The sequence below is a fragment of the Cuculus canorus genome, chromosome 2, assembly GCF_017976375.1.
Source record: "Cuculus canorus isolate bCucCan1 chromosome 2, bCucCan1.pri, whole genome shotgun sequence".
Lineage (NCBI taxonomy): Eukaryota > Metazoa > Chordata > Aves > Cuculiformes > Cuculidae > Cuculus > Cuculus canorus.
Genome location: NC_071402.1, coordinates 42144016 through 42398225, shown reverse-complemented (window position 1 = coordinate 42398225; position 254210 = coordinate 42144016). Strand labels below are relative to the sequence as shown.

The 254210-nt window shown below is 39.9% G+C and overlaps 5 protein-coding genes across 12 annotated transcripts; 2 read left to right on the top strand and 3 right to left on the bottom strand.

Annotated features, from left to right (window-relative positions):
• Window positions 1–15248: 15248 nt before the first annotated feature.
• ATP6V1H (ATPase H+ transporting V1 subunit H) lies at window positions 15249–63789 on the bottom strand. Of its 3 annotated transcripts, none has more exons than XM_054058914.1 (14): window positions 63703–63789; window positions 61336–61462; window positions 56191–56293; window positions 54778–54867; window positions 50158–50271; window positions 48529–48633; window positions 47437–47487; window positions 44613–44710; window positions 42974–43166; window positions 39813–39991; window positions 38924–39049; window positions 36322–36423; window positions 31237–31350; window positions 15249–18046 (listed from the first exon to the last, which is right to left on the bottom strand). In XM_054058914.1, exons 2-14 carry the CDS (start codon window positions 61437–61439, stop codon window positions 17986–17988), a joined length of 1440 nt encoding a protein of 479 aa, XP_053914889.1. In that variant the 5' UTR covers window positions 61440–61462; window positions 63703–63789; the 3' UTR covers window positions 15249–17985. The 3 variants fall into 3 exon arrangements, with proteins under 3 accessions (XP_053914889.1, XP_053914892.1, XP_053914890.1); XM_054058917.1 differs by lacking the exon at window positions 63703–63789 and adding an exon at window positions 63533–63553; XM_054058915.1 differs by lacking the exon at window positions 63703–63789 and adding an exon at window positions 63594–63702 and having other exon boundaries at window positions 15250–18046.
• Window positions 63790–72381: 8592 nt separating this feature from the next.
• Window positions 72382–117673, top strand: RGS20 (regulator of G protein signaling 20). 3 transcript variants are annotated; one of them, XM_054057311.1, is made up of 6 exons: window positions 72382–72944; window positions 89990–90292; window positions 103654–103802; window positions 108941–109027; window positions 109780–110014; window positions 111155–117673. In XM_054057311.1, the coding sequence occupies exons 1-6, from the start codon at window positions 72822–72824 to the stop codon at window positions 111341–111343; spliced, it is 1086 nt and encodes a 361-aa protein (XP_053913286.1). In that variant the 5' UTR covers window positions 72382–72821; the 3' UTR covers window positions 111344–117673. The 3 variants fall into 3 exon arrangements, with proteins under 3 accessions (XP_053913286.1, XP_053913287.1, XP_053913288.1); XM_054057312.1 differs by lacking the exon at window positions 89990–90292 and having other exon boundaries at window positions 72389–72944; XM_054057313.1 differs by lacking the exons at window positions 72382–72944; window positions 89990–90292 and adding an exon at window positions 90895–91025.
• Window positions 117674–117675: 2 nt separating this feature from the next.
• On the bottom strand, window positions 117676–147971 carry TCEA1 (transcription elongation factor A1). 3 transcript variants are annotated; one of them, XM_054057317.1, is made up of 10 exons: window positions 147780–147971; window positions 141306–141368; window positions 136150–136255; window positions 128332–128419; window positions 127149–127294; window positions 123967–124023; window positions 122863–123017; window positions 120877–121023; window positions 119869–119940; window positions 117676–118818 (listed from the first exon to the last, which is right to left on the bottom strand). In XM_054057317.1, exons 1-10 carry the CDS (start codon window positions 147846–147848, stop codon window positions 118810–118812), a joined length of 912 nt encoding a protein of 303 aa, XP_053913292.1. In that variant the 5' UTR covers window positions 147849–147971; the 3' UTR covers window positions 117676–118809. The 3 variants fall into 3 exon arrangements, with proteins under 3 accessions (XP_053913292.1, XP_053913291.1, XP_053913290.1); XM_054057316.1 differs by having other exon boundaries at window positions 117678–118818; window positions 127149–127297; XM_054057315.1 differs by lacking the exon at window positions 117676–118818 and having other exon boundaries at window positions 118882–119940; window positions 127149–127297.
• A 3246-nt stretch (window positions 147972–151217) lies between these two features.
• On the bottom strand, window positions 151218–166491 carry LYPLA1 (lysophospholipase 1). Of its 2 annotated transcripts, XM_054059416.1 has the most exons (10): window positions 166362–166491; window positions 165500–165531; window positions 162574–162639; window positions 161061–161108; window positions 160181–160251; window positions 159288–159361; window positions 158473–158574; window positions 157676–157852; window positions 156182–156283; window positions 151218–153571 (listed from the first exon to the last, which is right to left on the bottom strand). In XM_054059416.1, the coding sequence occupies exons 1-9, from the start codon at window positions 166428–166430 to the stop codon at window positions 156230–156232; spliced, it is 693 nt and encodes a 230-aa protein (XP_053915391.1). In that variant the 5' UTR covers window positions 166431–166491; the 3' UTR covers window positions 151218–153571; window positions 156182–156229. The 2 variants fall into 2 exon arrangements, with proteins under 2 accessions (XP_053915391.1, XP_053915390.1); XM_054059415.1 differs by having other exon boundaries at window positions 151231–156283.
• A 5597-nt stretch (window positions 166492–172088) lies between these two features.
• MRPL15 (mitochondrial ribosomal protein L15) lies at window positions 172089–183117 on the top strand. Its single transcript, XM_009570444.2, has 5 exons — window positions 172089–172265; window positions 176078–176235; window positions 178677–178842; window positions 179409–179532; window positions 180726–183117. The coding sequence occupies exons 1-5, from the start codon at window positions 172167–172169 to the stop codon at window positions 181061–181063; spliced, it is 885 nt and encodes a 294-aa protein (XP_009568739.1). The 5' UTR covers window positions 172089–172166; the 3' UTR covers window positions 181064–183117.
• Window positions 183118–254210: the final 71093 nt, after the last annotated feature.

Sequence of the window (254210 nt, the reverse complement as noted above, 5' to 3'; positions counted from 1 at the left end):
TGCGGTTTGATTTAACATTTCAACAGCAAATATGTCTTAATGCATAGAGGACCATTCTCAAAGTTCACAAAACTGTTTACATAGGTGAAAAAAGGCCTAAAATACTGTAACAGAAAAATAATAATAATAATAAAAAAACACTGTATCTTCCTTCCAGCTGTAGAATGACCTGAAACCTGCAAGACTGCTCATGCAGTCTGACACTACACACTTCTGCTCAATTGCAGCTGCAGATCAGCATTTTATAAAGCAGCTTGGTTCGACGTTCCCATAAACAGGAGACCTTCCACTATTTCAGTAGACTATTTCACTGAATTAAACCCTTCTCATTTCTATTGGGAATTTTCCTGCATTTGTGTTGCAGAGAGAAATCAAAGATTTAGTAGAAAGGATAGATCTTTTATGAGGAGAGTATGTGAAGACACCAGAATATAGGAGAGGTTACACCACCACCATGCCTTGGCCCTTGCCCTAACTGGGGATCCCACTACAGTTCACTTGCTTTGCCAATGTGTTTAGACATAGCATGACCCCAAAGGCACGTCACTCACTTTTGCAGAAGTACCTGTTCTTCTACATGCATCTTACAGGTGTTTTGGCTTCCTTTACTGTCACTTAGCAAGCGTCTGCCGTGCACTAATTTATGGCCTTACTTAGACACTTGATTATGAGCATCTGGTGCCACCTGAGATGCCTCAGGGAATTCTAGCCACCTGCACAGGCTGCCTAGTATGACTGATAATCCCTAGGGCACCTAGGTTGTACTACACACCCTTGTTCAGGTAAATGAAATTTGTCCATTGTGTTAGAAGCCTTCCCGCTCACCTCCTCAGTGTCTTTATGACCATACACCTTGACCTCATGTTGTCTCCACAACATCTGAGCCTTAGCCCTCACTTTTATTCCAGAGGACTTTGGCAGGGGTCTCAAAAAATGTGGGGCCATGGACACAACGCTGTGAATGAGGGAAGCTCTTGGAGGGTCAGTCTTCTCCATTTTGGGGTTAGGGATGGGTAGCCCAAAACCTTGTCCAGGACCTCAGCACAAGCCATTGCCCCACTAGGAGAGCAGTTGCAGTGCTGAGCTCCTGCTGACACTGCGTGGTCCATGTACTGAGAAGCAAGAGGCGGAAGTGCCAAACAAGATTTTCCTTACACCTCGCAGAATATTGTGAATTCACACACTTATTCCATTTATGATGCTTCATTCTGCCTAGCAAGAGCTAAACAGCAGGGGTTTCCTTCCTTGCAGGCAACAGTATTTTCAAGCCCATTACTTCCAACTGTCCTATGCATATTCATTGCACATGACTCTACCAGGTTTTTTTTCATGTTTGTATTTAATTCCAAGCTCACTACTATCCTTCCGTAGAGCCCATAGTTAACTACTGTAATTTAGAGTGCTTTAGAAAAGCACTCAGCTTTTTCTATTTCCTCTACCTTCAGCAGCATCCCTCACTGATCTGAGGGGCTTTTGCTGATATAAGCAATCATTTGTGTCCATGTCCTGGTTTTGGATGGGATAAAGTCATTTTTCTTCCCTATAGATGCTGCATTTCGGATTTGATGTGAGAATAGTGTTGATAACACATACTGTTTTAGTTGTCACTAGGTAATGTTTATGCTCAGCTGGGATAGAATTAACTTTCTTCCCTGCAGCTGTTGTTTTTCTAGATTTAGTATGAGAAGAATGTGAAAAATCACACTGATGCTTATAACTGTTGCTTGGAAATAAAGGACTTCTTCATCTTCCCATGTTTCGCAGGTGCACACAAGAACTTGGGAGGAGACAGAGTTGGTGCAACTGATTGATACTGGCCAAAGAAAGTATTCCATACCATAATTATCACAGTACAAAGTGGGAGGGGGGAAGCTGCTCTCAGTGCCCCATTTTCAGTGCTCCACATTTAGTTCTGAGTTCAGTGATCTCCACATATCCTGCAATCTCTGCCTCTACAGCAGCGTTCACTGTGTTTGTTGTTTGTTTTTCACTGCTTGGAGCACACATTCCACAATCATTACTAGGGATGGACCGAGTATGGTTTTGTATATTCTATTATTAGCAGTATTACTATTATTCTCTCTTCTTTTATTGTTCTATTAAAACTGGTTTTATGTCAATCCACAGGTTTTCCTTTGATTTTCCAATTCCACTGGGGTGTGGAGGGGTGAGAGAGCAACCGCATATGGTGTACCTGCTGTCTAAGGGCTAAACTAGAACAGTCCACTGGAACACTGGAGCTCTACTGGAGGCAAACCTCCCAGAGAGAGCCTTCAACTTAGCGTTTCAACAAAAGACCAGTGCTTGCAGGATTTCTTTTAAAGGTAGAATTTTTCTTCTTCCTGCCAAGTCTGTGAACACTCAGTCCTTCTACCCCACATCTCCTCATTAGTTGAAGCTCAGGTAGGGCTTGAACTAAGCAGCATGCAGTATGCCAGCACCAGGCACGTGTTTATGACTGTTCCTGCATCTCCAGTGCTGCAGGTGTTGTCACTAGCTTAGACAGGACTGAGAGGGTACAAATTGCTTTTGGGTTTTTGGTCTGTCATTAGTAGTATCTGAACTGAGGTCTCTTCAGCTAGAACAAAGCAGCACGGGCTACGCCAACACTGGATATACCAGTGCCTTTGGATGCCTGCTTCTGCACCTTTGGTGCTGCCACCATTGGGATGAGTTCAGACAGCTCAAGGTCACAGGCAAACCCAGAGGAAAATTTACATTTTATACTTTTGGTCTGTCACTAGCAGTATCTGAACTGAGGTCTCTTCAATCAGAAACAGAGCACCATGAACAGAACAGTCTCTACCACACATTATCAGTTTGGGACTTCCCTTTGTCTAAAATAACGTGCATACATTATTGAAAGGCCATGAGACCCCTCCTGTTTATCTTGTCTTTTCAGATAAAAAGCTAGGTGTGTTGTTTCTTTTTCCTAGATCTAGTGGCACAATACCACTTTAATCTCTCCAGCTGGGCAACTGCTGGTTTTATGGATGTTGTTTATCTTTTTCTGCTGTTGCATTATTTAAACATTGTCACAGATAGTGGCACTCGGGCTGGATATTTTAAAAATCAACAAACCAAAACCCCTTCAAAGTACTACTTGTGTGAGAGGAAGTTTTATTATGACTGTACTGGATTTCACTCTTATAGCAGCCAGTCTTCCTGATGGGCTGTTTATGCTTTTAGACATTTGCAGCTAAAAGTGAGCTTCAGGAAAAAAATACTCATATCAGCAAGTATACTGGAAATTATTAGTCGAATTATTCAAATCATTCAGTTCATTTTCCTTTCAAAAATATATTTTGGAAAATCCAGTAGAAACAACAGAGTGTATGAGGAAAATGAGACCAAGAATCCAACAGATTTGAATTACTGCAAGTTCTCAAGACCTAAGAAACAAGTGACATATTTGGTTTTAAAGAATGTGTTAATGGTTCTTCATAAGGATTGACTCAGTGATCTGTGCAGCTACCCACAATTTTACTTATGCCAGGAAGGACCTTTCACTGCTAGGAAATAAAAAAAGTCTTTGAGTTTCTTCTTTTACCCTTACAGAAGGTGTGTATTTTGTTCCCAACTAAAAGCCAACAAGTAAAATGTAAAACAGCAAAAATAGTTCTCTAGAAAACAGATTTGAATGCCTATAGCGTTTTTTGCTCCCAGTAATAATTTTGTTGCCATGCTTCATCTGCTTGTGCGGAGGCTTCCTGGCAATGTGTCGCCAAGATACAGTGCTACAGACATAGAGAGAGCTCCAGGAGGGAAGGTAAAGGTCTGAATATACAGGGGACTAACAATCCTGGAGGGGCAGATGGGCAGGAGACACCAAAACAGATAATTTCTTCACCCAAGAGGTGATTATATGGCAAGACTCTGTCATAGAATGTTGTAACTACAAACCCATGGGTTCAAAAGGGCACTGAATTTGTGCAAAACAAATTAAACCTGACGATTATTAAAGACAGATATTGCTGCAAACAGAAATAAAACCCCTACAGAAGTCCCTCAGCTTTACTGGATGCTGTTAAAGCACTTCGGGGCATTATAAAGGTTATCCTGCCCTTTCCTTTTACCCTGGCCTTCTAAGGCTCATCACTCTTCCTGTGCCAAACAGACTTTAGGCCTCAGCGATCACAGCCTTCCTCACAGTCCAGTGCTCTTCCTCCTGGTGCTGCTACTCCAGCAAGCTGGTAATGCACTGGTAAGGCTGCTTTGATACAGCAACCGCATGACAAAAATAAACCAAGTCACTAAGGGAGCCATAAAATCACATCTGAGTTATTACCCCATACATTCTCCAAGAAGGCCAGTCCTAGAACCTATCAACTTCAAAGACAAAATGCCTTGTTTCCCAGAAAACCCAAACGACAATTCTCACAACATATTTTTCCAAGTCCTACTACCAGGAGCCCCTAGATAAATAATGTCCCAAGCCATTCATAGCACAGTCGTCTTCCCATAGCTATTTGTCCAAAGAACAGGCTCAAAATATCCACAGAGCTATTCAGTGCTTTGGCAAGAAGTTATAAATTTTTATCTATTTAGCTTTCCAACAGACTCAGGTGTTCAGCCTGTTGTCTAGCATGAGGGTACACATCCCCCTCTTAAGTCCTGATAGTAAAGCAAAGACTTCTGCCAAACCAGTTTATTGCTATTCTCTTTCCCCTGTGTGTCAGCCTTCTATGTAGGGATTGATTTTACCGTCCAGCCTGCTACAATCATGGTAGGATTCCCTGGTGCCTTCTCCATGGACCTGCTTTTCTCCCAGGGTCGCACTGAAAATAAAACAACCTCTTCACCCTAAACCAACTGAATATTTAAACCAATATGCTTCCTGCAAACCACATACATACAAATTTCTGAGACAGAAGCAAGCATTATAGGGAGAGGTACAATCCAGTAATGCCACTACCTGATTTCCCATATAATTCATCTTATTAACTCCAGCTTTGGTTAGTGCCAGATATCCCAACAACAGGAGACCATGAGAGCTGGCTTCGTAAATACCCACTGTAGCTGATTAAAAACAGACTTAAAGTACAGATTTCAATAGCGATATCTCTTTCTGTGTTTAAAACCAGGTGCGAGATGAACAGATAGGCAGAAAACTTCCTCTGAAACAGTTACATATTCATTGATTTGGTTTCACAAGCTCACTGTTCCATTGCACCCTGGCAGACACTCTCTGCACAGTGCATGCTTATAAAGCTATTACCTAAATCTGATGGTTTACATTCCCTGAGGTTTTCTCTGCATACGTTTAACATAATGCTCATCAGTTTTAAGAGCCATAGGGATAGGATTTTTAAATTGTTCCAAACAGCCCATAACTAAATTGGCCAAATAAATTGCTATTGTTTTAGGTTCAATTCATCATACACATCATTTTTGTGCTATTTTCTACAAAAAGGTCCTGAAGATCCTATGCTTGCTGTCCACTTATTAAGCAAAATGATCGTGATCGAGTTGTTGCTGTATTTATTTTACCTTACAAAGGATTACCAGCCACTAATGTATTACTGAACAGAGAAAGCCAAAATCTCTTTAAACCTCATTTTCACTAGGTTGTTGGTTTTGGTTTTTTTTACATTTCAGTTTTATTAATATAAGTTCTTTATGTCTTTGAAATAAATAGTGGTTGCTCAACCACAAACATACCTTTCATCATTTAAAAAGCCCATAAGTCTCATTATGCTAACTCTCCCCTCCTGTATATATGAAAAGCAGCCCAGCAGGCATTCATTAAACCTCTCCTTTTGAGTGCTATTGTTCTGATGCCATAGAGATTTCTTCTAACCTGACCTTATGAAAGAGGTAATACACTTTTCAGTCTCTCCTCTCCACATAATTTAGAGTCCATGTAAAGTAAGGAAATGAGAAATTACACCTCTGTAAATCTGAAAAAAAACATCGTTTTAGATTGTTGCTCCACCTTGCGACACAAGTTCCCTGCTGCTTCAGCTTGCTCACAGCACTCTGGGGACCCTGCAGCTCAGTCTCCATGCAGAAAAAGCCAATGACCACACACAAACTACGGGAAGCTTATTTTATCCTCACGGAGACACTGACCCAGAGCGGTAGACAGGCACAGGCAACACACAACTAATTTGTATGCAGCTGCCTCACCCCAGGAACCTACTTTGCTTTACTGAGAGAAAACAGTGCTCCACTTCCCTCCACCTCTCCTCTGCCACAGCCTCTCTCCTGTAAACAAACAGGTAACAATCACATCTTCCAGGACTCACAGGGTTAGGTGCAGAAACAAGAAAATGACATAATTAGATACGTGGCCTGAAATATGTTGCAAACCCTGCGCACATGCAAGTGTCAGATAAACCTCCTGGAGAGGTACCACATCCTCCTATTCCACTTTGAAGAGCTGTTGCTCCAGCACGTGGAAATGTGCTCTGCAAATGGCTTTGTTACATCTATCAAATCCATGTTCCCACCAGATTCAACTTTGGCCGTAGCTGAAGGGCCTAAAGTGCTGTCACATTACCAGCCACTGCTTTTTATCCTTGCAAAGAAAGAGCTCATACTGTACAAAAGCAGCTTCTAGGCATTCATGCCACAAAAATATACAAGTTACAGCTTCCTATCTTCTCTCTCCTCTTTTAGATTTTTGTATTCCTGGATTTTTGCTGTATCTTCATGTCATAGATTCATAGAATCACCAGGTTGGAAAGGACCTACTGGATCATTGAGTCCAACCATTCCTAACACTCCCTTAAATTATAATATAATACTACAGCCTTTATATTGTTGCCTCATTTCATCGACTTTATATCCACAAAATAATTGTTGACTGCAATTTACTTCAGTCTCCATGGTCTTCTGTGCAGTGCTAAGCTGCAACTGACTCTACGTATCAAGACAATATGAGTATTTCATACATAGAAGTGATAGCTAGAAGCTGAAGAATAGCTTCTCTCAAGTATTCGGGGTGTATAGACTATATTAAGGGGAATATTAGTGAACTGTGTTTTGGGAACCACATTTTGGAAGCAAGTTTGAAGACAAAAATGAACACAGTAAAGGTGTGACAACCACAGTCCCCCAGTAACAAGGGGATTATACAGCTCATTGTACAGATGCAAATGAAGCCAGCACAAAGATGAGTGCAGTGGATTCAATTCCCCTTTTGACCTTAGCTCTTAGATGACAATTGTCTGCTCTGTTTCAAATAAGTGAAAAACACCTGCTGTTTCCATAGATGTTAATCTTCCAGCAGCCAAACAGAAGCTCAACTCCAACAGCTCTTTCCTAAGGATTTAGGAGGCTACAGACACCCATTTTCTTAGGCAGACAGAGCTTATTCCCTTTCTGAAGCCAAGTGCAGATATACTACCAGAAGAACAGGGTAAATCAGGCACAGCAAAGCCTGCAGAACACACCAGCAGACACCTTATTCTCCTACCTGTGCAATTCAGGTCATAAGATATCATGGAAATTCTGGAATCAAAAATGCAAAAGGCTCCATGGACACCTTATTGCAGCCTTTATATACCTAAAGGGGGCTTATAAGAAAGATGAAAGCCTTTTCACCAGGGCCTGTAGTGACCACACAAGGCACAATAGTTTTAAACTGAAAGAGAGTAGGTTTAGATTGGAAACAGGGAAGAAAGTTGGGGCTTTTTTTATGATGAGGGTGCTAAAGCACTGGAACAGATTTCTCATAGACGTTGTGGATGCCCCAAGGTCAGGTTGGATGGGGCTTCAAGTATGATGAAAGATGTCGCTGCTGCCCATGGCTGGGGTGGTTGGATTAGATGATCCATACAGGTGCCTTCCAATCCAAACCATTCTGTAGTTCCCTCTGTTGGCTTTGCCTCAGCTCATTAGGATTCACAGAAAAACTCTGGAGTTCAGCATCTAAGTTCATTTGTTAAGACTCTAATAATTTAGTCAGAGACCACAGAACAAAAGGGAAGCTGCTGATTTGTAACCCAAAAGGTGAAACAGCTTGCAGATTCGCAAGAAAGCATGTTAAGGATTTCTGCTTACAGATTATTGTAATCTTGTAAGCAGAATGGCTGCAGAGTTGACATCTCTTCCCACAAGGAGCCAGGCAGCAGACATACACTCACAGTGAAAAGAGTACAATAACTCAAAATTATCAGACCGAGTATTTCTTCCTCCTGATGCAGAGATTTATCCCCCCACCAAGCTATTTCAACAAATTAACATTTGTTTCTGTCTATAATTTCTGGTAATTCATCCTGTGCTCTATTTTATACATATAAAGAAGGAGGCTGAGTAGTAAATGACTGTCTTGAACATGATAACATTTATTTTACACCTATCTCCCCAGACAAAAAAACAATGCACTGCACACAGTGAAGTTATAATTATAAATAAAAGTGCTTAATGCTTAAACCACCAAGGCTCTGCAGGTAATACAGCACATATGGCATGATGGGTTCTACTTCAGGCAAACAAGCGAGACACTGTTTAGCGTGTACAACATCTAGCTAAAAGGGCAACGGCCCCCATCGGGGTAGGGAGAAACTACTGTAATACAAATAATTTACAAAAGAAGATTGCATTTCACATCTGATCTCAGAACAGATATAAAAATAGCTTGTTGTGTCTAGGACTGATATTTTAGATACCAGTTAGGTCAAGAAAAGTTTCCTGATCTTCTTCATTTACCATTGCTCCCTTGGAGTCAAACCCTTCCCTCCGTCCCATGGCCTCCACTCCAATTATAAAGCACTTTTCCTCCAGTGAAGATACAGAGGGACAGACTGTGACTTATGTAATTACAGCAGCCTATCTAGCTCAAATTGATGGCATCAGTTAATACCATAACTGCTGCCAATAACAGAGGAACAAAATCCAGTTCCAAACAGAAAATTAAGTCAAATAAACTAAGGAAAAAGCAACCCAGATAGAATTGCAACTTCTTCATAGGCATTTGATGAGCAAACTTTATCTCAATAAATCCAATAAATTTTGTAGTTATCCACTTAATACTGCTTCTTTCCAAGTGGACAAAATTTTACAGAACTACATTCAAAATCAAGACAATATTGTATCAGCTCTTCTGCGTGCATGAGCGCCTATCCAGGTGCTAAGTGAATTAACTTATATTGCCATATAAGATGAAATCAAGTTTGCCTGGCTGGATTTAATTTCCACTCTATTTATAGAGAGTTCCCATTAACTCTGAAAAGCATTTAAGCTATTTAGGAATTTAAGTCTAAACGGAAAAACATGTGAGCCTCAAAATAATGGTTTATTACCAAAATACTCATTTTGGTTGTAAATACTCATATTTAAATATCTCACCTGCCTAATTCGAAACATCAACTTGAAACCAGGTATCTCTCTCCAGAAGGGGTGTTGGCTTAGCGTTCTTGGAAAGTTTCTCCATCTACTTTACTGGAGCACCCCCATTTTGCATAGCTGATTCACTGAGACAGATATAACCTCTATCTCCTCTGTCTACAACTGCTCAGATTGCTTTGTCCCGTTCTCTCACCCCGTATTTACCTTTCCGTATAAGGTAGAGAGTGATGCAACAAGAGATGTTTCCAGCATCATCTCCACCAACCAGTTGGAGATGGATATGAACTACAACCACTTAAAAATGCTACTACTATTTCAGACTAGGAACTCTCCAGCCCTCACATTTCTACCACTAGTTCAACAGATATTAATTAGCTGCTTTTAAGGTTATCGTACAGGAGAGTTGGTATCATGCCCAAAGTAGTTACCAAAACTATAACACCTAAGCAATTTAGTTAAAGTAAACAAGTCACTGACAGCTCATCACCTAAACAAGTTTTGTAAGAATAATAAAAAAAAAGTGAAATCCTGCTGCATTAACAAACAGCCCATTAAACTTTGGAAATATTTCAGGGTAATTCAGCTCAGGAAGAAGACTGCAAATCCTCTAAATCCTCTTAATTAGAGCTTGTTATGCAGCTACATGCATGAAAAAAAAAGTCCCACATTTCAGGAAAACACATTAGAAGACTTTTAAGACTTCTAAGCGTACATAGGAGTTAACCTCTTCTTTGGTCCAGAACTAGATAGAGCAAAAAAAGCTTCATCCTCTTTTGTTATAACCTTCCAAGCTTTTACAGGATCACATCAGTCATCCCCATCAGGAACACAGATGGTGCTCATTCACTGCAGTCAACAATTAGGTTATATTGGCCCATGTTTTGAGATACTGGCTAGCAAAGACCTAACAGAATAAATGACTAAAATAGGGCAGGATAGGTAGAACCCAAATACTGTTGCACAGCTTTCATACTGATGTGAAATGGGTCAGCATAATAAAGGCAGTGGCACTGCCCTCAAGGACCCTCTGATTAATAAGGCTGCACAGAACTATCTCGAATCGAACACTTAATAATACATATCTTCCCTTCGTATCGTTAATATTCTACGCACCAAATAAATTATGAGACCACTGTGAAGGCTCTGATGAAACAGGGATACCTGTCTGATCTTCAAAAAACTTCATAGTACTTACATCAGAAAGAAACTATTCAAAAAAGGAAAACAGCTGTGAGGAAAGAGAGTTTGAGAGAATAGAAGTGACTTTCCTTACTACCTTCAAGAGAACATTACCATAGGAATGGAGTAATGCAATAGCAAATAACACCTGAGTGACTTACTACAGTTAAGGAAGAAGCGAAGATTGACATATTTGACCAAATAGTTCTTCTGATGCCTGAGAAAAAACAAATTCAGATAAAACCACATAAGAAGTGTGGTGTCATATGGCAGGGCAGTTCATACTGTGTGAAAAAAACAAGTCAAACCAGCAGATTCAGTACTACATTTACAAAAGCGGTTTTTCTCCCCCCAAAAAGCAAAAAAACCCAAAAATTGTTGTGTGTGTGAACAACTTAATTAAGGCATTTTTAAATTTATGTATAATACTGTAGCCTTCCCCAGGAAGCCATGAGTCTGACCCAGCATAGACAAAAGAAGCACATATCATTCCGGTAATTAAAGCTCCAGTTATGCACCAGCTCATTAGTTCTGCCTGTACTCCTCAAAGTTAAGATTTTTCTTTGTGTGAGGAAGTATACACTCCATTTCAGATTTATATATATACAAACCATGTCTCATAGAAGTGGTTCCCTTTAACACAGATGCAACATTTACGTCAGGACTTTCTAACAGCTCTGATGCATCACTCTTCACAGTGCTCTTAATTCTTGCATTCTGACTTGAAGAATAAAGTAGCCTTTGCACCACTATTAAGACCCACTAGAGACTGAGGTCCCAGTGTTTCTAAGAAAGATTTCTCTCTAAATGACTTTGGGAGGTGTCAGGGACAGAGTTACTGCAACCAAAGGTTACGTAGCTAGAGGAAAAACATCAGTATAAGCATAAGAATATAAGTATATATTCTTCACCACAGCTTCAGTGAATCTGGAAGCAAGAAGGTCTGAAGCCAACAAAGGTGGGGGTGTCTGGTCCAATCTCCCAAGAGGAAGAGAGGAAGCAAGAAATACAACTGATATTAAGACAAAGGCAATTAATGTTGCAGCCTCGGAGAATGGAGGACCAGAACCAACAAGGCATGCCTTTGCTGATCTTTCCTCAGCTTTTCCTGTAATCACAAGACAATGTTCTGCTTCCACAAACACAAGGATCTGCAGCCCTTCATGGATACCAGTCAAGCCCTAGGAAAAGTTCACTGGGAAACAAGGGAGCAGCTTCGCTTCAGAGCCCTCCCCTCTCCCAGTGCAAACCTCCATTCCCTGCTGCAACACCACCTTGTGCACAAACACTTGTGCAAGGCTGAACCCTCCAGTTCAGCTTTCTGCAAAGATCTGCCCGGGGAAACCAGATCACTGAATGAGCCATTGAAAGGAATGAAATCAAGAATAACTTTTATGCTAGGCCAGTCACCCAGTGCAGCTAAACACAGCAGCAGGTCCTTCACCAATGCTCCACTCAAGCCGCTGTAGCAGTCTGGGGAGCACAGGGTTATCAGGCAAAGGACTGCACTGCTCATGGCTCTGCTGAAAAAGCTGGGCCCTTCTCATGAAAACTTTCACATTTAACACAAACCAGTTATCTCTTAACCCCATACCTCAGAAGGAAGGCTACAAGGCAAGCTGGAGCCTGCTCTGTCTGCATGGTGTATAACCAACTATCTTTGTAACAAACTGCATCAGAACACAGATTCCTTTTGTTTAGCCTCTTTGGCTTATTACAAATCCAGGGCTGCAACAGTGGTGATTAAATAGCATTTCCAAGCACTGGTTTAATTAAGCAGTGTCACCGAGTTACTTATGCTAGACAGGAGCTACTGATAATATTGCAACCTTTATTTTTTTAACCCCTTCACTGAAAAGTTATGCTGAGAAAAAACAGTCTGTCCTCTACATTGTTCACCCCTTAGTATTTACCACTCATTTTCCAAAATGCTAGAAGGGCATGCTTTTTCACCAAAGCAATGTTTAATATAAGTAAATTCCCAAACATTTAGAGAAGTTTACGCAGATCCTATTGAAAAGGTTTTTCATGGGAATTATTTTATTAAAAATGGTATAGACAAAAGGCACCTAAAATGGACAGAAGAGATGTTACCTGGTCTGGCAGCAAAGCTTCTAAAAGCTCAGAAAAGACAATGAAAACACTAAGAGGGTAAAACTAGTATGTCATATTCATCAACACAAAAAAGAAAAAAAACAGAAAAAAACCAAACAAGATTGACCCAGCAGATCTGAGTACTAGAAAAATGTTGATAGACTTCATTTCTTCAAGCAGGTGCATGAAAACATTTTTGCAATTCTGATATGATACTGAAGAGAGGTTTGGTGCAACATGGTGCATCCTAGGGCTTAGGCAGTTCATCTCCTGCTCAGCCCTCGTTTGTTTCTAGCAGAGTAGCTTTCACTGGCCAAGACCAAGATCTGGTTTCCTCTTCACTCATCTCACCTTTGTTAATCAGTGAGGAACACCTCTGAAATAAAACATAACTGACTGTACATATGGCTTCAGATATGTAAGGCACCCGTGTAACTAGTCAAAGTTGGATACCAGGAACTCATGCAGGACATTGGAGCATAGGAAAAATGGACCTACTGAATCAGGAATACAGGCAGAAGTTAAAGGCAGCTGCCCATTTCCCCCAGTACCATCTTCCAGTGCCCAAATCTCAGCATCGCACAGACTGGCATTATTCCCAAGGCCCCTCCAGCTGCATGTCTCCCTGCTGCAACTCCCTGGCCAGGCTACAGTAGCATCCTTCAGTTGCTTGGATTCTTTGCTGCTAGGTATTTAACCTGCAGCACAACACAACCAGCTCCCCCTGCCCTCACACGGGTGAATGATGTCCTTAGGGCATGGTACCTGCATCAGCCTAAAGGTAGGAAGCTACGAGACTATTATCAGTCCCTTGAGTAAGTCTCAGAAGCACCATTTGATCTGGTCTGGGTCTATTTCACTCACTTCCCAGGCGCTTCAGGTAGGAAATAGCTAGTCTGCCACTTCATAAAACAACAAGTTTTATCTGCAATTTTTCACAGCTTCACATAATAGAAAGATATTATCAAGATTTAAAAGCAGCTTTAAAGGAAGTACAAACAAATTTCACTCCTGGAAAAGCTGCATGGAGCTCTTTAGCTATAATCACAATAGGAGTAAATATTACCTTCTCCCGGCTCGCCTGGCATTTATGCATCAAGGGGAGCAGGTTTTTTTGCAGTCACAGTGGAAAAGAGGAAAATGAAGCTGTGGGTGGGCTTACAGAAGGAAACAAGCTGTCAATAATGAAATACCTTCAGGACAAGCCATGCAACCCCTTCTGCTGCTTTACTGGCCCCTTGGAAAGCCAAGAGAGTAAGTGGGAACAGCAAGTAGTTCTCTGTGGTCCTAGGAGTTAGCATTTGTATCAAGACACAGCATGGAATAAAAGTTAGTTGCATTCAGAATAGTCAACAACTACTACAAGTGCAAAAGCAGAAGCCTCAGCAGATAATTCTCAAGGTTGGTTTGTTGGTTTATTCTAAGGTAAGCAAGGCAGTAGCTGTCTGTCTACAAACATGATGGGGAAAAGCCATCAATATAAACTCTTTTACAACCCATGCCAGAGAGCTGAGAGCTAAAGTGCAACTTGAAAAATCATCTCCCATTTACTGATTTCTTTTGGAATCCATTTACCTGACTGAAGTCCTCTATTCAATTACTTCTGTGGAATCCAGATCAGGCACAAGGGAGAAGCAAATAGCTAGAGATGCTGCAACATAGGCATTTCAAATGAAATACAGCTTGAGACACTGAGCAGAGGGAGAAGTATATGGTGCAGTGTATTTTGACAAATACTAAGCTTTTGCATAAGTCATTAGCATCACCTACATGAGCTGCCATGGAATTAATTTCAAAGTATCTCTCTTGAAGTGAACGCTTCGATGTTATTGATTTGTGGTAGAAAGGGAAATGACAGGGGAAAAAATTACCTTTGGTTTGTTTGAGATTAAAATATCCTCTCATCTCCTAGACAAAAAAAAAAAGCTGCAACACTGCAAAATCTTAAATGCAAAAAAACCAAAACCCCAAAACATTGCTAAAGGTTATTTTTCTGCTCAGTATTTTATGCCAAAATTATTTCATCTTTTTAATTGATGACCAAGTTATGTTGGCCCATGTTTGCATGCATCCACAATCAAATTATTAGCTGTGATCCCCACACTGGCAGACTCATAATCCAAAGCTGTATCTTAAGTCACCTGAACCTGATGGAATAGGCTTCTTTTGCACACTTCCTCTTTATGGAAGTTATCCTGAGAATGATGACCTTCAAGTCTACAATTCATCATGTTTTCTTGCTATGAAATAGTCTGATACTTCAGCAGTTCTGTGATTTCCAAATTAATAGGTTTTAAGCGTCATCATCACGATCAGCTAGCCACTTTCTTTGCTCATTTTTTAGCAGAGCTGGATTTGTGCAACCTTTTCGAAATAGCTTATGACAACACCAAAAAAGTTATTTAAATTTTCAGCTTGACAGTTTTGTTTCCACACAGAATCCAGACAAGGCAAACCAACTGAAGAGCCCCAGAAAAGGCTGTATCATTAATACACACAAACAGCACCAAAGATGACTCATGAAAAGAAAACTTCAAATTGTGTCCTCCGTAGATTTAGTTGTCATGCAGAGGAACAAACTGTGCACTTCTGGGAAAATCCATGAAATTATCAGATTAAAAAAATAATTATTGCCCCACTACTGACTTATATATGAGGGATATTTTTCATTTTTTATTTCCCCCCCAAGAACAATTACATTCCTATAGCACAGAAGCGTTCTTGGACACAACCAAGTAACAGAAACAAGACACCGCATAAGTGTCAACTATTATTCCATTTCTTGTTTTTGTCTGGCTCCTTACTGTACAGTAATTTATCTTACAAGCAGCAGTGAGACCAAGGAGCAGATTTTTTATATAAATCAATTAACATTTTTTTCAGCACATCATTTGTGTTAATCAGTGTCTTATGCACCTCAGAACCAGCTGTACTGATGAAATATGCATATCCCAAAGTAAGAAGTGTTCCTAAATAACTCCCTAAACAGAACACCTAACACTTGCAAGCAAGGCTGCTGCTTTTTATGATATTTGAATAGCTACATCCATGGCCATTTGAAAATTTCAAAGCAGATTTTTTGTCTGCTTAATAATCATTTTGAAGTCTAAGAAGAAGGGAGTATAATTAACTTAAATAACATACCTGATCACTATGAAACCACTAGCTCCATTTCTCAACTCTGACAAAACACGTGCTTCTAAAAAGACAACAACTACTCTGCAGAAGATGAAAAAAGAGGAAGCAAAACTTTTGGACAGCGATGAGTCAACTGGATTCCTTCTGGCTCCTTGTCACCTACTAGGGTAAAACTAGCATGTCATATTCATCAACACAAAAAAAAAATAAAGATTGACCCAGCAGATCTGAGTACTAGAAAAATGTTGATAGACTTCATTTGTTCAAGCAGGTGCATGAAGACATTTTTGCAATTCTGATGTGATACTGAAGAGAGGTTTGTTGAAGCATGGTGCATCCCAGGGCCTAGACAGTTCATCTCCTGCTCAGCCCTTGTGCTTCTAGCAGAGCAGCTTTCAGTGGCCAAGACCAAGATCTGGTTTCCTCTTCATCCACCTCCAGGCTTTAAGATCCCACATGGCTTGTGGGAATAATAAACATGCACTAAGCATATGATGAAAGCATTTTCCTGCCTGAGTTCCAGAAGTCTGTACTGTTCATCGTGCTTCCCCTCCATCCCTCCTGCATTGAATTGTGACAACTTTAAACTCTCTTCATAGTTGCAGCACCTTGCAAACTTCTACAAATTTATTTCCAATGTAGATTTCAGACCAAGACCAAAATTTAAAGAAAATCATTTAAACAGATATATCATGAAAAGCAAAAGAAACCTCAAATGCAAAACTTAAAAGTCAGCTTATAAAGATTTCAAATACTCAGCTACTTCCATTACAGGAAAATTAAACTCCATTTATTCTTGGATTCAACATAAGAGTGAAAACAAATTAGGAAAACAGAGAAAAAATTCATAAAGCAAAGTTGATTACCCTAATTTGGAAGATGGCAACTGCATCTCCTCACTTTAGAAGGAAGTTAGTCATCTGATCCATGGCAGCTAATCTCCACTCATCTCTAAATCTTCATGTCACCAGAGGGAAGGAAAGAAACTGCTGGCACACAATTCTCTTCCTAACACCAAGCTCTACCCACGCTGTCATCACACTGCCCTGAGGCGTTCAATCTGCCACCATGGCATATGCCTGCCTGCCCCATGCCAGATTTTGGAAGACGGAGGCTGAGCAAGTTAAGTGAGCTAATGCAAACAGATGAATAGTAAAACCAGTGCTCAGCAGCAAAAGCTAAAGCTAATTATAACTTGTTGGACAAAACCCAAATGCAGTACAAAGTTTTATGAATTAGTTAAAATTCAACAAAAGCTTTTGGTGAAATTGACCGATTTTAAAGGTTAAAATCTTCAGGACAGCTCTGCCCCATTTTAAATGCTTAGTGTTGCAAGTGCCTTGAGCCAAGCTGCTATATACACAACAAGACTGTTCTCATGTGCCAATCCTGTATCATCTTTGATTTACTTACGCTTACATCTTTGTTACTACAAAGAGGTACAAAACACAGAAAATATTAATAGCCAAATAATTAGGCTTAATATAAAGGAAATACAATAGATTTGAGATTGAAACTAGAACCCCAACATTAGCAAGTACTGTCAACAACAAAAACAAAGCACGGAATTCCAAGTTCAGTTACTGCACATTTGTCATTAAAAAATAAAAAAGCAACTTGATCTCTGATCTACGGCCTTAACGCTGATGTCATACAGCTAGAATAATAATCTTAAGTGTATCATTTTTCATTAGATGAGCGTTGTTTTCTCTTCTCATCTCCAGCTTCTTTAATGTTGTCTCTAATGAGAGAAGCAACCCACCTCCCCCAAAAAACCATACATTTGCTTTTATATACAATTTTAACACTGTTTTGAGACTTGGTACATATTTTAATACTGATAATCAATGTTTCTCTGACTACTGTATTTCCTACAGAACACCAAGTCAAAGCTACATTAATATGTCTGCAGACATACAGGGACTATGCGCTTTTTGTGGAAAGTGACAACACTGATAACCCACTAAAAGAAAAGAGCAATTTTTCTCAGCTAATTATAACATGGAAAGAATTTCATTCAATAATATTCTTTATTATGAGAATAAATACATAAAACGAACACAATATATTAGCCACATTTCCTCATATACATTCAGAATATAGCAGGAAGTTAATAGGCATAATCATCAGAACTAGTTGGACAAACAAATTTTTACTAAGCCAACAACACTGGAGGAAAGCTGGAAAGTTTATGTTCTAGCAGCAGGCAAAGAACATTTGATTTCATTGTTTCCTTGATTTTAATTTACTGAAGTTATAAGCATGAACCGATGGAAGTGTTCAGCTCCGTGCAGTGGCCGTTTGAGGCTGTTCTGACTGCAACTGCTTTCCAAGGTATTCCCTGAAATACAACAAAAAATTATATTGAGAAACATCCTGGACAGTGGGGAGTATCATAGTGGTGGGAATTCTAAAGTAGAGAAAGAGGAAAAAGCTTTAAGTTTAGAATTATTTCTTCAAATAATGTCTAATAATATTTGATAGTCAACTTGAGCTACTATAAAAGTATGTACGTTTTAGGTCTCTATCATCTATCCCTCTGAAAATAAGGTACAAACTGAACATGGACAAAACTGTCTGGAAAAAGAAAAAGCCCATTGGTAACATTTAGAAGTCCTGGCAACTGTTACAGAACAGTCAAAGCCCACAGATTTTGCTTGCTGAATATAGACAGTAGAAGCTGCGGAAAACTATTTAAAAAGGATCTTTCCCATAACCTAGGGGCACAAGCACAAGTAATATCAACGGTAATTTAACTCAGACTAGCAAAACAGACACTGACTGAAGAACCGTATGTTCAAGTTGAAAGATATCCAAGCCAGGCTCACTGTATACCAATACTCTGTGTTTTCCTCACCTGTCCTTTTAAGTGCACTAAGTCACTTATTTTATATCTGTCCTCTCAACACTGGAACAAACACTCCCCAAATTCTTAGCATTTGCCTTGGGCAACAAAATCCAAATTCTATAGAAAAAACACCGCACAATTCTTCTGAATGTTCCCACCTTTCACTGCCTCCTGTGAAAGCAGCATAACACTTTCACAGAACCACAAAGAAGGTGAAAGAGGTTTTTAGTGGTATCTGGGTTGTTGTTTGTTACAGAAATAAAACTTCAATAATTGTACAATTGTATCAGCTGAAAGAGAGGTTGCCTACAATTCACAGGTCCCGAATTCTTTTTCCATTGCTGATCATATACTTAACATCAACATATTATTCTCTACACAGATATTTCAACCTACACATGTTAAACATTAGAAGCAGTTCAGAGAAATGATGTTCAGAATGAAGCCTTTTTCTACAAAAAAAACCCCAAAATTATGCACTTTTGCTATATTTAAAAAAAAAGATGAGTATTTATTGCACATTTCAAAAACTAGTTTTCAGCTTAGCGTCCTGTTGAACAGCTATTCCTTATGCATTACAATTCCTGTCGCACAATGAAGTTTTAGCATCACAGCTGTACCACCCAAAAGCACTTTGCTTGGTTTTAAAGTTAAGTACCCAGAAAAGCAAAATCTCTATAAAGTGTAATGTTAAAATCAAACTCCACTAGCGAAGAAAAAAAACACACAATTTGTATGCACAGTCATCCATTATGATTTAGCACCTTTCTTCACAGCTTTATCAGGCGTTACCGCATTTTAAAGCTTGGGCTGCACTCAGCTGCCTCTTGATTGTAATTGGTAGGTTACCACCCCCAAAGTAGAGACTCCTGATGGCAAAGAAGGAAATGAGCTGCTCTCCTGTGGTTTAGCAGGACTCAAAATTGTACCACCAAAATAAACAAAATCTAACAGCCATCCAAAATAACAGCCAGCAACTATGGAAGGGCTTCCAAACTCACCAAACCTCCTTCTGCTCCCCACCATGGTCTTTTTTTCTGTGTTTCAAGCCTATATGCATGTCCTGGTATTTCTTGTCAGATATCCAGCCTTGAAACAAACTGACACTTGCTGCACACAGGGCTGTGCTCACAGCATCACAAGCCTGCAAAGTGATTTATTCTTAAAGCACACGTGAACCACTCTGAATGTAAAATTCCTATGCAATTACTTAGAAATAGGAAAATCAATCAAGCTAACAATCTGTAACAGCACTATTGCACAGCTTACACCAGTTCAAATGCACGCTCAAGGCTCATTAAAATTCAAACAATGTATTTAGCAAAAATCTCTGAAAAGACATAGCAGTAGCATATTTGTAGGTATTTAGTGTCTTAACAGACGTGTTCAACTTCTAAGGACATACAGCAGATAGTACAGTGTCTTCCCTACAAACCCTTGTATTTTGGTCATTCACTTTCAAGGGTAAGGTTTAAGCCCAGGAACAAAGAAAAGCTCTTACCCATTTCCCCATATAAAGTAAGTATCGGCAGTTGCTGCTCTATGCTGCCATGCTGCAAACTCAGGGGAAAAGCCCATATTGCTCCTATCCCATCACTTCTTTAGCCATCACCAAAGGCTACTGAAATGCAAAATACATGTCCCACCCACTGTCACAAGTACCAGTTAATTTTCTATTTGTTTATTTCCAATTGAGTGTCATTGGTTAACCTAGGACAAGTTCTTGCATGGTCTATGCTGGATGATGACAGCGATCAGCAAGAGACTGATAAAAGGGATGTAGAACGCTTCTCAACATGAAGCTTTTTTGTGTGCAGCCTTAGCAGACCAGACCAACAGGTTATTCTGCCAGGCCTTTGGTCACTCCTCTCTCCCATCTTCCAGCCTACTCAAGCTACAGAGAGTAGCTTCAGAAGGCTGAAATTCTCCCTCTGTTAAAATCCATAGTAAAAGGACAAGAAGATTCAAGTACATTTATTACATACTCATATTTCATCAAGCAGGAGGTTAAGTAGAAGTGTAAGCTTGAGTCTTCACACAAACTAGACACAGGCATCCTTCACTGTGCTGTTATAAACCAAGTATCTAAGATTTTTTTTATTTCTCCTACACTGTTATTCAGTTAAACCTTAAGAGAAAAAATGGGATTTTAGAATTACTGTTTACCCCACAAAATTAAAACTACCTTTGAGAATGCAAGCATTCAACATATTGCAAGAAGAAAGATAAATCTTGTCACTGAGATAACAAATCACTTCACAAAATATTCAGAACAGCATCTGACAGATTAGAGATGCACACTCGGAAAGTACCAAGGTATTAGACTTGATTTTTAAAGTTACAAGCTGCAAACTCATGAATTGGACCACTTCTCCCTAATTTAAACTTATTAGTTTTTCCTTCATAATTGCAGAAGACCACCATCTTTACCATAACAATGGCACCATGGTTGGTCTTTTGAAAGCACATCATTTCTAAGACTGTTGAAGTCAGAAACAAAAATATACAACATATGAGTGTGGCTGCCTCTGGTAGAGATTCATGTGTGCCTGATCTACTTGTATGAGAGACTAAAACAAAATATACCCCGCACATGTTTGACATGGCTGAGGTTTGAGGCCTCCATACCCATCATCTTTGAAAACACAAGCTTGTAAGTAATACCATTTTTCCCTTCTAACCAAGCCAAGCATATCTGCAGGTTGCCACTAAATATGCATTCCACAAGATGTACAAAATTCCAGTGCAGAGGTATTTGCAAGGGCAAAATACTGTCCTGGCCAACAAGAAATTCAGTCACCAATTCTTTTCACTAGAAAGCTGTCTTTTACTTTGCGTAGGCATTGCATTATTGTTTGTAATACTTAAAAATTCTGTCAGAAGTAGTAAACATTTTCTCAGTACAAATACATCATCTGTCAAGCAGCTACAGAAGCTTCTTTTTTAGTTTTAAATCATTTAAGGGCATGAAGGGAAATTAAATTCTATGTACCAGCAGTCCTGTAATATCCAGCATGTTTACATATAATGCTTTATTCCTCATCTGCTTTCCAGAAAGGGGAAGGAAAGTTAACACATACTTAACATTGCTCCCTCAAGTCAATAAGCACCTGCAAAAGTCTATGCTCTCCCACATAAATAGACTTACAATTAAGCACATCATTTTGGCATACCCCTCATGCTGGGATTGTGAAGGTGAACTCCGTGGATATATTTAAGACACCTTGCAACAGTTCCTAGCAGTACTAGATTGGAATCAGCACTAGAAACCATATAACAAAGAACAAGAAGGCAAGCCGGCCTTCAGCATTAATAATCAAGATGTAAAGTTCACTGAGCAACGGCCCAAGTACCTTAGAACTCCAAATCTGCAAGTTTTGCTCTTGAGAACAAGAAGTTCCGCTTCAATCACCTCCCTAACACTGGAGCAGAAAGGCCTTTATAAAGGTCAGTTTTAGCCCGTTATTACAAAGCAGATAAAGCTGGTCCAGACAAGCTTCTATTTACAGTTAACTGCATTCAAACATAAAACAATTGATCCAGTAGAAATTTACAAGAGTAAAATATTACCTCCACACTGCAGAAAAGTGTCAAATCATGCAAGTGCAGTACATCACTTCTAAGAGTAACTACAAAACATTCCAGTTCTCAACTAAAGCTCAGAACAACAACAGTTGAAATACCACATTTCCTCACTTCTTTGGTCATTTAGAAGCCTGAAGGTGAGGTATAAGCCATTTCCATTTATAAATTAATCTTTTTGTTCCTATTTGAATAACCAAGCGATTCCTTCCATGCTAGCAATTTCCCATTTTTGAGGCCTGATCTTTAAACACACTTTTTCTGCAGCATCCAAAATGCTTTTTCCAAGAAGAAAAGGAAACTTAGAGGCAAACACATGAATTTGTTGCATCTCAAACCGTTATTCCAATTTGTTGCTTCATTAAGTTTAATTTAATTGGTTTTGTTGGCACATGAGAGACACTAACACCCTCAAGCTAAGGTATACTTAAGTGTCATGGTAATTGCAGCAAACACTTTAAGTTCATTCAGGAAAAGGCACAAGAAACTGATCCAACATGCAAGCCACCAAATTGAGCAAGTAAGGAATAAAGAGATAACTGCAAACTGGCATAAGACCCTACCTGGAAATTGTATACTACTTTTCAGATTAAGCAAAGCACTGTCATCAAAACCAAACCATCTACCATGGCCAGGAAAGTTTTAAGGCTTCAAAAGATTTCTAGAGGTCACGTGCTAGAAAGAGCAAGCCTTGTAGTTTAAGAACTACTACTTTTAGTGCTATGTTCCAAATTGCCCTGCAGTTAGATTTAGCTGTCCCTCAAGTAAAAGTGAAAATTCTTTCTGGCAGACAATGGAAGGGAAACAGACAAAGCATTGAAGAAACAAACAGTGAAATTGTCCTATTCTCCTCTCTCTTCTAACAACATTTATCTTAAATGTTGTTTAAATCCCATTTATTAAAGAACTATGTTATCCAAAAATAATATCTGCATTGAACATCTGTATTTTCTTCCAGACTGACATTTCAAAGAGGTAGAATGTTTTTCTTCGAGAAAGAAAAATGTAAAAATATTTTTCTTGATCAAAATATTGATTTTATATTTCTCTAATCACAAACCTAGATTCCCATACTTTTGAAAGTGAAAAGCTAGTTCTAAAGACTGCCACACCACTCAAGTAAGTCAAGTGACATTGCCAACATACACTGTTAAAGACAAACCAAAGATATAATGAAGAGTAAAAAATCAAGTTCAAAGTACAGTAGATGGAATACTTTGAACACATTTGCCATCTTCATGTTGCATTTCTACTGTAGGTCTAACAACCTGAGCTTGCTGAGAAAGAGACCAGTTTTAGTCATGTATTGTGGTTTCACAAATATAATTGATGTATTCCTAGGTCTAAGAGGGCTAAATTGCCCCTTGAAAGCATTGACCTTGCAAGTGTTAGACTGCTGCAAAAAACTCCACAGATGTGACAACGCTTGGAAACTTCTGAGCAACACAGTCATGAAGTGGCATGAGGCTGCAACCATCTCTCAGGTGCCCATCCAATCCAGTGGAGGATGAAGCTGGCACAGTCACCCTCAAACCCATTTCAGCCACGTGCACCCGCCTTTCTCATAGGGCACTCATCCAGGCTTTCTGGTGATACAGTGTGTTTTGTTCATTTAACTCCCAAGTGAACTGTTCTCTCCTAATAAGCTCCCTTGAACCTGGTTACTACAGTGTCACATTAACACTAGTGGTTGCCAGGAGAAAGGCACGTGGAGCTGGAGAGCAGCTACCACAGACGCACTTGCCTTGCAACAGAGCCACAGAAGTCAGCATGAAAAAAATTAAGAAACCAGTCTCAGAAATCAAACGTGGAGCTCTGTTAATACTTAGTTCCTGAAATACACTATTGATGTCATACTGCTGGATCAGAAATCATACCACTGCATATTTTTACATATTTTATGTACAAAATATATACTATATATTCTTATACGTATATATGTTTTCTATATTACATACACTGCTCTTCACAGAAGTAAACAGAAATAGCACATGAAATATGAATGTAGTAAACTAACGGAGGAGACACCTTCCTAGTGTGCTGCACTAGTACTGCCTAAGTTGGAGTGCTATCACACAAGATAACAGCGCATTTCTCTTCTGTCACTTGTTTCCTGAATACCATTTTCTTCCTTGATTCAGAAGATTAATGCATTGTCAAGTATACCAAGAAAAGGAAAGGTATTAAAGATTATAAAGTATTTGTCTATTGCACCAATGCATAGAATCATAGAATGGTTTAGGTCCGAAAAGACCTTTAAGATCATCGAGTCCAACCCTTAACCTTAGCACTACCAACTCCACCACTAAACCACACACAGTGCTGAAGCACAAACAAAAAAAACATAGAACAAACAGATGTACACAACAGAATCAAAACTATTATGACCGAACACATCAAGCTTCTAGCATATCATCAATTACAATTTAAGAAATTATCTTATTTTCAGTGGAATCATGTATTTCCTTAACATATGCACATAGCTTGGACCTTGAAAGATGAGATATTGCAAAAAATCTCCACGGTCTTCAATATTTAGTGTAACAGATTCCACTCAATGCAATCAGGTAGAAGAAAAGCAAACTGTTAAGATGAACAGCATCTATGACATTTTTTCACCTTAATTATGCACAGTAAAGAGACAATCAACATTCTGATGCGCACATTAGAACTAAGCAGCGTGAATGGCTGAGGAGGATTAGAAACGTTAAGTGCATGTTATTTTCTTTGCTGTTTTTGCTTTGGGTTTTTTTAAGGGAGACTGTCTTCAGCCAAATGCAATAATATTAACAGACAATCTACAAATTATTGCCTGATTACTGAATCATAGCATCATTTATAGTCCTCCTTATGAGGTGGAATGCAGAACTAACGTGTGTCTTCAGATGGAGACACTGCAAGAATCTCCCTTTCAGTCAGCAGGTTTCATCCACTTTTCAGAAGAAAAATTCTAGACTTCCAGTTCAAAACTTTATATATAAGCCAAAAAGAAACATGAGATCAATAAGCTCCTATAACAAGGCTATTATGGAAAAATTTTGTTAGATTTTAAAAGAAAAACCTATGAAATTCAATTCAATACATGTCTTCCTATTAGGGAGAAAAGGTATAAGATAAACTATGAGCTAACACTTACACAAAGCCTAATACTGTGAATTAGAAAGAACCAACTTGACTAAACTACACAACTTGGTTTGAAAGCAGTTTTATATTAAATGAGAAGATTTAGCTGCCACAACGAAAAGTAAGCAAAAGTTTAAGTTTGCCCATATTTCAGAATGACTGACACAAGATAATGTTTAATTGAATTTTCCTATCAGGAAATCAAATCTTTAAAGTCATACTAATCAAAAATGAAACTGTCAAGAAGGTACTTCTTTGGTGACTTTTTTCATCACAGCACAAGAAAATTAACAATTTCTTTGAAAAAGGAAAATGCAAACTGAGCAGGACATTTGATATTTGCAAAATATTTGCTCCAGGTTAACAGGAGCCCTAGAGATAAAGTGTATTTTACAAACAGTGCAGATCTCATGACAGAAAACATTATCACAGTGTGAAATCCCAGAGAGCATATACACAACACAGTCCCTACCTGCTTTACAAAAATACACATTTATATTCAAATAAAAAAAAGAAGCACTCATGCTAAGCTTCAAGTGCACCTTACTAATTGGATTTTTTTCCAAGCTTCTATGACTCTAGCTAGGAACTGTCCTCTAAACTAAAAAAAAAAAATTAACCAGGAAGACAGTCCAATCACGTACAATTTTTCAGTTAGTTAATTTCTTTTAACTACTAAGAAGGAATTGTATTGACGATGAAGTGTAAGAAACAGGATAAATAAATACAGTGGATTGTATTATCATGTAGGCATTGTTTCCTAGATTTAAGCCTACTCTATTAAGAACTGCACGTTCGCAATGGGGAAAGAAGGGGGAGGGGGAGGACTTCATGGCTGCCAGTTAACTATCATTACGTCTTGCACTTCTCACTATCAAAAGCAAACATTGTATAGAAGCTATCTTAGGAGATACATGGGCTTTGGAGAACAGAGTTTATACCAAAGGATAATAGCAAAATTCTTGGATATTCCATGCTAACTCTACAGAACAATAGCTTCTAAATACAGTGTACTGCAAATCCTAGGCAGTTTCAAATTTTATAACGTCTCTGCATAAGCAGCCATTCGAAAAGATAGAAAGCAAGTAATTCTGTATGGGATGTGCACTCTGAAAATCATATACAAGTCCGTTGCATATTCAAAGTTTATCTATGTTGCTTCATTCAGTATGACACTTATTAATTTTATTTCCATTAACATACTTGATCATGCAGCAATGACTCACCCTCACTGTTTAGCATCCTCCAATATACTCATACTCTCCATCAATTCACTGAATAGTAGTTTATTATAAATGTCTACCTGTCTAAAGGAAATTTATAGCTCAGAGCTTGCAAAAGTCAAAGGACCCTGGGGAGATGAGGTATCATACCTGAACCCAGAGGTAAAAGACACAACCCCTCATGAACAGCAGCTCACTACTAAGGCACATAAGCAGAAAGGTGAGGCAACACAGGCCAGTGGTTCAGTCAATGAGAGCAAATGACAAAAGTTGCTACAAGTTCTGCTACTACCCTGACTCAGCCAGACGAATACCAGAAGAGTCTGCAGTAAGATCCACCACGGTTTCAGTAGCACTTGTATGAATACTGAAGAACTTCTGACACATAGAGGTTAAACCACTGCATTTTACTTTACGTTTGTAAGAACAAAGAACATATGTGATCCATCTCTGCACATGTGGTCTAGACTGGACATTGCAAAAATATTGTCTGATTTCTGACCTCTGGTCCCCAACTCCCAACAGCACTGCTGCTGACAGAGCAAGGAAAAAGTAATATGCTGCACTTACTACAGTAATAAGCAAACTTCCCTGGGCCTAACCTGGCCAGAAGACAAGCAAGTAGTGGAAACTAGCACACTATTTTCTAGGTGACCAGTAAAGTCACAAATTACACGTTAAATGCAGAACATCTAGAATTCACCTAGCTCTTCATCTAGCTCTTATTTTAGTGAAGTAATACAGTTGGAATTAACCCCTTTAGAATGAAGTCAGGAGACCAGAGGTTCGGAAATCCTAAAGACAGAAGATTATTCCCACTGCTCAGCAGCAGGCACTAAAGCTGCCTAGAACTTCACTGAAAAACAACCTGCTTCCCTCCATTGTTCACAGAGGAACCTGGACTTCTAACTGTAGGTACTTTGACTCACACAACATCATATCCCTGAAGTTCAATAAAACGTTGTGCCACAGAGCACATGAAGGGTACATGCTTATCTATAGAGATTAAGCGATTGGGTTTCTTTAAAGGGATATATGTAAGTGCTGTCAGTATAGAACTTAATTATTTGATTCTTTTAAAGTTATTAAAAACATTGCTCCAACCAGCCCCAGGCTCCCAAAACCAATTCCTAATGCTAAAATGGTCAAGTTGGTTATTGCTTCTGAACGCAGAGACAATGAATAAGAATATTATGTTTCTTATATACAGTTAAGGCATAAATTGAACAGACTATCCTAAAAAAAAAAAAAAAAAAATCAGCACCCTCATTGCCATGCCAAACTCCCTCACCTGCCAATAACAAGTTTTACACACAGCATGGCATGCTGCGACTAACGCAGTTAGTTCAAGTGAGATTACAACATAGCATAAAATTACCACTTAAAGACATTAAATGATGCTATAAAGATATCTTCGCTCCCTCCTTCAAGTGCATGATTATTTAACATGCAAATGTAACTGGAATATTTCACCTGAAAAGTTGACAGCAGTTACTTCTTTTGCCAACCTAGTTTCACTGTTAAACAGAATGCCTGACAGTCTGATTTCCCTCCATTTATCCCTGACTTAAAAACCCCTAAGGAAAAGCCAATTGAGCAGCCTGTAATGAACTGTTCAAATTACTTAGGAGTTAATTGTCTCCAAGTTGAGTTATTAGCAGTCTAATGATACAGCTGCATTTTAAGCAGAATGTCACTTCAGCTGCCCCATGACACTCCCTCAACTCAGAAGTACTCTGCTGCTTCACGCACAGCACTTGCACCAAGACTCAACTTGGCAGAGCAAGCACTTAATTTTTTCATCCTTCTCTCAGACTCCAAATCTCAGAAGAGGGTGACTACCTCTGTCATGCATGTGTCACATACAGCACTGCAAAGTTCTTCTACACCAATTAAATACAAGGAAAAGAAACAATTGCTTCGAGCGAAATAACTGGAATTCCAAAACACATGGAAGCAAGGGCCAAAAATATTATTGTTTCTGCAGCTCTGCAGAGCAAGGTAAGCAAAACCTTCAAGCTGCTGAGTAATCCACCCATTACAAAGTAAAGCTAAGCAAGTAGGCACTCGAACTTGAACTGCACTGTGTAGCAGCCAGGAGACCTTGTTTTCTTGTTGATCAGTTTTGAGCTAAAGTAGAAACAATTTTCAAACTTCAGCTAAGTCTTGTCTAAGTAACTTCATTTTCTGAAAGTTAACTGCATTTTTTTCAGACAGGGTTTCTCTCTAGACTGATAACACAGGTCACTGGTGGGGTGCCATAAGTCAAAGAGGCAAAAATGGGTCCCACTTGCAGGGAGGGGCAGAGAGAACACATGACCCTAAACTGACCAACAGAGTATTCCACTCCATATATATCACACTCAGGATAAAACTGAGATATCACAAGGGGCAGGTCTCTTCTTTGATGGCTGACGTACAGTGAGGATCTCATCAGCCTTTTCGCCTTTGATCTCCGATTTGTGCATTCCTAAATCCAGGCCCTGAGACCAGCTCCCTCCTAGCCCAGGATCATTCCCCTGTGCCTGCTCTGCAGAATTTGTGGTGACGTACTGTCATCAAGGGGTGGAGGGGTGATTTGTATATTTTTTAATATATATTTTTATTATTGTTGCGGCTGCTATAGCATTAAAGTTGTTTTAGCTTTAGTTTCTAACCCTCAAGTCTTTTCCTCTCATTTCCCTTTCCCTGGGAGTCACAACAGGGAAAGGAACTGGGAACCCAACTGCTCAGTTTCATTTGCCAAATTGGGCCAGGACAGGACTAAACCATGACACTTCTCCCCAACTAACAAGACAATTCTGGAGAACGAGATGTAATGGCTTTTAAATTAGCATGATTAAATTGAAAATGAGAAGAGGTCAGGTGAGGAATCCAGGAAAAATTTTGCTATCACCGAGGTTTGTGCTGGAGAAAGATCAGAGTTTTATATTCTTATTACCAGATTTTCAAGGCAGCAGAACACACACGAAATAAGACCCGTCTCCATGCAGAAGCTAAATTCAGTAACTAAACCTTACACACTGTAATCTCTATTTAGCTATAGCCAATTTATAATGCTTGGAATGCCTTAAATATATCAGAACAGCACAGTGAGAAAAGCAGCATAACACTAAACTGAGCAGCACCGGGGGGGCACAATACACAATAACCACCTCAAAATCAGGTTGCATATGACTGCACATTTAGTCTCCATCTCCGTTCACTCAGAAATTCAATGTTATCTACTGAAGTCCTCGTTACAGGTGAAGAATATTAACTCTGGATCTGTCATAGCAGGTTATTAAAATGTGTACGTTTTTCTCTGCTATAGAAGTTTCTCACAGTATGAGGGAGAAAGCAGGATAAAATTAATGTTTCCTAGATTTAAGCCTGAGTTAAAACTCATATTAATCACAAGAAAAGGAGGAAAACTAGCTTTGTTTTACAGAAAATACACTGCAGGGAGAGGGAGCAGGAGCTTTTAGTCAGTCTTCCTAGCCTGTCTTCTACAGCAAGTAGGTGATTAGAAGAATCTGTAAAAATGTGCTTGATAAACCAAGTTTCCCTACAACTTTCACAGTCAGCATCATCACTATCTAACCTTTTAACAAGACCACATTCTGTCAGAAACTAAAAAAAAAAACTCAAAAGTTATAGATACATCCAAGCACCAAGATTTTCAGAACGAAAAGGTTGGTTTAGGTTCAAAATTAAATTAGCTGTTTGTATCTCAACATCTAAGTTCCAATGTACTCAGATGCACTGTTGCATTTTATCTTTCTCTAAAGACTGCCAAATTGAAAGTTCGAGCTTTGGCAAAGTCATAATTAATAATCAGATTAAGAACTCCTAATTAGTATTTTTATCTCTCGATGCTTTATGCTTAGCATACCTAATTAGTTTGTCAAGTTATACAAAGTTGTTAAATGCACACTGATGTTTTTCAGAATTTCAACCCTTCCGTGCTTCACTATGAGGGTTCCGTGCTCTGCTGGAAACCCAGCTTCACCCACCAGCAAATTCTGTGCCAGCACATGCCAGCACTTCAAGGTATTTGGAACTTTATTAGAGAAATGGTCAGAAAACTATAGTCAAACAATGGAAGGAAAACCTAATCTCAGGTGCTATTCTCAGTAATTGATTTTCAGTGAGTGATTTTCAGCTTCCGGTCACCAACCAGCCCATAAAGCTTCTCTGCTACTCCCAGGAGCTCAAGAAAAATTGTACTTGCACCCCCCTTAAGGTGGGCACAGAAAAATAATAGTGTAAAGTGGGGAAAAGGACACTAGAACAAAGAAGAGCAATGCAAAAGAACGGCCTGCACATACTGCAAAGCAACTGCCAATACATACCTGAAACATCAATTCTTACAACTATATCAAGCTACTGATTCCTTCACCGGAGACTAAGTAAGCCTTCTAAACCACCTACACACATCCTTAACATTTTCAAGACTGCTGTTTTGCAAGCCTGAATTACAGCTCTATTAAATAGTAAGCAGTTCAAATAAGTTAAAGTGTACTTTTCAAGTGAATTACTCAGGTGATATTCAATCATGTAAGGTCAAGCTACTCAATTCAATTGCAACCAAAATATACGGAAAGGCTAGCTAAGATTTTACACATACGCAACATATTGCTCTATCATTTAAGAACCGCAGTTTTACCACACAGAAATATTATTTCCCCCATTAAAGAAATCTACTGTCTTGCCTCCTCATTCCATGACCCAATATTCTCACTGTTAGTAGTATGTTCAATTATCTTCACATACCAGTTGTGAACCATCAGCTTCTGCACAGCCAGTAGTGCATTATAACGAACTTGTTGGTCTTCATGATGCATGTGGTTCATTACCAGCTGTTTACCACCAAGTTGTTCAATCACTCTGAAAGAGAGGCAGAGAGCAGTTTTTTTGACATTACTTCAGCTTCTGGGTAGCCATCCAACCACTTCATGTTCAAGGCACAAAGAGGTTAAGTTCAAGTCACATAATATTTATTTTATTGAACGTATTTACTCTCTAACATATACATCTTATTTGACAAGTTACAAATGTAGATCTCTCCGGCTACCTACTGGACACTTTTGTTTAGTTTTTCTAAGAATTCACAACAATTGAAAGCGTTTGTACTAGACTCCTCTGTCTGCTGACTACCTACTTCCATTAATTTTGAAATAAGCAACAAAGAAGGACCCCTTTCAGAGAGGGTTATTTACTTTCCCTAGCTTGCTAAAGAACTCAATAACAGCTTAACATGGCTGGCAGGGTACAGCACTATCAATTACTTATGAGGAGGTGGTGTCCTTCCCTCCATGAACCGATGATGAATAGGTCACTTATTTTTTGCGAGAATAAAGCCCCAATGCAGTCCTGCCTAATTCAGAGAAAAATGCTTGTAATCACACCAACATCTATTAAACCAGCCGCGTGCTACTCCTCATAGTGCTTTTTGCCATTCAAACTGTACTAGAGCCACAGCTAGTCTTGCACAAGATGCAGAACTTGCTGCTAAGCTATTTCCAGAAAAACAGTATGTTTGAGCTGCATCTTTCACTACAAACTTCACCACACAGCCAGACAATTTTTTTAATAGCTATACCAAATCCCACACCGAATACTGATGAAACCCTGTATCACGTCATGAAAACAGCATTTCTAAAAAAAAACCTGGAAGGCAACACACTTTAAACTTGAAAAAGCGTCACCATTCAGATGACTTTTTATGTGCAGCATGTTGGTCTGCTATAACAAAGGAAGTTCGGAGAGAATTTGCAAGGATATATATAAACTAATTACTCAGACTTGCATAAGCTTTTATACATTGGTTTTCTCACAGGTGACTGAGCAGTTAAACATAATATCCTGTGAAGAGGCTATCATTTGCATTACACTTAACCTGATGCTGTCCTGCCATGCTAAGCTTGCATTAGCTGTCTCCTTTCATTACTATTCTTTTCATGGTCAGATTAATATATTAGTGCAGCACAACACAACATGGTTTTGTAAACGGCAGAATATAAAGACACAGTGTGGAGATGAATAAAAACAATTTCCCATTTCATTTTATAACTTAGTCAAAACCATCCTGGAGACCACAGGGAATATTATTTCCCAGCAGCACTAAAACATTTAAGGCTGTTTCATACAAAAAGGAATGCATTCAGAAACGCACAATTGTTTTAAGCCGGAAAATCCTTGCCAAGAATTCAAGAAGTTATTAATAATGTAACAGATTCAAAAATTCTTTATCCCTGCCTTGGGCTGCCTCACATTTTTAATTATGAGTTAAACATAAAACCACTGCACACAAAGATAGACTATGAAGCAAAAATAAGAATATTTTCCTCATTACAGGACTGACAAACACTGTATTTTCAGGAACTGAAAGGAGGTAAAAAAGGCATTAAACTCAAAAGCTTGGAGCACGCAAGAATCAAAATGAAAAGTTAAAATCCTATAATCACAATGAAAATAAAAGTATTTCAGGTGACAATACATCACTGAAATTATAGCTGAACATGAAGAGTCCAAGAACAACGTTACAATTCTTGCATAACAGTGCTTACTGGTACTTCCCTGCCACGTGTTCTAGACTGAAAGGTAAGCAACTGTGAAAAAGGTTCACAGTGAATGCTGTTCTTTCATGTTGCAAATCTGCTTAGAACATTACTTCTATTTCTGTTCTCCATCTCCCGAACTTCTAACTTTACAGCAATAATAGAGTCCAGTGGGACAGTAACAGTGTATGCACATCCTCTGCAGAGACTGTTGCCCATAATAACAGTGCATTAAGACAAGAGTGTGGAAATTCAAACAAATTTCTGGATGCTCAAGAGCCAGATTTTAGCATGATGCATTTAAAGGGAGAAAGAGAAAACAGAAGGTGAAGACAAATAACAGCAGTTTAGACTGTTATAGCAGAAAATATATCAAATCCACACAACATACCTAAAATCAGACCAAGGTGAGAAAGAGAATGCAATTAAGTTGTTTCTGAATCATGAGCTAAGAAGTGAATGGCTCTAGGTATCAGTCTCTGGCACATACAAAACATAAAACCCACATTCCATGGCATTCAGGCAATTCAAAGTGTTGATCTTGCATAGCAGTAACCCTTGGGGCACACGGAAATTATACTGGAGGCTTAGTCTGCATTTATTTTCAGTGACAGCAAACGCCAGAAAATGCATGTTGGTGAGCCTCATTAGAAGCCCATAGTGCTACTGCCTTGAGAATTTGGTCCACGGTGTGAAGTTTTAAAGGAAAGTTAAAATTATTTAAGCTTAGAACATTAAAGAACAGCCAAGCAAAAAGGTAGTATTTAGCTTAACATTTTATTTTACCAGACAACGGGAAGGGTTACCCAGAACTGTGACTCTAGGTCTCTGCCATGCACAGTAGGTAACGTCAAGAAGTTTTCCGTTCTTGTAGCCTTTGAAGGCTGTTAAGGATAAATATTTTTGTTTCCTTTAAGGGATTAAGACATCTGAATTCTCTTATTTTTCTAAGCCAAAGAATAGCATCCATTCTCAAAGTGACTCATACTATGAGAGTATAAAATACCAACCAGGTGTGGAAGCAGTCAATAGCTATACATCAAAAACCATCATGGCAAGAAATGGACTATTACATTGGAATTGACATGCAGTCCTTTAATATTTTAAGCTTTTAGTCCTAAAATTTCTGTAGTTGTACTTAGTAAGAATACATTGGATTACAGAGGAAATTCTTTAAAAGAAAGAGATTGAGGCATTTTAGTTTGTCTATCAGAACAGAAACCTAAATAAGCAGAGTTCATAAGCAGGAAATAGCGGTGAGACCACACCTTGAGTACTGTGTTCAGTTCTGGGCCCCTCACCACAAGAAGGATGTTGAGGCTCTGGAGCGTGTCCAGAGAAGAGCAAAGAAGCTGGTGAGGGGACTGGAGAACAAGTCTTATGAGGAGCGGCTGAGAGACCTGGGGCTGTTTAGCCTGGAGAAGAAGAGATTGAGGGGAGACTTTATTGCTCTCTACAACTACCTGAAAGGAGGTTGTGGAGAGGAGGGAGCTGGCCTCTTTTCCCAAGTGACAGGGGACAGGACAAGGGGGAATGGCCTCAAGCTCTGCCAGAGGAGGTTCAGGCTGGACATCAGAAAAAAATTTCTCACAGAAAGGATCACTGGGCACTGGAATAGGCTGCCCAGGGAGGTGGTTGACTCATCTTCCCTGGAGGTGTTTAAGGGACGGGTGGATGAAGTGCTGAGGGGCATGGTTTAGGGATTGTTAGGAATGGTTGGACTCTATGATCCAGTGGGTCCTTTCCAACCTAGTGATTCTATGATTCTATGAAGTATTACAATTCTATATAAGGAACTGGGTTAGGAAAGTATCTAGAACACTTATTTGTTGATGACTACTCCTTTTGAAGGCTGATGCACTTCTGAATAGGTTCAACAGCCTGGGAGCTGCGTGAAGCTGTGGTCCCACCAGAAGTACATTTTCCCAACTATAGACAGAGGACCTGTTTATCCGCTCAGCTGACTTTATGGCTTTGGTTCAGCAACAACACTGTCATACTAGTCCAAGTGCTATGCCTACACTTAAGTAGATGTGTGCAAGCTGTTTAAAGATTTTGGCAAATGTCTAATAAAACGTTCTTGAACAAAGGGCAGCTCAAAGAAGAAGCAACCAGTATTAGTCCTTCAGCTTTGTCATTTGCAGGCACCAGTGTAAGTTTCCACCTTATTGGAGGATATCTTGCCCCTCCTCCAAATACCAGTTGTCATAAATCTCTTCCAGAAGACACAGGAGCTAATTAGCAAATACATAGCACTTGTCAGTACAAGCGGTACACAGTGAACACCTTTGACCTTTCTTAGAGGACCTAGAAAACAGTTTATTTGTTCCAAGTCTAAAAATATCACCAGTTCAAGTTGATTACTAAAAGGGCTGAGTTTTTCTAGAGTGAACAAATCTGCCTATACGTGGCACGAAGTTTCAGTCTGTTCATGATTCTACTACTGTCAAGGTAGCAGTCTGCCTAAGAAGCATAAATGAAATGCTTAAAGAGCCTAGAAGACCATTCTCATCTTCACAATTAAACCCTATGCAAAAAACAGAAACAGACCACTTCTTCACTACAAAAATTAAGTCACGTGTCCCTTTGGGTGACTGATGAGCATGATCTCTGCAAAAGCCAAAAGAACATTCCTGCTTCAATGGTGTCTTTACTTTAGAGATGCAATTATTCAGCAAACAAATATCTTCGCTCACAGGTTTTTAGAACAAAACAAAGCAAAATAATATAGCAATGTCTGTCTGTGTATTTTGACAGGAATTTAGGTTTACAGTAAACATCAACACTTTCACAGAAACACATATTTGTGTAGCTAAAAGAAGACTTGCTAAAACAAAAGAGTGATAACAATCTGTGCTAACATCACTAAGCAATTGTTAGTGAGAAGAACGTTGGCTCTGTAGTCTTAAGTCACAAAACAGACTTAAACATTGTTGAAATAGTCCATCCCCACTCTAAGTCAAATAATTATAGTCCAATAGTCATAATAGAGAGTAAAAATGATATGCTGATTAAACTCTTGGTAGGTCTTCTAATTTCTTCTGGCACATATCTTCTGCTTTAGTCTAAATAACTTACTCAAGACTCCTTTAGATATATGTTTCCTTAACTGTTAAGAAGCATTGAAATATATAAGTCAAAGATCTGGTTTATGTTTTCTCACCTTCCCAGTGAGTTAAGCTTAACAACCACCTGCAACTCCTATGTAGCATATTTTAACATAAATATGAAAAAAAGCCACAGACAAATTATGTACTGTAGTTGGTCTCGAGGAGCAGCATGCTGGACTTCTCCTTACCGCTTCCCACGGGGATAGTGTCGTACATATTCTCCCACATCATGAGCAGCTACAGCCAGCACTTGTGGGTCATCAGAAACCTCCAGAAGTTTTGTCAGGATTCTAGGAAAAGATTTGAAACAATAAGATAACAGGTTGTGGTTTGGGCTTTTTGGGGGTTTTTTTGGGTTTCTTTTCATTGTAGTTTTGTTTTTTTTAAATCCCCGATAACTTGAAATAACCAAGGCTGTAACCACAAAAATGCTTTATGGCTTACCCAAACAGCAAACTTTTCGACTAGAACTTTATCCAAACATGCAGTTGCACTTAAAACAATAGCAGATCCTGCCCTAATTAACAGCACTACTAAAAGCATTCACAAGAGTGAGTTTAGTGAGCTGCATCTACAAATACCTATCAACCAAGCTTTACAAAATATCTCCTTTTTTTATACATTGTCTTCAAGACCAACAGTTTTGAGTTCAAGATAAGATGTACTAAGCATATGTATAAATATTTAGAGATGGGATGGGGTGGGACAGAAACACAAGGCCAACACGTGGGCTGATTCTGTTATACGATAGACTCCAGTCATGCCTGCATGTGACTCCCAGCTCCTGCACTCAGGATCCTGCACTATAGATTCAGAAAGAAGGGCATGACAAACATTCTGCCTAACAGCCTCTCCTCGACTCTATTCCTTCCCCTCACCTTGTAGCAGTAGCTTTGCACAATACAGGACAAAAGGACAAAACGAGCAGACTTTTATGCAGAACTCTGTTACAAAGAGTCATTTAAAAATTAAAAAGCATCCTAGCAGCTGAGAACAAAGCAGCACATTGAATTCTTTGGTCTGTTTAACTGTGAACTTGTCTCAATTCACGACCACAAACTTTATCTCAAAAGTATCACTCGTTCAGTCAGCTGTTGTGGTCTAAAAAGCAGTTCTGTCCTGACTCAAAGACAAGAGATGATAAAAGATATATCTCATAATCGATTCCAACTTCATATATTAGTTGTTCTGTTAGCATGGAAAGAAATACAGAATTGTATGAATTAGAAAGCAGTTCTCAATGTTGTCTGCATTTTTTAATTAAGTAATTTAATCAATTTTAGTGGAAAACAGCTACCAGTAAAACTGTTCTCTAGCCAGTAATGAGAAACGGAAGAAAAAAATTACACAGATATGAAAGTTAGGGACTAATAATAAGTATAAAAGATTAAACATACAGATCACTGAAAATCAGATAACTGAGAGAGCAAATATGTTATAATAACAAAGTTAGTAACAAGTTGAAATACATAAGTTTAGAATTTAATAAGAATTTAAAAAAGAACAGTCTGGTAAAATTAAATGACCACTCCCTCCCTAGAGGCCAGAAAGAGACAGATGAAGTACTTTTTATTTTAAAATAACTCTTAAACTGGACAAGAAGCAGGAGTAGAAACTTTACCCATAACACTAATCAGAAGACACTGAAGAGCCATACAATATGTATTTTATTCAATGAAGTCCAGCATAATTTGCTTATGAAGTCACTAACAGCAGGAAAAAAGTAAGTTTAACAGGAAGCTTGCAGGGCAGGGAGAGAAGGCTGGAGTGGTTTGGGTTTTTATAAAGGCACTATTGCAGATCACTGCCTTTGTGGTAGGCACAAGCACAATACAGTTATCTAAGAGTCCCAAAAAGCAGGAGACGTGAACACAGCAAAACATTGCAGCTGGTACAGAAAATACTAAACCTCAACATCAACTTCACGATGCAGTTGCCAGCATCTTAGATTTTTAAGTCTATAATCTTACACACTTGGCAATATGCTCTCAGGGAGGACTTTATCAGATTTGTTTTGTTGAGGTTTCAGGGCAACTGAAATACATATAAAGTTCAGGATTAGCTTGCTCTAGCGGTGCCTTCTAACATTTCAACCTTCTGTTCTGTTAGGTCTGGCACTTAGCAAATACTGAAAAGGAAGAACACCACATATTATCACTTAATGGCAATGCAGTTAAACATCTAAGAGCTACTTGAAACCTATTTTTCTCTTGAGTACACATTTTCAGAAGCCAGCAAATAAGTCCTTGACTCCAAGAGCTAAGATCAGCTTTAGCTTCACTTCATCTGACAATCTACATACAAACAATCCCAAACAAAACAGAAAGACTATACCATAATTTAGCAAGTCAGATCTTCCATGGAACAGTATCACAATATTCAACCCCCAAGTATTCAAGAAGGGAGTTCATTACTAAGATCAATGACAACACAAAACTAAGACGAAGGTGCGGTAAAAACCTTTGTAATTTTATCAATTAATACAGCTATTTTTCAAGTGGAAACATTAAGAGTCAACAGCACAAATCTGCATACACTCTCAGCTAGAGATATTCCCTCTACCATCATCATCAGTACATTTGATCAGTAAAAACAAATAAATAATTCTGCTTCTGAAAAAAAATGAACTACACACGAGTAAGGACCTTATTCTAAAAAGAGCAAGATGTTCTGACTTGCTTTTATTCTAGATAGTACTTTGTGTTGAAATGTAAAATCTGTATTAGATACATGTTCAGTTAAACACCAAAAGTATTAAAGAATTATGTGATTCAAGACTTGAAAACTTACTTGAGTAGTTCATAATTCTTCTCATTCAGTCTTACAGCATTCTCCCGCCAGAACTTCTCAGACTTGTGTACGGGACTCCACTCCAGTCTTCCCGACTTAAGCTCAGAACTGTACTCATCAAAGGAGCTACAATACAGAAGACCTAAATGAAATGTTGGCTAAGCTTCTATGAACAGAGTTTGAATCACATGCCTATGCCTTTATCCTAACAAGACAAAGCTGGAGCACAACTTGCTATGACACATTTGGAAGTCAGCTCCCTGCAGAGCACAAGAACCACTCCCCGGCTAAGAGTCAACACTTTGAAAATAAGGAAAGGCATGAAAGGCAAGAGAAAAAAAAAATATATATATTTCAAACATAACCCTCCATCCACCCCAATACACAATTCCTGAAGGGGCAGGAAATAAAGATGAAAAAAATCCAATTTGGGAATTTAATTCACTGTTTTGCCTGTTCTCTAGGTTTTAACTTCCCCAACCAAGATTCCAGTCCCTGCCTTTCATGCATTGAAACCTTTGACATTAACTACAATATGCAGTTCAATTTATGCACAAGAGCGAAAACTAGGTAAACACTAGCGAAAACTTGAGTTAACGCAGACAGTAAAATGTATTCTAACCAAGTACCCTACACTGCAACTCCTATAAGATCCCCCTGAAGTCATTTAACAATTTACCAGTTACGAAGATCGCATATCCAGAAGTGAGGAATTATTTTCTATTCAGCCTGTAAAGGCTCACTTAGAACAGGAAACTTATATATATAATCAGCAACTCTATAAGACCTACCTTATAAACTAACGTCTTCGTATATTTAGACTTAGAAAAGAAAAAAGGTTTTACTAATTTCCACACAACTGCATTTTTCACAAGTTCATGTTGCATACCTAAGGTCTTGCACGCTCTCACCAAGCTTGTCCAGTAGAAATTTGATATCTTCACTTATATCTTCATCATCATATTTCTGCTGATCCAAATTCTCTAGCTGCTTTAAAACTTTACACTGAATCATGGCAAGAGCATATTCTTGGCGAGTTTCTCGCTCAGTAGATTTCTCTAACAAATTCTAGGGAAGTAAACATTTGTTAATTTGTTTTAAGAACAGACTATTTTGAAACAAAGTGGTATTTTTAAGAAATTCTTATTGGCACTTTTTCAATTAGTGACAGAACTGACCACTTCCTGAAATAATCTCACCAAAGTAGTAACGTATGAGTCTACCACAGTCTCTGCAATAAAGAACTACTTTTATCTGAGATTATCACTTCAGCTTTCTGTGCAGTAATAATATAAAGCAGGAAAACCTTAAAAAAAAATAAAATAAACAAACAACTTTAAGTCATCTTTCCAATTCAAGAGTTACCATCTGGACTAGATCAGCTTCTTTTAAACTTGGGAATATTCCAACTACACATTTTTATTCAAACAGAAGCTCATTGGTAAGACTGGGATTACAAGCACAGAATGAAATAGTCAAGTTCCAATGTCATTTATTCATTACACTTCTACTCAATTTAATCAGCTTCAAATGATGTTGTTCAATCAGAGCTAGCCACCTGCACTTTTTGATAAACATGAAAACATGTATTCCATATAAATGACAAAATCCTTCAACAGAACATGTGTTCACATAAATAAGCATTAACATCCGCCAGAAATACGCAATGAAACTACATAGAAGGAATATGATACACCACACATTCATGTCACAGAACCATTACACACTTCAGGTTTCAAAGATACCAGATATCATACTAGTTAGTTAAGGCAGAACACTGCAAATAATGTTAAAACTTGCAGACTGAAAGTAACTTAAATTACTGCTTTTAATGGTCACATACAATTAGCTTTAATGTGCAAGAAGACCTTGTTCCTATTTCAGTAAGAGAACTGAGAAGTAAATGGTACTTTACAGAAAGTAATGTTAAATTAGTTAAAGTTGAAAGTTCTAACTACAGCAAAAGAATAAATAATGAATCTTAAAAGAAATTCAACCAATTCAGGGAGCAGGGTAATAATATTTGGAGTAGCTTCCACATCTGCCTATAATTCTCTTAACTAAGATTTTTTTTATTTTTTTTTTTTTTGAAACTTTACCTATCTCATACCACAGTGAAATATTCAAGCTTTTTATAGTGAAATTCAAAAGATACATTAGGAAAGTGCAAACAGGAACAAATGACTAAATAGAATGGATTAGTAAACTTCAAGTACCAAATGAGTAACAGGCAGGAAACAGACACAAGACAACAAAAGTATGAAAAATAAGGAAAAAAAACATTTTAATAGGTAAAGCGAGACAGTAATTGATTCAAAGTAGACAGAAGTACCCAATACCTACTGCTTTACAGGAAAAAGTTACATTACAATTACATCCGTCAGGCAATTAACTTGCCAAACAGATTAAACTGGTCAAATTAACAGAAATCAGGTAGTAGAGAAGATATATGCAAGCTGTCAAGTATTGTGGCATACCTTCAGTAACGCAGGGCCTATAGGGATGATTAGGGGAATTATCAAGCCTAGTCCTTTACATAACTAATCTTTTCCCTACCCCATAAACTGATATTATGGCCTCACACAGAAGGAGGGGTATTTTGCCTCTGCTACCTATTTTAATTTTGCTCCAGAACTCACACCTCTGATATCTAATTTCAAATCTCTTATTTTCTGGCTGCCAGTTTATAAGCCGATTTTCAAGCCAAGACTAGTCTTTAATGCTGGAGAAAGAAAATGGCTAAGTTAGTTTCCCCAAGGCCTGTAACAGAACCATTTTATTCCTTTTTAGCCTTTATTTATTAAAAGAACATGGCTTCATCTTTGTCTCCTCTTGCAAAATACACTAGAACTAAGAACAAAATTATTTCTCCTACTTTCAATGACCTCAGAACTGGAAGAAGTTGAATATAAACTGCAGAGCACCAGCAACTCTTTTGGATTTTTTTTTTTTTTAAGCTGTCTTGCTGCATGTCCTTACTTAATACTAAGATTCTAAAGAAGACCAGAACACCTACAAAGGTCTACATAACAAGAACAATCCCTATTAAGTACCTTGCACCACCCATCTTCCTCAACAGGATAAGTAGCGTATTCTTATGATCTACCTTAACCAGAAATTTTTCAAAGTAGCAGACGCTTTTGAATAAAGAGGTCATTTAAGCCACAGAGTAAGTGCCTTCACACAGCTCATTACTGCTGATCAGCAAGCCAGTAAGCAACAATTCCCCCCTCTCCATACTAATATACTTGCAACACCTACTACTGGAACACAGTCAGTATCCAGGAAAACAAGTCAGTTTCCAAGATCCACATTTCCTCCTTTGAATACAACTTCTGTTCTGAGACAGGATTAAAGGTTGTTATAGTAATCCTGTATTGCATAGGAGACAGTTGACAAGCATGCACAAAAAAACTATGGCCACACATTGCACAATTAGCACCTGTGAACACAAATGAGTACTCTTACAACAAAAACAGCAAGTCTTGGTGCTTAGTGATCCCAAATTGTCTTAAACAGGACCAGCGATTTTCAGGTAACATGGACACAGTAAGTCAACTAATAACTCTAACACCAGTACCCTCATTCACCTTGACAGAGCAGCCAAGAAAAGATTTTTTGGACTAGTAGATAAAAATAACTTCGAAGTCGGCCAGTTCAACAAACATGTGTTTAGAATAATTAAATTAATTTAAAGCTTTTTAAGTCAAAATTTAACAGGTATTAGTAACTACAGTGTTTTACACTAGTACCAGTAGAAAATAATCTTGAACTAAAGGGAAAACACTAGTGCCTATGTCAACAAAGGCTTTTTCAGTTGATCTTATTTTGAGAAGGCACTGGATAGCAGGCATCTACTACCTGTAACAGCATGTTTATTACCTGTAGCAAATCTCAGCTCACCCAAAAAAAAAAAAGAAAAGTGTGAGAATTAAGCTTTCAATTCAGTTTACTGATATGGTCTAGCAGAAACAGCTGCACATCAGCAACATCCGAGACCCACTCATTTGAGACAGAAGCACAGTGCAATTGCAGTCAGCAGGTGCTTACCCGAAACGCTGCAAGGATGATTCGAGTTACTTTCTCTTTGACAGATTCCTGAAGAATATCCGACAACACTGGAACAATATTATACCGACGGAGGTATTCACACATCTGAGGGCTAAATGCCAGCAGCCACACACAGAAAATCATCTGATACTGGAGCTGGAAGCCGCATTTGTTGCTCAAGACCCCCATGATACTGAAAAGTTAACATAGCATACATTTGATTTTTAAATTATTACTGCATGGAGTGCATTGCTCCACTCTAAAACACTTAAAGAAATTATTAACAAGAAGTTATTACAAAGAGCTGCTGAGGATGAGTATGCAACACACACTTCACAGTATCCAGCACCAGCATTTATCGTTGTACAAGCAGCTTGTTCAGAAAGCCAGCTATTAAAGACAGTTATTTCCTTCTTAGCCTTACAGCCATAAAGGAACTTTTCCTATGTGAATTGATGTGGTATTGCAACCATTTTGAGGTTCACAGAGAGTCTTTTTCTACTGGCATGTTTAAGGCATTATTTGTCACTCTAAGAGAAACAGAGAAACACATAGCTACTCCCTTCAGAGTTAAGAAAAGAAGGTGTAAACACACAGGAAAAAAAAATCTACACAAACTGAACTTCTTTCCTTAATCGTATGTCTCCACAGGAGTGTCCAAAATGAGCTACAGTAGACATAGTATAACAACCAAATTCTCACAAAACATCTTATAACACATCACAGATACACAAAGCAGTGCTGGAAAAGAAATATCACCACATCTCCAAGAAGAAATAATGCAGAAGCTTTGTTCAGCTTAAGGTTTGACAAACGAATAAGCAACTTACAAATCCATTCAAAAAAAGCTAACCCAATTTAAAAAGAAACAAAAACAACTTTCCAGATCACTGCTATCAAAATTAACAAATTCAAACGCATTGAAACAACAGGTTACTGTAATGCTTTACTAGTTTATTAAAAGGCTTGATGAAAGAGTTCATTTCAACAGTGCCATCTCGACACACATGAACATGTTTTGAACTTTCACTTCATTGGTAACTTTGACTTTTCTCCATTTCAGAGTATAAAGGTATTTTTTCTTGAGGTCCAAATTATAAAGCGACCATTCCCCAGAGGCATGCACAAATAAAAATTATCTATAGACAGGCATTTTTTAATAAGATGAGTGACAACATCCTACTCTCATATAGGGCTATTTATGAAGAGAATCTGGAGAAAAGAATGACCTACTTGAAGCCATATGGGTAAAAAATTGAGCTTAGTTCTGGAACATGTTTCTCTTTTCACTAGTATTTTCAGACTGAACAACTCCAAACTAAAAGACAAGGAAGATCAGCAAAACTCATTTTATTAGTCCTTGTTCTACTAAGTTAAAAAAGGAGCATCTTTAGCTAAAGACAAACGATTGTATTCCCTTTCAGCTATTTATTTAATCAGTTCTTCATTAGGAGTAAAGTAGCATTAAAGCCTCAACACTGATACTATATAGGCAAGTTTAATTTGTCTATTTGACTGCATTAATGTTTTTGCACTCCAATGGAGCAGCTGTATTTTGCAAAACAGTTCTATTCCAGAAGACATCACTGGGAAACATGCTACTATAAGTATATGCACATAAATTGAAATAAATGCTCACCAGTTTACTCCGTCTGCTTCTACCCACGCAAAGCGATATTCATTGACCCTTAACATCAGCTGCAGACACCCAGCAACACATTGTACATACTGGGAACTCTAGGTGAAAAGAGGAACACATCACTTCTTACAAGGAGAGTTAGGTATAATGTGATGAAGTTCAGTTTTCCTAACCAGGTTTTACTAGCATTCCTCAATACACATTAATTTGGATTTGTCACTGACAAAAACAGGCTCCCCCTTATAATGCTTTACATCACCCTTAAAAAAAAAATAAAAGTGCACACACAACTCACAAGAAAACAGAGAAGACCTTTGCAAGTTATACCATTTTACATTATCACAACAGATTTCTATAGCCCATTTGAAAATGCCTTCTTTCAGCATCCATGAATGAAAGCTGTCTTCCATTTGTATTGTCAGAGACCTATCATCCGCAGAGTCAACTGTTATTCCATTGAGCAAACTTCAGGAAATAAACTGGCAAACTAGTCACCAAACCTGAAGAAGTTTGCTAGAGGTCATTTTAGAAAAAGGAATCTTGAGCTCAGGTTCTTCCCACTCCCATTTTCCAACTCAAAACAGCAGTGGTGTCATTACAATTCTATACTTTCCTACATGTGTGCCGCAAGTACCACGCTTATCATAATGAGATGTATATTTACACAAACAAAAATCATTAGAAAAACAACTATGCAAAATTAGCATCAAAGCTTAGATTTGCATTTTAATTTTCATTTCACTGAAAGCTTAGCATGGTATGTTGTGCTAAGAAAAGAATAAGACTGAAACTTTCACATTGGAAAAACGCTGAGAAATGCACCACTGAATTCTATTTTCATTCACACTCCTATATGAACAGTTACAAAGACAGAATCATTAAACAGCTTTTCATCTCTAAAAGCACCTATTTTCTGTGCAGTAACATACAAGACGGGCTTCAGAAATGGGGTTTAGTTAACACACCGTCCCTCCTGTTACAGCAATGGAAAGACACTGAGGTATTTTGCTCAACTTCCAGCATTATCTTCACTAATAACTTGCATGTGGTCCTGATAAAATGCTAGGATTTCTTTCCTATAAGGCTTTTTCTTTACTAAGTGTGGATCACTCACATAATACATGTCAAACCTTTCAAACACTTAATGGAGTAAAAAAGTTAGTCAATTCTATATGAAGAGAAAAGAGAAGAGACAAACAGGATTTTAAATAAAGATAAATTCATTCTGTCTCTCTTAGAGATTAAGACCTCTATGCAAAAACTGGGTGAGAATATCTAAGCCCAAGTCATCATGCAGAATATTCACTTTCCTGGGTAGGTATTCACTCCCACACACCATGTAAATAAACCAGCCATAAGCATACAGACAGCCCTCCTGCCCCAAGCAGCGTTATTTATCACTATCACCAACCACTACTGAACTTGGAGTTTCCTTTTTAAGGAGTCTGTCATAAAAGCATTCTCTTATAACACTATTATAAATGAAATTTCATAACATATCCCAGCCTTGATTTCCTCTATAAAATGTTACAACCACTTCTCTAATTTACTGTGACATGAATTAGTCAAGATCTGTCAAGATCTGCTTGGAAATCTTGCATAAGCTAGATCTGAAGTCAGGCCACTAACAAAATAAAGACAATACTTACTCAATTTAATTATCCTAGTATACTTGCACTATGAATGCTGCTGCTTTGGGACCCTGCAGTGGTACACTATATCCATGCGGTGCTACAGTATATAAATATAGATTTCTAAGCAAGTTAAAAGAGCTCACAGCCTCATGAGTGGTGTTATATGCTGCAGAACTATTTACTCTTTTAAGGCTACATGACCAAGGGCTGCTAGCCTAACAAAAACCTAACCAAATCTAACAGTACAGCACACAGAACTGCACACAAAATACTGAAGTACTACAACTTCGATGCTCAGGCTATAATTTTACTCCCTCTCCATGGTTATGCATAACAGTCTTTCATTTTTCTTATCCCTCGGGGTGGTAAGTTCTCAACAGGAAGGTAATTTTTTAAAGCAAATACTACATTTAGAAGAAAAACAAATTTCAGGTTCATATTTAAGTGTTCTGAAACACTGTGAACACTTTCAGATTGTAAATGGAACAAAAGACCAAACTGAATTCTACTCCACATTCAAAAGACAAGATAAACTACCTCACTGTGCCACACCAAAACAGAAAATACAGTTATGATGATCACCTCCATTTGCTATACTGCCACAGTTTATTTCCAAGATCAACAGCCATTATATCTACATATTTGGTATAAATAAATACTGATGCAAAAAGGACAATCCATTTTCCCTTGAATTCAAGCTATTAAAATATGAAAGAACTTACGGATTTGAAAGCACTATTGTAATTCCATGCCATAGAGGTTGAGCAGCAATGTTATCTTTAATATCTGACATGCCCTAAGTTCTGTGCATCACAAGGGCCAAAAGCCTTAGCCTCAGGTTTCTTCTACAAGTCCAAGAGTTCAGTGCTGAACAGACAGCACTGTCCAAACATTAAATTAAATGCATTTTTTCGTAGTTTTAACAAACAGAATGCTAGCTACATCTACAGTTCAGCAACCCAAACCAACTTGTAAAATATATATTTCCACTGCCAGCATTTTCTGTGAAATCAGTACTTCAAAACCACTTGTTTCTTGGCGCCATCACCTGGCACTCTGTTGTCACACAGTTCTGATTCCAAGCACATTACTTTCTATTACTGACACCAGAACAACTCTGCATATTATTCCAAAGAGTGGATTTTACCTGTCCCAAACAGCAAACTGCCAGATTTCAAAGATATACTCACATCACTCGTGGAGACCGCTCCTGCTTCAGAGCCCCCTGTACCTCGTAGTTTCTAGGAAAAAAATCAAAGTTTAAAATCGGAGCTGTCCTTCACCCTTAGCAAACAGTTGTTATTAAGTTTCTCTAAATCATCCTATTCTGCCAGTCATAAAATGAAAAGATTAAGAATCCAATTGATACTTTTACTGCTCAATATATTATGATAATGTATGAAATTCCCATGCACACCATTCATGTATAGAAGAATATGCTTGGAGCTGATCCTGGTATATCAAGATGTAACTACTTCTCTTTATATTTTAACTGTGGATTTACTCAGGACTTTTATCCATCTTCATCTTAGAACCTAAGAAGTGTTCTCTTAAACCTTTCTGAAGGAAATTCTCAGTTCAAAATTCTTCTTCCAGAGGAAAAAAATAAAAATCTTTTTTAATAAACCCAATTTAGAAAACTAAGAAAATATACCATTACTAAACCTAGTAAATGTTTCTCTGATATCCAGCATCCACTTCTGCTACAATAGTACCTTAGAGAATGATGAATCACTACTTCTATAAGGACTGGAGTGAGAACCTCTAAAAATGAATACAAAGGAGAACAATTCATCCTTCAAACAAAAGCCAACAGTAGGCAGTTCATACTGAACTAATACCATAAAAACATTGTCTAAATAAGTCAGTATTTATTTAGTTTCAAAGGATAAAAGTTCAAGGTTTGTACTACAGTAAACTGGACAAAGTTTTAATATACACTTCCTTTGCTATGTGATTTTTCTTCCAGCAAACAGCTCTGAGAAACAAACCAACTTCGGGAGACAAAAAACACTCATCAAATGTTTTCTCAGTGTCCAGAAGAAAAATCAGTGTTAAACAACGGAAAAGGGAAAAGCCTTATTCTATATTCTTAATTTACATTTCAAGGACTAGAGTAGGAAAAAAAAGTTAAAAACTATGTGTTTGAATATTTAAAAATGACAAAGTAAAATTTCACTTTAAAAACGAAAACAAAATATCCTTATTGTTTGTTCATCTATATATTTATATTATTGAAAAAAGTTTCCAAAGTCAGTGTAGCGTTTAAACAGAAGTTTTACCTGTGAACTGAGCTGAGTTTTAATCCAGTTGAAATAGTAATTCAAGTCACTGCCTTCCATAAGTTCCCTCCCCCATGCAGCCAGTTTCGCAATAATTCTTGCTGCCTGAAAAAGAATGCAATAAACAGAATTTTCAGACACAGCAATTTCAGGATCCAGTGAGAGTTCCTAAGCACTGGAAAGGTTAGCTAAAAGATGGCCCCTTAAAGAAATTTACCGGTTTTCTATATAGGGGACTCTTCATGTCTAGTCATTTTGTTTCTTCAGCTTTCTGCTGCTTTTTCTTGCTAGTAAATGGCATATTTCCACAATGTTTGATCAGATACCCATACCTGATAAAAGTTCACAAGGAACTAACAAAGAACTTAAAAGGGATGGAAGAAGGGAGCAAGCTTAGTGTTTTAAAGTGGACCACATCATATGAGGTTCTCGGTGACTTGTAAATTACTTGTGTATTTTTGCAGACGCTAAAAATTAGCTAAATAACACATCTGTGATCAAAGGAATACAAGACATAGAAATTTCAACAGCATACTTTTGAAAAACACCATTCCAAGGAGACTAATTAGTTTGCACTGCAAGGGTCTGAAACGCAAACTTCAGCTGTATACTTGAGAAGTCAATACTGTCCGAGTTTGCTCAGACTGCAGTTTAGCAAGATAGGACTTCAGCAGCAATACCAAAAAAAAAAAAAGTCCCCCAAAAAATACAACAAAACAAAAAAAAAATCCAAATCCAAAATGAATAAACCCATAACTGCAGCTGCACCAAGTAACCTGTTTCCACAGCCATACAGAAGATCAGATTAAAAACATCAAGGCTGATATTTTCTTGAAAATAGGCCAGCTCACTGTTCAAGCACCAAACACACTGCACTGGGCACAACTAAGGGCCAACAATTTGACTTGCCTGGAATTCTTTGCACCATCTCATAACACAAGCCAGGTATATGGATTTGCAGTTTTAGCCACAAATTTGGTTTTACCATACCACGCCAGCACAAACATACTTGTAGTTGGGCAGTTTTCTCCCACTTGAAACCATAATACAAGCTTTGGTGGTAGAAATGGTCTCCATTAAGACTTTAGTCATACAACCATGTTTTTTCCCCCTCCCAGTAAAAAGGAAAAAAACCTGTTAAGATGAAATGTCCAGTTCTCACCACAGATAACAGAAGAATATTAAGAATTCCAGAAAAGTTACTTCATATACACCAGCAGCATTCAGTGACTCCACGCACAGCAGATACCATACAGTGCACATGGTTGCACTGGGCTTGGCTGGGATGAACTTAATTTTCTTCCTATTAGCCCATATGGTCCTGTGTTTTAGACTGATGACCAAAGAAGTGTTGATAAGATGGTGGTGCTTTAGCTGTTGCTGAGCAGTGCTTGCACAACATCAACCTGCTCCCATCTCCCAGAAAAAAAAAAAGTCAATAAACAATGTAATTTTTCTTTCTAAAATGTAGTCAAGTGAAGCTTTGATTAAGCATGACTCATGTAGACCAAAAGAGGAAAGCTTTCCAGTCCAGGTAGTAGTTTAGCTTCAAACTCCAAAATCTCCCACAGAAAAACAAACCCATCATTTGTTTCTGCCATCTTCAGAGACAGATCCATTAAAACTTACCATATGCACAGTAAAAAGATCTTGTCGATTCAACATTGGCAGAAAATAGGACCATGCAGTGTTTTTACCACGTTTTGCGTAATCAAAGAAGATACAAACACGCTGATGATTTTCCTGTAAAATTAGGAGAGGGAAAAGAAGAGAGTCTTGTAAAAGGATTCACTATAAAGCAGTTATTTGCTCCTTTAATGTTGGTATACGTTATCAGAGTGTATACTGGCTTGAAACGGCCCACAGAAAGTCTTCAGTTTGACAGTTACTTATGGATACAGTTCATTTCAGCACTCCAACATTAAGGTTACAGATTTGGGACTGGGCATTGTAGAAACAAACTTTGAAACCCTAGTTATACCCCAGCACTCCCACACCTGCTTGAGTAAAAACAGATGTATCCTTTCAATCAAGCAATCGGAATGAGAGAAATGAGAGATACATACCTTTATTTTTAAGAGGAACACTACTCTTCACCCAATCAATTATGCTCAAATAAAGTCCATGTAAAGTTTTCTATGTCTCATTACTTCCACACAAAAGCTGGTTGTTCAACTTGGCTGTGTGTACTACAAGTGAAACTTCAAACATAAGCTTGTTCTGCCTTTCCATTCCTCTCAAAAGGAAGCAAGCTCTTCTCTCCTAGATGAGGCTAAAACTGGCTCAAGCTGTTGCCTCAGGCAATCTGCATACCTAGGAAAGGACATAGCCACCAGAAGTCTGTTCTCCAGGGCTTCTAGGCTAAACCACAGGAAATCACAAGTACTTGAATCTGGACAACATGCACAGTTTCTTCAAACATTTCACCTAATAACCACTGTGCAAAGCCATTATTATCATTCTTCTTAAAGCAGAACAGAGAAGAGGCCATGAAAAGCTGAAGGAGAAAGAAGAGCTCTACTGTCGCCTAATAGCCTAGAATATAGATAGCCTTCCAGAAAATCAAATACCTGGATCCTTGCTTTTCCACAGCATTTCCATATACTTTCCAGCGTACTGGACAGTAAGTTTTCACTCTGAAGAGATGTCTCCCTACTGAAGTCAAGCTACTAAAACCAAGTATATAACACCTATCAAGGAAGGCTAAACTGTTTGGAACCACGTAGTTGGGAAACTCGCATGAGAACAGTACCTCACTTTCCTTACCCAAACAATTTAATTTTCAAAGTCCCCTAGCTGAAGGGCTTTCCCCTATCAATTCAGCACCCTATTATTAAGCCTACAGGCCAAGAATCAGCTAGGCAAGGCTGTTTATTAGAATACCATCAGTTAAGCACAAGATAACCTGAATGTATCCATGAACCAAACACTGGCATCAGACTAAGCATGACTTGCAACCCAACCAACCCTACATTGAAAGTATCAAAGTTACTGCACCAGGGTGGCTGCAAATTGTTGTGCTGACCCCTGTCTGGAAAGGTTAGGTGTCACTAATTACCTGACAGTCATTACAGTGCTTAATGCTCTATAAGGCACATGTCAGAAAGCACTTAAAAACACTCTCAAAATTTGTTATTTAAACTATGACATTTAAAAAAAAAATTTAAAAAGAAAAAAATAGAGTAAAATCTCAGGAACACAGTGCCTTGGTGTAGAGATACCACTCTGTGCAGGTTAGTTTGATGCAAAAATGTCAGTTCAATCAAATAAATCACTGTTGGCATCTGCACTTGTTCTACAAAGTCAGGTGAAAAGATCAAAAACAACTAGATCAGCAAGTTCAGTTTACAACATAACTAAGGAGGAGACAGACAGGTCCAGGAACCGAAAGCTGTTAAATTCAGCATGCTGGCAATTAGAAGATTAGTCTGGTTTGCTGTTAAGGGGCACAGTAAAGAGACGAGGGAAGGAGTGCATAACTGCCTACGGCCCTGAAATATGTAATAGCTGCCCAGCAACATGCAGCACTGACTACACCAATAAAAAGGAGATCCTGAAGCTCTCATACCAACACTTCAATAATCTAGCATCTGTCATTTCTGAAGAAGCATAATGAAGTTCACTTGGGTGGTACTGCTACCCGCAACAACTATGGTGCAGGTTCTTAAACATCTCAAAAGTAACAGACTGCGCAGTGTAACAGCGTCACTAATTCAGCGAAATTATTGCAAGTATTTATCATATCAACAGAATAAGAAATGTCTTCTCAAGGATTCCAGTATGCAAACAGTCGCTACCTTCAGAAATAAGCAGAATGGTGAATAACACATTAATTTCACTTCTGCCAGCCTCCAAAAGAAATCTGCCTTATAATGACTATCAAACCCAGAAGCAGAACTGCTGGAACAATCCTAGACACCCAGATAGGCTTTTGGTATGTTCAAGACACAGGCTTTTACAACCTCACAAGAAAAGCATAGAAATAATAGAAGAACCACAGACAGTCATTATCAACACAGACAAAAGCCAGATACTGTTACCTAGAATAGTTTATAGAAGTTTCAGCTATCAACAGTAGCTTTCAAACATACTTGTCTCATGACAACTGCAGCGAACATCCTTGCTCAAAACAATTTTGCTGGAAGACTCAGTGGCACCATGACAGGCCAAGTCCTTGAACAGTTACAGGCCATGTCCTTGAAACATTCCTCATAAAATTATTGTATGTACTGCATTAAGACTACTCAGGCAAAGACAGGAGACTTCATAGCCACTACTGTGGATTCTCCTGTCCACGCAGTCTACAGAGACCCTGCACTAAATGCACAGTCACAGAGTCATGGGCCAATATGCTGCTTTCTGACAAGAACCTTACACCTTGAAGATGTGCAGCCAAGGGTCCATAACACATTACTGACAGCAGGTTCTACCATCTGAACATGGCCAAAGGAAAATAGAAGCCCTGTTTCACCCTTGCCTAGCAGAGACAAGGAGAGTTAGGAAGCCCTGAGATGATGCCATGCAGATGCCCACACACAAGCCATCTTTGCCAGCAGCAAGGTATCCCTAAATAATGAAGTCACGCAGAGCATCAAAAAAAAAGTACAGCCTTTCAGAAACTGAAGCAGAATTTCTAAAGTGAAAAAGACATCCAATTTTAAACAAAAGCAAAATATACTGCACACCAAGATCTCTGTTCTCCTCTATCAGTATAAAGTCATTATGTTTAACGTTAAGAATTCCACATATGACACCTTTGTGGCAAGGTAAAGGCCTGAACACAGAAATGTCAGTGCATGACCATGAAGTCAAGAAAACATGTTCATCTAGATACACATGACAGAAACAATACACCAAATAAGAAATTACTAAAAACTACTTTCTGTGACCACCTAGAACTAATGCAGTTGTTTGAGAATAAGACAGTGAAAGCCTTGACCTGTGAAGTATTAAATTCCACAGCACATATTGTAGTTATAGGCTATGTGCTAACGTCAAAGCACATAAGCAAAACAAGACTTACTAACACACACAAGAAGTTACAAAGAAGAGCAGGTGAAATGATTACTTCTTCAGCCACTGACATCTTGTTTTCTGTGCGAGACACATTCCTTACAAAAGTAGTCACAATAAACAACAGTCTTCATACCAAAACAAAGTTTGTCATCAAATGTATACACCAAAACAAGGTACTTCCAACTAAGTGTCCTAATCAAGGAATGAAACCGAGGCTCCCTTTTGTCTTCTCTGCTTCTTGATGTTTGTGTTACCCTTGATTAAAAGTAAATCTAAAGAAAAGAGGAAGAGTGACAAAGGGGCAGACTGGCATGAATAAACTGCCACCACGACCACTAGCTATTATTCTAGATGTCAGGGCACTCACTAACACAGAGACAGGCACCTGAATGACTAACAATCCCCCTTTACACACACTACACACACTGTGGAGAGGTTCACACCAACTTGTCTGTTAACAAAACTGAGTACCCAGAGCTGGAATTGTAAATCACATGGTTTACCATGTGAAACTGTCAACCAACCAGATATTTTACTTGAATACCAGGAGAAAACCTCACATAACTCAACCCACCTTGTTACATCATCACCCCAGCTGCTTTCTCTTAGTCTACTGGAGAGCAAAGAAAGGCAAAAACAGGGTTACGTGATTGAGTAAAATCTCCTCTTGAATTGCCCAAGTCAGCACAGCAGTTCCAACATCAAATTTAACAGCCTACTCTTGTAAGTCACTGTATCGCATAACTACAAAAAGCTATGTATTTCCTTGAATCACAAGTTCCTGTTCTATAATTAAAACATGCAGAATTTCAGAACGTGCTGTCCTAAGCAGTCTAAGTTATGTTAGAAACCTGAAGCTGGAGAAACTATACGTTCTTGCTGAGGCTGGCCAAATTAACACCTTTGTAGGAAAAGCTTCAAAAACTTCAAGTTAAAAGTAATATGCTCACAACAGGAAAGGGCTTAGGTCACAAATCATGCCCAAGCATCCAAGTTTTGCATCAAATATGGTTGAGAGTCAACAAACAGTCATACAGGTATGTTTCATTTCCAGAATATGAACATATGTATCTACAATTTTAGTGCTAACATTAACTTCTGAAGAGAGATTCAAAAATCTAAAAGAATATTTATAATCTAGGATGACCAAAACCTGAAGAGACCTGAATTAGGCTAAAGAAACATTCAAGCATGCATTTAAAGACTGAAAAATAAGAAAGGTTATTGACCTACTTGCAGCATATCATCAACCATAGTCAGAATGTACTGAACCGTCTGTTCCTTGGAGATATGAGTCATCAAGTTTATAAATGTTTTAGCACACTAGAAAAATAAGAGACATTAAAATTAATATTAGCAACTGTATTCATTCCTTTTGATAATATAAAGCAAGACTTCATTAATTCACTATGAAGTTCTACACAAACATTGAGCATCCCAATATCTTATTTAGCTGCAATAGGAGATGAATAAATTTGGTATTATCGTCTTACAAAGAAAATTTTCTGTCACACTGATCATTACATTTTACAAAATGTTTTACAGCTTTCAACAAGTACTCCCTAGTGAATGTCAGCAAGGTGCTTTGTTGAAAGACCGATTAGAAAAACATCCATCAGCTCCCTTTTTTCTGGCAGTGAGAAGAACCAAGTAAATGGATGAAACATCAACAAACTCAGACATGTTATAAGAAAGTGTCAATGACCTGAACAGCGGGAGGGAAGACAGGTCACTCTTACCTGTTCGTTCCCTATACCTTGTAGGCAAATCTTTGTTTGTATTTGACATATTTGAGCTTGTTTCTGCCTCGTGAACAATTCTACTCTACAACTTCAGCAACAGATATAATAGGCTGAAACTGTCACAACACTTTTACACTCCTTCATCCCATTCAACTAAAACTGAAAGATGAATGGCACTCTGAACTGCTAGACTGTAATTATATGTCCAACATATATGGTTTTATCATTGTGCAAAATATGGTCCTCTCACATAATTGCGCAGTAACAGAGGCAGAAAAAATGGCTACGAAGTTTGGTATCTTGAGGGCATCTCCTACTCTTTACCTCCCCCAATTCTCTTGATGCCTGACATCGCTACAACCTCAGGCTTTGAGGCTGAGTTTCTACTGCTTCAAATGTCATTAAAGTGTCCTTGGGCATCAGCATGGGTCACCTATCAATCTTGTATCAGCTCTGTCCAATGCAGATGTCTCATATCTTTCTGTGCCTAAAACGACACTAGACACCTGTGTTTAACTGAATCCACCTTAGCAGTCGGTGGACTCTAGTATATTATAAGCAGAAATCTCACTGGCAGTAGCTTTCAATAAACCACACAAAAAAAACATTCATGAAAAAAACGTGTCACAAGTGTGCATGATAAAGCAAACTGGGATGAGGAAAGACTTAAGCTAGCTTGTCCCAGTTAGCTTGTCTCACAACAAAGTCTGATGACACTTAATATTTAATACATTTTTAAAGGAATGTCCAAACGATATCTAGAAAAAAAAAAAGCATAATAACAAGTTTTATACTTCTTCCATAATATCTTAACTATGTACATCCAACACAAATACAGAGTTGATGCAAAAATTTTCTTTCATCCTCCTCCCCAAAAGATGCATTATTAAGACAGGAAAGTTACTTGATTGCCTTCTGTTTGCAACAACTCCTGTTTCTCTTCTGGATTTCTCTTCTGTTCAAATCTTTGAATAAATTCACAGTCTTCACCCGAAATCATCTGCCCTCTGAAAAGCAAAATATGAAGCCATAAGCAATATGAACAGTAAGTTATTTCAATCTGTATTGGGTTCACATGGCAAGACTTGGGTAGCAGGAGGGCTGCAAGGGCAGCTTCTATGAGAAGATACCAGAAGGAGCCCCCATGTCAGACAGAGCCGGCTCCAGCGAGCTCCAGGACAGACGTGCCATTGGCCAAAACAGAGCTCATCAGTGATGGAGGTAGTAACTGTGTGACAACAGTTTTAAGAAGAGGAAAAAAACTGCTTCACAACAGCAGCTGAGAGAGATAAGTGAGGATAAGTGAGAGAAAGAACTTTGCACACACCAAGGTCAATGAAGAAGGAGGAAAAAGAGGTACTCCAAACAGCAGAGCAGAGATTCCCCTGCATACCATGGTAAAGACCACGGTGAGATAGGTTGTTCCCCTGTAGCCCATGGAGGACCACAGTGGAGCAAATATCTACCTGCAGCCCATGGAGTACCCCACAACAGATGAAGTAGGTTTGTCCTAAAGGAAGCTGCAGCCCATGGCAAGCCCACACCAGATCAGGCTCCTGGAAGAAGCTGTGATCCCACAGACAGGAGTCCATGCTGGAGGAGGTTTTCTTACAGGACTTGTGACCCCATGAGAAATCTATACTGGAGCAGTCTCTTCCTGAAGGACTCTACCCCATGGGAAAGGGCTCACATTGGTGCAGCTCATGAAGGACTGTAACCTGTGTGACTAGACACCGTGCTAGTCACAATAAATTAATTTCCCCAAGCAGAAACTGTTTTGCCCATTGTGGTAACTCACGAGTGATTTCCCTGTCCTTATCTCAACCCAAGAACTTTTTGTCAAACTTCTTCTCCTGCCCTTTTGATGGAGGGAGAGTAAGAGTGGCTTGGTAGGTACCCAGTGGCCAGCCAAGGTCAACCCACCAAACCTTATATTCTTCAACCTGATATCTCAACAGTATCTCTTCACTAATAATATATCCCACAGCAGAACATAAATAGCTCCTTTCTGCAAAAGATCTCGTGTACAATGAATTTAAAAATAATGACAGAATAAACTCTCTAAAGCCTTCCAGATGTGTTGCCTCTGCTCAACAGATTCTTTAAATTACTTCCAAAGGCTGAATGCAACCGTTGGTGGAAATAGTTATAAGAATTGAAATATAAACAGCTACCACATTCTGCCAAATTTATAATGCATAACATGAACAATAATAGTCTAATCCAACCTGAAATAAGGACCGAAAAATAAAATTGTTACTCTAAGTTTGCCATAAGCACTGAAGAGAATTTAAAGGAGTACACAGAACTTGATTCCTAATGTATTTTTAACTTTCACTAATTGCAACATTTCAGTTTTCCTGGTAGTTTAAGAAATTGATATGCATGCAAGCTCATCCAAATATACAGCAAGGGGACCTGATACAGTAAACTGCCATGGACACCTATAAGCCAACAGATGTCTAATTGGCCTTCTCTTTAACTTAATATTCAAAGGGTTACCGCCATCATTGGTACTATTTCAGAAAGCTGTCAAGTCACCTAAAAAGCAGGAAGAATGTTGCTGAGGTTTTAATACAGAACTTACCATCACAACAAACTTTTCAAAATAGTACAGTCAGGTACTCTTAAATTAAGTAGTCGTGAAAATATCCAATTTCAAATGCATCCCTTTCCATTAATCTCATTTTAACATCCAAATAACCGTTATACAGTAAACTTCAGCAACTAGTGCAAAGAAAATAACCAGCCACAGACAGCTGGTACCAGCTACTATGGTGCTATTAACATATTATTATCATCACCTTTTCAAAAATACAGGAATTCCTCAGCACCTCTAAGCAAGCAATGCAAGTACTCAAAGCCTTCACCCATCCCTTTTCCTAACAGCCATTTAAATTCTTATTTTCCAGGATGTGTTTTTACTCTTTTGTCAAGAGGTAAGAGTCACTTTGAGACTCAGTTGTCTGGGTGTATCTGGTTTAGACCAGAAGTCCTGTAACTATGTTTTAAAGCTCCGTGCTACAGACAGTAAGGCTTGCCTCTGACAGTACTAGCTACAGGAGACTAAGCTGAAGCTGGGTAAGATTTAGAAAGCATGATTTTGTAAAGCATGATTTTGTAAGACCACCATTTTTAAATGCTCCTGGTCTCTCAAGATGATTCAGAAACTTGTGATTCCTTCTTTTTATTATGCATTTCCTCCAGCAGCTCTAGTTCCTTTTTCTGTTTGAACGACCTAAAAGCCATTCTTGAGGTTAGCCCTCAGAAGAGCCCCTCACTGGAATTCAACACAACCAAAGTGTAAATTTTAGTACACAAAAAAACCCCAAACATTTTCCACAGCCTAACTTTGAAGTGAGCAGTGAACACACTGGCAAACCAGTAATATGTACCGCTGTTATACTTCAATATTTCACTTTTGTGCCAACAGTATACACAGAAACATCAGAATTCTGCAGCTGTGTTAGCATTTGACATTCAGTTTCCAGTTATAACCTTCGGAGATGGAACAAACAATATGCCAGTTAATCTTTAGCTTGAACCGACCCTACAAGAGAAGTCAGACTACTAGTCTGACCAACTATTAGTAATTATTTTACTTTCCCAGCGAAGAATAGAGAGAGCAGAAAAGGATTTCAGAATGCCTTCCTGTGTGACCCAGACTCCAATGATGTTATGACTGATGCAATCTTTAAAGCATCTTTACACAACTGTAAGAGCCAGATTTAAAAAAAAAAAAAGCTTTAACTTCTTTAACTCCAACTACATAAATACTGCCTCTACTTTAAAGAACAGATTCATGTCATGCCCGAGTTGATGTGTTAACTTAGGTAAAACAAATAAAAATCTTTCCTTCAATGTAAAAATACATGAAGATTGGAAGTATGTCTCCATATATCTGTACACAAGCTTCTCATACTAAATGCAGACTGCATCAAAAAATCTGCACCTCATCTTCCTTCTACTCTATAGACCACAACAAAACACCTGACCTGCCTCCAAAAGGTGCACCAGAAGCAAGCTGTTTCCACTCACTAATAAGGTGCTTCACCGCAGAAATGATCAATATACCTGCACTAACTGACTTTCCAACCAATCCTCAAAGACACCATCACACCTAAACTAGCCCATTATAAAAGGGACACATCCAAAACCAGGTATGATTTTAATTCCTCTTTAGAAACACCAAAAGTTCTGATGATATTTTCAAATAACTAATGATAAGCAAACTCCTCAGCAAAGAAACTACAGTTATCTTAATGATGCTTCACAATCCCTTTGGCACCACTTAGGTTCATCCTTGAAGCCACCCTAGCCAGACAGCCAGGCTGTTATCAGTAAGTACAAGACAAAGATTGCATTTATTGCAGAACTATATAAACAGGACACCTTGTCATTGACATACAGAGGCATCAGGCATTGAACAGACTTGCAATGGGATCACAAACACTAGACAGAAGCACTACAGTAGCCTCCAAAACCTGGCTGACCCACCAAAGAAAAGAAATGACCAGTACATTCTTCTTTCATGGATTCCAAAACAGTGTCAAATTCTATATCTAGAATCTGAAAAAGAACCATCCACCCTGCATCCTGGTCAAAATAAGTTACATAGACATTTGCTGACAGATAAACATAACTCCCCCATCCTCATTCAGCTGCCCAGACTTCCCCAGGACACCGTTCCTATCAGATGATTAACAAGGCACACAGTAACAGCAAAAACCATTTAGGTTGTTTGACAAATGTTTGGTAGCTGCCACCGTCAAGTTACCACACCAACTCTTTCGCCTGCAAAGCCACTGTAATGTCACACTGCAAACTGAACAAGGAACTGATACATCTGAAAAAAAAAAAAACCAAAAAAGTGGCCTAGAGAAAGGAAGTTTCCTCAGCAGATCAGTTCCTTAATCCAGTTTACCATGCAGATACGTTTTTCTGTTTGCAATTTTGATAACACAATAGAATGAATGGAATAGGCAAGATGGAGCTACATGGCACAGGGCAAAGCAGATAGTCATTAACAAGATTCTGCCATGTTAGCATTTCTCAGCTTGTATGTGTACCGTTTTGCAACCTTATTTTAATATATAGTATATATTTATGTGTCACAGCTATGTAAAAAAATACCCAACTTCTGAAAAGTGCTGAAACATTGATAATCACAAAGCATCATCGGCACGGCTTGTACCTCTAGAATCAAGACTTCTGCCACTTCAGTTACAAAGCAATGAACACTGAAGTCATTTCCTGCTATATAGGGACCCTCAAGAGATAATACTAAGTTACACTTTGCCATTACTCTTCACAGGTACCTGTCCTTGGGAATGCAGGGATGCAAGAATTCTGTATTTCACTTCAGAGTACAGAGGACCAGTGGAAGTCTGCTCCTCCTCCTCGATTCCTACCTCATGCTATTTTCCTCAGCTTGTCCCTGTACGCTCTCCAGACAATATTTCTCTTGCTACTCGCAGTGCCAAAGCAAATTCTGAACTTACCTGAAACAGCAACACAGGCCTCCCCACACTGAAGTGATTGCTTCAACCTACTCCCCAATTTACTTGTTTCAATGGCTCTCCAGCACTACTTTTCCTTTAGTTAAGGTACAGCTTTTTTTTCCTGGACCAGCAGTCCAGTTTTGCTAGTATAACTTATATTCACACAAAAGGCACTTCAGCAACAGATGACAACCCTACATATAAGATAACTCTTACTGTAAACTTTCCTCACATCTGTACTCATCCAATGAGAAAATCAAGAACAGTGTTTGAATGATAAGGAAAAAAAAGAACAGACATTTTTACCACACACTTGTGCAAACTTTTATTATTTGTTACTACAGCATTCAGTTCACAGAAAAGTTTCCTTTCTCGTAATATAAAAGAATTTCCCCCAATCAATTCCATTTAACACAGACTTTTTCCAACCGTTTCATGGGGCCTCACTGTATCCTAACGTTCCAATGCAATGCAAAATCCCCAAAACTCTAACACTTAAGAGGAAAGGAAAAAAAACAGAAAAAAAATCATGGAAAGATTTTACTTACTGGAGATATGACTGCCAGTTTACTTTGTTTGCCCGAACTTCAGCAGCTTTAGCAGCAATGATGTTTGTTGGGACAGCAGCATCTACAGCACCTCGGATATCCATCTTAATTGACAATTAAAACGTACCTAGAAATGCAAGTCAGATTTGAGACCTCTTATTAAAGTATTAAGGAGCAGAGTGTCTGTCCAGTATTTTAAAGAAAACAAAAGGAAAATCTCTTCGCAGGTGCCCCATTTTCTAAAACTGCACTTTCTGAGAAATCAAAGTTTCACATAGCATCTAAAATGCGACTTTCCTGAAACAAACAAAAATAAGCCATATCCACACATTGAAGTGCAATTAATTGCAAGTTTGCTAAAATAATACATATATACCATTACCAAACACCTCTCAGTCTTGTAAATTTTTAAACAACCAAATGAAGTTATTTGAATAGAGACTACTTCTCTGCAATAGCCAAGTAACCCTACAGATAACAGAAGCTGTCTTCCTTCCCAGTTAGGACTGATGATAAGGGTTAAAATTCAGTGCACATCAGCCCTCCCCTAATATAAAAGGGCTGATTTAGCTCAAGTATTTGTCTAAGAGTATTTAGACATCGGAAATAGATGGACCACAACTTCAGAAAGGAAAAAAAAATTATAGTAATTAAAAAACATGTTACATAGACTAACAAGAAAATTAATATCACCACTGTACAAAAAGCAAACTGAAAAACAAATATGAACAGAAGCTCTTCACTAAGAGACACTACATTACAACAGACTGTGACCTTCACCACTTCTCCTTTGTCATTCCTTTATGGCTTAATGTCCACCTGACTTTGATGCCAAAACAAGAAGTGTGTTTGCAAAGGCCTAAAATCCAGCTGCAGCAGGAATTCTTTACAGCCAAACTGCATCAAGCCTCTCCACACATCCTATTTCTGGATCTTTTTGGCTCCCTTTACAGAAGCAAGAACAAACCGGCACTGTCTGCCCCATCCTTAACAAACATACCTTAGTTTTATGACTGAATGAAAAAATAATACTGAGAAAAGAATAAAAGAAAAAAAAGAGGAACCACCCTGAACAAACAGAGCAGCAGAACTGCCTTGCTTTTGAAACTAATGCAGTGAGCAGACACCCACAAGAATGGTACATGTCCTCCAAGGACCACTGAGTGTTTCCTAGACAGGAAGGAGCCAGAGCAAGCCATTTAAATACTCCTCAGGCCACACGGGAGGGCAGAGTCGGTGACCGTGGTTTCAGGAGTGTGGAAGTGATAAGGTCAAGCTGAAGAAGCCAAGAGATCATAGAGTCATAGATTGGTTTGGGTTGGAAAAGACCTTAAAGATCATCCAGTTGCAACTCTCCTGCCATGGGCAGGGACATCTCCGACTAGATCAGGCTGGCCAAGGCCCCATCCAACCTGGCCTCGAACACCTCCAGGAAGGGGGCATCCACAACTTCCCCGGGTAGCCTGTGACAGTGCCTCATCATCCTCCTTGTGAAGAATTTCCTTCTAATGTCTAGTCTAAATTTTCCCCTCTCCAACTTACAGTCATTCCCCCTTGTCCTATCACTACACATCTTTGTAAAAAGCCCCTCCCCAGCTTTCCTGTAGACCCCTTCAGGTATTGGAAGGTCACTATAAGGTCTCCTTGGAGCCTTCTCTTCTCCAGGCTGAACAGCCCCAACTCTCTCAGCCTGTCCTCATATGGGAGGTGCTCCAGCTCTCTGATCATCTTTGCAGCCCTCCTCTGGATCCGTTCCAACAGCTCCAGATCCTTCTCATGTTTAGGATCCCAGAACTGGCCACAACACTCTAGGTGAGGTCTCACAAGAGAGGAACAGAGGATCAGAATCACCTCCCTTTGGTCACGCTTCTTTTGATGCGGCCCAGGATACGGCTGATCTTTTGGGCTCTGAGCGCACACTGCCGGCTCATGCCGAGCTTCTCGACAATCAGCACCCCCAGGTCCTTCTCTGCAGGGCTACTCTCAGATGCTGGAGGACGAAGGGAGGGAGGAGCGGGGAGCGGAGAAGTGCGACGGGGGAACATCTGGTCCCCGTCTCGCCACTCCCTGCGCAGGCTTACAGACAGAGCCGCCTCTTGAGCGGCCTCGGGGGAGGCCAAGCCCTCGGGGAAGCCTCGGAGCCCTTCGCGCCACCGCCCAGGCCCACCACAGCCCCCAGGAGAAGCCGCGCCCCCACCTCAGGACCCCATAGCCGCCCGTCCCCATCGAGGGCAGGGCCCGGATCGGCTCTCACTCACTCTACGGGAGAAAGGCAGCCGCCGGCCCTCGGCAGTCCCGGGCAGCCCGCGCACCCGGAGACGCCGCCACTACCCTCCGCAGCAGCCGCTATCACGTGATGCCACTCACCTGACCGCGACGGCGGCCTCAGAGGGACAATTCACGACCGCGAGCCGCGCGGTGGGCGGGGACGGCGCCGCGCTAACGGCGCGTGGGGGCGGGGCTGAACATGCTGCGAGCCCGTAAGGAGGCGATGGATGGAGACGGAGGCGGACACGCGTGTGTGGGAAGGGTTTGGTGTGGCGGTCGATGGAATCAGCGCTGGCAGCCCAGGCGGCCAACCGTATCCTGGGCCGCATCAAAAGAAGCGTGGCCAGCAGGGCGTGGGAAGTGATTCTGCACCTCTATTCCTCTCTTGTGAGACCTCATCTAGAGCATTGTGTCCAGTTTTGGAATCCTCAGCATAAGAAGGATATGGAGCTTTTGGAACGGGTCCAGAGGAGGGCTACAAGGATGACCAGACGGCTGGAGCACCTTACCTACGAGGACAGGCTGAGAGAGTTGGGGCTGTTCAGCCTGGACAAAAGAAGGCTCCAAGGAGATCTTATAGCGACCTTCCAATACCTGAAGGGGCTACAAGAAAGCTGGAGAGGGACTTCTTACAAGAGTAGGTAGTAATAGGACAAGGGGTAATGGAAAGGGTAGATTGGAAAGGGGCAGATTTAGACTAGACATTAGGAAAAATTTCTTCACCACAAGAGTGGTGAGGCACTGGCACAAGTTGCCCAGGGAAGTTGTGGCTGCCCCATGCCTGGAGGTGTTCAAGGCCAGGTTGGATGAGGCCTTCGGCAGCCTGATGTGGTGGGAGGTGTCCCTGCCCATGGCAAGGGCGTTGGAACTGGATGATCATTAAAGTCTCTTCCAACCCAAACCAATTTATGATTCTAATCCCGCACTGAGGAGTCCAGTGGGAGGACAGTGTGTTGGTGCCCACTCGCACTGTTGACTTACAAGAACCCATTCAGTGTTTCCACAGGGAGAACAGGAGGCTGGCTGGGAAAGGCAAGCCTTTCAGGGACCCCCTGTTGTTCTGCCCTGGGCCCTATCAGGCCAAGGAGCCATCAGGCTGGGGAGGAAACCCTGGGAGGGAAAGGGGTCGAGGACATGGAGTGCAATGTCCCTGCACTGGAATGCTTCCTTGGGCTCTGCAGGTTTTTTCCAGTACCTAGCATTTGATGGAGTGACTACACCAGTGGACAAGGGAAGAGTTATTTCATCTGTCTGGACTTCTGTGAAGCCTTTAACACAGTTCCCCATAATATCTCTCTGAACTGGAGGGAGATGGATTTGATGAGTGGGCTGTTCAGTGTTTCAGGAATGGGTTGGATGGTTGCATCCAGAGGGTAGTGGTCAACAGTTCAATGTCCGAATGGAGATTGGTGACAAGTATTGTCCCTCGAGGTTCTGTACCAGGACCAGTACTGTTTAATGTCTTCATCAATTACATTGACAGTGGGATCGAGTGCATCTTCAGCAAGCTTACAGACACTAAGCTGAGTGGTGTGGCTGACATGCCTAAGGGTTGGGGTGCCATCCAGAGGGATCTGCACAAGCTTGAGAAGTAGACCCACGTGAACCACATGAGGTTCAACAAGACCAAGTGCAAGGTCCTGCACCTGTCTGGGGCAGTCCCTGATATCAAAGACCCTGATATCAGGCTCCGAGAAAGAAACTCTCTGTCTTCAGCTGCTGAGTGAACTTTTTCCAGTCATACTGTGATGAAGTGCACAGACACACCACTTCCAGTCAGAAATGATCCTGAAGAATGCTTCCGCTAACATATAAGGAGGAAAGGCAGAGAAAAGAGAAATAGATCAGAGTTTTGTATGTGAGCAGATCAGGACAGCTAATTTAGAGCTGGCCTAGAGATATGTACCATTAACTCCTCGTCTTGCTAGAGTCTTTATATTGTCCATTTAGAGGATACACTGTTCTTTAAATTATACCTGGCCACTACCTCTAGTGGTGCTTTTTGACTCAAGGGGGAGGGAGGGCTTTCGTTACTATGCCTCTGATTAATTATACTTCTTCCGGAAGACTATTCTTCCTTTAAAATCGATCTTTCTTCATATTGTAGTAAAACTGTTGTTTTCTTGATAACATGACCACTGAGCTTAAATTCCAGCCACAGTCCAAGTAACAGCATTTGCATTTCTTTATGCTTTAGCAGAAGAAAGCTCTCTAAGCTGTGTGCTCACTCTGTGCCATCTAGTTTGTAATAAACACATCCATTAACGTGGTTCTTCAGATTACCCAGCACACACATGGGGCTTTAAGGTTCAATCGAACACATTTGTGTTCTTGCAGGTTGCTTACATGCATTGGTTAGAAATGCTCGCACAGCCCCTGAACTATGGCATAGACAACTCCACACAATCTTGAATAGAAATCTGTTACTTCAAAAACTCATTAGAATCTAATTTTTCTTTCAGGGTTGAAAGATAGAATTAGGCCTTATTTTAACCACTTCCTCTTTTATGAGTGTTCGCAGCTTCTGTCCTGTGGTGTTTCCTGCTTCTGCTCTGCCTTTTTATGGCATGTCTCACCCACTGCTCTTCTGAGTTATGGCTCAGGCACCTGGAATAAGCATAGTCACCTTTTCCACAATCATTTCAAATCACATTACCAATGATGATACATATGACTGTACCAGTTTATGAACAAAAAAAAGAAAGCACAAAGGCTTACAAAATAATCTGAACAAGAGTTGAGGCTTTTTAAGTTGGACTTGCAGAAGGAAAGCGTCAAAGGCCTGTACAGTGATCCCACAAGCTACTATTCAGCTATTATCTAAGCTGATGGCATATTGGTCTTTTCTTCTATGAAAGTCAGTTGTCCACAATGATACTTCTCCCTGAATCCCAAAATGTCCCAGCACTGAAAACACTGACAGCTTAATGCCTTCTTTTATCTAAGCCAGGTATGGTATTCTTCTACCTTCACTCTTCCGAGCTCAGTCCAACAGTTGTGCTCAGAGCTTAGTAAACCCATGGAAACTGGCTTGGCATCTCTGAAAGTGCAGTTCCAGCCGCCAGTTTTTAAAGCACAAATAGTGTTAGTGCCATCTTGTGCCCCTATGTCTGGCAGGGTAACGGCCCAAATACTTGCCTTAAAAATGTAAAGTAGCGGACTCTGGCTTTATTATTCATTTCACAGGCAGCGGGGAGGCTACCCTAAGAAATATTTTCCTGTAACTTTTTTGTAACCTTGGAGTGTGGCATAATGGTTAAAGTATGCATCTACTGAATTAGGAGAAAGAGAAATTCAAAGAGAGAAGAAATAATTGTAATAGTAATTTATTACCTTGCTTTTTTAACAGAAGTTGTAGAGAGCATTTAAGGAACCACCAAACAGTGAACATGACATCTGCGCTAGTCAAGTTAATAGAGTCTCTAGCAGAGAAATCAACAATGTACTGCATTAGAGAATGCAAACAATACATTGTTCCTCAATATACTTGTATAAGAATATACTTAATTTACATGTTTTTCTGCACCTTTTAAGGGAATAAATGTGAAACATTATCAAAAAAGTCACCATAGTTCTTTAAAGCGCAGTCATGTCTCACATCTACTGGACTTCTTTGTGCACGTGGACCAGGTAGGTGCAGGTAGGCTCCATCCACTTGGATTTCCAAGAGGCATTTAGTGAGATGCATCTGCAGATGTTCTTAAAAATAGTAAACTCTCCCGGGATAAAAAGGAAACGTCTGTGCATTGATTCATAACCTTTGAATGAAATGTAGAGTGTAGAAGAAATGATCAGCTTTCATGATGCAGAAGGATCTTCAGCAGAGTACAAGAAAAGTATCTGTCTGGAGTCTGTGCTTTTCAGCACACTCAGAAATGTTTAAGAAAGATGGTAAACAGTGAAATTAAAACTTTGCTGATGATAGTGCTGCTCCTTTGGCAAAGCGCTCAGCTAAGCTGTAAACGCTGCTGCAGGATGGTGGATATGCTGTGGATTTACATGTACTCTTATACCCCTATCTGACAAATGCTTGAGCATATCTAAAAATTTTCTCTCAGCTTGAGTCCCATGAGGCACTCACTGTGTTAAGGAACTTCATTGCACTGCAAAGACAAGCTTTGAGAAACAAAAACATTGTATAGTTTTTACTCTCTCATGTTTGCCTGTCATCACTATGACATCAAGAGGCAATCCTTAGCAACAAGGGCAAACCCATCACGTGTCATCAGCTTCAAGTAGCCACCTCAGAGTGCCTTATTCATGCTGGTTGATTATCTGAACTGGGTCTTGCTAATGGTTATGGTCAGAAAAGGTCTATGCTCCAATTTTTCAGTTAGCATCCATCCTTTAGGATTCAGGTGCTGCAAAACAATTCTAATTTAGGTCATTTTGGTCACAGTGCTTGTCCATTAACTCCTAGCAGTACAGCTTCACTTGAAGTTGCTGTATTTAGATTACTTTATTGATGTGTGAAACAGAGAGAAAAATGAAAAGCATATCAGCATGCAGGAATAAAAGTCATGAGTTGCCTGGATCACAAAGAATAAAAATGTTCCATAGTTTAGTACTAGAAAAATGAACGCAGATGAGTCATAGTCACAATAAGACTACAGACAGCTGGATCATGAAACTGTTTTTCTGTTTTCCTTTCCTTCTTGCAATAAGAACAATGTATCATAGTCTGTCATGTCTTCTGCAAATTACAGAAGTGTTTTACACACCTGCCATTTAACATTTCAGCATTCTGTACATCACTTGTCTGTCTCCTGCATGTCTGTACAAGTGTTTAATATGTATAGAAGAAATGGCTTAGAAATTTTATCCAAGCAAAATATACTTAGAAGGTAAGGAAAAGTGCATACGCTTCTCTAATCCATGAAATATTCTTGACAAACAAAAATTAGAAATGGCCAGATTTTTAAAGAAGGGCATTTTCAAAGCGATAGCCATGCAATAGAAAAGCACAGACCGTAGCCTTTAAGAGCTAACATTTGTATAACAAGTACTTTGTTTTAATCTGACGTTATTCATCCTACGATTCAGATCAGATCTGAGCATTCAAGCTTCTCCTTTTCCAAGGCTTAAAACTCATCCTCCCAACACAATATGGAAAGGAGCAGCAGATTGCATGACAAGGGATAGATGAGAGCTGTAAGCATGGGCTTCTTAGCATGATTTTTTTTCATCTTGAAGCCCCCATGGGTACATTGCAAGACTAGGACATGTTTCTTCTGTGACAGATCCTCATGCCAAATACATTTGGTGAGCAGACGCTATATTAAACCTGCTGGTTTTGGCAAAGAGGATTCTCTAGTAGGAGTGAGTCAACAGCAGAGAGGAAACAATAAGATTCATGTCTGCTCATGTGTTGCAAGAGGAAAATGTTAGAACGAATCTAGCTGCTTTTGTAAGGATAAAATTTGAAACTGTTTTGAGCATCAGTGGATAAGTCCATACAACACTAACGTGAGGTAGGAGAGTGTTTTCTAGACGAACTTGGGCAAAGAATGCTGAAACTAGCTCAAGGTCACATGAACAGGGAAACCAAAGAACAGTTTATTGTAAATCTTAAGTACTCCCTTCCCCAAAGCACTGCTCCACAGGAGGGAAGAAGACAATATTACAAAAAAGAAATGAACCTATAATGATCTACCTAATGCAAGGTGAGAAGAAATATATTAGAATGTGCCCACCTTTGTGTCTTCTGGCACCTTATCTCATATACTCTGTTGTAAGGCCTGAAGAGGAAGACTGCTAGCTGTCTTTCAGGAGATGTGATTTGCTCTTCTTTTCCACTGGTTGGTTTGCTCAAGAAATTATAAGGTGTTATCTCTACATTTCAGAATAAAATAAATAGAGCTAACTTTTTAAATAATGTTTTGTATTTTATACAGGGTTTTTTTGCTTTATGTATTTATGTATTATTTTTTATTTATAATTTTAAATATACATTTCAACTACAGGTAAGGAAAAAACAGTCACTGACATTTTTACTAAAAAACTTCACTTTTAAGGTGTTTCTTTTGGCTTTTTGGTATGGAACAAACTAGCACAATGGCTTTTGAAAAATCTCATTAGACATCTAGATATGTCTTTAGGTGCCCAGACTGTCTGGAAAAAATCTGACATGATTCGATATTGCAAAGAAGTGTAAAATTTATTCACATACTGGAGCAAATCTGAGTAATTTCTGACAACCCGCTGATACACAACTAACTTCTTATCCTGGAGAGAAAAGGCTGTGACATTTGTAACTTTTGAATGACTTGACTTGTTTCACAACTCTGGTTGCATATTTGCCTCACAGACACCAAGGAGGACCTGTGGGGCAGGGGAATGGGGGATATGAGATTCTTTTCTTTCCTGTCTAAGGGTGGAGGGTTGTCATGGAAAAGTCTTCCTTTGACGAACACAGAAATAACTTTTCAATGTGTGGAGATATGAGGTGCTTCACTGGACATTTTTCCTGAAAAATTATAGCAAGATTGGCCCACTGTGAAGAGGGCTTTTTTGTGCTTTGTCCATGCCTGTGCTCTCCTCTTGCTTTATCTTCACTTTAGTGTCTGTGTCATTTTGGAAGACCATTATTCCATGAGCATCTTTTTAAACAAGTAAATCCTGCTTCCTTCAACAAATACAGAATTATCTGGCTACTAGGTCTTAGAATTTGGCTTATTTTTCTTTTAAATTAATTGGATTCTGGCCTAAAGGATCTGGTAAAGCTAATACACCACAATTTTGCAACTGTTATAATATGCAATCTTCTGATTACTTCATCACCTCTTTGAAAATAAATTTTGCAATCTCAGTTAAGAAACCGTACATATCCTATCCTCAATAGGAATGATTTTTTCAAAAGAAAAATAAACTAACATTTTATTGTAATAACTATATCTTCATTTTGTCCCCCCAATAGAAAGCAATAATCCTGCATTGCCAGAAAATTGAAAGTGAAGTGCTGTGCAGAAGGAATAACAGGATGGCCAGAGCAAAACTAACTGCTTATAACTGGGCTTAAAATAGTAGAGTGTTTAGGGAGTAGGGACAAGTGTTTGTCTCTGTCTCATGAACATGCACTTCAGTATCAAAAGCTGGAGAGGCTCAGTCTCCAGGCCCTCTTTGCAGCATACGTCATCTCTCCTCATTGTCAGCCTCTGCTGTTTTGTGAGTTTTTCTGGACAAGAAGGTCAGTACCTGAATGTGTAGAGGGGGCACCCTTCTTTGGGAAGTTGCTGTGATACCAGGTGAAATAAAGCTCACCTCTGAATTAAAATAAAAATAAATAAATAAAAATAGCAGTAGCTTCTTGGAGGAAAAAGGAGATGCTGAGCTACTCAGTGCTGCAGACAGTAAGCCCAGCCAGAGGACCAAAAGAAGGTGGTTACCTAAACCTAAGCATTAACTCTGCCAATGTCAGACTTATTACCAGGGCTTATGCCGCAACTTTCTTATTATATATTGACTTGTACTGCATTTCAGCTCATCAAACAAAATGCTAGAAAAGGTGTTCTCTCATTATTCTTCATTTTTCTCTTCAGCACCTACTGGATCTTTGAAAAAAGACAGAGATGTCACCAAGCGACCTCTTTTCACATGAGATGTTACGGGGGCAGACAGCATTATCATAGAATCATAGAATCACCAGGTTGGAAAGGACCCACTGGATCATCCAGTCCAACCATTCCTAACACTCTCTTAAGCCATGTCCCTAATCACTTCATCCACCCATTCCTTAAACACCTCCAGGGAAGGTGACTCAATCACCTCCCTGGGCAGCCTGTTCCAGTACCCAATGACTCTTTCTGTGAAGAATTTTTTTCTGATATCCAGCCTGAACCTCCCCTGGTGGAGCTTCAGGCCATTCCCCCTTGTCCTGTCCTCAGTCACTTGGGAGAAGAGGCCAGCTCCCTCCTCTCCACAACCTCCTCTCAGGTAGTTGTAGAGAGTAACTAGCCTCCTCTTCTCCATTATACCAACCTTATGTCTACAGTGCTGAATTGCCAAAACTTTTGACTCCTGGCAGAAAAAACTGTTGATTAAGACATACTTTTCAATTTGGAAAAGACTTCATAAACTTTCAAAATAGATAGAATATCTCATGAGACACTCAAAATGGAAGCTCTCTTAGGTCCCCATTTATGGTAATTTCTCATTTGGAAGGTTCAGCTAACCCTAAAAAAAATACTTAAGTAGAATATAAAATTATTAAAACTGGAAGTATTTTGGAATGATGAAGTTAAAAGGTTTATTCTTTTCAGCACATACTGACTTATGTATGAGCTTGACTTTCTTCTCTCTCCAAGATAAGATTTTATAGAGGGCTTCTGTATGTTTTCCCACACAAGGACCACTATTATTTGCATAGCTGTTATTGCAACAGCATTGCTAATGACCAGAACTACAAATAATGTTTGCATTTTGCATTTGAGTGAAAATTTCACAATAATTTAATTTTTAATTAAATTAATTTTTCTGTAATTCTGCTATCTGTATTTTCAAAAGCAAAAAAAATCAATAGCAAGTGAATATTGACAAACAGGAAGCAAAACCCTGGCAGCCTTCTACAAAGCTAAGAGAAATAATCTACCTGGAGTCTTAGTCTGTGTATTTAGTTTGTCTCTATCCAAGATATGGCTGTTGTTCATGTGGTGTTTTCATTGGGGCTGGAAGGATTACCAGTAGGCCATCTGTTCAGTCAGTGAGAAAAAACATGATTGACAGGTGCCACTGACCTAAGACAGACATCTCCATTTGGTGCTGCCTGCAGAGCATAACGACGTGAGTTGCTTCCTCCTTCAAGCTGTAAATGAAATGCGTTCACTCTGAGGTGATAAAATGTGTTTCATGATTGTTACAGCCTGTTTCTCTGACGTATTCAACCACTATGTGCCTCTCTTCCTCCTTTTCAACTTACTAAAACCTACAAAGTCGTAAATCTAATCTCTAAGCTGGCACGGTGCTGAGGGGATGAGGCACCGCAGATATCTGAGGGCAGATAATCCTGTTTGTCTCCAGAACTGTGGAGGCTGCAGGAAGAACTGGCAAGCTGCAAGAAGCCCTGGCATTTGCCCATCGGTGTAAGGACGAGCCATCTCTATGTTGTTGTCATTCAGCCCAATCTCTGGGATTTGGTTTTGTTTCATCGTTAAATAAAAGTGGTGCTTTTCCAAGAAACGTAATTTTAAAATTGGATTCGGGAACAACCTTTTTATTTCTCAATGTGGAGGCAAGTTTTGATCTACTTCAGGACCCACAGCTACCATGCAGACAACTGTCAAGCGAAAGAGACCCTCCAAAATGAAGGTGAAGAGGATATTAAAGCAGCAAAGTGGATTTTCAAGGTAAGATAAAATTCAGGGTTATCAAAACATCCTGAAGGAGGGAGGAAATGGTGTACCTGGAAAAAAGCAGAAAGAAAGCGTTAATGTCATGTATAACAACCATAGACTATTTGCCACTAAGACATCAGTATTCATGTAGTTTTTCTTTATTCTTGAGCCTCATCCTCTCTGCCCTCTCTCTGTTCCTCTACATGTTGCAACCACAGTGGTAAAGGAGGCGGTTATCCGCCTTCCTGTTAAGTGTGTGCTTTCAAACAGCATATTAAACACATCCATCTAACTCATAAAAACTGATTCATACTTTGTGGAGTTAATCTGTGGTTAAAAGGTTGAGGGAAAATATGTTGCTTCATGGTGTTTAGACACTGAATCAGTCTGCATTTCTTACTGATATTACCTCAGATTATTTTTATTGGTGTTTAACAAAAGAAGATTTCCCAAAGAAATCAAACACAGCGTAATACTAAAATCTATTAGGATGCTAAAGTAAATCGTCTTTAGTGAACCTGTACAGCTGAACCATTTTCCTTAATTAAAAACAACAGTCATGTGTCTTCTAAATTTTGTCAAATACTTGAAAGCTGCCCTAGGATTGAACCAACATTATTTTTGGTGAGTGGCATGCTCCCATGCAGCTTAACAGAGCAAGAGAGACAGAAGTAAGAAACCATATCTTCTTAAAACTTTGGTGCAGAAGTGGTGCACCCTGGTGCACGATAGGGAAGAGAATGTGATACCAAAGTCACACACCCTTGGAATCACAAAGTTTGTGGGTTTTTTCAGACTGACTTAGCACCAGAGTGGAGGAGGACTAGGGCAGCCGTTCAAGGCTGTTGACACAGCTGCTGAAATGCAAGACAGGAGGAGAAACCATTCCCCATTCTACATCTGCCCTACACACATTCAAGTTAAAGCAAGAGTTTGCTTCTACATCCCACCTCCTTAGCCAATGCATGTCCATTTCTGGGGGGCCATTTAACGTGAATTACAGAAATACACTCATCAGAAATCCTAAATTATTTTAGCTGAGAAGAAATACTCAGCTTGTTTTGCCACTATCAAGAGACTGTTTCTGATAATGAATTAAGTACACTCCTTTCAGAATTTCATGTTATTTTGTCTCATCATCTGTCCATTTAGCACTCTAGCCTAGGGACTTCTCGGTCCTCTTAAACAGGGGATTTTGTCACAGGCACAATGACTCCTGAATTTAACCCTTGGTACTCATACCTTCTGAAACCCATGTACTGGGTTCTTCACAGTCATTTCTCATTTAACCATCCTATTATTCATCCCAGGTGAATTGTTCCTTGAAGCTTGGTGATCGCTTTTATAGCTCTCACCTGAAATGAGTTTGTTGCCAAGTCTCTGAGAGAACGTGGTGCACAGGACTGAGTCAGAGACCTCACAGAGGAAAACATATTATTTCCCTACTCTGTGAAAGGATCTGTCTGAAGAGGGACCTAAATGACACTGCAAGGTTCAGGGCCACTTACTGTCCACAGTTCCTTAAACACCAGTGCTATCAGATTCCCTTTCCCCACTGCCTATCTGTCCCATTTACTCTGTTCTATGCTTATGTTTCTAAATGCTGCAGCTCTACCAGTGTGACTCTCATCTGTGGTAGCAGTGACAGCCTGCAGGAACAGCCCAGGAGATGCTCTGTAACCACTTGATGAGCTCAGCTGAGGTGAAATTGCTGACATGTGGAAGCTCTTGTATGAGCCTACACACTCTGGGAACTTCATAAAACATATCAGCAAGTGATCCTTTCACATATGTAACACAAGCAATGATACTGAGAGTTAATGAGTGATAGGATGTTAGAAAATTTACCCATCTAGAAATGCATACAGCTCTAAGGATGGGGAGTTAAAATGAAAGCTTTACTTCACATATGAAAGGAATAAATTTCTTTTATTTACTGATAGGAAACTGAGACACGGATGATTTACATGATTTCCCAGGACTTACGAAATAAACTTGGAGTTTGTAAGGTTTGAGACTAATTTGTCACTTACGCTACCAGAACAGACAAGATCACATTAAAACTTTTTTTTTTTTTTTTTGTCCTGGTGACATTGAAGCCTGCAGAAAGTTCAAATCCTTTCTGGTACAAAGTTTCTGTATGTGACAGTGGTGACTATAGATAAGCTATGTCCTTAGACCTATAAATTTGTTTGACTGTCAGGGACTTTGACCAGAATCATTCCCCAGTCCTTGTTAATTCCCATGTTCTCTTCCACCTAAGGTTAAGTTTTTAATTTGATTCTTCTGAATGTGAGCAGTGGCTGCTTCTGAGAGCAAGTTGCCATCTAATTCAATGCCCCAAAGTTGAAATATTAAATGAATTGATATTGAAATAAAAAAAAATTAAAAAAAAAACACACAAAAAATTCACAAACCCAAATCTTTAAACAGAACACTTGAATTAAGTTTATTTATTCTTGAACATGCTTACAATGAGAAACTGAATTACAAAAGAAGTGTTTTTGAAAAGTGGTAGGCAGAATTTAATGGCCTTTTAAATTCTTTTCATATTTAAATTAACTTAGTGAGTTGTTTATTTCTGATCTCCATTTGCATTGCTTTAAAAGCCTTTCTATCTGACATGTTTGTGTATTGATTTATAAATGTTTTAAAAAGCAAAAGTGAATAAACTTTTTACAAGTGTCAACACAAAGATGAAAGGACCCAGAGCTAATGCAGACCCATTCTTGTATGCTCCCAAACGTACTTTTTTATCAGTTAACAAAATAAATATGACAGAAACATTACACTGCACGGGGAGATAGTGGGAGGTTGCAAATAGACCACAATATTTTCCTAATGACAAATTTTGTCCAAAATCCTGTTACATAGAGCTTATTGTCATAATTTCCTCAGAAAAGCATGAAAAAGTTCTCCACAAAGATGCCACATTTTAATTCACATTCAGTTTACATCTGGATAGGAGTTACTTCTCTTCTGTAACATAATTATGAACTGTAAGCATGCAGGCTCCAGATTTGGTTGGCTTTACATGAATGATAGACCTACAGACAATAGATAACTGGGCAAGCACAGATAGAACAGCACTGTCAGGGCTCTTAGGGCACTAATAAGTGTTAATGACCCTGACTAGCCTCACCTGGGGCCTCCACAATCACCAATGAACTCAGGTCTACCTAAGCTCAGCCCTGGCAGCCTGCTTCCTGCCTGCCTGAGCTGTGCTGAAGGAGTGCTGCTCTCCAGCTGAGGGATAGCCATGCTCCATCTGGTGATGGAGCCACCTGGCTGAGACCCTTACCCCTACTCTGGGCTGACTTCCTGGCTCGATCTTGACTCCCCTTATCAGTGTGGGCTTGTCTGGTGATTGTGCTACCTGATCTGAGGGGCATGTCTTTCACCTTGCTGTCATAGTGTCTTATGATCTGGACCTTGTTTGGGCCATCACTGTGTCTGTCCCGTTTGCCTTGCTCAAGTACTGTACAGTAGGCTGTAGGATCCCGTTGGCTTCCAGTTTACCTCCCCTAAGGGAGCAGCCCTCTTCCTGCTGTTCCCTGGTAAGCTGAATCCTTTACAGCTCCTGTTGAGGTTTGCCTTAGCTGTAAGGGGGTTCTGTTCTCTGAGGCTTGGAGAAGGGAGATGAACAACAGTATAGTGTAAAGTGATGAGGTGTGCGCCAAGGAAAGGCAGAGAGCGGCTGTTAAGCTTCCTTTAACATCAGCCTCTAGGCTGGAGCCTAATGAGACCCCAGTTATACCAGTGTTACCTTTCTTTTTGCCAATTCCTAGTTGTTTGAATTCTGCAGGGGATATTGGGTGGAAACGGAAATGGCCACAAGCACGCCGTCTGGAGGAGCAGCTCAGAGGAAGTGTAGCATCCTTTTTTTTTTCCCTTCATCTAGCTGATCTCAGCTCTGAAGAAATCCTTTGTATTTGAAGGTGTCAAACATTATTCCATGAACTGCATGTAATGTGGAAGTCACTCGTGACCATGCATAGCTCATCTAAATTATTCAGCAACAGCTATGAATCAGGATTTGCTTTAAAAAATAAGGAACCATTCACAAACAACTCCAGAAAGGTCAAAAATGTAGATGATGTTATTTGCAAAGGACAACATGCCAGCTGAAAGATTGCATTGGTTTGCCAAGTACTGTAGTGTCTTCTAGTGATGAATGCTGTCGGTCATTAATTACTGTTAACAGTCCCTCTGAAGTCAGGTATTGTCTTTGTCTTTTATAAGAGTAGGAAAAGACCTGATATTAGTATACTTACCCTCTTCAGTTAATATTATCTCTCCCTAGTACACACTCATGTCAGGAGCGTTTATTTGGTGAAGTGTGTTTTTCACAGTTAGTCACAATAGCATTTGTGTGTCTCGAAGCTTGTGATTGTGTCATTGGGTGTTAGGAACAAGCTTTTAAAAACCTACACCACGTACACATCCTTTCTGTTCTTTTGAGCAGGATTAAACTAGTTTAATAGTCACATTTCTATCTAATTCTTATATTTGAGATGGACAAGGGGTGCCAACTGCATAGCTGAGGATTGAATCACTTGGCAGCTAACAGTCTGAGAGAGGAATGGGAGTCTGACAGGGAATTTAGGACCATCAAATTATGAGCATCTAGTCTTATTGATGACTTCTTTGGTAATACAGTATAATTTTTAGGTAGAGAAAAGAGTGGATATTTTGCTGAATAAATTAAGTTAATTATAGATTTATTTTACAGATTAATATAATGAGGTAAAATCATATGCAGTTGATTTTAAAGATAAGCAAAACTATTTCAAGGACAAGTTAGAGAACATTATCATTCTGTGGTCTTCTGTGCTGGCTAATTTTATTTTCTTACATGTATCCTTTATAACAAGGGTTTATCTTGTCCCTGAGGTGTTTTTATTAGTTAAGAAGGAGCTGCTCCTGCAGGGTTTTTTGTAGACTGTATCAATCCTTTTTGAGACCTGCAGGATCCAGCAAAATATTGCTGTGCATCTCATTAGCGTACCTATTAGGAAGATTAAGGCCTGACAGCAACCCAGACCTGCAAGAGGGTTCAGCTAAAAACTGGAAGTGGTTTCTCATGTTTACAAGGTAATTGCTCCAAGGAAAAACCTGTTTCATGAATTGCTGCTTTCAGAAGTCACAAAGCAGTCCTGATGCACCAGATGCAGTATCTCGGGGTTAATCCACAAAGAAGTTTTATTCTTGAGGATTTACATTCACCAGAGTCCGAATCTGTTGGTCAGGTAAAGCTCCTACAGTTTCTGTATGGAGTGAGGGAAGTAAAACAAACTGAGAAGTTGAATGGAAAAAGTGTGGGATTATTTAAAATGAATATTAATAGCTATTTATTAATTGTTCTCGTAGCTAAAACCCACACAACCTACAAAACACTGTGGTCATGCAGTGACCAGCATTACTGTGTGCTGCGTTTAGGTGCTCTGGTGTCCACTAGAGCCCTCGTATGTGAGCTGGGGACTGGGTGTCTGCATACATATGGGCAGAACTGAGTACGTAGGGTTAGGACTCAAAATGCCACCATTCTGGAGAGGTGGCCATCAGCAGAAGCACCAAATGACATTAGGGATAGGCCTCTCCTTTCATTTCTGAATCATGGACTCAGATGCACTCCTGAAATTACACCTCCCTGTCCTGGTGCAGGACAGAAGAGGCCTTTCTCATTTGATAGCCCAGCACTTATTGCTATTGCCCAAGTTATGGGAAGTCCCGATTCAAAACTTTTCCCTCCGGTGACTTGAAACCACACACGTCACATGCATAACCTAACTACTTACTGCAATGTGTCTGTGAGAAATACAGCAAGTGCCCCTTCCTCCTCTTGTGTTGAAATCATTCTTTTGTGTATAATTAATATTCTTTGTATAGAGGAGGAAGTAATGCTTTTATGTTTTTAAGGCACTTATCAAGCACAGGTCTGAGATTCACTGAGAAATACTTCCATTGTCCTTTCTAGCAGGTATTCAGTGAAGCCCAGACTGAAATCCACAGGGAGGTCTCTTGCAGCGAGGTTGGAAAGTCATCGTCCTTCTCCTCTATCTGGTTAGCAGGGTCCAGGCCAGGGAGGGCACTTGTGAAAGCTGAGGCTGACAAACTGCCTCCGGCAGCCAGGCCACCAGCCTGAGAGATCAACCCACGCAAATTCAGAGAGAAAGAAGGATCTGAGCCCGTATCTCTTGTATTTCCAACGGATATGCTGACAGCAGCATTCAGACATGTGGGGCTGGGTGGTATCTGGGTATCTGTCTCCCAAATGAAGGATGATGAACCTACAGTGCCAAATCAGTCCCATAACTTTGAAAGATGTGACCTAAATGCTGTTTCCTGTAATTGGGAGTTTCCTCTTCCCTTGTGAAGCAGCTCTCCATGCAGTGTGTTGGCATTTTTCAAGTGGCACATTTAGATGCCAGCTCTGCTCATGCAGGATGAGGGTGCAGCCACTGGTGCTTAGTTTAGCAGCTTGGGTCCTGCTGGGAGCCATGGAGGAGCGCAATGTGTTGTGAATGGGGCACCCTTAAGCAGGCCTTGCGCTGAAAATATGCAGTAAGCCACTGTCTTAGCTAATATCAGTGGATAGGACTCATTTTCATCACTTGCAGCCTTACAGAGAACTTTCATGGTTGGTTTGGTGTAGTGTATTCCCCCTATCTCCTCTGAATGTCCTTAGTGTACCAGTCTGCCTGGGCAGCTCAAACCGTTAAATGTAATAATATGTTCTAGTCTTTAACATAATACACGAACAGAAGAAAGTAGCTTACGCAGGAATTATTCTATCAGGCAGAAAAAGTTTTTTTACTGTGGAAGTGGTTGAGCAGTGAGACAGGTTGCCCAAAGAGGCTGTAAAATCTCCATCCTCAGAAGTGTTCAAACCCGTCTTGACGTGGTAGGAAGCCTGAGAGCAGGAGGTTAGACTAGATCTGCAGAGGCCCCTTACAACCTCAACTATTCTGTGAAACAAAGAGCTCTTCAAAGTGTCTTTCTTTTTCTGTAATTATATGGCATAATAATATTTTTTAATTCATAAAAGATTTCTCTTTTGCACACAGAAACACTGTTCTCAGAATAGCTAGATGTATTGCTCAGAGTTGTCTATGATCCAATAATAGCTGCGCAGACAGCAGAGGGCATTCTTTTGTAAAAACTGTTAAAATAATAATGTACTACATGTTAATGGGTAGATTGATTGTATATTAATGGTGTGCAAATTTTTTAGTCCTCAGAGATAATTTGTACTAACTTGCAATCATATCTTTCTCCAATTTAGTGATTTACATATTTTACCTTTGAAATAGCCCTAAAATTTCCTTTTTAGCTGCGCACCTTTGAAATGGAAAAATGCAGAATCCTAGGCTGATTAGGATATTACTGTCAGAAAGAATTTTATGAATACAAAACTGTTTTTGCAGTAGTTCGAGAATTTTTTCAGCAAAAACAGTCCTAGACTGGCCTGAATTACAAAGACTGTTTTAATTAATATAAGATGACCTTATTTAAGTGGAACAAAATGCCATGCTATTTAATAAATGATCCACTCAGCCTAAATCTAAATCAATTAATTTGATATATAGGTAACTTCAGATCTACAAATATATTAATTTAAGGTGTCCTTCCACCAGCAAGAATCAACAGTTTACATAGAGGATACTGGGGAAAAGCAACATTTCTCTGGAAGGCCACGGAGGCCTTCTTAAAAAAGGTGTCTAGTTTGGGCATCTGTGTATCCAGATGAATTGACCTTTACTCCATGATGTCTCTCACACCCAGACCAATGACAGTGAATGATTTCCTGTAAAATACCAAACTAAAATGAAGTACTTCGGTGCCTCAACAGCCCCTTACTGATAAGATATAAAAACCAGTTGGTGTTCCTCTGATGGTTTCTCCTAGAGGCCATCATGTGGTAGAGATCATCTGAGCACAGTGTTCCCATCACACCCTGCTTTATTTCCAATATACCTCACATCCAATTGAAAGAGGAATTATGGTGTGGGGTTTTTTCCAGCTCAGATTTCTCAGGGATTTCTGAATGCCGGAGGAATCCCTTCGTACTAGAATAAGTCATGCCTGGGTTGCAGGTATCAGTCGGTCGTTCTAATTGGCAAATCCTTCCAGTGACCAGAAGAATGATGTGAGATGCAGTATCATCCAAGGCAGTTCTGGGTGGGAGATTGAAAATGTCATCTGACCTTTGCTGCTAGGATGAACCATCCTCAAGCCCTTCCTGGCATGGTTTTACCTTGCCTGTTCTTTAAAACTTCACTAACACAGTGAAGTTTACTGACATACAGAATTCTGGGTAATGTGAACCAGTAAATAGAGTGAGAATTGCCAAGTGAAAAAACAGGACAAAGGGATATGGCTAATGGAAAAATAATATTCTGCCTGTTTCAGGGTGAAGTTTTGATGCTGGTAATGAAACATATGGTTACTTATATTGTAGATAAACAAGGCACCTCAAAAACCGTCTGGGCAGCCTTCAATGCTTCACCATCCTACCATTAAAGACCCGTATTTGACCTAAATATCCCTGCCTGCTGTTTAAATCCATTACTTCTTGTTATATATGTTGAGAGCATGAAAAGTAATTTACTTCTTGCCTGTTTGTATATAATGCATGCTGCCTGATATGCGTTTTCCATGAGTGATGCAAAGACACAAAAGCTATGAATCACATACATGCTTTTTCACAACAATTTCTTTCCACAAAAAAAAATTCAAAGACTTTGGGAAAATAAATGTTTCTTTTAAGACATTTAGAGCTTACTCAGTCCTACATTTTGCTATCCCCTTCTGTGCAATAACAGGACAGCTTCTTACTCCTGTTCATTTGCACCTCTTTATAATCCAGTCAAAAGATGCAAAAGGAGATCAGCGTATCCTACCACAAATACCTTAAGTTCAAAGTCCAGCTCTAGGTTGCTAGGTGACAGCTAGGCAAATCCTCCTGAGAGCAGGTCCAAGTTAAAGCCCCGCCAAGCCAGGAAATGCAAAGAAGAGACCATAACTCTTCTCCCAGAGGCCACACAAGGAATAAATGCACCTTGTTTGTCTACAGCATAAGTAACTATATGTTTCACCGCAAGTTTAAACTTCACTCCAAGGCAGGTGGATTATTGTTTTTCTATCAGCCACATCCCTTTGTCTTGGTTTTTTTTTTTTTCACTTGCCAATCCTTGCTCTATTTACTGGTTCACATTACTCAGAATTCTGTATGTCAATAAACGGGATGTCTATAAAATCTGTATATAATGGGTTGTAAATAAGGGGATTAGAGGATGTTTCTTGATTTACATTCAGATCTTCTGGATGATTTGGCATGGAATAGATGGATAGCTCTCCAGTCAGAACACCTATAAAGTGAGTCACAGCCTTAAATGCCAAGGATGTTTTTTCAAACTAGCATTTCTTTATGTTCACTGAAATTTTTGATTCTGAAAGATGATTGATATTTTTATGGCAGACTAGCCTTCCTCACTGCACTGTGCTTATTCTGTTCATCCAGACCCTACGCAGATATGCATGTGCTTCATTTAAGTACAAGAATAACTTCTGCTTGAATGATTTACCTAAACAAGTGTAGTATGCTCAGACTATAAAATCGTTTCAGACTCATAAAAACACTGTGCTCTCACAAGTGTCGTACTGGCTTGCAAGCAGACACACTTTAAAGAGAAAGAAAAGCCAAACTCTACTAGTTTCTTGCCAGCCTTTCCAAGCAATCAGGAGAAATAATTTAAAGCTGTTACAGATCAGAGTAGAAAGTATAGGCTACTGCAGGCAGGACACTTTCAGTCCCACTTTGTCTTTTTAATGTTTGGTCAGGCAGAAGGTTTGAAATGAACTGCAGAGAGGAGGTTGGGAGGAATGTTTTGTCTGTCTGGAAGGAGAGCATGGTCTTTCAAAACAGTAGTGTAATGGAGGGAAACCATCACAGGTGTGGTCTATTAAAGAGTTGGTTTGAACAATGATGCATAAGGATGGGATATAAAAATAAGGTTGTCTAAATTTCTACCCATCTGAACTACTGTTCTCCTTCTCTCAGGATGCTTTGAGCATCCACAGCAAAGTGCAGTGTATTTCCAGTCACAGGGAAGCATGACAGACATCTCCAGAGTGCCCAGAGGAAAAGGTCCAGCCTGCAGAAAGGAGTGTCAGTTCCTCTGAGTAGCAGGCAGGAGAAATGTGGTTTCACATGAACACGCCAAGCACCCTCCTCAAAAACTCAGTACCTCTGAGCTTTTTCTTTTCTTCTTTTTTTTTTTTTTTTTATTCTTTACTTCTTCTATATCCATAACCTGTAACTTGATATCTGGGGTGTCAAGGAAAACATGGGAACTGTAACGCTGCTCCTAAGCCTAAAGCAAGTGTGACGTTTAGCCGGTACTTTGTGCTGTCTGCAATCACAGCCTCTCTAATCCAGGCGTACATTTTGACACGGGTAAGATTGCATAAGGTACGTCTGGAAGAAAGATTAGTAAGAGATTCTGCAAGGAAGCCCCGGGACTTTCCACTCACTTCCACAGGAGTACCTATGTAAGAGGGATAACCTGACCTCTCTAAATCAGTACTTTTTCAGTAACATTGATAACTTAATACACTGCAGTATATGTCACCTGAAGTTTTCCCATTTCCGAACTACGTTTGCACCACTGCCTCACCATCATTCTTATCAGATCAGCTCCTCTTCCTCCCATTGACTTTCAAAGGTCTTTTTAAGATGCTGGAGAAATACTGCTGGTCACCACCTCAAGCTAGTCTGCAATAATACAAATACAGAATTTGTTCTTCATGCTAGCAACTATTGGCCTACAATATTATCAATTCTAATATTATTCTTTTCAACCTCATACTCTTTGGCAGTCTTTCATTATCTTGCTCTTTATTTTTTGTTCTTTTTCAAGGGAATTCTAGTGTATTCTAGCTCTGATCTCTTTTTGTGTTCTTCACCACATCTTATAAGTGAGTTATATTTTCTACCAGCCTTTTAACATGGCTGCATAATTCCTTCAATCTTAAGTCAAAATCTGATGAAAACTCAATGGCAGAAGTCACAGTGGCTTCCTGAGGAATCTTGTCAAATGGGAATGTTACTGTGCAGCCATGTTGTGTAATGGGGCTATCAGACTAACTTTGAACTACTCTGAAAATCTGAGCTGTTAGGGAACATTGGTTCCATATTGCTGCATGAATCTCTATCTCCAAATCTGCTCTGGAATGTAACTACAAACTACTTTCTATACCTCAAAATTGCAGTCATGTGAGTTTTGGATTCTTCATTAATTTAACTATATTTATTACTTACCAAGCATTGGTGTAGTGAGGGTCCTGTGTAATAATATGATTATGTGTGACCCAAAACCTTTCTGCAGGTCATAGTTAGATAGGTACCTCTTGGGTGGTACCTCTTGATACTATGAAGATGTTTTCCTTTCCTTTGCTAATCACAAAAAGACGAAAATATTTGTGTCTCCTATTTTCGTTCATTTAATTTACATTATAGGCAGAGAAAAGGACCCCTAAAAGCAGTAGGAGGAATAGTGGTTTGGCACAAATTCTCAGCTGTTCAGTTTCCCCATTCAAATTGTAGGTGCACAGTGACACCTTCTGGAAGCTTGTAATGAGTTCTTAAGTGGCTTGCTTTAATCATTCAGAAACTCAAAATTTTTCCTTGTAGAAGATAATCTTTTTTCTGGTCAACATTTTGTCCAGACCTTGTCCAGACGTAGAGGTTTGACTATGGATTCTATGCTGTCTTAGGAACATACACTAACAGAACGTTGTTGTGATGGGAAAATTCTTATTTTTGTAATTAACCCAAACCTGTAAGGTTTTCTAATAGTTCCAAATAATTCAAAGGTTTATAGATAGAATTAGAGCCATAAATTAATTTTGTGATTTAAAAAATGTAGTTGCCATTACATTTCTAATTATTTACTGATGTACATAAGGTGAGAGGGTCAGACAGAGTATAGCGAGGCTTCAATTTGCCCAACATGGGAAATGAAATGAACAACATAGTTTCTTAATACACTTGTACTTCAGCAAAGATTTCAATTTTTGTGTCATAGTGTGATTTCTAATTAGACTGTCTTTGCCCAAGCCACCGGCTTCCTGGCTAGTCTGTCAATCTGCCAGAACTCTGAGTCAACAAGGATTTTAAGCACATGAGTTGTCCCCCAGTTCTCTGTCTAAGGGCTCATGAAGCCCACTGTGCCTGCATGCATCAGCTGGACTGGGGCCAGAATAGGGAGCAGAGCTGTTACTGAGCTGACTGTGATGCTGTAAAACCCAGCATTCCATTCTATTGCTGGGAAAAAAAAAAAAAAATCTGCTTATTTCTAATATTTAATTCCATCGTGAAGATTATTTCTCTTTAAGGTTCCTCTTCCTTAGAAGTAACGAAGTTGTGATATGAAAAGAAACAGGGTTGTGAACGGAAACAGCAGAGGCTTGTTTCCAGACTTTCAAGACTTCAGAGTACCAACTGACTGATATAAATACTGATGCTGAGAGTTCTGGCAGAACATACATCCAGGATTAGCCAACCTCAAGAAAGTACATCACCCTAGAAAATAACCTTACAGTGCTGAAATAATTATCAAAGTCCTAAGCAGAGCCATCAATGGCTGCACTGAGACCTAAGCCAAGTCTAACCATTATGATAACTTTTCAAGCATTAATCTTAACATAATGTAATCACAGGGTTTAGCGTGAGAGCTTAAGGAAACTTCATCCTTCAGCAAAAGGCTAAGAGAAACCCTACGCTCTACATACCTCCTGCTGAACAGTTACATTTTGACAGTATAAATGAGATGGCATTGGGAGGAACTTCCCAGCAGAACTTTCACACTCGAGTTCACACAAAATACATTCTACCAGTGAACTAACTCATTGCTATTAATCGTGAAGAAAAATCAAGTACTAAAAGGCATCCCTGTATGTGGGACAAGTTAATCAGTGCTCTATGGATTCATGCAGCAATATTGTTAGTTTTACACGTTTGAAGACTCTTTTATTTTCTGCCTCTCATCAACATTGAACCCACATCTTCTATTGGAAATCAATTACTAATAAATCGATTAAGAACAAGCTTACTTACACCTGTAAGAAACTGATATTAAAAGAATACAAGTATTTATAAGTTTAACAGAGCTGTTCCCTGTAATACCACTGTTTTTATGTTAATTTCAAATTATTGTTACTTAAAATGCATCTTTTAATTACTTATTTTTTTTTACATGTTAAGTTTTTATTAAGGAATAAGATAAAGCAAATACTAGAATATTGCTGATATATAAAGAAAATTAAAGTTTAACTAATGTCCCTAGAACGTCATTTTACTTATGAAAATATCTCCTCCCAGAAAAGCCTCTCAGTCTTCAAAATTATTTGTAACAAGGGTGTTTTCATGTCAATGAAAAGAGTAAAAAATGGCTTCTCATTTTCTGTTTGAATTGCTCCCTAATTCACTGTCAATCAGCTCCATTCAGCAATCTAGAAACTCTCTATTTAACAACTGAAGTGAGTGGGAAACACTAAAATAGATAAGTAACCACAAGGCACCACACAAATGTTTATGACCTCTCCATGGACAAGGAGCAGATGTTCAAGTATGAGGCACAGCAATCGGTCCTAACACCTTAAAGCAGAACAGGCCCAAAAGAGCTAATATTTGCGTTATGTCACCTGTTGAAGCGTGACTGCAAGAGTGCTGGAAAACAATGTTATTAAAATACAGATTATTATCACTGTTCTTAACGTTTTCAGTGAGAACAAATTTAAAAAGTTTCCAGTACAAGTTTCCAGTAATAAAATAACAACAACAACAACAGGTTTCTTCCTTTCTACACAGGCAAAATTAGGAAAATATATTAACTGAACAAGTCTGCAGAAAGAGAGAGGCTGGAATCTAAGAAACGTACAAAAGGACAATATTAAATAGCAAGGACTCTCAGATACAGCCATATCGTTGTGATGTAGAATGAAAGAAAACTGCTGCATGCTGGATAGACTTCCCTCCTAAAAGTTTATCAATAACTTATGTAGACATAGTGCAAAATGTTCTGGAAAGTCTAGTAAAGAGATTTTTTTTCCTAATGCCTTATATACTAGCAGCTAATATTCAAATTGAGTCCTGATTTAATATTTACCTTGTATATTGCAAACAAAGGTATACAGGACAATTTCATTAAATACAGAGTCCACATATAAACACTCCATTTTCTATACCATAGTTTTTGGAACAGAAATGAGACCCAGGCCCAGTACTCCCACACCTAACTAGACTGTCAAGATACTCACTTTTCGCTTTCTCTCTGTCATTGTAAAGTTGAATTAACCTGTACAAAGCAGGGCAGCAGTGGGGACTAAGAGTACAACTACAGACATGTATGTGCAGAGCAAGCTACTCTGATGACTGAGGAATTTTCTTTCATGGGTGAGAAATGCATGCTTAGATTCTTTTCAGGCAGAGGAAGGTGTTAAATCTGTGTCTCTCAGCTCTTAAAGTCCTCAACTTTACACTCCATTTCAATGAAGCCCAAGTTCCTGTTTATGCAGTTCTGTCTTGTGCAGCTGGCCATCTGCCTGCATCTATTATTCAGGGAGAAAGGAGAAGATGATGCCTATTTTACCAGTTTTGAGAGGACTTTAGGCTTTCCACACCACTCAGCTGTTTCAGGAATTAGGTGGTTATGTACATATGTAATGATGTAGATATACCTTCCCACAGAGCTAGGTAGAGTTGTCGACACACACCAGGCACTGGAAGATGCTCAGCCTAGGTGTCTGGTTTATCTAACACCATTCATGCTAGTGATGATGAGTACCATCTTTCATACAACGCTATGCACTATCACCATGCATTAATAATGTTGAAAAAAAAATGCCATCTTTCATAAGGTATTAGCTGATCATGACCCTTCGGAGAGAAATGTGAAGGATGAAGCAAGACCATACCTTCCAAAGGGGCTACACTATGACAGTATTTTAAACCTGCACTTGTCCAAGCATTCCTGCTAGAAGTCAGTAAGCAAACTGGGAACATAGTCTAAAGAGGGTTTAGGGGAGTCACATCCACTCACTGCTCTGCCTGGCAGAGTGACTAGGAGTTGGATTCAAAGCCCGGTGGTGTTAACAGGGGGTTTGATCTTGGTCTCAGGACACCTGAAGCACCACCTTGGTACACTTACTGAGACTTTCTTCCTTTATCTCTGCAAGAAGTGAGGCAGTATCATCTAATCATAATTCTCAAGTCTGTAATAACTCCATAGGTCCTGTCTGGGCCTTGACAATTTTAATTTGGCACAGAAGTGTTTTTAACATCTCAGTCATGTGCTTTGTGCCACAACTAAAAGGGCAGAGATTTGCAGAAGGGCCCCTTGCCAGTGGGAGTGTGGGGTTGGAATTAATCTTTCTATTTTTTCTGTTCTCCTGGGAACATAGTCCAGCTTCCACCCTAGTTCACCTCTCCAAACAGTCCTAGGGGAACACGGTGCTGCTAAGCAACAGCAAGCTCTCCTTATGTGCAGGAATGGCAGCTTTCCCTGCAGGTCTCAGCTTCAACAAGCACCTTCCCCTGGCATCAGCAGCACCACACCACAGCTATGTTCTTCCATTGCAATAGCAGCAGCCTTGGCCTTCAAGGGTGGCACCATCACTGTGGGAAGGGCTGGATCAGAAAGGTCATGATCAGTTAATACCTTATTAAAGTTGGCTATTTTTTTCAACATTATTGATGCTGGAGGTGTTCAAGGCCAGGTTGGATGGGACCTTGGGCATCCTGATTTAGTGGGATATCTCTGCCCATGGCAGGGGGGTTGGAACTAGATTGTCTTTAAGGTCCCTTCCAACCCTAACTATTCTATGATTCTATAGTGATAGCACATAGCATTATATAAAAGATGGTACTCATCATCCCTAGCATGAATGGTGTTAGATAAACAAGCCACCTGGCGTTTGTAGACAACTCTACCTTAGCTCTGTGGGCAGGTGCATCTACGTCATTACATATGTACATAACCTCCTAATTTTTCACAGAAAGAGTCATCGGGCACTGGAACAGGCTGCCCAGGGAGGTGGTTGAGTCCCCATCCCTGGAGGTATTTAAAAGACGGTTAGATGAGGTGCTCAGGGACATGGTTTAGTGGCAGATAGGAATGGTTGGACTCAATGATCCAAGAGGATTCCTGAAACAGCAGAGCAGCTTGGAGGCCTAAAGTCCTCTCAAAACTGGTAAAATACATACTGTGCAGGCCAGTTCTTCTCTGTCTCTTGGATGTAATGAGAATGGTCATTGGCCAAAAATGGGGAAGATGTTATGGGAAGGGCTGGGACTCGAAAAAAATGTAGCCCTAAGAAGAAACAGGCAGAAATCATTGCTAGAGAAAAGGGAGGCAGAGCCCGAATGACAGTCATTTCTGTCTGTTTCTATTTTGGCCTTATACTTCAGTAGGGTGGCTTCTTCTCTCCAGGACAACGACGCTCGGAAAGCAAGAGGAAGATCAGGCTGCCCTGCCGCCCGCAGCCTGGAGCGGGCCGAGCAGAGGGACGGGCGGGAGGCGGGGCGGTTTCAGGACCCTGGACAGGGCTACGCGCGCGGCGGCCGCGCTGCGCTCCCGCGGCTGCGGGGCGTTCTTGGGGGAGCGCTTTGAGTCTAGGTCAAACCTCATCCCCGTGCTCCTCTGGCCCTGCGTCCTGAACCCCAACGGGTACTGCCTCAACACGAGAAGCCTCCTCTGCTCCGCACCTAAAGGGGCGGCTTAGAAAAGTTAAAATCACAGAGCGTGCCTTTGGGGGGGAGGGGGGGAGGAGGGCGAGGGGAAGCCCCGAGCACGCAGGGACCGACCCGTGGGGGCTCTAGTCTGCCACACCTAGAATTGGCACCGCGGTGGGGGGGGGGAGCCTTTCGGGGCTGGGTTCTGCAGGGCGCCGCCTGCGCCCCGATAATGCTTATTTTGTGTTTCTGTCTCTCTCTCTCCCCCTCTCTCTCTCCCCGCCCCGTCCCCCCGCTCCCACTCCTCCCCCGCACGCCGCAGCCTCCGAGGCCGGCCGGGCCCCTCGCCCCGGTGTCAGCTCTGCTCCGCAGCCCCTTCCTGCGGCCGCAGCTCCCCGCCCGCCCGCCTTGCCCGCGCTTCGTCTCGGCGCCCCGTCCAGCCGCGCCGGGGCCCCGCTTCGGCCCCGCGGGTTTAGCGGCGCTGCTGGCCGGCCGCGAGGCCCCCGCCCGCTGCCCGCTCGCCGCCCTGCTGCGGGGCCGCCGGGCTGAGCCGCCGCCCAGCCGCCTCCCCCCGGAGCGCCGGAGATGCCCGGCGAGCCACGGAGCCGCGCAGCCGCCCGGCGCTGTGAGTACCGCTCGGGGGGCCGCGTCTGCCCCTTCCTTTCCTCCCCTCCTCCCCCCGGCACCGGGGGAGCCGCTCTGCGCCCGCGTTACCCCCAGCCGCCGCCGGGGCGGGAGCCTCGGGGGCGCCGGGTGGGCTGAGAGCCCCGTTGGCTGGCGAGAGGAGAACAGCCCCGACGGCAGGGCTGCCCGGCAGCTCTCCCGGTAACCGAGAGCCCAGCCCTGGAGGCTGGGACGCTCAGGACGTTCGCGCACCGCATCGGTCTCGTTCCCACGGGAAGCTCGTGTCGCTGTACCCCGTGCCCGGTGACACCAGCGAGCCGCAGCCGGCCCGACGGGCGGCCCGACAGGCGGCCTTTGGGGCTGCCAGAGGGCGGCGGGACCTTATCGGTGAGACAGAACCCGAAGCGTGGCGGTAGGGGTGCGGCTGAGAGGGCCCCGGAGGAGCGGGAGGAGCGCCGAGTCCCGCGGCCCCTGCCCAGCGGGCGGCACCGTGCCCCACTGAAACGGGAGACCGAAACCGAGAGAGCCCGGCGGCGACGAGCCCTGCGCCTCTGGCAGACGGCAGGTGCCCGGGCTCGCTGCCTCAGCTCCAGCTCAGCGAATCCCACCCGGTACCGTGAGCCCAGCGCGGGCGCATGCGCGGGGCCGCCGAGCCGCCGTCCCCGGGCGCCCGAGCCGCCTCCACCGGAGGCGAAGCGGGCGAGGACTGCCGGCGGGGCCGCGACGCCGATACCGTAAGTACCGCTCGGTCTCGCCCGGGCACCGCGTCCCGGGCAGCCGCGAGCCCCGCGCCGCAGCCGGGGAGCCGCGGGACCGGGCGATGCTGCCGGCGACCGCCCCGGGAGGAGCCGGAGGGAAAGCAAAAGGCGCTTCTCCCCCGTCCCCGGAGGGTCTGGAGTCGCCGGCCGGGCCCGCACCGCCCCGTCCCTCCCCACGAGCCCCAGCGCGGCGCCGGGAGCACCGAGATTCCCTCTCGCTCAGTGCCGCCGCTCCCCGCGCCGGCATCGCGCCCCGCTCCGCATCCCTCTCCCTGCGCATCATCGTCCCGTCTCGGCTCCCGCCGTGCGCCCTTCCCATCTTTTCCCGAGCGAGGATGAGGGTGAGGCGGCGTCCCTCGCCCCCCGCCCCGTCGCGAAGGGAGCCCCACGGCACGGCCGTTCTCGGGGCCCTCGGCTCCCCGGCAAAGTTAGAGAGACAAGAAGCAACAAGCGATTCCACCGAGACTTCCAGTGTCAGGCTGCCACATCGCGTATCCGTGGGTGAGAGAAAGAGCTGTTCCTGAGCCCTGTCATTAGTTACTTATCAGTAGGTAAGAAGAAGCAAGTAATGAAAATCGGAGACAAGTGCAGAAAGTGAAATAAGGTTGTCCTTGTACATGCCAGTAACAATGACAGTAATTTAATACCAATGTAATTTACTTGATGTGACTGTTGCATTATTTCATTTTTGCTTTTGGAAAATGTTAAGATCAAAACTTTTCATACAGTGCATCGCTGTGACGTAATGGTGAGGAGTCCTCTTGTCCTCCTGTGCCCGTTGCACCAACAGAACAGCAGCAGCAGCTCTCGTGCTCCATGGAGCTACCTGCTGCGCTGCCGGTTATGCCATTGCTCCACTACTACAAGACCAAAAAAAACAGTAACCACTAGCTCAAGTAAACAAAGCATCGAAATCACTATCAGCTAAGACAGTCCTGTTTGTGGTCAGGTTAAAATTAGGATCATTGTGTAACATTAGGAGCATCTTTCTAAACTAAGGGCGTGTTCAGGCCAACGGAATGTAAAACTAGCACTGAGTTTTATGAAATGCTTTGAGACAACAGTTACTTTATTTCCCTTTTTTTTACATTCTCTCTACCCCCTTATTTTGATATCTTTAGCCTGGGTCCCAAATAGTTAATGATGGAGGCATTGTCTCAGCTCTAACACACCCCTTTATCCCTTCAAAAGAACCATGCACGGCTTTTCAGAGTGAGTAGTGATGCTTGAGGGCTCAGCTTAAAGTACCAGGAAGGAGTTTGCAGAGTGTAAAGTTTGCGTGTGTCTTGGAGCCCAGGTCACAAGTTGATGAATCTGAAGCCTAGGCGGCTACCAGCTCTTCGCAACTGGTAAACGTTCATCCCATCTTTTCGTCATTAAGAAAAGTTTTCCCAAGGAAGGTGTTGGAAATACTGCAGAGATCTTCTAGCATTCAGAAGCAACAGACTATTCTTAGCTAGAGGTTCGTGACTCTTAACTTTCTGTTTATAGGCGTGTTTCAAAATCTGTCATAGCCAGGTGAAGCAAAGTAGTCCGGAGGGTGTCATGACCGAAATGACAATGTGCTAAGTCAAATTCTGACCTTTCTTTGCCTTTAAATTGACTTCGGTAGTACTCCTCTCCTGGCTGACACTGCTCCCTTTGGCACTGTAGCCGAGCTTGTGAGGCAGAGGGCAGCTACCACAGCGCCTGCCCTGCCAGAGCAGCCAGATGCCAGTGTAGTACAATCTGAAGTGAATCGCAGCAATCGGAATCAATAGGAAACGGTATGTGAATCACTATTTAATGCACTCCAGGGTGAGTCATTCCGATTTAAACCAGCTTTCAGACCAGTACAATGTCAGTCAGCTCCTCGCACAGTTCAATATGAGTCAGATCTCAGCACCGAGTACAATATGAAATGAGTCACCGACTAATACAGCACCATGTGACTCCAGTACCCGGTGCGAGTTGTCAGAGCTTCTGTGTGATATGAGTCACTTCATAGTACAGTAAAATGGGCTTTTTGGAGACCATTCATAATTAAGCACGATGCAACCAAGCACTCGGTAGGAGATGATGGGAGTGAGCAGAGCAATCTGCTGCGTGCGCCGATTTCACTGTTTGCATAGTAAAGAGGTTTGTAAAATATTAGGCTGAATGAATTTTTTTTACTTCTTTTTTTTTTTTTTTTAAAGCAAGCTGCGTAAAAATAACTAGAAGCAAATACTTCCTCTGACAATAAAGCCAACCAAAGCAGGGCTGAAGCAGTGGTAGAATTCCCAACATTGGAGAAGCCTGGTGTTTATATTGTTTGATTTTGCTTCTGAGACAGCTGATCAGCCAGCGTGAACTGACATACATGCACTGAGGCTGGCTCCAGCTGCCACAGAAGACAAGGCAAGGCATGCCAACAGTGCTGTGCAGGGGAGAAGGACTTGACACTACAGCTTGCAATGACCTGGTTTATAAAGCGACGCAGCATGGGATGAAGTTTTATCCGTACTTGCATTCATAGTGTTCCGGTCTCATTAGCACCCACATAAACGGCTGGACTGGAATGACAGGCTGCATTTATTGGTTTTTCTATGCAACTGGTAAAAAATTCTCTCATGTCTTTCCTGTAATACAGGAGAATAATGACAGTGACCTGCTAGGTAGAGTTTAAATATTGTCAGTGAAGTTAGAGTAACATTGTGAAGTCTGTGATAAAATCCAAAGTAAAGAAATACTTTACAATACTACTAGAGGACATACAGGTCATCCCTCTAAGAACCCCCCCCCCCCCAAAAAAATCTCACTGAAACCCCAAGTAACTATGTTTCTTAACAAGAAAGAGTTTACTCAGAAAAATACTTCAGTGCAGGAAGTTTTTTGGGTTTTTTTGGACAGCAGGCTGATCTGGCAGCTAAACGTGGAGCACTGAATAGCAAAGAAAAAGGAGCAGAAGACATCTGAGCCCTTGGTAGAAAAATACCTCAGTTACAGGTGACATGATCAAGACACCATTACCTGTTACTGTGTGGGTGTGATACATTTTCAGCCATTCCTTTTGAAATGTAAAGCAATGCTTTAATCTGAATAGATGAACCCAGCTCCTCTGAGCTGCCTGCTCCTCTGGAAAAATAAATTAAATAGAGCAGGTAAAGGCACTCAATTTCTGGACATTTTAGATAAAAGCATCCCAGGATTGTTATTTAAACTCATAGAAAGATACTACTTTCTATTGCAATTTTATCCACTTAAGCCTTTGACAGACTAGGGTGCAGCAGTGACATAAGAAGCTGCTTTATTCTGTGGGGCTGTCAGTCTCCTCTCTGCTAACTGCTGTCTGGCATTCATACTATTCCAGTCACGTTACCACAAGAAGCCAGATCTCCAATAATAGAAAAACTACGAAGAGCCATTGCTCTTAATTCCCTAAGTGGGCAATCCGATAACTATGCCTAAAGCATGTGCATATGTGTGGGTGAGTTCATTAACATGTATTATAATTCTTCTCTATCTAAAATAGTACACAGCTTGATGCATTAAGCCCATGTGTCAAATTTGTCAATGAAGAGGAAGAAGCACGAGCATCAAGCTTCCTGTTCATATTTCAGTTGGCAATAAACTGCCACAGCCTTCAGTGGGAGTATGTTGGAGCCTAAAGTATTTCTGAATTAATAAAATATAGATTCAGAGATTTAGTTGGAGCTTAACCCCAGTTACAAGCCTCTTATGACAGTAGAAGATAAGGATAGAATCTCTTTTTTTTTCCACCTCACTGGTGGGGGGATCCAAATGGACAGCAGCAATTGCAAGAGTTACCTAACCTCACCTAAAGCTTGCTGAAAACAGGTGGTTTTCATTGCCTAAATGGAGTTTGGATCAAGCCTAAAGTATTTACTGAAAAATAACTGGACTATGATGAACCACATTGTGCACTCATTCCAACTGGCTGTCAGCTAGCATTGTAGCACAGGGCTTCACAGGCTGCATGGTTACTGTGAAAGCTTCCTGCTGTGGCAATGCAAATTGGACCCGAGCACAAGTTAATGCTCGCACACCTGCGTAATTGTAATGTGGACAAGGAGTACTTGTTATGTTTAAGTAACAGAATTTTTGCGCTTTGAGCTGAGGAAATGCCATTGTGCTTTAGCACAAAACAAGGATAAAGGTCTAAAAGCTTTGTCTATGATCTTCCTTTCTATGTATTCTCATGTTTGGGTTTTTTTTTTCTTTTAATTTTGAGTTTTGGTTTGGTTTTAAATTTGACATTTGTGGCTTAGATTTTAAATATTCCTTCTTTGGGAAGGCTACTTTCGTGGTAACTCACCTTTCTACTGAGATATTAGCAAATACTATAAATGTTACACCTAAGCTAAATATCATCCGAGATGCTTTTAATCAGAGAAATAATTTTCACTCTTGACCTTCACACTCCTTTGCATTCATAAGGTTACATACAGAAATGCCTCATCATCTGAATGTTAGGTAGGCACACCTGAGAGTGGAAAAGGTATGACAGACTTACTTATTCCAGTACCTCAACATTACTTTTAAGGCAGTAGTTTTTCCACTATTGTCACTAGTAGCTTTTCAGATGCTTGCTTAAATCTCTGGACTTTTTTTTTTAATTACTTATCAGCATTCGGTAGTAGGAGTGTGTACTTTCATATGAATCATAGATGCCGTCTAGGTGGATAAGAATTAAGAACATGTGCCATTATTTTTCTTATTTTTGGTTCATTGCTTTTTAGGGACATTTTTATAACGGACTAAATGTGTTGTTATCATTATATAGAGAAAGACCTCTGTCTCCCTGGGAGATCCAGAAACTGCACATCTAGGCATCTGCATAGATGCTACATTAAATTGACTGTGAATTAAATTGAAACAGTGAGACAGAGAGAAAAGAATTGGAACATATCGACCAGAGACAAGTTGATCATCTGAACACCTACTCCCCTTTCTTAAGTATTTGACTAATTGGTGTTTTCCATGTGACGTTTGGATAGTTCTGTGGATTCCTCCACGCAGGACCCACTGTGCATAGACAAGTCTCTTTATGCTTCAATGTGCTGATTAACATCTGGAGTGGAGAATGTGGCCCTTCCAGAGACTCCAAGGCTGCAAAATTGATCCAACTCTACATAGCATGCAGGTAGTCAGAGGAGACTTATAAGTAGCCAGTCACTTGTAAGTAGTCAGAAGAAATCTCCTGCAGATGCAGAAATAATCACGTAGGACATCTTTTTTTTGTACACAATTTAGGTAGCTAAGAGATGTTTTGTATGTAGTTCAAGATAATCACTAGGAATGGATAATGCGTGTGCTGGACTGGTCCCAAGGAACATGGGCCAGCTGGATGTAAGAACTGTGCAGTAAAGCGTGATTCAGAGAGTCTTGTATGGTCCAGCCAACCCCACCACTGCAAGGAACCCCACTACAGAACTCCTGATGTCATCTGGAAACAGACTGTCCCGTTCAAGGATCTGATTCCCCACAGTGACTTGATTTTACACGTGAACCAGCAGAAGGAAAGCACCCATTAGTCCTTCTCTATCCATATGAACGAGAAAGTCATATTTTTTTCTATTCCATTATGGCTACCCAAACCCTCACTAAGCAGACATAGGTGTCTTTGATAGTGCTGTCATTACTTTTGGCAAAGTGATACAACTGGACATAGAGATACATTTCATGTTCTATCCAGCAATTGGTTAAAACTGTACCTAGGATGGGATTAAATGATGCTTGAGATGGTAGAGGTTAAAGTCCTTTGGTTAGAAGTATCTCACCTCATTCCATCAGTAGTCTAAAAGTACTTTTGGATTCTTTAAAAAATACGTACAAGATAGCAGCCTGTCTCCAATTTTTAAATCCTCTATTTTCTTCTCAAAGCCATTTTAAAACAAGGCACATATCTGTGCAGAAGGTGGGGACAGAGAATGCAGATCCCAGTTCTTAGAAGTGCTGAGAGCATCCAGCACAGAGGGTTCTCACACAATTTGTTCATTCTCAAAGCACTTCCTGAGAGGTCTGGAAATCTGAGTAGATAAAGGAGGCATAGGTAGTTTAGAGCACTGAAATGTCTATTTTGGTTTGAAGGAGGTAACCTAGAGAAATAAAAGCCTTTTTTGATTATCTTGTTCTTCCTCAGTGAAGCAAATTTTATGGTACAGCTTTCTTGTAATACACTAGGTTGCTGTAAGGTAATGGGGAATTAAGAACAAGAGACCAAGGAGCATCTGAGGTTTTTGAAATCTGGGTGTATTAGGGGATAAATGTGTCACAAACTAGGTTGATAAATCCATCCATTTGGATGCCTCCTGGACCTTCCTTTCTTACCTTGAATAAGCACTATAACCTTGACTTAAGGAAGGAAAGCACCAGAGCTTTTTTTAAGTCACTACTCAAGTGACTTAAAAAAGACAACCAACCTTCAAAACAGAGCAGTAATTTCAGCTTGAACCTGTGAGATGTTGGTCTTCCTGAACTTGCAAAGACCTTAAGGAGGAGAACAGCATCTCATAAGTCTGAATCTAACTATTTAAATATATCTAAAAATCTAAATAAACTACATTGAAAAAATTAAAAATGTCCCTCTCTGTATTCACTTTGTAGCCAAAACAGTAATTCTTCTCTCAAAGAAGAAATACAAAACTTCAGTCTGAGCAGGAATAGAGAACAATAATTTATGTGCACCGACACATATTCATTCTCTGCATTTTCTTAGTAAGATGGAAAAAGTAACTTTCAGTGGGAAAATAAAACTCACTGTTTCTATCCATCTGTGTTAATGCATTCAGGAAGCAGGAGGATTTTTAAACCAAACATTTATACAAATTTTGAAGAAAGGCATTTCAGACAATTCATAACACCTCTGCTTAGCACCACCTGGTATTAAGTCCAATCCAAAATAAGAAGTCACTTTTCTCTGCAGCATTAATATAATACAAGTACCAGATCAGATCCTCAGCCGGTATAAATCCCCTTGTCTTCACTGGCAATATTGAAGTGATGCAGTTTTCCAGCAGCTGAAAATCTGATGCACACTATGTATAATCAACTTTAATACTTCAAAACTGAATATATAAAAACTAGGATGGAATTTTCTCTGATCATATGAGATCTTGATGTTCCAAAGAAAATATCCTCTTTGTTGATGGACATACTTATATTTGATTGTCCAGGGAAATAAAACAGAAAGTATTTAGTAGCCAGTAAAAAATCCATTTAAAACCAGATACTAATTGCATGCCATGGAAACTGAAGACCTAAGAAAGACCATCTCCATCTTATTTTTATTTCCAAGTGCCAGCTGACCAAATAAGTGACTGTCCTGGGAGGACAGTGTGACAAGAAGCTGTATTTACTGACTGCCGTTTTCAAAGTGTACAGCTGCTAATAAGGAACAGAATATTTTGGCTGGTGGAAGAACATTAGCACTGATGTTTCCACATGATGCACCTAGTTTATTCATTTATTGCTGACTGCATTATAGAATTTCTCTATGAGAAATCTGTTCAGTCACAGGTTCTTGCCCATTTCAATGCCATATTGACTGAGCCTCCTGTCAGATTTAAGTGATCTACCTGGCAGTGCCAGGTGTAGGAGGATGGATGTACACTTTGTTTTCCTCAGGAATGCACCCTTTGTTCTGCAGCCAAATAATAGCTCTGGTCTATCCTTGAATGCACTTGCTTCTATACACACTTCAACTGTGAAGGCTCCTTGAGCTCCAGAATCTTTCAGCTGATTGCTACAACTAATGTTTTCCCTGCCCAACTCTGTACGTGCATTTATTTCTCTGCAACATCATAGTACTGGTTTAAGAGAACAGTGACCATTATTTAAGCATCACAGTCAGGTGTGGGGACAAGTTAAGGCCACCTCCTATATACTATTTAGGAAATGCAGCAGCTGGGGGAACAATACCCACGTGCCACTTACCCTACTTCACCACCTGTGGGTCTGCCAAATGTATGCTCAGCTTGAATAGGGAAAGAAAATTATTTAGCTAAACAGCAGTATCAACAGATGTCATTCCCTTTAACAACTTTAAGGTAAGTTATAAAGTCAAAATGCTGTTGATGATTCAGATTTTTCGTCATTAAAATAACCTGATCACCCACAATACTTGTCTAGAAACTAAAAAAGCCCTCTTACAAAATTAGCAGTCATACTTCCACTGTTTTTGATAACAGTTGGTTAAGGCTTTTCAGCCTAATACGGTGGGATAACAAACTTGAAGAGGTCACCGATCACTGACACTATAGCAGTAAGATCCACAGGTGAATAATTCTGCAACTAACACATACTGTTAGTCTTATCATTGATGCAAAGAACACAGGCACAGATTGTCAAACTCGTTTTAGACCTACTGCGTGACCAAATCAGACTGACATCCCAAATTAACCACCATAACATTATATGAACGGATTTTTTTTTAATTGAGAGGTCTAAAAAAACCCTCTCCTTTTTGCTCTGAGCACCTAAAGTCTACCAAAGGCAAAAAAATAGCTGGCTCCATTCCCACAGATCCACAAGTCATTCAAGGAATTGTTTAAATTGTTGCTAACGTGGCTTGTACTGTAAAGAAGCAAGGAATTTTGTAAATTCATACAAATAATCATCTCCGGAGTTGTTGATAGTGTCCATTCTCTGACTGAGAACTTTGATGACCCGTAGTGAAATTATGGATATACTAGAGGTAACAGAAAAAGAACTCCAGACATAAAATAAGGCTTTTCCTTTTTGTGACCCATTAGTCGCTCTCTTATTAGCTCACTGCATGAGCTCAGGCAACTTGCTTCATCTCTGTCATTTTTGTTTCCGTACAACCTCCAAGATCATTATACTTCCCTGTGTACAGTCATACTTGGATAGCCTTAGTACTTTATGATAATTTTCTTTGAAAATGAATCCTTAGATGACTTGCACAAATTCTCTTGTCTGTGCCTTTGCCTCTCTTCCAGCCAAAGAGAAGTTTATGGGAGAGCAAAAGCACTAAATAGGGAGCTCATGGTAAACTTCCTATATGACCATGTGCAGCTGCAAAATTGTGCAGTTTGTGTCTCCCCAATTTACCTTTCCTTAAAAAAAATATATAATTATCTTTTTTTAAAAGACAGCAAAGAAATCTAGAAAGCCAGTGCATATCCATGAATATACATATGAAATTAAGGTGTGTTTTATGCAAAGCCTATGTCTTACTGTGTGTTCAGGCCTCATATCGGGCATTGCATGGTCTCAGTATAATCAGATAGGATATATATTTGCAACAAATGGTGCTGCAAACTTGCACACTTTATTTTGCAGTTCTGGTTGAAGGATTAACCACAAAACCCTACATTTTATATGTAAGACATCCACTTCTCCTGCAAATTAAGTAGTATGTGGCCAAAGGGAGTTGGTACAGGTCAAAAGGTATACAGAACAATGTCCTCAACAAGTTTGATTTAGAGCCAGAGCTGCATTAAAAAAAAAAAAAAAGCAGGGAACAATGAAGTTAGAAGAACAGTGCTGGGATGGATCACTTACACACTGCTTGTTCTGCGAACCTGGACTAGCCTGCTATGTTTTTGTCTTATGGCTCTTAATACTGTCCGTGCCCAAGGAGTTTCTACAGCTTGGTAATAATCTCCATAACTGCTCAGTCCTCTACATCTTGCTGTTCTATAAAATTGAGCCTAGATTTTATTTAGCCCCAGCTAATTCATTATTTATCTCTGAAAGAGAGAACAATAAAATATCATAATCTTCTAATGATCAGAAGAGCAATACATTTCTCAGTTCCCCTTTCTAGAGTAACAACCCAGTTTTTCTGCGTTAGTCATGCTTTCTTAACATCTTCTTAGATGTTTCGATAGATGCTCCGTCTTTCTTGGAATGCAATACCCATAGTTCTTGCACAGAGGAGTAAATTACTTCCTGTATCTTACCACAGTATTCCTTCTAATACACTGCAGAAAGTCACATCCTAATTAGTTTATGATCCACTCCAAACCTCTATGCAATGTACAATATGACTGTCAACTGCCACAGGAAATAATCACTAAACAGCTCTGTAATTCAAAAGCTTGGGCTTTCTTTAAGCTAACAGATATATTCCAGTTCTCTTTCTCTTATTTCCAATTATTGTAACGCAGCTGTGCTATTGTGAAAGCATGCTTTATCTGCTAAAAATACCTTTAAAAAAATCATCACATAAATGACCAAAACCTACTTGCTTATTCAAGTTGGTCCACATCTGCCAAATAAAAATGAAAATCCTTTAATCTGAAAAAAATAAATTATTGAATTTTTGTGTTGCTCAATCCTTCATTTTCTATAAACTGTCTGAGAAATCATGCAATGATGAACATTCATAAAAAAACTATAATACCAGAAAACTGGTATTTGCCATACTGCTGCTTATATCTTATATACACTTCCCTTTCATTAAAGATGTCAAATAACAAATCTAAAGAACAACCTGAAATAGTAAAAATGGATCCAGAAAGATCTCTTGAATTAAGCCATAGTGGGATGAGGTGGAGAGGAGGAGTGTATTCTTCTTCTTACTTGTTCTGTCCGTTACCTTTGTCCATGGAAAACAGCCAACAGGAACCAGTTTTTCTACTCAGACCACTGTCAGTTCAACTGTAATATGGATTATATATATGAACGTGTGAACTATCCACATAAAACATTTCAACAGTAGGAGTGGATGGATTAGGCTATATAAACAGCACATATGTGAATCCAAATTACACTTTTCTAATCAATAATAATTGTTTAGTGTCCAAAACAGCCTGAAATATTGTTAGATATATTATCATTCCAATAGCACTTCATATGCTGTTACTTTCTAATTGAAATATGAAGATGCTCTATTTTAAAAAGCATAGGTATCTCCAAGGAAATTAATGCTTAGCACTTCTTTCTATTCCTGTGAATCTGAAACTCTGAAGGAAGGAAATCTGAATCTGCAAATGTATTCTGCATTCCACATCTATATTTCCACATGTTGAAAGAAGAAAGGTTGTGGGGTTTTTGGTATTGTGTTCTTTTTCCGATTTTCTGTTTCTGGGCATTTAGGTATCGCTTCTCAGGGCAGGTCTACAGAGTTACAAAATGGGTTATTATTTCTATCTGTATTGTTGTTCTTATATTTTATTCCTCCTGCAAAACAGGTGTATCTTCTGCTCAGCATGTCGTGCTCTTGGGAGAGTGGGTGGTTCTCACAAAAACAAAAACTATTAAGCTCTATAAGAGAGAAACAAATTCAGAAGAAAAAAAATCAGCAGAAAAAAATTCAGCACAATGCTGCACTCTACTAAAATGATCTCCTTTCTTCTCCTGACACTACTGTTAAGTCCCTGACAATGTCTGTGCATTCTCCCCCAGGTTACAACAATGGTATTTCCTAAACCTGGCTTCCTAAACCTGGCTAAACATTTTAGAAAGGAAGGCAACTTTTAACCCTCCAGTATTCAGCTGATAAGATTTTGTTGTTGATAATTTAGTATCAGACTTGAAACAAAGAACTCAAAAATCATAGCAACTAATTTTAATTACCCTACAATTGTCATGGCCTCAAAAGAAGGTTTAGCAACCTGAAAAAACCTACACACAAAGGGATCTCACGACATCGGAGGATGACTAGTTATGTATCCACAAATGTAATACAATCAAAATTAAGAAAGACATACTCATCTCTGTACAAGCTGTCATTTTATCTGTAAAAGCCATAGGTCACTTAAATATGGTACAACCTTCAGCATAATATGGAGAGCCTCGAGCAAGCCTGAAGTTCACAGAGAGATCAGAAAGGGACAGGTATTTCAAGGAGACTTGTAATTTTACTAACACCATTCCTCTGCACAATCTGCAGAATTCTGGCTCCAAAAAGGTTTTCTAGACCAGTGTAAAAAATTACAACCAGTGCTTCCACACAAAAAGTGTTTCATGCTTTCCTCAGCTGGGGGAGGTGACCAAAAACCTGCATGATAAATCTTAATTCTCTACAGTCATGTGTTTTCTCCACAAGTAATTCTTCATCTTCAAAGCAGCACTTGATTCCTTTTTGAGAGAAAAACACTTAAGAAACTTGTGGCAGTCAGATCTATAACAAACAGATAAGCATTGGTCCTTCCCTTTTACTACAGGGCAAGCAGCAGTTTTAAGACACCCTCAATACCCACTGAAAGCCAGATTTTCAAGAGACCTCAGGTGTCTCACTCAAACATCACTAAGCCTGTGCTAATCAAGAGAAAGAAAAGAAGAGGCTCCAACTACCTCAATTCTGTAACACTTGACCTTAAAGTCAAAACCTCAGGAAACCCTTTTGAAGACCCAGGCTTATATACCAGTGTCCTAAGAGCTGCAGCTCTCCGAGACCCCTTAATTCCACCTTCTGCTCTCTCTATCACAGCTGTCTCTGTATGTGTGGAATTCATTAGCCACTTGCCTTCCATCACAGCACTTAAATAAAATCCATCAATTTTCCAAAGGATTCAAAGAACCAAGCATTTAGGTTTTCAGTTCCTTTGGAGCGGTGGCCTTCAGCAGTTCTTAGTAAGACTTCTAAAGCAAATAAAAGAAAAAAAATAAAGCAAAGTGTTTCTCACTTCTCTCTTCTCTTGCTGTCTTGCAGCCCATGGGATCAGAACGGACGGAGATGCGCAAACGGCAGATGTCTACAACCCAGGAGACCCCAGGTGCTGCACAAGCTCAGCACAGCACAGGAAATCGAGGGTCCAATGCTTGCTGCTTTTGTTGGTGCTGTTGCTGCAGCTGCTCATGGTAACCCCTCTCATTCAAGCTCTTTGGGAACAGAAAGGCAGGGGCGGGAGGCAATAACCAGTGGATAGGACAACAGAGACAAACAAACCACCTGGGTAATTCAGCAAATCTGGGACTAAGAGAGATGTTCTAGCACTAGATGCAACCTTCTACTGCAGTGTACTTTTTTTTTTCTTGCCATTGAAATAACAGATTTTTTTTAAAAAAAATATCAGTACAGCAGTACTATTGTACTTTTGTTGTCAATATTGTGCAGTGGAAGATCTGTTTTGTGCAGGACTGGTTTTACTCAGCCTTGAGCTTCACCTGGGCTTCCACTAAAAAATGAAAGCAATACCAGAATATGTCACAGCTTTAGATTTAGGACTGGGACTTAACAAGCAGCACAATGTGTTAAATGGAATTAGGAGGAGGAAGAATTTGTAGTTCAGAAAACAAATAACCATGTACCCAGCACTGTTCTTTTGTTTCGAAGGCAACTGGATCTGTTGTCATTAGTTAGTGTTGCCAACTCATGGCACCTGCAGCTCATGAAGTTAACCTTAGCATCAGAAACTTTAAACATAGTGGGTATTTGCTGAACATGAGTTAAGCAGAATGTAATTCAGAACTACTCCCATTACAAAGTATTAAGGAGGAAAATTGATCAGGGAAGCAAAACAGAAGATGAAAAGTAATCACTCGATTAGTGGTCAAATGGCTTGAAGTCCAGATGGAGATCCGTGACAAGTGGTGTCCCTCAGAGGTCTGTACTGGGACCAGTGCTGTTCAATATCTTTATCAATGATATTGACAACAAGATTGAGTGCACCCTCAGCAAGTTTGCAGATGACGCCAAGCTGAGTGTTGCAGTTGCCACACTGGAAGGACAGGATGTCATCCAGAGGCACCTGGACAGGCTGAAGAAGTGGGACTCTGAGAACCTCATGAGGTTCAACAAGGCCAAGTGCAAGGTCCTGCACCTGGGTTGGGGCAATCCCCTTTTTCAGTACACGATGGGGGATGACGTGCTTGAGAGCTGCCCTGCAGAAAAGGACTTGGGGGTGCTGGTTGATGAGAAGCTCGACATGAGCCAACAATGTGCGCTCGCAGCCCAGAAGGACAACTGTATCCTGGGCTGCATCAAAAGAAGCATGGCCAGCAGGGCGAGGGAAGTGATTCTGCCCCTCTACTCCTCTCTTGTGAGACCTCATCTGGAATACTGTGTCCGGTTCTGGAATCCTCAACGTAAGAAGGATATGGAGCTGTTGGAACGGGTCCAGAGGAGGGCTACAAAGATGATCTGAGGGCTGGAGCCCCTTCCCTACAAGGACAGGCTGAGAGAGTTGGGCTTCTTCAGCCTAGAGGAGGCTCTGAGATCTTATAGCGACCTTCCAGTAACCTGGAGGGGGCCTGCAAGAAAGCTGGAGAGGGGCTATTCATAAAGGCTTGTGGGGATAGGACAAGGGGAATGGATACAAACTGGAGAGGGGCAGATTTAGACTAGACATTAGGAAGAATTTCTTCACTATGAGAGTGGTGAGACACTGGAACACATTGCCCAAGGAAGTTGTGGCTGCCCCATCCCTGGAGGTGTTCAAGGCCAGGTTGGATGGAGGCTTGGGAAGCCTGATTTAGTGGGAGGTGTCCCTGCCCATGGCAGGGGGATTGGAACTAGACGATCTTTAAGGTCTCTTCCAACCCTAACTATTCTTATTCTATGATTCTGTGATTCCTTAAATTAAGATGTGTTCACCTCTCTCTTACCAGCCTCTCCAGATCCAAGTGATTTCATTCAAAATTGAAGTAAAGCTTCCCATCCTCAAACGCCCTGTATCTGTTTTGGGCGAAGTGTTAATCAATTGATGAGACAAGAACTTCCACTGATAGAAAGAAAACCATCTTAAACAGCCATAGGAGTTCAACCAAAACACTGACAGCAAGCAGAGGGCTTCTTACAAATGCACTATTCACCACATAAATGCTTTAAAAAAAAAAAAAAAAGTGAGTAAACAGGGCACTGAGGTGAAGGGAAGATGTCACCCCAGGCTACAGCCCAGGCTAGGAATCTATTCCACAATTTTTTTATTTCCAACAGCAGCTTGTAGCAAACACTTTGGAGAACTCCATCAGAAGGCAAGGCAAGAACAGGCTGGTTATTCCTTTGCTATTGCTACTCAGCTCATCAGAAGACAAGATACCCAATTCTGCCCTCCCTAGTGCAAATAATGAATATTTTGTAAGGACAACAGGCGGCTTAGAGGGTTTTGGGGTTTTTTTGCAATATGCCAAGTATTCTGGCTCTACCAAGTTTTTCAGCAGCTGCTTAAAGGTAAATTAAGGTAGAGTTTAAAGGTACATTAAGTAGCCATGCTAGTGCAGGATCAGAGTTTGCTACCTTGCAGAATGGCATCTGTGTTCAAGCATCCCATATAAATTCCTGTGTCACCTGAACAGGACACAGGTGCAATCACAAGAGGCTCAGTTTAAAGCTGTGTATTACACAAACGTCTTTCCATAAAAGGGAAAAAATAAGGCACATCTAAGTTAGACTACATAAAATTTGCATTTTATCTTTTAAGTTGTTGGTAAGGTGCTTTTTTTGCCACACTACCTGGTATTTTTCAGGATGCTTATTTTCTGTGCACCTCACTATTCAAACAATTCAAAGCAATCAACTTAGTAGGGTTTGTGAAAGTACCCAAATTTCATGATGCTTAAAATTCCTATTTGCATTTCAGAATTATCTGGGAAACCAGTACATGCTCCCAAACAGAGCTACTTGTTTTCGCTTTAAAATAATTTCTGATTTTTTTGAGAACAATTGTTTTCTAGTAGCAAGAAATGCAAAACAAACCATAATTAAGCTATTTATATTCCCTATTCATAGAGCCTTTCCTCAAAATAGCTCAAATACTTTGAACAGAAAAATTATGAATAGGAATAAAAATAACAATCTACATGAGTCATGCAGCTGAGATGCTGAACATCCAACATTCAACATACACTTAATAGTAGATTTAGAATGAAGAAATGGTGAAATGAGCCTCTCAGCTGGATGCTCAGGGCCTGTGTTCATTCCTACAGCAGAAACTCAAGCCCTCAGCCTGTTACTTTTCCAGATCCTGAGGAGATGCAGTATTGCACTAGTCTCTTTGGGTTTTTTTCACCTGTACTCTAAGAAAAGAGCCTGCCTGCAAGTTATTTTCTAAGGCATTTCAAGTTCTCTTAAGGAATCTTTTGTTATTTCTTCTGTCTTTCCCCCTTTCATGCATTATCCTATGAAGACTGTAATCCTTTCTGTTAGATCTTTTGGTTCCCCTCAATCCAAAAATAACTGTGGCAATCACATCGCTTTTCATATTAAAATAAAGGCCAAAATCACTGCTAAAAAGGGATAGTAAAGGATTGAGACTTAAAACACCCCAAAAGAACAGAGAACATTAATCAGTCAACTATTTCTTTTCTAAAAGGTGAGTTGAAATAGCGAGCACATGGTTCAGATGGTGCAGAAAAAAAACCAAACTGTTTGCAATAACCGCTTTCCAGCTTAGCAACAGGAAAGCTTCCCTGCTTCTTCAATGCATGGACTGTCTTGGCAAAGAGAAAAGCATCTTTATTCTCTGTTGCCAACCTCCAGCCTTTACTGTTTCAATCTTCCATCCTCCAAGCAGCTCTCTGCAGATTATGGACTAACACTTGGAAAAGCAACAGATGGAGATAACCAGTAAGTAGCAGGTCTGCAAATAAGACAGAGCCATGAGGTTAGAAGGAAGAAAGGAAATGAAAATCAACTGGTCTTAACAAAACCCCTTGCTAGTGATGAGATTAAGAATTTAGGCAACAAAACTTAGAACATTAGCATTAAAGAAAGATAAGATAAAAATGAAGAAATCGAGTTCAATATTTTCCTAGAAGTTATAATAACTCTCTTGCTTTACTTCAACTGGAGGATTGTTTCATATAAGTTACATGTTATAATACACCAGGATCTTTTCTTCTTGACAAATTTTAAGCAGCTTCACAGATTGTATAAATGTATGTGTGTGTGTGCAAATGCATTTCTCACGAAACTGTGAAAGCCTATGAATTGAAATGTATTCCCATTCCCTAAAAGAAAACATGCATATTTTCAAATTCAGTCTTAAAAGAAAAAGAATCATCTGCAACTACAAAAGGGATTTTTAGAAACTAGTTTTAAAAAGTTATTCAAATTAACGTTTAATAAAAGCAGCAGAAGCTGACAGCTACCCTGCCAGGGTTCATGAAAATATCACTCTCTCAGTGATCACTAGTGATTGGCAGCAAATGTTTATTTCTTCTTTAATCAACAAATAAGCTAATACTCTTTTCTAGTCAGACATACTCAAAACGTTCAGCAACGATACTGCTGCTCTTTTTTGCTGCAGGCTTCACATTTTGAAGCATATACTAGCACTTGAAGTTGCAAACAATTGCCACACAATCTGGCTGTATCTTCATCTGAATTCTAAAAGATGCTTACACCTCCAACACCACTCATAGATGTGTCGAGCTTGCTTAAAACTTGTGCTCCATCTTCTGAACTCTATTTTTCTTGTAACATGGTGTCACCATTCTAAACCAGAGTCTTGACCCCCATCATGCCCTATGGATATGAAAAATAGCCAAGGGGAGGGGTAAAACCAAACCACCCTGAAATCTAACTCACATAAAACCAGTGTATCAAGTCTAACTTCAGTAAAAACATTGCATCAAGCATAAACAGTATAATAAGAGTCGATAGAGAATAGATTTGGTATGTGATAGAGGGTATTTGTGTATACATCTATGTGTATATATATATATATATACACACCTATGTGGACATGTATAGAGAGAGTTGCAATCTGTAATCTTTATGGGTCCCTGCCAACTCAAGCTATGCTATGAATCTGTGATCCCCATACAGAAAGTCTATGTGATGGATTATTAAACAGCATTCAGCTACATTAGTTTTCCAGGTTTATACAACTGTAAAACTAGTGTCAGAGTATAACTGTGGGTAATGCAGCCACTGTTAGCTTCTGTCCTTTTAGCTGATTAGTTTATTTTTTTTTAATATGGAAGGAAAAACATGTGGTGTACATTCAGTCTTTTTCTTTATACAGTTGAGTAAAATTTTGTTTGCTACCTCGCAGTCTTACTGTTAGAAATCAAGACGAGGAGAGAGCAAGGAGAACATCTCATGAACTCCAAGCAGAGGGTATTCCAAACTGTGAGGAAAGGTATGGTCTTTACTATGTGCTCTGTTAAGCTAAAATGAAACAAACCAAACACACCATACTAAATTTAAAAGTGAATTACCTGAAATGCAGACTTAACTTCTGTTATCTGTCATTTATGCTGAATTTGCAGTCACCTGTCTCTTATCTCCTAAAGAACCAAAGGTCTCATCTAAATTTTTTGTACATTGTTTATACGCAGCATGAAATCATATCCCCACTTCAATAACATGGCAGCTCAAAACCAGCATTATAGAACATAGAATAAATACAAAGGGGACCTCAGATCCTCCCAAAAGTCAGTCAACTGTCTCTTCAGAATTGTTCAAACGGGTAGAAGAACCTGTAAAACTGTAATAAACAGGAGGATGCTTTTTATGGGGTTTCATTGGGATCATTGCTTCTCTCTACATATTTTCACTCAATTTTCAACAAAGACTGTTAGGTATAGAAAAAATGCTTAGCTGTAGCAGAGACTTCTTTGTTGCAATTACTTTGAGGAGTAAACTGCAATTTCTGCATGAAAGTGCAGGCGATCATCTGCATTTGAGCTTTTGAGAAGCACACTTTCAAAAAGCATCTTGCAAATATGTTTAGTTACTAGATTTTTTACTTCCATAGTTCTGATAAAGAATTAAGAGACCCCATAAACCTTGTCATTTTTTTTTCCATTGTGATGGCAGATGCCTCCTGCCGTCTGCAAACAGTTCGAGTAACAATCATTTATTTCTCTCGTCCTCTCCTTCCTCTTCAAGCCCTGCTCCTACTCTTGAAGAAGTAAATGCCTGGGCTCAATCATTTGACAAGTTGATGCTTACTCCAGCTGGCAGAAATGCATTTCGTGAATTCCTACGAACAGAATTCAGTGAGGAAAACATGCTTTTCTGGATGGCCTGTGAGGAACTAAAACAAGAATCCAACAAAAGTGTCATTGAAGAAAAAGCAAGACTAATTTATGAAGATTATATTTCTATCCTTTCTCCAAAAGAGGTATATTACTTCCCCCAATACATTCTTTGATGCTGCTTTGCAGTTAGTCCTAATGTGATTAAAGCTACACCACCACTCAGGGAGAACATTCTTCCCCCACATCTCACTGTCATCAGGTAGCGATGTTTTGGCATGCTGCTGTGACGTCTTGATTCGAGGCACAAATACACAGATGACCGTTTCATCCATGCTAAACTTCAGCTTTATTTGTTGGACAAGCCTATTTCTTTTTTATTTGCACTAGAAAAGGGGGTGTGTGCATCTCTCCAAACACATAGTAATCACAAATAAAGTGTTATTTGCAAAGCACAAATTGCCCAAAGAGCAGCTGACAAAATATGGCATGGAAGAGACACATTAACTTCCTGAAAATTTTCAAAGCTCTTTGTCACCTGCCTGTTAGCAAATGTGTCAAGTTTCAAAAACACCTTAGTTCGGTTTGGGTATTATCCTGCCAAGCAGGCTGGAATTTTAAGCCTTCCAATATCCTTGCAAAATTCAAACTTAATTGTTTGCAGTGCAAGCTATATTTTTGTACTTATAAAAGTACGATTTAGTCAGTCTACCCTATCTAGACTGATATTGTCCTGCAGAAACTAAAGCCCTGCAGAAAAAAATTTTACATTACTTGTATGGAATCATTATATAGCCATACCCGTGGCTCACATCAATTCACCCTGCTTTTTAACAGGAATTTGATTAAGCGACAGCTTCCCAGGTTACAGTTTCCATCTGCGTCATACTGCTTACTCCAAATTCAGTCTCTTCACAACAGCACTAACTCCCAAGGAAATGAACCATCACAAAAAATTACAAATCCTCTCTACTACACAGCAGGAAGTTGGTTTGGAAATAGTCCACCATTCTCTCAGGTTTCAGTCATAAGGGGATTGCAGGAAGCCTTCTTCAAAGTATGGTCACCTCAGTGAGAAAATTTCTCTGTCCATACTCAAGAGATTAATACTTCCAAATTTCAACAATCATTTTTGCCTAAGTATATTTTTAGTAGTTTTTACACTGTTGAAGGACAGCAGCCGAAATGGTTAAAACCAACTACTTTTTCAAGGCAATAAAGCAAACCTAAAAACCCATATGTACTATGCACCAGTATTAATTATGTGACTTTATTTTAATATGCAGGTCAGTCTGGACTCCAGAGTAAGAGAAGTTATTAACCGAAATATGCTGGAACCCTCACAACATACCTTCGATGACGCACAGCTTCAAATTTATACCTTAATGCACAGAGACTCCTACCCACGGTTTATGAACTCTGCTATTTATAAGGATTTGCTTCGGTCCTTATCTGAAAAATCCATTGAAGCATAAGATTTTTTCTTAAATGTATTTATTTTAAAACAAATGGAACTCTGGGCTACACCAGTTCACAGGGAATTTAGAATTAATCAGATATTTACCTGAAAATAACTCAGGCAAGTTTTACTACAGACTGAATAATTCAAACCCGCACAAGGCTCTGACATAATCAGCTAACTACAGTTTCTGATCAAATTCAGTGTTACTTTGCAAAAGAGAATGAAGAGAATGAAGAGAAAATGTTGTTGTTCAAAAAATGCAGTATTTTTTCAAACGCAGCACACAACTCGGATGCAAATCTGTTACAGCGTATGTCTGAGGTACAAATGCCAACTGAGCATGAAAACAGAATTTTATTTTTAAGTGGAGTGTTAGAATTCTCTCGAAAACCAAACCAGTTAATCCATTTGCACTGTGACCAAAGTGGAAACAGTACTGTCAATATCTGAGTTATATTAAACCAAGTTTCACCTATTGTCCGAACTGTATCTGGCACAAGTACACTCCACTTGTCTTGGTATATTTAATGTGTGTATGGTGCACTAATGGAAATCAGTATGGCAATCTCAAGTTTACGAAAGCTAATGGTTGAAATAATGCTGCCTATAAAAACCTTTTGCTGAAGAATTGTTATTTTACTACTAGAGTCTGCTGAAAGCATTTTTAAGTTCATATTGTTGATGTTTATAAATTATTTACTTAAGAGGAAGAAGAGTCTGGGCATTTAAATTCTGAAATAAAGCACAAGAATTCTCACATATTCTTCTCTTCCCTTGCTAGGTACATATGAGAAACATTTCAGTGTTCACTCTCAGAAAGACTGCAGTATCACATCTTGGGTTTGTACATACTAAATCCTGCTATTACCTGACAGATCTTTTAAGTTTTCTGGTACAGATGCTTATACACTGAACTGATAAAAGGGGGAAGCTGCATCTATTGTGCTCTGATGTAGCACTATTTTAGACTGTTGGAAAGAAAAGCAACAGCTCTATCTGCTAATAAACCACACTCATTTACAGTATCCACAAAAACATTACACTTCATTTATGATCATATCTCAAAATCAGTATTCACAGGAAGTACTTGGAAGAAAGTAAATTGAATCCACATAATCTATTCGTAGATGTGTTATTCTGTTATTAGAATAGCTTCTTTACTTTAAATTAGAAGATTCACTACAATTCCACTGATTAAACTTTGGAGTCTATAGTGGAATTCCATTAAATTTTATTCTTTCCCGCACATTTAAATGAATCAAATGACACATATAAGTAGGAACAGGACATATAGGGCACGGGGGGGGGGGGGGGGGGGGAACTTAGAAGGGGTACCAGCGAAGCACAGTTCAGTTAAATTTACTGTAGCCTTTCTAAAGCCTACTCTTTGCCTAATTCCAGCACCACTGAAAAGCATAAAATGGGTCTGTCTCTGAATATAGGAAAGGGAAATAACAAGACAGAATTTAGGAGATCAATTTAATTCCTTCCTCAATGCACTCGGCAGGAGGCACGTTCACCCCTTACTGCATTCACATTATTAAAACAAATAATGACAAGACTTTCATTACACAGCACCACAGGCGAAGACCCAATATACGCTAAGTTGACAACAATAACTATGGACCAGTTACCATCATCGTCTCCCAAAAACAAAGCACCATTCAACATGCCAGCACAAAAAAAGTAAACCAAAAAGCTTGAGAGACAGTAAAACAAAGTGCTTTTGCTCTCTGTAGCACAACACTGGATGACTAAGAGGAAGCCCTTCTATACACCATTATTTAAGACATGGTTCAACTGCAACCACTGAAGGTATCGACACTGCTTATCTCAGATGAATTTGTAGGAAACATATCCAAAGCACTATCATACAATCTCAGTTTACTTAAAAGTATTGCATAACAAGGAGTAACTTCAACAAAGCAAACTAGACATATCAGTAAGGCAGCGTTTATAGGGAGCTTGCAGTAAGACTGACAATGCAGCGCTTGTTTTAATCAGGGCAGGTAAGACTGCTCTAAAACTCTTAAGTTGACAAAGTTTAACTAGGGCAAATCTAGCTTGCTGGAAATTTCAGACACATACATCAAAAAAGTTCAAAGTGTGTCATTTCATGAAATGAAGGATTTTATTTCTTTTAAGTTCTCTCTCCTTCCTGCAAAGATACCTCATTAAGAGCTGGAAGACAGATTGAAGAGTGGGACTTTATATCAAACAATATATTTTATTATTCTGCAAGAAAAGGAAAGAAAAAGATGCAATGTAATCAGAGGGGAGAGAAAACTATATTAGTTTGGGCAGTTTTATGGTTCACATCAGATGATTAAAAGAAGAAAATAATAACTTCTAAGCAATTAAAATTCTCTGCATTACAATTTGCTGACAGTTGCAATGCACACCTTTACTGAAAAGTCTTAAGTTTTCTTATGGTTTAGGTTTAAGTTTACACCCAACACCAATGGGAGAATGCTTGTCTCTAGACAACATGAGTATCTCTCAAAAAAACCCCACAAACAACCCAAAATCCAAACAAACATAGCAGTTCAGTGAAGTTCCTGGTGACTAGATAAAGGGAAAAATTGCACCCATTTGTAAAAATGGTAGAAAAGAGGACCCTGGGGACTACTGATCTGTCAGCACCACTTCTACACTTGGGAAGATCACGGAGCAGATACTCCTAGAAGCTATGATAGGGCACATGGAAGACAGTGAGTTGAAAAGAGACAGCCAGCATGGCTTCACCAACAGCAAGTCTTGCCTGACCAACATAGTGGCCTTCTGTGATGGAGTGACTACATCAAGGGACAAGGGAAGAACAAATGGATGTCATCTATCTGGACTTCTGTGAGGCCTTTGACATGGTCTCCTCAACATTCTTCTCTCGAAATTGGAGAGATATGGTAGTGTTTAGTGGATCAAGAACCAGCTGAATGGTTGAATCCAGAGAGTAGCGGTCCATGGCTCAATGTCCAGATAGAGATCCATGAAAAGTGGTGTCCCTCATGGGTCCATATTGGGACTGGTACTGTTTAATATCTTCACCAATGACACAGACAGTGGGATCAAGTGCACCCTCAGCAAGCTGGCAAATGACATCAAGCTGAGTGCTGCAGCTGACATGCCTGAGGGATGTTATCCACAGGGACTTGCACAAGCTCAAGAAGTGGGATCACATAAGCCTCATGAAGTTCAACAAGGCCAAGTGCAAGGTCCTGCACATGGGTTCGGGCAACCCCTCCCATAGAGGACAGGCTGATAATTAGGGTTGTTCAGCCTGGAGAAGAGAAGGCTCCAAGCAGACCTTATAGTGACCTTCCAGTACGTGAAGGGGCCCTACAAGAAAGCTGGGGAGGGACTGCTAGGCTTGTAGTGAAAGGATGAGGGGGAATGGCTATAAATTGGAGAGGGGAAGATTTAGACTAGACATTAGGAGGAAATTCTTCACTATGAGGATGGTAAGGCACTGGAACAGGTTGCCCAGGGATGTAATGGACACCCCATCCCTAGAAGAGTTCAATGCCAAGTTGGATGGGGCCTTGAGCAGCTTGATCTAGCGGACGTGTCCCTGCCCATGGAGGAAGACGTTGGAATTAGATGATCTTTAAGGTCCCTTCCAACTCAAACCATTCTATGATTCTATGATCAATACAGGCCAGAGGATGAAGGGATTGAGAGCAGCCCTGCAGAGGAGCTGGAGGCACTGGTGAATGAAAAGCTGGACTTGTGCCAACAACGTGCACTTGCAGCCCAGAAGGCCAACTGCATGCTGGGTTGCATCAAAAGCAGCATAAGCAGCAGGCCAAGTGAGATGATTCTGCCCCTCTACTCTCCTCCCCTGAGACTCCAGCCTGGAGTACTGCATGCACCTCTGGAGCCCTCAGCACAGGAAAGACGTGGACAGGTTGGAGCAGGCCCAGAGGAGGGCCACAAAAATGACTAGAACTTATTTCTATGAAGAAAGGCTGGGAGAGCTGGGCTTGTTCAGCCTGGAGAAGACTCGACTCTGGGGAGGCCTTTCAGTACTTAAAGGGTTCCATAAGAATGATGGGAACAAACTTTTTAGTGCATTGTGATAGGACAAGGGGTAATGGTTCTAAACCAGAAGACGATAGATTCAAACTAGGTATAAGGAATAATTTTTTTTACAATGAGTGTGGTGAAACACTGGGATAGAGTGGCCAAAGAGGTGGTAGAAGCCCCATCACTGGAAACATTCAAGGTCTGGCTGAAGGGGCCTCTAAGCAACCTAATCTAGTCGAAGACCTCCCTGTTCATTGCTGGGAGTTGGACTAAATGACCTTTAAAAATCCCTTCCAACCCAAGCTATTCTATGATTCTATAGGCAAGCTGTTACAAGAATAGCAGGAGAAAACAATCATATTGACACAAGATATTATTTATAATTCATCAAGTAAGAAATTATCACAAAGTCAATTTATCCTAGCTTGAAAATAAGCATGGTTGGTTTGTCTTGGCATTTATCTAACTGCAGGATGTCATTAAGCTCTAACAACTTTCCAGTCCACTGGTATGCTTTTTTCAATGTCTGCACTTCACAAACTAATAACTCCCACAGAACATGCTTACTGTTAAAGATTGCTCTTTTTTCACCAGCCTGCTAAGCAGTATTAAAATTGCATGGGCTCCTTCAGCCAACATATTGTGCTTTACGCTGACCTTTAAATTCCAAATTCATTAGCACAATACGACCGAAATAAAAAATTTATATATGTATATCCTGAAGGGCTCCAATATATAAAGATAGGTGAAAATTTATCACACAAGCATCATGTACTTATGCACTTCTGATTACAAAGCTTATCTGATAAACAGAAAGCCATGAGAGAAGACTATCATAGCATGAAGAAATTTTTAAACAAGTTTCTTCAAGAAGTGCTTAAAAACGCGTGCCTTCTTCCATGAAAGGTATCAGTATCATACAATTACATTAATGAAAGATTTTTCTATGCTAAAGATGTAACTAAATTAATCCCAAACCTTGTAAAACTGTAAAACAATTCAAGATTGGTGATGGTCTAGTGAAACAAAAGCTAACATAGAGCTGCACAAAATTGTACTGAAGAGGTGAAACTTCTCAGGTTTATTTATATGAATGACTACTAATGACGTATTTCAAAAGGCAGGCGTTTGAAAGGTAATACAACCACTTTTTTGAGAATGAAGACTTCATGTTGATGAATTGAAGTTCCATCTAAGCTGGTATGGGTCGCAAGTTTCAATTTAAAATTCACATATATGACAAGTGGAATCCTGAACTTTGAATAAAAAACAGGTACTTCACAACACTTGGAAAGTGCAATAGGGCTTCAAAGTGGGATTTACAAAAGGCAAGATCATTGAGCAGATATTTACTTTCTGCTTAGTGCTAGTCAAAAAGAATCATTCAGTACAAGGTATTTTAAACCCCACACTTTCTTCTGCTCAAGTTAACAGAATCGTATATGAGGAAATGCCTTCTAACTAAGGATGTGGAAGGTGTGTTTTCTGACCTGCAGAAACCTCTAGCCTTCCTTCTACAAGAAGGATGACATCCTTAAAGTTCTACACACATACACTTTAAAAGGAACATGGTCCCCTCTTTCTCTTTACTAGATTACTGTGGAAACCAGCATAGGTTGTAAGGGTAACTACGTTCCAATCTCTTTCTTCTGAGAGAATTAAAATGTCTATAAAGGTAATAAACAAACCTGCTGTTCTTGCACAGGAGAGATTAATCACCAGTTCTGCCAGCACGTCTCACTGCATGAAATATCCTAACATACTGGGTCAGTCATAGCAGGACTGAAGCTTAGTAAGTCAGTCAGCCAGCTGGGGAAATGAGATTCAGACCCAGCCCATTTCTACATCTCTCTCCTGTACATCCTTCAAACTGCATCCTTTCCAATAGAGGAGGGCAATTTCAGACAACTGGGAAAACCAAAGCACCCGTTGAACAGAAGTGCATCAAAAGCTCACTGCCAGGCAGTTTTATTTTTGGATTTGAGTGATTAAAATGAAGCATGAATAGAATACAGGCAGCTATGATTTGGTTTTGATATAGTTCTTAGACTTCTATCTTTCACTGCAAGAAAGAAACTGTTCATTTTACCTCAGGGACAGAAGAAAGAAAGTGTGAAGGCTGTTGCCACAGCCATAAGGTAACATTAGGTGAAACTTTTTATTTGAACTCCTATTTGGATACACCTACACCAAAGAAAGCACTACCGCAGTTCCAGTTCTTTCAATAAAGTCCAGATATAATTCACTAAGTACAGAAATACAATTACTATATTTTCTCAAAAGGTCATTTTTTTAAGTGTCACAGTCAGACATAAAAATTTAGTATAACGAAGGTTATGCAAACCAACCTGTGCCTGCCCTTTATAAGTGTTGTGAATAGCTCAAACAAAGCAGTATTTGTATCATTCCACATATAGAAAAGACCATAACTTCAACAATTTATTCACACCTGCAAGTCTGTGATTGACACTGGATACTCCACATGTCAAAATTCAGTTAATGAACAAAGTGAATGTCATTTATACGAAATTAGTTTAATATTACCTCCTCAGCCAGTTTATATTGTGGTGAATTGGTTAGCTGGTGTTATTTGGACAGCCTACAACACAATGCCTTTGCTTATTTATAAAGTCTAAACCTAACTCGGTTGTCAAGCATGTTAAGCAAAACTGAACATTCAAATCAGATTTAACCAACTATTTTAAGACATGCCTACAAATAATACCTACTAATGGAATGTAAAATACACTCTTCTGGCAATAACGTATATGTTGCCTTGATCAAAGCCGATTACATTTATAAGCTTCATCAACCATTGAAAAAGAGGTCATCATGTCCACTAATGAATTTTCGAATCCCATGACTATAAATTTAGTCCTAATTCATAAACAGTTTCTACAAACTAGACAGAGAAACAAATTGTGATTTAGTTAACAACTGAGTTTAACTTAATTAGCTTAAGTTAGATACCTTTTCTCTTTGCAAAACCAGTAAACACAGCAGCAAGAAACAAATTCCATTCTTTCAACTGAACAAATGTGGGGAGGAGAATACATATGGGAGGAGCATGTATATCTCAGACCGCACAAAATACAGTACATTATTCATGTAGTTAGAAAAAAACAAGCCAATTACTAAATTGTTTAATTGGTAAAAGTTTAATGCCAACTTACTTATAAAAATGAAAAAATATTTTAACATTCACCATATAATTGAGCAACCTTGGCCCTGGCCCTACTGACTATCAGCTACAGGAAGGCATTTAAGGAAATGATGGCTGTGTCAAAACAAAGGCTAACTTCAGGCATGTATTCTGCTTTGAAACAACAACAAAAAAAAGAAAACAAACCCCCAAAAATCTCTCATTTGCAGGAAGCTAGATGCTTAGCCTAGTTTTTAAAGCTAATTACAAAATCCTCTTTCATACTGGTCCAGACGTCTTGACAATTTCTTCTTCTAACAGAACTGTCAAAAGAAAAGAATTTTTATGAGATCTTCATACAGCGTATTTCTAAATCTTTGCAAGAAGGAACAGAAATATGACACCACATTTAGGATATGGAAATTACTAGTTAAAGCATTTGCTTATATCATAACAATTCCTTCACTCAAGCATCTTTACATGGACACTGCTGTAACCACAACCTCACAGAAGGCTTTTTCCCCAGCTACTGCATGAAACAATTTCTAAGCTTTATAAATTGGTTAGATATCTTGCAGCATAGACTGGAACAATATTCAGTAATAAGATATGTAGAACACATGCAGAAAAGAATTTTTTTGAATGCAGTAATCTTCATGTATACTGTGCAACATGGTTCTGCAGAGCTGCAGCATTCTTAACACAGAAAGATAACAAAATAAGGGTATCATGCTTCATATTGCATGTGATCACATCTTAGGTCGTAAATTTCACATTTCAGTGTTTCTCTACTTTACTGGACTACCAGTACTCCTCAGAAGCTCTTATAAATCCCATTTCCTACATTTAAAAAAAAAATTAAATCAAGTCATCACTACGCTCCACTTATCCCTATACAGGATACAGCAGTGGTCAGCTGTTTGTTATTTTTTTTGCTTGCCCCTTCTTTTCACAATAGCAAAAAAAAAAAAAACCAAGGAAAAACCAAAAAGTTCTAAAAAGGCCTATTCCACTATTCAAAGCAGAGATTAAAAACAGTTTAGAATATCTTTGAGAGAAGAAAGAGAAAACACAGTGATCAACTTGCCACAACTTTGTATGGCAAAGCAGTGTAACTAAATGTCACAAGGACTAAGTCAATATCTCACCTTTTCTCCTCCTTTTCTACCACTCTACTTGTGTCATCTCACACTTTCAGTCAAAAATACTTTTCTAACCAAAAGCAATTTTGCAATCTCAACATTTAATATCAATAATGGGCTAAGAAATAACCAAAAGTCAATAGAAACTCATTTGTCATTTACTGTAAAACAACATTAAGTATAGAGCCTGGCTGTTTGCTTCAGATATGCAGAGCAGTCTAACAGCCTTACCTTCCATCTGTTTCCACATTCATTACAGACAACAAATGTTGTCATGGGTTCATCAGCACTGCGGGTTTGAACCTTTGGCAAAGGCAAGAGCCAGAGTGGAAAAGAAAAATTAGTATCTTCAACTTTTGTTAGTATGTGTTCAATGTAAAAGGTTTAAAGTAAAAATTTAACATTAAGGAAACACATTTGGATAAAAATAAAAGTTAACTTTCCATATCAGTTAAAACTGTTTCTTTGTCTAGACTATAAAGCAATCAAATTTACATTCTGACAGATTTAGAAGCACTAAAATATCAATTTTGTCATAGAAACTGCACATACCTCTAGGAAAAGATTCTGCAGTAAAACTATGTTCAATACAGCTTTACGTATGTTTACTAATGCAAGGCTTCAAAGCCTCATGACTGAAAAGAGTTTTTTACTTAAAGCATCTGATATGCAATATTAAATTATAAATGCAGCTGATTCTATGATCAAAATTACATGCCCTGAAGCACTATTTAACAAACTAAAGCCCTTCTTGCACATACTTCCTAATTAAAATAGAAAAAGATTGTAGGAATGATTGTAAATCAGGGTCTAGTGTTAGTCAAATGGTAGATTTTATATATGTATATATATATTTTTATATGCATGTGTCATTATTTTCTGCCATTTATTTGCTCTGTAAAGAAAGGTTTACACACATTTACACAGAGTAAATTAGCTCTCCTCCACATAAAATCACATTAATATGGTGTAACAAAAAGAATTAACAAAAACTCAGCATTGCAAAGAAACTGGTGTTTCAGGCTATATAGATACTCAGCTTCCATTTACACCAAAGCTTTGGTAAATTTATACAAACATTCTTTATGTAAGCACACTTCAGCACATCTTCACATCTTTTTTAATTTGAACTTTTAACAAAATGCTAACATTTTTTATTACAGCTTTTTCTCTCTGACGTATTCTTTATATAGGACAAGTTTCCAAGAAGGAAAAGAAGGAGTCTTAATAACCACATACCTGGGTATATGTACAATTCTTCTTTTTGCACTTGCCACATGTAAACAAATCAGTTTGAGTACCTCCTGTTTTAGCCATCTGGTGCTCTCTGATAGCTTCTTTGGTCAGATTTTTGCGCATTTCCTTCAGTTCATCACTTGCCATCTCCTGTTATGCGCAAAAGAGCAGACACTTTACTGGAGAGCTTTGAACAAGTCATTACCATTGTGCAAGCCCAGACCATTCTCAATTTAGAATCCATGAACAACAACTCTGTTGAAGAGCAAAGAATTTTAAACATTTTAATTTCACAAGACTGAAGTTGGGATTTTTCACAGCACAGAAAACATGTTGTTTTGGTTTTTTTTACACAGCTGGGAAAAAAGAAAAATCAGCAAGCGTTACAACAAACACCTAGAAACATTTCTACACAAAAGCATGTGTGAAGGTCAGCAATGTAATACAGAGACAAGGTACAGGAGGGCTTAAATGCTCTCCTGAGAATGTAGGTCAGATCTTTGCATAATTATCCTGTTGACCTACAGAAGACTATGATAGGAAAAATTTACACTATTTTGACTCTTTCTATATTTGTACTGAGAAATACAGTACAGCTGTAATTTACCATATGTTACCAGAAGTCATATACACTTAGGTTCAAAACACTAACCGATGAGCTCAGATTCACCAATTTTCTTTTTCTTTTACAACAGTTCTGGTTTGCAGGGTCTCTACAATATACAGTCATCAAGTGTGCACAGCAAAAACAAGACCTTCCATTTTTCTCCAATAAAGTTTTATTCCATCACACACATATGTGGAATGCAAATCTTGTACTAATGCTGTTTCACTTCAGAAGTAATCTTAACACTAACGGATCTTTTAGCCATTATAATTTTAATCCAAGACATTAATTAAAACAAAGAACAGGCACTGGACCACACAAAACATTTGTTTGTGCTTATGTATATAGACACATAGAAGGCAAAAACTCAAAATATGTACTGCAAATAAAATCTACTGTCCTTTACACATTCTTTTATCAGTCTCTGTTTGCTCTAACCTTTTATGTAAAGCTATGGAAAGAAAACCAAACCAAAACACAAGCCTCTTTCCTTCAGAATAAAGCTAGACAGGATTTTCATTACTTGATCATAAATTTAATTTATTTCAGTCTCCAAGATACTCCTTTATACCTGATGAGGGGTGGGGGAAGAATCCAATACATACAAGTAGAACTACAAAAGTGACACCAGATGTTAAGCATACATTTCTTTTTCCCCCAAAAAAAATCTACTTTATTTGACTTCCTAGACTGATTTTGATTTGTAAAGACAGTAACCATCTGAACAGAAATTTCTATTCAAGTGTCCTAAATGTTCTTTCAATAACAAAAATTTAATTTGATTTGAAGGGCAAACCTCCTAGTTTATTTCCCCCATCATTTATGGCTTTTTCTACTTACCGTGAAGAGTTTCCTTCAAGAACATTGAAAGTGTGCTGTCAAATTTGAGATAAGCTTTAAATGAACACTGAAAATGCCAACTGGAGAGCAACTGATCTTAAAAACCAAAGCACTGCACCTTGTATAGGAGAGGATAGCATTCGAAACAAAAAACAAGACAGGCCAACACTGACATGCCCAGAAAGGTAAGTAAGTAAGCAGCTTGGAGTCACTAACCAGACATAGGTATTCTTGAAGCAAAAAACTATCACCAATACATCACGTGGCCTTTCAAAAACAGCACGACTTACCCTCCTTCAGGAACTTTGTACACAACAGCTTACCTGCCTTCCAACTCAGAGACAAAATCCAATACTCAGATACCATTATCAGGCACCACTGTTATTCCTTCTGCCCCAACACAGCCCTGTCTAATACAGACTGTGCAAGTCAATCTTTCAGAATTGTGAGTAGCTTATGTAAATTATTTTTATGGCTAATAAATACAGGCCAGGATTTTAAGTCCAACATAGAAACAGTCCAAAGACCTATGCTTTACTTACCTCTGCTGTCATTTTGGCAAACTTGTCAGGAGGAATGTTCCCGCATAACACATTTTTCCTTAGGTTAGGATTCTTCGCATCCTTCAGATTTGCTATCCTACTTCGTACCCTATTTTTGTATTTCATATCAGTGTTTTTTAATTCTTGAAAAATAGGTGCTTTGGATGTAAGGAGCAAAACATTAACAGGGAAAACAGAGCACTATAAAGGATTCATTTTGGGAGGCAACTTTTCTAAAGCAAAGTACTTATCCACTGTTTACTAAGCCCTTTCCCCTCATCCCAACCTCAATTCAAATCAACAGTTATTTTCCTGTTCAACACAGCAGACTTCACATCCTTCTGCAGCCTAATCACAGTCTAGCACATGGTCAGTGAAACAAATTATTGAGTAGTAGGATCTCAATTGACTGTCACCCATAAGCTTATGTCCAGTTTCTTGACCTCATCCTAATCATTAATTGATTTCTAAACCAAATATTCAAACACTGGCAGCTCACTAAGAGAATTTTAAAACAAATTTGCAACAGAAACAGAGCATTCCTTAACAGGAATGGTGGCTGACTTTGATGATCGAAGGACAGACATTAGTAAGTTAGAATCATGAAGCTTAGATTATTTCTATGCCTAAGAACACATTCTCAAAAAACACAACCCTGAAGTAAAAAGATGCCTAGATCTCTGCTCTGTAACTACTCAAACACTGCTAGCAGAACAACCCTTCCGAAAATTCCAAATAAACTTGTAGAAAACAAAATAAATATATTGGGAAAAGACTAAAACCATTAACAAGAAAAGATTATAAGATAACATAGAAGAGCCTAGAATTTTGTCAGAATGGTTCAGTAAGATACTGCTGCAAGGAAAACACACTGAACTGAAAAAAAACCCACGCAAGCTCACCTACACACATTCCTACACGTTTTAAGGCAAATCACTTAGGTTGTGCTGGTTTTTTAAATGCTAAATTTCTGTACTGATATGCCGAACAGTTTGCTATTTTTGTATGAAATTAAGTAAAAAAAAATTCAATAAATAGAATTTTAACATTATCAACACTTAAAAAATACTGTTGTTGTAGAGCACATAGATGTACAAAGGATATCTTCTTCAATCTGAGAACCCAGCTCTTCCTCATCAGCACCAATAGCAATGTAATCATCTGGGGAAAACAAATATGAAAATATTAGCCACCATATAATCTCAATGTTCTAAATCCCTGAGACCCCACTAAAAACTCAGACTCGGCAAATTATGAAACAAATGCAGTAAAAGTTCCTTTTGTATGGGAAAGTTAAACTTATGGTACACTTAAACTTTCAAAACTTTGTTAACTCATTCCTTGGAAGAACAAAAATAAGTGCTCAGGAGCTTGTGGGGCTCATTGATAGAGTTTTAAACTAGATGTTAAAGGGGAAGGGATGATATCAGGTTTGGCTATGACAAGCTGCGAGAGGAAACACAACGGTTTGAGAGATAGGGTGCTGGTATGAGCTTTCCACCTGCTGCCCCAGGGCATGCTGGGGATGCGGCAGCACAGCTGAAGTCCTGTGGAGACAGCTGAAGTCCTCAGGAGCAAGAGGCTCCTGAGGCAGTAGGTGCCAGGAAGGAAACTTCCACAGAGCATCTTAAGGGAAATAAGGGGTCTTCCACTAAAAAGGCAATGCGGCCAACAGCCCAGCTGAAATGCTTCTATATGAACACACACAGCTTCAGCAACAAACAGGAGGAGCTGGAAGCTACCGTGCTACTAGAAAGCTATGATCTGGTTGCCATCACTGAAACTGTGTGGGATGAATCCCATGACGGGAGTGTGGCTATTGATGGCTACAGGCTGTTCCAAAGGTGGCTGACCAGGAAGGAGGGATGCACTCTGTATCAGGAAATGCATAGAGTGTGAAGAGCTGTCTTTGAAGAGCAGCCACAAACAGGTTGAAAGCCTGTAGGTCAGACTAAAAGACAGGCAATAAAAAGAACCTTGTGGATGATGTGATTGAGACTAGCCCTGCAAAGAAGGACTTGTGGGTGCCAACCGATGAGAAACTCAACATGAGCTGGCAACGCATGCTCACAGCCCAGAAGGCCAACCGCATCCTGGGCTGCATCAAAAGAAGCACGGCCAGCAGGTCAAGGGAGGTGATTCTGCCCCTCTGTTCCTCTCTTGTGAGACCTCATCTGGAGTATTGTGTCCAGTTCTGGAACCCTCAGCATAAGAAAGATATGGAGCTGTTGAAACAGGTCCAGAGGATGGCTACAAAGATGATCAGAGGGCTGGAACACCTCCCATACAAGGACAGGCTGAGAGAGTTGGGCTTCTTCAGCCTGGAGAAGAGAAAGCTCCGAGGAGACCTTATAGCGACCTTCCAGTCTACAGAAAAGCTGAGGAGGGACTGTTCACAAAGGCTTGTAGTCATAGGACAAGGGGGAATGGGTAAAAACTGGAGAGGGGCAGATTTAGGCTTGACATAAGGAAGAATTTCTTCACCATGAGAGTGGTGAGACACTGGCACAAGTGAAGTTGTGGATGCCCCATCCTTGGAAATGTTCAAGGCCAGGTAGGATGGCGCCTTGAGCAGCCTGATCTGGTGGGAGGTGTCCCTGCCCATGGCAGTGGGGTTGGAACTAGATGATCTTTAAGGTCCCTTCCAACTCAAACCATTCTATGATTCTATGTGAAATGAAGAGCAACAGACATTTAAAAAGTAGAACAACTCTAAATCTTCCAACAAAACCAAAAATTCTGGCATCTCGTTGCAAACAAATAACAAAAGCCTTTGCTATACAGAAAACTATTAAATGTTCTCATAGGCTTGGCAAACACCCATCTCCACAGCCTATCTGTATGTAGAATAGACTACTATAAAAAGAAAATATTTTGTATTGAGTTTCATCAGTTCTTTCAGTCCACACAACAGAATCATAAGCAATTAATGTCTTGCACGTAAGAGGAAGATTTCATTTACTACATAATAATTAAATAACTAAAACAATATAATTAAGTATTTTTAAAAATGCAAAGCAGAGATGTGTCATGAAACATGTAAATTAGAAGAAATAAACCATAGCAATCTTGACAACAATGCAACACTTGACCTAAAATGTCTCATAATAATTGTTTACTGTTTCTGACCAAAACTCTTACTCATAAAGACTTTCCAAGATAGCTTAGGACAAATTAATACAATGTGCTTTTTCCTCCCCATTTTAGTATGGACATATTTGAACAAGTAATCCAAACACCATTATCTCCTTCAATCTCATGCAGAAGACCACAAAACCCAGAACATAACTTTATTTTTTCAGACTAGCGTTCAACCCATGGATGATCAGTTTCTCTGTGCCGAATAAAATAATACAACAAAAAGAGTTCTTGAAAAACTAAAATCAGGACTACAGAGAATTATGACTAGTAAGATGCCATAAGCAACCTTCTGGTCACAAATTACTTTAGAAGTCTATGAACTACATACCCAAACGACCATAAATTCATTGTCTTAGTCAGCTTTCATCACTGTCTGTATCTGAATTTATGTGAATTAAGAAAGAATAAGAGTGAATAGGGTAAAAATGGATGATTCAGAAGTCCGCTCACACTGGGTCAGATTACACTGAGCTAAGAACAGAGGAACGGGAACTAGGTTATAAATTCTGGTAGAAGAGAAGGATTCACAAGAAAAAAAAAATTAGGTCATTCTGAGGAGTCCAACTTGTAGCATATCATTCAATTTGTGGGTTTAAAAACACTCTAGTATACATGAGGAGAAAAAAAAAAAACCAAAAAAACACAACAGCCAAGGAATTTACAAATGCCCAAAAGTGAAGAAGATAAAGCAATATAATTTTAAGTAACTTATTGCGAGTATCTTAATGAAACAAAGATAAAATCAAAACAGGAAGGCAACCTTCAAAAAACAAAATCTGGAAGGCCTAGAGGATGTCTAGTATAAGAAAGACAGGCATGTATACAGTGGCACTCTCAGTCAGAGATAAGACAAAAAACCCCAGAAGCTTCCACAAAAAGATTTCAATGAGGCACTGTAGAAAAGACATCGGATGAACAGAAGCCATAAGAAATACCACATCGTCAGCAACAAAAATGTATTTCAACACACTCCCATTGTGTCAAGGTTACTCATTACTTGCAGCTTGGGTGAACTGGCCTACAGGTATATACACACAAATGGGCATAAATAGAGTCCTATGGACAGGAGAAATGCAAGAGTGTGAAGAACTGAAATAGAGAAGAAAGAAATAGTTAAACTTAAAAATGTAGCCTACAAAGCTTACCTCCTGTTCTGAGAGCTGCAGAGAGCATTTCTCTACATTTCATTCGTACAGAATCCGAAGTACTTGGAGCCCGGGGAAAAGAAGGGATGAAAGAATTTGAGGGAGCACTACCCTCCTCCTTCCTGCTGCTGGAATTGCTACTTGAACTGCTAAATAAGGCAAAAAGAAAACTAATATTAATAGGTTTTCCCTTTCTCAAAAATAATTATTCCAGGGCAAAACACAGGTTTCAGCTATATCCATTTGGTGGCATTCCAAAATAAAAACACAGGCAACCTTTTTAAAGCTACTTATAGCTCTAGAGCCAATACAGTTTTTAAAAGTGTCCTTGGAATATTCAGAGTATTCCACACAATAGACACAGCAGACATTTCATTCCATTATGTGGCATAGAAGTTCTAATTCAGTTCTCTACATTAACACTAAATCTTTCCCCTGTCTCGTCCCCAGAACTCTACTTTAAAAAGCAGTGAAGACACATCACACTAACATTCAGTCTGCAGTGAATGCACTGCACTAAGTCTTAATACTGCACTAAAGTGGTAGCACAGTAACAAACGAGCAATGCAGCTTTGCAAATTGCAAACCAAAAAGTTTTCAGCTTGTAACAGGACAAATCATTAGAGGTTAAATTTCAATTTGAAAACAGCTGCTGGAAACAGATTCACTAAAACCAGAAATGCACAGAAGAAATGGGCTTGCAGATACTATTTTGCAAACATTCTTCAGCTCCTGTAGTGTCATTAACATGGGCTTATTTTTCTGATAACGTATATTTTGTGTTTATAAAAAATAAGCACAGAATAAGATTGTTTATTAAACATGAAAGCTAACAAACAAAAATAGTATTCTAAACCTCTAACATATGCAGTCACCATAAAGCTGTGACTGAGAGTTATTTTACAGTTCCCAAAGCTCAGTGCTAGTATTAAGAGAGGAAGGAATATTTGACAGATGAGACGGATGCAATAAACAGTATCTAGTCTGGACATATCTTGACCTGTGGCTTTCATCTTTTTTTTTATGTCAGCAGCAGCAGGATTTACTTCCCTAACAACACACTATTTCTTGTAAAACTACGTATTTCAGAGAAGAATGTAGATCTCTAATATGACAAATTTGGACCAAATCGTTTAATTTATACTGAGTGAGATTATTTGTGTAGTCATGAAGACTTATACACCTTTCTTCTCTTGCTTCAGGGCTGTTTTGCGAGGAAGATGCAGGCTCCTTTTTCTTTTCTTCAGAATCTTTATCAGTTGAAGGTCCATCTGGAAATACAAAACATGAGAAATTCCTTCACCCAGAAATAGTAATATATTTAAAGCAGTGGCAAAATATCTTTGATCATTTCTCCTGAACCAGTTGGAAATGCTATCAGTTCCCACTCTCTGCTTTGACCTTCTCTTGAAGCACAGCTTTCTACTCCTCAACACTTTCCCCAACCCAGCAAATAGAAAATATAACACTTCAGATCCTTTGAGTCAAGTCCAGCATCTGCTTAAACTGGCAGTGAAGACATGATGAAAATGTAGACTTTTATGATTTATTTTTGCCAACTTTGGTGCATGAGGTAGATAACTTTTTAAACTACTGCATCAGGTCTCTCAAGTTAGTCTTTCATGTTTGGGACTTAAGTCCCTACTAAGTGTCATTCTTTTTAATTCTATTCATAGGATTTCTACCAAAGGACTGAACCAAATGAAATTGTGGTGTGAAACCTACCATGGCTGCCAAAAAAATATAAAGATCATTTACATGTGCTTTTGAAGGAGTTTTCCAGACATTCACAGAGGATTTTCTGTGATAGCTCTTAAATCATTTGACTTAGTGTTTAAAAATATTTGAATTTGCTTCTCCCATACAGGCTAAATTTAATGATTTATATCCATTTTATTTTTACGAATTTTATATGAATAAAGATGAAAGCCTTTATTAAAAAGCACAATCAACACTTTAACTTTAGCCTAGTGAGAACACATACACCCTTCTATTGTAAAGATTAATTCAGAGTGTCTAAATTGAGCTTCTGCTTTCATTTGCTCACTAGAAAGGCCAGCTCTCCACCGCCTACAGAGAAAGTCCTAGCGAGATTGGCATCACTCACTGACAGTTAGATTTTGTGAATTCCTTTAAAGCCTCAGAAAGCTGCCATTACACTTCCCAATCTGTAGACACATATTGCAAACTTTAAAAAACTAAAAACAGATCAAGAAAAGGAAAGAAATATGGTAAGGCTCGGTCTTTTCCACAAAGTAGGTATCTAAATCCTTGTTTAGGCATCTAAAAGCATCCCAATTTCCAGAAGAGCCTCATTCCCACATTTCTCAGGGGAACTTGGAGGTAAGGAACACAAATTCAGCTCTCCCGTTCAAGCACTGAGCTTTACTTATTTTCTTTTCTTCCCTAGAAAAAAAATGTAGAAAATAACCATACTGGGTTATTTTTACTAGGAACAGTTTACATTTAAAACTACGCAGAAAAGATATTAAACGGAACAGTATTTTGATAAATTCCTTAACTGAGAAATTAAGGAAAGTATCAGATCAAATATCAGTTTATTAAAAAATCATCATTATAAAAGGATATCACAGAGACGATACTGTATCAGACAGAACACCTATCTACTATCCTGTCTCCAGCTGTACCTAAAAAGAAACGCCTACAAAACCATAAAGGAATCAGGCAAGCAAAGATACTTCTCCAGAATATTTTCCCAGTCTTCAAGAGCTTAAAAAAGTTTAGTGATTTCCTCCTCCACTGTTTGTAACTTTGTATTCAACTGTTGATAAATTTCTCCATTAAAGAAAAAAAGGAAAATTAAACACAGTAGATGATGCACTTGCACTGATTGTCTTTAATAAGAGAACGGTGCTATTCAAAAAATCCTACCAGCTATCAATTCAATCACCTTTTATTTATAAAAATTCATTTCACCAAGAAAGCAATCAAGGCTATAAAACTGAATGGGTCGCAGCTCTTTCTTATGACACCTAAAGCACAAAAACTCAGAAAAAGAAAACAAATCCCTTTTTAAAATGCATATTCACATGGCAACAAATGCTTACATGATGTATTATTTTAAAAACATATTCTAAGTATGTATGTAATCTCATTTGCCCTCATCTTTTAAGTACATGATCATTTTTGTCAGGGGCTTTGAGACAAGCTGATAGATCAAAGAGTTATCTTGGGATACAGCTCAAGTACTGCAAAGCAGCTCTGCTTCAGCGCATTTATCCCATATTTTTTTCTGGCACTCAAGCTGTTAAAATTCAGAGGTAGCCTAAGTATTTCCCACTTATTTTGCATCAAATACGCCACTATGGTATAGCTGGCATCTTGGTTTAATTTATCAAATACTTCCATTTAGCCCAGCACCACTTCAACAGAGAAGGCAGCCGCCTCAGAACATCTACCAATATCCCAATTGCATCTTTCACTTAATGGAGGGCAGTCTATGTGAGATGTGTGGACAAAGCAACAAGCAAAAGAGCGGCTCTTCCTACACCTGCAGACCAGTCTATGCAAGTATTTCTCAAACCAAGATCAAACTTCAGCATCTGAAACAAGCAAACCATATCTGAAGGCAAAACTACAATTCCTTTAGTAACTTTGAGAAGAGTATAAAGAGATTTTGGATTAATCCACTTGCAGAAATCTGAAAATAACGTTAACAATATTCTCTGTTTGCTTGAAATATTCTCCTAGGTGTTTAAGCTATTGACTCTTACAGATCATAAATGAGAAAGCACTGATGAGAGAGGTCTAGTGTCAAGCAGTATCTATTCTTAATGGGAAGTACGAACAACTATAGAAACTCTAACAAAGATGGAAAAAATGGCCCTTCTGTAAAAAATACTTAAAAGTTCCAATGAGCAAGTGATTAATGTTAGGAAGTCTACAGAACATCATAAATACTTACATAATATAAATTAGAAGTGGGTAAAGAGGCACAACTACTTTCTCAACTTTGTACAGCTACTAAAACTTAACAAAACTTTCTTCAGAAAAAAAATTGAAGTTGTCATCAATTTTAGGATTGGAAACTAACTTCACAGTTTTAGCCTCTGCAGCTTCAGAAGGCCACAAAAAAGCCTTTAAGCTTTTCTTTTTAAAAAAAATAACATCAGCTGATTTATAGCAATGCTTCTTTAAAATACAGAGAACAAGTTAGTAACATGAATTGACTTTCGGCCATTGGAATAAGAAAATCTCAAATCATGACTACTGCATTGCAGTTTTTATCTGGGACTTACAATTAATTTGAAAGATACTTTCAAATACCTTTTCCAATGAAATACTCTCTCCAGGATAAAATATGGCATGACTACTCTTTGTTACCAGAGGAAAATTTTTATGTAATAATACACGGACAGAGATAATATGATTAATACGAACATTAGAAGCCATTAACAACTTCATCGTAGATTCTTCTAATTATATTTATATTACAAGTAAACTCAAGACATTTGCTAGTAACAAGAAAAAAAAGTTGTAAATTTATAAATTTAAGTTCAAATTACAGAATTTTAACAGTCAGCATTTTTTAGAAATGTTAATGAAACCTGGCTCGTTCTTCCCTGGAAGCATATGAGAATTTAATTTAGTGGGTTATCATATGATACTGATTCAGATACCACTACCAAAACTTGGAAAGTTTTCTGAGTGTTCAGCTTAGAAAGGTTAAAAGAAACAGATATGAGAACAGAAAAAAGATGGCATGGTGACTAATTTAATAATGAGCCTCATATTTAATAATTCTTTAGGTCACATTTTCCAGATCCCGACCAAAATAATCTTACACTTAGATTACACTTGTCAGCAATTCTTCTGCAAGATGCAGTAAAATATGGAGGTAAAATCAGAAAAGCTTCTTCCTAATAGTAGCATAGGGAGGAATAATATCTATAAATAAACAACAAAATCATGAACTGTTTGCCATTTTTTAAGAGTTTATCATAAATGACAAAAAGCATGACTAACTTCTTTGCTAAGCACGCTTTTTTCTCCTATACAATATGATGTAATTTCCAATGTGTTACTATCCCTCCATTGATAATTCTAGCAGGTTATAGATCTAATAATTAATTGTACATGGAACAGTTTCAAATACACGTCTCCACAGCTCATACTTAAGGAAACTATTGAAAGAAAACTACTGAAATTATTTTTGCACTTGATTCTATTTTTGCACTTGACACCTTATAAAGATGCATACTCTTACCAACAGTAAACACTACTACGAAACACTACTACAGACTGGAATTTAGGAACTTGTTTGGTCAATAACAAGTTTTTTGAGCAAAGCCAGTAGGTTACTAGATGTCTTTGAAAAATTTTCCCCAATTACAGCATTAACAAACACGTAAGGTAGTCCTAGACTGTATCAGCTTGATCTGATACAAAAAAAGTCCGGCTAGTGCAATCTTCTCTTGGAAATATTAAGAACTTAGAAATTCTTTTAAAGTAACTCAGGCATGCACTTTTATAAAAGGCCATTTCGAAATGTTTGTGGCCCCACTTTTAGTTTTTCTTACTGGCAATAGATGATCACACTTGCACTTAAAGCCCAGATTACTGTCCAATTCATTCTGCATTTCCAGTTCAGTACATAAATTTACTCAAGTTACGTTCACTTAGTTAGAGGACTGGACATTCTTTTTACTGTATACTCTTAGAGTTCAGTAAATAATTATTTGAGATGGAGAACATTACAATCCTTAAAGAATTTTGTTGTTGTTTTCTAATACAAAGGAATCCTCCTCACAACCTAAACAGATATGCACAGGTTCATTATCTGCATGTCATACTCTATACACCCGACTACTTGGGAAAACAATCTTTATTCCCAAATCCTCTGTTATAACTGAACAGTACTTCATTTTGAGAGCAGAATTTGCTTCCTCATGTAAATTGTGACCAATTCAGCTGTTTGGTTTAACATTCTTACAGCAACATCTGAAAGCTACCTTGCACTGCTGCTGACTCAGTGAGTCACTGCAGATAACACTTGCACCCCTCTGCTGGGCAGCTTCTGATCTCCCTTAAAAAACATTGGTAACCTGGCATGGCTCTAGTCGAGCCATAAAATGTCTAGTGATTCACAACCTTACTTTGATTTCTTCTCATGTTTCTCATGCATTCTTAAGACATAAATTTTGACAGCATTAAACAGTACATGCAGCCTGAACAGTCAACAATTCTTGCCTAAATTCAAAATGTCATTTATAAAAATAACTCACAAAGACTTCAGATCTCTGAGTACAATGCTTGGTAGGATTAACAGCTGTCCGCTTCTGTTGCCATCTCTGATCCATACCATTTTACATGCACTATAAACAGCATAATCGAAACTGATTTCTCAAGCAGCTCAACATATGGTATTTCGTATTCTTCTGAGAAAGTCAAAACTAATGATAAAACAGAATAAGAGTACTTTGTAAGATTCCCACCCATATTTTGCACAGCCCAGATACCGTATCTTCCACATTTATGAGATTTTAAGTTCAAATTAATTACTAAGCAGTGAAACAAGAGGTGAAACATTTGCCCTACTATGCTTTATAATAAAGTCTACATTACGATCAAGGAGAAATTATCTAAGTTTTAAATACAAGCAGTGCTGTATTTTCAGGAGAAAGCTGATTTTATATAAGTGCATGATCACAATTGCACTAGACCTGGAACAATAAAGTACATGCAGTAATATCTGTCCTGTAATAGAACTTAAGAGCATGAATGAAGGCCACATATCCACTGCCTCAAGAAGAAAGTATTTAGTCAAGTATTTGCTATTTGCACTCCAGTTCCTCATATATTTTACTTCACTTGATGTAAGCAGCCTTTGGTAGATCCTCCCAATTGTCTTAAAACAATATGAACGTACCAACCCATCAAATGGGGAAGGTCCACCTTTCCCCAGCTCTGTTACTGCCACAGTCCCTGTGCAAGAAATGGTAACTGCAAACAGGCTGTATCAAGAGACTGATACAGTTGAAATCTAAGCCAGAAGAAGTGAACAAAAAGGACTGGTTTCCAGCTGGCCACTTCCCAGCTCTGGCCTCTCGGATAGCCACTCGAGCACTGGTAGGAGGGAGCAGGGAGGCACCTGTGCAAGAAGAAGAAGCAAGGACCACCCTTTTCAGCAGCAGCCTACACTCAGATTGGCCTGCCATGACCATCAGGCATCACAGTCTTATTCCAGATTCCTACAGCATGAAAACCCTCTGGTCCTCAGACAGGAATAATACTCCCCGTGTTTCACAAAGTTTGAATGCTAAAACATCAGTCAGCTATAAGTAACAACATATTAAGATACATTTGACTGACTGAAGACAGTGTTGAAAAAATGAGACAGCAGATTATTTCTGAGACTACTTTCTCAACAAATAAAAAGCAATTATTTTCCTCAAAGGACAGCGAAGGGTGAGCCCTCCCCAAAAAAATAGTATCCAAGGGCACCCCCAAAACCTGAGAATTCTGGAAAGGGGTGGGGAAGGATATGTCCTCTACTTTGTTGCATGAACTAAGCTGCAATATCAAAAAAACTGAACTCTGGGAGGGGAAATTTGATAAAGGTTTTTTTTTTTAAACTTGAATTAACAATGTGAGAGCTAGGTCACCAAACCCAGCTGCTGCTTTTAGAGTAACTCAAGTTAATATGCAAGTCTGTTTCCCCACTTATGTATCTTGCCACTTATGCTCTAGATATAATACAGTTGGACTTCAAGTCCTAAGTGAAAATTCAAATCGAAAAAAGCACATAATTTCCACTACGTACCAATGCATTATCATCAGATCCTTTACCATATATTTAATTTATAACAAAAGTAATTATGATTTTAAAATTATTTAGTATTATCTAAATTTAATCACCAAAAATTACCTAATTTGCATTATCTATTTTTTAATTTTTTAAAATTTTTAAATTAAAGGTTAAAAAAAGTCTGCTGTAGAGGTTGTTGCTCCTTACTAGGATATAGAAGTTGAAAGCTGTCACAAACTGTCCATTTCTACACAAATATGGATACAAAGATGATATCAGAGTGATACAAAGTCCTTTCTACACCATTTACAAGAGAATAATAAAGTATCTAATAAAATACTTCATAACTGATAAAAATGATGCTGACTTGAAATGAGAGGGGACTCTAACACCTCCTGATATTTAGTATACTTTTCCAGACAAAATGGCAAATATTTAAATCAGTAGAAAACTATGTAAACTGTTTCCTGTTTCAGAATTTTAAGCTTCCTTAGTTTACTTAAACTGGATAAAACTGGATACAAAGAAATAAAACAGAGTACAGCACAATGTATGAACAAAATTTTCTGGACACAGTTATAGAGTCTTTTAAAATACATTAAGTACTAAAAAAAACCCTTGAATAAAACCTTGCTAACAGAAAGGTTTCATTAACTGCATTCATTGCTTTAAGGAAAATCAAACAAGAAGTATTAACTCACTAATTAGTAAGCTATTTAAAACTATGAAGGCTTTAGAAAGTGCAGATCTATTTCTCACTACCTGTAAGTTCTAACAGATTTTTAACGTCACTTTTTTACTGTTTTTTATCTCTTCACAAACCTTCAAAGCCTCTACATTCTCATATGAGATTTTGCACAAGTTCTTCAGAGTACCTGCTATATTTGACAAAGGAAATAGCCCGAATAGTTCGTTACTGCTTAGTACTGCGGTACAGTCACTCTAGTTCAACAGCAGGCAACGAGACTTCAGAAATGACTCATGTCACAGAAGCTGACTTCCTACCGCTTGACAGCCTCAATAAAAATATATTAACAATTTCTCTGAATACACTTTCACAGTAATGCACTGGTGATACTAAAGAGTGAAAAACAACTACATCATTGCAGAAAGTTTCAACACTTACACAGGAGCACAAATATATCAAAAGGAAAGCAATGTCAAGGATTTGCATCAAGACTGTATACAGTGAAAACATGCAAAAGCAGAGGGGGAAAGTTTGTGTCGCCATACCTAACAGTTTCTTCCAAGACTTGATAAGAGATTTTGCTAAAGATGTAACTTCTTCATCTGTACTTTGCTTGCGTATTGCATTCACTGACATGCCAATTCTGGTAGACTGCAACAAAAAAAAAAAAAACAACCACTATAAAAGCTGACATAAAGAAAATTTAACAAGGAAAAATATATAAAGTTGTACTTTGACACTTTTTTAAAAATATCTTTTTTCTTTGGTTTTGTGAGGATTATTTTTAAGAATATCAGGATGAAGCATTGCAAGTCTTTACAAAACTGATTTTAACAACATGGACATTTGGAAAAAAAAAACAAACCAACAGCATTAACATTTGTTTCAACCACAGAAGTTGGCAGGGGAGAGAGGGATGCAGGAGATTTAAGGGGAGTCAATCAGAAGACTTTTTTAATCCCAAATCATTTCAAAAAGCTCTGCAGAGCTATTTACCTAAACTAAATATGACATTCAAAACTTCTAACAACAGGAAAATTATATATACATCTTAATGTTATATACAGTTTTTTGCAAATGTTTTAGCCTCAAAGTCTTATTTTTCTTTGAAGCAGTGACTGTAGTTATATTTTGGCACCATAAGAAGCTTGCCAATCGCTTCAGTGACTTCACACTCTTAAAATTCCCATTCAATGGGTATGGAAGATGCTGTAACATCAGTTGGGAGCGACCATGTTTTATCATTTCGCCAATATTGGGATTCTTTAAAATCTTAAGCAGAGAGGATTCTGCTTTTACACAGAAACAGTAAGACTAGCCTACCTCTGAAAAGGCCAAAATAGCGACAGACTTTAAACCTTTGACACTACTGCCACCTACAGAGTGAAAGGGAAATTAATGTACTATCTACTCCTTTTAAGACTCGGAAATGAGGACACAAATTTAGCTCAACGGCAACAAAAGTTTAATTTTAGAAGACTTCAGACTAATGTGTTAACTTAATCAGTAAAAAATATCCACAATTTTACTTTCAGGAGAGAAGAAAAACATTTAACAATATAAATAAGTATTTTATTATCATTTCATATTTTGACTGATAAGAACAATTTGAAAAATTTAGTTAAGATGCTCAGATTTGATGCATTTACAGGACTCACTAAATATAAATTATTCTACTTACTTTCGCAGTAGTTCATCATAGATTTCCTTCTCCTTTAAAGTAAAATTCAAATTGTTGTGGCTTACTAAAGATGGAAATCATTTGTTCCTGTAAATTACTCCTTACAACCCACATAACATTTTTTGGGGCACCATGGATGTGCTAAATGACTGGAAATGTACTGAAATATTCAGCAGCTCTTTCAGCAAAGGAAACACATCAAACAACCTCAGGTCCCAGCATCAACTCTAGACACGTATTTTGGATTAAAGAAAACAGATGGTTACTCACCTGTAACTAAAGTGTTTCAGGGTGGACTCTGCTCACTTAGTCTAACAGTACTGGCCAACTCTCTTGACATTTTAAACTCATACTCTGGACCCTACATTCGGACAATGAAGAATAACATGTGCTTGGAACTCCATAAAATACTCGCCATACCTGAATGAGAAAAACGTATCTACAAAAAATACCCACTGATAACTGGGCAGAACCATGGCCTTCTCTCAACAGCAAAAAGAAAAGACACCAACTTACAGACTTACTTAGGTAAGATTCAAAAGCTCAAAGTTAATTTGATAAAGTAATTTCTTCTTCTGATCACACAAAAGAAACAGATTATGGTAACTGTCTAAATTACGAGCTTTCTCAAGGCAGTACATAAACACAGTTCATTCATTTGCCTTGATAGAGCACTTGATCTGGCCTCACCTAAAGAGAGAGGAAGGAATGATCTATCAATTTATTTGTCTGCAAAGTGACACAGGTAATTCACAAAAGATCAGCTTTAAATTCTCATGACTGTGCTTTAATGACAAACCAAGAGTTGGCATTTCAAATTCCCTCAGTCTTCCAGCTTACCGAGCTGCTCTTGCGAGAGCTATGTTAAGTGTAAAACTCCAGTATTTTTGCCTAGCCTAGTGTAACCTGTGGAACAGCGTTATCTCTCTGCCAGTTTATAAGTGGACAGATACACAAAATCCTTCCTCAACCTGTCAAAAATACATTTCTAATGGATTATTCTTCCCCACTTCAAATTTTAAAGCACTTCTCACCTGCTTTCTGAGAGTCAAGAGGCTCAGACACAGCATAAAATAGTTGTTTCTACCCTGAAGCATTCAAACTGTAGGCCAAGCAGCCTTCAGTTGATATGAGCAACAACTAGCATAAGTAACCTATGCCTTAACATAAAACGAAGCATGCAGTGGCAGTTACTCTTCTCCAACCCAGACCAAAGGACAAAACGAAGGGAAAACAGCCAGGGAAGAAACGCAAACACTGGAACTGTTACCAACTTTAAGCTGTAAGACAGCATAAGGACAGAATTGGTGAGGATCTGGACCAAAGAAAAGCCAAATCAACCCCTGAGAAATAAGCACTTCCAGGTTACCAGGCCTTCTTGGTTTGCCAAGAAACTGGCAAGAAGGATTGTACACTGCAGATGAGTTCTGCATACATGTATGTAATTTCCAGTAAAACCTGATTGTTAAACTAAAGACCATCTGTGTCACTCACAGCTTGGCTGCGCGCTAACCACAATTAGCATCAGGGACACAATGCCTGTAATACTCCATGGCTGCTAAACAGATTTGCAGTTCTCACCACCGGATAAATCACGTGTGAGGAAGGCTACTGGCTCCCTGCCTAGCCGAGCACGGATCAGCTTGCTTACATAAAACTCGTTAGATACAACAGAGTCACATTATTGTCTGTAACCACTTCAGCTTTCTGTGACAGAAATGAGGCAAGAAAGACACAAGCACAACTCCAGACTACTGGTGTGCACCTTCCTATTCCACACAACAGTAAATTGGACCTTGCCAACTCAGACCAAAGAGACAATCATGTTACTTCTCTTTTCATTATTACACAGGAATAATGAAATTGTCACATCAGCTAGCAGTGCTTTCCTCAAAGTAGACGGTTTTCAAAACTGCTTAACAATGAGCATGCAAGTACATATTTTCACTTACATTCCGCGTTTCATCAGTTCAAACACATCAACTGCTATTTCAGTCTAGGTAGAGGAAGTAAGTGCTTCCAGTTTCTCATGATCATCACCCTCCTCAACATTAGCACACTAATGATCCACTGTCAGAGCAATGAGTATGACTACTTTGCATTTCAACTGTTGCTCTGAGTCCCCCAGTGCTTAAGTAAACTTAGGAGACTAACAAAGAAATTCTACAGCAGACTATATATTTATAAAGCTCTCGACAAAAATAATGTAAATTTGAGTCTAAACTTGTTGCTAAGTGCAATCTGAACTGAACTGTTTTTAATACAGCAGTGGATACTGAACTATGCTACAGTCAATCTACCATGCAAAAGTAGGCTAAAATACCTGATCCTCTTACATGTACAGTAACAGAATAATCTCCTTTACAAACTCATGCGGTGCCCATCCCAATACTGATTAAAACCAAAACTTTTACAAGTATTTCACTCTAAAAATAGGTACCTGCCAAAAGGCTGAGAATAAACAAGCTTCGTTCAGTAGGGCGGAAAACTGGACAGAATTAAAATACAACCCTATATAAATTAAGTTAGGGTCACAGAGGTGCTCTAAAAGGCAGACAGTTGAGTTTGTTTGTACTTAGCAAGTTAAGTGTCCTCCTCCTCTGTTGATAACATTAGAGTTTCCATTGCAAGCCAAAAAGATAAAGAATGTTATCTACTTGTACATTCTTCAGATCCTCATGGTTCAAGGGTAAAATTATTCTCCTGTTCTGTGTAAAGCTTCTTGTTCTAGTCTCATTCTTCACACCAAGCAGAACAGGTTTGCACAGCAGCATTTACAGAACTTCTGGAGCACTCGCAGATACATTTTTCATTCCAAAGACAAAACAATATTATTACACAAATATTTTGTATTAAGACCTGCACAAAGAAACTAAAACAATTCAGTTAACAGCGGATTTTCCTGGGTTTTGTTTGTGTTTCGGGGAGGGAGAGAGATTATTGGGTTTTTTTTTTTTTTTGTGGGGTTTTGTTTTGGGGTTGCTTTAAGAAAGGAGATTGGACATAGGGGAGAAGGTTGCAGCATCATATCAGCCATGTTCATTCATGCACAAAGGTGACACTTTCAAATTCCTATTTTCTGTCACCAACAGAAAGTACATTCTGCAAATAGACAGGATGCAGGCATTAAAAATTACATTGCTAGTGACACAAGGTTTAAACTTTATAGTCAATTCTGTATCTGTGACCACTGTCACATAGAAAAAAAGTTACTTTTCAGTCTCTTCCAATTTAAGTATCTACCACAGCAAATCAGGTCTTATATTTACTGCTGTCACTTGAAAATTCTCAGAGACGGGAAATATCTGGTTACTTTGGAACAGAAGTTGTTCATTGATGAATTACATGACAACCTCTAAAATATGATGAGCAAATAAAGTACACAGAGTTACTTCTTGGAAAAAAAAAATATATAAGTAATATACCATGTTAGAGATGTATCTATAAGCAAAATTGTATGCAAGTGACGCGCATCATGTCCTGCCTAGGGAAGTGAAATGAGAGGAAGAGGAGGAGCATAATTCCCTTAAGAAATAAATTACTTGGACTTAATGTGGAGGAAAAAAAAGAAAGGAAATGGTCAAATAAAACTTGCCTGAAAGTACGACCTATGTTCCTTCTCACTTACAATCCAAAAGAAAATAAGATATCAGCTGTACTTGGGTGCATTCTCCTTCAGAAGGAAGGAAATGCATCACATTGTGTTAGTAAGAACTTGAGATTATATGTAAGTCAAGTTTATAGGCAGTTCTTTAGCTTTGTCCATGACAAAATCCACTATTTTCAACTTAATTAGAAAGATAAGCTTTAAGACCTTGCTACTGGAACAAAACACTTGAGCTAAGTGCCCTAACTCAGGGTTAAGCAAGATGACTTACCCTATAATAACACTCGAGTCTTCCAAAGAGTTTCTACATAGGAATCCACTTTAATAGTGCAACTTCCTTCCAAATTTGCTGGCTTCACTTTCATCATTATGGAGTTAATATTTGCAATGTAACAACCACAATATAACCATACCTGTAATAATTCAAGGGTCATAGGAATATTCTTAAGCTCCTTCAATAAATCGAGAGCGCCAGCCTGCAAAAAAAGAAAAAAAGTCAATTTAGTAGCAATCAGGTATTTTAAATATAATATCAAAAACATACTTTCATCTGCCTTCAGGATCACAGATTGGATTCAAATCATTCAACCAATTTATGCACAGAACAACTCGAGGACAAGCAATGTTCCACTTCACAAACTCTAAGCATTAAAAGGACTTAACTCAGAGGTATTTACTCAAAGACTAGAGAAGTTTTATCCCATATCATTCAAATGACAGTTAAAGCATTCTGTCAATTACTAATTAATCATCATGCATCCTCAAGAAAATAGTCTCAAGGGTACTTCACTCAACAGCATCAGAAACAAGCCAGACAACAGCAATTTTCAAGTCAGAACAACCTCACCCGTTCTTGCACAAGAACTTGGAGCCAACAAGCTCTGCAGAGTCCATCAATAATGCATATACACACAAATAACTATATATATAAAAAATATATATAGCCAAAATAATCAATTATATCTGCAGTCGCATGGTAAAGCCAGAAAAGTTTACCAGTTAACTGTGATGAGATTACACTGTTTTACTAGACACAGCTATAGTTTCCCCAATAGAAAGAAACAACTTTGTGAATGTGTTTACCAACAAATGCCAAAATAAAAAAAATGCTGAGTAAGACTGGCTTTCAAGTCTTATTTTCAACTATTAAGTTTAAATATTAATTCAATTAAATACGTAAGTTGCATGTATTAGTGCAGACATTTTTCAGCCTACACCAGACTGGCCAAACACCTACAAGTTCCAAACTGGAAGACGGAGCCCATGCCGAAAGGCTGCAGTATCTGAGCTAATGCAGACTGTGACAGCTTTTCTTTCTCCTTGTCCCCTGCTAAGATGATAAGGAAAGGGACAAACTAATACTGTGTAAGCAGTAATTTTATAGATACATGAGTTAATTTCAGACATCATACTGTTAAGCTAATTATCAATGTCAGAGTAGCTGTGTATAGAATTTGTCTAACAGTTCATTCTTTGGAGATGCTAGCCTTATTAAAAAATGTTTTCATAAACGCGAGCTCCATAATTTATTTAACCTCTATTACCCCCGATATTTTACCACCACTACTCAAGCAAAGCTCTGCAACGTTCACATCTTGCTGTGCACACAGGTTGGCAGACAACAGCAAGCTCCTAACAGCTGACATGTATTTTGCTCTTTTAAAGTGCACACGGTTCTGAACACCAAGCTGTGAATAGTCAGAAGGCAACTGCCTTCACATACAAGAGGCCTCTCTACCCAGGCTAAGCCTTGGCTTTTTTTTTTTTTTTTTTTTAAATTCTTGATGTTTGGAAACAAACCCTACAAAATTTCCATCTTGCAGATCTTCAGAATTTTATTCTTTTCACTTTCCTTAATATCTCCCAAATCACAACATTTTGTATACTTTAATATACATTTTGCTCATCTTTATTTTTCAATTCTCCCTAAGCAACTGCTAATATGACACTTTTTGCAACAAACTCTTGTCATCTCCTGTCACCTTTGCAGGTCTTACACTTCAACCAGTCAATACAGTACATAAAATAACCAGCAAGAGGCTGAGAAAGATGAAAGTGAAACTTGTGTGTCAGATCCAAACTGCAGCTTTGGACACTTTCAAATGTCTGCTACAACCTCTGTTTTTTAAACACATCTGACAGCAAAGAAGCCTTTAAAAAACAAACATTTCACTACATCCCACCTTATACAAAACCCATCCACTTATAATACCAAATTTTTACTATTTTGCCATCATAGCAAAAAGCTGTATTCAAGATACACAAAACTTCTCCAATTTTAACCAGAGAATGTTAGCAGCAAAGATGCAAGACTGGGAAAAGTCATGCAGTTTTCAGGTGCTAAACTGCGTTAGCATATTAAACCATTTCTTTCTTTAAACAGCCATAAGCACAGTTTCTTCTGTGTGAACACAGATTTAAGTCAAGTTAATTGTCTTAGTTGCTCCAAAACAAAATCAAATTCAAGAAAGCTTTTGGCCACAAAAAAATGATTTACAACACTCAATGTGCCATTCTCAAAACTTGAATCCAATAATACCTCCAAACCAATCAACTTATTCGCAAATTGCACATGGAATGCTATTTTTAAATAAACACAGGTTATTGTGTTCTACAGTTTCAGCATAACAGCGACACTGTAATGCAAAGTAGAAGTTAGAGTGCTCTCTTCACCTCATATTAGAAATATAGCCTAATGAATTTCTTTTGCCTCTGTAAAATCCTTTTCCAATTGCAGGTGTCAAAACAACTTTATTATTCCCAGTCCACACATCTAAAAATAGTAACTTGATACCAAGAAGCTTAACAAACCATGCAACAAGGAAAAAAAAATCCAGGCACTCTACACAGACGTTACCTACATTTCATGCTGGTTTTTGTATCAAATCACCAAAATTTCTAATGTTTTAATGCTTTCTAAGCCTCCACTCTCCTCTAAACAAGTATATTAAGTGTACAAAGACCCAGACACTTTAAAAAGTAGATTTAAATTGAGTTTAAACTCATAGTAACTAAGTGGGTTTTTTACAATGACTTCTCTTATCATAATCCCGTCTTCCTCAAAACCAGAGTGGAAGTTGCACAGTAAAGCTTTTAATTCCTATTTTTCTAATGTAAGACTTCTCTGCTAAAACAAACAACTTTAAGAAAATTATTCTAAGTCTTCTTTTCAGGGCATATGTATCATTTCATAAATAATAAAAGGCAATGTCCCATTCCAGTAGGCTGGTTGGCTTCCAGTTTACCTTGTTACTTGAAATAACAGAAGTCAGCTTCATAGAGATTTAGATTACTTCTCTCAGCTGATCAGGTCATAACACCAGAATGATATTCCATATTCATATTTTAAAGCTACACTTCAGGCCATAGAAAATATGGTATGTTTCTGAAGACAGCAGAGCTATCCAGTTATAGTTCTCTTCTACTTGAGGGAGTGAACACTTAATAACATTGTGTGCTCTAAACTTACTCAACTGTTCTTGACTTTTCTAATCCATGAGTGCACTCTATTTTTCATACCCATTCACAACAGAAAAATATGTGTACTTACAAACAACAATAGTTACAGGAAGGCACCATGTGCATTTTAACCCAATCACAGATATTCTGAAGGTTGATTATTATCTACTTTGAACATACAAACTATATGTGAAGTAACAGCACAAATACGTATCTCAGTGTACTAACATTACAACGTTCAAAATAAAATAAAAAAACTAGATGCCTCACTTCACTAAAACAGTTACGAAATCTACAGAGCTACAATTAAATCCTTAGTTAAGTCAAATCACCAAGAGTCTGACTCAGGAAGGGTGTCTGCCCATCCTGCCTTTTCAACTCATCAAAAGAAATGCCAAACAGCACTTTGCCACAAGCCACAGAGTCACCTCTAATATAAGAGATGAAGCATCCCTTGCCATCTTATTCTTAACAACTTCAGAGTGAAAAAGTATCAATGCCTTTTTAATTTTTCTTTCCTCTTTTATTGATGAGTTTCATCAAAATTCTCCTTCAAAGACATGCACCAAACACCTGTTGAGTTAAAACGGAGAAAGGAATACAAGAGGTTGTCAGGAACATCATTATCCAGCAGGTACTTATGTAAGAATGCATTTTTTCGATTCAGCTTCATTTTTGTGAGACAATGACATAGCTTTTCACAGAAATAATCTTCTGATTTTTTTTCCTAAAGTTAGCATTTTGACTGTAGGGTGCAGTTAAAATCCAGTAGGGCAGGATTAAGTAGAAATCATACTGTCCAATTAAAAAAGAAATATAAATTACAAAGACCTGCTAAAAAACACAGAAATCTCCTCTACTGTTTCTTCTAGCATACAACTATGGGTTTTTATCACAGCACACATACACGCTTTGGACAAACTGTCAGATCTCAACCATCAGCCACAGAAGTAGCTCAGATGCTCAGAGTTAAAAGGTTTTCAATACAGCAACAAAGCGACAACAGTGCTACTTGTGTGCAGTAATGAGCTGGAACAAACAAGGCTCAGTGCCAACAAAGTATAAAAGCACAACTGCTTCTGGTTGCTGCCTGTGCTCTCATCCTGGGACACAGGTGAAGATGAAGATCCAGCTGCTGTCTCCAGCCTGGGCCAGCTGCATGAGCTGTGTTTGGCCACATCAGACCCACACTGACCCCAGCAAATACACTGCACTGATCCCTAGAGCTTTGAAAGTTAATTAGGTTACAAGTGGTAGAGCATGAATAACATGTCCCCAGCCACTGCTAGGAATTACATCCAAACCCCTAGGCCCCCGAGATCACAAAAAAAAATACACTGTGATCACCAGGAACATCTCTGGTATCACTCCAGTGATGCTCCCCAGAGTCAACAGTCTTTCCCGTATTACCTGGGAGTTGCCATTTTCCTTCTATTGTCAGAAGTTCACCTAAGTAAAAGTGAATTAACTGCACTTCATTATTCTCACTGCGACGACATATAGATGTTTCACAGCTGGTATGCTTTCATCCTTTCAACACCTCACAGCACTACTCCCATTTTAGAGTCGGCAAAGTAAGACTGAATTCTTTTGTGCTTAAAAAGCATGGGAAATAGAAATAGAAAGAAAGAGGGAAGCAACCAAAAAGAGAAAAATTAAGTGAATAAACATTGGTTGTAAAAACTTTTTCCCAAGAGATGAGAGTCCTGTGTCCACACTGTATCATTAGAGAGTTCAAATATATCAAAGCAAAACCAAACAATGCTATGGAGCATCAAAGACTGATGCCCAACAAAGCCCAGCCTGTATGTACTTGTAACTCATTTGTTTTGATTTCGAACTAAATAAATTTCATTGGTTTAATGCAATCACTATTTCTATAAATACGCAAATCATCTTTAAAAGTGTCACTTACAATTTGCATTACCTTAAACAGTAAAAAAAAAAACCAAAACATTGCTGCATCCACCAAGACTTTTATAAACTGAAATTCTGCACAGTTTAGTTCTGAACTAATACTGACTGTTTAACACACAATCATATTACATAGAAAAAATAGTTTTATGTACTAAATAGGTTACAGGAAGAGCAGCAATCGTAAAAATACAAATTACAAAACACAAACAATACAGCCACCTGATAAAAAAGTGGTAAATGGAGTTTATCATTTACTTGTATGCTATTTTACATTTCCATCATCAGGTATTTGACTCTTCCCGCATGCTCCAATTTAAGTTATTTTCATGTTTTGTAGGAATAGCATAAACATGATACATAACCTAAGTGAGTTCGATATCAAAGGCATAAGCAAGAATAATATCTGAGCTTAGATAAGTACATACCCCATTTTATTTATTTTTTCTCCAAGACAGAAGTCATTCCCTGAACTAACAAACACAGTTGAAGCAACAGTCATGACAGACATGAACTGGCAATGTGCACTTGCAGCCCAGAAGACCAACCATATACCAGGGTGCATCAAAAGAAACGTGGCCAGCAGTAGTGATTCTGCCCCTCTATTCCTCTCTTGTGAGACCTCATCTGGAATACTGTGTCCAGTTCTGGAATCCTCAACATAAGAAGGATCTGGAGCTGTTGGAACAGATCCAGAGGAGGGCTACAAAGACGACTGGAGGGCTGGAGCACCTCCCATATGAGGACAGGCTGAGAGAGTTGGGCTTGTTCAGTTTGGAAAAGAGAAGGCTCGGAGGAGATCTTATAGCAACCTTCCAGTACCTGAAGGGGGTCTAGAGGAAAGCTGGAGAGGGACTGTTCACAAAGGCTTGTAGTGATACGACTAGGGGGAATGGGTACAAACTGGAGAGATTTAGGCTTGACATAAGGAAGAATTTCTTCACTATGGGAGTGGTGAGGCACTGGCACAGGTTGCCCAGGGAAGTTGTGGATGCCCCATCCCTGGAGGTGTTCAAGGCCAGGTTGGACGGGGCCTTGGGCAGCCTGATCTAGTGGGAAGTGTCCCTGCCCATGACAGGGGGGTGGAACTAGATGATCTTTAAGGTCTCTTCCAACTCACACCATCCTACGATTCTATGATTAATACAAAAACCGAAACGCAAAATCGGTTCCAAGGCCCCTGCCTGATTCAGACGTTCCCCGGCACAACTCTGATCTCCCCAACGAAGCAAGGTTAGCGTTCTCCACCCACATTCCAGCTTCCACCACAACCCCTCTCAGGGAGCCGGGCCTCCCGCACCCCTCCGCGCCCCGCTCCGCAGCAAGGCCAACGCTGCAATTTCAGTGCCCGGGGAGCGGGGCCAGCGCCTCCTCCCGGCTCAGGGCCGCCCCACGGGGAGAAAGGCCGGCGGTTCCCGGCGGGGCGGGGACGGAGCAGCGGCCGAGGGCGCCGAGGCGAGGGGCGAAGGGAGGACGGAAGAGGCCCCGCCGCACCGCCTCCCGCCCTGGCTCACCGCGTTCTTCTTCTGCACCATCTTGTCCATCTTCTTGGCGATGCGGATGATCTCGTCCTCCGTGGTCATGATGGCGGCGGCGGCCCGCGGCGCTCGCTCAGGGCTCGGGGAACGGCGGGCGCCGTGCGGGCGGGAGCGCAGCCAGGCCGCGGCGCAGCGCCCCGGCCCAGCAGCCACCGCGGCGCACGCAGGCAGCGCTAATCGAGCGCCGGCAGCTGGAGCCGGGCCGCTCTGACCGAGCGCCACCAGGCAGCGCTAATCGAGCGCCGGCGGCACGCGATCGGCCCCCGCACGTTGGTCCGGGGCTCCGCGCCGGCTCTCAAACAGGAACAAACCCAACTCACGGACCGCGACACGCTGCGATGATACCGAAAATGCCGGCTAATAAGCTCTCGTTTGGGGGCTTTAGAAACCAAACAGCCTTTAATCAGGCCTGGGCAGCAGGAGAGAGCGATCTCCATCAATCACGTGCGGCGAGACCAGAGCTCTTAAAGAGTAAATTTCCTACTTACATGCATATGGATACATTTTCCCAGAAATCTTACGCATATTCTATTACTTTCGAAGGACTAATTTTAATGTCATTATGAACTTCACAGCAGTCAAAACTCTACTTTGGAGCTGGCTCCAGCTCTGCCTGACCGTGGATGAGAGATGCAGAGGGGATTATAGAAAAAGACAGATCTGTTCAGCACAGATCATATTGATACAAGTAGTTACTATGACAAAAAGTGGAATGTTTCTTACTTTTCTTGTGTGAAGTATGATCTGTGCTGAGCAGATGTCTCTTCTGTAATCACCTCAGTTTGCAGTCCCTCCCTAACCTCCCAGTACTTGAAGGGGCTAAAAGAAAGCTGAGGATAGACTTTATAAGGCTTATGATGATAGGACGAGAGGGGATGGGTATAAACTTGAGAGGGGCAGATTTAGGCTAGACATAAGGAAGAATTTCTTCCCCATGAGGGTGGTGAGGCAGTGGCACAGGTTGCCCAGGGAAGCTGTGGCTGCCCCACCCCTGGAGGTGTTCAAGGCCAGGCTGGATGGGGCCTTGGGCAGCCTGATGTGGTGGGAAGTGTCCTTGCCCATGGCAGGGGAGTTGGAACTAGGTGATCTTTAAGGTCCCTTCCAACCCAAACTATTCTAGGATTCTATGATTATGCCCTTGTACTCAGCCCTGGTGAGACCACACCCTGTGTTCTGGTTTGGGCCCCCTCAATACAAGGAGCGCATCAAGTTGCTGGAGTGTGTCCAAAGGAGGGCAATGAAGCCCGTGAAAAGTCAAGAGAACAAGTCTCAAGAGGAGGAAAATTTCTTTACTGAACAAAGCGGTGAAGGCTTCTTGGGGACATGGTGGAGTATCCATCGCTGGAGGTGTTAAAACACTGTGTTGATGTGGCACTTCAGGACATGCTTTAGTAGGCATGGTGGTGCTGGGCTGATAGTTGGACTTGATCTTAGAGATCTATTCCAACCTTAACGATTTTATGATTCTATGGCAAACAAGCTTGAATGCATTCTACAGCAGGTGCAAGTTAGGTCAGCGACAATACTAGCAGAAAACTAGAAATCTCAAATCAGTCAGTATGGCTAGTTTGAACATATTTAAGTTCTAGAACAAAGTCTTAATTTGTTTTAAAAAATACAATTCAACACCTTCTTCACTGGAAATGCAAGGAGAGTGTTAAAAAAATTACAGGTGAAATTATGAACACCCAAAATGTATCAGGTAAGGAAATTATAATTGTAAATTAAATGCTAGGTAGCACTTATAAAAGGCCTGCTCCAGGACTGTAAGGGGAAAGCATGTCATACTTGTTTAACATCTGAATACAAGTAGCATCAGAGAAATATTTCAGTAGAGACATCAAAGACTAACAAGACGGTAATGCATATCGCTTTTTTGCAAATGGATGCATTTAAAAAAAATAGAGCTCACCTTATTTGTAGTGTATAATACAATATCACAATGATACACAGTTAATTAATGTGGTTGTTCTCTTTCAGCTGGTTCAAAACCAAGCAGCTTTGTACAGCATCAATGTCTTCTATTATATGCCACTGTTAAGCCCAAAGAACAGTAGGAGAGGGAAGAGACACCAAAAGTTAAACTATGCAACCTTTTCCTTTCTGTTTAGCTTCTTTCTCCTCAATATATCCATTGGAAAGAAATAACGCAGTGGTTGTTGCACTGCATTTACCTTATTACAGCATATTCTCACCATTCTTCTGCAACTTTTTCTAAAGGGTGTTTTACACCTCCTGCTGCAAAAAGCCTGTGTCCAACTTCCTAGACAATCTGCTGAACCACAGGACCTTCCACAGTATTAAGACTTAATAGGCAGGAACATCTCTCCTAAAAGGGTGTACATATGAAATGTTGTAGATTCTCTATTCTCATTTAATCAGAGACAGCATCTTGAGAGACTTTGGGTGGAGCAGGCAAACAGTAGCATACAACTCCTATCAAGGCACTTAGAATCCTCCATTTTCAGGACTAATGTTCAGTACGGAAAAGGCTCCTTTAATCAAGTGTTAACACAGCTTTGCAAAATCTAACATTCGCAGCATTCCAAAAGGTTTTATGTAACCATGTGTTGGTCTGCACTAGACAACTGATCCCCAGCCTTCACAGGGGAAGAAGACAGGAGTCCAACCACTGTTACATGAGGGGAGCTGTAGCAAATGGAAGTTCTAATTCCTTGGCAAGATATTCCTCAAAACTTTCTGTAACAGTAACATGCATCTTGATTAGTTGTTTCTATGTTTTTTCAACAGATGGGTTGGGTTTTTTTCACACTAGATCTAGATTATAAGGGAATGGTCTGAAGTTGGACAAAGTATCACTTTCAAATTCTGTTTGCAGTATGTTAAGTTCATTTTCAAAATTTCTGAACTTCTGTCAACTTAGAAGCAGCAACCAGAGACATGTAAATGTAAAAAAATATTTAAGAAAATGTTTCTTTTTTGGTTTGGTTTTTTTTAAAGGTCACATTATTAGATTTCCAGGGCAGCCTCTACTCATTTTTTCTACATAGACTGAAAATATTTAAGCCTTTTAAAAGATCCCCACAAATAATTTTAAATACTACAATATAGTTAGCAAATTATTTCAAGAAGCTACTTTAAGAGTTTTCTCATATTCACAACCAGGGAACATTCACAATCCATCTGCTCCATCTGTTAATGCAGACAAATAGCCTTTTAAAAAAAGAACCCTAAACCACCCCTGAGGGAAGACTGCTTTCTCTACAGGAACAAGCTAAACCTCCCACTTAAATGCCTGCTTAAGCAAGGTTCACCATACCTCAGCAAACTGGCTAGAAGTTTTAAGTTTTACAGATAAAAACGTTCTTGTCTAGTAATTGGAATTTAGAGAAAACCATTATCTACCATTCAGTTTGTGGATGTCCATTAAATCACACAAGTAGTTCATTTAAATCAGCTTTAATCAGCTACATCAAAGGCACTTCTTTCACTCAAAGAGAATTAATAAAACCTGTTATCCCAAAGGCAAACAGTGGTAACATGAGAGTAGCAAGCAATGAAAAGGAGGAAAAAAAAAAGGAGGGGGAAGGGAAATAATCTGTTCTGCAGCTATTATTCTTCTTCAAAGAATCCCATTTCCAAGTTAACCAAGAGACACACTGGAAAAAATTCCAGTCACCTTCATTATACCAGTGGTTTCACACTACATTTTATAAAATTTAATACAGTAGTACATTGTAATTTTTTTAACTATACTAATTCTAGGCAACATTTCTCCTCACAATTATCTCCTCAAGGCTTAAAGTAAATAGGAACTGAACATTATTCAAGATGATTCTAATAAAATATAAACTGACAAATATAGTACTGCATCTTAATTTACCCTTGTTGCCAAAATACATTCACACACAGCACTACTTTCATCATGCATTTCCATACATACATGAACTTCCTAACTATACTCCACACTGACTTTTAGTCTTCACAATCTGTGGAGACAAGAGCCCTTCTAGTTGCTTTAAACTGCTTGACGGGGAAAGTCTGCCACCACGCACAAGTACACTTCACTAACTTTCAGCATCTCTTCCCAGATAATCTCAAGTTTTCTCCGGAGTGCCCCACACTATGTATACCACCGATCAGCCTCAAATAGTAGTTAACCTGAAGAGTACATGAAACCCCTGACCTGCAAACGGCTGCTTTAACAAACAGGTTAAGTGGTATGTATGCCAAACCTAATAAAACTTGAAGGGCTCCCTGACACTGGAGAACCTCTAGAGAAAGGTGTAGCAGTAAATAGTGAGAAGGCTTTGGCTCTTCAGTGTTCTAGAATAAAGCTACTAGAAAATAAAAGTTCCTTTCAAAATTATTGCAGATCCCAAAAAAAAATTAACATTAACCCAGAATATGAAAGAAATATCAAATCATACTTAGCATTCTCTCAAAAAAAAAAAAAACAAACTAGTGTTTCTTTTTTTTTCTGTTAACTACAACTCACCATTCTTTTATATTATAGCATCCTGTATACGTTACCACAGAATCAAAGAATAAGCCGAGTTGGAAGGGACCTACAAGGATCATCTCATCCAACTCCTATCTCTGCATAGGACAACCCCAAGACACCCCTAAAGCGCCAGTTCCACAACACATAAAAGCTCAATTTCTTTCAGCTAACTATGGAAAAATCTTTAGTACTAGCCCAAAAACTGATTGAAATTTATTTCACAATGATAAATATGGAAAGGTTTTACATGTTCCCTACTACAGAAATACTTTCCAAAGTTAAGATTTCTTATCAGAAATAAAATCAATAAATTATGTCAATTATGCTCATATTAAATATAAATGGCTTATAATTCATAACACAAAGAGTAAGTGTCCAGTATTTCTTCATAAAATTTAAGAGACAAGGCCTTGTACATATGGCTTCATTCTTATACAATCTGTTCTCAGTCACATCCATCAACACAAACAGCACCTCTACGTAAAAGATGCATCCTAATGATTTCAATAAAGTGCAGTATACTCCATTAGAGAGAAAAATGTTTTAATTAACAGTTCTAATACCAGTTACAGTGTACAGTACTTTTACCAATCTACTGTGTTGTAATTATACAAGATAGGAGGAAGAGACCAAATCATAGAGCCTTCACCACAGTACAGATGCCCTGTTTACTTCAAGAATGGCTAGACGATTTGGCTTATAATACATGAATCAACACACTTATTAAAAAATGGGCAACATATTCCAACAAGTATTTAGATTTCTGACTGCACAAAACTGCAATCAAATTTAAATACCACTATGAAATTAAAAACACATTAGGGAGTTAAGAGACCCACTGAAACAAACTGATCAGCAAGCAAGGTATTTTCCTGTCAATGCTTTTTGCAGGTTTGACAGACATCATCCTCTTTTGTGGAAAATCTAACATTACAAGAGAAAAAATCATTATTGGACAGTTTCAAATTGTAGTTTATGAGGACAGGACATTCACGCTTAAAAATACTGACAATCCAATTTCCCAGTTTTAACAGAACATTATGAAAACCCAACACCACATTAAGCTATCACTCAGCCTAAAAATAAGTGCAATCATAACAACAATCCCAGCACCACACTGCTTCAAGGTAGTGAAGAAATTCAGCTACAAGATCATACAAACATCTTTCCAATTAGCTAGGAAGTTACAAAAGACAGGAGCTCAGGATACACACTGTAATATGGGAGGAGACAGGATAGGCTTCAAATACATTCTTGAAGTTTCATCTAGCTTCTGGGCTCTACAGCATAGTCATATACTCCCCTGCAAAAACAAAACTTGAGGGGAATAATTCTTCCTAGAATACAGAAATTCAGAGTAAGTCACAACATTTACTTATATTTACTTTGGTAACACAGCTCTTTGTAGATAAAGCAAACAACAAAACAATAGTATGAGAAAAATCTTGTTGTTATAGCCATGTATTTCAGCAGTTACCACAGAAAGCATTTCTAGAAAAATACCAGAAAGCATCATGGAGATGGCAGTGGAAGCTGACTTGAATAAAAATGTCTAAGTACTAGAAACTGACCACGAGCTGTGAACAGAGTTCACCAAACTGAAGAAAGTCTTAGGAAGCTAATACAGAATAAAGCTAGGACTGATCTCATTTTAACAACTCAGAATGAGATTTAAAAAAATTATTTCTAACACAAGAAAATGTGTGAAATGAGCAGACAGTCTATTAGAAGTTGAGCAAGACTGCCGAATGGTATTATCAAACAATTTACAAACAGAACAAGAAAATAATAAAGGAAAAATTAGAAGCTTGTGCAGAAATTTGGAAATGTGCCAATATTCAGGAAATTATTTAGACAACAGGGGAATGACAATACATCTAAAAAACTAGGAGGAATAACATATAGTTGCTTACTAAGTCCGCAATTCAGCAGGACTGCAAAATTAGCTAATGCAATTTGGGAATGACTCCAAGCTAGGATACGCCATTTTCTCAATAGTACTTTGGCACAACTACAATAAGAATATTATGTTTTCTTCTACGAACTCAATTAACTGAAAGACAAATTGGCAGATAAATAGAGCAGAGTGACGGAGGGAGAGGACTAATTAAACTTCAAAGTTAGACATGCCCTCTCAAACACACAGATGCAATATCTGAAAGCATTTTAATACCATTTAGAAAAATATCCTTTTCAATTTTACATATTAATATTTGCTTAATAATCCAGAGAAACTGGATTACAAAGGAAAAACAGCTTCCTAAAAATGAAGTGCAACACACATGAAGATAAGCACTGGAAACTGGGAACTCACACTAGGTGAATAAGCCAGATTTCCGGCAGCAGCTATGTTAAAGAAGGGATATAAAAGTGTAGTTCCCCAATTTATGCATTTGTACTGACAGATGCCTCAGACGTAAATCCATATACACTCTAAGAGGACCACAATTAAGCTGAGAGAGGAGGGAGTACCTTAACTACAGGTATGAAGAAGAGTTCTGACAACACAGAGGCATCCAAAGTAAGAGTATTTTCTTCTTGCAAATGTATTACATGGGACACTGTTACGTAGCATATTATGTAGTAAACACTGTAGTGTATTTTTTAAACATTCTTAAGTGTGGTGACAGCATCTGAAATCTACAGTAGAATATCTGTTTCCAGAAGTAAATTATGGCTTTTAACTGCAAAAAGCTGTTGAGCGTGCATCTATTTCTGTAACCCAGTACATTCTAGAATGTTAAGCTTCTGAAAGAAGAGACATTCTGTATCTTGTAGATTTTTTTTTTCCCAAAGTAGTTCTTCATATTCCTAGGCAATACTGATCTAGGGAAATGCAGAATGACATAACTCTTTGTTCTTTTTCAGAAAAAAATCAAGTTGCAACATGCAATACAAGAAAGGATTAGATATTATCAATTCAAAGTTTATGTTATATCCCAACTGCACTTATATTTCTATTTAAAAAGAATTCAAATGAGTCAATGTCTGTTACAGATGAGACTTCAACAACACACAACATTACACCGCTGTGTTGTTTTCAGTTAGTTATTCCAAAGCTGACAGAAAAATCAAAACTATATCCTGAAATTGCTCATGTAAGATATATCAATATTTAAACACAAATGACAGCTACAAAGACTAAAGCACAATAATTTTCAGTACAAAAACAGAACTTTTAAATGAAACTCAAATTAATCCTGTGCACTTCTTCAGAATTCTGTTCTAAGTCAGCATTTAACAGGAGTTTATAGTAACCAAAAAAGCCCAAAAAAGACAATGAGTGAACATGATCGTCTAACAAGGAATGAATCCCTTTAGAATTCCCACAAGATCTAGCCTACCTACATGAAAACAGTTAAAGACTGAAATGATTTAAATATAAGGAAATACCTTTGCTGACTTTTAGCCATTCTAGAACAGCCCTCCTTCTCTGGAGTAACAGTTAACATTTAATATTTAACACTTTGTCCTTGGTAACAATTCTTTTATCATCATACGCTCCCTATGTCACGTGTTGTGTATTTAAGCACCCATTACACAAAGGAAATGTTTTGATATGTTTTCAATTAGTATTAAGAACAAATGAAGTCTCAAGTGTAACTAAACTGGTCACGTTTATGTTGCTCACTTAAATTTAGTTTTTAATTACTTGTACAAATAGTTTAAAATTTTGCAATCAAAAAAATTCAGACACCTTCAACACTATGCTTAGGTTACATCCTGTCATTGTTACCTAGCTGCCTCATTCATACAGTATCACCAGTGGACAATTAATACTAAAAAGATTATCATTTCTTGTACATGTGCATTATTTAATCTCATCCTAAGTATAAATTTGCAACACAGTAGTAACACTGCAGGTACAGAAGTAATGCTTCCTATCAGGCATATGAAAAGATTAACACTCTACCACAGTTGATGCTGGTGTATTTATAAAGAAGGCTTCTCGCGTATCGTTTCAGTCTACAGGAGGTAGATGTTTGTCTATGAATTGTTTTACATCCATCATCTCCTGTTTAAAGATAAAAGTATGTATTAGTTCAAGTTCCTGACTAATATATATATACACAGCTAAACTAAATCACGTTTTAACATTTCAGTTATAATGAGCAGCTGGGCTACGAATATTAAGTAAATAATCACTTGATGAAATCATACCACTTTGCACACAACAAGTTAAGGCTGACCACTCTTCAAGGTGATATGCACTCTGAAGAGGCTAAAATACAAGAAAAAAGTCCAAAGACTACTTATTTCGCTATGAAGTGAAGCTGGCAAGCTACGTAGTAATCATCAAGTCATCTCAACAGCATCAGGCTGAGCATGGGCAGGATGTGAATGCAGCCAAGGCCATAGCTTTGTGTATACTTTAAGCTTTATCAAGTTAGCAGGAGAAAATCCAGCAGCTCTTCCTCCAAACCATTTAGTTTCACATTCATGATGTATAATTTCTCAAGGAAAAGCAATACAACAAACTAGACTGGGAAACCAATCCATGCTGGAAATAATTTAATTTACTTTTTTATTAAGTTAATGTTGTAGGAAAAAGCACATTATTTATATATTTGTGTGACAAGTTCCTGCTATTACTGTCTAAACACAATACAACTGTGTAAGCGTCCCAAAAAGGTTATCCAAAGGTACAGTTCCCACAAGATGCAGCAATCCAAATTAACAAAGCTACTGCTGCTGACAAAGGGCGTATCTGTTCCTTGCTCCTACCATTTGCTTCATGTTAGTTCTGATGCTTCAACTCACTACAGCTGCAAAAACTGAAGCCAGCAGCTTTTGCCAATTTAGTAAGTTCAAATGGTTCAAAGAAGATTCTGATTGACTCCAGAGCTGGTGCAAGAAGGAAGAGAGGGTCACAAGCAGAGGGAACTAGTCTACCCTTTTCTGGTAGCAGCAAGCCATTATACCAGTTCAGCTGCCTGCTAAGCCAGAACCATAAATATAGGTATGTAGGTTCTGAGGCTGCTTCTTCCATAGCATCAACCCTCCCTCCCTATTCCTTCAATGTCTCCATCCACAGAACTAACACAATTCTTCCCTCCAAAATACTGCTTTGAGAATCTGCCTTCCAGTTCATTATTTTTTTTTACTAAGGAAATAATAAAAACTAGCGGGGGGAAAAGAAATTTGTAGGCCAACCAGCCTAGACCCAAAAATACAGTCTTATGAAGAAGTTCCCACTAGTCATATAAACTTTTGCCTTGAATACTTTTTCAGCCAGGCATTCAGTTACTCACTAAAACAAGTCAGGAGCATCAAGCACTTATTATCAACAAAACTCAAAATAAACAAAAAAAACAACCCACCAACCCCCACCACCCAATACATACTTGTTTTGAGGGAAAAAAAATAAATCATATCCAGCTAAAATACTGTATATTAAGAAAACTACCTCAATGCATGAGCTATGCATCATGCCAGAGTAAGTCCTGAAGGTCACATTGGCTGGATTTATCATACTCTTTAGCTTCTCAACAGTGAGAGAACCAAACATTAAAGGAACCAATGGGTCACAGTCCCCATGACACTGAAGAACAGGAATCTCCTTGTTGACACCACTGATAGGGCCCTGTTAGGGGTGGAGTTAGAGGGGAGAAGAGAAGAAAGAGACAGTAAGTGAAGGCAAGGATAACATCTTTGAAATAAAATAACCTCACAGCGCTATGCCCCATGGTATGGCAAATAAGTTGAATTCTGAAGGAAAACATCATCGTGTATAGTCTGCAAGTTCCTTATGAAGTAAGCTCTGTGCCTGACAACACATTAAGTTCAAAAACCTACAAATAAAACTTTGGCACTAATTTCAGAACAAAACAACATGATTTCTGTCCAAGTAATAAACCTGATACTTTGTTTTAATACCTACTTTCTAATAAGCTAGTGCCTTGCAGAGGCAACAAATGGCAAATAGAAAGTTCATCTCCAAGGAAAATTGGCGGTATGCTTTAAGTTTCCTAGGAATGTCATTTTAAGCACAGATAGCTACTATTTCCTCATTATCCCTACTTGCCAAACTCTAAAATTCCAGAGCCTTATTTTAAAAATTTCCAAACAAAAATTTCCAAAGTTATCAAACAGCTGACAAGATTCGGTAAGAACGACAGCCACTAATTCCTGCTTAATAATAGATACAGTCTTCAAATATATTCATTCCCCAAGTGCAATTTATCTTAGGAAAGAAACGAATACCTGAGGAAAAGAAGCCCGCAGAGGAAGCCAACAGCTAAGGGCTACAACACCTGCTAATTTTTGATGTGTTGTAAGAGCTGTATACAATGATAAAGCACCTCCCTAAGACAGAGAGATATAAATATTAGAATGGTGATAGTTATGTTCATTCTATGCTTGTATCAAGATCTCATTTCCCCTTTAAAGGTCTTTTTCTATTCCAATTTATTCTTCATTAGAACCAACACTAAAACTAGTATTTGTCTTCCCCCCTCCCAAATCCATGTGATCAATTCAGATATAAACCTGCAAATTTACCATAACTAACAGCTAGGGAAAAAACAAAGAAACAAAACATGAAATAAAGCACTACCACTCATGACAGTATTATCACTACTTTAATATTTTAATTTACTTCCATGCAGCCTGGGAGTTGGTGTATAGACCAATCACTCCATTAACCTACCTACCACACATGCCTGAGAAGCATGAAAGGAAGAACTTCCCAAATCCAGGCAATCAAATATCTACCAAATTAAATTAAAAATACTAGCAAGATTTTCAAGCAAATTTATTTAAGTTACTTGCATAAAGACCTTAATTAGATTCTTAATTTTAGTACCTTGTTTTCCATGTGCATATTCTTTTTCCAGTGAATAGTAATTATTTGCATAAAACTAAAAAACTCCATTTGTTGAGGCAAAGGAAAACTCGCACCTTAAAATTTTAGAAGCACCTAACATCAGTTCGTTTCAGTTCAAGGATCTAGATCTACCACATTAGGAAAGCTAGATTACTTCACTAGAAAAAGACAGTTCTTTCCAATCACACCTTACCTGAGAAAAGCCTCCCAGAATAATTCTATTAGAAGGAATTCCATTCTTTACTTCTTGATCTATTAGTGCTTTAACTGCAACATAAATAAATGTCATTAGTTAAAAAACACTCCTTTCTGTAGGAAGATTAGAAGAGGAAAGAGACCTTCTCTATGATGTCAACAGAAGCCTAGCAAAAGAAAAATCTATCCTACTGTACATTAAAAAGTATCAAAATATCTAGATCATGATCAGAAATTCCAGTGCCACCGTACCATTTCCAAAGAGAAAAACGTGCAAGTAAGTCTCACAAAAGCCCCACTGCCAGAAAGATGAAAGATGGTGTCCTCTTTTATCTATCCAGCTGTGAGGCCCTGTAAAAGGTCGCCCACAGAAACAGTGGCTGCCCCATCCCTGGAGGTGTTCAAGACCAGGTTGGATGAGGGTTTGAGCAACCTGACCTACTGAGAAGTGTACCTGCCCATGGCAGAGGTGGTGGAACTAAATGATCTTTAAGGTCCCTTCCATATCAAACCATTCTATGATTCTATGATTACAAGTGGGTGCTCGTACAGCTCTCATCTGCTGTGTTACCCAAAAGTTCTTAAAAAAAAAGAAAATATACTGGTTCCCATGTACAATTCATATTTGAGAGTATGAAGTGTTTGTACTAGTGAATTATTCTACTTGCTCGTTAAGGTTTTTTTAAAAAAAGAAATCAAACAAACAAAAAACCCACAACCTCCCCCAAAACCAACAAAGCATTTAGCTAAACTTGGATCAGCAGTAATATAATACATACATATTACTTTCTGTAAGAATTTTGTCTTTGGAAAATCTGTTTCAGACTGATAATTCTTTTTTTACAAATACACGGAAATACTTTCAAGACACAAAAGTATTCCTAAGCATACCATTCTCTGCTGCCTGCTTGATCCCAACTTCATCTTCCTGTGAATCTGGAGAAAGTCCAATGATATCAAACCTTATAAAAATATCAACAAGAGCATTACTCATTAGAGCATCCATTCCACTTCCTTATAACACAAATAATAAAACTGGGATATTTTCCAGACAAAAATGTTAGCTGACAAATTAGTTAGCAATAACCAACCATGGATTACAAGAAATAGTGGACAATCTGTGGCTAGAAGGCTAGATCAAGTCAATAAAGCTTTTCTGAGTTTTGGTATCTTCTCTAATTTACTGCAGATTAAGGAGCTTAGTTTTGATATTTGCTCCAGAAATATCAGCACGGATTTCAATTTTTTACATGCAACTGAAATTAAAATACTGTTTGAAGAAACACAGTTAAAACATACACAAGCTACTTGAGGAAAAAACCAAACAGGAGAACTGGTTTAAGACAACTGAAATCCACCGTACTTTTCTTGTTCTATATTCAGAATGGGTGTTCTAAGGAACAGTTTCTAGGTGTCCTACTGACTCACCAAATATTACTCATTAGTAGCAATAATATTTCCACTCCAGACTACTATGATCGACTACGAATTCATACACAACACATATTATAGACTGTACTTGTAAAATAAAGTGGGTTTTGTATTTTAAAACATACAGATTAGTTCTGAAGAATAACCATTACCACAGATATCTAAGGGGAATTAGAGCATATGCCCTTCAAAAGAACAAAACTAAAGCAAAAAGCTTTTTATACTTGCACGTGATTAAACCTAACAACTCAGCTTCTTTATGGTTTTTAATTAAGAGTAATGAGTTCAAAACCCTAGATAACTTTTTATTAGAATTGTTTGCCATTGAACAAACACTTACCATGATGGCATAGACATGTTCATGTTCAAAGAAACTGGCATGACTGGCCTAGAAATGAGAATGAACACTGCTGACATAAGACATATACTGAAATAGAATAATGCAGATGCACTTATATCATCAAATTACGTATCTCTAATTCTTACTTTTAAACCATAATTAACATTAGCTACTTTGTAGCATCTCTTCAAGAAATCTCTCTTGAAACCTGCCAGTCTAAAGACACTTAATATTTATGAATTACCACTCTGGGGAGAGCAAGCAAACATCAATGGAGTGTGTGTGTGTGAGAGTGCATATCTATATAAGTAAAATATGCATATATGATATTTCATTTAGTTTTTTCTTAGTAATAGTTATTTGTCACGGTTCCAAAGACGTGGTCAGTGGATGAAGCCACCTTACAGAGCAGCATCAACAAACCTAAGAAAGCAGCCAAATGCAGCACAGTGGCAGATATGAGTACAGCCACACATGCTTCTCTCAACAGCATAATCTGCTTAAGCAGTGCCTGCCTTCATTGCAGGTCTCATTCCCACCCTTATGCTGCTGTATGTCATCTTTTCAGATGTACCAAGGCTACTCCACTGGACCATGTCAGGGATCAAATCTGGCTACAGTTCTAACCTACTGAAACTGAGGAACAGAAGTTCTACGGGGGAAGACTGAAAGAAGACAAAGGGCAAGCAAAAAGAACAGCAGGTATTGCTAAGCTGTTTTTGAATGGCTCAGCAGAGCATGGCAATGTGGTAAAATAAGTAAATAAATCATGACCCAATAATTAGTAATACACTAAAACTTCGCTTACTAATCTCCCTGTCATCCCTGCTCCACATCTGCCAAGATCTGTCTTCTGCTGGAGCAAAAGAATCCAAGTTTTGTGTTAAAATACATGCATGATTACACCTAATCAGTTTTTCTGTCATTAAGTAAATACTAGATAGATTTTAATGCTTTATTTACTGACTCCTGACCCTGCTCAGAAGTATTTAACTTCTCAAATTGCATGAAGACAGTTCAAGTTGCATTATTTGTTGAAAATACGAATACCCTGTGAACCTTTGAAACTTGCCATAGGTAACAGGGAAATTTCATTTACTATACAAGCTCCTGAGTTTAAAAAGTACATGTACCTAAACCAAAGTATTTAATGGTCAGCAAAACAGACTGGCTTTTAACAAACGACTGTTCAGAGGAAGTTAGCAATGCACAACTCAATCCAGTGAAAATAAAGTCAAAACAATCTATCTTTGCACATAAAACTTTCAAAATATGTTTTCAGTTTGAATAAGTAACAAAGCAAAGTATGAAAAAAAATGCATTTTGCCATAAAGTAGATCACACAGCAGTTCCTACATATGACAAAATATTTAATAGCATCAACATTAGAGTGTTGTTTTATATAAAAACAAAATGCAGAGACATCTCAATCTCATTTGACATCATCATCTGTGCAAGCATCTAATAAGTAACTCTACAGAAAAAGGCAGAGTAAGAAATGCTAAAAACTTACGCATGTGGGCAAATGTATTTTACATGGGGGCTTTTGATACCTGCAAGGGCTTCTGACCATCCATGCCTGTTAACAAAGAATATATTAGATGGCATTTATGTTTTGGCATAGCGCTTATTTCTATGTTGGTGCAACAGCACAAAGCAAGCATGAAATTCACCGAATTAGATCAATACAAACACATTTCTTGAAAATTTTTACATTAACTGCAGTATGCTGTGAATATAGTATTAAACTTGAAAGGCTTGTTCCACCTTTGAATATTTGTTGCCTAAATAGAGCTTATACACTTTATCTAATTTGACTATCACAGTTCTGGCAAGGCTGCAGAAATACTACCTTGGCTCTAGGCAAAGGCTGCTCTGTGTCTGGCTGGGTTTATTAACTTGAGTGCTACAACAGACCAACACAGGTATCCTGCTTCCAGGCAGCTCTAGCCCAGAGGCTACTTTGCTGCTCCTGTAGAGTTAAGGCAGCTCCTTTCACAGCCAATTCTGCTTTTCCTGAACCAAATTTCTTGATGTGAAAGTGTAGCCGACCGACATCTAAGCTAACTCCACATGGAGCCAACCTAATCAATCAGACCTATTAACTTTGGCTCAGCTTGAATGCTCTCAGATTCCGACAGTCCTGAACACTCCAGATGGCAGGTAGTTTTTTAATCTCAAGCACCTGCTATATGAATGCACAGAACAACATGCTATCTGCATAGCAGATAAGTTCTCAAGCTTCCTATAAACCAGATAACTAGGAAGCATAGTTTAAATAAACAGTTCTGAAAGATTTGCTCCAGGGCTCATCTAGACATGAACTGAGCTGGACCCGCATCTGAACCTGTGCAGGACCACTGCCTGTGCCTGCACTTTGCTTTCCAGAACACTCAATAGTACTTGTATTCCCTGATTTTTCTCATTATTCGGTATTCCTAACTCACCCACTAAACTAGATACTGGAAAGCTGGTTCTAAGCAGAAAACAGATGTAACAAATGCATCAGTGACACAGCTGAAGTCATCAGACCAAGAGCAGACAAGCCATAAAAGCGTGTTTGGTTTAATATCAACCCGAGAAATTAATGCAACACTACCAGAAGTTATACCTACAGCCAATGTTTCAAATGCTTGTGCTATCTCAGCCTACTTCCTACCAATACCTTTATATATACACACCATTAACATATTGGGGGCGATATTACCTGTGTAATATTTGCAGTATCACAGAAAGCCAAACAAGAATCTAAAGGACAAATATGACTGAGAAAAACTAGTTAGGTAAGAATTTGGGGACTTTTTTTTAGCCACCTATAAGGATTAACTTGACAAATTTGGAAAGCAACATTCAATACACAGAACAATCCTCAATCTTGTGCCTTTTGTTCAGATTTTAACAAGTATGTATAAATCATTAAATGCCATTTATATAGGAGCTAAGAGAGAAAAAGAACATAACCTCTGTTAGACACTTCTCGGAGTAAGAAAAATACAGTTGGTAAACTGAAGTGAGCAATTTAAAAATTCATGTAAAGTAGAACAGGTCAGTTTAAACTGTGGAAAACTATAAAACTGTTAATCAGTTCTATTCAGACTATTCTTTTTTGCATCACTACTAAGGGTTTTTTGGAAATAAACAGCAGTATGCCAAAGGCAGTTTTTGTTCATCTGATCTGTAGTGGACAGGAGAAATAAAGCTAAATCGCCTCTATTTCCATAGAGGTGTTAGGACTCATTAATGCTTATATTCCAGTATGCTCACTGCATCTGCAGGCTTGAGACTGCCGTTAGCTTCATCACCAAAATGGAATTACCACTTTTGTATAAGGAATCCAATTTATGTTAAAAGGTCAAACCTCAGCGTTTTCTTCCCCCCTCTGTCAAAACCGACATCAACCTGACTTGCAAGGACTCAAATTCCAAAGACTTAAGAGATTCTGCAAGCACTTGCTGAGCATTTGGGGGCAAGATGCAGGAAGCACTGCTGCCACCACTACATCCTACCAGCAGAAAGGAAGAGGGATAATGCAAACAAGATGGTGTGTCAGCACAACAAAGAAGAACAAACATCTCCACTTGTAAACACTGCCAAGTGCACAGACTTGACTCTTTTTAACTTATTAAGTGTCTAGGTTATGCAAGTTTCAATTTTGACAGCTGACTTTTTTTTTTTTTTTTTGTAGTACTTCAGAAAAAGCCTTGAACATTGCAAGTTTCAAAACAGATGCAGCATTCAAGTTCCAGGTAACAAAACCAGCATTCTTAAAAAACTACTATGTCATTTTGCCCACAAGGAAGCACAATAAACAAAACATTCATACTACTTACTTTTCGTTAAGTGCCAATTCCTATAAAGTTTTCCATCAAAAAATGGTTTCAACACACTCCTAACTTCTTAATTCGATGGCTTTAATGAAACCATGCTTGTATCTCAGTGCATACAAGCTTCAAATGGGAACATTACACCACACTGAGAAAGCCTTCCAGAAATTCCTTGCTCTTCCCATTTCTACTTATGGACCTACTAGCAAAACAGCAATCCATGAGTCTGAAAACAAAGAATTCATCTAAGTTTAGATAAGCACAGGACTAACTGGGAACCCACTCTCAGGTAAGCAAAAGATCAGAAACTCACAGGCTTCTTTTTCCACCAAGTTTGGTTCAAGAACCAAAGAACGATCACATTTGGATCAAATTAGATTAAGTGACTGAAAAGAGAGAAGAAGAAGCTTTTGAGGACTCATGCTGGGAAATTTTAAATAAATAGTTGTCACCATTGTTCCAGCATACACAGAGTTCCATCTGTTTTAGGCTACTGCATTCAATTAAGGGCAAAATAACCTTAAGTAACGTTTAATTTCCTATGTCTTTAAAACATGCTGCCTAGTATTTGGAGCTAGGACAAACATTAAGTATGTAATAGATCAGAATACACACCCAGTATCTCCCAATCCGTGGAGAAAAATGACCTGAAGAGAAAAAAGAGAAGACACAAACCCAGAGTGGCGTCAGATTGTCACAGAAACTGAGAAAAGAAACTTCTTAACACCAACTGGGGGGGGGGCTTAAGAAGCAGGCGTTCTCTTTCATTCGGTACGAGTCATACACGGGGGATCGACCCTTCTATGCTGATTACTACACGTAGCTGGTTTTTTTACACACTGAATTTATACATATGTATTATATTTCTTGGAAAGTCATGCATATTAGTCACATTTCTCGGTACTAACGAGGATAGGTGCCCCCCCCGCGCATGCTCCCCGCAGCCCTTCACCGAGCCCGAGGGCGGCCGAGCAGCCCCCTGCCCTATTTCCCTGCCTTCTGCCCTCCTTGGAAGTTTCCATTTAAGGTTCGAAATAAGGGTTATGGTGACCTCTTTTTTTTTTGGCTCCCGAAGTACTGGCCAGACGCCGCGCTTCTGCAGCCTTCATTGTTTTATTCCTTAAATATCACAAAACGAGAACTTCGCTGCTGGACGATCCCCGCGGTCAGGTCAGGGACACCGCGGTCTACATCGCGGCTCGTATCGGTTGGCTCCGGAGTAAAACAACATCGCCGAGCGAGACCCACGCGGGCTCAGAGCACCCACCCCGCCGCTTCCTCGGGAGGAAACTCGCTTCCCACCCCGCTCCCGGCCTCCCCACCGCAACCGGTGTCCTTTCGCCCTCGTTCGGCCGCGAAAGGGAGCGGGGAGGAAAGCCACGGGGTAGACCTGGCAGCCCGGGGCCGCCCCACAGCACAAAGCGCGCCGTGGGGGGGCGGTTCGTGGGTCGCCCCTTTTTTCCCCTCCCGCACTCACGGCGGCCGTCGCCTTCCTAGCGGCCGGGACGATGGCGGGAAGCGGAGCCGACATGTTGTTGCCGCACATACACCGGGATGCCGAGGAGGCCAGCGGGACAGCGGCCAGGAGAAGCGGGGAGGCGGGGGGGAAGGAGGGGCGGGGGGGCGGGCGCTGCGGCAGCCGAGAGCGGGCACCGCCCCCCCCCCAGCCCGGGGCCATCGCGCGCCCCCATTGGCTGCCGCGGGGCAGGTGGCGCCGGGAGTGGGAGGTTAGCGATTAACGGAGGCGCCGCGGGGCGGGAGTGGCGACCCTTGATTCCCGTGCGCACGCATAGGCACACACACACACTCCGTCAGCCTCCTAGGTGCCTCTCCCAGCTGGCTCGTGGCTCGTGAGAGGCATCGTCGTGGTGGGGAACCGGGAGATGAAGCGCACCCTCAGCAGGTTTGCAGGTGACATCAAGCTGAAGTGCTGCAGTTGTCACACTGAAAGGACGGGATGTCATCCAGAGGGACCTGGACAGGCTGGAGAAGTGGGGCAGTGTGAACCTCATGGGGTTCAACAAGGCCAAGTGCAAGGTCCTACACCTGGGTCGGGGCAATCTACAGTTTCAATACAGGATGGGGGATGATGTGATTGAGAATGGCTCTGCGGAGAAGGACTTGGGGGTGCTTTCATGAGAAGCTCAACATGAGCGAGCAGTGTGTGCACTTGCAGCCCAGAAGGCCAACTGAATCCTGGGCTGCATCAAAAGCAGCATGGCCAGCAGGTTGTTGAGAGAGATGATTCTGCCCCTCTGTTCCTCTCTTGTGAGACCTCATCTGGAGTATTGTGTCCAGTTCTGGAATCCTCAGCATAAGAAGGGTATGGAGCTGTTGGAACAGGTCCAGAGGACGGCAGTGAAGATGATCAGAGGGCTGGAGCACCTGTGCTATGAGGACAGGCTGAGAGAGTTGGGGTTGTTCAGCCTGGGGAAGAGAAGGCTCAGAGGAGATCTTATAACGACCTTCTGGTACCTGAAGGGGGCCTACAGGAAAGCTGGGGTGGGACTTTTTACAAGGGCATGTAGTCATAGGATGAGGGGAATGGATTTATATTGGAGAGGGGCAGATTTATAGACATTAGGAGGAAATTCTTCACAATGAGGGTGATGAGCCACTGGCATAGGTTGCCCAGGGAAGTTGTGGATGCCCCATCCCTGGAGGTGTTCAAGGCCAGGTTGGATGGGGCCTTGGGCAGCCTGGTCTAGTAGGAGGTGTCCCTGCCCACGGGAGGGGGGTTGGAACTGTATGATCTTTAAGGTCTTTTCCCACCCAAACCATTCTATGATTCCATCAACTGTGGCCTGGGCACTGGAGACCTCCAGGGGACACCCCACAGGGGATGTACGGATGGAGCAGAGTGTCTCGAGAAGTGACAAGTCTACTGCGCTGCTGAAAAGTCAGGCTTGGCAAAACTGCCTCTGGGCTTTCAGTGTTTCCGAAGAGTTTCAACTATCTTTCAGCTTTAAAATTCCCTTTCCAATAGCCAGATAGATCTCAAGGTCTCATCCAGTCTGGCCTTGTATCTGCCAAATTATATTGTGTTTTTGTCGTATAACTCCTATGTGTCTCTGGTTTGAGTGTTTCCTGTAAAAGTATTTTTTAATGCTGTATTATAAGGCTTACGGGGAAAGGGAAATAACAGTAAGCTTAAATAGGTAAATATAAAATACTGAGTCTCATGGGAAACAGGAAAAACAGCACAAATGGAGCAAACAGCATTGTTAGACAGAACTAATTTGGCCTCATCAGATCAGATGCCTTCATCCTCAAGTTAGATCTCTTGGCTTGCAGCCAAAGAGTCAATGATTCTCATTCATCTTGAAATGTATTAGGCTATTCAGGCACTCTCTATTGAAATTACTGGATCACTCAAGTCCATTCCAAATACTTAGACCAACTCTGAATAAGTATGGCAAACACATTTCTATCAAAATGGAATGTTTTGTTCTTTGTTGTCTATTCCATACATCTTTCTCGGATATTTCCTCCCAGAAAGTCAATCTGCTCATTGTATTTGCTGGGTGGTATTTGGCTAACACGGATCCTTTTTTTTTGGCATCTCAAACAGCAGCTGAATGCACACTATACTTCTTTCACATCCTTCCCACTGGCATGTTGCATACCAGGCACGGACATTTTTTCACGAAACTTTTGCTCGTTAAGATTCATAATTTTATCAGCCCGGCTGCATAAAATATATTCCAAAACCCATTGCACCAACTGTGTAACATTAAACATGCAACCTCTTCTGCTATGATTGTTAAGCTGCTTTGATACACAGTATTTATGCCAGGGGATCTGGGTTATTGCTAAAATCAAGTTATTTTCACAGGTAGCTTTTTGTGCTTTGATTTATCTCCACTTCAGTGTGTGCTTCTGCCTCAGTGACTGAGAAGGGACTCTGTGCATGCGTTGTTAGTTGCTCTGGAACGTTCTCTTTTGTGCATGCTCTCTTGTTGCTCTGGGCTGGGGGCATGTGGAATGGGTAGGCGGTCCCACATATAGTCAGTCTCATCTTTGTGAAGACCGGAGCTTCACCTCTCCAAGCTTGCGCATATCCCTTGGGTTGCTCAGAACCCCTGCTTTTCGTTGAGTCCCTGTGGAAGGACAGTGGACTAGAGTTGGCAGCCCTCCATGAGGAGTCGTTGTCGGGAGACACTGAACTGTGGCATTGTGTGTGCCTCTCCACTCAGCAACCAACAGTCACCTTTGCAATTGTCTGAAACAAAAGTCCCAGCTGGAGCAGGCTCTGACAGGGGGGAGAAGCTGTACAGATTTCACACCGAAACACACATTTCTAAAATGTCATGCCCACCCTTATTTACTCTCAGAAAGGCCAGAGCTTTTTCTCGAGAATGTAATTTGATGTGGACATTCAACATGGAAAAAGGTTTTGGTCAAACACAAGTTTCAGGACTGAAAGCAGGATATGACTTCGAGAAGTACTTGGTGACATTCACAACAGGAACCAGCCTTTCTGCTCTGTAACTTCTCAGCCACAGCTTCCCTCATTCAGATCTTCACTTCAGTAAGCCCACATCCTGCACCCTCTGTGCCAGAGGGCAACTTCCTGCCAGAACAAGATGCCAGTGGAAACCCAGTATGATTTTCCAGTAGGTCCACCTTTTAGATTAGATTAAAGTGATCCAAGTACTGCAGCAGTACAACAGAAATCTCTAATAACAATGCACATTTCCAGTAAGTACTCTCCTCTAAAGTTTTTGGATTGACACACTGCACTTTTAGTAGATTGATATTCTATGCACTGTCGGTCAGTCATTTTTAGATGCAGCCTGATGGCTTTAAACACTTGGGTTTACAATACCTGCCTGAGATCTGTGAGAGTGACAGAATCTTAGATACATAGAATCATTTTGGTTGGAAAAGACCTTTAAGATCATCGAGTCCAACCATAAACCTAACACTGCCAAGTCCACCACTAAACTATGTCCCTAAGCACCACATTTACACATCATTTAAATACCTCTAGGGATGGGGACTCCATCACTTCCCTAGGAAGCCTGTTCCAATGCTTAACAACCCTTTCAGCAAATATTTTTTTCCAAATATCCAGTCTAAACCTCCCCTGGGGCAGCTTGAGGCCGTTTCCTCTTATCCTTTCACTTTTTAGTTGGGAGAAGACACCAACACCCACCTTACTACAAACTCCTTTCAGGTAGTTGTAGAGAGAGATACGGTCTCCCTTCAGCCTCCTTTTCTCCAGACTAAACAACCCCTGTTCCCATGACAAACTCCCATAAGACTTTTGCTCCAGACCCTCCACCATCTTTGTTACCCTTCTTTGGACACAGTCCAGCACCTCAATGTCTTTCTTGTGGTGAGGGGCCCAAAACTGAACACAGTATTCAAGGCGCAGCCTCACCAGTGCCCAGTACAGAGGCACGACCACTTCCCTCATCCATACAGGAAGCGTGGTTTGGGACCTGCACCCGATCCATTTGTGTTCTCAGCTAAGACAGTATTCAAAAATAATCCACATTAGCGTTTAACCGTCTGCAGCCTGCCCATTCCCCCAGCACAGCGTGCCCCTCTGATACTGAAAATGCCAGCAAAGAGAATCATAGAATCATAGAATAGTTAGGGTTGGAAGGGACCTTAAAGATATCTAGTTCCAACCCCCACTAGATCAGGCTGCCCAAGGCCCCATCCAACCTGGCCTTGAACACCTCCAGGGATGGGGCAGCCACAGCTTCCCTTGGCAACACGTTCCAGTGTCTCACCACTCACAGTGAAGAAATTCTTCCTAATGTCTAGTCTAAATCTGCCCCTCTCCAGTTTGTACCCATTCCCCCTCATCCTATTACCACAAGCTTTTATGAATAGTCCCTCTCCAGCTTTCCTGTAGGCCCCCTTCAGGTACTGGAAGGTTGCTGTAAGATCTCCCCTGAGCCTTCTCTTCCCTAGGCTGAATAATCCCAACTCTCTCAGCCTGTTCTCATAGCAGAGGTGCTCCAGCCCTCCCACCCCACTTCTCCAGTCTGTCCAGGTCCCTCTGGATGAAATCCCATCCTTCCAGTGTGGCAACTACACCACTCAGCTTGGTGTCATCCACAAACTTGCTTGAGGGTGCACTCAATCTCATTGTCAATATCATTGATAAAGATATTGAACAGCACCGGGCCCAGTATGGACCCCTAAGGGACACCACTCTTCATGGATCTCTATCTGGACTTTGAGCCATTGACCACTACTCTTTGAATATGACCATCCAACCAGTTTCTTACTCACCATACTGTCCACACATTGAATCCATATCTCTCCAATTTAGAGAGAAGGATGTTGTGGGGGACCATGTCTAAGGACTTACAGAAGTCCGGATAGATCACATCCGTTGGTTTACCTGCGTCCACTGCTGTGGTTACCCCATCATAGAGAGCCACTAAATTGGTCATACAGGATTTGCCCCTGGTGAAGCCATGCTGGCTGCCATTAATCACCTCCCTGTCCTCCATGTGCAATAAGCTCTCTAAGACTTGTTTGGGAGTTTTAGAAAACAAGCGTCCTTTATCAGGCCTGGGCAACACGAGGGAGCAATCTCCATCAATCATGTGCAATGAAACAAAAGCCGGTTACAGAATGTATTTCCCACTCATATGCATATGGATAAATTTCCCCAGAAATCTTATGCATATTCTATTACTTTCCAAGGTCTAAATTTAATGTTATGAAGCTTCTCAACAGTCAAAACTCTTGATAATTTGGAGCTGGCTCCAGCTCTCTGCCTGACCTTGGATGTGAGATAGGAAGAAACTCCAATAAGAGGTGATTACAGAAGAAGAGACATCTGCTCAGCACAGATCATAGTTCACACAAGACGTTATCATCTTTAAGGAACGAACAGTGTCTGGAAAAAAAACACTGTCTGAAAGAAAACATGCTATCAGAGAAAGAAAATGTCCCCAGAGGGACATTTTGTCTAACTTAAAAAAAAATACAATTACTTAGATGAAACTTAACTCTATTTTAGCTTAAATCAAAACTGTTCCACTTTTTGTAACAGTAACCACTTCTCCCATCACGGGGCAGCCCCCGGGCTCGATATCTCCCCCCGCTACGGGCACAGCGCTCCCGACAGCCGCCGCCCCGCTCGCCCTTGTCCCCGCGGGAGGCGCTCAGCGTCCCGGCCCCGCCCCCGCCCGCGCGGGGGGCGGGGCTGCTGGAAACTGTCGGGAAAGCTTGGGAGGCGCGCTTGACGGCTCTGCCGTAAAGCAGCGCGGAGGGGGAGAACGTTGCTGCCGCCCTTGGGAGGAGAGCGGGCATGAGCTGGAACGGCGCGAACAAGGCCCTGGAGCTGCTGCGGTCGCTCCCCAGGGTCAGTCTGGGCAACCTGAGGCCCAGCCCAGGATCCAAAAAGCGGGTGAGTGCCTGCAGCGGGACGGGCGGGCCGGGAGCGGCGCTCGGCCCCGGCGGCGGGCACAGCGTCCTTCCCTGCAGGAGCAAAATCATAGAATCACTAGGTTGGGAAAGACCTCTTACATCATCGAGTCCAACCATTCCTATCTGCCACTAAACCATGTACCTCGTCTAGCCGTCTTTTAAATGCTTCTAGGGATGGTGGCTCCACCACCTCCCTGGGCAGCCTATTCTAGTGCTTAATGACCCTTTCTGGGAAATTTTTTTTCCTGATGTCCAGTCTGAACCTCCCCTGTCGGAGCTTGAGGCCATTCCCCCTTGACATGACCCCTGTCACTTGGGAGAAGAAGCCAGGATCCCCCTCTCTACAACGTCTTTTCAGGTACTTGTAGAGAGCAGTAAGGTCTCTGCTCAGCCTTCTCTCCTCAAGTCTCGACCCTGGCGGCAGGTGCGTCTTCTTTCATTCCAGGAGCAGTGCTTGGCCTCGGCAATGGTGCATGTTCCTTGTAGGAGCAGGCACTCAGCCCCCGCGGTGGGCACAGCGACCTTCCCTGCAGGAGTGGGGCTCGGCCCCATGCGGCGGGAGCGTCTTCTTTCCCCCCAGGAGCAGGAATATGAAGGGAAGCGTTCTTCTTTCCCTCTTGGCTTGGCTCTGGTGGTGGGCGCGCCTTCCTTCCCGGGAAAGCAGCCTAGCCAGAATAGGCATGGGAAGGCTGAGGAGAGAGTGGCAGTGTTGTATGTATTGTTCCTCTTCTTTGTATGTTATGTAGCCGGTGTGTGTGGTTGTCCCCGCAGAGGACAGGCTGATGAGTGTCCCTAGGTAAACCTCAGGGCCATCGTTAGGGAGTAGAGGGAAACAGTAAAAAAAAAAAAGTAATATCAAATGTTTACGGGATGGGGTAATACCTTTGAAAAGAGAAAGTTAAAAGGCTTTGAAAAAGAAAAGGGAATGTGATGCCATCTTGCAGTTCTTGTTAGTTTTGCTTTCTCAAAACCAAAACTAAATGTTCTTTTCCCGGTCTCCTTGTAAAGTGATAGAGAAGAAAAGAAAAGAAACTAGGCAGAAACCCATCTGTTTTGGGAGAAATAACAGTGCTCAGGGGGATGAGGTTCAAGGCCTAAAGTGGTAGGAATAGAAAACTATAGAGATAGAATAGCAAAAGAGGAAGCACCAAGCAGCACATCCCTGTCAGTGCACAAGGCTTTCTAGAAGTGCCTACAGAGCTGGAGATTGCTGCATAGGTGCAATCCTGTAAGCCTGTGACAAGAGAATGGAAACTCTTCTCCTCTGCAGCTGTTGGGGTTCCCCTGTCGAGTTATTTCACTTGCGGCTTTGAACATCCTGCTTGTCAAAGCTCAAACAGAAGTGGAAGAAGCAGCCCTGTACAGGGCTGAAGTGGTGATTCTTATGGTTTTTCAAACTAAGCCAGGCTGCAAAAGGCTATTTTTAGGCTTAGCATCCAGAAGTTGTGACATAGTGTAAACCTGAGCTTTACTTGAACTTCTTTTTTCCTGCCAGTATTTGGTGTCAGGAGTTTTTGTTTTTCAAGATACCAGTTGGAGTAAGGAAAACACTCCTTTTTTTTTAATCTTTAAAGTAGATATTTTTGTACACTCACTGGGTCTTTAGTAAGTAACCTGTATAACTTATTTCCTAGATGGAGCTGCAAGTGACCTCAGCTCTGTTTCCTTGGTACATTTCTTTTGGTGTCTGACAGGCTTATGTGATTAATGAAGTTCTCAACTAAACAGATTTAAGAGCATTTGACTTCACAAACAGAAGTTGCAGCAAAAAAAAAGTTTTGATTGGATCTTCTGAGAATCTAAAATCTGGTCGATGTACTGATTACATTCCAGTTGTGCCCAGATATTGTCAATGTGCTTGTGTTATCTGAAGTCACTGTGTAATCTGGTGTGTGTACAGGCAGCTGCCAGAAGAGGTGAGCCGGCTGTGCCCTCCCTCTGCCTTCAGGTACTCGTAACTGCTGTGTATTTTGTACTGCCTTACAGGTTGTGTGGTGAGCCAAAGTAGGGAACTAAAGTAGCTGAAAACCAGTTGGATAAAAGTGAGTTTTCATCTGTTTTAATTCTCTGACCTGTTCAACACAGACCCACGCAACTGCTTGTGTCAGCACAAGAAGCAGTATGAATAAAGAATCATAGTGTGGGGCTGGGGACAAATCAGCTTCCTTTGGCTGCAAGGCTGAAATATTCTACTAATATTTCAGTGCACATTAAGTAACCATAACTTTGGAAAGTTTAGAGACACAATAAGGACCACAAACTAGCAAATTTTATGTCTTTATGGTGTTAGGCTAATAATCAAGTACCATGATGTGATGAGCAGTTTTCAGACCTGAGTTTTAGTCAATATTAACTGCATAGAGTTGGTTTGTAGGGTTAGAGATGCCTGGATTTGGGCAGGGTGCTGAATAAAAAAAATGAGAAATTGAACAGGCTTACTGTAGTCTAATAATTATTTACATTATTATTGATCCAGCAGTGACTATGCTGTGACTTAACCAAAGTTAGCTTATAAGCAGTACACATACTGTTTAGAGTGTGTTGCTTTACATGCCTACCAGCTGTACTAATTCATTGAGGAACACACAGTGGAAAATACCAGATGTGTGAGTTGTGTTATGCAGATGTGAGACTAGTTAGCAACAGGACATGGCTCCTTCCACGTCTTCACACTCCAATGAATGTAAGCTTAAATTGGGAAAAAATCTATAAGATAGAATGGATCCATCAAAGTGATGTACAGGTATAATTGTGACTCTTGGAGCTGAACAGTGAGCTCCACTGTGTGGAGCATGGCAGCAACGATTTTGAAGCTTGTGGTTCTGTCTTATCCCTGATAAATCACAAAGAAACCAAAATGAGCCTTAGTGCTGCAGATTCTTCTGTATATGAGTGACTTCAATAAATTAAGTCGATTTACACAGAAAACTTTATTACTTGGGTCAGAGTGAGCTGGCAGTGCTTCATTTAATAGCCATTACTCCCAGCTGTGCTCACTTCTTCTTATTTGCTGCCTGTGCTATGATCCTGTAGATGTTTGTATGCCATTGAATTGTACCGAATGGTGCGAGTGACCTGGATTTTAAATTAAAAAAAAAAAGCCTTACCTTTGCTTATCTCTTTGATCCCATTCCCCATTTATCTGTGTGAGTGCTTCTGCTGGCACAAATAGGAGGTGATCACAAGAAGATTATTAGGCTGCAATGCTAATTTAAAGTAGTAGGGAAACTAATGGCTTAATATCACAGTATTCATTTAGAAAAATAATAAGTTCAGAATATAGTATTTTCTTTTGATTTGTAGTCAGTAGAAATTTCAGCAGTTGCAGACTCTTTGTCTGAGTCTGAGTCCATGAAATATCATATATGAGCATAGCATATAGTCTGTTCCCTTGCCCCTTGAGGTAGAATTCATGGTGGTGGTGGTGTTATTATTTCTTTTTTCATTGTCAGTGTTTAGAAACTTCTTAGCACTGAGCAAGAGTTAAGTCAGGAGATTCCCTAGCATAGAGAGCAGAGGGTGTAAAAGGTAGGATTGAGTACTGCTATTCCTTCTATCACAATGTGTGTACATGTAAAGTTTCAGACTATTTGCAGTGCCTGCCTAGAGCTGTGGTGTGCAAAAATCACATTAACTGCTTCCCTGACTGTTTTTTCCCTTAGAAAAGAGCTATTACTTAAATTTTCCTCAAGAATCAGTATTTTGCTCAGTTGTTCATATCTCTGAAATCTTTTAGATATTTATCTCCAATAAATGTATCATTGGTTAAATGTATCATTGATTCTTTTCAAGGAAAGAAGACGTGGCCGTGGAAGATATGGAGGGAGGAAGTGTGGTCGAGGTCACAAAGGAGAAAGACAAAGAGGAAATCGCCCCCGATTAGGCTTTGAGGGTGGTCAAACTCCATTTTACTTGGTCATACCAAAATATGGGTTTAATGAGGGACATAGGTAAGTTTCTTTATATGTACTCAGTAATTGGTTGTTATCTGCTTTTCTTGGTATTTATCCTGAAGCTGGAATCTATTATACCGAAACAGACCTATCTGAGAATGAGACATTCCTCTCGGATTGTTAGCTTCCTTACTAGCAGAATCTCCCATTTCCTGTGAGATTCTTTTTTTTAAGTGAATTCATTTATTTTCTGTTGTTTTACAGCTCTGCTTATTTGCCCTTTTCTTTCTGTAGTCCCTTATATGTAGCAGTCTACCCTTCCTGCTACAGCTGAGCGAGTTTCTCCTCTCAGACCACTTCTCCATTGATGCTTGTTTCTCCCTTTGCCTGCCTGCCCAGCAGATAACCTATTGAACTGACTGGGAACAGTTCCATTGACTCAAGGGAGGGTGTCAGGTGTGGAAGTGTAATCCAAAGCCTTGCTTTGTCATTTCTTTGCTTTACTCACCTGAAGTTCTAATCTGCTGCTAGTCAAACAATTCTGCCTTTCTTCGTGACTCTATTTTTTTAGCTCTGCAACACTGCAGGCTTTGTCTGCACTCCATCTGTTCCACCTGGGATCTTAACAAGCTTTTGTATATCAAGTTTATTGGATAAAGCCATTAAGTCATCTTTGACTCTTGTTCTGCTCAGACATTCTGCATTGTTTCACACTTCTGTCCCCTTTTCACATTGTGCTTATTAATGCCATGTCCCTCTTTCAGCTTTTTCATGTTTAAAGTGATTATTTTAATCAGTCACTGCTCTTAACTGGAGATCTATATGCCAGTGCTTTAGTAATTTCCTTCACTATGTTCACAGTTAAACACTTTGGGTTTTGTTTCCTAAGATAGCATGTGTGTTACCTTGGTCAATAACCATTGTGTTGCTTTTAGGTAGTCATGAAAGCATTTTATGGATACAGAAGTTGTTACAGGCAGTAGTAACAAAAATGTGTCATACCTACCAGCCAGTTCAAGAATGAAAGGACTCACAAATTTATTTGTGAATTGTTAAAGCTGGCAAATGAAATAAAATCAAACTGTTGTTATAACTTCATCAAATAGCTGTGTGTTTTCAGATATCCATTCTTGCTGCGGAATGCTGACGCTAAACTCCTTGTAATAACAGTGGTCACAAGTTCATGAATAACCAACAGTGAAAGTCCAAGTTTCTGCAGTGAAAAAAATAGGGTCTTGCTTGTTATTAACAGCATCTGACAGCATGTGGAAATAAAAAAGAAGAGCATTCTGTAATTTCTTTTGAATGTTGTTGGCGGAGTTTCAATGCCAGGCTATTGCATATGTCTTTCTAGTGAACATTGCAAGTACACTTGAGAGAGGCTATCATGGTAAGATGGGAGCATGATGAGCAGTGTCTCTGCCTGTTTATCTTCACCTTGTTCTTTCAGTCTGCAGAGATGTTCCTCTGCTTTTTGAACTTTTGCTCTGTTAGGAACTGTCTGACAGTGCAAATTCTGTTGTTCATGTTGTCTTACTTAGCTTGCCAATAACAAAGATGAGTAGTTTTTCTTCTACCACTCAGAGCTTTTCAATAGCAGTGGTCCAACCAATTGTATGAGAACGTTTTGGGCATCAGCGTAAATGGTATGCAGTAAGCATAGACACCAGTTTTGGGAAAGCTATGGATTGGTTTGTATAGTAAAGTTAGAACTTCATAAAAAGCGAAAGTGGATTCTGCTGAAGCTGATGGCTATTGAAAAAATATTGCAGTTTTCTTTGGGGATATGGGTTAATGCATATTTTCTCAATATTTCTCTCCCTTGGTGGTATTCTGAGGAAGATTCCATTTGATACTTGTGAGATGTCAAGAACAGTGGTAATAGACTAAAAAGCCTTTTTGGATATGGGCAAGCGATACAGGAGCACATACAGGGTTTGGCTGATAGTCTCCAACAAAAGTTGTTTGGCTGATAGTCTCCAACAAAAGTTGTTTGGGAGAGGAAGATGTATTTGCTTTTTACTGTATATTTATTTTGTCAGATTTTCTGGGTGTATTGGTGAAGCTACCAAGCTGGATTCACTTTGAAGATGGTAGTTGTTTAGAATCTTGTTGGCTTACAAAGAAGTACTGATGCTTTAATTTCTTTATCTTTTTTTGCTTCTTTAAGCGAGTCAGCAGTTAGGGAGGTACTCTGGAGTAAATTGAGCTCAGCAGCTGCAAAATGATGAATAGTGTATTGCAGTTGAGGGTGTGTGAGCAAACCTGAAGGCATAATGGAAGTCTTGGTCTGTTACTAGGCCTTGTATTTGCATTAAATTAAACTTATAATTTTGGCTTATGGATGGGTGCGTTTTAGATATTTACTTAGTAGTTTTAGGAGTAAGTAGAAAATAGAATACATTGGTGTGTCTCGGTTGACCAATTCCTATTAAAGCTTCAATTTTGTAAATCTCTCACTGCTTTGTTTGTGGCTTTTCTTGTTTTCCTCTCTGCAGCCTCAGGCGTCAATACCAACCACTCAGTCTTCAGAGACTGCAGTACCTGATTGATTTGGGTAGAGTTGACCCTACGCAGCCAATTGACTTAACACAGCTCACTAATGCCAGAGGTGTAACCGTGCAACCTCTCAAAAGGGATTATGGTGTCCAGCTGGTGGAGGAGGTATGCATTCAAGTCACCTGTTACATCAGGCAGTAGAAAGCTTTGGGGTTTCTGTTGGTTTTTTTTTGTTGGTTTTTTTTGTTTGTTTGTTTGTTTTGGGGTTTTTTTTTGTTTTTTTCTTTCCTTCAGTACCAAGCTGTCAGATTGTTCTCCCTGTGATTTGGAAGCGTCTGTGCTTTCCTGAATTCATTTGCTGTGGGATTTTTATGGTAATAAATCCACTAGAGGGCACTGTGTGTTAGCATAAAACCCTAGGATGATGTTTTAAGGCCTGGGAGACTACAAAAATAATACTTAAGGAGAACTTAACAAGAAGTCAAACAAGTATTTTGCAACAGAAGACTAGAATGTACTGAAAGAAATGTATGAATACTTTGAAAAGGTAGAGTTTTAGATTCAGGCCAGGTTACTGAGTGAGAGCAATTTGCTTACTTGTGTTTGGGCAGGGAACAACTAAATCATAATATTTTTCAGGATTTAAATTTTCTAACAGCTTTGCAAAGAAGACTAAATGTGTGTCCTAAAATACTCATTTTAACGTTACTCTAATGTGTTAAAATTTACAGGGTGCTGATATTTTTTCAGCAAAAGTAAATATTGAAGTTCAGAGAGCATCTGAATTAGCAATTGCGGCTGTAGAAAAAAATGGAGGTGTTGTAACAACATCATTCTATGATCCAAGGAGTTTGGGTAAGAATTTTTTTTTGTTCTGCCTTTTTAATGTACGAAGATTAAACGATCCAAGGAAAAGTTTCAAACATAGTTATTACTGGAAAGTGATTCACTACTTCTATTCTGAAAGCTTCAACAATACATTGTTACACAAATGCTGAACTGTAATGCATCCTCAGTTTGCTTTTTTTCACCATTCACCTGTTCAGCTCAACCAGTGTTATTTGTTGTTTACCAGTTAGCCAGTTAAAGAAATCCAAACAGCTTTGTAAATAGAGGAACTAAGGAAAAAATGTTTCTTTGAATCTTTATCTTCAAACTTTCTTACATGTTTAATAACACTAAGAAAATTCAGGGAAAAATAGATTTAAAAAACACTGGATCTTTTTATTTTTAATTTAAAATACTTTTCCATTTAAAGTGAGAAAATAAATAGCTTACAGAAGCTTAGAATCATTTCAGTCAAAATGGCTATTGTTTTCAGAACACTTTCACTGAAGAATGAGACTTTGCTTTACTTGAGGCTGCATCCTGCCTAATATTCATTCATGCATTTTTATTGACAATAATAGAGCTTTCATGTGTGAATGAGGCTGGAAACAAGAGGAATAGACGTTTTTAGTGTGCAAAATATAGCTGGCCTGTTCTTCTTTACAAGTGTTTTTTCCTGATCTGGAGAATAATCAAAATAAAAGGTTGAAAGAATCTGGAATGTAATTTGCGAAATTCAGTAAAACTTGAGGAGAAGAGGATAGGCTCGCAAATGATGAAATAGATACATGTCCTATTGATTCTTTACTTAAAATACTTATAGAAAATCTAAATTTGACATTTGTTTGTACGCTGCGTAAATAGCCATGCAAATGCATTGCTGCTAACCTGGAAGTCAGTCCTTTAAATAAATGGCAGCTACTAGCTTAGTTATTGTGTCTTTCCAAAGCAGGCATTCTAAATGTATTGGAGATAATGATTCATCCAGATTGTCACTATAAATATCAGTTAGAACTCAGTTGTTTGGTTAAGTGAAACTTGTAAACCACTATGTTGTTCTGAACAAGATTATTCTTAAAATTTGGAGGTTTGCTTGATACTTTTTAGTAAGAGTTTACTAATTTACTTAGCACAAAATACTAAGTAAGATGGTGTCATTTTATGTCTTTAAGTATGTATTATAAATACAGTATCTAATCTTCTCTCATGTTTGCCTACAGAAATCTTATGTAAGCCAGTAACGTTTTTTCTGCGTGGCCGGCCTATTCCAAAGCGAATGCTTCCACCTGAAGATCTAGTCCATTACTACAAAGATGCCAGTAATCGTGGGTACCTGGCAGACCCATCTAAGGTGGCAGAAGCCAGGCTTGAACTTGCCAAGAAATACGGCTATGTCTTACCAGACATAACTAAGGATGAACTCTTCAAAATGTTAAGCATGCGCAAGGATCCTAGACAGATCTTTTTTGGTCTTGCTCCAGGATGGATTGTAAGCTTGTCAGACAAGAAAATTCTAAAACCAACTGATGAAAGGCTGTTAAAATACTACAGCTCATGAATTCAGGAGTGCAGACAACTGCAGGTGTACAGGAAACATCTGGGTATGAAATAATGGATAGAAGCAGTGTTTGGTTGGGTTTTTTTTAAAGATTCCCTGTTATACTAGACAAAACAAATTTTTGTTTGTGTAATCTTCTGGTGTAGCTCTCAACTTTTTTATTGTCATAATACAGCATATGAAAAACCTTAACGTTTGAAGACAGTATAGAGTCTGACATAAAGTGTAGGTTTGCACTCTTTCTCTTGCAATGACTTGCCAGTTATTTTTTTCAGACAAAGTGTTTCCATGTTGCATTTCTTGTAGAGGACAATGCCAAAGAGCAACTTGACCTAATGATTAGTTTACCCTCTTCGTTTAAATCAGAAACTTGTCTGTACAAAACTAGAATTAGTTTTCCAATTGTATTGTGTAACATTATAAGTTATGTTTTGGAAAAATGCTATCTTGACTACCTCTAAGAGGCAGACCATCTATTTTTGGATGGGGACAATTAAAACCATTCAGAAATAACAGAGTACAGAAGAATTTATTAATTTCTTCAATTCCATAGCAATGTTTTGGATTTTGCCGCTTGCATTGGTAGCTCTAGAGCTTGAGAGGTTCTAATTTTTGCCTTATACTTTCAGATGGAATTAAGAAAGACAGGCTGTACCATTTAAAAGAACTTTCTGTCTAAATTTGGAGAAAAAAACATCCCTCAAATTCTGTTTGAATAATAAAAGCCATTGATTTAAAACTTGTCCAGACATAAAGGTAATGTCATTGATAAAAATACATAGCAGGACCCAGAGTCAATGTATGTTGGACAGTGACAGTAGATTATAAAGGATAAGGATGTGATGGACGAGGTTAGGATTCAGTTTTCAACTTGATTACAGATTGCATGCATGACAGCAGAAAAACGAAATTAGAAGTTGTGAAAGGTTATAAACATTATTTTTATGGGAAACGGTATTTTGATCACAACAACTTGATTCAATCAATTCTATATTGAATTCAATATTCTCCAGAAAATGTTTGTTTCACCAGTCTCTCCAGAATACTCTACTATTACTGTGCAATAGTATTCTAGGATTGGGCACTTTGGATGATGAGCCGAGCAGTACATTGTAATATCAGAGAGGAACTAAGTTAAGCTATTGGAATTTGCTCTGACTCCTTGGAAGTTAATCAGATGCTTTACAATTACATGAAATTTAGTGGAAGCTGAATTTGGTTTTACAGTAGGGATAATTTGGTTATTAGGTTGCAGGAAACACTCCAGAAGACCAAAACACAAGAAGTCTGTCTTTCCAATTTCATGTGCCTTTGGAAATACTACGTAGTTTCCTGTAGCTGCCAAACTATCCCAACTCTTAGGGAAAGCCCTTTGAGTGCCAGAATCTCCTGTTTTTCCTGTGTAACACCTGTATTTTACTGGGTGTGCCTTGGGAGGAGGAAGGATGGGGGGAGAAAAAAAATAAAATATTTTCTTATTCTTTCAGAAAATAAGAAACGGTGGAGGAATTTTTTTGTTGGTGTTTGTCAGCCAGCCCAGATTTTTGCTTCGGTCAACAAACTGCCTTGTCAATTAATATGAAAGTCTGTAATCACAAAACAAAGTAAAACAAGTCTTCTAGTTTCATGCTGATTAAATAAAAACTCTAAAATCCAGAGATAAACAATGGAAAGTCACTATTTGTTGACAGTTCACGTTTACTCTTCAGCATCTATTGTTCGTTGCTAATGTGTGTTAGATCTTATCAATAATGGTCGTTCTCCTGACTTGTTTAAGTATAGGTGAAAAGTGGCAAAACAACACCAGTATAAAATGGGGTTGTGAATAGCAGGAATTTGGTCTTAGTGGTGTTAACACTTGTGTCTCATAAGGTGCACAACACTTTTTTGGCACATTAAGAATAATACCGTGTGCCAAAAAAAGTATAGCTAGTGTTAAATTGAATGTGAAGTAAATAACTTTCTCACTTTGGATGTATCCTGTTCTGCATCCTGATGATTGTTGGTTTGGAACATTAAATGACAAGCAATACTTTTTTCCTTTTTTTTTTTCCTTTTTTTTTCTGTTATTACAATACTGCTGCCTTCATTTGGGAAGGAGTTGGGGGGAGAGTGGGGAGAGTATTTATTGCCTTCCCTTATTTGTGCCATAATGTTTCTGTTTTTATGAATCAATTCACAATTGTATTTTGTGGAGGTAGTGGTACTCAACAGGAAAGCTACTTAACTGGAAGCGAAGAAGGAAGTTAGTCATATTAGTGAAGACCAGAAGACAAAAGTGTTTATGTATCATTGTGTATTTTTGGGAGGAGAAAAGGGGAGAAGGCAACTTTGTTTCCACTCCTGCTGTTTATATTAAAATGAACAAATTGCTCTCAGCAATTTTTTTTTTTTTCCTAAATCGACTTGTTTGATATACACACGTGTGCATATGCTGGTTTCTGTAGGCTTCTAAATGGTTTTCAGGTGAAAGGGTAACTTGTATAAAATGATAACAGTGAAGGAGAGAATGAAAACAGGAAACAGATGTCTGGTGACGTCGAGGGATTGGATAGCACTTATTCAGTGAACGACATCTTAGTCACAAGGCAGCTGTATCCTGGCTCTGATACTATAATGCTACAAATACCTTGGAGCCAAAACAGCCACGTTCCACAAAATCCGGTCATTCTACTTTATAAAGGTGATCTTTTATCATCTTATAATTGGAGAGGGCAAAAAGGACTGTATGTTGCTTTATTTAAAATCTGCAATGCTTGTCTTTTTTTCTCTCTTCTGTTTACAGTAGCTAGTATTTTATAATGGTTGTTCTGGTTTTTATTTACTAGTGAAAAAAGTGACAAGGCTATAGAGGATTTCCTGTTCATTTTATCTCGTCAGGAACACAAGTCTCCTGGCCACTGATTACAGAATTACCAAAAGCACAAGTTATTGACAAGGTTTCTAATAAATTCATAATAAACAGCCTCCCAATGGACTGTTGTTTATGTGAGGGTCAGGCTCAGTGTAAGCTAGCGCTGACATCTAAGGCAATTCTCTTTACTTAGGAATATGTGTTAGGTTTTGATGTTCGTAAGATAAATGATTGCCTTGGATATCCTGTTTTAAATAGGCGTTTTTCATATGCAACAATGCACTACACTGCAAGAAGCACCCAATCTGCTGTAACCGGAAAAGCATTATTGAGTAGCTGAGGGAAAAATTGTTACTTGTGCCATAGAATTCTGAAAGCCATGTCAATTTTTATCAACAACATTGCACTTTTGAGTGGTTCCTTGATAAAATTGATCACAGATGTGAGTCAAATCAAAATAAAGGACCAAGTACATAACTTGTTTTATCATGCCTTGCTAATTAGAAATCACCTATTCCTTATGAGATAAACTGCTAACAGCAGCCAGTCAGTTCTACCTTTACAGTTGGCTGACTGCAGACTTGAAATTAAGCAAGTTAAAATGAATGCATTTCCCCTTTTAGTTAATTAACAATGAAGACATGCTGGCTTTTAATTCAATATACTTCATACTATAGTATTTGTATTTGAAAACCAAAAGTTGACTGTGCTGTCCTCTGATTTCCAAAAAGGAATCAATGAATAAATAAGTGGCCCTGATCTGAATCTTTGCTGGCAGTGTGCCAACATTGTTTTGACATACAAGAGTAATTTATGTTAGTGCTTCAGGAAGTCATATAAAAGTGATCAATTATGAAGATCACTTCCCATTGCTGGTTTATTATTTTCTATTTTATTGCTAAAATTTAAAATACTGATGCAAAGCTAATTTTGCGCAGTTGAATGCACACGAGTTCTGTAAAAATTTGTCTCTAATTTGAAATTGTTACAGGAGTTTTGCGTTTTAAATATTGAAGAGTTATATTTACATATATGTAAAACAAAGATGCTGTGTCTGTCCAAAATGGCCAGTTTATTAGTCCATAGGCAGGTTTATTTATTAAAATTTCTTGATGGGTGATCAGATGGGAATAGTTTTACAGAACTCACAGTCTGTACTTCAGTTTATTGTGTTATTGTTTATTCTATGAGAAGATGCAATTAGAAGTCCTGGTTTGACAGAATTCTTAGTTGTTAGGAAAATTATGTCTTTTTTTAAGCTCTTTCATCTCCCAGCCCAGGTGGCCCTTCTTGGTCTCTTGCAGCTGAAATATATGGCATTGTCTAAAGAGTTATTGGTTTCTCAGTGGAAGCAAACTATCCTCAGAGTTGTTCTGTCTCCTTTGGTTAATATTCCCTCTGTTGCATCTGTATCTTTCCAAGGTCTCTTCTTGCTTCTGTTATAGTGGTGGGAACTAAAGGACTCAGTCATTCTCACAGTGTCATCCTGTCTAGCCCATTCTAGGTTTGAGAATCTGCTTGTTTTATGTGCCTCTGGAGCAGGAAAGTGTTGATCATTCCTGCATCTGTTTATATGAGCAGGCTTTTCATGGCTTGAGTTTCCTGGGCTGGTGTCGCTTTTGTTGTTAAAAATGTCAACAGCAATATTGTTTACTTGTTAACCTTGTAGATTCCAAGGCACACGCCAGCAGAGGTAGAGGGGCCTTTGAGCAATGGATTCGGAGTTTATTCAGAGTCAAGGAACACTCTGAGAAGGGTGCCTGCACGTGTAACTCAGCATTGCACACGCTAGACACAAGTCTTAATGGATAGGTAATTTTGCGTTCAATACATCAATATCCAAATCAATCTCTCGCACTTTTGGAAACTCAGCCTCCAAGATTCTTTTTTAGTTTCATGGTAGGGTTATCCTGTTTGCTCCATGGTCTGTAAGTAGGGGCAAATTAGCCTGAAACACTGTCTTTTCTTGATGTTGTGTTTTTGTTATTCCTTGGGCAGGCAGTAATAGCTGGAGGTTTGTGTACATAGTGCATTCCATGACAAATAAGTCCATCTGTAAATTTACCATAAACTGCTTCTCTGTGGATTTTTTTGTCATGTTAGTGTAGTTTGCCTTTCTCCCAGCGTGAAGTACCTTAAATTAAGAAAATCACTTTTAATATCTTACAAGGTAGATGTTTTCTTTACTTTGTTGAATATAGCTGTGGTTGAGAGATTTGGAAGTTGGAATTCCAAGTTCCCTATAAATTTATCATAGTGAGTTATTATCTTAATTTCAAAATTAATGCAAGTTTAAGTTTACGTTGCTCACGTGTAGGCAATTGTCTAAGCTCATTTCACAGTCAGTAGAAATCTGAGTGATGCAGTCAGTGGAACCTGGAGAATCACTGCATTCAGCCTGAAGGAAACATCCGAGCAACTAAATTGCATGCTAGGCTCTCCTGACTAGGACAGTGGTTTTAACATATAGTGTACCTGAGTACACCTCAAACATAAGTATGTGGAGCTGGATCCCACTCTTGTTTTCAGTGACCAAAGATGCTTGAAGTTAATGGTGGGAAGATGTCCATGTGGATCATGAGTCATCAGTAGGGATTGCCTAGCTCAACACTGGGAACTTCTGAAGTTTGATGTTACAAGGTTGAGTTTGTCTTTTGAAAATAAGCATGCTAATTTAATAAAAAACAAGTCAGAGGCCATCTTGGTGCCACAAGAGCTGAAATGCAATTGGGTACTCTGCATTATTTTACAACTGTTGGAGAGCCCAACTTTTCCAGAACACAGACATTGGTGATATCCTTACATAGAGGCCTCTGGCTCTTTCAAGGTGGAATACTCATAGTTCACAGCTCTTCACTGGTGTTGCCATTCAAAATTTATCTGCCTACATTCTTTGGCCCTCGTGTAATATGTTGCTGATGTTTGTGCCAGCTCTACTGTATACATTCCCTCTGCAAGCAAAACATGGAAGTTAATGTTGCCTGAACTTGCAAATGAGAAAAAAAACAGGAGAGGATAGCGTTCCTCTGAGGTGTCTCCTTCAGCAAGTGCTGCTTGTAACGGTCAGAGAACGTGACTGGCATACATAAACAATGATTTTGTCTCACTGCTTTCTAAGAACATGCAGTCCAGTGTGTCTCTTAGGGTCCCTCTTACAGCTGCTGTGTGAATTGTAGTGTGTGTGGAAAAGACAGATTTGAGACTGATCCTTCTACAGATTTTGACTTGTCATTTCTCCTGCTTTCAGATTTTGAGTCCCTGAAGCCTCATAGACACATTTGTTTTTCTTAATGCATAGGCAATAATTTCTTCTTTTTTTGGCGGGTTTTGTTGTTTGTTGGGTTTTTTTTTGGCAAGGTAATCATTCTAATCAGCTCAGCGGGCAGTCTGGGTCTGGACCATGTACTCGGCTTGGTACTGTTCCAGTCAAAATATTATTCTACTAGTTTTATGTTGGGCTTGGCTGGCTTGACATTGCTGCTGCCCTGAATTCTAGAACTTGTGAAATGTCTGGGCTAATTGTGACTTTATTGTTGTGTTTTGTTGTTGTTATTGGAAGACTCCAACTCTCCCAGGTTCACCATTAAAGACAGGTGTTTACTGTGGCATGATCATAGAATCAAAGAATGGTTTAGATTGGAAGGGACCTTAAAGATCATTTAGTACCAACCTCCCTGCCATGGGCAGACAAGGTTGCTCATCCAACCTGGCCTTAAACACCTCCAGGGATGGGGCACCCACAACTTCTCTGGGTAACCTGTTCCTGTGCCTTGTGACCCTCACAGGAAAAAATGTCTTCCTAATATGTAATCTAAATCTCCCATCTTTCAGCTTAAAGCCATCATCCAATCACTACACTCCATCATAAAAAGTCCTTCCCCATCTTTCCTGATGGACCACTCAGTGGATAAGGAGTTGACTGGATGGCTGCGCTGAAAGAGATGTCATCAATGGCTCCATATCCAAGTGGAGATCAGTAATGAGTGACATTCCTCAGGCATCAGTATTGGGACTGGTGTTTGACATCTTTGTCAGAGACATGGACAGTGGGGTTGAGTGCACCCGCAGCAAGATTGCCAATGACACCAAGCTGTGTGGCAGAGTCAATACACTGGAGGTAAGGGATACTATCCCGATGGACCTTGGCAGGCTTGAGAAGTGGGCCTATGTGAACCTCATGGAGTTCAGTAAGTGCAAGGTTCTGCATCAGAGTTGGGGGCAGTTCCAAGACCAAATATAGGCTGAGTGGAGAATGAATTGAGAGCAACTCTAAGGCGATGGATGATTGTGAGACTAATTACCGTAGCGAGGATGGGAATGTTGCAAAATTCTGCCTGGGTCAGTTTTTTTCTACACTCATTTATATTTATCTGAGGGCATCAAAGCACTGGGATACTATGATTTTATCTTTATTTATTGTGTAAAAGCTTATCTGCCCATTATGAGAATCTAAGAAGAAAATGGAAGGTAAAAAGCTGACAAGTAATTTTTGCTGCATCTTGTGAAAAGTGTGAATTTTCCCAGTTCAAACTGTTGCTCTTAGCTGAGCTGGATGACTTTGCTTGCAGCGTATTAGGAAAATCCAATAGGAGCAGATCACTCTGGGCAGTGACGTACAGCTGTGCTACTGTAGCTGCCCTGAGCAAAAGAAAAGGTAATCTGTGAAGACTTGAGGACATGAGAATCAAGATGTGAAAATCTCCATCTGAAGAGATTGGAAAACCAGAAACTGCAAATGTTCTGCAAACACCACTTAAACTCTACTGCATGTTTAATTACACTTTGTTTTTGCTGACTGCACTGTTATGAGCTGTCAGTATTCAAGAAATCGTTTAAAGAATACATTCTAGGTTTTCTTTGTTGTCCTTAGATTTTTCAGCCCTGCAGGGATCTTGTTTCCAAGCATTGTTTCTGTATCCAGCAAGGCTAGAAGCAAATTTAAGAAGTGAGAGCCAGCATTTTCATGTGATGGCATTATTCCAGGAACTGGTGCTTTAGGATAAACAGTAAATATTGTGAGGCTAGCAAAACAGTTACTGATTCATTACTTATACCCTACTGACTTACTGATTGTTTGAGAGCACAACTCCTCTGCTGCCTCTACAGTTGACCTCCAGTTGCATCTCAGCATGAAAGAAACATACTGCTGTTTCCAGCATCCAAATCTGAGGACAACAAATACTATATTGCCATGTACATAAGCATACCACACAAACAGCATCCTTCTCTGCTCCCATCTCTAAATCATAGTACAATATCACTGTGATAATCTGTAGTGCTAAGTGTCACATCTGTTCACAGGGACACCGAGAAGGTCCAGTGTTCTGGTACAGGCAAGGCTGACACCTAGTGACCAGACACATTTATTCCTATGAGAATTCACTGACGTCTGGTTGACTGACTCTTCACTCTTTTCCGGGTCTGGAAGGTTTAAACCTCGAAGTGAATAGTTAATTTATTTAATCATCAGTCCTGTTCTTTGTTTTCAGTGTTTCTAGCGTCCTTTTCTAAAGATGAAGTTAAGGTAGCTTGAAAGCTCGTTGAAGCTCAGTGTTGGAGCCTGGAAGGTTTTGCATGTGGTCTCTCCTGAGAGCTGTGCATTGCAGCTGCTCTGGGCAAAAAGGGAGATGGCTGATAGCAATCAGTGGTAAGTTCAGAATATGGTCCTTTTGTGGTTTTTCCTTCATAAAATCATGTCTGATCTTGCTGTTTGGATTCTCTTTGCTCATCCTGTTTTAAAGAATCCAAAATCAATCATAACGGGATAGTCTCTGAATTGCAGAATATTCTGTTTGTTTGCTGACCAGACACCTGGAAAGCACTTTCTCTTCTATCATCATTGCAGATCCTGTTGGATATACTTTGAATTCTGTGCCTTTGTGATGTGCGTATTAAAGAGGAAAAGATGCTTTCAGAATGCTTTGATTGTTCTTTAGTTATCTAGGATAATATATCAGGAATATAACATACTTCTGACAATTGTATGTGACCTTTACTAAAAGAAGTAGCTGTATAAATCTGGGGAAACAGCCTCCCAATATGAATGAAAGCAATTTTTTCTTTTCTTTTCTAACAGTGGTTCCCCATGTTTAAGGGGATTGCATGAGATCCTAAACTAGAGCCCTAAAGGAGCCTTCTTGGAGCAGTCCTTAGGACTGGTAGAATTTTTATCTTTTAAATATCTTTTGTCATTTAAATGTTTCTTGAATGTTGGAAAGAAACCTTTTAGTTGATTCAGCATGACTTTTGGCTAATAGCACGGTGTTTGGCTACACAAAGAGTCAGAGCTCAGTGTTTTTCTGTGGCTGAAAGGAAACTTTGATTCTTCCTGAATGAAATAACTAGGAACTTGCACAAGCCCTGTGTTGTTGAACGGAAAAGGCAGGCTTTTTTCCTTCAGACAATCTTTCATATCTGCCTCAGAACTTTACATGTGGCTCAGGTTCTGTATCTGTGGCATGTTTCTAATTAGCCCACGAAAAAATAAAGGTTCTCTATTTCAAAATCCACAGATTTTTCATCTGCTAATTGTCACTGATAGGATGTGCCTCTGGAGAGAAGACTAACAAATTCCCAAGGCAAAAATCTCTGTCAAAGGCAGCAGATTCCGGTCTCTGAGCAATACAAGCCTCCTAATAGCCAACATCTTTCTGTAAGTCTGGGATTCAGATGCTCTGATGTGTACATGAAACTCATTGTTTCATGCAGAGTAGTTCACATCATCATGGCCTATTTTTTTTTCCATCATCACAGTTTTCACAGTTTTATTCCGGGACTACAAAGGCAGCACCAAACATGACCATCCCTGCATGACCCACTGACCAGTGTCCTGTTACCTTCCTCAGGGAAAGGCCTGATGCCCAGGGCTGAGGCTGCCCTTGTGCCCCTTGCTGGGGCAGTGGGACAGGATGGGATGGGCTTGCTGCCTCCTCATAGTGCTGTGACACTGGGAATGAGAATTGCATATCAGTGTTTGGTCAGTTTTGCCATGCAGTTCTATTCCCTGTCTGAAAAACTGATGGTGCAATTTGCTGAGTGCCTCAAGGCTGTAGCCCTGTAACGCTTGCCTGAAAGGAAAGCTGTATTTTTGTGTTTGCAGCTGTCCTTGATCTCTCTCCTGAAGGAGCTCACAAACAAGGTTACAGGGTAGTTCATTTACATAATCAATTTGAATAATTATTTCTAAAATTCACAAAACCTGACTTCTAAACTTAAAGATAATTTAATTCACACTGAAGAGCTAGTGATTAGTTATGAACAAAAGTCACGGAAGAGGTAAAAGAGACTTAGAATTCTTCCTTTTGAAAACTAAGTACTGGAGACCCTGAAGGCCTTGAACGTGATCTTTGAGTTTATGTAGTATAAAACAATTTCTTTTTTTTTCCTTCGTATTTTTTTTTGAGGGAACGAGATTTTTGTTTATCAGCCAGACTAAGCCAATTGTTTTCATTATTTTATACCACAAGTGTGGGATTCCTGCCTTTGTTCAAAGCAGCATCATGGGCAAAAATAAACCTCTCCAGTGTCAAAGTATCTTGTGCCTATGGGGAATAAAGCAAGGCATCTGTTCTGGCTTGGTCTCTTTGGACAGGTAGATGTCACTTCTGGAAAACCTTCTTAGAGCCTCAGGCAACTTCTATAGCCTTTGTCAGTCCTGTGCTTCTGTACTTACACTGCAGCAGTAGTATCTAAGTAGCTGGTGCTCTAGGGTGGAGCTAGGTCCATGCTTCTGTTCCAAAATAACATGTGGCATGGAGTTCCAGCAGTGCAGACATGGGAACAGCGGCAGACATAGCCCAAGGAAATCACTCAGAGCAGCCCCTGTGCTCAAATCTCCCCCATGAAACCTCCCTCATGTAGTGACTACACTTCTCCAGCAATGTTTGAGCCTGGGCACGATGCAGGCAGGTGATACCATATCCTCCTCTCCAACACAGTAACGTGGGTGGGGAACAGCTCGTGTACTCCACTCTGCCCTGGATCACTGAGTTGAACTGCTTTGCACCTGGATGGGGAGCCAAAGGGGTGTGTTGCCCTCCAGTCTAGCAAGGGAGTTTGGAGGAGATTTTTCTCCTCCAACAGAGCTCACCTGCAAGGTCATTGCTATCAGCTGGTAATATGGGAAGAATTATATTTCCTTTCTTCAAATAATGGAAAACCCAGCCAGAACAGTCTGCTCATATGAACAACTACCACCATAAAAAGAAGAGACTGACCTTTCAGACTCGTACCTTTGTCAGAACTTTGCATGCAGTATTGTAGGAACCAACGTGAAAGGCACACAGCTCAGTGGTTTTTCTTCTGATTTTATTGTATCCAAAATCAGAAGAGCTTTAGTAATACTTCTGGCTATCCTAGGAGTCAAGCCAATTATAATTCCTGTTTCATGTTACAAGCTTTTGGATTTTACCTGTGTTTCATTCCTAATGTAATTAGATTCATCACACACTTGCAAATCTGAAGTAAAAAGGCATTTCCTAATTTCAGTCACAATAAAAGTTAAAGTTAGATGAAAATTAAAGCTAAAGTTGGACATGTTTAATCTTAATTCTTCTTCTCGTGACTCAGGATGTTTCACCTCTGCATATTCACTTGAATTTTACCCAACTCTGTTCTAAAAATACCTATTGATGAAACTTTAAGTGTAAGATTTTGAACAGATAGAGGTTGTTTGTTGGGGGTTTTGTTTTTGATAGGAAATCTCAAGAAAATGCATGGTTCTACATTGAAACACTGTAGGGGAGAGACCTTGACATCTATATCTCTATCCACTAATATTCTTTATCAGAAGAATATCAACTATCTGTGATAATTTCTGCTTATGTTTTATTGATTCCTTTTTGCGATATGAATTTTTGAAAATTCATAATTCTGTTGACCTAAAAATCTTATCAGCTTGCATAAATAAAGAGAACATGGTGAAGTAAGAACATTCATTAAACTATACAGTAAAGTGCCATTTAAATAATGATGCATCTTTTGAACTTACTGAGGAATGACTAAATTTCTGACCAATTTGTTTAAATGATTAATGTGGCCAGAAAACACTTACTAAAGGAAAGAGAGGTCAAAGGGAGAATGTGAAGGTGTCATATGAATGAAAAAGTTATTATGACATCGAAGAAACTTTCAAGCTATTTAGTTTTCCTGGAATTCAAATGTTTTCTCTTCTCTTTGCCCACTTCAAGCTCTTCCGTGCCATCCTTCTAAGGATGCTAAAGACTCTGCCCACATGAAAGATGTCTGTGTTTCCCACAGGACACAGGTCATCCTGAATAATGACACAGTTCTGTTCTGACTAACCTTTCTATACTAATTTGTTTTAGTCAATTAGATTACAGATCTTCATTTTGTTTTTTTCACATCCAATATGAAAACAAATCTACACCAAGATTCCTTACTTACTACAAAAATAACATAGTTCATGAACGCTTAAGTGATGATCAAAGTCCAGTCAGCAAGCTACTTGATGGCTGTTATTTTGGGGGGGAATAAAAGCATAGTGCGCATAAACCACTGATTTTGTCAAACTACAGCCTGCAGTCCAAAAATATTCCATCCCTGTATATGACCTTTACAGACTTTTCAAGTAAAATTTTGCCCTGGAGCATGATGGTAGTCTACAGTATTTCTAGAAGACTGGTAGTGGTGGTCCCTTGGTCACAAAGTTGGGGAGGCGCAGATGGAACGAGAGCTGGCAATGCTGGAATAGCCACTTCTCAACAGGTAGCAGAGCTCTCAGCTGCAGGTCCACTCAGAAAGGAGGGGAAACGTCCTTCAGTAGCTAACATTAATGCCAACTGACATTCCTAGAATATGATGGCTTCTTAGCTTAACCTTGTACCGTTAGAAGTTAATTGCCTTAATAGGATTCAGACAATACTACAGTCAAGTTTTCCTGTATTTCAATCTGACTTCCTAAAGAAAGAAATGTTGTACAACAGCACAAGCTTGCCTGTCTGGGTATCTAGTTGGCTCCCTTCCCATTTCTTTTGAAACCTTTTAAGCTGTTTCAGCTTTACTGGATAAAGGAGTGGAAGTGTCAAAGACAGAAAGGTCCCACAAGCCTTGTGAAGGCAAGCGGCTGGACTGGGAGAGGAGGTTCATGTGTCCCCACTGATAGACTGGCTTAAATGTGAATTGTTCTGAACAGACAGTAGCACATGTTGCTGCCAGGCTTCGGCTGGGGAAGCCAGGCTTCCGCAGGAGTATGGCTCGTAAACCATAGGTGAGGGCAAGTGTCTCCTGCTCCTGGTGCTGTTCGAAAGATGTACCCAAGGGTATTGACCGGAGAGGGAAACTACAAAATAGAACCCACTAAAACAACCTGTCAAAAGTAAAACAGAAACATTTTTTCCCAAAATATTTTTCAGTCACAGCAGTGTTAATGTTTGTAACAGTAGCAAGAACAACAATTTCAATTGCAGTGTGATTTGTACAAAGTTGACAACCCTTTAAGCTTAGAAAAATGATAATTAGAAATTTGCTTTCACATCAAGAGGTCTAAAACTTTCAAAACTGTTTGAAGTGTATTTAATACAAACGCAGTTCAGGAAGTTGAATTTTTACACACTGCTTTGGTCCAAGTGTGCTGCCATTTACACTCTGCATTTTTTTTTCACTTTCCATGACTAAACAAAAGAGACAGGTTTTGCTGATTAGTGTCAGAAACAGACAGCTGTAGAGCACAAGAAATACAGATAATAAGAACAATGTGGAACTACCATTAGCCTGGGGTGGTATAATGTTTTGCATAAATTTATTTTGCAGAGGAAAATTTTTAACCCACGTAAAAATTTTCTTTCTTTGCCATTAATTTTCTCTGGGACAGGACCCAGCTCCTTTTCTGCCCTGGCTGGAGCAGGGAGAATGTGACTCAGAGGGAGACAAGGATGTAACTCTGCTACACATGAGGCCAACAGAGCTGCCCTGTGTTTTGCTGCTCAAGAAAGAGGCTGGCTGGTACTTTCAGGCGTCTCCCAAGAGCATTTAGCCGCAAAAATACGCTTATTGCTAAAACAACAGCCCTGATGAGGCCAGCTGCCCTGTGAGGGCACGGGGCAGACCGAGTGCCTCCTGCAAAGGCATGGATGGGGAATGACCAGGGGTAAGGAGGAATCTCCAGCCTTAGGTGGTGTTTTTCAGCCGTGCGGGTTTTGTGCCATTGGTGTGTAAGGCAGCTGATATGTATATTTCTTTCTAATGCCGCACAACAAAATCCATCCCTCTTGTTCAGAAGTGGCAAGTGAAAAAAAAAAAAATGCAAAGAGTAAGAGGAGACAGGTACAAAGCTGGAACAAAGTCTCGTGCAAGAATTCAACTTACTGAACTGAATTTGCACGGTATACACTTGGAATAGTTTTGGGCAGTTGCAGTGGTAACCTGCGGAGCTTTGTGAGTACAGCAGCATCCTTTGCTGTCAGCAGGAGGATGTGTACGTAGTTATACAGAGGGAGGTACATCCACCACCTGCACTGCCTTACAAGAAATTAGAATTAAGGCTGAAGTGTGTGGATGGGGTTCCCCCCCCCAAAACAGCGTACAAAACCTTGGAAGGACGCTGGGGGGCGATCTTACCCTGCCCAGGCGACAGGGTGTCTTCGGGTCTGGGCCAGGTGCTGAGATTAAAAGTCTCCAATTTGGGAGGAAAAGCCTCAGCGGTGTTTTGAAGCACGAATACTTCAACACGTATTTTGCATCAAAACGGAGGGTGCTATTTAAAACGATGAGAAATGTCCCCAGTCGTCTTTTTGTAATAAATTGGTCATGAAAGCTTTTAACGCTTTCAGTCGCGCGTGGAGATTAATGAGGCAACAACTTTGTGGGACAGGAAAGGAGAGTTTTGAAGATAATGGTTAGTAAATGGGAAAGCTGCTACTCAATTACCTTTACATTTCCTGGTGTTAAAAACTACAATCTTTGAGGATATCTGTAAATCAGAAATAGTAAGATGGATATTCTCATTACACTGAAATAATGAAGTGGTGGTGGATCCTTTAAGATTGTCAGGAAAAGAAGTACTAACAAAACAATAAAGGCCTCTTGTAAAGATACTTTTTCTTTCTCTTCATAGATTTAGTTGGTCATGCAAACTATTCATCAAGCATAACGTTTGGTGGGTTGGACTAGATGACATTTAAAGGTCCCTTCCAACCCAAACCATTCTATGATTCTATGTTTGGACCAATTTTCAAGGTTTTTAAGAATTACATTATTCTACATCCGTCTACAAACAACCCCACTGAGCTGCCTATGAAGTTACTGTTTAGTGGGAGTAAACTTATTCCTCTAGAAATCTACTTAACAAGTTAAAGAGCTGAAGGTACACAGAGATTTAGTCTTCCAGGCGAGCAAGCAGTGCCAAACAATCAGATTCTGGAATGAGTGGCCTTGGGAAATCAGATGCAATCCAAATGAACAGCAATTTCGTATTCATTTTATAACCAAAGTGTTCTGGAAACAAATTTTGTGATGTGCAGTCCATGTTTGTAACTTGGCAAGAGGCACTGTAAGTATCCTACTGGAAGGAAAAAAAAAGGCATCTAGTCTCCTTTTCACCCTAAAATCAAGCAGTGACCAACTGTGCACCAACGCACAAAGCAGACAATTCCAGGGTCTTCCATATCACAAAAAAAATAGAGCTGTGTATTTTTGGATTATTGCTGTGTCACCTCCTGGCTGTCAATAGGCAATGTTAAGCTAAGACATAAAGCAGACTATCTTGCTTTTACCATTAGTGAGTCATCTTCTTCACCTTGCATTCAGGAAAGATGTGAATGTATAGTGAAGAAGGATCTTCTGATTTCCTCAAGCCTGGAAAACCTTTAGGATACTATTGCGACATAAGTGTATTTGAGAAGGACTGTCTTATTTTTAGCTCTACCAATAACAAGATTTTGTGGTTTGGGTTTTGGCAGCCTTGTGGTTCTGTAAACTCTGCTCTTTTCCTGAAGTCCAAATACTGTCAGACACCTTGTTAGATTAGAAATACACTACTGACTCTAGAAAGTTTTCCATTTTCTTCCAGAAAACACAGCAAGAGCTTCAAAACTGATTATCTTCAACTCCTCTGGTTACAGCCCACGAGAAATATGGCAAATGTGAAGGAGAAAAACAACCTATATAAGATCAGACAACAATCCCTGTTGTCTTCCCTTCATGCCCCAACACAATATAACATCTCCAATAACATGTTAGAGACCTCTCACAACAGAGATCTTCCACCCACAACAAAACCAGATTGAGTTGACTGACTTCAAAACTGTCCAAAAGCAACAGCCATTTTGTTTGTCTCCTGTTTTTCTCCATACTCGCACCAAGTGTAGTAGGTGCAGTGATCAAAAGGATCATATAGTTTATTGTGTACCTTTTTGATGGAAATAATTATCTGCCAAAGTCAATGGTTTAATTTTTTCCATTGATGTATCCATGGAGTAATGAGCCCAGCTCCAACCTGAGAACTCTTTCCTACACATTCACTGGATGAAATATTTTTTCCTAAGTTTATCTTGAATTTTAAGTGGAACTTCTGTGATTAAATTTTGCTAGTACAGGCAAGGAATCAGTATCAACAGGTTTCCTCTCCTGCATGGCACAGAAAACAGACTCCTTTAAACTTTATGTCATGTCCAAAAGCAAAAATCACTGAAAGATTTATTGACTGCTCGTACCTTACGAATTGCATTGAGCTTCAGGAGACAAGAAGCCATCTTGAAGCATTCTGGGATAAGGCAAACTAAATTGCTCAAGAGGCCCCTTTGACCTCTGTACCTCTTGATTTTGAAACTCAAGTGCACAACTAGGGCTGGATCATTTCATTTCTTATGAATAATAGTTCTAATTTACACAAAAGAGTCATGAGCAATGTCAGAAGATGTCACTCAGAAGATCGGATACTGCCCAGAATAAATCCAGCCTTGCACGCTAAAGTCAAAGAACAAGGAGAGTGTCCAACATGCAGAGACTTTTCCATTTCTATTTATCCTAAACATCTATGGAAGACTAGAAGACAAATGTCTCCTGGCATCTAGAAGTCTATAAACCCGCTCTCCAACATGGTAGAACTTTCTAGCCTTAGAAAATATAATGTACTCTGCCTTTCTAAGATGGGCGATGTATGAAATTTTTGTGGTAAATTTCAATAAAAGCAATTTATTGTTCTGGAAGGTAGAAGTGATTCTTGCAGGTTTTGTCCTCTTCTCTTTGAAAAGATCAATCAGAATAAAATGCTGAGCAGTTAATAAAGAATTTCTCAAGCTCTCCCATTATCTGATGGTTTTTTTTATAGTTTTGAGGTAAAACTATGGATCAGCACGTGAGATACAGCTCAGGTTTAAAGAGGAGTTCCCAGATATCAGTAAGCCTGGTCCATGAACTGAGCTGAGATCTTAATGTTCTATTGCTCTGTTTAAGTGTGAACGAGGAAAGAAAATTCTGCTTATTTCAGAGTTGTCCTCAGAGTTCCCACAGTTTTGCAGTACTGCACAATGGATGAAGACTTAGAACAAAAGCACAAGTGCAGCTTCATCTACTTCTGAATTTAAACCTTGTTCTATGCAGAATCTCATGTAATACAAAGCAAATCCTTGCTGAGGCAATCTTCTACTTATTTATTTCAGGATCACATGGACTGGCAGAGAATGTCCTAAGCTTTGTTCCTAGCTCCTAGTTAGACAAGCTGTCCAGAGTCAGAATAACCCTGGCTTCATACTTCTTCCTAGAGTCTCCTGCTGAGTGTAAAATATGGCTGTCTTGCAGTTTAAATAAGGCTCTTAATGTGCCATGGGATGTCACGGTCCACGGAAATGGAATACAGTGTTCTGCTTGCTGAGAAACAGAAAAAAAGCTAACCAAACTGGTTTCTTCCTCCTGAGTACATAATGACTGACTGGAAATTCAGTCACTGAGACTAAAAGTATCGGCCTTGGTCAGAAAAAAAGAGAAGTATTTGACGGATGGATTTAGTCTTCCCTCAGCACAAACATCTATTTGCCATTAAAAGTTTGGTAAGTACACTGAAGCCAAATAAAGTGGTCTCGTCTCCCAGTGCATCATCAACAGACAGTGGGGTGAGGCGGACGTTATTTCTTTGAAATAAGTCCTCCAAGAGGGAATTGTCAGAGCTCTCGCAGAAACCATGACGTTTTAAAGGCTGTACATTGCTGGGGGTAGGGAGAGAAAAGCTTATTTGAGAATATAGGGAGAAATAAATCTTATAAACGGGGCTTTGTTCCTCTTTGCAGCAATGCTTAAAGGATCTGAGCCACTGACTCTGTGGTCCTCACATTTACACATACAGGCACAGAGTGCTGTGGACAGTGTAGTTAGTGATTTCTTTGGTGCTGCAAATACCAATGAATACAGGAGCCCTTCAGGAACAGCAAACAAGGAGGGCAGCATCAAACGTCTCCGGTGCTGTTGAGTACTCCTATAGGCCTCTTGCTACCTTTTTCTCCTTTTTTCTTCCTGATGCCGTGCTACTAGTTGCAGAACAAGGCAGGATGTGAGACAAATATGTACCGTATTCTGTCCAGCCCTGAGGAAGGCTTACCTGTGGTAATGGCTGTTTCAGAAGCAAAACAAATAAGCATTGGTTTGGGTTGAACTTTTTCCAGTGGACAGGAAACCTGCTCAGAAAATACGTGGTGAAGGACATGGTTGCAGGCTTTGTGTATAAGTGCTGGAATATGTTGAGGAGTTGTTGAGGCAGCTTAAAGATTCTTTCCAGAAACCTTTGCTCACTCTCACTGCCTCTACCAAGGAGGACTCTGACACAGCCCTCATTTTGAAGATAATACTACTTTTCAGCATTTTTTTACTTCCAAGCCAACAATGAGCTCCGTTTTCTTCCAAGATTTACAATGTGCTTTTTCACTGTGTCGGACTCAAGCAAGACTAGTTTCCATTTTAATAGATGTATTTTCCACAGGAAATTAATGTATTGTTTCCCCAAAGCTATTTCAATCTGTAATCTTCACTGCAGTTTGGCCAGTTGCACGTTATTTCAACCAGCCAAAAGAATCTAGTGCCCCCAACAGTCCTCTTAGTAGTTTTTGCGTCAGGCTTAGTAGAATTGCATCAGGCTCAGATTTACTACTTGGATCCTCCGAAGGACAGGCGCCTCCAAGAGATATGGTGGCTGAATATCCCTGTGGTTGTTTTCCCAAGGAAACCTTCATAGAGAGAGAGTGCAGTGTTTTCCTGATTGTTGTTAGTTCTCTGACTGTATGTGTACCATGGTGCCTAAAGATACCAGGCTATATGGTATGTATGGACTGTATGGGTGTTACGGTACCTGTAGATACCAGTAGACTGACTGTGGATTTGTATATTTTTAAATACATTCATTTAAAACAGTTTTGTTGTTGGTTTTTTTTTTATTAATTAGCATAAGTAATTTGAATTCTTCCATTTCTTGGGAGGCATTAATAAAACAGCAGCATGGGCATACTTCATTTTTAAGGTGACAAATGCTTGCAAAAGACAATGGTCCCTTCCTTGAGCCATTCTCTGTCGAGATGACAAGTAGCTGGCGGCTGTCAGGTCTGTGTAGGAAATCTCCACAGCGGCACTGTGAATGTTTATTGTAGGGAAAGAACTTTTGCCCTGTGAAGTCACCTCCTACTAGTCACCAGTAGGTTTCTGATATTCTATCACAGGAAATTCCTGGTGGACCACAAAAGCAATCCCCTGAGTCCAGCTGCTGGGGGGAGAAGCGGTGCACTGCACCACCGGGTTGAGCCTCAGCCTCCAGTGTGGGGCAGAGCACCTGTGCCCTGCAAAATGTAGACTCTGTGCTCCTCAAACAATGTTAAAATGAACTATACAGGGGGGCAAAGGTCAAGTGAACGGTTATTGTGTTGCATTTTATGCAAACAAAAAAAATGTATTAGAGGATGTGCTTTGTATTGTAACAAGGCAGTGTAAGATTATATTTAGGCTTCATGTCTTTGAAGCCCTTGGTAACACAACTGTATAATCACAGCTCTTGATGTTAATGAGGAAGTTATATTATAAGGTACTCCATCTAACTGGGAACAGCGTAGGAAGAATTAATAACCTTTAGGAGAGCGTATAAAACCAGCTATCAAGACTTGGAATGCTAGCTGTATCAGGTGAGTATATATACGTTTCTGCAAAGGAAAAAGAAAAAAAATAGCAATTGGCAATTATTTTTCTCACCTTCGAATGCGAAAGCCTTGCTTGTCAAATGCCAGTTCTTTTTTCTTGCACACTTGGAGTGCACAGCCCTCATTAGCGCTCAATTTTCCTCTGCTCTTCTGCTGAGGTTTCAAGTACTCAGTCACCGTAGCTACCTTAGAGAGTGAGCAAGACTGCATGATTTATCTGCGTGATTTAGCACACAACAGAAAAACAGATTTGGAAAGATGAGCACCATGTATGTGGTTGGATGCTACACTTCTGCGTGTCCTTTAGCTAAAAGGCATCAAACTCCTCCTTTCTTTTAGAGACGGGGATGCTGTGGAAGCAAAATAGTGACCCCTGCTAAAAATAGATGACATGCTTCCAGAGAAGTGCTACTAGCTCCTAACCAATGGCTGATTTCATCTTTCTGCAACCTCAGGGTGTATAAAACCTGTGAGAGGGCGCTCTCTGGGTCTCGTAGGATTTTGATTCTGTACTTCTTTCGCTCCCTCTTAAGTGCTCCTCTGTTCATTGACTTTTTCATTACCACACCATAGCTGCCTGGCCTCACCAGAGCAATGTGTGCTGGTGTGTGTAGGTGTGAGCAGCACGGAGGCAGCACTTCAGGTGTCAGCGTCTACAGTCAGAGCAGTGCAACAGCACAAAATTACGCTTTAAGAGGTTATGTGGTTTTGCGGCTTTGGTGGCATTGGGTTTTTCTGAGTTGGTGAGTGTGGTTATCTCGTCCATATAAATATCTGTTTTCCAGGGGGGAAAAGAAAACCCATTTTCAAGGGAAACACATTGTGGCTGATCATAAGAACCGTGGTAGCTTGCAGCAGCTGCACCGGGTTCTTGGAATCTCAAAGCACATAGACTCTAGACCTGGGAGGAAGGCATTATAAAGATGTTCTCCAAAGGGGCCCATGTGACTTAGCACCAGTTTTAAAAACTGACTTACTGAAAAGTGATGGGCTGGGTAGGTCCTGTAGAGAAGTCAGATGGGCATTTTTGAAAACTGTACCCCTTATTTTAAAAGAAAGGAAAACGTGAGGCAATTGCAGCTGATTCAGCATCCGGCAGCCTCAGCCAAGTCATATTTTACCTCTTCCCTTCCCTCCCCACACAAAACTTCCAGGAAAACCTGCAAAGAAAAGGCATATGTGGGTAGATGGAGACCTGCTTTTAATTTCTGTACCTCCTATTCAACACAATGCCACACAATGCACAGGATGCGAATATCCCAAGGCACCTTACACAATACAAGTAACAAAAGCACACAGACATGCACGAGAAAGGGGGGAGCAGCAAACATGACAGGCATATGAAACAAAATGCAGGTAAAGCTGTCTGTAAAATGCTTGTGTAAGGAGACTCATGAAAAATATCATCTTTAGAAAGGAGAAAGGGGGCACTGAAGAAAATTTCAGGTGATCATGAGAATTTGATCTTCATTTCAGAGCAGAATTTACCTGCTTTTCTCTGTCATGTTGAATGTATTGACCAGATCTTCATTATCAACAAAGGAGGAGTCTGACGCAATGAGTCCTCAGTGACATGTCCACTGATGCTCCTATGATACTACCTATAGAACAGCCTGGAACAAACACTGAGTCATATAATGGCTGCAATGATAGCAAGCAGCAATTGTCATGGTTAGGAGCACACCATGGCTATTCCTTATTTCCCCTTCTTTTGGCTGCAGAGAGGGCTACTCACTCCCGCAGACCCACTTCCTCATCTGATTGATTCACGGACAGGACCAAAACCACTGTTCTGATGAAATGGTGCAAAGCGTTTGGAGAAACACTAGGCTTTAATGCTACTGTCAGCACTAAATGAGAGCCTGATCAAAGAAATCTTGAGTTTTTTTCAACTCCCTTGCAGATACATCGCCCTACATTTCCACGTGAAGGACAATGTTGTGGGTGAAGCAAATGGAGTCTTGCAAAACCTGCTCCTGCTTGCAGGTTCATGCACAAGTTACTAGTAATCGAGCTTGCAAAATCTAAAAAAACCCTCCACATAGCCTCAAGATTTGCAGCAAGAGTGTATACTGTGTTTTCAAACAGGAATAAAAGCAAAACACTTTAAATAAAAAGTGAGAGATGAGCTTTACATACTTTCTTTATTAAAAAGCTTTATATGTAGATAGAAACACTACATAACTTTTAGTCACAACAATGTCACCTGGAGAATCAAACCCTAATGTGCACATGCACAGGCAGAAAGGAGAAACTGCAGGAAATTTAAGTGGAATATAGCCATGAATGACTTCTCCCAGTGGAATGTGGTCCATGTGAAATGGAGTAACTTATTACACATTACCTCTGTGTTTAAGAAAAAATTTAGTACTTTTTTATTATATGTTCATTGATGGACATTTGCTCATGTAATTATAGTGGGCAAATAGGTTTTTTTGCTACATTTTAGCTGCCTAATTCTGAATAAAAAAGGCTGAGCAAAAAAAATTTTGCCTTAACATAGGTTTGGTTGACACGTCAAATCCATACTTGGTGTAATGATACTGGTAAATTCACTACCAAGGAGGAACAAGAACAACAAAGGCAGAAGTTCTGTGTAATGGCTCTTGAAATCACTGCCAGTGGAACCAGACAGCGTGGCATGGCATGGCATGGCATGGCACTCGCACCTTAAGTGGGCTGTAAAAAAAGAGGAACAAAGAAAGCTGTGTGTATTGGTATGTTTTGCAGTAAGATATTTAGGGATTTTGAAAGGTACATATGAAAATTATTTTTTACCACATAAGTAAAATGTTACTTAAATAATTACTTTATCTTTTGTGTGTATTTGTGCATTGTAACCAAGGTTTTGTGTTTTAATAAGAAATTGGATAAATAAATGATCCCTCCTTCAGCAGAGTACAGTTCAACTACCCTGCGAGCTTTCATTCTAATGCTTGTGTCCCCTTTCCACGCAGCTCTGAAGAAGCTGGCCTTGACTGCTACCCTATAATCCTGCCCAGGAAAAGAAGTCATTTATTGCCTGGACATTGGATTAAGTGGTAAATGTGACTAAAAGTGAATCAGTAGGTTAGTTCCAGTAAATGATTCAAATTTTCTTGTGCTTAAAAAATTTTATTTGGCTAAATTCCAGGGATTTGCCTAGAAAGATCCTGAACAAAAATGTTGCCTGCTTTGCAAAAGTTAGCATATATCATACAGCAGTTCCCTTTTAGCATGGTGTATATCTATAATTTTAAAGTAAAATATCTTCCAAAGCTTATCCCAAGGATAATCTCTACATAGTTTTCTTGCAAAGAGAGGGCTCTTCTCTGTGTGAGAAATGTGTCAATATATTTGCAGTCATCCAGAATCCAAATTCCTGCATGGAAAAGAGGTTAGATACAAAATCAAATTTTGGAGGGCCTTGGCTCTCAGGTGGAGATTTAATAGTCTGAATGAAAAAGTGTGTTTACTTGCCAATAAAATTTTCTGCAATTTAGGATGATTCTTGTTCTACATTGATGAAACCAAGACCTTGCAGAGGGGGCTGAAGTTCTTCGGCTTTGTGTGTGCAAAATCAGAAAGACTGAACCACCACAACGAGTCCCTGAGAAGGGAGGACAGGAATTTAGGAATATTCCCAGAGTCTGACCTGATCAATAGAGTTTTGGCTGCTCTGTAGAGGAGCTGTAGCTCTCACTCATGGGCTACAATAATGGTAAAGTACTTTAAGCAAAAATTTATTTTGGACAACTAATCCTGTTATTTTCCATAGATCTACTCTTGAATGGCAAGATAGCCTTACTCTGAGCAGAGTGCAAGATGAATTGGATCTGCTATCCCCGTAATTCCAAATTTCCTCCATCAGATTGCAGGACAGAAAAAAAAAAAAAAAAAGAACAAGCTATAAAAAGCTGAATAAAATATCATAACCCCACATTATGAAAAGCTGACACAATTAATCTTGGGAAGAGAAAGGGTTTTATCTTGGAATGATATGCATAGAAAGAAGGAAACTTTGTGTGAGCTAAGGCACAAAGAGAAGCTTGCTGAGGTCTTAGTAGTGTAATAAAGCATAATCCAATCATGGGTAACTACTTCACATCATTAAACCGGTCACACACCCTGGTGTTTCTCTGGTGCACGTGGAGCTCTGATGATCTCCCTGATTAGATACTGTCTTCTAAAGCAGATAGACAATTATCAATAATATTGACAACCTCAGCCTGGCAGGGCAGGGGGAAAATTGTCCAACCCCCAGCCCTAATTTTGTGGTTAAGACTTCTCTTTAATTTCGGTTTGCTCCACAAACACAAACATCTCAGTTTTTATGGGCTGATAATATACAGAACCTGAACACAGGATCAGAGCCACCTCCTTCCCTTTCTCTTCTTGTTTTCACTGGATTCCACTGGGGTCTCACCTAACAGCAATAACAATGATGTTTGTTTTCAACTATCTGTAATAATGAGTAGAAATACAACGTAGAAATGTAACTTCAGCAGCTTGTGACTCATATTCAGCTTTGACTCATATTAGTATTTCCAACTAATTACCTAAAAAACCCCAACCCAGCCCCCAAACCCTGCTATTTCCACCCCACCACTGCAGCACAAACATGTCAGACAACAACACACGTTCTTCTAAAGCTATTGGTAAAGCATCAGGCAGGCTTGTGCTTAGGAACAATATACAACACAACAGCATTTTGTACTTGTGCTGGTTCCTACTAGGAGGAATGAGCAGGTGACTGTATTGCTGACTCCTGCATCTTTCGGAAGTAAAATTTATTTTAATAGCTATGCTGTGAATTTGAACCCTCTTCCTCGGTCTTGAATAATTAATCATGGGAAGGTGGGATAAGAATATCAAAGTATGTCTCAGCTGCAGGTGGTGAGCATAGACTACTCTGATTTTAATACAAGTTTTGGCCAGGAAGTTTCATACCTGACGCACATTCTCATCTTTATATCATAAGGAAAACATCACAGTGTCTATCTAGGAGTGTTATTGTCTCAGTTATAAAGTGACACAGTGCAGCAGGAATGCCAGTTATGAGAAAAGGAATTCTTTACATCCCACTCAGGGGAGCAAGAGGGAATCTCTGGCACATCCCTCCACGCAGTCCAATGTGGGACTGCTTCCAGCTGTTGGACACAGCAGGACTTAAAGTGAACTACAAAGTGGTGGTGGGAGCATGGGTTTGTTTTGCTTTGACTATGTTGTAGTGCACAAAGGAGAGGCAGTTTTCCCTGTGTAATTTTTTTTTTCTCACTGCTTTTGTTTCTTTTGTTTATTTGGGTTTTAACACCAGGAATTTGGGTTTTGCTTGTCTCTGGAAAACTCTGTGACTAAGTTAAAAAAATAATAATACAGGAAATACAGGAGTGAAAGCTGAGAAATCAAATGGAAAAGATTTATAGTGGACATGGTAGTGTTACGTTAATGGTTGGAGTCGATGATCTTAAGGGTCTTCTCCAAAATAAATGATTCTATTTCTGCAACTGGAGCAGTGTCAGCATTCCTCAAAATGTACAGCACATGCCCCAGCTGTCTCTGCCATTGCTAACATCACATTGACATCTGAATACTAAGTTTCCTGGCCATGTTCCTGCAGGGTACTGGGGTGGCCAGTTCTGCATATTGACAGCCGTTAAGTACCCTGTGCTGGGTCTGTAAGACGTTTTTTATTCATGCGTCCCGGTGCTGTGCAACAGAGATGAGCTCTTTGGGTAGCTTTATAAGGATCTGCTTCCACCTTCAAAATTCTGATAGTCATGTGTACCAGATGTTTTCCCCTCTGTTGCTTGCCCTGCCCTAGAAATGCTGGATTGCATTTTGGGAAGCCACAGAGACCACTACAAGCAGAATAACTCTTCTGCAATGAGCCTGCACCCCAATGCATGACTTTTCTGTGAGGTACATCACTGCTTCATAGGCATCCGACACCATCTCCCATTCTTTCTGGTTTTATCCTGCCTCAGAAAGAGGATGATCACAAGCATGATGTCCAGCTGCAGGTACTCACTAGGGAAACAGAAACAGGGAGTGTTGACACTTTTAGTGCCTCCGCTAACTGCAAGTGTGCTGAGCCTAGGGCGGCATGAGTGGGCTCATCACAAGGCTCTAGGGGTAGGTTGCTGAAAGGGGCACTGCATTTCCACCCTTTAACTGCTGCCCCCAACATGGATGGGCTGTGGCTGGAGCATGCAGTTAAACCCATGCAGGCACGTTCTCTTCTTCTTGGCTCTTTGTGGAGATTCCAATGGGTATGTCTGTTCTCTGGGACCTAGACTGCCTCCCTGAGAAGGACAAGCGGACATAGGGGGTGTCTGGAACAGCAGCCACCACCTCTAGATTGCTGGGGGGGGAGGAAAGCCTGGATAGGTGACATTGCAGAGAGACCTCTCCTAGTCCATTCCTTCCTGCAGATGTAGGGTGGTGAATGCCGTTGAATAAGTCATCATGAACTTCTCCTGCAGGTCAGTGAGCTCCTGCTGGTGCGAGGGATTTAAAAGGTTAGCTGGATAAAAGTGTGTGTGCCAGAGCAGCAGGAGGAAGTGGTCCTGTTGTGGGTGCTGGACACCTTCATGCAAAGAACAAATTTCATGGATGGACAGACCCTAGCGGAGTTGATACTGGTGCATTACTGCCTGGTGTAGGCACCAGAGCCTGGAGCACCAAGTAGGGCAGCAGAGCATCAATGTTGAGGCAGTGACATGGATTTGACTCACTTGTTTTGGAGCCAGACTTGGCGCATATGCCAATGGGGTGTCTTCTGACAGCTCTCCATTCCTCTTTTAGGGCAATGTCTATTGCTTCACCCTTGAATTACACATCAAGTGCTCAGGGCAGGGCTGAAGCCTTTTTTATCTTTGCTGTATTACTTGACAAGTTGATGAAAGGTAAAAACAGCAGTATATAAACATAGATTTGGAAGGGACTTCTTAGGCCTGATATCCCCTATATCTGTGTTGTAAAACCTCTTTCCAGCTGATGTTCATTTTCTCTGGGGAAACATTTAAGCCATAATGAAAAAAGAGATGTTTTGGTGATCTGCTCCCTACACCTAAAGAGGGCAGAGAAAAAGATGATGTAAGTTCAATTTAAAGAAAAAAACATGAAGAGGGCAAATCAGTCTCTGTGGCCTTAGAAGTGATTATTAGACATAAGCCCTTATTTTCTGTTTCCGCGTCATTAATTGTAGGTCAGAACAGTACCCTTAAGGAAAACTTTGGCCACAAAACCCTGAAAAGCAGCACGCAGCAGGGTTGGCAGATTCAGGAATCCATGGCTGAGCAGTTGCTGAAAAGGCTTAGCAATTTAATGAGTTAAGACTGATGAATACTTCTTTCTAATGCAGCCTGTATCAAACAAACAGGCCTTTGACATTTCATTTCATGGCCATTCACTTTCGATTAATTTAACAGTGAATTTAAGCTTTCCCACTTCATGAGCACTGCTTTTATTCTCTTTTATTTATCTATCTGTTTGCTGTTTTGTGTACCTCCAGTTATAATCCATCGTGTCTGAATTATTTCCTTAAAAAATTCCTTGGGGAAACCTACAGATCACTTGGAGGGTGAGGTCTATCATAGAATTCCCCTACTTTCAAAATCTTTGTATTTAACCACAGCTTGATCTTTCCATGTATTGGCCATGAGACTGTCCAGAGTTTTAGCCTTACTCTTTCCAAGCCTTCTTGTTAGTCTCATCTACCTAGATGGAGTTGATTTAGGATTTGTATTGCTCTGTGCATCTTTCTTACCTAAATATTTCTCTTTCTAATTTAATGTCTCACCCCTGAATATCAACGGTGTCTCATTAATGCATTTTTTTCCTTCCTGTATCTTGTTTTGAGCTTAAATTTGGCAGTTGTGCGTAGTCACCTCTAGTGAATGAATTGGCAGTCGATAGTATAGTTTGCCAGATTTGGCCAACGATGTGTATGTGTTTTTTAATATGTTCATCAATTGTATGGTCACTAACAAAATTTGTGACTAAAAAAAGTTAGGGCTAGAGTGATGAGATAAAGGACACACTTCTTAGTGTCATGTTGTTTTTTAGGGCTCAAATGCATCATTAGAGGGAACGTATCCTATTATTTATTCCAGGTATAGTGTTATGCAGTTGAATAAGTGTATTAAGGGAGTAAAGCAACAGATTTTACTGATTTAATAAAAATTATTTATTGATAACAGCCATAAAGAAGTTATTGAATGGATGCGTTTCTGCCCCGCGTGGTAGTGAAAGGCTCATGTCCCCAAATGAGAATGATCTTAATTTATTGAAATCCAAAATGTATATCTCTGCCATACCTACTTAAATTTGATTCAGCAGTTTCTGTCTTTATTCAGAAGAGTTTGCAGCCAAATTACTTCATCCCAACCTGGCAAAGTTGGACCATCTGGGAACATGTGGGCACTTTGGGAAGCACTGGTGACTCAGAGCAGTAGGTAGCATGCTGCCCTCTGAGTCACCGTGGAGAAGTTCTTCACCATCACAGGATGGGCACCATCCACTGAAGGAGGAATCTTTCGGATGAGATATAAAACTGGTCCATAGAAATGTCGGTGTGTTTTCTTACAGAAGAGAAAAAAAATGTTCTGTCTGAGGAGTATTTCTCTGCATATTTCAGCATTTCTCTTGAACCACTAAAATACATTCCAGCATGTTGTTTAGTAGCTTCCCTATTCTAGTTTGAGTTAAAGGCATTTGTAAAGGGTAAAGCGATTCACAAAAGTGTAACAGTCCTGTGGGCGCATTTACTTGTAAACTGTCTGAGGGTTTAGCACTATTCCAACGAGTATTGTTTAAGCTGTGAGGATAGGCAGGGTAAAAAGCTTTGTCTTAGAGCTAGGTTTAACTAATATGCTAATAAACCCCAAACAATATTCCTCTTTTTTAATCAAGGCAATACCCAAGGGTTCATATTTTAAAATGTTGTTCCTAACTGGGCTGCTCTGAACAAATGTCATAAATAGGTAACGGAGCTCTTTTCTGTCTGTATTCAATAGTGTACTTGTGCCAAAAACATGAACTTTCACAGCTTGTCTAAAAAGTGACTGTCACAGCTTAGTCTCCAGTTAGCTCTTGCAAATGGTGTCAATTTCGGTAGCATTTTTTGCTTGCTTTTCTTGCAAAGATTTTGTTTTCTTGACATACTCTGTCAAGGGGAGAAGGGTGTCTCTGGCCCACTCGCAGCTCCATGGGGCTCCTGCTGCAACACCCTCTCTTCAGTCCCCCACCAGATGACTGACTTAGAGCTTGGTGGCAGCAGGGAAGAAGTGGACAAGGGCAAGAAGTTGATGAAGTGCTTAGGGACATGGTTTAAGGGAGTGTTAGGAATGGTTGGACTCGATGATCCAGTGGGTCCTTTCCAACCTGGTGATTCTACGGTTCTATGATTGTTGACTCTATACATGAGTTTGGAAAAGCTTCTGTACCGTGACAGGCACAGAAATGTGGAGGGGCCAGAAAGAGGAGCAACCTCCATAGGAATAAGCAGTACTCTGAATGAACCAAGAGGGAAAAGGAGGAAGATCCTGTGCCCTCCATAATGTGTGTGATTTTCAGGGTGCTTCTGAACTGCACACACCCAAAAGGTGGTACATTAAATCTCAAAAGCTAAAATAAAGATAAAAAATTACACAAGTGAAATAAAATCAGGTTTAAAGTGTGACAAAGGTGTTTGTGGGCTTTATTTAGGTCTTTGAAGGGCCATCAGTTCTGCTGTGCAAATATCCTGATCCAAGAGACATGAAATACCTAAATTGGCAGAATCTATGTAACTGTATATTTGAGGCAGATTTCTTCTCCCTTTTACCTGAACTCTGTTTGTCTGAGCCTGATGACTCCAGTGGAAATAGTCCTCTGGACATCAATCCAAAGTGAAATTCAGAGAGTTGATCCTGATGTCTCTACGCCACTGACAGATATGAGCCTGGCTCCTGAACTGCAGTCTGACAGTTGTGTTATGGATAACACACCTTTAACCCTACCTCCACGGAAAGGGCTTTCTCTGTGCGTTATTACTTGTCCCTATCCAGTTCAAGTTCATGGTGATAAATCTAGCTTATAAGGCACTTACAAAGGTGGGTGTGGTGTGCTGATAGCATTCATGATTAAGTGCTTTCCTGTGTCAAATATAGCCTGTAATATACTACAAACAGGCAGTAGATTTTTATACAAACTGATCTGGCTGCTATCAGACTCTGACATTTTATACCAATACTTAAAATAAATCTAGAAACAGGAAAGAAAGTACAGAATTATTGTTTTAAGCTAACTGTGAGGGCTTATCTTCAAAGTGGCAGAGTTTCTATTGTATTTAAAGAAACTGGTCAGTATACTGGTGTAAAGGTTAGAAGCACGGATGAAACTGGAGTTAAGTTCCAGCCTTGGTTTTTACTATTGATAGAGAGTCACTAAGATGGTTTTTGTTCTGAGATGAAGACTTAAAATACCTTTGCTTTATTTTATTTTTTTCCAAGCTTGCCAACTTTGTGTCAAAACCTACTCCTATTGAAATCACTGGGAGTTTTGCCAGGCATCACAAAAGGAATGGGATGTGGCAGCATGCACCAAAACTTGTGTGATTTCCCGGACACTGGAGTCTACCTAGGAAAGAACTAAGCACATGAGAGCCAACGTTAGCAGTCCTTTCTTTCCACGTCTTATTTTATGTAACATTTCCACATCTTTTTGAGTTCTCAGTTTTAAAGGCTAGGAAAATATTAAGAATTGAGTCCCCTTGAAAGTGAAGAAGACAATTTTCTGTTTGAAAGTGCTTGCCTTAATATATTTTAGAGAGTAGGCACTTGACTATAAGAAAATAGTGTAAGGTCTAGAGAGGAACTGAACCCCAAATCAAGCTGAAAACTCAACTGATTTAGTAGAAAAGTTTTTAATGAAGTTGATAAAGTGGTCATCTGCTGAACAGAGGACACATTTCCTAATCATGTTTGAGACTTCTGAGGCTACTTCCACTCCCAGGTAAAGCTGTATCCATGAGCCTACTTGAGACTCATCTTGTCTGCCGTCTGTGCAATGCATGCCCATGTTCTTACTGGATATAGGCTTGGTTTCAGCTGTAGTGTGCTAAAATGAAAGGCAGATCAGACTTGCACTGTAATGTGATCTGAGCTTCCTTTCTCACAGACTGGACAGATCAGGTGTGATATTACAGTCCTTGGAACATATCTTGAGTCTGGCTCATCATAAGCACAACATGGGTGTTCAGAGTTTGAGCTTCACCTTGACTAAAAGGCAGCAGTTCAGACGGAATGATGATCAGGATGACAGATTTTCCCATCATGAGCCTGTTCTCAGGCCTGCTGGTAATTTTATAGTGTAGATGTTTCTCTTGATTTTTTTTTCCTCCAAGCAAAAGTGACTCACTGTGGCATGTCAGTGTCAAGTTCTGAATAGAAGGAAATGCAAGACTTTAACACAAAACGACATTTCTATGATGAAGAGATAAAAATGAGGACCTTCTTTGAAATGTGAAAATTTGGGGACATTAAACAATGGAATGACAGGCTTGTCAAGAAATATGCACGATCCTAAAAAGTCTGTTGAATTTATTAGTCATACACTTTTCTTGTCGCTGTTGCCATAGGTTATTACTCTCCTCATAGACCACAACCCTATGAAACATGAGCAGGGAACAACCTAAACACAAGAGAAGCTAAGTTACTAGAACTAATAGCCTGTAGAAGTTTGCTTAAGGTTTACACATTCTTAACTATAGGAAGAAAATCCAAACTCCGATACATTTTGCTAGGAAAAAATAGCTTTATTAGTCTGTGGGGCAGTTATTTTCAGATGAAATTTTTTTTTTGTCTCTAACTGACTAGTCTGAAAAATCAAACACGATATTTTTATTATTTATATATTTTTTAAATCAATTGCAACATTTTGGTTGTGTGTTTCGAGTGAGTGGCTGATAATGGAGTAAAACTTTCCTAAGGAATATATCAGAACTTTTTTTAGTACTTATTAGAGTATACATTCCACCAGTTTAACTAACATGAAAAATACTGTCACTCCAGCCTGCAGTCATCAGAATAATTAAATGTATGGTTTTTTATTTATCTTAAGCAGAATAATTTTTAGCCAAAATAAGAGGGGAGAATATTTCTAGTCCAAGTCCATTTGTTTCTTCTTGCTGACTGGTGTTCTAATTCAGGTTAGAAATAGGAATTTGTGTGTAATCTGTACATCTTACTTGTGCAACATGTGCTATCAAAAGTAGAAATTAATTCCCAAGAAATGAAAAATTACTTAAAAAAATTGAAATTATTGCAAAAATCACACTCCTTTTCTGGAGTCTTAAAGTTTGGTGAGTCCTTTAAACAGGCTGGGTTAAATGTACTGCGATGGCAAGGGGTGAGGCAAAATTGAAAGCAAAAATGCTTGACTGACAGCACTCCACCCAGATAAGGCCACTGCTTAGAGAAACTTGGGAATGGCTCAATGCAAGCACTGTGCCAGGAACACACGCTCCACTGCATCCAGGAGTGATTTTTAATCATCTAGCCCTTGAGAGGTCAGCAGTAGCAACAGCCTGCAGACTTGTTCTCTCTTCTCAACACAGGAAAGACTCATGCCACTCCTGAGTCTGACTTAGGTCCTTTCCCTTGAAACCTCTTCTTTATTTATAGAAACACAGAATAATTTAGATTGGAAAAGACCCCTGGAGGTCATTGAGCCCAATCGTCTGCTCTAGGCAGGGCTAACTTAAAAGCCAGATAAGGTTGTTCATGGCCTTGTTCAGTCAGGTTTTGAGAGTACCTGAGGGTGGAGATTCCCCAACCTCCCTGGCTGGGTTTAACCACTCTTATATGATGTCTTTTTCCTTCTTGTACTTGCTGAGAATTTCCCCAGATGCAATTTGTCGACATTACTTCTTGTCCTTTCCTCTGAAAGAAGCCTGGCTCCATCTTGACGGTAGTGCTGCTTTAAGCAGCTGAAGACCACAATCAGATTCCCTTCTACCCCCAAGCTTTTCTTCTCCAGCCTGAGCAAACTCAGTTTCCTCAGGCTCGTCTTTGAATGTCGTGCCTCACGGCCTTGGTGGCCCTCCATTGTACTTGATCTAGACACGTTACTGCCTTTTATTGGGAAACCCAAAAGTGGACATGACAGAGTACTCCAAATGTGGCCTTACAAGTGCCAGCTGGAAGAGAACAGCTACTTCCCTCAAGCTACTGGCTGCTCTCTTGGTAGTGTAACCTGGCATGTGCTTAGCTTTCATTGCCTCAAGGGCGCACTGCTGACTCATGTTCAACAACTTGTGTACCCCAGGTCCTGCTCTGCAGGGCTGCTCCTTCCCCAGCTTACAGTGTTGCAGGGTCTTCTTCTGAGTTTTATAAATATTCAGTCAGCCAGCAAGTATGGTGCATGCAGCATCAGTAAATCCATCATCCCTTCCTCCAGAAGAAGGTCTTTTCTATGTGCCTGTCTTTGCGTTTCACCTCTCTGACTTTAGCCAGAAGCCCACGGACAAGAAACTAGCCTGCATCCCATAACTTTGGGTCTCTAACAGCTCTGCACCACAGAGTCTCTGTGCTTTATAATCAACCTGCACATGAGTGGTTAGTCTCGGATAGGATTTAACTGATGCTTCACAGATGAGGCTAGATCTAACTCCTTTAGAAGGGCAGTGTATTCTCTGTTAGGACAATAAACATCAGAAAGAACTGCAAGTGGTTGTCCCACTGGCAAAATGAAGAAAAGATCAGTGAGTAGAAAGGACATAACCCTAACTATGTTATTTTCAGACCTCTGGAGGAAGTATTTAATAATTAGGGAAAATTTATAGAAGTAAAAAAAAATACAAGGAATATCATACCAGAACTGTCATGCAAGAAATTCGTATACCAGAAATTGTCACCATAAGGATGAGTTAGTTCATCCCAACCTTTCTGGTATTCTCCCATGGAAATGTGTCATAAACAGGACCCTAGTTCAACTCTTGTAAGAGAAAGCATGTAAAAATAGCTCTTTCTCCTGCTATTGGAAAGCAATAGAGATTTCTGGGCATATGCACAGGAGAAACTGGGAAACACTTATTATCTGGAAGTATTTTCTTTTAAGCATGCAACAAAAAATAGAAGTCCAAATTTTGTGCTGAATGCTATGAATCCTTTTCAGTTGATAATATTCAGGAGAATGCTTATGGAGTCTATCGAGAAGGCAGGACTTCGAGGAAAACCAGGATGTTCACCTGTTGTAAGTTCTTCAAGGCTTCTTCCTGAAGAATAGAGAAGAGTTAGCCACAGGCTGTGTGTCAAATGGCTGAATACACAGACCACGGTCTCTGAAAAACTTGGTTTAGGTTCTAAACTTTTAAGGGAATCTTGTATAATTTGTGGAAAACTCTTAGCTTTTCACTTGAAATACTGAAATGATCCTTGCTGTTTGTTTACAAGTAATTTATGTATATTTTCCATGCAGTACTCTCAGAAATGTGTGGTAATGTTTGAGATTTTTTTTTTAAAGGGTTTTTAAAGGACTAGATCATCACCTGTTGTGTCACTGATATATGATTAATATCCTAATTAGAAAAGACATGATATTCTTATTAAAATCTATGGGAATTTTGCCGTTGAATTCATCTGGGACAGATTCAGTGTCTAAATCACCACTAAACTTCTGCAAAGTCAGTTAAGAGAGGTAAGTAGAGATAAATGGTTCCCTCCATTGTAACTATATCAATGATGTGTGTCTGTCCTGCAGAATGGGAATACCTTAGAACAGGAGATGAACGTGGGAAGTGCCAACTCATGGCAGACCACCAATGGAAGTTTGGAGTGAAAAGAAGAATATAGCTGCTGCTGGTAAAGAGAAATCATAGCCAAAGGCATTGATGGGGCTGGCATCAAGGGTCAAACTGGGAAGTGACAGACTGATACAATTTCTGGGATTTGACAAAAACAACACATCTGGATTAAAAAAATAAAATAGAAAGAAACTCAAGAAAAAAAGATAGCTCAAATATCTGAAGGGCCTTTGCTAGACATTCTCAGCAGTGCAGTTCTCACTGTTCTGGATCACTTCTTTACTGTTTATCTTGATTAAAGCCTTTTGTAATTAAGTTAATTCTGATTTAATCATGACAATCACAGCTGGTAGATATCCAAGGCAATGATTACAAAAATTAAGCAGTGTATAGATTGCATCTATGGCGAGAGACTGAAGAATAGAAGAACACTGCAGGGGCAGGTCATACTGCAGTTTTCCTATTGTAACTGCTTTTAAAAACAAAACCAAACAAACCAGAAAGCTAGGGCTGCTTCTTCTACAAGTATTTAATCATCATTTGTGTAATAAACTTGGACTAGTTTGTCGTCACAATCCCATGTAGTGGTGAGGATTTGACAGCCACATTATTACATTGCAACTTGGTTTAAACACGGTGGGAGATGCACTCATTGTGTTTTAGGTAATTTGTGTTCATTAGCAAGTGCAAAGTCATCAAAGCCATGTTTGCCTTCTCCTGCTAAGCAAGGCTGTAGCTCTCTCACCTGGACTCAGCATCATTCAGATATGCAGCAAGGTTGTCCCATCTGACACCTCTTCTCCTAGAGAGAATGAGTTGTCATCATGAAGCATTAGGCACAGCTCCATTATTTCTTCAGGTTTTTCAATTACCTGGTGAGCTGACTGCCCAACAGCAGCAGTGGATTTGGGGGCAGGTGGTGGAGCCACTACCTGCAGTGCCAGTACAATACTTCATCAGGCTTAGGTCTCCATCCCTAGACTAGAGCTTGCTTAGATAAGGCAGCCAGCGTTAGCAGAGGAAAACCCTTTAGCGTGATTCATGTGTTACCTGAAACAATGTCACAGCACCATTTCAGATTAGAAAATGTAATTACCCTGATTAGCTGTTTACAAAGAAATTGTTTGAAGCTTTCCAAAGACATTGTTTGCAGTCAGGGCAGTATCGCTTCCAGTGTGTGTTTTGTGTACTGGCCTGATAGATAATGATGGGAGCTCCCAGAAAATGACCCTTCCTCAGAGCATCAAAGTTTAAAAAGTGTTTGTAGGCCAAATGTAGAATCTCATGGAAGATGCGAATTGTAACAGCCTTTAAATCCATGACTATTATGTTCATTATGTTCTAATTTGAAAATTGGTCACTTAGCTTTTCAAGGATTTATGGTCTTATCCTGCACACACTGAAGTCAAAGGGTGTTTTGTCCTTGGCTTAATTTGGAACAGGATTAAGTTCTTGTGATGCAATGTTTAACCTCCAAGCAATGAATTCAAGAAATAACTAGATCTGAGTAGTTATTAAGATCACTTACAGCTCATCAGATAAAAACCTTACAAGTTTGAGGGAAAGAAGGAGAGTGCCAGGAATCCAGGGCCACTGAATGTCATGGGAAGACATAATAGAGAGTATTTCTGTGTTGACAAAATTTAAAGCACAGTCAGAACCATTCTAAGCTAGCCCAAGCTGGAAAAACCTTGACTGATTCACAGAGTTGAGCAGCTCCATAGGACTACCATTTCATTTTAAATTGCAGTTCAAAACTGATACTGAACTTAAGTGTTACGTTGCCCTGGAGTCAATTTAAGTGTCAGATGTCTCACCATTTATAAATTGGAAGTAAAATCTAGGTGCAAACATTTGAGTACTGGGGATTGCTATGTCTGAACACAGACAAGTTGAGACTTTTTTCTTTTTTTCCTACTCTACACTAATGTAGGTCTGCTGGGAGTGGAAAAAAGGGGAGCAGGCAGTAGCTCTACTATGTTGATTATCTGTAATGGGAAATTTTTCAGGAAGGCATGAACTTTGCAAATTAATTAGCTTAACATGGTGACAAGAGCACTGGAAAATACAGGCAAAGAAAACATCTTTAACCTTAGTCACGCTTTAACAAGGCTGATTTCACAGCTGATGTGATCATTTTTTACACAGACTTCTAGTACTTTACAGACGTGCTTTTTGAACTTCACTGTATCCTTATGCAGACAGACCTTTGCTCCCCCTTAGACTCTACAGATCCTTGAAAATGGCAAGTCTAGCACATGTAGGAACTTGTGATGCTTAATGTACTGATTTTCAGCTGTTATAGAGGAGCTTCGGACGTGTAAAATGCAAAGACTGTGATTAGAAAGGATGCCTTTATGGTAGTGGATATGCTGAATACAGCATGTGCTGCCCAGAAACCCAGTGGAGCTCAGTTAGCTAAAACTGCAAGCAAGCTGACTTGCTATCCAGTGGCAAAACTGGATTGTAACATTTCCTCTTATTTTGGAGCTGGTGGCTAATTGCATGCCTTGCATTGGTGTGATGCTGGCACAAAACTGCAGCAGAGATTCACATTTGCAAAATCTAGGATGTAAACCTGAAAATAACTACTCTGGGAGGCAAGCCCAGGGAAATCTTTCTGCCAGACTTTCTTTATTGCATTTATTAGCTGCTACTTTTCAACGGCAGAGGTGAGACATTTATAGTAATCTTTCACCTTTCTTTGTCAGCTAAAAGAACAGTGTTTTTTACCTGTCTCTGAAACCCACCAGATTGCCCATACCTGTGCAGAGGTTTAGAGAGCTGCCAGAGTCATGAAAGCACTCTGTCATCTCTAAGCAGTGGTTTAAAAATCTCCCTCTTCACCTTGTTCTACCCTCTCTTCACCCCCATTCACTCCACCTTCCTTCTCTCCTACAGTGACCCCGAGGGATCCTTTGCTGGAGGCTGTGCCAGAAGAAAAATGCAGATGCAGATCCTTATTTTAATTAACCTTAATGGCTGGGAGAGGTGTTGACACCCCTCCCCAGTCCCCGTGTCACAAATCTGCCCCATGAACATATCTCAAGTTGAAATTGTTGAGAATTAACTGTTTGCTGCTTACACTGGTTTTACGAATCCAGAGCTAGGTCTCACCTTCTCCGCAGCAGAGGTGTGGAGATCTCTCACCTGCACCATGATGCCGCTCTGATGTTAATTCTGCCATCAGTCTTCCACTCATTTTTAATAATCAGATTACAGCGTTCTCACATGCTTTGGTTGTCAGCAAGGAAGCAGTACTTGTCTCCCTGTGCCTGTGACAGCATTGCATAAAGCCACTTCCTACATACAGTAAAATGAACCGGAATGTCTCCTCCTATAGAAGGCCATATCCTCCCTCCAGTTGCACACACAGAACTTGGACATGTAAATACATGCTAATCCATGGCCTTACACAGTGCTATTTCTCCTGGTCTCCGTCTGAATGCAGGCATCTAGGTGGTATCATTTGTAAAATCCAGATTTCTTTTTTCACATGTGCAGCAGCTTTCCGGTATCACAAAAAGGAGATTTCTTCAGAATGGGACAGAATAAAATTCTTGAAGAGTTGAAGCCTTTGATCTGAGCTATTTCTCCCATTCACAGAGTAGCGTGGACACAGCCAATAGATGCACACACAGGTATGAGTGTAGCAAGAACATCCAAGTGTTTGCAGCACTGGAAGACACTGAAAATGTGAAGGGGTCAGAAAAACTGGTATTTAATGCACTGATCTTTGGAGCCTTCACAATGAGGCATTGTTAGATATAGGATCTGCTAAACAATGAGTCCTTGATAGGACATAATACCTATTCAGAAGCTCAGCTTTGCACACTTGCTCTTAAAACATCCTCAGCTCAACTTAAATTTACCTTTGTTGCACACAATGCACATGTGACAGACGGTTGCATTCATTCATCTACTTTATTTAGATCCCTGACAGGCTTACCTACTGTCTGTTTTAAAGCTGAGGTTATGGGTTCTTGAATCAACGCTGTTGATAACCAGTAGCTTTTGAAATTGTCACTGTCAGGTGCTTCAGGTGACACTGAAATAAAATTGAGGTAAAGTTGACACCCAGTGCTCTGTGAGTATAACCTGGTTTTGCCTTGTTGCCATTTGTCCGTACCTTATATGCTCTGCTTGGACAGTTTCTCCTTTTGAATAAGAAATGCAGTTTACAGCACATACTGTACTTTGTCTACCAGCCACTAAAGATCTGAAAGTAATTTTTGTTGTTAGCAATCAGTTGAGCACCTTGTATTACCACGGGCTGACAGCCAAGCTGGCAGGTCTGGAAAAGGTATGAGAATCCAGGATGCAGTATCCTGATTGTACATAATGTACTCTACCAGTGAAGCAGAGGCTTCCCACAGCAAGCACCCACGGCTAGCATTCCTCTAGTATGACGGCAAATGATAGCGACAAAATATCTCAAAGGTTTTTACCAGAAAAGAAAGGTTTCTTAACCTGGAACTGCCTTGTGAACAAAGTTACCACTTTTATAAGGCTGCCTGCTCTTTCAAATTTTGCCTCCTACAAATATCAGAACAAACTTCATCATTTGGAAATACGCAACATTTTGCAATTTCATACATTGAAAACTCAAAACTTCAGGGCTTCAAAACCTATTGAAGTGTGTTTGTCCATTTGTTCAGCTGATCTTAAGAGATTTATTAACTACCTCCAAAATCTAAAGAAAAGTTTGAAAATAGGAGTGGTTTTCATGTAAAATGTGTATGGAAATTATAGCTGCTTGTGCAGTTTCTGGAGAGTCATTCAAGTGGAAAAATATTTCCTAGCTGGAGGAATTGTTGAGATTCTGCCATCCCAAAGACCAAATCTATAATGTGGCCAGACCGTTGTAGTAGTTAAGGGTTTAAATAGAAGTAAACACTACTTAGTTCACCTGATGAAAATTCTTTCCAGGGCTAAAACAGTACATGATTCAGATTTCTGCCTGCCACAGTGAAGTGCAACCCTAATGGCAGAAGAGGGGAGGAGAGGAAAGGAAGGACTACTAAGTGAACAAGTTTGTGCTTGTCCTTTGGACACACTGCTTCTTGCTACCCTAAGACAACTGTTTGCATAGTACTTGAAGCAGAAACGCCAGGCTAACCTCTCAAGAAGGGGAACCTATGCAGTAGGAGAAGTAATTGCCAGCATGATGGGCCAAGTGATCGTCAGAATGATCTAAAAGCCCTTCAGTATGACTGATATTGATCAAGCACAAGGTTGAGGAGGAGGTTGCATTTGCATATGTGTCTTATTTAACAGTTAACAGAATAGATAGAAATTAGAAGTAGAAGCTGTGGACTCTTCTGGAAACAAATCTGCTACCTTTAAGCTATAAGGACATGAAAATGAGAATCTTCTGCTTGAAATTTGAGCAGAAAAAAATTCCCTCAAGGTTCTTGGGAGCCTGTTCATTGCTCACATTCACCACTAATTTAGGTGTTGTGGTTGAGAGACACTGGCCCAAGTTTTACAGCTATTTCTAGCCATTTTGATAACTCCCACTTATTCCTCCCCTCCTACAGTGTTTTAAAATTACATTGGGTATATACAGTTTTGATAGTGAAAAACATACACTGGCCTTTTAAATGGCCATCCCTAGCTGTTACCAGGCAGCCTGATTATCTCTGATTGAAGAGGGTGAAAGTCGTTGGTATGTAAATAAGATGCTTGGTGAGGTGGCAGACACGGGGACTATGGATTGATGTGCACATCCACCAAGGTGGGGAGCCAGTGTGGACACTGTGCCTCATTGGCTTTGTTTTGAAGGCTCAAAGCCCCACTAAAAAGGGCTTGTTTCTCTTTGGTCTCTGGCCACCCCTTTTCCCAAGTTTATCAGATTATTTTTGAAAATTAACTTTTCTGTTAAATACTCTTAAGCATCATTCTTATAGACCTGCAGGAAGAATATAGTCTCACCTAGATAAGGATGAGACTAAATGCTTATGTCTGTTTAGTTTCTGAGAAATAGCTTTCTGCATTAGAATTTGCCTTCTGGTTGCTTTGTTTACACAGTGTTTTCAGAACTGTTTTCCTAAAGTTTAAGGGAGACAGTCACCAAGGTTTTGAGCACAGATCTCAGTCACCCTCTGTGCTGGGCTTAACCAGCTCTATGTTGCACCATTCAGCAGGAATGTCTTTACTATCACTGCACCCACCTTTTCTTTCCTGCCTCCTGGTGAAAGCCGAGCTAGAGGGGCCCAGAACTCACTGTGCTGAGGTTCTACAATGTTTTCATTCTGCACTGAATATTAAAGGCAACTGGAAAAAGTCTGTTTGAATTACCAGAGCACAAGTCCACCTAAACAGCAGCTTATCAGGTACATGGTTTGTAAAAGAATCACTTGGTAGTACTGAGGAATATTACTGGAAATATGTATTTCATACACTTTACAACTAATTGTTTTTCATCCTTATTTGAGTAGAGGCAGTGAAAATGAAACTTTAAGTGTTTTGAAACATTTCTTCACCATAACTGCAAAAGCTTTGAGGAGTTCTTTGACCGAAAATTCTGACATAGGTGTATGTTATTTGTTAGGGCTTGTTAAATAATTTTCTCATACACTAAAGTAAACAGTATTGGCTGATTCATGGTTATAGCATTCCCTACAACTCACCTGAGCACCTCACAGGCTTCTGTGAGGCACCGTTCTTTGGCACCATCGTTAGAAAATAAGGGTGATTTTCCTGTATAATTTAAGATAGCTGCTGTGCACATGCAACATATAGAAACCTGCCCAAGGTCACACACAAGATGCCTGTAGAGGACCAGAAACATTGGTGTTGGTCACTTGTTTCTTGATTAGCCCCGAGAACCAGAGAAATGCAAACTTTCCAGAGTGAGATCTCACTTCTTTTCTATAGCTTGGATCCCCTCTCCACTTTCCAACTGTCCTCCCTCAATATCTATGTGACTGCTTGTGGCTCCTGTTCCTGCACGTTTAGCCCCCCTCATACCCAGCACACTCTTCCACCACCAAAAAAATCCTTGTGCCACCAGCTGTGGCAATTTTGTGTCTACTTCCCAAAGCTCCACTTTGCAGCTTGGTGTGGACACACCGGTTTAACCACTACCTGATTCTTTTTGTCCTTGGGGTCCAGATATCTCAATGCACTCAGCTTTGACTGCCTGCCTTCCTGCGTACCTGCAGCCACCACAGCACCAGTACTGCCAAAGTTTTCTCCCCGAGTCCCTGGGCTTGTTGCTTATGACAAAACTCTTATAGGGAGTGACACTTCTCACAGCAGCATGACCTGCAAGGATGAGGCTTGACATCCTGACTGTGTCAAGGCCAGCCAGAGCACCTCCTGGACAAACTGCTGTCCCCATGGGGCTGGGACAGCTGCTGTCACGCAGTTTTTTGACCCCAAGGTAGGAGAGGTGAGGAAAGGAAAGAATGATGCAAAGGAAGGAGTAAGCCAGCTGCTGTTATAAACATGTGTAGTGAACACCTTCTGGTCTGACTCGCCTGCTATTCCACCACACACACTGCACCAATGCCATGTGATGGGAACACCACAGATCTGGTGGAGAGGAGAGGGCCAGAGGGGAGGGGAAAAGAAACAGGAAAATAAGAGTGAAAGTGAGTGAGGGGCAAGTCAAGGTGGAAGTACTCAGTTTTTCTGTTGCAATCCCTGATCTGATTCAGGCCTTCACATAAGAAAGCGTATACCACTTGCAGAACTGCTTCTGTGTTGGGGAATGACTTTAAGAGCAAGACTGGCACCATGAGGATAAGGCTCAGAGCAGGCAGAGGTGACTGGCTTACTGTTAGTGCTGTGAGTCACTGTAGTATGGACAAGGTCAGTATTTTATCTAGGAAAGGTGTTTTTATTCAGGGTAGAGGACAAAGAAGAGCTGGCTTTATTACTGGATCTTGCAAAGCTGCAGACCTAGTGATAAGGTTAGAGACAGCAGTGTGAATTACTCCATAGTTAGTTCAGTGACTACTAAAACTCTCTGTGGTGCAACCAAAGGTAAAGTATCAAAGTGAAGAATAGGACTCTGGACTCTACAGCTAAGATAATAAGCCTAGATATAGGGTTCTTTTGCTGGATCGTATAAAAGCTGCGGGGTTTCTAACAAGACATTCAGACAGTGACTTTTGGAAATGTATTTGGGTCACTAGGCAAAACTGCTGCCTCCAGCCAGTAAACATATTTTTGGTAGTTTTATAGTTGTTAATAAGTACTTTTTCATAGTCATAAACCAGAAACTTAATCCATCTTTGCCTTCAGTCATTGCTTTGAGGTGACCATTGCCCTCAGTCTGTCCTTCTAGGATACTGCAGCCTCCTTAGCATTTAATTCCTACTGTTCTAAATTCAGAATCCATTTCCAACTCTAAACTTAAACTTTGGCTTGTGACATGATTGACAGACTCTCTGTTAGCAAACTTGAAGGCCTTTGCTACTGGCTCCTGCCTTTGCTGGGCTTTGCACACTGCCTTCTGCTCCAGCTGGTTCTAGTCCCTCTGTTATAGCACATTAAGTCCATCCCGGTCAGTTCTGGTTGTTTCAACACCAGTATGCATCTCTCTTGGTGCCCGCCCTCATCATACACCTCCAGGTATTCCAAAATTCATTAACAAAGTGAATTTTTCATCTCAAGTTGTGCCCAAACAGAGCATAAGCCCTGCTCTAACTGTAGGATAAGATACAGCACAGCAAAGTCCTGTTTGTGCCAGAAATCAGCAGAAGTCATTCTGCTAGGTTCTGTCATTCTTTCTGGCTTATTCTTCATCCTTCTACTGTGGCTTTATTCTCGCAGTAATAAAGTTAGCTCTGTCCTGCACACAAACTCTAGCCCCTAGATGAAGCTATAGTCTGGTTAAGTTATAAGAATGATGACAGGAGCTAGCAGAGCTATAGGCTTTGAAGTGTGCTTTTTGTATCATTGTTAATGCTGCAAGCTACACAGGGTCACTCAGCCATGATTTAAGCCTTAGACCTGAGTATTGCAAACTTGAGGACAGTTCACTGCTGGATCTTACTAGCCCTGCAGGGTTAGGGTGAAGATTCAGTCTGACAGGTGAGAATATTTTAAGGCAAGATTTAAAATATCTTGGATTTGAGCAAGAGCTAGGTAAAATTTCTCAGAATTAAGTATGACAGATGTGTGTTTGTGCTAGGTCCTGCTAGAATCACAGCTCGTCTGGGTACCGACAGAGGAAGATTTCTTGTTGTAGATGGAAACCCCTAGGCTACCGTTAAATTATTGTTAAAGTGTAAAGTTTAAAGTGTCTGTAAAAGAAGAATGAGTAACTGAGGTTGTTACTGGATGCTGTGTCATTGGCCTTGTTGGGAGAACTGCTGTGAATAACTAATCGGAGAATTTAGTGGCAGCCAAGAGTTACGTGGGCTTTGGATTGGGTTTGGGCTTAGGTTTAGGATAACTCCAGATAGACAAAGCCGTTAGAGATAAAGCAAAGATCAGAACCATTAACGTATTCAAAGAACAAATACGTTCTATTTTTATTTCAGCTGTAGCTAGACAGCTAGAGCAAGATGTATTTCTGAATCATTCAAATCATTGTAAAGATGTGGGCTTTTGCTAGTCATGAGAAAAGTCTTCTGATTAGTGCTGGGGCAGGTACAAGTCACTGGGATAAGGTTCAAGGTTAGTGTATGCCTAAACACAGCTTTATTCTCCCTCCATTTGCCTGGGGACAACAGCACATGCGCTTCCTGTTTGTGACTTTTCTAAAAATGAGTTCAAACGGGAACAGTTGTGGTCTGAAGGGTCTTCAAGTTTTGAGAAAAATGGGTCTCTGTTTGAACTATGTCATTCTGCTCCTGTTCATCCAGAATTTGGAAATGTTAAGTGGTAACTGGGAAAATATCTAGAATGTAGTGCTCTGCTTAAATGATTGGTTTTGATTTTGTCAATAGTAAGCACTGCAGCAGAGCTGTAGCTGTGTTTCCTGGTGCCTGTTTAAGCTGTGCTTATTTTGTTAGAAAACAGCTTAATTGCCCAGGGTGAAGAGTTAAAGTTTATTTTTATGCTGCTCTGTTTTTAGCTGCAGATTGACATAACTGACTACTAGTGGAAGCCCCTTTGTATGAAACATCCCTTATCGTATTTGTCCCTCGAGCATATTGTGTGCCAAATTATCATTCCTAATAGGCTGGTTGACTTTCTGGACAGAGGAAACATCTTGATAAGTTTGCTAAATATGTTATGTCAGAGAAAGTGTATTGCAGATCTTTTATCACTCACATAAGGATACACTCGTTTCAGCTCTGAAGTGCCAAATTCCCTAAGCTCACCTGTTGAGCAGCATGTTATTCACAGCATCTGATTATCCAACTGTGTACACTTGGCTGCCATTTTTTTCAGAGACACTTACGCAGTGGCGTTTTCAATGACGTCAATTCTTTTCCTGTCTGACCTAGAAGACTACAGTGACTCAATGTTGGCCAGGCAGCCTAAAAGATTAAATCGAGGACACTAGTTTAATTACTTTAACAGTCCGTGTAAAGGATTTCCCAAGAATGAGGATCATGACAAATTGTAGCTTAGGGGATTTTAGTAATTCCTGAAACTGAAGCTAATGATGCAACCCAAGATATGCTCTACATTCCTGTTGACACACTGCAGATTTCTTAAAAGAATAATAAGCATTGCAAAGAATTTTTTTTTGCTACAAATCCTAGGTGCATTTGGACACTAATTCTGACTCACAAATTTGTGAGATGAGTCCTATTAGCCCAACTGGAATACCTTACCGAAGTAAGAGTTGCAGGATTTGGCCATGGTGGAGTATTTGCAAAATGTAGTCAAAATTATCTGTTATCTACTTATAGTAACTTGTGAAAAATTATAAATAATAATCACCTTTAAATGTTCAAACGTTTCATCTAAAACTATCTTCAGCTTTTATTTTAATCTGCAAAACTTTGCTGTGCAGTTTGGAGAAGCTGTGTTTGCAGTTGTCACTAAAGTGAGGGCCTTTGCTTATCCCTTTGCTAATAATCACCACAAGCTAGTTGATGATATTTCTGCTATTCCTGTGTAAACATGAAGTAAAGCAGATTACTTTCACCCTACTGCTCAAGCAGTGTTATAATGGGGTTTTTAAAATACGTTTAACTTTGCATTTACTATATCTGAGCAGAAATACTGTGTTTTTTTAAAAAAATTTCACGCTAAGACATTCTGTATTGGTGCTTTATCATCAAGAAATAGACAGACCTTTGCCTTAGTTACAATGGTGTATCTCCAAAATAACTTTACTACAGTTGGTGAATTTACGCTACATTTATACTGGAGCAAATAAGAGAAATCATTAGTATTTATCATTGAGAATGGAAAAGAGAATCCCTCAGAAATTTGATATTTGCTAGTTCTGCATGGGTTCTCACTATTTACAGAATACTGCAGCATAAAACATCAGGTCTGCAGGAGGAGAATAATCTACTCTAGGAGAGCTGGAGAGAAAGGAGGCTGACTAAGTCTAAGGAAATTTTTGGGACTTCTATGCAATGCTTAAGGCTTGCTCATCACCTCAGAAAAAGCTTTTCTCACTGTCGTGTTGCTTTTCTAACCACAGCTAAATTTTCCTTCCTGTAGACTGTAGAACTATTGAGGGAAAAAAACTGAGATAGTTTTCCTAAAAATATTTTGCTGAAGGTAAATTAGGATTGAGGATAATTAATGATGATCTAAATATGGTATTGCTTGTAAGGATGCCACAGGTAGTAAGTCCTTAAATCGAGGAAAATCAGAGTGAGATGCACTGAAAAAACATTCTATATATTTGAGGGAACGATACCAAGATTCAGATACACAAGGAGGAAAATAAAAAAACCTTTGAAAGTCTGTTAGATTTCTGTGATTATTTTTAAACCGAAACTTTAAAGATGTTTGGCTTTTTATTTAATGGTAGGTATTATCTGTGCTATTTAAAGCCTAGCTTCCTAAGACAAGTAGCAGAAAACAGGGTGGGAATGCCTGGCTGCCAGCTGTGTGGCATATCCATAAAAAGGCAAAAGAAAACTGGTAATCTGGTATCACCAGTTAAAGGTGCCTTTTTTTTCCTCTGTTAAATTTACTAACTTTAAAGGATGCAATATTGAATTTATGATAACCAATCAGATACCAAAATTATTTACAATAGTTATAAAACCTAGATATGCATGTTTTACTTGGTATCAATCTACCTCTCAAAATTATCTGAGGAAGACACGCCTTTCACAACGTGTTAGCTTAAAAAGTAGCCACCCGAACCTATAAAGAGAACAGCCTCTTCTTCCCATGCTGGGATCCTCCAGCTTGACAAAGTCTTTTAAGAATACCCTAAAAAAACCTTGGAATACTATGAAATACCCAGCCTATTTACCTTTGATAAGAGCAACAAGAAATGCAAAGAGAATTGTTTGCTCTTGGGGAGAGGCAGAGCTGGATGATCTGAAGGGTTTTATAGCCAGCTGCGTGTATGGTGCATCCCAAATTCCACAGTAGCCCCATTTAGCAAGGCTGGAGATTGCTTCTTTACCAGCACAGAAAGCTAACTCCTACTGCGCACAGCTTCTTTTATCCAGGGCAATCACGTTCAGCCCTCTTGGTAACTTTTTTAGAAACTACAGTATTAAAAAAAAGTGGTGATCCTGTTAATAGACTACTTGTTTAGTTTTTTATTTTTTGTAGTTAAATGACTTATTTTGAAAGCAATGAGTTTGTAACAGTATAAAAGAAAAGCTAAATTTGCATTTAACGTGCTTACGTTCATAGTGATAGGGTGAAAAAAATGGCAAATGTGCTGTCCCGAGACTCAAAGGAGTTGCCTTGGACTTCTGTGGGAACAAATGTAGAGGAAAAGAGCACTTTTGAATAGTTTAGTATCTCAGGAGCACACTAAAGTATAAAACTAGCTTTGAGGAAATTGCTGTGTCCTGAAATGCAGTCATTATTTCGAAGTCAGTAACATGAAAGAGCCACAAGGAGATGACTGACCACTAAGCCATGAACAGAGCATGCACATGTCATTTTGGAGGAAAACAGATTCTGTCTTAAAAGATCTTTGCTTTTCTTTCTGACTTGATATACAGATGTGAGGTATTAACAAAAAGCAGTCAAAAGGAACTTGAATCAGGAATAAACTGATATATGACTTGTCATGAAATATTCCTATCTTCACAGCTATTGTGCTCTTTGTCTAATTTCCCTAGCTATCTGATCAGAGCTGTTTATTTCACTGTTGAATTATTGCTGAAGTCTGAGAGGGTGCTGCTTTAAACAATGGAGCCAGTCAGCAGTGTTAGCAATTCATTTCCATAGTATCTAGCTCTGTATGGGTCTACAAAGTCTGGATTTGTCCTTGAAGCTTTCTCTCACACCAAATAGCTTCTGTAGACACGACCAGGATGGCACCAGAGTTTAAGGATGGCAAGACATATAATGTAGCAGACTTTTTTTGTGACACATACATTTGATATTGCTTTGGGATACGTATTTGCTAATGGTGATTGGCGACTGTTAAATTTGAACTGTAAAGCTGCTTGGGTTTCAAGGAATATATGAGAAACTTCCAACATTGTGTTGCCTCATTGGAGTATCTAGGCATTTTACTGAATAGTTGTCTCCTGGTTTAAGCAGCAAGGAGCTGACAATAGGGAGTTCTTGTTTGAAGCATCCTTTGTTACTGAGTTGGCTTCCCTAACTCCATCTCCAAACCATTTACTAGATGTGTTAAAGCTGTATTGCCATGGTGATCACACAAGGGAGGGACAGAAGGAGCTCCCCCATCTTTGCTTTGCCATTGCTTATTACTGAGCAATGTTGCTCTCACCTCATTTAAATCATGGACTGTCTGAGGGTTAGGAAATTGCTGGGAACATAGCTGTATTGCCACTTGCAACTTGTTACTCTTTTATACCTGAATCAGGAAACAGACGTTTTATAACTGGGCCTCCTAATTCATGATAAAGAACGTGTCCGTGCTGTAGTTATGCACATGAAGGCAAAACTATTCAAGCTGCAAGAGATACCAGAAAGAAACTGTGCCATATAATGAAGCAGCAACCCAGCTTTTGCTGTGAGCCAGCATCCAGCCTGTGCTGAAACCCAGGACACTGGGATGGGACTGCCCTTGGCCCGACTGCTCAGCGTGTGCTAGTGCAACATGCTCATGTTCGATGGCGAGGCACCTGCACGCAAAGGGCGTGGAGAGCTGTGACAGGGCTGAGGCTGCACCTGCTTTTTTTGCCTGACTGCAGTATTATACAGCATGATGCTTAGACTACTTTTTAAAACCTGGCACATCTGTACGATATTTCCGATAATAACTGGCTGATGCCCCATTGTTTTCATTCTGAAAAAATACAAACACTACCAGTACGTGATCTGAGGCTTTATCCTGCTGCAGATGAGGCACCTAGCAGATAGCACCAGGGATGTTCCAGGTTTTTACTCAGTGCTGATCAGCCAAGCCAAGAGGTATTTTCTGCCATCAGTTTTCCAGTATTCTATGAGTTTGAAACTGGCTGTGACAGAGTGGCAGTCACAAAGTGTTTGTATGTGTGTAGGGGTACATGGTACTGCTAGTTTCATAGCTTATTTTATCAAAGGCAAGTCCACTGGGGTTTTCACAAGAGCTTTAAAATGCAGATGGGTCAAGGCAGTTGCTGAATATACAGCTGCTGCGTACAGTGCAGCACGCGTCTGCTGCAGCCCACCTCTGGAAGCCCATTACATTACAGGAAAGCTATTGGCCTTAGGTTGCATTCTTGGACCATGGAGAAGGCTCCTAAATTGCTGTCCCTGGTGAAGGGACGTATGACAACAGCAGAAGTTGACTTTTGGGAGCAGCAAACAAGCCCCCAGAGGGAAGCAAGCCCTGCTGGCAAGATCAGCTCCTTCCTTGTGCTGCCTGGGGAGGCCCACTGGGACCTCATCTGTTTGCTCAGATGCTGGGCTTCGAGGTACCTTTTCTCAGCTCTTATTAGGGATTTTGATACCTGCTATAATTATCTGAGCAGTCAGTTGCGGACAGGCCTAAATGCTGCATCTTTGCACATTGTTCTAGCAGGTAGTTTTGGCTTCTTCCCTGAACACATCCAGATCTAGTGAAAACCGAGGGGAATTTCTATGAATGCCAGTGAGGTTGCATCCTATTTAAGCTGGGACTTGTTCTGACACTAATTCTTTCTTGAGGAAACTGAAGGTAATATTCAGTCCTTGTGCTCTACTTTGTGTTGTGCCTCCACCTTCTGTGGTATTGGACAAAAATAAGGTTTTCAATACTATCAATGAAGGAGGTTTAACTGGACTTGCTTTGCAGATGGAGAGACCTAAGTGGCTTATAATAGCTTGACTTGAAATCTGATTCCTCCAAGAAGGTGAAATGGCTGATTTTTTTCAAGAACATTTCAAAGGTGCCTGAACTAAAACAAAAGAGAGAGCTCCTGGCTCCCATTTGTGTGGATGCAGAGTTAGTCCTACTCAGAGCTCAGGACCACGCCATCTATAAAATTATATCTTTGGGAATTACCAATGAATATCACTTGTTTTTCATCCTGAACATTATACAGTACAAGTAGGAAATAAAGTATTATTGTTGGCAATGGAACACAACAAACCTTGGTTTTGTGCTTGTACACAAATTGTTTCCATGTTTCATTAGCTTCTGGAAGTATTCTGCTTCTTTCCTCTCCTCCGGGACAAAAAGACGAGCTCGAACACAGAGTGTAACCCCTTCCACGCCATCCTCTCATCGACTGCAGAAATCATGCCAGAAATATAAGAAACTACGGTGACTGATCTGACCATTGCTTTAATTATATTTATGCAGCATTTAGGAACATGTCAGGCAGGATGGAGATGATTGCAAGTGAGTAATTACAAAGAATATAAAGGGATAGATGGGTAATCACAGAGCTTCTCTTAGGGACAATATTACTTGTCATGAAATTTGATGGACTGTTTTTCTTTGGGATAAACAGGTAAATGTGCCTTCCTAAACACTTACAGTTACTTCCTAAGAAACCTACATTTTGTTTAGGTATAATTAACACTTCCTGAAAGGAATAAAATTCTGGTAGGAGTAAAACCCCTCACTGAATTGCTGAGTGTGACATATGGAGTACAGAAAGACAATCACATAATTTTTTGTCTCCTTGTTCAAGAACTAGGACAAAATTGAACTGATTTATTATTTTGATTTCATAAGAGTGCTTTACTTTCCTTGTATCTCAGTAATATTACTTGTTTGGTGATGATTCCTAAGATGGGCTGACCCCAGGCTCTTGCATCTGGGCAGTCACAAGAGTTTGAGGAGTCTGAAGCCAGATGTAGATCGCTATTTTAAATCTGGCTCCTTTTGGACTGAAACCAAGCCCACACATTTCCCTGAGCTTTAAAGAAATTTACTCTCAAGATTGTATGTGAACTCAAATACTACAGTTCCGGCAGCAGTAGGCACAACATAACAGCAAGCAGATATAAAATTTCCAAGGTACTTATGCTTGTGATTCAATCAATACTCTACTCACTGGCTCTGAAAGTGATAAAAATCCTGTTTTGGGCAATTAGGGGAGTACCTGCCCTAGGGGAAAGCTTGGCTCCAATTCCTCAACCTGATGACTTAGCCTGTGCATTAATATCAGGCTGCTCACTGCGTTGGTGCTGGGGTTTCCTACAGAGTCGCATCAAAATGCAGGACATGGGGTGCAGACCCTGCTCAGCTGGGCTGGTGGCCCCTCCTGCTGCTCCTCAAGGGACTAGGGGCTGTCTTGGAGTAGTCTGGGACACCCCACATTTGAGGCCTTGGCAAAGCCCATGTAAAATAGACTCACTGTGGATCAGGGCCAAGAGTAGGTCACTTGAATACTGATGCCTTAAAATGTGAAGTCTTTCATGTTTTCTTGATGTTAAAATTATTATGGTGGATACCCTCATCCACATAAATGTCAAGTGCTTGTAAATTCTGGTAACTGGAAAAGACAATATCCCAGAACTGCCATTTACAATAATAACCACAGAGGTTAAAAAAAGAAAAAGTCAAGTTAAAAATGAAACAAGATAAAAATATACGTAGGGCGAATCTGTTGCTGCTGGGTGATGCAGTTTCCATTGACATTCCCTTGGCAGTGCTGACTTGTGAATAACGTACACATCCCCAATGCCTGGCAACACCAGTGCAAGGGTATGTGTATGTGTGTGCACCACCCCACTCCATTACAGTCTGTGAGCAGAGATAATTTTTTCCCCCTTCAGGGTCGCAAAGAGCAACTGTACAAAAGACTTTTTTTAATAGAATATGTTCTTATCTTTCGTAAAACATGGACCCACCCGACACTTGGACTGGTCTGTGGGCCCCACCCTTGCCCTTTTGTTTGGAGCCTGGGATCATACGAAGAACTGGGTTAGTACATTGCTGTTTACGTCCTTCAAACCTCATCTATTTTCTTTTACAAGAATATACCACACTGCTGTGGACTTAGTCGTGCCATGGTAGGGAGTATTAGTGGATATCAGGGAGTGGGGTCCAGAAAGGGGAAGAAGGATGTGACACATCTGTCATGATCTGCTGATGTTTCCAGACTTGGGATTGGTGAGAGCACAATGCTGATGTTCTAAAAATTAAAGGACTGGAGCCTGAGCTCACAGTTCTAAAAATCAGGAGCAAATGCCCTGAAATCAGTGGATTCTCAGAAGGGCGAAAATCATGTACCTGAAATCAGAATCATGCCTTTGAACTCCTAGGTTTTCAAAAAGCCTTAATGTGTTACAGTTTACGACTTTTCAGCTCTCATCTGGGGTGTGCGAAGTGGGTGTCCTTCACCTGCTTCTGATGCTTTCCAGTTTGATCCATTTACTTCACCAGAATGATGCCCGGTTTTCAGTGGTGCAACTGAGGTTTTTCTGGTGCCCAAGGCCCAGTTTTGAAGCTCAACACAGACTCTGGAGTTTGTTCACTATTGATCGTGTTCTGGTATTTACCACTAAGCACTTTTCCCACAGGACAATGGACTACTAAATCAATATGGTCAGACTCGGTGCCAGACACATGGAGGCTGATGGCAGGGTCTCTGTGGAGCCAGTCATCATGGAGGAAGACCCAGGAGGAACCTTGTCTCCAGAGATATAACCCAGTCTGTCTGGTAACCCCTACCACACTGAAGGAGTGGGGCTTTGGTGCAAACAACAGACAAAGGTAATGAGGTAAGTAATGGCCTTTCTCACCCTCTGGCTTCTTCTAGGCTGCCTGCAGTGAGGGGGAGTTAGGAAGAAAGGGCTTTTGCCTGGCTCTGAGAGCAGGGTCCAGCATTACACCTGACATTTCTGCTCAAGGGTGCAAAAATTATAGCAGTTCCACAAGCGTATGAAGGGGTCCAGATCACATAGGAAAGGAAGATTTTGAGTTAGCATCAATGTTCACTTTGGGCTGGGTTTGTCTGCTGGTTTTTGAGTCAACTTCTCCTCTGTGGTTTCCATCCAAATCATGTTTCATACATCACAGAAGTGTGTGTTGGTGGAGCTGACAGCTTGGCATGAAAAGCCTCTCTGCCTCTTTCCATCCTTCTCCTGCCACTCAGACATGATACTGACCATCACGTCAGCGTTCCTAAGGAAGTACAGGACCCCAGGGGATTGGCTTTTATCAAGGTGGGGCACAAAGAGGCTATTGGCCTGACTATGGATCCAGGAGGCAAATAGTGGCTGATGAGGGATCCTGAAATCTCAGCCTCTTCACTCCATAGTATAGGACCAGGAAGCATTGGAAGAGTGGGTTTGGAGTCAAGGGCTTTAGAGGTTCTTCTGGTACAAGTGTGCTGTAGTTGTACCCACACCTCAGACCATGGGAGCACAGAGTTCTCCACTGTAGGACTTTGGAGCTACAGCCAAGGACCCAAGAAAGCACTAGTGTCCCTGACTCTAAATGAATTTGTAGAAGTGGCTGAAGAGATCTTCTGGGTGCCTGTCTTGGGCTTGGTGAAATATTTTGAAGTCAAAACAATACGTGTGAAGCATTTTATATTCTATGAAACCCTCAGACAATTCTAGTATTGACACACAAACAAATGCGCTTTATATTATTTTGCTGCATGCTGGGTATCACCAGTGGTACTAGATTGTCCTGCAAAATCGTACATCCTAAATGTGATCAATTCCTATGTTTTGCCAAAATTATCAAATTAGTTTAAAAAATAGCAAGATAAAGTACACTGAAAACAAACATCACTAAGATTTGTCTAGTCTTACCAATAAAAGGATTTATAGAGTAAAATGACATTATTTACCAAAAAGGTATAAAACTGTAAACTAAATATTGCTGTGTCAGGCCCGCGGTTACCTGTTTCAGAGGGCATCTTTTAATCTTTTCAACATTTGTTCCAGCTAAGGCCACACTTGCTTTCAGTCTGGCAGGATAGCCATGGTAACAGCATGCTTCCAGGTATTCATCTGGGTGGGGTGAAGAGCTGGACATCTTCCAAAACTCTGCTCTGTGATTTATTAACACCCTGAAACCCGCTTTGCAAGTGTTACAAAAAGGGGGAAAAGAAGCACTGGAAGATTGGGTAGAGAGAGAGAGAGAAAAGCTGAAGTATTTGAATTTTTACCAAAATAAAATTAAAACTGGAGTTTCTATATCTTTTCTAAACCCAGTCTGCATATTATCTTATGGCTTAAAGTTTGCGTCAGTACAAATGAATATGACTCATGGAAGAGGATGTGATTCTTATAGAGTAAAGACTTTGGAAGGCTTCTGACATGAGTAACATAGAAGATTATTGAGCAAGCATAACTTTGAGAATGCAGAGCCTACCACATGCCATGCATTATTTTAAATTTATTTATTTATTTATCCTCTTTTGTTTTTTTCTTGTTACCATACAGAAATCTTCTTCATATGATCATTATATTGGAGATACAATCCCTGCATCCTCGTACCTCTATGCTCAATGGGACTGTGCAACTATCTCACCGCGGCTGGAGCAGAGAAACTGGGTTTAATTTACTAAGGGTAAATTCATATTTATGTCCCCTTATTCGCTCCTACTTTCTTGCAAGAAATAGCAGTGAGAAACAAGAAGCATGCTAAAACAGCTAACATTCATTTAGAAAAGCACCAGTTATTTGCAGACCTGAATTATCAGAAGTCAAATTCTGGTTGTTAAGCATCATGTGGGCCAGTGGAACTGTTCTTAAAGAGTGTTGGTGGAATAGTGTAAAAAAAACCTACCGTAAATACTGTCTGCTTACCAGAACAGATGTACTTGAAGAACAATAGTTCTGCTACCTTGGTTGACACGTTAGGGGTTAGACTGGAGAGTTCAAGTATGAGCTCTAGAGCTTGAACTAAAGCTGAAAGGCTTACACATCATATGCTGAATTAAGTGCATACCCTTGGTGCTGCACACATCAGTGTATCTACAATGCCTGTGCCCAGGTAGATTCTTTCACAGTGTGAGGATGTGGGCTTGTTGGGCTCTCTGGCAAAAAAAACACCTGGCACATTGCTTCACAAAACAGAAGAGAGGACAATGTAAACGGGTAAAATTCAGGGGTTTTGTAAGTAGCTATGGGGCATATTTGGCTGGCCTGCTCTTAGAATGATATAAATGCACGGAAGAGAAGGACCTGGGGGTGCTGGTTGACAGCCGACTGAACATGAGCCAGCAGTGTGCCCAGGTGGCCAAGAAGGCCAACGGCATCTTGGCTTGTATCAGAAATGGGGTCACCAGCAGGTCCAGGGAGGTTATTCTCCCTCTGTACTCAGCACTGGTGAGACCGCACCTTGAATACTGTGTTCAGTTCTGGACCCCTCACCACAAGAAGGATGTTGAGGCTCTGGAGCGTGTCCAGAGAAGAGCAACGAAGCTGGTGAGGGGGCTGGAGAACAAGTCTTATGAGGAGCGGCTGAGAGAGCTGGGGTTGTTTAGCCTGGAGAAGAGGAGGCTGAGGGGAGACCTTATTACTCTCTACAACTACCTGAAAGGAGGTTGTGGAGAGGAGGGAGCTGGGCTCTTCTCCCAAGTGACAGGGGACAGGACAAGAGGGAATGGCCTGAAGCTCCGTCAGGGGAGGTTCAGGTTGGATATCAGAAAAAAATTCTTCACAGTAAGAGTCATTGGGTACTGGAACAGGCTGCCCAGGGAGGTGGTCGAGTCGCCTTCCCTGGAGGTGTTTAAGGAACGGGTGGATGAAGTGCTTAGGGACGTGGTTTAGGGAGTGTTAGGAATGGTTGGACTCGATGATCCAATGGGTCCTTTCCAACCTTGTGATTCTGTGATTCTGCGAAATGCACTCTCTGATTTAGGATCTGTCCAAGTACTCTGAAGAGTAATTTCATTTTTTAATAATTTTACTGCAGTGATTGCTTTCCTTCATAGGCAGATTTATCTGTGTCAAAGCACTCAGAAATGAGAGTGAGAGAAGGTTGATCGAAACCTTTTCATGGGCAACACAGATGTGTATTACATAAAGTTTTTTTCTGCAATTTTATTTTCTTTTATTTTCTTAAATTTCTGTTCATGTTTTCATAATGGTCTGTATGAATTTATATGTGGAATATATTTTAAATATTAAAAAAAAAAGAAGATGGAGTGTTTTCAGGGGTACATCTTCTGGCTGTCTTGTCATTCTGGAGATTCTGCAGTGCTTGTCTCAGAGAGCTGCTGCCATTTTTGGCCATATTAACCCTGTTTTGCTACAAGGCCATGTACAGATTATGTCTATTACAAACCACATACTGAGTTGTGGCTTACATTTTGTCACTAAATGATTTGTGGGCAAACTATAGTGGTTCGGAAACTGTTTCAAAGGTGACATAACTGGGCAGTGACAATCACCCCGGTAGCTGGGGAGCGGTCTCATCTACCAGGAGCATAAATCAGGGATTTAAACCAGGAGAAAGATGAGGGTAAGATTTCAGGGGAGTAGAGCTAGGTAAATATGAGTGCTCCACATATAAAACTTTCTGGTGAGTTGCTCACAAACAGACGTATGTGATTGAAAATGAATGAGTTAACACTTTTAAAGTAGTCACCATCCCTTAGAAGGAAGTTATTATCCTTCAGCTGAGGAACAGTAGCTCTGTGTGTTCTGCTCTATTGTGGTACTGAGGACAATAGGCTAGCTTAAATCATCTTAAAGCATGCTATTTTGACAACTTGCTTCTGTAGGAAGAAGCCCAAAATTTGCATCAGATTTCGTATCAGATTTCCAAGGCAATGCCACCTATTATGAAGCTTTACCAAGCCTTTTTTGAGAAGAGATGTCCCGCTGATTCTCATAGGTACTTTATGTGGTTGGTTTCAGTTGGAGGACTACACTCCAAATTTGAGGCTTTCAAATGCAGGATTTTTTAATTAATTGACCTCATAGGACTAGCTACACAGATTTTTTTCTTTTAATGGGACTTCTTATTCTTGCATGACTCTAATGTAGTTGAAGTGATTTCATAAGAACTTAGCAAAAATGTCTATGAAGTAGTTCGCTATTGAATAGAATGAAATGTCTATACTGAAAATGACAATGTGAGACAATGTGTGAAAATGACAATAGTGAGAAGCATATGAAAAGAGTGACTGAAAACAGAAAGTTTTGCAGAATTATCATCAACTGTAACAATCAGTGTAACCACTTGTAGTACAAATAAACAACTTATTTTTTCACATTCTGAGTTTTTGTAGTTATAAAATGAAGGGTGTTTTCTCTTTGTCTCTTTAATTAATTAATTTACCTGTGGCAACTCATATCTCAAACTCCTTTGCTCACCCATTGACCTAGGCAATGATTTAATGTTTGGATTTTCTATCTCCGAATCATGAATCAAATGACATTCTAATATGCATATGTCCTAGGTCCTAACTATGTACCTGAAACAGTCTTTTCCAGGACTGCTCCACTGAAGCTGTCATCTGTAGGTATGAGGCACCTTCCCAGATGCCTCTATACAAAAGGTATGAGGCTTTGGAGGTGAAAGGACAGTTAATGGAAGATAAGGATGGCAGTTGGTCTGCACCAGGTTAGAAAGGTCAACCCTCCATATCAAGACCACCTCTACAAGGAAGAAAAGACAGATTATAGTTGTAGGCGACTCACTTCTAAGGGGAACATAGGGTCCAAGAGGCTGGACAGACCCTCTTAGGAAAGTCTGCTGCCTCTGTGGGGCCCAGATTCAGATCATTACTAGGAAATTTCCTAGACTGGTACAGCCCTTGGACTACTACCCATTACTGCTTTTCATAGAATCATAGAATCATAGAATCAGTAGGTTGGAAAGGACCCACTGGGTCATCAAGTCCAACCATTCCTAACAATCCCTAAACCATGCCCCTCAGCACCTCACCCACCCGTCCCTTAAACGCCTCCAGGGAAGGTGATTCAACTGTTCCAGTGCGCAATGACCCTCTCCATGAAAAATTTTCTCCTGATGTCCAGCCTGAGCTTCCCCTGGGGGAGCTTGAGGGCATTCCCTCTTGTCCTGTCCCCTGTCACTTGGGAGAAAAGGCCAGCTCCCTCCTTTCCACAACCTCCTTTCAGGTAGTTGTAGAGAGCAATAAGGTCTCCCCTCAGCCTCCTCTTCTCCAGGCTAAACAACCCCAGCTCTCTCAGCCACTCCTCTTAAGACTTGTTCTCCAGCCCCTTCACCAGCTTTGTTGCTCTTCTCTGGACACGCTCCAGAGCCTCAACATCCTTCTTGTGGTGAGGGGCCCAGAACTGAACACGGTGTTCAAGGTGCAGTCTCAGCAGTGCCGAGTACAGAGGGAGAATAACCTCCCTGGACCTGCTGGTCATGCCATTTCTGATACAAGCCAAGATGCCATTGGCCTTCTTGGCCACCTGGGCACACTGCTGGCTCATGTTCAGTCAGCTGTCAACCAACACCCCCAGGTCCTTCTCCTCCAGGCAGCAATTCCATGTGGGAGGTGGTGAAGCTACAATATGTAGTCCAAGGACAATCAAAAGACACTTCTGGGCCTGGAGATGGCTAGTAAGGGAATCCAGAGCGCAGGTTATTTTCTTCTTTCTCCCTCCAGTTGTGGACAGCAACACTGGAAGACACAGACACATCATTAACACGTCGTTCAGAGGCTGATGTCATTGCCACAGTTTTGAATTCTTCAGTAATGGTGGTGGCTTACACAACACCAGGCATTCTGGAATCTGATGGGATCACCTTTCTGAATCCCATCAGAAGTTAGTAGGGTTCATCGACAAGGCTTTAAACTAGACTTGAGGGGGGAGGGGGACAGTATGAGTCTTGCCTAAGAGAAACAAGGTTAGAAGGATAGGGTACTATGGAGAGCCCTCAGCTTTCACCTCTGAGATGTGCTAAGGACAGCAGAGCACAGTTGAAGCTGTACAAAGATGAGACAAGGGCTACTAAGGTAATAGGAGCCAAGAAGGAAACACCAGCGAAACACTTCAAAGGAATTAAGAAGTGTTCCTCTAAGAAGGTGACAAGGCCAACAGCCCAGCTGAAGTACTTGTACACCAGTGCAGCATTGGCAACAAGCAGGAGGAGTTGGAAGCCATTGTACAGCAGGAAAACTATGATACAGTTGCCATCACTGAAACATGGAACTGGGATACTGCTATAGATGGCTACAAACTCTTCAGAAGGGATAGGCAAGGAAGGAGAGGCAGTGGGGTAGTTCTGTACATTCCAGAATGTATGGATCGTCTAGAGCTTAATGATGATGTAAATAGGGTTGAGTGCTCATGGATTACAATTGGGGGGAAGGTCACTAAGACAGTTACCATGGGGGGAGTCTGTTACAGATCACCCAAGCAGGATGAAAAGACAGACAAATTATTATTATTATATTCTATAAACAGATGGAGAAACTTCATGATAGCTAGTCCTTGTCCTCACAGGGACTTCAATCTACCAGATGACGTTGGAAATACAATACAGTGGAGAGGAAACAGTCTAGGAGGTTCCTGGGGTGTTGGAAGATAACGTTCTGACACAGCTAGTGAGTGAGCCAACAAGGGAAGGAGCCTTGCTGGACCTGTTGTTTACAAATAAAGAAGGACTTGTGGGTGATGTGATAGTTGGAGATTGTCTTGGGCATAGTAACCTTGAAATTACAGAGTTTTTGATTCCTGGAGAAATGAGGAGGAGGGTCAGCAGAACTGCCTCTCTGAATTTACAGAGGGCAGACTTTGGCTTATTTAGGAGACTGATAACAGAGTCCCCTGGAGGGCAGTCCTGAGGGGCAAAAGAATCCAGGAAGGATGGACATTCTTCAAAGAGAACGTCTTAAGGGTGTAAGAGCAGGCTGTTCCCATGGGCTGGAAGACAAGCCAATGGGGAAGAATACCAGCCTGGCTGGACAAATAGCTCTGGCTTGAACTCGGAAAAAAGAGATTATGAACTTTGGAAGAAAGGGCAGGCAACTCAGAAGGACTACAATGATTTTGTGAGGTTATGCAGGGAGAAAATGAGGAGGTTCAAAGCCCAATTAGAACTTCATCTGGCTACTGATGTAAAGGATGATAAAAATGTTTCTATAAATACATCAGCAGCAAAAGGAGGGCTAAGGAGAATATCTTGTCTTTCTTGGATGCCTGGGAAAACTTAGTGAGAAAGGATGAGGAAAAAGGTGAGGTACTTCATGCCTTCTTTGCCTTAGTCTTTAATAGTAAGATCAGTTGTTCTCAATACTGGGACTGTTTCTCTTTAATTTCTTTATCAATGATCTGGATGGGGTGAAGGAGTGCACCCTTAGTAAATTTGCAGATGACACCAAGCTGGGCATGATTGTTAATCTGCGTGAGGGAAGAAAACCTCTACAGAGGGATCCGGACAGGCTGGATCAGTGGGCCAAGGCAAATTGTATGGGATTCCATAAGGCTAAGTGTCAGATCCTGCACTAGGGCCACCACAATCACATGCAATGCTACAATCTTAGGGACGAATGGCTGGAAAGCTGCCTGAAGGAAAAGGACCCTGGGATGTTGTTTGATAGCCAGCTGAATATGAGCCATCAGTGTGCCCACGTGGCCAAGAAGGCCAATAGCATCTTCCCTTCTATCAGAAATAGTGTGGCCAGCAGGACTAGGGAAGTGATTGTCCCTCTCTATTCGGCATTGTTGAGGCTGCATCTCAAATCCTCTGTTCCATTTTGGGCCCCTCATCACAAGAAAGACATTGAGCTTTTGGAGCATATGCAAAGAAGGGCAACAAAGCTGGTGAAGGGTCTGGAGAACAAGTTTTATGAGGAACAGCTGAGAGAACTGTGATTTTTTAGCCTGGAGAAAAGGAGGCTGAGAGGAAACCTTATCGCTCCTTAAAACTACCTGATAGGAGGTGTAGGGAGGCAGGTATTGGTCTGTTCTCCCAAGTAACAAGCAGCAGAAAGAGAGGAAATGTCTTCAAGTTGCACCAGGGAAGGTTTAGGCTAGATATTTTGAAATAGTACTTCACTGAAAGGGTTGTCAAGCATTTGAACAGGTTTTCGAGGTAAGTGGTTGAGTCACTATCCCTAGAGACATTTAAAAGTTATGTAGATGTGGTGCTTAGGGCCATGGTTTTCTAGTGTATTTGGCAGTGCTGGGTTTACAGTTAGACTCAATGATCTTAAAGGTCTTTTCCAACCTAAACGATTCTATGATTCTGTGAAGGGAAGAGAAACAAGGTCCTTACAGTGTAAAAAAAGACTATGAGACCTCCAAATGAATCATTCATCCAACTAACAGGTATACTTCTGTTTGGCGTGCCCACAGACAGAGAGACTACGAACATCTCACAGACTGCAGCAGATGATTAGAAATCTGTTCTCTGTGACTCCTTCTAAGAATTGCAGAAGAAATGTTTTATGTGAAAATAAAGAAAAGGCACATATCTGGGTAGAAAAGAGATCTTGTTTGCACACATAGATTTCCCTTTAGGTAGTGAGATCTCTAGTCCTGTTTTTGCAAGGTAGAATAAGACAGCACATTGCATAAGCCAGCAGATAACATTGCAAGATAGAGCTGTACAAACCATTAAGTCCAGTTCTGCAATATGAGATGGAATTTTAGAATTTGATCTTCCCGTTTTAAAGTAAAGAGCTTGATAGTTGAGGAAGACTTGTAAAAATCATAATTTGCGGGGACCCACTTGTGTGACAGGTCAGACAGGAGTTTATTTGTCTTTAACCGATGGCAGGATGAGTCACACAACTCAGGTTAAAAGGAGATGACTCAATGATACTATTCTTTTGCTTTTCAGTAAATCAAATACAAGCTGTGCTGTTTGTCTCACTGTCATGGCTGGTGACTTCTTTATTGCTGTCTTCTCCCTATTGAGGGGAGCACTGAGCTTTGACTGAAAGAGATGTGCTGACCTTTGGAAAGATGTTCTACCTTCAGTGTTTCCCTTCCTTGAGGAGATGGTGGATAGTGAGGGTGGTAGTAGTTCTCTTCAGTCTGTAGTTGAAGGAGCAGCATGTTTCCAATATGAGTCCTGTACAAGTATTGTTATTTTTCCTGTCATGTTTGTTGGTGTACAGTTTTTCACTTATTTTTCATGCAGAAAAGCAGGAAAGCCAATCTGGAAAACGTGCCGCTTACATGGCATTGGTAATTACTTGGCTGCTGTGCCAGGCATTGGCTTGCTGACAGTTTCAAGGCAGAGAGTGGGTGAGACCTAGCTGCAGCCAACAAGAAGAAAGAGGGAAAGAGATCTTAATCTGACTTGGGCTTCACTTGCCCTCCTTTCTTTTCTCCTCCACCTTTCTCCTCCTTGGGGAGCCACAGCTATTACTTCACACAATAAGCTCTCCCCATTCTTCACAGGAGTGCCAGTCCCTGGCCTGTGCGGCTTTCTGTCAACTTTCTTCCACTTGTTAAGTGTAACACCTAAGGAAACATCTTACCCTTAGGAGGAAAATGCCTTCTGGGAATAGGAAAAAAGATAAGTAGTTTAATCTACAGAGCACATGAGAGTAACAATAAGGCTCATAATTCTGCATATGTATTTCAGCTTCTATTTTTAAACTTGGACAGTTTCTGAAATGAAATCTAGAACTCACTTGATATCTTAAAAATGTGTCGTTGCCTGGAAGGGATGAAAAATGTTCGTAAAACAGCTCAATATGCCAACCTTGAACAAGATACTATTGAACACAAAAGCTAAAAATGCCTAACATTGCTCCTGTAGGAGATATGGCAGGGGCAGGGTGTGTAGAAAATGTGATGTATAGAGATTTGACAGACAGGATCCTTCTCTCCCTGACAGCATTGGATGCCTGAACCAAGGTTTCCAAAGCAATTACAAGATGTGTGAAATGAGGCTTGTTGCTGCAAACTGACCTTGTGCTACTGGCTCAGACAATTGGTGAACCTTAACATAGACAGGCTGTGAGATTTGCAGTAATTTTTTTATGGTCATCCTTATTTACAGTTTAGCCAGGATCCTAGTGTCTTTAGCTGTAGTATTGGTAAATGGTCACATTATTCTTTGCTGCTGCACTTAGCTTGTTGCCCTATGTTGCTGAATACTGCTTACAGAATGTGAAAATGTAAGTGTTGGGGTAATCCTGCATGGTCAAAATTAATGTCATACCCGCAGTCTCAAAAATGTGACAGGAGCATTAAAACCAACACCATTCCCATGTATAAGCAGTGAGTGCAATCCATAAGACTGCAAATTCATACTCTTCTTCTCCTCAATTGATCATCTGGCAAACCCATTCCAGAAGGCTGTACTGTACACTAAGAGAAGCAGTTTCCCCTGGAAGCCCTTTATGAATGCAAGCTAAGACCTGGTAGAAATATTTTGTTCATCTTTCCCACCTTGCCTTGGTTGGGACAACTATGAAAAGATACATGTGCTGCTGAATGGCTGTTCCCATCCTCTTCCTCTTCTTCACCGAAATCCTTTACTCCCACAGACTTGTGCACAGAAGAAATCTTCTCCTACCATCCCAAACTGATGATGGCATCCCTACTGGCTATTACAGAGCATCTTCTAGGAAGAAGGTACTAAAAAGAGTTTGCCAAGAGCTTGATTTTAGCACACAGGTTACAACTTCACTTCTTCAGTCAGCTGGATGACATCTTGCTGATTTGGACTCCTCCTGCAAATTAAAAGGCTATATTCGAACAGTGTCTTCTGAAGTCTGATCCTGCACTGATACATTTCTCCTCACCTTACACGAAGATTTGCCTGAAATACGTGGTTTACTGATGGGAGGTTTGTTGATGCTGTTTATTCCAATTTAAAGAAAGAATAGTTTCTGTTTTGAGGAAAAAATCTAAATAATTCAGGGGACTTTACAAGGAGATTTGAGAACACCTGACAGCATCACTTTGCTGGTGCTTTTTTTAAGTGACAGAAATGAGAACATGTTTCTTTGTGATATGTGCTGAAAACCCAACTCAGACTGAGAACACTTTCTCTCCCTGGTTACTTCACCACCAAACTGTCTAGCACTTACCGGCATGGATTTAGATTGGATTAATCAGCTAAAAGAACAAGACTGTGATATGGAGGTATACTCTCCACTGTATGCAAGCTAAGTCAAGGTTCAACAAAGAGATGGTCTGGTGAGCCAGCATAGTTATCCTGTGAACTAAGTGTGTGCAGACATAATCAATAAAGCTAAAAGTTAGGTACTGCACTATTGATTAGCAGTGTTTTTATTTAAGAAACCTGCATTAACCAGGGATAAAACATACTGCACTCTTTGCCTGGGTTTTTTAAATGTTCTTTTTTAAAAAAACCCTGATCAAATACATTTTGTAGGTAGACAGATCTTCGTGTGCTCTGTGTGGTGGTATGCTTCAGCCATGTAGGAAAAATCAGAAGGCTGAGTAAATATTGACATGGGAAAAAACCTTCTAGGCTTACTGAAAGGGAGGTGTAAATTTGCAACTAGTATTTAGCAGCAAGGGGGACCCAGCACATCTCTATTAGCTTTTAGGCAAGTGACAGAGCTGATAACGTAGAACTGTTGCTATCTAACTGCTATCAGTATCATGTCGGTACCTATCTGTCTCAGTTATAACTAGCTAACAACAGGGAAGTGATGTGATCTAATGACTTGAGGACAGGACTAGGAGCCAAGAGGAAGTGTCGAAAGGAAGCTGCACAGAAGAACAACTTCTCTGAACAGGATGTCTGGTCCTACTGCAGCCCAAATTTTGTCATATTTTCCTTTGGATTTTAGTACATCTTGGAGGATAATTCTTCTGATTCATTAGGCATGTTTACAAACTACAAAATTACATGACTGACCACAGTATTAGTTGGTCAAAACTGCACTTTGTCTGGTCACTTCATCATGGTCTTCTGGCATAATGCTAAGTGTAGTTGCCTTCCTTGGCAGTCAGGTCACAAAGCTGCAACTTTTCGAAGTTCTATTTTACCAAGACAGCTTTCCAGTATGAATATGGAAACATTCTGGTCTACCTCAGGTTATTTTGAGAGATGCACTAGGATCTCCAAAAGAGAAAACTCAGCTGGTTTTCCCTCTTGCCTGTCATTTTCTGGAAAGTTTCGGAGAACTATAAGTTCTTAGGAGAGGAGACACAGCTGTATCTGAATTAGTAAAACCAACTTCCATCAAAATCTCCTGTTTCTCTACAGGTTTTGTTCAAACAAGGGAAAATTCAAAGCCTTCCTACACTTTGGAAAAAGCTGTGTGGCTAGAGCAAGCTCTAGGTAGGGTCAAGGAAAGCAACTGCTAAGGCAGAAGAGTAACCATACATACAGTGTATTCTTTGCTTGTACTGGAACTGTAGAAGACCAAACTGGAAGCAGTTGCTGCCACTGTGCCCAAGAGAGGGTTTCATGTCCACAGGGCAGTGGCAGCAAAGACAGTCCCTTCCAGAAGCAGAATGGTCAGACAAAGCCTTCGGTGCTCCTCTTGCCTGCTCTAGATGTGACCCTTACTCCTTTCCTGCTTCCTCTAACAGGAATGGTTGTGACTTTGCCTTGTATTTCAGAGCACCCAAATTCAATGCTTCGGAGAAATTTGAGTTGGCTCTGTATACCTATAACTAGTGTGAGAGATGTTACCTTTTACTGCTGTTGGCTGATGACAACACTTACAAACATGCTACATGAGTCACAGAATGTGTGGAAGATGATCCCAGCCCCACTGAACACGTGCATCACTCATAAATAATGAACTTGACAGGCAAAGCTGGAGAAAATCAATGAGTTCCCCCAGTCACAGCAGCAGGGGTCTGTGGGCTTGAATAAAGTTATTGCCTGTGGACAATAGTACAAATGGAAGCAGAAACAGCCTCACAAGAAAGAAAGTTGAGCAATGGGCATGAGGCTGTGGCATAGAAGTAGGATTAGGTTTAGCCATCTGGGCATTTGAGTTGTTTGATAAGTCTTCTGCCCTCGGTATACACCAAACTTTAATGAAGCAATGGTGTAAAAAAGTTTCTTAAGTCAAGGTTTGTGTCAGGTAAGGGTGAAACTGGACGAATAGGTTTGGAAGGTTTCTTTTCTAGAAAGAGCAGCATGGAAGACGGTGAAGATATATTTGTGAGATAAGAATGAGAAAGGAGTATTATGTGAAGGACGATTCGAGTCACAATGAAAACATTTGCAGTGATGTTGTTAACAGATGTAGGAAAATATGATTTCATTTTAAATTGTTCTTTAATTTAAATTCCTGTTGTTTTCTTTGCAGTGCCAGTAATTTCGTAGCCTTCCTTGCTCTTGTACTACATGGGATGCACACAGAAGAGATGCTTTGTGTTACATCTCGCTTCTATGCTGCCATATTTATGTTTGTTACACTTTGGAATATGTTTCTGGCAACTTTCCAGGCATGTGCAGAAGAAGGCAAAGAAACCCTTTTTGGAGGGCTGAGGGTTAGGACAAGAACTGAGGCTGGTAAGCATAGGCATGGAACATTCCTTGCTACAATTTTTTGAGAATTTGTAAACAAAGTGGGGTTCCTAATTAAAGCAACCACTAAACCGTTTAACTTGCATAACTACAACTGACTCAATAGATTAGCCCAGGTCTCACTGACCCTGGCAGAGTGACAGGGCTTGTATTTTGTGTGGTTGAAATATTCGATAATTTCTCCAGAGCATTATGTGCAAATAGGCTTTTCTTTAACAGCAGGCATGCATGTCTTCTCCTTCCACCTTCCTGCTTGTTTTATCAGTTAGTAGATCTTAGCTAGATAACGTGAGAAATCATTACTTTTGCTTCATCGTTTTGTCCCTACATGTCAAAAAAAAGGATCAGATCTTCAGACAAAAAAGAAAATCATGTTTTTCTATAAGGGATGCAAACCTTTCCATATACTACCTCTTCGTAAGTCTAAGTAGAAACTCTTGCTTGTGTATACACTGTGAGCGACTGGTGTTTATTTCCTTATCATTTGAAGTACTTAGTGCTTACTCCCTTTCAGAGGCAGGATTCTGGGTGGATCCATGCCCACATCCTATGTAGCATGTTTGAGACACATCTCAGCCCCCAACAGTCTGAATTAAATATCAGTGACCTTTAAACCTAGAAAGGGCAAACAAAAAGTGACAAAAAATAACCACATTACTACTGACCTTGGCAACCCACCTTTATCCTCTGTGTTTTCTGGTCTTTAGTAATAGTATATGGAATTTACATAGCATTTCCATGCAAGCAACTCAAAAGCCCATCACAAGCATTGCAATGAGAACAGTAAGAATTTTTATCTGTTATTTTCATTAATGGAGATCCAGAGACCATATGGAAGTTCCCCGACGCATTGCATGTTCCAATGAAAGCCTTAATTCCCTTAGTCCTGCAACTATGCTGATGTAAGTAGAGAAAGGATGAATGAAAGTTCAGAAAGAAAAGGAGAGAGGACATAAACATAAGGACAAGCTTTTACTTACTTCACTAACAAGTGGAGATAAAAGATGGAAGAAGAGAGACATCAATTAAAGGAAGTGATAGAGCTACTTGAAATAGGAAGCAATTAAATATATTTTTGTTTGCTCATTCTTTGTTTTTTACCTGTTATCTTCCCCATCTGAATTCTTAGGTTCTCTCTGTTTCACAGAAGAATTGAATACCAGGCACTTGAGGTACACATGTGCAAAATTTTAAGCCTGTGAGACTGGTATCACTGAAATCAACAGAATTCCTTGCAGTGTTTAAGATTAAGCACAAGTGCATCCTCTTTTGCTGGTAATGTAGAAGGGAAAGCTGGCTGATGGATATCATGCTTTGCTATATGCCTAAGACTCTTGGTGTAAATTGCGAGGAAGGAAGATTCACTGACTGAAGAATCTCCTATTCAGTCCTCATGACACAATATGAGAAATGCCCTACATGTTCAGAGCATGGTCTGTGTCCATAGCGTGTCTCCAACGGGACAGTGGGAGATGCTGTTTGAAGAAAGGCCTGCAAGCCCAACCACAGCCAGTGGTGCTTTCCCCTTACACTTCCAAACAACCACTTCCCAATGGTTGTTCCATGAAGGATGTCTGGAGGTGTGTGCCTATTTTTTCCTTTCAGTACCTGTTTTTGGAGATGTTTCCTGTGAATTTCTCTAACCCAATTTCAAATCTGCCACCTCTGCCTGCCTCCACTGCCTCCTATGGGAGCAAATTCCCGAAGTTTACTACTTGCTGTGCAAAGAAATATTTTATGTCTTTTAAACCCATTTTCTAATATTTTCAATGTTTCCTCTCATTCTGCTGCTGCAGAATGCTGATGATTAACAATTTCACCTTTGTCACATGCACCTTATCCCCATCTTCATGAAAATCTCAATCACATCTCCCTCAGCCTTCTCCTTTCCAGCCTGAAGAGACATAATCTATGAGTCTTGGTCTCCAGGTGAATTTCATAACAGTATAGGAAGTGGATATTAAAAATTATTATGGCAATGAAAACATTTGTTTGTATCCCAAGCCTGCAGTCCCTCTTCCTCTGACAGTAATGTCATAGAATCATAGAATCATAGAATCATAAACTGGTTTGGGTTGGAAGGGACCTTAAAGATCACCTAGTTCCAACTCCCCTCCCATGGGCAGGGACACCTTCCACTAGACCAGGCTGCTCAAGGCCCCATCCAGCCTGGCCTTGAACGCTTCCAGGAATGTGCCATGGACAGCTTCCCTGGATAACCTGTTCCAGTGTCTCACTACCCTCATCATGAAGAATTTCTTCTTATTGTCTAGTCTAAATCTTTCCCTCTCCAACTTTAAGTCATTCTCCCTTGCCCTATGACTACATACCCTTGTAAAAAGTTCCTCCCCAGCTTTCTTGTAGGCCTCTTTATGTACTGGAAGATCACAGTAAGGTATCCTTGGAGCCTTCTCATCTGCAGGCTGAACAACCCCAACTGTCTCAGCCTGTCCTCATATGGGAGGTGCTCCAGTCCTATGATCATCTTTGTAGCCCTCCTCTAGACCTGTTCCAATAGTTCCATATCCTTCTTATGTTGAGGATTCCGGAACTGGACACAATACTCCAGGTGGGGTCTCACTAGAGCAGAACAGAGGGGCAGAATCACATCCCTGGCCCTGCTGGCCACGCTTCTTTTGATGCGGCCCAGGATACGGTTGGCCTTCTGGGCTGCGAGCACACATTGCTGGCTCATGTTGAGCTTCTCGTCAATCAGCACCGCGAAGTCCTTCTCCACAGGGCTGGTCTCAGTCATGTCATCCCCCATCCTCTATTGAAACAGCAGGTTGCCCCGACCCAGGTGTAGGGCCTTGCACTTGGGCTTTTTGAAGCTCCTGATGTTCACACAGTCCCACTTCTCCAGCTTGTCCAGGTCCCTCTGGATGACATTCTATCCTTCTTGTGTCACAACTGCGCCACTCATCCTGGTGTCATCTGCAAACCTGCTGAGGGTGCACTTGGTCTTGTTGTCTGTATCACTGATGAAGATACTAAACAACATTGGCCCTAAGACAGGTCCCTGGGGGACACCACTTGTCATGGATCTCTGTCTGCACATCAAGCTGCTGACCACTACTCTCTGAATATGTGAATGTGAGCAGCTGGAGGTAAGAGGACTGTGTGGGCCAATTGGTTCACAGAAGTCTCTGATGCCTAAAGAGGAATTATTTTCACAGTTGTTCTCTACCGATTTTTGCAAGTAAAGCACAGTCAGGGCAAAGACAATGCTCTTCTGTGCTTCAAGCATGGCTTCACATTACAAAAAAAAAATAATTACTTTGAAATTTTTGTTAAGGAAGTGGATAGCTCGAAAGGGGATGATAAAGGTTTCATACCAAACCCATTGCTGACCTCTGAGCACAGCTCTCTTCCTAATTTCTTCAAGATACTATAGCTGAAGGACTTCAATGTATTTGTCAGATAGCACTGTGCTTACATAGCTTATGCTCTTAGGCTTAACTACAGATCAGTCAGAGAATAATTTACTGACATTAAGGCTAGTGATGACTTCTGTTTTGACCATACATTAAAATTCTCTTAGGTCTCAACTTCAGAAGCAGATTTCTCTACTCTCTCTCTCTCTCTTCGACTGCAGGGGTGCAAATGGTCCTGTTTTGCAAACACGACAAAACAAGGAAATGAGCTATCATCCCTGTCTTTCAATGAAGTGAGTCCACTGTCCTCTTGACAGGTAAATCTTGCAAATGCGTTCACCAGACCTGTGATGTTATTGTTTCACATTCCTCTTGTAACAGCGTGTGATCACAAGTGAATTTGAGATACTTTGGAGCAGTACAATAAAGACCCTGTTTGTTTCCTGCTGTACTGTCAGAGAGAATATTTTAGCACCTGATAGCACTGCATAGATTAGGCTTGAGAGGATGTTCATTCCTAACTAAAACAATAGCAATCTACATATTTTCTGTTGACAGCTTCTTCTTGCACTCGGTACCTGCTTCACTTCTAATCAAGAAGGAATTGTATTGGTGTTGCATGTATAATCAGGAAGGTGAGTGAATTGTGGATTAGCTTTGCTTTCATCTCCTACACTTTTTAGAGAACTAGCAAGCTAAATTAGGGTGAGGATGCACACTAAAGGCTTTGAAGTATTTGTTAGTAAACAGAATTTCAATGTATCAGTCTATCAGCAAAAAATGTTATGCCTTTCATTAATGTATCTCCTGAACAAAATATATTGCTTTTTATTTACTAGTTATTTCTTGAGATATGGCAAAAAGTAATTTGTTTCAAATAAAGAATTGTCAATGTTAGATGCATGCAGAGACACAAGAGTTCTCTGAAATATCAACTGGAAAATGTTCTTCAGCTGTGAAATGTGCCAAGTGTTTTTTTTGTTTTAACAAAAGTATCATTCATTTCTTAGTTTATTTCTTAAAAATAGAAATATGTCCATAACAGTGCCTGCTGTAGGTCAGACCAAGGTCTGCTTAGCACAGTACCCCATTTCTCGCAGTGGCCAAGAACAGATGGCTAAGGTGAACTATTAGAACTGGGCAAGCATATATCTTATTTTTCTGAATGCTCTCCCAGCCTGCAAACATCTGAAGCTCTGGGATTTCCTGAGCTAGACATCATTTCTTCATAGGTAGTAACCCTTCATGAATTTCTCTTCCCCTGGCTTTCTCAAACTTTCCTTGAACTTGTGTAAGTGGTTTCTATCCAGAAAATCTTCACAATTTCAACATATTTAAAGAGTTCATTGGCTCAAAAATGTGTCTGTTTCCCCCCCAGTTATATCAGATGACTTACTAATATAAAATTATTAAATATGTGTGCAAAACTCTTCTGCCTCATAGCTTTACTGCTGTGTTGACAGCATTTCTGCTACAAGCTGGAATGGTTGGACTTGATGACCCAGGGGGTCCCTTCCAACCTAGTGATTCTATGATTCTATGATTCTAAGTTGAGGTATATACTGAAATGTCTTTCCTGGCGGTATTTAAAGCTGTTCATACTATGGGTTTAATAAGTGGAAGAACATTCACAATATCCAGTTTTAGGCATCTAATTAAGGTTTCTTACTCAATGACTAATCTCCTTAAAGTCACTTTGTACTCAGGGAGAGAGGTTCTGATACAGAGTTATGTAAATTAGATATGTCATGCAGTGCTCTGAATTATCCACCAGTCTACTTCTGCAAAGCAAACTTAAGGAGAGTAGCTGAAGGACTTCAGGTTGCTTGATATGAATACTTCCACACGTGACAATGAGATACAATGGCTTGACAAAAAATGAATGATGTATTTTCTAACCATAAAGGGAAAGAAAATTTTAGGTAAGCAGAAAGGTCTAAACAAGAGTACACCAAGATTAATATAAGATTATTGCTTATAAAACATAAAGAGAAATTTCTGTGGAACTCAAGAGATAAAAATCTTGTCTTGATAACAGTCACGTTTAGAGCCCTTACATAAAATAGCACAGGGAAAGGGGGGAAGATTTATAAAGAATAATATATTTTCACTATCTTCCCTATAGCATTCATAGGTTAAGGAAGTAAGAGGAAAAGTTTATAGGGGAAATATTTTTCACTAGGACAACTAACAAAACTGAAAAAACAGACAATTGTTCAGACACACAGATATCTAAGAGATATCTGTTATATGCCTGTTACTTGGTTGATTTTCTGTCTATGTTAATTGGTCTGATTATTGGCCTGGTTTTAGTAGGAACACTACTTATCTTTCCAGAGTTATATGCTACTGTTTTAATTTCTCCAGCTCTTTTCTCTCTCACCTGCCTGTTTTCTAATTACCACGCCACCTCCCTTAATGCCTTATTTTGTCATGGGCTGGACCCTGAAAAAAGGCCCTAAAAATGTGTTGTGAGGGAAAAAGGAAATCTGCTTCATCAAAAACTTCTGAAGCTTGGCAGTCCTCCTACATCCAGAGGTAATTTATGTCTCAGGCCAAGGCTAAGGTAAGTGTCTAAATTGTAGAAGTGAATGTCCTCTTTGCTACAAGAAATCTTGGAGTAGATAACTATCCATAGATGACTAAATATTGATAAGATGAATTCCACCTTTTTAAGAGCAGACACCTGCCCTCAGTGACCCTAAAGCTCTGTTTTAGTCCTATGTTTATTTGATCCTTAGTAAATAATTATGAAGCTAAATGCCTGTTTTGCTGAAACAGAATTATGTATCCAAACCTGACCTTTGAGGTTTTATGATAAATGTTGAAAATACACCCATTATGAAAATAAGCACATTTTCTTTATATAAAAATGTTTATTTGGTAAATAGATGTTAGAGGTACTTGACGAAAATATCTAGTCCTTTTGGAGCATATTTGAATACAGTTTTACAGTTAGTGGTCATATCAAAATGATAAATTAATTCGGTGCTGTTAAAACTGTGTCCTTTGGAGGCAGTCATATACCAACATTCTGTTTTAACAGAAATAATAAGAGCATGTGCATATGCTAGCAAGGCTTTTTGAGAAAACAGCTGCATGGAATGGATACCAATGAATCTTGTTCAAAACAGCGTGGAAATTTCTAATTATTATTTAGATTCTCTTCTCAGTTCATCTACAATTAACTGATGAAAT

Bases quoted from the DNA above. Each gene is read 5' to 3' on its own strand.
- ATP6V1H (XM_054058914.1), bottom strand. From the start codon at position 61,439: ATGGATATCCGAGGTGCTGTAGATGCTGCTGTCCCAACAAACATCATT. The intron at 54,868-56,190 runs GTAACTTTCCTG...TTATTTTTCTAG, and splicing joins TGCAAACAGAAGGCAATCAA to TGTGCTAAAACATTTATAAA. The intron at 44,711-47,436 runs GTGAGTATATCT...CTTTTCACCTAG, and splicing joins GAGCGGTCTCCACGAGTGAT to AGTTCCCAGTATGTACAATG.
- TCEA1 (XM_054057315.1), bottom strand. From the start codon at position 147,848: ATGACCACGGAGGACGAGATCATCCGCATCGCCAAGAAGATGGACAAG. The intron at 128,420-136,149 runs GTATGGCGACAC...TTGTATTTCCAG, and splicing joins GTCTTGGAAGAAACTGTTAG to ATGGACCTTCAACTGATAAA. The intron at 123,018-123,966 runs ATATCCTTTGTA...CATCCAAAGCAC, and splicing joins GGGTTCTCAGATTGAAGAAG to CTATTTTTCAAGAATTAAAA.
- MRPL15 (XM_009570444.2), top strand. From the start codon at position 172,167: ATGAGCTGGAACGGCGCGAACAAGGCCCTGGAGCTGCTGCGGTCGCTC. The intron at 172,266-176,077 runs GTGAGTGCCTGC...ATTCTTTTCAAG, and splicing joins GCCCAGGATCCAAAAAGCGG to GAAAGAAGACGTGGCCGTGG. The intron at 179,533-180,725 runs GTAAGAATTTTT...GTTTGCCTACAG, and splicing joins CTATGATCCAAGGAGTTTGG to AAATCTTATGTAAGCCAGTA.
- RGS20 (XM_054057311.1), top strand. From the start codon at position 72,822: ATGTGGAGGCAAGTTTTGATCTACTTCAGGACCCACAGCTACCATGCA. The intron at 90,293-103,653 runs GTGAGTACCGCT...GCTGTCTTGCAG, and splicing joins CCGCGCAGCCGCCCGGCGCT to CCCATGGGATCAGAACGGAC. The intron at 103,803-108,940 runs GTAACCCCTCTC...GCTACCTCGCAG, and splicing joins TGTTGCTGCAGCTGCTCATG to TCTTACTGTTAGAAATCAAG.
- LYPLA1 (XM_054059416.1), bottom strand. From the start codon at position 166,430: ATGTGCGGCAACAACATGTCGGCTCCGCTTCCCGCCATCGTCCCGGCC. The intron at 165,532-166,361 runs GTGAGTGCGGGA...TTTTCTCTTCAG, and splicing joins CTAGGAAGGCGACGGCCGCC to GTCATTTTTCTCCACGGATT. The intron at 162,640-165,499 runs GTGTGTATTCTG...CTTTGTTAACAG, and splicing joins CACGGATTGGGAGATACTGG to GCATGGATGGTCAGAAGCCC.